The 281,418-nt window shown below is 45.2% G+C and overlaps 5 protein-coding genes across 5 annotated transcripts; 2 read left to right on the top strand and 3 right to left on the bottom strand.

Annotated features, from left to right (window-relative positions):
- Positions 1-27,002: 27,002 nt before the first annotated feature.
- Positions 27,003-35,509, top strand: GRP (gastrin releasing peptide). The gene is made up of 3 exons (XM_060236599.1): positions 27,003-27,183; positions 33,336-33,586; positions 35,345-35,509. Exons 1-3 carry the CDS (start codon positions 27,003-27,005, stop codon positions 35,396-35,398), a joined length of 486 nt encoding a protein of 161 aa, XP_060092582.1. The 3' UTR covers positions 35,399-35,509.
- Positions 35,510-63,806: 28,297 nt separating this feature from the next.
- Positions 63,807-79,401, bottom strand: RAX (retina and anterior neural fold homeobox). Its single transcript, XM_060236455.1, has 3 exons — positions 79,112-79,401; positions 74,730-74,971; positions 63,807-64,259 (listed from the first exon to the last, which is right to left on the bottom strand). Exons 1-3 carry the CDS (start codon positions 79,383-79,385, stop codon positions 63,807-63,809), a joined length of 969 nt encoding a protein of 322 aa, XP_060092438.1. The 5' UTR covers positions 79,386-79,401.
- A 17,955-nt stretch (positions 79,402-97,356) lies between these two features.
- Positions 97,357-131,116, bottom strand: CPLX4 (complexin 4). Its single transcript, XM_060236453.1, has 3 exons — positions 130,595-131,116; positions 123,301-123,388; positions 97,357-97,709 (listed from the first exon to the last, which is right to left on the bottom strand). The coding sequence occupies exons 1-3, from the start codon at positions 130,759-130,761 to the stop codon at positions 97,482-97,484; spliced, it is 483 nt and encodes a 160-aa protein (XP_060092436.1). The 5' UTR covers positions 130,762-131,116; the 3' UTR covers positions 97,357-97,481.
- A 7,802-nt stretch (positions 131,117-138,918) lies between these two features.
- LMAN1 (lectin, mannose binding 1) lies at positions 138,919-172,431 on the bottom strand. The gene is made up of 13 exons (XM_060236101.1): positions 172,124-172,431; positions 166,555-166,709; positions 166,363-166,470; positions 163,161-163,222; positions 160,926-161,025; positions 159,174-159,297; positions 157,762-157,820; positions 155,402-155,534; positions 153,113-153,306; positions 152,934-153,004; positions 145,126-145,279; positions 143,287-143,408; positions 138,919-141,496 (listed from the first exon to the last, which is right to left on the bottom strand). The coding sequence occupies exons 1-13, from the start codon at positions 172,323-172,325 to the stop codon at positions 141,460-141,462; spliced, it is 1,521 nt and encodes a 506-aa protein (XP_060092084.1). The 5' UTR covers positions 172,326-172,431; the 3' UTR covers positions 138,919-141,459.
- Positions 172,432-223,217: 50,786 nt separating this feature from the next.
- Positions 223,218-280,581, top strand: LOC132570164 (maestro heat-like repeat family member 5). The gene is made up of 26 exons (XM_060236598.1): positions 223,218-223,629; positions 227,247-227,386; positions 229,405-229,530; positions 231,786-231,902; positions 236,061-236,183; positions 238,002-238,151; positions 241,633-241,752; positions 243,778-243,857; positions 244,919-245,054; positions 248,666-248,761; positions 251,310-251,414; positions 251,906-252,041; positions 253,920-254,038; positions 255,973-256,122; positions 258,933-259,087; positions 260,602-260,749; positions 261,769-261,947; positions 262,948-263,085; positions 263,672-263,786; positions 265,314-265,457; positions 267,733-267,909; positions 269,034-269,189; positions 276,276-276,401; positions 277,338-277,440; positions 279,687-279,749; positions 280,406-280,581. Exons 1-26 carry the CDS (start codon positions 223,218-223,220, stop codon positions 280,579-280,581), a joined length of 3,690 nt encoding a protein of 1,229 aa, XP_060092581.1.
- The last annotated feature ends 837 nt before the right edge of the window (positions 280,582-281,418 follow it).

The raw sequence follows: 281,418 nt of genomic DNA, 5'->3' as shown, positions 1-281,418 counted from the left end.
TTTGGCCCGGGGATTACCAGTAGATTTTGTGAACCGGATTGAAGCACCCTCTGGGGGAGTATATGGGAAGAGACGGTTAAAGTTGCTTTCTTTCCACCTCCCCCATTTTCCTCCCTCCCTCTTCCTGCTCCCAAACATCTGATGTTCATGTTTTGCGGCTCTCGGACATCTGATGTTTATTCTAAGTGGTTCTTACGTTAAGCAAGTTTGGCCACCTCTGAATCAGATGTTTCCAAACGGGCAAGGATTTCTGTCCATGGAGTGCAATTTCCCCGTCTCCTGGAGCAGCCTGAAATTCCACCCCCCCCAATCCTGTTCCCGGAGATCCCTTCTCCCCCTGGAAGCAGGATTTTTGAAGGGGCATTTTGCACTGCTGTGGAACAGAAAGGCAGGGAAATTGCCGCCTGCCAGCAGATCCAAGCCTCAAAGTACAGACAACCTCCTCCCACCCACTTCATGACTGCATTCCTCTGTGCACGGGAGGGTCCCGGACAGGATCAGCCTCCTAGACTTGTTATGTTTGGAAGTGGGAGGAATTGCACTTTGGCCCTTGAGCCAGTTTGGCATAGTGCATGGGTGTCAAGCATGTGGTCCAGGGGCTGAATCAGGCCCCGGAGGGCTCCTATCAGGCCTCTGAGCAATTGGCTGTCATCTGCTTCCTTCTCCCCCTCTCTTGCTTCCTTCTGACTCCCAGCTTGCTTTGCCAGGCATGCTCAATAGTGCAGGAGCTACAGAGCAAAACTTGTATTTTCTCCATTGGCTGAGGCTCCTCACTTGGGGAGGGGAGAGCTTGCTTTGCCAGGCTCTCTCAATCACACAGCAGAGCTACTGAGCCGAGCCTCTCTTCCTTCTATTGACTGAGGCCCCTGGTGCCCTGGGGAAGGAAGGAAAGCCGGAGCTTCCTTTGGCCTGTTCCCTGGGCCCCATGGGAGAAATACAAAGAAAGCACCTTTAAGATCGAGTGCTAATATTTTAAGGATGTTTTAAGGTTTTTTAAAAATAAAAATCCTTGTGCTTGTCTGTGTCCTTTACAAAGTTTATATCTCTGCTACCTAATCTTAAATAGGTACACACATGACCTGGCCCAACCCGACATGGCCCGGCCCGACAAGGTCTCATTTATGTCAGATTCAGCCCTCATAACACCCCTGGTGTAGTGGTTAAGTGTGCGGATTCTTATCTGGGAGAACCGGGTTTGATTCCCCATTCCTCCACTTGCAACTGCTGGAATGGCCTTGAGTCAGCCATAGCTCTCGCAGGAGTTGTCCTTGAAAGGGCAGCTGCTGCAAAAGCTCTCTCAGCCCCACCTACCTCACAGGGTGTCTGTTGTAGTAGTGGGGATGTAAAGGAGATTGTGACCACTCTGAGATTCAGACTATAGGGCAGGATATAAATCTAATATCATCATCATCATCATCATCATCTCCTCCTCATCTTGACTGCCAAAATTTCCAGCCATCAAGGAACTGGGGAAATCCACGTCTCCCCAGCCCCATGACTGGAAATAGCCAAGAAACTCAGGGTGGCATATGTAATCCCCCTCCCTTAAAATCATAACTATCCTGTATAGTCGGCCCAGCGAGAGTAACTGGCCCAAGGTCATCCAGTAAACTAGACTACGAGGCCAGAAGCTCTGCTTGTGTGGTGAAATATTCCCCCAGCTTTCCCCCACTGGCTGCTGTTTGGAAAGTAGAGCGACCCCGGGGACTTAGAGACGGCAGTAGCTGGTCTCAAACATAGCACGGAACTGTCTTTCTGTTTTTTTTCTGCCTGAATGTGGAAACATAAATCAAGCTCTGTATTCTTCCTCTTTCCCCCCTTCTCGCTAGTTAGAAGGGGGGAAAGCTATTGCAATTCTGTATATATCGATCGGCAGGGACTCCAAGATGTTTTTAATTGAACAAACAAAAGGTGCTTTGCTTTCCCAAGGGCTGTTTTGCACTAGATATGCGCATGGCTTTTCCGAAACATTTAAGGGGAAAGAGCCCTTCAGTAAATCAACCGCCTTCTGAATCTCAGCAGCAGTGGTTGCTTTGGGTTTGAATGTCAGGGGAAGATGCATCCGGTTTTTCGACACCGTGACCCAGCTAGCACAGCAATAACTCAGCCAACGCGGACTGCTGCGGGCTGTTGGGTCAGCTGTGAAATGAACAGTGGAGTAAAAAGTTTCATGCCCTGTTTTCCCATCCCCTCCATTCTCTGTGCAATTGGAAAGGACCAATGTGGTTGATGTTAAACTGGCAGGCAGCGCAGCCTCCATATCTGCTTCGGGGCCAGGGGGTTCTTCAGAAAGGGATGGAGCCTCGTGGCGCAGAGTGTTAAAGCTGCAATACTGCAGTCCGAACTCTGCTCACGAGCTGAGTTCGATCCCGGTGGAAGGTGGGTTCAGGTAGCTGGCTCCAGGTTGACTCAGCCTTCCATCCTTCTGAGGTCGGTAAATGAGGACCCAGCTTGCTGGGGGGGAAGTGTAGATGACTGGGGAAGGCAATGGCAAACCACCCCATAAAAAGTATGCTGTGAAAATGTTGTGAAAGCAACTCACCCCAGTCGGAAACGACTGATGCTTGCACAGGGGACCTTTCCTTTCCTTGCCATTGCCTTCCCCAGTCATCTACACTTCCCCCTCCCAGCAAGCTGTGTACTCATTTTACCGACCTCAGAAGGATGGAAGGCTGAGTCAACCTTGAGCCAGCCACCTGAACCACGCCAGCTCCAGGTTGACTCAGCCTTCCATCCTTCTGAGGTCGGTAAATGAGGACCCAGCTTGCTGGGGGGAAAGTGTAGATGACTGGGGAAGGCAATGGCAAACCACCCCATAAAAAAAAGTCTGCCGTGAAAACATCGTGATACGATGTCACCCCACAGTTGGAAACGACTGGTGCATGCACAGGGGACTAACTTTACCTTTACATGAAGGGACCACTAGCAGTGCCCCTACCTGGAGAAGGCAAGAGTGCGCAAACTCCAAAATTCTCTCTCATTGCCTCGAATCTTCGGGATCCTGTGAAACACAACAGGGATGCTTTGGATGGATGGTTTCCTGGATATGTCTGACCTTGCCCCCACCCCGAACTTGGCCTGGATGGGTCGGTCTGGGAAACAGAACAGCCCACAGTTCAGGATAAGAAGAAAAAGATGAAGAAGATATTGGATTTATATCCCACCCTCCACTCCGAAGAGTCTCAGAGCGGCTCACAATCTCCTTTACCTTCCTTCCCCACAACAGACAACCTGTGAGGTGGGTGGGGCTGGAGAGGGCTCTCACAGCAGCTGCCCATTCAAGGACAACCTCTGCCAGAGCTATGGCTGACCCAAGGCTATGCTAGCAGGTGCAAGTGGAGGAGTGGGGAATCAAACCCGGTTCTCTCAGATAAGAGTCCGCACACTTAACCACTACACCAAACTGGCTCTCCAGTTATAGAACACAAAACAAATTGTTCCTATTGGGCAGTTTCTTAAGAGAGAGGGGTGGGTTGGCAGTGAGTCTCAAACCAGTGAAAGGGCAGTACATTTGTAAACACTTTTATGCTGTCAGTGGAAAAGCCCCCAAAATATAAATGAACCCTGAGTCATTGCTTGCCATGTGGCCACAATGGGAGGGAAAATCACAGCCACACTGTCTATTACTTGAAGCCTTTTGTCGACAATAACAGATTGCAAGCATGGAGCCTGTGAGGAATCGTGTGTGTGTGTGTGTGTGTGAGAGAGAGAGAGAGAGAGAGAGAGAGAAAGAAAGGGCAAGAATAGAGAAAACATTTTGGAAGTTCCAAACACAGAGACACACAGTTCAGATCTCTCCTTCCAGGGATCTTGGATTGGTGATTAGGAACTTGAACAGGTCAATTTCTTAATCTGTAGCTAATTCTTCCCCTCTCTTTATTCTATACCTCTTGAAGCATTCTGGATCTTTATCAAAATGTATTCGTCCTTTTTTGCCTCTTGCCCAAGCCATGTTTTTTTGTACTCATCGGGAATTCCCCAATTTATGTGGTGATCCTTTCCCTGTTTGTGGTTTGCCCTCATTTACTGCTCGTCAATGGCATGAGAAATCCCATTTTTTAAATACGGTGACGAGCATGGAAGCCATCTAAATATAAATTCTCGATGTTCTGAAATTTGTTGTTCCAGTGCATTACTGAGAAGATCAGTTTCCCCACGATTCTGTTCTCTTAAACGGTCTCTTCTTACATTCATGCCCAAATTGGTCCTGCTAGCGAACTCCAGCACATTATAAATCAGCCTTTCAAGGGAATATTAAGTTTCTTCCAATAATGATGGCCATTTCAGAACCCATTAAAAATGGTACTTATAGTTTCTAAAATCTTGGTTCTTGGTAGTCAAAGTAATGTGAACAGAGGATCATAAGGTACAGCCCAGCCCAGTGGCTTTCAAACTTTGTTCTTTTAAGGACCCTTTGATTTGACTGTCTAAGAACAGGGGTGGCCAAACTGTGGCTCGGGAGCCACATGTCTCTCTTTCACACACATTGAAGCCCCCACTGCCCCATCAGCCAGCTTGGAGAAGGCATTTCTCTCTTTAAATCACTTCTCCAAGTCAAGCCAGCCAGCAGCTTGGAGAATACATTTAAAGTTGAAGTTGTTTCTTTCTACTTTCCCCTCCCTCCCCCATCTATTTGCCTTCCTGCCTTCCTTCCACCTCTCAAAACACCTGACGTTCATGTCTTGCGGCTCTCAAACATCTGACATTTTTTCTATGTGGCTCTTACATTAAGCAAGTTTGGCCACCCCTGGTCTAAGAATATGCAGCATATCCTTTCCAGCTGTATACCCTGTTCAAAAACACTGACCTAAGCCTTGGAACACTTTGATGGCTCTTTGTGGAAATTTGGTACTAACTTCACCTCCCTTGAGAGCATCCAGAAAACGCAATCCAAACATTGGTTTGTTAAGTTGAATTCATAAAGCTGTCTTATACTAAACCAAACTGAGGGCTTTTTTTTTTTGAGCAGGAACGCACAGGAATGCAGTTCTGGCTGGCTTGGTGTCAGGGGGTGTGGCCTGATAGGCAAATGAGTTCCTGCTGGGCTTTGTCTACAAAAAAGGCCTGTGTGAAACAATGGTGATGTCAAGGGGTGTGGCCTAATATGCAAATGAGTTCCTGATGGGATTTTTCTACCAAAAAAGCCCTGGCCAAACCAATACAGAGGAAGCGGTGAAAAAGTCTATCAGTAGGAGAAACACTCACTAAGCCAAGCCATTGTTCTCTTCTCTATATTAGCTACTTTGACTGCCTGGCCAGCATCTCTTCAGAGTCTTGGGGAAAGGAAGGGTATCCTTTTACTACTTTAACAGTGAGTGATTAAAATGTGGAATTCACTTCCAGAGGATGTCGTGATGGCCCAGGAATGAACAGCTTAAAAGGGGGATTAGATAGATTCGTTGAGGATAAGTGTAGCCATGAGTACTAACTGTGGTGGTGACCAAGTGTTCCCTCTAAGCTGAGTTAGAGTGAGCTAGCTCACAGATTTTTACCTTCCAGCTCACACATTTTTTGTCTTAGCTCAGGAAGGATGACCCCAGAGCACAATAATGTATGCAGTAGCTCACAACTTGAATGCCAGTAGCTCACAAGGTAGAATTTTTGCTCAGAAGACTCTGCAGCTTAGAGGGAACATTGGTGGTGCCTGAGGGGAATTCTGAATCCCAGAGCAGGAGGTGACATCAAGGGAAGGCCTCAGCCTCTATGCCCTGTTGTTGGCTGTTCAGGAGAACTGGTTGGCCACTGTGTGAGGCAGGATGCTGGACTAGATAGACCATGGATCTGTCCCAGCAGGGCTTATGTGTTTATGGCCTGTCACAGAAAGGGCTGTGGCTCAATGGGAGAGCATCTGCTTGGTACATAGAAGGTCCCAGGTTCAATCCCTGGCATTGTTCAAAGGATCAGGGTGGAGACAATGAGAAAGACCCAGAGACTCTGGGTCTCTGAAGAGTCAGTCTGAGTAGCAGGGGTGGAATTCTAGCAGGAGCTTCTTTGCATATTAGGCCACACACCCCTGATGTAGCCAATCTTCCAAGAGCTTACAAGGCTCTTTTTTTTTGTAAGCTCTTGGAGGATTGGCTACACCAGGGGTGTGCGGCCTAATATGCAAAGGAGTCCCTGCTAGAATTCCACCTCTGCTGAGTAGACAATAGTGACATTGATGGTCTGTGGTCTGATTCAGTATAAGGCAGTTTCATCCTTTCACCAGTCTTTGACCTGAAATCTTTTGGTTGCAGAAATAGCTTGAGATCCTCCATATCCAAATGTTGTTCTCTACCAACTGAGCTACTGCCTCATCCAGCTTATGGTGGTACTGTACTTGGGCATTTTTACAGATGTTTATGATTGGCCCCAACACATCCAGCTGCCAAACTGGGGGAAAATACAAATGTCACAGGCCATTTTCATCTTCCCGGCTTTTTTAAAGTGATAAAAGAGATGACCAGGACAGAGAAGATCATAGTGTCAAAGCAGAAGAAGTTGTTCTCCGAAGCTCTACTTAGAGGAGCATTTTTAGATTATAAAGTCTTTTAAAAACTATTTTAAAAAGGCACTAAGCTCTCCCTTGTTTTAAAAGCAGCTGGGAGACATTGCGTGCTTGTTCTACATTTGCAGTTTCAGTGAGAGAAACTATGACTCCACAGAGCAGATAAGATAGTGTATACCTCTGACTCACTCCTTACAGTATTTTGTAGGTTAATAACGACAATAACATTTACTAAATTTTGTGCTGAAAGAGACTGTCATCAGCTCTTTTTATCTGCAATATCTTCCAGCATGCTATGACATCCCACAGTTTTCTAATGCTAACCAAATAACATAGTTTCCTTTTTGCATTTCCAGTAGTGGAAGGCAATGCACTGGCTTTGAGACAGGGTTGCCAAGTACCTCTGTGCCTCCAGCGGGGGAATATCTTTGTGCATGCAATGCGCATGCGGCACGATGATGTCACCCGGAAGTGATGTCATCACGCTGGCAACGTACGGCATCCACTATAGGCGTTTCCAGGAAATCTCTATTGTTTTCCCGGACGTTGTAGCCATCTCCCAAATGGCTAGAGCATCCAGGAAAACCATAGAGTTTCCCCGGAAATGCCTAGAATGGATGCTGTGTGACGTTGCTGGTACGATGACGTCGCTTCTGGGTTATGTCATTGCACCGGTGACATTGGGGGAGGTTCCCTCCACCAGTGCAATGCGGGCCGGCAGGTTGTGAACCTCCAGGGCAGGGGAGAGTCGGTGTGGTACAGGGGTTAGAATGTCCAACCAGGATCTAGAAGACCTGAGTTCAAACCCATCACTCTGCTGTGAAAGTCCTCTGGACGATCATGGACCAGTTGCTCTCAACCTAACCTACCTCACAGGGTTGTTGTTGGGAAGCTAAGAAAAGGAAGAGAGGAGACACTTTGGGTCTCTTTTGGGAACTAAGAAAGTGGAGTATCAGTAGATCTAATTCTCAAATGAAGTAAACAGAACTATAGCTGAAGAGAGAGTAAAATAAAACATAGACTGGTTAGTGGATGGGAAGAAGAGAAGGAAGCGGGGAAAGGTGAGCATATGGAGGTTGCCAGGAGGAGGGAAAGAGAAAAATAAAGTGAGAGGGGGATACAGGGGAAAATGAGGTGCCTCATTGGAGGCTTCCTACTATGTAAGGGTCTGGCCCAGAGACTAGCACTGTGCAACTTGGCCAGACTTTTCCTAGGGAGAAGCTGCCAAGAGAAGAAGAGGAGGAGGAGGAGGAGATTGGATTTATACTCCACCCTTCACTACCAGAGCAGCTTACAAGCTCCCTTCCCTTCCTCTCACCGCAACAGATGCCCTGTGTGAGAAAGGTGAGGCTTAGAGAGCTCTTTTGAGGAATATATTAAATGTATTGTACCATAAACATTCTGGGCAACTTGCTTTGCTTAAATTGGATGTATATAAGGCATTCGATACGCTGTCCCATGAATTCTTATGGTCCATAATGAAGAAGTATGGGATTGGCCCACTATTCTTAAAAGCCATTCAAGAGGTCTATAGGGAGGGGTCAGCAGTGGTAAGGGTAAATAATGGACATACGGATCAGTTTTCAATTGGGAGAGGGGTAAGGCAGGGATGTCCACTTTCCCCATCCTTATTTATAATGGCCATAGAGCAATTAGCAGAAAGAATTAGGAATTCAGGTAGAATAGAAGGCTGTAGAATGGGAAAGGAGGAAATAAAAATTAACTTGTTTGCAGATGATATAATTATGACAATGTCTAATCCGAAAGAAGCTATTAGGGAAACGAAAATTATATTAGAGGATTTTGAAGCCTCATCAGGTTTAAGAATAAATATGGAAAAGTCAGAAATAATGTACTTCAATGTTGGTTTGGAAGAAAGGAAAGAAATTAATAGGATCACTAATATGGGGATGGGAGTTAAGAAAATTAAATATCTAGGGATAGAAATCTATAAAAATATTAACAGGATAGTGGAGAAAAATTATAAAAAAGTCTGGGAGAAGATAGAGAGGGACATGCAGCAGTGTGGGAAAAGAACTATGAGTCTGACCACCAAAATAAAGAGTGTATCGATGTTTTGGATGCCAAGGTTGTTATACCTTTTTCAAACGATACCATTGGAGATAGATAAGCAAAAAATGAGTAATTGGAATACTAAAATAAGGGAATGGATATTTGGAAATAGGAAACTCAGAATCCCAAAAAAGCTAGCATACAACCATCAATCGGAACTTGGATGGGGAGTTCCAGATATAATTAATTATTATGAAGCATTTCAGCTTAAGGCATTATTAGAGATAGAGAAGGAAGGGGATTAGAAATGGATAAGGTTTGAGAATGAGGCTAATAACTGAGTAGGGAAAAAAAAGAGAGCTCTTTTGAGAACTGCTCTGGAGAAAGCAGCTCTTTCAAGAACTTTGACTGACCCAAGGTCACTCAGCAGGTGCATGTGGAGGAGTGGGGAATCAAACCCGGTTCTCCCAGATCAGCGTCTGTGCACTTAACCACTAGACCAAGGGAAGGAGGGAAAACTGAAGACAGGGTGGGGGGAAGGAAAAGGTTAGTTGGCTGGTGGGTGCGAAGGATATAGAGAGGCAGGAAAAGGCAAGAGGCCACGGGGGCTTTCAGTGAAAGGAAAGCGGAAATAGTGGGGGTGGAAAGGAATCACTTTCAATTTTTAGGACCCAACTGAAGACAGTTTTATTTAGAACTGCATTTTATTAAAGCTGTCCTGAATTATGGTTTTTAAAATGTTGGTTTTATGTATTTTATATAGTTTATTTTATGTAGTTTATTTATATTGCAAGCTGCCTTGAGCTCTCTAAGAGACACGGGTGGATAACAAATGCTTTAGACATGGCTTTTTTTGAACAGGAATGCACAGAAACACAGGACAGGCTTGCTTTCAGGGGTGTGGCCTAATATGCAAATGAGTTCCTGCTGGACTTTTTCGACAAAAAAGCCCTGTGTGAAACAATGGTGATGTCAGGGGGTGTAGCCTAATACGCAAAGTTCCTACTGGACTGTTTCTACCCAAAAGCCCTGGTTTTAGATTGAATAAATAGAGAGGTCTCTTTTTAACAAGTCCTTGAATGTCCCCTGGTTGTAAATATCAACATAAATGTCCTTGAGTGCTCATATGTCTATTACGGACTACTTCACCTGCAGTCTTTCTCTGATCTGCTCACAAGATAATACTGGAGGGCATTTCAGTTCATCTGGGATGTTCCACCAAAGTGGCACATGCAGTCCTCTCAATCCACTGCCTGAGGCGATGCCTTCAGAATACAGGTACTTCATTAGTCAGATCTTACATCTTATTAGTCAGAGCTTCTGTCTCCACTCCCTGCCCTTCGCTGTAGAGGGAAAACAATAGAGGCATTTTCTTTCCTCTAACCTATGGACATCTTAGGCATAAGTCATAGCTGAACAATTGAAGCTGCTTTATATTAGCCCAGTCCCCAAACGGCAACGACCACACATACAATCCATGCATGGTGTCTACCTGGTTTTCTTTATACATGTATTAATCTTCATGTTACATCCAACTCATGTTCAGCTGAACCTGTGATTTACGATGCACATTTATCCAGATATTGATCCTCAGTTTTATTTGTCAAGTGAAACAACATTGGCTTTTTGGGAAAGTGTGTTGGGATCGATGCCATCATGGATTTCCTACACAACGTGCTGCCTGACAGTAGTCTCTGGCAGGGCTGAATTAACAATTAAGCCAAGTAGGCACTGGCCTATGGGCCCCCATGACTTTAGGGGCCCCAGTCTGGCTTAGGGTTGCCAAGTCCAATTCAAGAAATATCTGGGGACTTTGGGGGTGGAGCCAGGAGACATTGGGGTGGAGCCAAAAGACATTGGGGTGGAGCCAAGAGCAAGGGTGTGACAAGCATAATTGAACTCCAAGGGAGTTCTGGCCATCACATTTAAAGGGACTGCACATCTTTTTAAATGTCTTCCTTTCATAGGAAATAATGAAGGATAGGGGCACCTTCTTTTGGGGCTCATAGAATTGGACCCCCTGGTCCAATCTTTTTGAAACTTGGGAGGTATTTTGGGGAGAGGCACTAGATGCTATACTGAAAATTTAGTGCATCTATCTCAAAAAACAGCCCCCCCAGAGCCCCCGATACCAGCGGCTCAATTCCCCATCATTCCCTATGGGAATCGTTCATGGAAGTGCATGATGGCTGTGGGGGTGGGGCTTAGGCCCCGAGCCCCCGGCCCTGCTCTCCATGCCCGCGCCACCACCCTGCTTCACCCAGGCCTTCAGCCTCAGGTGGCCGCGGAGGGGCGGGGAGGACGAGCGGGAGGAGGAGGGAGGGACAGCTGCTAGTGCGGCTGCGGCGCAGGAACCTGCGGCTGCGGCGCTTGTCACAGCCTTGATATTGGCTCCACCCCTAACATCTCCTGGCTCCACCTCCAAAGTCCCCAGCTATTTCTTCAATTGGACTTGGCAACCCTAGTGGGGCTTCCCCCGCTGGCCAGCTGGCTGGGGGAGGGGGGAAGCCTGTAAAACCAGGGGATCCCCCTCTGGGACCTGGGGATTGGGAAGCCTAGTCTGGCTTTCCCTCCTGCTTGCAGCCCTCCCAGCCTGCACGCACGGCCAGCAACTGAGACACTTGCCTGGTGCAGCTACCGCTGGCAACTTCGCCAAGTTTGCCTCTCTCAGCCTCTCCCCCGCAGCTTTGTCAAAGGGGCTTTTGAGAAGGTGGCTGCAGGCTGCAGCGTAGGCTGTGGGTGGTGGGGCAGGTGCTTAGAGTCTGAGATAATTTGCGAGGGGGCCCTGAGATTTCGACCGCCTAGGGGCCTCCACAGGGTTTAATCCGGCACTGGACTCTCTGGGTGACTTGATGCCGCCAGACTTCCATGACTCAGCCAGGGCTGGCTGCTTGTCCCTGTTCAACAGCAGCCACCCAGTGAAAGTCAGGGCGATGTAGTGGTAAGAACCGCAGAGTAGACTCTCTGGCGGCCCAGGTTCTTATCTCCATCTTCCTGTGGAAGCTCACATGCAAGAAATCACTGGGTGCTTAGAAACTGCTGTAACTCTTCCATGGAGATAGATCAAGATGGGTAGCCATGTTAGTCTGCCTGTAGCAGTAGAAAAGAACAAGAGTCCAGCAGCACCTTAAAGACTAAAAACATTTGTGGCAAGGCATGAGCTGTCATGAATCACTGCTCCCTTCCTCAGGTATATGAAGCAGCAAGCAGTGACTCGTGAAAGCTCATTCAAAAGTGGCTTGGAGAATGCATTTAAAGTTAAAGTTGCTTTATTTCCACTTCTCTCTCTCCCTGTCTCCCTCCCTTTCCTTGTAGTCCTTAAACATCTGACATTTATTCTATGTAGCTATAATGTTAAGCAAGTTTGGCCACTCCTGATCTGCAACAAGTATAGGAAACCACTCTGTAGTGGGGTTACTATTTGTCCTTTAGGCCTTGGACTCGGAACGAAGCACGTGTATTTTAAAAGAGAAATTTGACATTAAAAAGCTGTGTCCTCCTGCTGCTGCTGTATGGAACACTCAATTGATTTTGTACGGACCGTTACACGTAAAGTCTGCTGTGTGCTTGAACAGCCACCCAGGTTTGATTGAGCAGGACCTCCTGGAGGCAGTAAAAAGATGAGAAACATAAGCAGGCCAGATTTATGAAGCACAGATCAATCGCCCTGTAGCTAGTTGCTCAACTGTATGTCTTGCTACTAAGAAGACTCGTGTGTGTGTGTGTGTGTGTGTGTGTGTGTGATATGACTCCTTGTCACTAATCAGACCTGAAATATTCATATCCTTCTCTCTCACGGTTTGCTTTAGGCAAGGGAAAGCAGAGAGGCATGAGGAGTGGGCAGTGACAGCAACTTCACCTCTTGAGTGGGGAACACAAGAGCTCAAAGGGTGACCAAGCAGGTAGGTATAGGGTTCCTGAATTGTACCTTTATTGATCATAGGTTCAGGTGGGTAGCCTTGTTGGTCTGAAGCAACAGAACAAAGCTTGAGTCCAGTGGCACCTTTTAAGACCAACAAAGTTTAATTCTGGGTATAAGCGTTTGTGTGCATGCAAAAGCTTATACCCAGAATTAAACTTTGTTGGTCTTAAAGGTGCCACTGGATTCAAACTTTGCTTTTTGGAGCAGGCACAGGAAGTAGGCTTTCCAACCACCAGGTGGGACCTGGAGATCTTCTGGAATTACAACTGAACTCCAGGTTGCAGAGATCAATTGCAAAGTGGCTGCTTTGGAGAGTGGACTCTATGGCAGGGGTGGCCAACAGTAGATTTCCAGATGTTTTTTGCCTACAACTCCTATCAGCCCCAGCCAGCATGGCCAATGGCTGGGGTTGATGGGAGTTGTAGGCAAAAAAACATCCGGAGAGCTACCGTTGGCCACCCCTGCTCTATGGTGTTATGCTATGCTGAGGTTCCTCCTCTCCCCAAACCCCACTCTACTCACACTCCACCCCCAAATCGTCAAGAATTTCCCCATCTGGGTTTGGAAGCTTAGTAGGAAGCAGTTTTGGCAGAGGCATACAGCTATCCCTGCAAACAGGAATCAATGTGGGTTCTGATGGGGCTTCCACAGTTCCATCAGGAAGGGGGAGAGCTAGAACACCTAAACTTCTGTCCTCTTTCATTCAGGTAACCTAGAAATGCCTCGCCTGACCAAAAAGGACCAGCACTTGCGGTGGGGAGGAAGATCTGATCCTCAACATTGTTACAGCCTGATCCCACTCAGCACTGAACTTGCCCCAGGTTTCCCAGGGAAATTCCTGGTGCTTTGGGGTGGAACCTGGGGAGGGTGCGGTTTGCAAAGGAAAAGGACTGTTGTAGAGCCCACCCTTCAAAGAAGACATTTTCTCCAGAGGAACCAATCTCTTTAGTGTGGAGATCAGTTGTTGTTCCTGGAAGTCTCCAGCCCTCACCCAGAGACTGAGGAGAACAGTGGCGGCACAGTGAAAAATCAGAATACAAAACAATTGCGCCTGAAACATATGCCTAACACATCCTTAAAGTAGAAACATTCAAAAACCTTTTTATAAATATACAAGCATCAATACAATTACAAAACTTAAAAGCACAGAGTCCCGTAAAGAACAAGTCAATTTCACTCCGTGACTCCGGAAAAGTTTTCAGTCTTTGAGGGGTTGTAGAAAATCTTGAATAAATTTCTATCCGCAAAAACCGTCTCCAAAGTAAAGTTTGCCTTCATGTAATGGCCAGCTTGAAACATCACGTTTCACTGAATGCAGCTTTTTCATAAGCCAAATAAATATTACTTATAGACTATCACTTGCGCACGCCCATCTCTCACAGTATAATTCTCAAATGATGGCTTTACAAGGGCATGCATTGTTTGTCAACACTGAAGATTGGGAGTTGGGGAGACAGAAAAGAAGAGATGCTCAAATATCTCGATGGAAAACCACTCTTCAGAACAAGCTGCTTCTGCTTTCCACCCTATGTAGCCCTCTGAAGACAATCTGCTTCTTCAGTGTGAAGCACGCGCCATCTATGAATTCCCAGTAGTCAACTGCTCTGGAAGGAACTGCAGCCTTAAGAATATAATTCCTTCAGAGTCAGGCGCTAAGTCAGTCAGGCACAAAATGGCCGCCATCGGAGGCAAAGCCACACAGACACAGAAGAAGCCAAAGCACAGGGAACAAGGGGGTGATTTTGAAAAATACACCGGCAATTAGGAGTGTGTGTGAGATTATACTACTTACAGCATTCTCCTCTCCTTCATTTTATCCTCACAACAATCCTGTGAAGCAGGTGAGGTTGAGAGTGTGTGACTGACCCAAGTTTACTTGTCAAGCTTCCATCGCACAAGTGGGGATCTGAATGGGTGTTTTCTAGATCCTAGTCCTTAATCACTCTTAACCACTACACCACACTGGCTCACATAATGAGCCACATTCTTTTCCTTATCCAAGGCAGAGATAAGAAACCTGTCACTAAAACCAGAAGAGCATTACAGCATCTGCTATCCTTCCACCTACCTTTGACATTCAAAAGAGGCAATGGCATTCATAAGCATTCTTTCCCCACAAAACAATTGCTTCTTAGGTTAGATGTTCTGTTTCTAAGCATTCTTGCTCTTTGCACCTTCTAGGAGCCATTCTTTTTTATCCCTCAAACTTTAAAGACAGGGCTGAATGAATAAGTCCAGACATGTAATTCTACCCACAAAAAAAGTTTGAACAAACTCTGTCTACAATAACCTCTTTGCTTGTTACAAAGAAAGCCTCTGAAGGAGGAATAATCTGTACAAGTAGCAACCCCATATCTAAGAAGCATAACAAAAACTCTTCATCTCATCTCACTTCATCTTGCCTCTTCCTTCTGAATTCTGGCACATAACTCCCAAAAGGGAGGAAGGAGATAGATGACGGATTTTTTTCCAGAGGTGTGACATACATAAATTTCCTCTTTTTGAGAAGGTGTATTGGGACAAAGAGATGGTGGGGGTGTTACGCTTGTCTCACAGGATCTACATCAACAGAGACAACAGTTAAACCTGCTGGCCTAGATAATGGAGAGAAAGCCTCCTCTATGTTTTGATCAACTGGATAAATGTCTGCTTTGTTTTTGGCAGAGAATGAGGCCAGGGAACTAGCTGTAGATGTCACCTGCTTTATTGAGTCGGTTGTCAAAAATTCTGGACCCCTTAGGAACCAAGAGGAATGTTGGTCTTGCTCTCCATCCTTGGCAGAAATCACCAGGTCCCCTATTAATATTTCAATCATTTTTCAAGGTCTCAGTTAGGCACAGAACTCTTATTATTTGCCAGCTCTGTGCATACCTCTCACTAGATGGGAGACAAGGGGGAATCTCTTTCCCTAACTCTGGCATTCTTCAGATTCTGTAATTTTGTGGTTAAATTTATCCCATTATGGCAGAATGTTTACTTACTTTGTTTGTACCCTGCCTTCCTCCCCCCCTCCAAGGAGCCCCATGGCACAGAGTGGTAAAGCTGCAGTACTGCAGTCCAAACTCTCTGCTCATGACCTGAGTTTGATCTCGATGGAAACTGGGTGGTTCAGGTAGCTGGCTCAAGGTTGACTCAGCCTTCCATCCTTCTGAGGTCGGTAAAATGAATACCCAGCTTGCTGGGGGGAAGTGTAGATGACTGGGGAAGGCAATGGCAAGGAAAGGAAAGGTCCCCTGTGCAAGCACCAGTCGTTTCCAACTCTGGGGTGAGTTGCTTTCACAACATTTTCACAGCATACTTTTTATGGGGTGGTTTGCCATTGCCTTCCCCAGTCATCTACACTTCCCCCCCCCCCCCCCAGCAAGCTGGGTACTCACTGTACCGACCTCGGGAGGATGCAAGGCTGAGTCAACCTTGAGCCAGCTACCTGAAAACCCAGCTTCCGCAGGGGATCAAATTCAGGTCATGAGCAGAGCTTAGGACTGCAGTACTGCAGCTTTAACACTTTGTGCCACGGGGCTCTTAGGCAATGGCAAACCACCTCGTTAAAAAGTCTGTTGTGAAAACGTGATGCGACGTCACCCCAGAGTTGGAAGCGACTGGTGCTTGCACAGGGAACTACGTACCTTTCACCCTCACTGAAGAACCAGAGGAAATAATATTCTTCACCTCTTCACTCTTTTGAAACAGCCCAGCAAACCAACATCCTACAGGACTGCCTGAACTCTCGCAAGATTACTTCCTGAAGAGCTCAAGCATGGAATGGGGTTGCCCTGGCAACAGGCAACCAGAACTGGTTCTCAAGACTCTCATGAGAAGAAGGAATCTCGCGAGAGTTCTGGAAACTGGCCTGCATGGCTTGCCAAGATGCTTTTGAAGTGGCCTGAAAGAGGTCAATATTTCCTCCCAGGCAGGCAATGTAGTCAGGTGAGAGGCAGGTGGATAGGCCAGTTGGTGAAGTGGGAGGTTGCCAGCCCCCCAAGCTCTGCTCCCAGAATGGGGCGGCTGCCTGTGGTGCCCCGCTAAGACAGCCAGTCTTGGTTGCATCAGTGAAAACAGGTAATCCTGCTGTGTGCTGGAGCCTGAAGCAGCAGTGTCTTGGGAAGACAACACTCAGACCAGCAGGATATACGAGTACCTAGAAAGTATTTCTCTAATACTCATTTGCACTCCATGAGATCTGCTGTCATCAGGGCAATGCTTTGAGAACTTTTTCTGGATGAAAAGCTCGATGCAAATATAAAATTACAATGATGGGGGGTTGATTATAGGGCTGCCAATCCCCATGTGGGAGCAGGGGATCCCCCGGTTTGGAGGCCCTCCCCCCGCTTCAGGATCACCAGAAAGCAGGGGAGGGTGGAATGTCTGCTGGGCACTCCATTATTCCCTATGCAGACTGATTCCCATAGGCTATAACGGAAAATTGATATGTGCGTATCTGGGGCTCTGGGGGGGCTGTGTTTTGAGGTAGAAGCGCCAAATTTGCAGCATAGCATCTCAAAATATTCCCCAAGTTTCAAAATGATTGGACTGAGGAGTCCAATTCTATAAGCCCCAAAGGAAGGTGCCCCTATCCTTCATTATTTCAAATGGAGGGAAGGCATTCAAATGGAGTGTAGTCCCTTTAAATGTGATGGCCAGAACTCCCTTTGGGGTTCAATTGTGCTTGCCACACCCTCGCTCCTGGCTCCACTCCCAAAGCCCCCAGATATTTCTTGAGTCAGACTTGACAACCCTACGATGGAATGAACCTTGGGTAAGCATATGTGTCTGACAAATATCCATTCCTTCCCCACCAGGTCTTAACTCTACCCAACTTCCCCTCCCCCATATTGTCCTAAGAGGTACAACAACTGCTGCCTCCTACAACTGCTCAGATATCTTACTTTAGTGTATGATTTTTCTCCACTTCAGCTTTGTGTGCTGGTGTTGGGGTGAGTGGACCAGGAGTAATCTAATTCTGCCAACTGAGCCTAGTTCAAGGGTAGAACTGCTGTTTTGCATTCAACAAAAAGTTAACGTGTCATTTTCAGGCATCCTCCGCATTCATAAGTGCTGGAAGCTTGTTTTTTAACCACAAAATGGATACGAATATTTCCAAGATTTTTTGGAGTCACCAGATTCGGTGTTTTATGTACTTTCCTTTTAAGTTTCGTGATGTGGCTTTGAGCAAGCAGCTTTCTTGATCCATTCCTCACCTCCAGTTACCGAAATATGCTTTGGCACAGCAAACTGTTCTGGATTCAAGGTTCTTACTGTACGGGTGAACTGTGGTTGAGTATATTGGATCTGCGTTATGGTTTCCCTGAAATCCTCTGAAAACTGGCTGCAAGTTGAAAGATGCCCTTGTCATCTCTATTTTTTAAATAATGCTTTTATTTTAGGCTACCAAAGTGGCTAGATAAACAGAAAAGAATGTCATTTCAATCCTTAATTTGTCTTATTTTTCTATAAAGTCTCCTTTAACAGAGAAAGAAATCCCATTTGGCTAAAATGCAAAGGAAGGAAATAAAAGAACAATAATGATAATGTGATTATAGAAATTAAAACCCTTTGATGTCTGTTCCTAATATTCAGATGCTTGGTTGGGTCACATTTTGCCCAAGGCTAGTCAGGAAAAAAAACACCCTGAAAATTAGACCTATCCATTGGATTTGTACCCACATGTGACTGCCATTTACCTGTAAGAAGGACATCTGTCTCAAAGGAAAAGAGCTGAGTCACTTAAAGTGGATTAGGATTCTAGTTGTACCTGGATTCTTCCTTTCTTTCTACAGGCCAGGTAACGCCAAATGAATGATAACGAAGATTAATACAAAATTATGACTGTGTGTGCGCACAAAACCATTTTGCAACATAATTATATCATGCAAAATAAATTGCCTGTATTTGTATCACATTAAACTCTAGACAAGGGGTGGCCAAATTTGCTCTATGTAAGAGCCACACAGAATAAACATGTTTGAGACCCGCAAGACATGAACATAAGATATTTGAGACCTGCAAAACAGGAAGGAAGGAAGGAAGGAAGGAAGGAAGGAAGGAAGGAAGGAAGGAAGGAAGGAAGGAAGGAAGGAAGGAAGGAAGGAAGGAAGGAAGGAAGGAAGGAAATAGATAAGGGAGGGAGGTGGAGGTGGAAAGAAAACAACTTTAACTTTAAATGCCTTTTCCAATCTGCCAGCTGGCTTGGTTTGGAGAAGCAATTTAAAGAGACAAATGCCTTCTCCAAGCTGGCCAATGGGTGCTGTGAGCTTCAAGAGCCACACAATATGTGTAAAAGAACCACATATGGCTCCTGAGCCACAGTTTGGCCAGCCCTGCTCTAGACCAAATCAAGTTTGAACCCCCCCCCCCCGGAGAAGCTAAAATGACTAAAATAAGACTATTGTACTTTGGTCACATCATGAGAACATTAGAGTCAATGGAAAAGACTTAATGCAAAGGAAAGTGGAAGGCGGCAGGAAAAGACGAAGACCAAACAGTCTTGAGCTGTCTTGACTCCATCAAGGAAGGCACAGCGGCCCTCAGTTTGCAAGACCTGAGCAAAGCTGTTCACAAGAGGACATTTTGGATGACATTGATTCATAGAGTTGCCATAAATTGGAAGTAGGTTAACAGCATTTAACACACACACACAAAAACCCTCTGGTTTCCTATATTTAATGTGTCATCTGAATACTGGTGACAACCCAGCCCAAAACCTCTGGCAATCTGGGCAAGGGGGCGCATATAGAAGTTAAACATCATTGGCAACAGAATAGTTCCCTGCAGAACACCACATTCTAGTGGATAACTCTGGGAGGTCTGCTTGCCAACTGCCACCCTTTGTCCCCGACCACAGAGAAAGGAGGAGAACCACTATAAGGCTACCCCCTGAACGCCAATGTTGGCAAGGCGATGAGGCGGGTGGGTGTCCTCATGCTATCTAATTGGCCTCCCTGCCATACCATCCTGATAACCAGGGAGCAGGCTGACACTGTTGATAATTGACGTCCAAGACACCTATGATTCCTGTCTCTCAATCTTGCCAGTTTGGTGTAGTGGTTAATAATAATAATAATAATAATAATAATATTTTATTTTTATATCCCGCCCTCCCCGCTAGGCGGGCTCAGGGCGGCTAACAGACACGGGAGTCTCATGATTCACATTAAACAATAATAGACATGGGAGTCCCGTGATTCATAAAACATAACAACTTAAACATTAATTACAATAAATTATTTAAAATACATAAAAACATATAAACATATAAGATATAAAAATAGGTGCTAAAATGATGTATTTAAGATGGCTGAGTGTCTATTCATTCATTAATCAGGTTCCGTCTTAGTTGCCACATGGTGACTCAAATGCTAACTGAAAAAGAAATGTTTTGCAAGCCCTGCGGAATTGGTTCAGGTCCCGCAGGGCTCGCACCATCTCTGGGAGATCGTTCCACCAGCGAGGGGCTATCACCGAGAAGGCCTGCTCCCTAGTGGCCTTCAACCTAACTTCTCTTGGCCCAGGGATTGTTAATAAGTTCTGAGAACCAGACCTCAGTGCTCTCCGGGGTACATATGGGGAGAGGCGGTCCTTTAGGTAGGCAGGTCCTCGGCCATATAGGGCTTTAAAGGTAATGACCAGCACCTTATAGCGAACACGGTAGACAACCGGCAGCCAGTGCAGATTGCGCAGCCCAGGCCGTGCAGGCTCCCACCGTGGTAGTCCCTCCAGCAGCCTGGCCGCCGCGTTCTGGACTACCTGGAGTCTCCGTGTTCGGTACAAGGGCAGCCCCATGTAGAGGGCATTGCAGTAGTCTAACCTCGAAGTGACCGTTGCGTGGATCACAGTTGCCAGGTCGGTGCGTTCCAGGAAGGGGGCCAACTGCCTCGCCCTCTTGAGATAGAAGAAGGCGGATCTAGCAGTGGCAGCTACTTGGGCCTCCATTGATAGGGAGGACTCCAGTAGCACCCCCAGGCTCTTGACTTTGCGCACCGGTACCAGTGGCACACCGTCAAAGGCCGGTAAAGTAGTCTCCCCTCCCGGTCCGCCGCGGCCCACGCAAAGGACCTCAGTCTTCGCCGGATTCAACTTCAGCCCGCTCAGCCTGAGCCAGTCAGCCACGGCTTGTAGTGCCCGGTCCAAATTTGCTGGGACATCACCAGCCCGGCCGTCCATCAATAGATAGAGCTGGGTGTCATCTGCATATTGATGGCAACCCAGCCCATACCTCCGTGCAATCTGGGCAAGGGGGCGCATAAAGATGTTAAACAGCATCGGGGAGAGGACTGCCCCCTGAGGCACTCCGCAATGGAGTGGATACCTCTGAGACAGTTCCCCCCCGATCGCCACCCTTTGTCCCCGACCCTCAAGAAAGGAGGAGAGCCACTGTAAGGCTAGCCCCCGAATTCCTGCGTCGGCGAGGCGGCGGGTCAGCAGCCGATGATCAACCATATCGAACGCCGCCGATAGGTCTAACAACAGCAATACTGCCGAGCCGCCTCGATCCAGTTGCCGTCGGAGGTCATCCATGAGGGCGACCAGGACTGTTTCTGTCCCATGGCCCGGGCGAAAGCCGGACTGGCATGGGTCTAGGACGGAAGCGTCCTCCAGGAATTCCTGTAACTGCACCGCCACGGCCCTCTCGATTATTTTGCCTAAAAAGGGCAAGTTTGAGACCGGCCGGTAATGTGCCAATTCGGCCGGATCTGATGACGGTTTTTTCAGGAGAGGGCGGACCAGTGCCTCTTTCAGAGGTGTTGGAAAAACACCTTCTGAAAGGGATCGATTTATAATATCCCGTATAGGATATCTTAATTCCTCCTGGCAGGCCTTAATTAGCCAGGAGGGGCAGGGGTCCAGATCGCAAGTCGTGGAACGTGCAGTGGCAAGAATTCTGTCGACTTCCTCCAAGCTGAGCGGGTCGAAGCAATCCAGAGTTGAATCAGAAGACACGCATTGGGCTTCGAGTCCACTTACTGCCTCCAAGTTGGCGGGGCAGTCCTGGCGGAGCGATTGGACCTTATCCGCAAAGAATTTCGCGAAGGCCTCGCAGCCGATTTCCAATTCCATAGCTTTAGAATTGCCCTGAGGCAATGTAGTCAGATTCCGAATTATTCTAAATAATTGGGCTGGGCGCGAATTTGCGGATGCAATCCTAGCCGCAAAGTATGTTTTCTTTGCGGCCTTGATTGCCATCTCATAGGACTTCATAAACTTCCTATAAGTGTGCGGACTCTTATCTGGGAGAACCGGGTTTGATTCCCCACTCCTCCACTTGCACCTGCTGAAATGGCCTTGGGTCAGCCATAGCTCTGGCAGAGGTTGTCCTTGAAAGGGCAGCTGCTGTAAGAGCCCTCTCCAGCCCCACCCACCTCACAGGGTGTCTGTTGTGGGGGAGGAAGGTAAAGGAGATTGTGAGCCTCTCTGAGACTCTTCGGAGTGGAGGGCGGGATATAAATCCAATAGCTTCTTCTTCTTCAATCTGCGAATGATGTTTATACCACCGACGCCACCTTATTTCATTTTTATTTAATGGTTGTAACTGTTTAATTTTTAACTGTTTTATTGTTCCAATTTAACTGTCTTATGGTGTTGTAATCTGCTCTGAGCCCATCCTGGGAAAGGGCGGACTATAAATTTGCAAAAATAAATAAAATAAATTAATGGAGGTCTTTTTCACTTTTCGAAGTCCTGCCTCAATCTAAGGCAGGGGTGGCCAAACTTGCTTAATGTAAGAGCCACATAGAATAAACGTCAGATATTTGAGAACCAGGAGAGGGGGAGAGGTGGAAAGAAAGCAACGTTACATGCATTCTCCAAGCTGCTGGCTGGCTTGGCTTGGAGAGGTGATTTAAAGAGGCAAAGCTGGCCGACGGGGTGGTGGGGGCTTCAGAGCCACAGTCTGGCCACCCCTGATCCAAGAGGTGCTGCAGATATATTGCCCGCTGGAATAACCAGGCATGCCGACAAGCTGTGTATGTGCCTGTCAGGCCATGCTTCATTGAAGTTATTGATGCTCTGTGATCATGCCTACGTTATGCTTACTAACAACATTGCTGAATAAAATACTATGCTACTAACACCATGCCCTGCAAGAGAAAGAGGAGGGGTGGGAATGAGGGCTAAAATTCAAAAGACCAGTAGAGGCCTTTGAAGTGAAGAGCGCCAAGCTCGCCTCCCCGGCGCCTTCCGAGCCGAGCAAGGACACCATCAAGGGGGAGAGTGCATCCATCACCGGTAGAAGATAAGCGGGCGTGTGAAAGTATTGCTTGCAGGAACAACTGTAGTTTATTATGAGAAGTAGTTTAAAGCCCTAGTCTTTGAAGTGTATTCATAAATACCAATGGCTCAAGCTATCTGTTATCAGTTTCAATGAATCCATGTAGAGAGTAACATTGTTGTAATCAATAAATGAAACTTTGAACAAAGTTTTGAACAAAGACAAGTCTGATCATTTTGAAACTTCAATGAACCCTTTGCTGACAGTGCCATCTCTGCTACAGTTTACTTTAGAAGAAGAAAAAAGAGATTGGATTTATACCCTGCCCTTCACCTGGAGTCTCAGAGCAGCTTACAGTCTCCTTTCCATCAGTTGTAGATTTTCTGAGCTGTATGGCCATGGTCTTGGCATTGCAAGACCTGATGTTTCACCAGCAACTGTGACTGGTATCCTCAGAGGTATAACCCAGAAAATAGGAGTTCCAGAGAAAACTCCAGTTTTTGCAATGCCAAGACCACAGCCATACAGCCCGGAAAATCTACAACAACTGATGGACTCCAACTGTGAAAGCCTTCAACAATATAATCTTTCCCTTCCCCTCCTCACAACAGATACCCTGTGAGGTAGGTGGGGCTGAGAGAGCTCTGACAGAAACTGCTGTTGAGTAGAACAGCTCTGAAAGAATTATGACTGACCCAGAATCACACCAGCAGGTGCATGTTTAGCAGTGGGGAATCAAACCTGGTTCTCCCAGAAAAGAGTCTGAGCACTTAACCACTACACCAAACTGGACTAGGGGCCCCAGTGTGGTAGCTCGTGGTTGTCATGATACCTGCCACCTTTTCTAGTGCCTGCCATGAGTTTTTCAGAAGTGGGTGGAGCCAAGTTGGGCTTTTCCTCAACAAGGCTTCTGACTGGCTATTGGAGATCTGATTGGCTGTGCAGTTTCTTAGAAAACATTTCTTTGGCAGCAGCTGCCACCACACCACAAGGATCTACACTGTGTTCCTGAAGTTAAGCTGTGGCAATTATTATGCGGGTGGCTCCGCCTCCTTCAGTTGCCATTTTGTGGCTGTACCCATTACACGGTGTCAAATTTCCAAATGTGCCTGCAGCTCAAAAAGGTTGGAGACCGCGGCCTAGATTTTGGGACCAGGCCTTTGTCACGGGAAAATTTCATAAAGACTGGCTCCTTTATGAAAGATCCATTCATTGTAACATTCACTTTAACAGTAAGTGAATTCCCTAACAGCCTTGAGCCATGTGGAAAGGCGGGATTTAAATGTTTTCATAAAACAAATAAAATAAATATACCTGTTGCCCTTACTTCCTCTCAGGAAATCAAATCCAACCATGGATAGGGCCATTCACATGAGTAAATCAGAAGAAGAATTACAGATTTATACCAGGGCGGCTCACAATCTCCTTTATCTTCTTCACCCACAACAGACACCCTGTGAGGTGGGTGAAGCTGAGAGAGCTTTCACAGAAGCTGCCCTTTCAAGAACTCCTACGAGAGCTATGGCTAACCCAAGACCATCCCAGCAGCTGCAAGTGGAGGAGTGGGGAATCAAACTCGGTTCTCCCAGATAAGAGTCCGCACACTTAACCAACTACACCAAACTGGCTCTCAGGTAAGAAAAAGAAAACTGGAAGAAAACTGGTGGTGAGCAATATCAGGAAGGAAGGAGACATGTTCACAATCTGTCATATGGAAGGGGTTTTAAGTTCCTAAAATTGCCAATGTGACACCCCACCCCACTGAAACTGGAAAACCACAGGCCTATCAGTAAGCACCAGTGCAGATAACCTTAACCAAAGCCCCAAAACGCAGAGAGACAAAACAACAACTTTTATATACACAATGAACCAAGCTGCCACTACAAGACATTAATTCTCAAAATGGGTCTGATGTGCGTGTCTGCTTTTAACAACTTGGGCTACTGCCAGAGCTCAGGAGCCGTTGAAATGTGCCAGAAGTGGCATGTACTCAAAGAGTATATTTGTGTGAAGGAGGCGCATGTATTGGTGGGGAGATGACAGAGAGGGACACCCAAAATGAAAGATGTGTTTAGAAAACCGGATAACACCAGAGACGACTAGATCCAATCGCATGGTGGGTGTTAGCAGAGGTGTTTCCCCCGCTATCTTTCAAACCCTGCTTTCATAATGTTAGGACGCCAACAATCAAACAGAAAGGGTGTCAACTTACGACCACCCCCTCAAAATTATCAGCAACAGGGACTCCAGAAATAAAGAGCCCCTTCCCCCAGGTTTGTTAAGGGACCTTAGGGGGGTGGAAAAGCATGGCCTTATCAAGCCTCACCATCCACAAGAGGAAAACAATGATTCTCATTTCCTTCAGAGGGTTTATGGACAGGGAGGGTCCTGAAATGGGGAGGGGGGGAGATGGAGCTTGCTTGAGACAAGTGAAGCCTCCCTTTTCAGTGGAAGACAAATGCACAGACCCCGTGGGAGTGAGGTTTGCCCATCAATCAGAAAACTATCAGGAGCTTGCAACTAGGGGTTCTTTGAAGGGGAAGGAGATGGCTGTCAATTGTCATCGATCGGGTGTCCTGTCTGTCATAAAGGCACCAGTCTCCAGGGCATGAGTGAAGCAGAAAATAAGCCCTAAGAAGAAGTTACGGGAATTAGGCTGGATGGATCGTTGCATGCTCCAGAGGGGACAGACAGTGCCCCAGACGGGAAAATCCAGCTGCTTGCTAAATAGGCACAGACTTTAAAAAGGGTGGGGGAGATGAAATAACCGGGATTCCCACAGGCACACACATAAAGAATGGGGTTCCCGAGAGCTTGAAAACATGCTGAAAAGAGGGAGTTGTTTCACAGCTGGTGGGGGGGGGGGCGGGATGCATGAGACAGGGGAGGGGGCCAGGACTGGCTTCCCTTTCTCCCCATTAAGGGCTGGATTCGAGTCCAGTTGCACCTTTACAGACCACCAGATTTTGAGGGTATAACCTTTTGAAGGGTCAAAGCTTTGAGTCTTTCAGGTGTTATTGGACTCTAGCTTCTCTACCGCACACCAACACAGCTGTCTTCCTGAAACTATCCCCATTCAGGGAAACTGGTCCCTGTGTACATTTGAATGTTGGCTCTTGGAGCACGTTCAAGCATCGTTCCCTGACAATTGTGGAGCATTTTTAATCTTCCCCCCGCAGTTGTCCAAGTGTTTGAGTGGCCAGTAACACCTCTCCCGTCTCCTGGGATGCAGAAAGTCAGGATGAATCAGGTCTGGGGGATACAAACCTGGGAGACATGGTGGGGGAGGGGGGGGGGAGATACCAAAGCAAACATTTGGTTGTTATGGTCAGGCACATTTAATTCCTCCTTGAAAATTTAATTCCTCCCAGTGCCTTATTTCTCACATGATTGGCTCTGACTGGCTCTGAAAGAGATACATGTGATATAGCATGTCCTTACCTGTAAACTCAGGTGTGCAATGGACGCTTAGGGTCCCTTGGAGGAGAAGGGAGCATAGCGGGCCTATTCCTAGTGGCGCTTCCCCACTTTCTTTGGTCCTCCAGGAGCAAAGTCTGGTGTTGTGAACAGGTGCTGGCACTAAATCTCGGTTGGAATTAAACCTCCCCCCCCCTCCCGTTTCCTTTTAGACGTACTTTTCTGCCCTTAGCCCTCTCCGTCGCTCCCTTCGTCCGGGCTGGACTTGGGTGCCGAATTCAGACTGTTCTTTGCTACTCCCCTCCAGTGTCCCCTCTGAGCCAGCTCACAGATTTTTAGCCTGCAGCTCACCCATTTTGTCTCAGCTCAGGAAGGATGGCCCCAGAGCACACTCATTGATGCAGCAGCTCACAACTTTCATGCCAGGAGCTCACAACGTCGAATTTTTGCTCACACAAGACTGCAGCTTAGAGGGAACACTGCTCCCCCCCCCCCCCCACGTCTCCGGGGTGATTTGGGTGCCAGGCAGGATTCTCCCCGGGGGAACTGCTGCTGTCTGCAGCGAGGGTGCTGTGCGTGCACGGGGGCGCGGCTGGAGGGGGCGCAAGAGGAGAGGCGGCGCCGAGCGGACTTACTCCCGAGTAAACAGGCTCACCGAGCGCGCGAGCGGGAACGGGGCAGGCGAAAGGGGGCGTGCGTGGGTGGGCGGGCGGCAGGGGAGGGCCCTCCTCGCCATCCAGCCACTCAGCGCTCCTCCTCGCCCGCCGCCTCGGCAGCGGAGCCCCCTGGAGGGGAGGCGTCGAGGGCCTGACCTTCGCGGCCCCCTAGCGCAGGCGGCGTATAAAGGCGGGCCAGCCGAGGCGGCGGAGGCATTGCCGGGGCTCCAAGGGCAGCCGTCTCGCTCTCGCTCTCTCGCTCCCAGCGCCGTCCCGTCGAGGCCCCCGCGCGGTTCAAGGAGGATGGCGCGCCCGCAGCTGCCGTCGCTGCCCAAGCCCCGCGGGCTCTTCTTCTGGCTGCTGGCCGCCCTCGCCTGGGCTCTGCTGCTGGAGGGACGCCGCGCCGGCGCCGCCCCTTTGCAGAGCAACGACGGAGCGCCCCCCATGGCCAAGATCTACCCCCGGGGCAGCCACTGGGCAGTCGGTGAGTGCGAAGCGGCCACGTCCAAAGGGAGGGAAGGCGGCAGGGGGGCAAAGAGAGGGCTCTGCCCCGGGGGGGGATACAATCGCGGAAGAGAAGAGGAAAGAGAGAGGGTGGGACGCGGGTGGGCATCGGGGAAGGGAGGGGATTTGGGGCGCCAGGATTCTTTCCTCGGACTTTTGGAAAGGCTGCGGGGAGGACCAGGGTTCCCTCTTAGCTGCAGAGTCTTGGGAGCGGAAATTCTACTTTGTGAGCGACTGGCGTGGAAGCGGTGAGCGACTGCAGCAGTGAGCGCGCTCTGGGGCCCTCCTTCCTGAGCGGAGACAAAAAAGATGTGAGCTGGCTCACGCGAACTCAGCTTAGAGGGAACACTGGGGAGGACCTTTGGTCAGATATGACTCTTCTGGCTTGAATGTCCCTCCCCGGAGGGTATGAACGCTCTCCGCTGGTGGGGGCTTTCCCTTAGGCTAACTGCTCGCGGGAGGAGACCTGTGGCCCTGATCCGTCTTCCTCCCCCCCCCACCCCCCACGCTGCCTTTTGCGGCTAAATTGCACGCACATTTTTTGGGTGGGGGTGTGTGTGTGGTTATGATGAGGGATCCCCAACGTCGCGGGTAACTCAGCCTGGATTTCTGCAACTTCCCCGCCTTTCCTCTCAATAGAGCGACTCCATCCACCTCTCTGAGAGTCACCAGGGATACCCCCCCCCACCCCAAAGACTCTGCCCCCTCCCCAAATCAATTTCACCTTCATATGAGAGTGAATAATCTGCTGTTTGAGCGTGCTGCTGATAAGGCGTCCCAGACATCTTCCCCTGACCAGCAGGATATGTGCCTGACATGCTGTCTTCACAACAACCCTGTGTGGTGGGTTTGACTGAAAAATCATGGCAGGACCAAGGTCGCGCTTGCCCCTTGGTAAAGTGGGTGCAGCCATCAGCCACGTGCTGTTTACCGCCTATGCCTGTAAGACTGTTTGCTGTGCTGCTCCTGTTTTTCTAATCTGTTTTTATATTGTTTTAACTCTGTTGTTTTATTGTAAGCCGCCCTGAGCCTGCTTGCAGGATAGGGCGGGATAGAAATCTAAAATTAAATTAAATTAAATTAAATTTATACACCAGCAGCACCATATCCTAGCCCAGACCCCATGCACACTGGGGCAAAAAACCCCCAAAACCTCAGCTTCAAGTTTCAGCTATTGAGGTCTAAACTTGCTGAGTCTGAAAGGCGAAAGCTCTTGGGATTGTAATAGATAGCTCCATGGAAGCGTCAACCCGTGTGTTGCAGCACTGAAAAAAGAAAACTCCGTCCCCAACCTCCGGGCTGTGGACTGGTCCCGGTCTGTGGCCTGTTAGCCATGAGTTGTATAATTATTTCATTATGTATTACGATGTAGTAATAATAATAATAAGAAGACATTGGATTTATATCCCATCCTCCACTCCAAATCTCACAGTCTCCCCCACAACAGGCACAAGGATGTTGCAGAGCTGGACAGAGTCCAGAGGAGGGCAACCAAGATGGTTCAGGAGTTGGAGCACCTTCCCTAGGAGGAAAGGATGAAGCGTCTGGGACTTTTCAGTTGAGGAAAGAGACGACTAAGGGGGACGGACGGACGTGATAGAGGTTTCTAAAGTTGTGTGTGGAATGGAGAGTAGGTTCAGGACTGATGAAAGTAAATACTAGTGATGGCGGCATGGATTTTGCTGCCAGAGGATGTAGTGATGGTCACAGGAATAAACAGCTTTAAAAGGGGTTAGATAGGGGAAGGGCTGTGGCTCAGTGCTTTGTATGCAGAACCTCTGCTTTATATGCAGAAGGTCCCAGGTTCAGTCCCCGGCATCTCCAGTTAAAAAGGACCAGGCAGTAGGGGATGCCAAAGACCTCCGCCTGAGACCCTGGAGAGCTGCTGCCAGGAGATCCTGGTTGTCTTCTGCAGTCGTTTGGCAATATTATTTAGGGGAGGGATGGTGGCTCAGTGGTAGAGCATCTGCTTGGTAAGCAGAAGGTCCCAGGTTCAGTCCCCGGCATCTTCAACTAAAAAGGGTCCAGGCAAGTAGGCATGAAAAAAAACCCCTCAGCTTGAGACCCTGGAGAGCTGCTGCCAGTCTGTGAGTCATCCTCTGGGGTCATCCTTCCTGAGCTAAGACAAAAATGTGTGAGTACACAGGTGACCAATACTGACTTTGAAGAAGAAGATATTGGATTTATATCCCGCCCTCCACTCCGAAGAGTCTCAGAGCAGCTCACAATCTCCTTTACCTTCCTCCCCCGCAACAGACCCCCTGTGAGGTGGGTGGGGCTGGAGAGGGCTCTCACAGCAGCTGCCCTTTCAAGGACAACCTCTGCGAGAGCTATGGCTGACCCAAGGCCATTCCAGCAGGTGCAAGTGGAGGAGTGGGGAATCAAACCTGGTTCTCCCAGATAAGAGTCCGCACACTTAACCACTACACCAAACTGGCTCTTTGATGGATCGAGGGACTGATTCAGTATAAGGCAGCTTCATACGTTCATATGAACCTCCAACTTCAGAGGTGTTAATTCTCTGAATCCCGGAACCAGAAGGCAACGTCAGGGGAACTGTCCTCTTGTGGGCTGTCCAGAGGAACCGGTTGGCTGCTGTATGAGACAGGATGCTGGACTAGGTAGATGATTGGTCTGACTCAGCAGGGCTCTTCTTGTGATGACTTCTCCCCCTCGGCTGTTGTAACCGTTAGCTCTGCATTGTCTGCTCATTGCTTTCCCCGTCAGGGTCCTGCCCCCTTCCTTTCTATCCAGCTGCTCTGTTCAGATGTGCGCGGGGTAGATCCTGTCATTGCTGCTTTCTTCCTCGAAGAAGAACCATTCACTTTGGATTCATCCGTGTCTAGCACAAGGCGGGTGTGGCTTGTGAAGGTCCACGCACCTGAAAGTATACATTCACCTGACTTGTACTAAATCAGACCTTTTTGGTCTATTAAGGTTGGTATTGTCTACTCTGACTGGCAGCTGCTCTTTAGGGCTCAGGCAGAGGTCTTTCCTATCACTTCCCTAAGTTGCCGAGGATTGAACCTGAGACCTTCTGCATGCAAAACATTTGCACCAAGCTACAGCCGTACAGTAGAATGCTGAACTAGATGGACCCCTGGTCTGATCCAGCTGAGCTTCTCTTAAGTTTTAGAATGTCCATCAGTCACAGATGCTTTAGGTGTATGGTTGCAGGGAGAAACAGGGAGTGACCATCCGTTCCTCTCTTATTCTTTTAACTATAATAAAAACAGTGATCTTGTGGCCCCAGAAAGACTGTTTTTAAAAGGTACAGGTAGTCCCCTGTGCAAGCACCAGTCATTTCTGAGTCTGGGGTGACGTCACATCATGACGTTTTCATGGCAGACTTTTTTACGGGGTGGTTTGCCTTCCCCAGTCATCTACACTTTCCCCTCAGCAAGCTGGGTACTCATTTTACCGACCTCGGAAGGATGGAAGGCTGAGTCAACCTTGAGTTGGCTATCTGAACCCAGCTTCTGCTGGGATCGAGCTCAGGTCGTGAGCAGGGAGCTCAGACTGCAGCTTTACCACTCTACGCTACGGGGCTGCATTCATGAAAGTTTATTTATTTATTTATTTCTCAGATTTATATCCCGCCCTCCCCGCCGAAGCAGGCTCAGGGCGGCTCACAACAGTCAAACTAAAACAATAAAACAGTAAATAAACAATTAACGTTTTAACAATTAATACCAATTAGATAATTTTAAAACAGTTTAAAACGATTTAAAACAATTTTGGTGCTAGTGTTGATTTCATTAAGTTCAGCGATGTTGGGCATCTACTAATACTATAATTCAGCTAAAGGCAAGTTGAAACTGGCTCTGGGGTGACGTTGCTTTCACAACGTTTTCACGGCAGACTTTTTATGGGGTGGTTTGCCATTGCTTTCCCCAGTCGTCTACACTCCCCCCCCCCCCAGCAAGCTGGGTACTCATTTTACCGACCTCGGAAGGATGGAAGGCTGAGTCAACCTGGAGCTGGCTACCTGAACCCAGCTTCCACCAGGATTGAACTCAGGTTGTGAGCAGAGCAGTACTTCAGCTTTACCACTCTGCGCCACGGGGCTCTTTTGCACAGGGGATACCTTTACCTTTAATACCAAATAGTGTTTGTGGAGCCCTACAGGCAAGAACACTGGTTACCTCGCACACTTTCATACGCCAGAGTCCATTTTCTCAGATGCATTTTCTCTGCGTCAAGAAAGCTGATGCCCAAGTCAATTTGTTAGCCTTTAAGGCACTGCAAGACTCTTGTGTTTGTTTTGGCTGCCACAAACAACCTGGCTGCCTTTCCTGATTTTTGGTACACCTTTCACATAAGAGTAGCTATTCTCCCCTCAAGAAGGTGAAACCAAAGAAGTTACCTTACTTTGGATTTTATGTCTGTTTAGTTCCATTAACTTAAATTGCACAAACCCCCTTAATTTAAATTGCACAAAACCGTCAGTATAACTAGGTTCTTCATCTCCTTTGGGTACAGACTCAGGAAGATTTGACATGGATCCATTACCTCTGGCAGCCTTCATCCACTGCGAATGGAACATGGAAGTTATTCACAGCCTGTTCCGTACATACTGATGGGCAAAGTGGGGACTCTAATCCACTTTTAAAGATCGGGAATGACATACGCCGTCTCTTCCTTAGACTAGTTAATGCAAGTACGAGGGGGAACCATTGCATACATAGCATTAAACGTCAGCCTGGAGAGCACTTAGCCGCAGCCGAAACTGGTGGCACATCCTGAATAAATATATTTCGGATTTGAGGGCAAGATTGCCACTGATGGCAATGCTGTTTTTCTAAGCAGCAAAGAAATCTTTGAAGGTGTATTTACCAGAGTGACTTGCCCCATTTAGAAGCATGTAAAACGAGCAGGGTTTTTCCCTAAAAAAAAGCTCAGTAGGAACTCATTTGCATATTAGGCCACACACCCCGACACCAAGCCAGCTGGAACTGTGTTCCTGTACATTCCTGCTCAAAAAAAGCCCTGAAAATGGCTATCTGGATATGGTTTATTCTCATTGCAGACTGCATTAGTGTTGCAAAGGGTTGCCATCTCTAGGTCGGGAAATACCTGGGGATTTTGGATGTAGAGCCTGATGAGTGGTGTTTCCTCTAATCATTGAGTGGTTTGCTTTGCTGGTAAGCCTGGTTGGAAAAAGGAACACTTTATTTGCAGCTGCACCAGCAATATGGAGAAACCACCAAACCAGCAATATGGAGAAACCACAAAAAATAACTAATTAAAACCTTATTGGTAACAGTGAGGCAATTGCTCGTGAAGGCCATAGATGAGTGGGTGTGGAAAGTAATGGCATGCAGTTATGATGAGTAAAGTAACAGCATACATAAGGTTTGCGAAGGGAAAAAGGACTCCCAGGAACTTCTTTCTTAAACTTTGGACTCCATTTATAGATTTTGGCCAAAAGAACAAGGCAAAGAAATTATTCTAAGATATATCTAACTGTCTGATCATAAATTATGGAAAAGGGGAAATATATGTGGTTGTGTAGGCAGAAGAATTTGGATCTTATGCTGAAGAATTGTATGGAATTATAGAATCATGAAGCAGGAAGGGACCTCCAGGGTCATCTAGTCCAACCCCCTGCACAATGCAAGAACTTTGGAAATATCTCCCCCCCCCGCCCCACATACATCCCCAGTGACCCTTGGTCCATGCCCAGAAGATGACAAAAACCTCCAGGATCCCTGGCCAAACTGGCCTGGAGAAAAATTGCTGCCCGACCCCAAAATGGCAATCAGCATTTCCCTAAGCGTGGAAGTAAGGGCCGTGAGAACTAAAGCATTTATGCAACCCTTCCTGTCCTCTTTCTCATGATCTGCCGAAGTTCACAGAATCAGCCTTGCTGTCAGATGGCTATCTAGCCTCTATTTAAAAACCACCAAGGAAGGAGAGCCCACGGCCTACCAAGGAAGCCTGTTCCACTGAGGAATGTTTTAATTGACAGTTATTAGATATTGATCATTAGATATCGACTATGCATTTTGTATATATTACAATTTTGGTGTGTAATTAATGTAATTTTCTAATTTAAAAAAAGAACAGGACAAAGGTTAGGATCATGCCCTTGGGATTCATTTCTCGGCATTCTGCCTGTTACACTTGCAGGGCATTTCATGGGGAAAAAGAGCACTGGCGACTTCCCTTCCCTGTATGAAGACCAAAACAAGGTGCCCTTTTCTTTGCTGCTGGATGACGTCAAGCGGCTGGAGGAAGATCCGCGTTGGGAGGAGAAGGTGAAGAAGCTCCAGCGGCTTCTCGAGGCGAACGACAGCCGAAGCGCTCAGGTTTTCAGGGAAGAATTGCCGTTTTCCACCAAGAACTCCTGGGAGGTGGAGGATAACAGCAGCCTTAAAGATGTGAGTTTTAAAGTTCAAAATGACCTGAATGAATGGTTTTCCTCCAGGAAGCTCAGAGGGGCATGGTTCTCCTCAGGGGTGGAATTCTAGCAGGAGATCCTTTTCATATTAGACCACACACCCCTGATGTAGCCGATCCTCCAAGAGCTTAGAAAAAAGAGCCTTGTAAGCTCTTGGAGGATTGGCTACATCAGGGGGTGTGTGGCCTAATATGCAAAGGAGCTCCTGCTAGAATTTCTCCCCTGATTCTCCTTCTCTGTCTTCACAACAGGCAGGATAGGCTAAGAGGGAATGACGGATCCAAAGTCTCTGACTGATTCCCCACTAGCCTTATGCCGCTCTCACTCTCCTCTTCTCCATGGGGCTTCCATCAGATTTCACACTATCTGCCCCGGGGCTGCAACTCGCTTCGCTTTTTTCACACAGCAAACGAGATCCTCTAAACCCCAGTTTCTGTTTGCCGCACGAAAAAGGCAAAGCAAGTTGCAGTCCCAGGGGCAGATAGTGAAATCTGATGGAAGCCCTGTGGAGAAGAGGAGCGTGAGAGCGGCGTAAGGCTAGTGGGGAATCGGTCTTGCTTCATTGCGGAGGGGGCAGGATTTGAATTCCATCTCAGGCCTGCCCCTGTCTGGGTACTTTTTAAACAGAAGTGCCCAGGATTGAACCTGAAAGCTCCTGACCCAAATACAAACCATAAATGTCCTTAGCCACTGAGCTATAATCATCATTGTTGCAACAGGTAAACGGATGTCAGTAGGGTTGCCAAATCCAATTCAAGAAATATCTGGGGACTTTGGGGGTAGAGCCAGGAGACTTTGGGGGTGGAGCCAGGAGACTTTGGGGGTGGAGCCAGGAGCAAGGTTGTGACAAGCATAAGTGAACTCCAAAGGGAGTTCTGGCCATCACAGTTAAAGGGACCTCATACCTTTTAAATGCCTTCCCTCCACTGGAAATAATGAAGGATAGGGGCCCCTTCTTTTGGGGCTCATAGAATTGGACCCCCTGATCTAATCTTTTTGAAACTTAGAGGGCATTTTGGGAAGAGGCACCGGATGCTAGCTGCAAATTTGGTGCCTCTTCCTCAAAAAACAGACCCCCCCCCCAACCGAGCCCCAGATACCCACGGATCAGTTCTCCATTATACCCTATGAGAATTGGTCTCCATAGGGAATAATGGAGTGCCCAGCAGACATTTCCCTCCCTCCCTTGCTCTCTGATGACCCTAAAGCGGGGGGGAGGGTTTCCAAGCCGGGGGACCCCCTGTCCTCATCTGGAGATTGGCAACTCTTGATCAGGTTGTGGGAAAATGCCTCATATGCAATCTCCTGAACTAAGACTGATGCTTGTAATTCTTACAACCACATAAATAGACTATATTGTGATAATGAGCTTGCAGCCCAGGCGGCATTCAATCCATAGCTCTAGGACAGGGGTGGCCAACGATAGCTCTCCAGATGTTTTTTTAGCCTAGAACTCCCATCAGCTCCAGCCATTGGCCATGCTGGCTGGGGCTGATGGGAGTTGTAGGCAAAAGGCATCTGGAGAGCTACCATTGGCCACCACTGCTTTAGGAAGATGTGCCTTTTTCTAACACCTCCTCCCAACAGTTGGCTTTTGTTTATTGACACCTGGAAATAATGTTTTTGTTCACAAAGTAGTGCTGTATGCATAAATATGTACTGAACTATCTGGTGCCTTTTACAAGACAGTTCCCCAAATATTATTCTCTTACTGTTTGTTTTTTGTTTTATTCATCAGATGATGGATTATCTGCTGCAAGCGATGGAGAGGAAAGAAAGTTCTCCAAGCTGAAACAACCGTTCCTTGTTTCCGAAGGCATGGAAGGATATCCTTAAGAGACTGTGGTTTCATAAGCATTTCACTGTATATGATGATTGATTAAGCCAAACTCTTTTGTGTTAATCAGATTTCTTTGGTGCAAAATAACCCATTCATTTGTATTCCATTTGACACTCTTCAATGGCTTTTTCTCCTTTCCGGGCAGCCCTTCTTCTTTCTTTGAACTGCTTTGTTGTAAATAATTGTCAATGAAGAGTCTTCCAGTCCTCGGATGTTCCTTCGCCATTTCTCTTTCCAATCATTTCACTGTTTATGTTGCAATAATTTAACATTTCCAACATTCACAATAAATATGTAAAAAAAGCGGAGAAAAGCATGATTATTCCTTTTATTCGTGTTAGTGGCAAATGGCAAATTAGAAACCCCTTTTGGACATGATGATTTTGGCTTTCTAACCTCATGCAACAAGGTTGTTTCTATACACACGGTAAATACGTAATGCAAATAAGTCAATGTGTGTATTTTCCAGCGTTACTATGCGCTACTATGTACAACCTCCAGAATCTGGGTTTCCAATCACGATTACCAATGCTGGAAAACAAACATGGATTCACGCAAAATGGCAACCACACATATTGGATTTCCAAAATTATAAAGAACAGGACTACAGTTAGACATTCACTCTGCCAAAAGACCAGACTTTCAGGGAAGCTGTGTTGAGCTGGTTGGTTCTCTTTAGAGAAAATATGTTAGAGAGTTACGATCAGGGATGGAATTCTAGCAGGAGCTCCTTTGCATATTAGGCCACACACCCCTGATGTAGCCAATCCTCCAAGAGCTTACAAGGCTCTTTTTTGTAAGCTCATGGAGGACTAGCTGCATCAGGGGTGTGTGGCCTAATATGCAAAGGAGCTCCTGCTAGAATTCCACCCCTGGTTATGGTGTTTTTGTAGGATTTATTTTATGAATATATAAAGTTAGCAAGCAAAGTCAGTTGGTTAACAGGTTCACTTGGCTGTGGAAAGTGCCATCAAGTCACAGTTGACTTGCGTCAACCCTGTAGATTTTTCAAGGGAAGAGATGAAATTGCTGAGCTGTTGGGTTAGAACTGATAAAAGGAAGTACTTCTTCACCCAAAGGGTGTTACCCTTAAGGTGGCTACTTTCATCTTTTTAGCAACAAAATTAAGGAAGAAGATAACCACAGCCACCCATACAAGAATTCTGGCCAAGTTATAGTCTCATTCTGCCAAGTTGTTTTATTATTTATGTTTTAAATCTTGTTCATAGTTCTGTATTTTACTATTTTTTAAAATGTTTTAATTTTTATGGCTAGAAGCAAACTGTATACTTTGGGGGGTTTGCTGGGTTGTTATGGCCTATGGCTGCAACAATAAAATACTTTGACTTCACCCAAAGGGTGATTAATACATGGAATCCACTGCCACAGGAGGTGGTGGCAGCTACAAGCATAGACAGCTTCAAGAGGGGATTGGATTAACATATGGAGCAGAGGTCCATCATTGGCTATTAGCCACAGCGTATTGTTGGAGCTCTCTATCTGGGGCAGTGATGCTCTGTATTCTTGTTGCTTGGGGAAGAAGATAGAAGATATTGGATTTATATCCCGCCCTCCACTCCGAAGAGTCTCAGAGCGGCTCCCAATCTCCTTTACCTTCCTCCCCCACAACAGACACCCTGTGAGGTGGGTGGGGCTGGAGAGGGTTCTCACAGCAGCTGCCCTTTCAAGGACAACCTCTGTCAGAGCTATGGCTGACCCAAGGCCATTCCAGCAGGTGCAAGTGGAGGAGTGGGGAATCAAACCTGGTTCTCCCAGATAAGAGTCCGCACACTTAACCACTTCACCAAACTGGGGTGGGAGGGCTTCTAGTGTCCTGGCTCCACTGATGGACCTCCTGATGGTGCCTGGTTTTTTTGGCCACTATGTGACAGAATGTTGGACTGGATGGGCCATTGGCCTGATCCAACATGGCTTCTCTTATGATCATATGAACAGAAATGGTTTGCTATTGCCTGCCTCTGTGTAGTAACCCTGGACTTCCTTGGTGGTCCCCCATCCAAGTACAAATCAGGGCTGACTCTGCTTAGCCTCTAAGATCTAATGCGATCGGGCTAGCCTGTGCCTTCCAAGTTAGGGCAGGAGGTCCATTACTCCATATCACATTGCCAGCCAGAGAAAGAGTCTTGCATCCTGAAATGCTTAGCAGACTCAGAGCTGTCTGCTGCTTTCTCTTCCTCTTACATATCCAACCCTCCTGTTTCTTGACCCATCCACACAAATGCCTGCCCCTTCCCCTTAGCTGGGAAAGGTCACGCCTTCCAAGCACTGATAGGAACTTCAACAGAACTGGAAGCAGTCCGTCTCCTCAAAATTAGAACCAGCTGAAATAATGAAAGATTTTTGTAAACAGTGTATAGCAGGGGTGGCCAGACTTGCTTAACATAAGAGCCACATAGAATAGATGTCAGATGTCTTAGAGCCACAAGGCATGAACATTAGATGTCTTGAGAGCTGCAAGACAGGGAGGGAGGAAAGCAAATGGGAGGGGGGAAAGAGAGGTGGAAAGAAAGCAACTCTAAATGCATTCTCCAAACTGCCAGCTAGCTTGGCTTGGAGAAGTGATTTAAAGAGACAAAGGCCTTCTCTAACCTGGTCAACAGGACAGTGGGAGCTTCAAGAGCCACACAATATGTCTGAAAGAGCCACATGCGGCTCCCAAGCCACAGTTTGGCCACCCCTGGTGTATAGTGACATTGTGGGGCCAATGCCACTCTCAATTGGCATTAACCCCACAAGGTCACTATACACTGTTTCCAAAAATCTTTGGTAAAGCAAAGGAAATATCTAAAAATGGCAAAACCCACAAGAAGCAGAATAATGCAAGCGTCGGGGGTATTTTGTTTGGTTTTTTTGCAAGTTAGAATTCTTCACTTTGTCAAGAACAACTTTCACCCCCAACATAAAAGCATCTCAACCTTGCATGGCCCTCAGTCTTCATGGCCAGGAGGGTCCCAAACGTTTCCACAGTTCTGTTCAGTTTGCAAATGGAAAAAAAACCATGGTGTCCTTGAACAAATCTGGTGTCAAAATGCAGGGCTTTTGTAGCAGGAACTCCTTTGCCTATTAGGCCACACACCCCTGATGTAGCCAATCCTCCAAGAGCTTATAGGGCTCTTAGTACAGGGCCTACTGTAAGCTCCAAGAGGATTGGCTACATCAGGGGGTGTGGCCTAATATGCAAAGGAGCAGGGGTGGAATTCTGGCATGAGCTCCTTTGCATATTAGGCCACACACCCCTGATGTAGCCAATCCTCCAAGAGCTTATAGGGCTCTTAGTACAGGGCCTACTGTAAGCTCCAGGAGGATTGGCTACATCAGGGGGTGTGGCCTAATATGCAAAGGAGCAGGGGTGGAATTCTGGCATGAGCTGCTTTGCATATTAGGCCACACACCCCTGATGTAGCCAATCCTCCAAAAGCTTATAGGGCTCTTAGTACAGGGCCTACTGTAAGCTCCAGGAGGATTGGCTACATCAGGGGGCATGCCCTAATATGCAAATGAGTTCCTGCTGCAAAAAAGGACTATTCTCAAGGGACTGAAATGACTGGGTTTTGTTTTTTTTAAAGAAAATGCCACCAAAATTGCATTTTGCTCACTAAGGAGTCTCCAACTTTCAAGTGTATTGGATTAAGGGGTATAGTTTTATGGGCTCCTAAATAAGGAGCCCCAAGCCATCCTCCTTGTCTCAGGGAGGGGGGAATTCCAAGCTTTCTTCAGGGCAAAAAAGCCAATAGCCAAACTCACAAGAGCAACCGCTGGTCAAAAGCCTCCAAATGCAAACAAAGCTAACATACTCAACAGAACCAATGTCAAACCATATAATCCCAGCAGAACCGCAGTCCTATCAATGTCAAATCAGATCGTCTCAGCAGAACCCCAGTCCAATGTCAAACCAGAGAATCCAAGTCAAACCTACTTAAGGAGGGGGCACTGTTGCAAGCGCAGCAGAACCAATGTCAAACTGCAGAATCCAGATCCAACATGGCAAACCCAAACCAATGTCAAACCAAATAATCCAAGCCAAATCAATGTAAGCAAGGAACAGTGTTGCAAACCCAACAGAACCAATGTCAGCCCACAGAAGCCAAGGGAAATCCAGGGCCAAAGTGGCAAGCCCAAACCAACCAATGTCAGATCAGAGAACCCAAGCCTAAACCAACATGACAAGCCAGTATAAAAGCATGAACATGACAAAGCAGTCTCTCTCTTGCTTGCCCATTGGTGCACACACACACACACACACACACAAATTAATGTCACTTCCTTGAATTGGAATCATGCTGCAGGCCTACTTTTTGTCTTCTTTGGCCATGCTCAGAGAGCTGAGTGCTGCAATAGAAATGCAATGATTGGGAAGACAGTTCCTTGTGTCTGTATTATTTCCTCCAGTCAGATGTTAGGGGAAAGCTAACATTCCTATCAGATGAACAAAGTAGGAGTCAAGTGCACCTTTAAGACCAACAAAGTCGGTCCTAATTTGTTCTACTGCTTCAGACCAACACGGCTGCCCACTTGGATCTCTCTCTCTCTCTCTCTCTCTCTCTCTCTCTCTTCCTATCAGGTTTCCCCTAACTTCTGATCCCATTTGCCTGGAAGAGCTGCCTCATTCCTCATAAAACGAAAGAAAACAGACCTGAGAGCCTTAAAATGCCATCCCCAAACATTCCTGAATATTCCTGTAATTTTTTAGGATCCTATTACCTGTATTCTAGGGAACCCAGATATTGCTCCAAATATCTGATATATCCTAAAAATACCAACAAGGTATCTTTCAGATATGTATACAGTTTGGAACTATCTGAGTGGACATCCCTATGTGCAGTTATGTGAGAGAAACTCCCATCTTATTTTGTTACTGGATGCTAAACTGCCTTATAAATTGCCTCTTCTCCCCAGTATGACTGTCAGGAGGTGACAATCAATTTGGGAGGGTGAAGGCAGACCGATTCTGCATTTAGCATTTGCCTCCTTTCTGTGTGGGGCTCCTCACAGCAGCTCTTTCCCCCAGATTCTGCATTGGCATCTGTGGAGGGGGTCCACATGGTCGCTGCTTGATCTGTGAGAGACAAGAACAAGACCGAGACAAACACTAATGTGGAACTGATGTCAGTTTTTGAACACAATATACATTATCTGTTCCTCCTTCCGCTTTATATGAGCTGTCTGGCCAAGTAAGATAGCATTTGTACATCACCCATGAAAACAGATTCAGGTGGATAGCCGCGTTGGTCTGAAGCTGTAGAACAAAGTTGGAGTCCAACGAAGTTTAAGACCGACAAAGTTTTCAAATTGGCAATTATATCTGCTGCTGGATTGAATGTCCAATAATTCAACCCTTCTGGGGAAAAAGTATTTCAAGAGATTCATACACTAACATAACGACAAATTCCTTTTACTCCAGAATCTTTATGACTGAATTTTAGACCAAAAATCGAAGCTCCCAAAGTTGTACAAGAAAGAATTATCTTGCTACTAATACGTGGCTAGATGGACAATAGCAAGTAAATGGAAAATAGATAAGACTGCATCTTTAAATATCCGGTACAATAAAATTTGGAATCTGTATATCATGGCAAAACTTAATGACATCACAAAACCAATGAAGAACTCTGACAACCTTTCTGATATGGTAGCAGGCTGCCTTTGACTTTTGGAATTTTTACAAGAACGATCAGAGACACTGAATGTTATAGACACTTTACATCTATGGTGACTGTTCTATACTATATTGTAAATGTAAGTCTGACACTATGGGCATGTAAATGTCTGTACTTACCTGTGTTAGGCAATACTTAAGTCTGCAATGTTAATTCACAAAAAGAGTAATAAAAACCTATTGGGGGGGGAGACCAATAAAAGTTTTATTCAGTGTATGAACTTTCATGTGCATGCACACTTCCTCAGATGCATGCAAAAGTTCAAACACTGAATAAAACTTTGTTGGTCTTAAAAGTGCTGTTAGCCTCAGCCTTCGTTATACATCTTCCATGCTTTTGCTGTGACAAATTTCTAGGATATTCCACCAGGTGGCGCTCTTAGCTAATATAATCTGGTTGGAATAAAAAACCGCGCAGAGCATTTTGTTTTTAGAAATAGCTCAAAGAGAACAGCTGTTATAGACGCAGCAGTCTTCATTCTGCTGCAGCAGAAATTATAGGATGACGGCACCAGTGATAGCCACAGCATTATCTGAAGGGAAGTGCTTTAAACACAAAATGTTAAGAATTAGAACCGTGTTTCTATTAAGAAGCCTTATGACCGTGAGCTGCAAAGTAAAAAGTTCCACATCGGCCATTCTATCAGATTCATTAAAGAAAAAGAAATAGCCGTTCCTTCACAGTTAAGTGAATCTAATGTAAGAAAAATCTTCACCCCTTATGTAAAGCTCCTAGCATGGGCTGAAAACTTTATGCATCTGATTGTTTAATGCAGAGAGTAGCTTTCCATTCATTAATTGCCTTGGGGGAGTGGGTGGGAAGAGAGCTCCTTATAACCATTTCTTGAAGCAGGAAATGTTTCAGGTTTATTAACCACATGTTAACACACACACCCCTTTTGTTTTTCTTTCAAGAGGTTCAGTGATGCATACATGGGAGTCCTTCCATTTTCAGCATCAAGAGAAAGTTGTGAAGCCCTGCCCTGGGTAGCCCAGGCAAGCCCAGTCTCAACAGATCTCAGAAGCTAAGCAGGGTCGACTCTGGCAAGTGCTTGGATGGGAGACCACCTTGGAATACCAGAGCCGGGAGGCAGGGGCAGGCTTTATTCAGCCACCTCCCTGAATATCCTCCAGCCCCCCAGTAGGGGTCAGTCACCAGAGGTTGCCATGACTTCCAGGTGTAGTCACACAAACACATATGCACACACATTAAAAAATACAAAAATACCCCCTCCCCCCCCCCAAAAAAAAAGAGAGAGAAAAAACTTGTGAAGATGGACAGAAATAGTATGGGGTCCATTGATACTTGGCTTTGTGGCTGGTCTCTATCATGGCCCAGTACTGTGATGCATCCATCCTTCCTGGAAAGGTCTGCAAAGCATCTGACCTCCAGGAGGTCCAGCTATCCAGGAGGGCCTTAGAAGCTGCTTAGAACGGATAAATTATGTTGTTTGCTGTGGATTGTGTTTTATGGTGTAGTAGTGTGATTTTATGATTTTTTTTAAAAAAACTATGCTTTTATTTTACAGCATAGAACATACAACACAGAAACAGAAAATATGTCACTGGTATATTCAATAAGCACTGGCCTGCAGGACTTTTTTTTTTTAGCAGGAACACACAGGAATGCAGTTCCAGCTAGCATGGCATCAGGCGGTGTGGCCTGATATGCAAATGAGTTCCTGCTGGGCTTTTTTTTACAAAAAAGCCCTGTGTGAAACAATGGTTACTGGATTTGTTACCATTCCATAGGGTCTGTAAGACAGAGCTATTCCGCCAAGCTCTCGGTTGAGGCAAGCAGGCGTCCATCACTGTTTACACCATCTACTATCCTCCCCCACAATGACTTACCACCTGAATTATTATACTCAGGTCAACAACTATATTTTTAATCTGCAATGTGAGCCCTCCCACCTTTGTTATATTTTACTGTGTTGTCTTGTTTTAATTGTATTTTATTAGTTTCTTATTGTATTTCAGCTGGTTTTATTTGTTTGTAATCCGCCCTGAGCCCGCTTGGGAAAGGGCAGAATAAAAATTCACCAAATAAAATAATTAAATAAATAACGGAAGGGGTGTGGCCTCATATGCAAATTAGTCTCTGCTCCCCTGGATGGCCGATCTCAGTGGATCTCAGAAGCTAAGCAGGGCTGACCCTGGCTAGTGTTTGGATGGGAGACCACCAAGGAAACCTCTGCAGAGGCAGGCAACAGTAAATCACATCTGAATGTCTCTTTCCTTGAAAACCCGACAGGGTCTCCGTAAGTGATGTGTTACTCGATGGTACTTTCCACTGCCACTTTAATTAAAATGTGAAATATCTGAGCCACCAACGTTCAAATCTGAAGGAAAAAATATACAAATTACAACTTTATCCAAGGTTTTATTATTCTAATATGTAATAACCAGCAACCATTTATCTTATCTGGATTATCACTTTTTGTGTGCGTTTTCTTTTAAAGCTCTACTGTAAGCAACTTCAGATCAATTTTTCAGAGAAAATGGAGTTGAAAAGTTTTAAATGCAGATAAATAATCAGACCATCTTTGTGGAACATAGGTAAATATTTGTTAATCTCGGAGCAATCTTGCTTTATAACATTCAGAAGTAACTTTATTTTATTGATTTACAAAAGACATATCTGCCCTCCTCAGGGCAGGTAACAATTTAAAACACATATGATAAAATCACATTTTTAAGCCATTAAAATCAACCCCCCCCCCCAACACACATAATCAAGGCTTTTTGTGTAGCAGGGGCTCCTCTGCATATCAGGCCACATACCCCTGATGTAGCCAATCCTACAAGGCTCTTCGTACAGGGCCTTCTGTAAGCTCCAGGAGGATTGGCTGCATCAGGGGTGTGTGGCCTAATATGCAAAGGAGTTCCTGCCACAGAAAAAGTCCTGCACATAATTAAAACAATTAAAATGCATACAAAACATAAAAATTGTGATTAAAAATTGGTTAGGAAGGAGGGATCATTGAGGGAACGGCATGGTGAAGGAAACAAAAAACGTCTTCACCCACGGGTGAAAGACAGCAACAGAGAGGGGCAGGTGAATGGGAGAGAGTTCCAGTACTTTGGTGCCAGTTAACTAATCTCAAAAGGTGGCAGCACCCAACATAGGGCTTCCAGGGCTTTTTTGTAGCAGGAACTCCTCTGCATATTAGGCTACGCCCCCCTGATGGAACCAATCCTCCTGGAGCTTCCAGTAGGCCCTGTACTAAGAGCCCTGTCAGCTCTTGGAGGATTGAATACATCAGGGGTGCGTGGCCTAATATGCAAAGGAGTTCCTGCTACCAAAAAAAGCCCTGAGGGCTTCCAAAGATTACCATAATGGTTGGCCAGTTCATAAGGGATTAGGCAGTGCTTCAGGTATGTGGGTTCCAAACTACAGGGTTTTAAAGTCCAAGACCAGTACCTTGAATTATGCCCCAAAACAAATCGGGAGTCAGTGTACATGAACCATGATTGGAGTGATAGGGTCCCGAAGACCCAGTCAACAACATGGCTGCAGAATTCTGTACCAATGGATGTTTCTGAATACTCTTCAAAGGCAGCCCCACATAGAGTGCATAGTAGTAATCTAACCTAGATGCAACCCAGCATGTACCAGAGCGGGCAGATCTTTTCTACTCAAGAAAGACCACAGCAAGCTAATCAGTCAAAGCTGGTAACAGGCCCTCTTGGTGACAGCTGCCTCTTATCTAGTAGTAGGGTTGGGTCCAAGAGCACCCCCAGACTACAGACTTATTCCCTCAATGGGAATGCAATCCCATCCAGAACCAGTGACACCTTAAATCCAGGGTCAGACCCTCCACTCTCCAGTAGCACTTCTGTCTTGTCAGGATTAAGCTTCAGTTTATTTGCCCATATTCACTCCAAAACCACCTCCAGGCACTGATTCAGAGTTTCTACAGCCCCCCCCCCCTGGAATCAGCTGGAAGCAGATGTGCAGGCTGAGGGACTGAGGAGATGAAATTTTTTGCCTAAGAGCTCCTGCCATGTAAGGCACAGACCTGTTGGCTATTCAAACATCTTGAAACATTATAGCATTTTTTAAACGGCCAGTCCTAAAGTTACTACTGAGGTGTTTAAGGCAGGTAGGCCCTGTACAACTCCTGTTGAGGAAGCAATTTTTACCTCATGAGAAATACTTCACTCAATGGTGACAGTTTGTAAAACGACCTTATAAATCCAATCGGCCTGTTTTACACAGGCCTAAACCAGATCTGTTTGTTAAATATTGGGCTAAAGGTATTTCTTTCCTCTGACTTACACATGAAGCATGTATTTCTATTGATAGGGCAAGAACAATAATTTCAGAAGGTGGTAAAATTCAAATTTGTTTTAAATCTGTTCTTACATACATATCACTGCGGTTTCCTGAGCTCACTCTTGGTGCTACTAAAATTCACGGGGGTGTGGATTTAGCTGTGTCGTTTCTAACCGTGCTGAAAACCAAAGTCTAGCAGGAGATCAAATATGCTTTTATATTTAATCATGACATAAAGTGTCTTGCTTGGTCTGACAGCAGTCTCCTTGGAAAGAAACTGATTAAGTTCTTTGGTTGAAACAAGAGTGTTTTGCTGACCTTGATAGTTCGGCTTATGGTAATACCTTAAAGCTACTTTCCTTCCCTGAGTCTTTTCTCTTACAGACTGTCCTTAAGTTCATCGTCTTTGTCTTGCATCTGTGCTGTCAATATAGCTTTCCAACACAGGAGGAAAAAGGGGCATCTAGATCAGGGGTGTCAAACTTATTTGTTATAAGGGCTGAATTTGATATAAATGAGACCTTGTTGGGCGGGGCCATGTCAGGTTGGGCCAGGCCATGTGCGTACCTATTTAAGATATAATAGCCCCATGGCGCAGAGTGGCAAAGCTGCAGTACTGCAGCCGGAGCCCTCTGCTCACGATCTGAGTTCGATCCCAGCGAAAGCTGGTTCAGGTAGCCAGCTCCAGGTTGACTCAGCCTTCCATCCTTCCGAGGTCGGTAAAATGAGGACCCAGCTTGCTGGGGGGGGGGGGAGTGTAGATGACTGGGGAAGGCAATTGCAAACCACCCCATAAAAAGTCTGTCATGAAAACATGAAAGCAATCTCACCCCAGAGTCGAAAATGACTGGTGCTTGCACAGGGGACTACCTTTACCTTTTTAGCAGAGATATAAACTTTATAAAGGACACAAACACAATTTAAAAAAAAAAACCATAAAACATACTTGAAACATTAGCACTTGTTGGTCTTAAAGGTGCTTTCTTTGTATCTCTCCCATGGGATCCAGGGAACTGGGCTAAGGAAGCTCTGGCTCTTTCTTTCCTTCCTTCCCCAGGGGACCAGGAGAGGGAAGGAAGAGAGACTTGACCCAGTAGCTCTGTTGTGCAATTGAGAGAGACTGGAAAAACAAGCTCTGCCATCCCCTCTTCCTCTCCAAGGGAGGAGCCTCAGCCAATGGAGAAAACAGAGGTTTTGCTCTGTAGCTCCTGTGTGAATGAGCAAGCCTGGCAAAGTAAGCTGTTATGCAGAATGAAGCAAGAGAGAGGGAGAAGGAAGCAAATGACAGCTAGTTGTTAGGAGCCCGCCAAAGGCCTGATTTGGCCCCCGGGCTGCATGTTTGACATCCCTGATTTAGATTGTTGGTAGACACCTTACCAGTGATATAGATGTGTGATTGTTGAAGTATGTTTGAAGTCTAGACTTACGCTTGCCCAGTAAGCAAGGTCTCCGAATCCAGTATGGCTTGATTGCAGTAGCTTATTTCAAAGTTCCTTTCTGGGGATTGCTGGATAGGAGACAGCTAAATTCATCCAGTCATGGGTTACCAGCTCTGGATTGGAAAATTCCTGTAGATTTTGTGGGTGGAGCCTAGGGAAGGCAGGGATTGGGGAGGAGAGGGGCTTTAGTAGGGCTTTTTTGTAGCAGGAACTCCTTTGCATATTAGGCCACACATCCCTGATGTTGCTGTATCTTACAGTAGGCCCTGTACTAAAAGCCCTGTAAGCTCCAGGAGGATTGGCTACATCAGGGATGTGTGGCCTAATTGGCTACATCAGGGATGTGAGAGCCAGTTTGGTGTAGTGGTTAAGTGTGCGGACTCTTATCTGGGAGAACCGGGTTTGATTCCCCACTCCTCCACTTGCACCTGCTAGCATAGCCTTGGGTCAGCCATAGCTCTGGCAGAGGTTGTCCTTGAAAGGGCAGCTGCTGTGAGAGCCCTCTCCAGCCCCACCCACCTCACAGGGTGTCTGTTGTGGGGGAGGAAGGTAAAGGAGATTGTGAGCCGCTCTGAGACTCTTCGGAATGGAGGGCGGGATATAAATCCAATATCTTCTTCTTCTTCTTCTTCTGCAAAGGAGTTCCTGTTACAAAAAAATCCCTGGGCTGCAACATAGAGTCCATCATCCAAAGCTGTCATTTACTTCTAGGGCACCTGATACCCAGGGCTTTTTTGGTAGAAAAAGCCCAGCAGGAACTCATTTGCATATTAGGCCACACACCCCGACATCACCATTGTTACACATAGGACTGTGGAACTGCATTCCTGTGTGTTCCTGCTAAAACCCAGCTCCAACAGAATCAGCCTGTCCAGGTTATCTGTGGGGGTTGTTTTTGGAGGGGGTGGGAATTAGTTGGGACAAATTTATATGGAAGCTGCCTCTCCCCTTTCATCAGATCACATGAATGACTTTTAAGCATTCGGCCTAATTCACGTGGTTCTATATCTGTTGTCAGAGGTCGACTGAATAAATTTTATTTTAAAATGGTTGCATGAAGTGGGCATTTGATCACACAACCCACACAAGAGTCTATATTTAAAATGTTTTTTGCCACATGTAAAATATTAAAGAGACATTTGCTAGGAAATGAAAGGTCCCCTGTGCAAGCACCAGTCGTTTCCGACTCTGGGGTGACGCTGTTTTCACAACGTTTTCACGGCAGACCTTTTACGGGGTGGTTTGCCATTGCCTTCCCCAGTCATCTACACTCCCCCCCCCCCCCCCAGCAAGCTGGGTACTCATTTTACCAACCTTGGAAGGATGGAAGGCTGAGTCAACCTCAAGCTGGCTACCTGAAAACCCAGCTACTGCCAGTGATCAAACTCAGGTCGTGAGCAGAACTTAGGAGTGCACTGCAGTACTGCAGCTTTAACACTCCATGCCACAGAGCTAGAGTTTTTGCTAGAGAGCCAGTTTGGTGTAGTGGTTAAGTGTGCAGACTCTTATCTGGGAGAACCAGGTTTGATTCCCCACTCCTCCACTTGCACCTGCTGGAATGGCCTTGGGTCAGCCATAGCCCTGGCAGAGGTTGTCCTTGAAAGGGCAGCTGCTGTGAGAGCCCTCTCCAGCCCCACCCACCTCACAGGGTGTCTGTTGTGGGGGAGGAAGGTAAAGGAGATTGTGAGCCGCTCTGAGACTCTTCAGAGGGGAGGGCGGGATATAAATCCAATATCATCATCATCATCATCATCTTCTTCTTCTTCTTCTTCTTCTTCTTCTTCTTCTTCTTCTTCTTCTTCTTCTTCTTCTTCTTCTTCTTCTTCTTCTTCTTCAGGACTGCTTGAATAAGGAAGAAAGAAAGAAAGAAAGAAAGAAAGAAAGAAAGAAAGAAAGAAAGAAAGAAAGAAAGAAAGAAAGATCCATGTATTTAACAAGCTTCTCTCTTATTACTTTCTGTTCTTTGTTGATTTTCCTTCACTTCAAACTATATGTTTTGCAATAGTGCTAGCTGTTCATGTTTAAGGATCCTCTCCTGTCTGCTTAGCAAGAGTTTAAATTTTAAAGCAAAAGAGTAATTCCAGAAAAGGGGAAGCGCACTCCTTCGATTAAGAGCCTTTAGCGAAATTAAAGTAAAGAAGTGGTTAAGGATCCAGATGATTTAATCCAGTTTTAAGAAAAGCTTTTACAGTAAGCAATTAGATGCTGGTTAAGGAATTAATCATTAATGGGTCATTAACTCCGACTGCCATTGTACATTTAACAAGCTGAGGCGGGATTATTAGACTCAGCACCCAATTAAGGAAGAGAAGATGTTTATTAAAAAAAGAAAAGAAAAATCCCCCTTACAAAATAGGATCTTAACAACGCAACAGGTCAGTGTGGGAAAAATTACATGAATGTAACTTTTCAGAATCTCCTGTAATAAAGGGGGGAGAAGATTTTGTGCTCATCTTCAGCTTTTGTGGAAAGAATCGGATTTATTCTCAACAAAAGGAAAAATGCATTAAAATAAATAAATTATCAACGAAGCAATCTAAGCACAGGGGTGGTCCGAAAGGCCACCGGTCTCTACTGTGGAATAGTTCTTCCTCAGAAACCAGTTCAATGACAAATGGTAATGTCTTCCTGAAACATAGGAAGGGCTGGTTTTAGGTTTTTGAGAGCTCCAGGTGGTGGCTGGAGATCTCCTGGGATTTCAACTGATCTCCAGGCTACAGAGATTAGTTTGCCCGGAGAAAATGGCTGCTTTAAGAGGTGGGCTGTATGGCATTATACCCCAGGAAAGCCCCTCCCCTCCCCAAGCCCTCCCTTCCTCAGGCTCCACCCCCCAAAATTTCCAAGTATTTCTCAACCCAGAGCCGGCAACCCTTCCTGGTCTGTACTACCATAGAGTGCGGTTCAGTAATACTATATAGAGTACCATAGAGTCCTGAAGCCATAGAGCAGACAATACCACTTCAGGTTGCATGTGTGAGATTATGAGATTAGCATTTTTGAGTGCTCTTACATGTTAAAAAACATCCCTCTGCAACTTTAAAATCAAACAAAAGTCCCAGCTTCCTGTTGCCCTAGCTTTCTACTTGCGTGGAGGTTTTTTTTTTAAAAAAAGTATTATCCTCTCACCTGTGCTTTGAAGTGAGATGGGGGCTGCCTAATTTAGGAAGTACCGTACTTCTTCACCCTAAGGGTGATTAACATGTGGAATTCACTGCCACAGGAGGTGGTGGCAGCTACAAGCATAGACAGCTTCAAGAGGGGGTTAGATAAAAATATGGAGCAGAGGTCCATCAGTGGCTATTAGCCACAGTGTGTATATGTGTGTGTGTGTGTGTGTATAAAACATTTTTGGCCACTGTGACACAGAGTGTTGGACTGGATGGGCCATTGGCCTGATCCAACATGGGTTCTCTTATGTTCTTAATTTCAGCTTCATTTCGCTGCATGTATATAGGCCTGGAGAGCTCCAGATGACAGGAATCTCCCCAATGCTGTTCTCTCTGGGCTCCACTTCCAAAGGAGATGGCGACTTTTTGTATACTGGATGTGGATTTTAAACAATTTCTGTTGGTTATGCAGCTTGGCCAAGGGTGAATTTTTTTAAAGAAATATTTATTATTTTTTCGTGATCAAAGTGAATCCTAATTTTGTAGACATATGTAATATGGCCTTATGGCTAAAAATGGACCAGGAGTTAAAAATTATGTTTTCTTAATTTGATTTGCAGTGTCTGTCTCTTTGCTCCTCTTTTGATTTGCAGTGTCTGTCTCTTTCCTCCTCTTTTGATTTGCAGTGTCTGTCTCTTTCCTCCTCTTTACAATCATGCCTATGCTCTAGGATGGAACCTGATGGATTGGGTCCCTGCTGGGAATACAGGAGATATCACCTTGGCCAATGATCTGCTCAGCTGCCATCATGCATATCCACCACCAACATGCATTTTTTGATATATTCATACCCAGCATGGAGGTTTTTTGAGATATTAATACCCAGCATGGAAACCATAGCAGTTTGCAACATTTTTCCCTCCTCTGCTTTAACCTTTTGACAACTCTGTGAAGTAGGCTAGGCTGAGAGAGAGAGAGAGACAGAGAGAGAAGGACATAAGTAGTGGTTAAAGAGTTGGAGTAGGATCTGGGAAACCCATGTTCGAATCTCCAATTGTGCCATGGAAGCTCGCTGGGTGACCTTGGGCCAGTCATGTACACTCAGCCTAGCCCACCTCACAAGGTTGTTGTGAGGATTAAAAAAGAGGAGAGGAGAACAGCATAAGTATGTTGGGCCCTCATTGGGGGAGAAAGGTGGGATATAGATAAAGTAAATAAATAAACTTGCCTACCTCAATTGCCTCAATCATCTTAAGGGCTGCAATTGCCTCAAACTTCTCTATAGGGCCCAGGGCTTTTTTTTGTAGAAAAAGCATAGCAGGAACTTATTTGCACATTAGGCCACACCCCTTAACATTATCATTCTTTCACACATGGCTTTTTTGTAGAAAAAGCCAGGCAGGAACTCATTTGCATATTAGGCCACACACCCTGACACCAAGCCAGCCAGAACTGCATTCCTGCACATTCGTGTTCAAAAAAAGCCCTGATAGGGCCGTTTATATTAACTGGCACCAGGAATGGTTGAGTTATTCTATCCAGAATGATCCATCACCTTTTTCTGGCATGAACTTTGTGCTTATTGAAATCTTATGAACCTCCAAGCTTCCCGTTATGTAATTTAAATCAGCTATTTTAAATTTTAACTTTGTAGATTTGTTTGAAGTTTCCATGTTTTGCAGAATTGTTTAACTATTTGACATGTTGTAAGCTGCTCTGAGCTCTCTTGCAGGGTACCGCCAGATCTCAAAACCAACCAACCAACCAACCAACCAAACAGACAAAGCATTTTTCTATAGCAGAGCTGGGATTTAAAGACAGATCTCTCAGATCCTGGTCTGATAACCGCTATATCAACTGGCGTCCTATCAAATTAAACCCGTTTTAAGTCCTGTTGATTTCATTGCTGCTCATTGCAATTTATTTTGTCTCAATTGTGCCCATTGTTGTTACCCGTTTCTTTGGGGAAAGTTGAATCAGTCCATTGATGGATAATGAAAAGACAAAAAAACGTATTCTGGTGCAGGGTCATAGAAGTGTCCAAAGCTGAAATCAACATAGGCATTTTTTTACTTCACCCTTCTGTATCTGATAAGAGTTTGGTCTCTCCGAATTCAAATCCCAACCAGGTTCCTGTAGCAGTCATTAGAAAACTGTGTTCAGAAAAAAACATGTGAGAGATTGAGACCTGCAGTCTCCCAAACCTCCCCAAAATCCTGTTTTCAGTCAGCAGGGCCTTGTTGAACAAAGTCTGCACAGTCCTTGTGTTTGTTTGCAAGCCACCAATGCATTGAATTGTCTTTCAACTGCTCTGGGATTGTCGACTTGGTTACAAGAAGAGAAAAGGGAAGGCCCAAAGGGTTGGAAGGAGACGGAAAAGAGGAGAGAGGCTGTTTTCAAAATACAGTGATTCCTATTATTATCTGAGAAAGAAGCTCTCAAGTCGGGGAAACGTGGGGGGAAGCATTGTGGAGAAGGCCATCAGTGAGGGATGTGAAGAAATTGCTGTCTAAGGTTAAAAAGCTCCCTGAAATGAAGCCGAACAAAGATGACATGCTTGTTCCTGACAGGCCCCTTAAAGATATGCACAGATTGTGAAAATATAATTAGAGGCCTCCCTTTGTCCGTCCACAATGAGTGGAAAATGTTGAAAGAAGAGGTCTCCCCGTCTTTATTGAACCGTCCCCCTGGGAGACAAAGAAGGGGTTTGTGAGCCCTGCTCCTTCTCCTAATGAGAAACGTTAATTGCCACAATTTCCAGAGTGTGTAAAGCACCCTGTGCCTGATGGGGGGGCAGCGGGGGGAAGGGGGTGGAGTGTTTTATTTAAAAGGTTCTCAGCCCTATTAGATGTGGTAACAGAGATAATGGAAAATTAAAAAAAATGCTGTGTTTTTAATTTTTACGACTTGGACAATAGCGCACGGCTCAAAGCAGATTTGAAATTTGGGTGAACTGCCTTCTTCAGAGTCAATATTTCTGTAGAGTTCCATGCAGTCTTCCACCCAGAAGGTGGATTCTGTTGAAAGGAATTTGGTGAAACATGAGAGAAGAGAAAGGACATTATTGTTGCTATTATCACTACTACTATACTGCTACTATTAATAGACTACTATATTAGTAGTAGTAATAGTCAGCTTCTTCTTCTTCTACTACTACTATTACTACTTGGCATAAAATAGAAAGGTCTATCAAAGGACATGAAATTAACATGAAAAATCATTTTTCACATATGACATTAATAAAGTTGTACACAGTTTTTCAGCTTGGGTACAAAAATAATATTCCCCCCCCCCCGTTCCACTATGGCCTCTGGTCAAACAAATGTTGGAAGTTTTTGCTATCTTTACAAAATCGGCTTGATTCAATAGTTTGTGGAGAGGAGGGCAGTTTACAAACAAACTGGGAGTGATCCACGTATTTTAATACACATGAGCCCTGCTATTCTGTTATTCAGGACAGCTCACAAAATATCACAACACTACAAAAAACCCCCCCACCAAAATATCAACCCAACAAGATCAAGCAGTAATTTCAGAAAGAGCAGAGGAAACTTCCATAGGGAAATTAGGATAAAAAATAATTTACAAATGGCAGTTCTAGAATGTGGTCAGAAATGCCTTAAAACTGTGGAAACAAAAGGGCATTCACAAGATGATGGAAGACACGGACTGAGGAAATGAGGGGGATTTCTTGAAGGAAAAAGTTCCAGAACTGGGGTATATTGGCTGAAAAGGCCTCATCATACGTCATAACCATGTCCCTCACATTTCACAAAGATAGAGAGGGCCTTTAGCCAAAGACCTGAGATAACAGCTATATGTGAAGGGTGATCCTGGTTTTCTGCTGTTTTGGGCCTTTAATGACCTGTAGTTCAACTCCTCAGAAGAATCATTGTCTGTAAACACTGAAAGAACATTTTGTTTCCCCTGTCACACAAATGTAAAAACCTCCATCAGTTAGAACATATATTTGATTTTAAAATTATTTTCTTTTTCTCGGGTTTTCTACATCACACATTCCAGCATCCTCATAGGCACAAAAGAAGCTCATAAGTGCCTTTTGAGTGTGTTAAAAACACCCTTAAAATATTAATGTGCTTAATATTAAAAAGCATGTTTGAATTCCTCTTGCTGGTTTGTGCCACACATAAATGTAATCTGTATGGGACAAAATCTAGAACTTTTACTTTGTGGCTCACTTAGGTATTAACTTTGCTTTATAGGTCCATCCCAGCACATATCCATGTGTGCAAATGCCTTTGCAAAAAAAAAAATAAAAAAATGACAGGGACCCTTCCAGTAAACCCACTTCAAAAAAATATTTTCTCACAAGTTCTTTGACTTAAAGAACAACATTTTGAGAGCTCAAGATGTTGATTTCAGACAAGCTTGCTTTCTCTGTTCCTTGGAGCCCTCTCCTTAGTTCTACTCACACAAAAAGATTCACTTGTCTTCCAAATGACACAGAACAGTGGCTACATTTATTGTACTCCCAATACACGTGCCTAGTAGGCTCCTGGTTTACATGAAGCGAATGGAATATCTGAAGAGGATGTATGACTAGAGCAAACTGTTCTCTCACATCTTGTATGATACAGAAAATACCACCTCTGCCCAATTTTACCTTTAGGGATGGGTTGTTGGTGTGGAACGGACAGCTTTTTGCGCATGTTCTCTTACCTGTTTACCTATTTGCTTCTGGGTTTATTTTACAGTGCTATTTTAAAAATGAAATAGTCTGGCACCCCAGTATTTAGAAAAAAATCCTGTCTGGTGCCATAGGAACATTGTACCAATTTTTATATATACTTTGTCACTTCAGAGCTGAATGTGGAAACTCTGTATGTCTGGGAAGCACAGAAACCTGCTCGAGGCCTTGAATAATTACACTTTCTTTTCAGTTACTGTTAAATTTAGCACCTGTTTGGGACAGCATCTGCAAGCTTCCCTGTGGAACCTTCCCTATGAAATGACTGGTTGTCTGTTATACATTTTGCATTTTGAATGTTATTCTGCTTGTTGGCTGATGTAATTCCTGACAGCGGGACAGTTGACTGGGATCTGGAACCCACCAGAATTAGTAAAGACAGGGCTGATGCTTTCTTCCAGACTTTTTAAAAGTTTTAAATTAATTAATCTAGCCCAAAAGTTTTAAATTAATTAATCTAGCCCATTATTGCCCTGATGCTTTCTTCTGAACTCAGAATCATAGAGCTGGAAGGTACCTCTAGGATCATCCAGTCCAACTCCTTGCACAATGCAGGATATTCACAAGTACTTCCCCCTAAGTTCACAGGATCAGCATTGCTGTCAGATGTAGCCCAATTCAAGAAATATCTGGGGACTTTGGCAGTGGAGCCAGGAGACACTGGGGGTGGAGCCAGGAGAAATTGGGGGTGGAGCCAGGAGCAAGGTTGTGACAAGCACAATTGAATGTTTTTAGCAGATTAAAAGAATCACAAATTGGGGTCTGTGTTAGTTAGTGTTGTTAACTGGGCTAAAACAACATTGGAGGGTGATAAAAAAAAGCATTGATGTCATAGGTGTGAAGTGCCATAAATCTGGGTAACGTTCTGGCTTTGTTAGTTTTGGGTTTAAATATAGGGCATAGTTACTCAAGAGGTTATAACATCATTATAGTTTGCCATTAGAAAAAAAGGAATACATTAAAATACAGTCCATCGAAAGGATGTGGCAGTGGGTGATGTGGAAGACCTCAGCCTGAGACCTTGGAGAGCTGCTGCCAGTCTAACCCGTCCTCCACTGTAACTTGGATTTATAATGAAGTGTAAATGATAACACGTTTCCTAGGTTTAAAAAGCCATGTTTCGGTTGTAGACCTTCATCTTGATCAATTCACTTCATAGTATCTGGAACCAATGCGCACAACAATATGCATGCAACTAGTCAGTTTCTTTATTTGACATTAGCAGTTCTCGCTAATAAAGACATTGCCTCATGTATTGAGTCTTCAAGGTACTGCAAAGTAGCTTTTGACATCACTGGCAACATTGTCATCCATCTGGAGAAGTCACCCACCTACTAGGACTTTGCACTCTTTGGAGTCTTTACTCTACAAGGACTCTTTCATGATGAAAAATGGCAAATGCTCTATTGTAATTTTGATTTATAATTTTGGATATATACATTATATGTTATAAAATAGTATGAGATATTCCTTTAATAGTGACTCTTTGAAAAAATTCTTCATAATGAGCAACTTCAGCATAGTCTTGTAAATTTCACTGAAATTGACTTTTTTGTAGAACACGGGTCTCCCCTGTTTCCCACCTGGGGATTGGCCATCTAGCCTCAGAAAATCTCCAAGGAAGGAGAGCCCACCACCTCCTGAGGAAGCCTGTTCCACTGAGGAACTGCCCTAACTGTCAGGACTCAGGAAGTTCTTCCTAATGTTGAGCCGGAAACTCTTCTGATTTAATTTCAACCCGCTGGTTCTGGTCCTACCTTCTGGGGCCACAGAAAACAATTTCACACCATACTTGAAGATGGTGATCATATTACCTCTCAGCCACCTCCTCTCCAGGCTAAACATACCCAGTTCCTTCAACCTTTCCTCATAGAACTTGGTCTCCAGACCCCTCATCATCTTCATCACCCTCCTCTGGACCCATTAACTTTTTAAAAAGTTAATCAAGTGATTTTTAATTAATTAATCTAGCCCATTATTACCCTGACCTGGATGGCCCAGGCTAGCCCAACCATGTCAGAGCTCAGAAACTAAGCAGGGTTGGCTCTGGTTAGTACTTGGATGGGAGACCACTAAGGAAATCTAAGGTTGCTATGTAGAGGCAGGCAAGGGCAAATCACCTTCTGAATATCTCTTGTCCTGAAAACCCTGCAGCAGAAACAGGGCAGAAAACTGACTGCAACGAGATCTGAGAGTCAGAGGGAAGGGAACAAAAGGGGATAGAGAAGGTAACAGCAGCACGAAGAGTAGGAACTGGTAAAAGTACCAGGTGGAAGAGGCGAAGGCCTCAGAAAAAAAGAGGGCTAGAGGAGTCACAGAGCTGAGGGGCCATGCAGAAGGAGGCTCCGCTGGAAAACCTCAGACAAAATGTGGAGACAGAAAAGCATATGTACAGTTGGCAGGAAAGCAGAAGAGATCTGAAGCACTCAAGATCCAAAGCTAAGGGAGGGCCGAATATTGTATATAGAATAACTAGTCAGTCTAATCTTTATCTGCAGGATTTTACCATGAACTGGGTTGGATTTGTTGAGCTATGAAAGAACATTCAGTGCCAGTGACACTATTTGAACTTCCAACAGATATCTTGTGTCTTTGTGAAATATTTTCAACATATTCCTCCGTATCAAGTTGTCCAGGAGCTATCAAAGCTCTCTCACAGAGGACCATTTCTTTGTTCAAGGACTTCTGTTCTAGATTAGATCTCTTCCAACTGTGTCCTGTGATTTTTCAGTTGCCTCTCTGGGATTCCTCAGTGAGCAGGCCATGAATGATAGAAAAGTTTATCTGAAAGACAGATCATGTAACCTTATTGATATTCTTTTGCGGGGCTTTTGCGGGGCATTAACACAACTTATTGATATTCTTTTGCAAGTAGAAAAGGCACAGCAGAAACTCATTTGCTTATTAGGTCACACCCCCTGACATCACCATTGTTTATCGCAGGGCTTTTTTTGTAGAAAAAGCCCAGCAGGAAGTCATTTGCATATTAGGCCACACCCCCTGACACCGAGCCAGCAGGAACTGCTTTCTTGTGCATTCCTGCTCAAAAAAGCCCTGTTATTTAGTAATGCATAGCCACAACAGCCTTGGACATGTATTTTAAGAACATTAGAACATAAGAGAAGCCATGTTGGATTAGGCCAATGGCTTATCCAGCCCAACACTCTGTGTCACACAGTGGCCAAAAAAATTATATATCTATATATTTATATATATATATACATACTGTGGCTAATAGCCACTGATGGACCTCTGCTCTATATTTTTATCCAATCCCCTCTTGAAGCTGACTATGCTTGTAGCTGCCACCACCTCCTGCGGCAGTGAATTCCACATGTTAATCACCCTTTGGGTGAAGGAGTACTTCCTTTTATCCATTTTAACCTGACTGCTCAGCAATTTCATCAAATGCCCACAAGTTCTTGTATTGTGAGAAAGGGAGAAAAGTACTTCTTTCTCTACTTTCTCCATCCCATGCATTATCTTGTAAACCTCTATCACCCCGCAGGCGACGTTTCTCCAAGCTAAAGAGTGCCAAGCGTTTCAACCTTTCTTCATAGGGAAAGTGTTCCAACCCTTTAATCATTCTAGTTGCCCTTTTCTGAACTTTCTCCAATGCTATAATATCCTTTTTGAGGTGCGGCGACCAGAACTGCACACAGTACTCCAAATGAGACCGCACCGTCGATTTACATAGGGGCATTATGATACTGGCTGATTTGTTATCAATTCCCTTCCTAATAATTCCCAGCATGGCGTTGGCCTTTTTTATTGCAAACGCACACTGTCTTGACATTTTCAGTAAGTTATCTACCACGACCCCAAGATCTCTCTCTTGGTCAGTCTCTGCCAGTTCACATCCCATCAACTTGTATTTGTAGCTGCGATTCTTGGCTCCAATGTGCATTACTTTGCACTTGGCCACATTGAACCTCATCTGCCACGTTGACGCCCACTCACCCAGCCTCAACAGATCCTTTTGGAGTGCCTCACAATCCTCTCTGGTTCTCACCACCCTGAACAATTTAGTGTCATCTGCAAACTTGGCCACTTCACTGCTCACTCCCAACTCCAAATCATTTATGAACAAGTTAAAGAGCATAGGACCCAGTACTGAGCCCTGTGGCACCCCACTGCTTACTGTCCTCCACTGCGAAGACTGCCCATTTATACTCACTCTCTGCTTCCTATTAATCAGCCAGTTTTTGATCCACAAGAGGACCTGTTCTTTTACTCCATGACTCTCGAGCTTTCTAAGGAGCCTTTGATGAGGAACTTTATCAAAAGCTTTCTGGAAGTCAAGGTAAACAACATCTGTTGGGTCTCCTTTGTCCACATGTTTGTTCACCCCCTCAAAGAAATGTAACAGGTTAGTGAGGCAAGATCTTCCCTTGCAGAACCCATGCTGAGTCTTCCTCAATAACCCGTGTTCATCAATGTGCCTACTCATTCTGTCCCTGATAATGGTTTCTACCAACTTTCCCGGTATTGAAGTCAGACTGACTGGCCTGTAATTTCCCAGATCTCCTCTGGAACCTTTTTTAAAGATGGGGGTGACATTTGCTACCTTCCAGTCCTCAGGAACGGAAACAGATTTCAATGAAAGATTACAGATTTTTGTCAGAAGATCCACAAGTTCAACTTTGGGTGCGGTCACACTCACCATTAAATCCATCTGCAATGCGCCTCTATTATAATCCGCACAACCAATTTTCCGATCAGACAACAGCCAGGCTCCCGTTCTATCCCATGTGGGTCCTGTCGCTGGTCGATCAGAGTGCTCTACTGGACCTCGTTTCATGAGACGTCAATCTGCATTAGCACAGGTGCAGTGATGCCCACTATCTGCAGCGTGTCGCTTTTAAATGGGTCAGATCACTAACAGTTTTGCTAGTCCGTTGGCACTACTTTTCCAGCACGAGCACTACGCGTGCAGAAAAAAACCCAGGAATTCAAATCAGTTCACATCTACTTTCAAAAGTGAGTTTTGTTTCTGGACATAGGGGCAGGTAAACGATTTATCAAGCCAACATTCGCTCGCTTATTCACTGGTGCAGTGATAACACTTGCAGGGGGCTTTGGGAGGGAAGCAGTGGTGCGTTTCCGATGAGTCGCCAACGATGGAGCGTTCAAACAGAGAAATTCTGCTCAGGAACCATCAGAAGAATTTTGTTACGGATTTAAAGCAGTATTAAATTAGTCCGCACCCCAGTCGTCTCAACGTGGGACTCGAATGAGCTAACCACCATTCACAGATGCTGGCGTTTGGACAACCGCTTAAAATCCGACATGCTTCCGGACTCCACTCATGCCCGTAGCGGGATTTTATGAACGTCTGACCTCACCCTTTGAGTTCTTTTAGAACTCTTGGATGTATGCCATCCGGACCTGGTGACTTATTAGTTTTTAATTCTTCTATCAGTTGTAGGACCTCCTCTTTTGTCACCTCAATCTGACTCAGGTCTTTCAACACCCCTTCCAAAATAAATGGTTCTGGAGTGGGCAAACACTTCTCATCTTCCACAGTGAAGATGGAGGCAAAAAATGCATTCAGCTTCTCAGCCATTTCCCTATCCTCCTTCAGTAATCCTTTTACCCCTTGGTCATCCAAGGGCCCCACTGCCTCCCTGGCTGGTTTCCTGCTTCTAATATATTTGAAGAAATTTTTATTGTTAGTCTTTATGTTTTTTGCAATATGCTCCTCATAGTCCCTTTTTGCCTGCCTGATCATAGTCTTGCATTTGATTTGCCACAGCCTGTGTTCCCTTTTATTAATCACTTGGACTGGTTTTCCACTGCTTAAAGGAGTCCTTCTTACCTTTTACAGCTTCCATTACTTTGTTTGTTAACCATGCAGACCTTTTCTTATACCTGTTTGTGCCTTTCCTAACTTGTGGTATATATTTTATCTGAGCTTCTAGGATTGTAGTTTTAAATAGTCTCCAAGCTTCCCCAAGGGTTTTGAGTTGACTGTATTTACCTTTCCTTTCAGTTTCCTCCTCACATGCCTCCTCATCTCAGAGAATTTACCCCTTTTAAAGTTAAACGTGGTTCTGCCGGTCTTTTGGGGCAACTCCCTATTTATACAAAAGGTGAAATCAATAACGTTATGGTCACTGCTCCCAAGCGGTGCGATCACTTTTACATCTCTCACCAAGTCTAGGGCATTACTTAGGACCAGATCCAGGATCGCCCCACCCCTGGTAGGTTCTGAGACCATCTGCTCCATAGCACAGTCATTGAGAGCATCAAGAAACTCAATCTCTTTCTCTCGACCAGAACACATATTGACCCAATCAATCTGCGGGTAGTTAAAACCACCTATTACGACACAGTTTTTACATTTAGCTGCTATCTTTAATCCTTCCATCATATTATAATCATCCTCTATCTTTTGATTTGGTGGGCGGTAACAAACTCCCATAGTTAAATTTCCTTTTGGGCCCTCTATTTCAACCCAAAGCATTTCTAGAAGGGAATCTAATTCTCTGACCTCAGTCTTATATATCCAGGCCTCGGATTCAATGGGAGGTCACAGGAGCACAGCTTCTGAACCTTTCTGAGAGTTCTGCCTCTTCCTTCCCACCTTGTCCATTGAATAGTAGGTGCAGCTGCATAACAATCCTGGATGAGCTCCACCACCTCTTTTTCTACAAAACAACCCCTGTATATATCTGTTCTAAGTCCTAGTGACCAGGGCTTTTCTGGTAGAGAAAGCCCAGCAGGAAGTCATTTGCATATTAGGCCACACCCCTGACATCACCATTGTTTTGCGCATGGTTTTTGTGGGGAAAGCCCAGCAGATACTTATTTGCATATTAGGCCACACCTCCTGACACCACGCTAGTCGGAACTCCGTTCCTGTGTGTTCCTGCTCAAAAAAAGCCCTGCTAATTTTTTACTCCATGGCGCAGAGTGTTAAAACTGCAGTACTGCAGTCCTAAGCTCTGCTCACAACCTGAGTTCAATTCCCAGTGGAAGCTGGGTTTTCAGGTAGCCAGCTCGAGGTTGACTCAGCCTTCCATCCTTCCGAGGTCGGTAAAATGAGTACCCAGCTTGCTGGGGGGAAAGTGTAGATGACTGGGGAAGGCAATGGCAAACCACCACGTAAAAAGTCTGCTGTGGAAACGTTGTGAAAGCGTCACCCCAGAGTCAGAAATGACTGGTGCTTGCACAGGGGACCTTTCCTTTTTCCTGCTACCTCAGGACTTTACCACCTCATTCGGTTGCATGGATAGATTTAGAGCCTCCCTGACTCCAAACTACTGTTGCCAACCCCCACTTGGAGCAGGGGATTCCCCCAGTTTGGAGGCCCTCCTCCTACTTCATAGTTATCAGAAAGTGGTGCGGTGGGGGGGGGGGGAGGAAAAAGTCTGTTGGGCACTCCATTATTCCCTATGGAGAACGATTCTCATAGGAAATAATGGAGAATTGATCTGCGGGTATCTGGGGGGGGACTGGTTTTTGAGGTAGCGACACTAAATTTGCAGCATAGCATACAACACCTCTCCTCAAAACACCCTCCAAATTTCAAAAAGGAGCAGGGGGTCTATGAGCCCCAAAAGAAGATGCCCCTATCCTTCATTATTTCCAAATAGAGGGAAGGCATTTAAAAGGCGTGCGGTCCCTTTAAATGTGATGACCAGAACTCCCTTTGGAGTTCAATTATACCTTGCTCCTGGCTCCACCCCCAAAGTCTCTTGGCTCCACCCCCAAAGTCCCCAGATATTTCTGAGTTTGACCTGGCAGCCCTATCCCAAAAGCTGCCCCAACTGAATCATGATCCGGCCACTCCAGCTTTGATCCTCCTCAGATCAGATTCTCCCAATGACTCCTTCTGCCTGTTGGGTGAAGACTTTCTCTGGGAAGACAACAGCCCTTTTGCTTGGGGTTCTGTCCCTTTGAAAAGAGCTCTCAATGTTGTGCTCTTGCAGTGAGCCTTTGAAGAAATACAATATTATTGCGATTGAGTCATTTGGTCTATTTTTTAATTTGCATTTTTTTTTTATTTTAAGGCATAACTGCCTCGATCAGGTGGGGCAGAAATTTTAAAACACATAAGAAAATACAAATCTTGCTCTGACCTGCATAGCCCAGGCAAGCCCGATCTCAGAAGCTAAGCAACTCTGGCAAGTACTTGGATGGGAGACTTCCTTGGAATACCAGAAGTCAGTAGGTGGGGGCAGGCTTTATTCAGCCATCTCTGACTATCCTCCAGACCCCCAAAGTTCACCAAGACTTCCAGGTACACACACACACACACACGTACAAAAAGAAAAAAAATGCAAATCTCTTAAGAACAAAAGAACCTAAGAGAAACCATGTTGGATCAGGCCAATGGCCCATTCAGTCCAATGCTCTGTGTCACACAGTGGCCAAAAAACACAGGTGCCATCAGAAGGTCCATTAGTGGGGCCAGGACACTAGAAGCCCTCCCGCTGTTGCTCCTCCCAAGTACCAAGAATACAGAGCATCACTGCCCCAGACGGAGAGTTCCAACAATGTGGTTAATAGCCACTGTTGGACCTCTGCTCCATATGTTTATCCAATCCCCTCTTGAAGTTGGCTATGCTTGTAGCCAACACCTCCTGTGGCAGTGTAGTGAATTCCATGTGTTAATTACCCTTTGGGTTATTTGAGATCTTCACACACTTAACAATGTGCTGAGAATAAAAAAACTAAAGACTCAGAAAGCCTTTTAAGAACTATATTCAGTGGGAGACTCCAAGTGGGTTCAATTAACAGATCAAAGGTACCTTCTGAAAATATTTGTGCTTTAATGTTATAAAATATCCCTAGGAGGATTACAAAGGGTTTTTAATTCTTTGTCTCTATTATAGCTTCTAAATATCCTGTTGATGAGTCAGGATTATCAAATGATTAGATCTTTTTTTAAAAAAAGACACATACATAGCAAACAAAGAAAACTAGAATCAAACCCTAGGTTTTGCGCAGAAGATGGAAAAGAACACAAAGAATGTAGTGGGTAATGAAGGGAGTGGCAATAGGAGGGCAGGATAACTTCTGTTTAGTGCTCAGTTCCCTTCTACATAGGTGATCGTTCCATGTCAATCATCTGTCTGTCCAAAGGAAGATCTACCAGATCTTCATGGAATGAGTTCTCTTTCCAAAGACTCAACAGGTACTCCCTCAAATTGTTTGCCACGGTTTCCCCATGGACTGGATATGCTCCTTCGCTTTCATCCGTAACGCAGCTATGCTGGTATTCCGAGGGTCTACCTCTTCCAGGGGGAATTTGTCCACAAAGTTGGTCCCGCATTGGTAGGGTGGAGGAGGCCCCATGGCCCCGAGGGGCTGTAGGGTGTGGCCCATGGAAGGAGAGTTCAGGAAAGGGGGTGGGGTGTAGCTGCTGGGGAGGCTTTGCGGGGAAGCCACGAAGCCCGGCAAAGTCTGGAGGGGGCTGCTGTTGGACATGGGAGGGCTCAACCAGGACTCCAGGGGCAAGTTGCTGCTGATGGTTCCGATGGTGGAGGGCTGTGGGGAGCGGTTAAAGGAGAGAATGGGGGAATCCTGCAGCTTCATCGAAGTCACCTCCAGCTTCTCCTGCCTCCGCCATTTGGCTCTCCGGTTCTGGAACCACACCTGCAAAAAACAAAGGTAAGAGGTAGTAGAACATAAAGAGAGTGTGGTTTCTTGACATTATTCACCAAAGACTTATTTTTCTCCATTTTTAAACTCTTTTATTGTATAGACAACCAAATAAATTACAGTTACAGTCTCTCATATCATTTTCAAACCAAAATACAATATATGTTGTTATTATGGATATGAACATATGGAGCTGCCTTATACTGAATCAGACCCTTGGTCCATCAAAGTCAGCATTGGCTACTGAGACTGGCAGCTGCCCTCCGGGGTCTCAAACTGAGGTTTTTCATGCCTATTTGCCTGGACCCTTTTTAATTGGAGATGCCGGGGATTGAACCTGGGACCTTCTGCTTACCAAGCAGATGCTTTACCACTGAGTCACCGTCCCTCCCCTAAATGGATTCTTATTACAACAACAAATTGCAGCAAGTTAACTAGTCAATGAAAAGCAAATCTTTGGTCCTAGATGTTTGAGAGGTTTGTGAGGCTTTTAATTCACCAGAAAAACTATGTATCCAGGCTGACCCATTTATTCATCACATTATGTGATGACAGATTACCTTCAAATGGCTCTACCCAATCTGTAATTTTGTCCAGCATAAAATATTCCCAGGTCTTTAAATACCACTGGTGCAATGTCGGAATATTAGGAGACCTCCAATCTGTAGCTAATGCATTCTTTGTTGCTATTAATAAAGTCAATATGAGGTCTCTAGTATCCCCAGGAATCGAACTTCCCCTCCATAAATTTAACAAAATAAGGATTGGATCCCCAGGTATAGTAGAACTAGTTGTCATTTTAATTTGAGATAATATTTCCTTCCAAAATATCTTCACCATTTTACAAGTCCACCAATTGTTAAGAAGATATAGATGCCCCAGAGAGCCAGTATGATATAGTGGTCAAGTGTATGGACTCTTATATGGGAGAACCGGGTTTGATTCCCCACTCCTCCACTTGCACCTGCTGGCATGGCCTTGGGTCAGCCATAACTCACAGAGTTGTCCTTGAAAGGACAGCTTCTGGGAGAGTTCTCTCAGCCCCACCTGCCTCACAGGGTGTTTGTTGTGGGGGGGGGAGGTAAAGGAGATTGTGAGCCTCTCTGAGACTCTGAGATTCAGAGTAGAGGGTGGGATATAAATCCAATATCATCATCATCATGGTCTGGCAGTTCCTGGCCTGTGTACCCTCCCACAGAGTCAGAGGGGAGACAGTTTTCTTCACCTATTTGCTCCGTCTCTCCCCTGAACGGACCTTGCACCTTTCAACTGAGGAGCAAGAGACGGTATGTCCTCCTTAGCCAGTTTGCATCATGAAACCCCTGTGAAATTTGAGTAATCCCTGTGGGAAGCTGCCACCGGCCCACTTCAGCTGTGACTCATTCCATCATCCCTTCCCCTTCAAGGCTACGTCTCATCCCTGCCAACCATCTGACCAGCCACTAGGGGTGCCAGGCAAGCAGGAGATGAGGAGGTGGGGACCTCTGTTGGGGGGAGGTGATCAGTGTCCCCAGCACAGTGACATCACTTCCAGCCAGGGGTTTTTTTTGAGCAGGAATGCACAGGAACGTAGTTCCGGCTGGCTTGGTGTCAGGAGGTGTGGCCTAATAAGCAAATGAATTCCTGCTAGGCTTCTTCTATCTATAAAAAAAAGCTCTGTGTGAAGCAATGGTGGCCAGGGGGTATGGCCTAATATGCAAATAAGTTCCTGCTGGGCTTTTTCTACCAAAAAAACCCCTGCTTCTGGCCAGAAGCAAGAGCATTGCACCAGACCTGATGCTCTAGCATTCACCCCAAATTTGCTACAAAGCCACGGTTCCCTCCATTGAAAATACCCCGCCTCAGGTCTCCTTCATACAGGGAAGAATGCAGAACAAGCACTCTCCAGTTGCCCTTACAGGTTCCTATGGGACATTCCCATTCGTAAATGACATGTGTCATCTGAGTTTCTTCGTTCAGAATCTTGATAACATTTGGATTGTTAGCCAGTTTAGCATTTGTTGCACCATCACATAGAACTTATAAATGGTGTACTTTTTTGAAATAAAGTATGAACTAACTCTCTCGAAAACAGAACTGATCACAAAGCAGTTTGAGACTGACCGTCTCAGCCTTTCTTAAATTATAATCAGTTTGATCTGATGAATAGATGTAAAATAGTCTTGCAACCTGTAAGGCAATACACACTCTCCCCCCCACTTTCATGACAGAGAGAAAAACATACACACAAGCACAACTTAATAACTTATACAATAAAAATTAAGACACGAACAACTGCTAGTAAAACAACACATAAGATACATACATACACATCCTCATCTATCTATCTATCTATCTATCTATCTATCTATCTATCTATCTATCTATCTATCTATCTATCTATCTATCATCTATCTATCGGAGAGGACAAAAGAATAAGTCCCATTTGTTCTTTGAAACTTTGTTATTCCTGGAAGGACACCTGTTCCACTTGTTAAATGGTTTCAAAATGCCTGATTTTTTTTTTTACAGTCCTGATCATGCACTTATAAATGTAACATTACAGCCTATAAAAATCCAACATTTTCACAGTAAAATTTCACTGGCATCTATGGAGCTTTAAAATAAAATAGTGCTGCAATCGTACATGGCTTAAGTGGGATTGGTTATGAGTAAATGTGCAGTATTGGAGAGCACACCATATAGAAGTCTTATTTGCATGAGCCTGACCGATTCTTATAAGAAGCCTGTGATGAAGACCATTCTTTACCTCTGTCGCCCCTGACCAACATGAAGAAGGGCAGCATATAGGGGTCTCACCCTGTTTTAGATTCACAACAACCTGGTAAGGTAGGTTGAGCCAAGCGACTTGAAGCAAAGCATCATAATAAGGCGAAAACTCTCTGGGTGTTCAGACTTTGCTGCTAGGAACGTTGTGCTTCCTCAGAAGCTTCTGGTAGGTGCTGAAAAGATTAGTAGTGGTGGATGAGCATCCTTGCATAAGATCTTGCCCTCTGTTTCTGACATACAATTATACAGCCCCAGAGGAGACCAATATTCCCTCTAAGCTGCGGAGTCTTGTGAGCAAAAATTCTACTTTGAGCCTGGATGGAGCTTGTCTTCCTCAGGAGACAAATCTATGGGGAAAGAGGGATGGTGGCTCGGTGATAGAGCATCTGTTTGGTAAGCAGAAGGTTCCAGGTTCAATCCCTGGAATCTCCAACTAAAAAGGGTACAGGCAAATGGGCGTGAAAAACCTCAGCTTGAGACACTGGAGAGCTGCTGCCAGTCTGAGTAGACAATACTGATTTTGATGGACTGAGGGTCTGATTCAGTATAAGGCACCGGATTTTTTGGGTACTGAAACAGCTTTCAGTTTAGTTGCTCTATGAATGGGGAAATCACTTGGATACTCAGACAGGCTACTTTAAGCTCCTTCAAGAAACAAAATGTAAGGAGTTTCCCCAAGTTACTAAAACAAGTCACTTGGGGAAATGTTGTTTGTGTGGGTAATAAAGCACAGACATACACAGGTATGTAAATGTGACTGTTTGTTTCAATCAAATTTACATTCTATGCATCGTTCTTTATCGAGTCTATTTCTCCAAAGATTCTTTCGTTCCAGCATTTTAACCTCATAAGAATCCTCTAGGGTTGGTTGAGAGAAAGAACATAACCCCCAAACTACCCAATGGGCTTCATAGCTGAATAGAATTGGAACTAGGGTTGCCACCCTCCAGGTGGTAGCTGGAGATCTCCCGCTATTACAACTGATCTCCAGGTGACAGAGATCAATGGTGGAGAAAATGGCAGATTCTATGGGATTAAACCCCACTGAAGTCCCTCCCCTCCCCAAACCCCACCCTCTTCAGGCTCCACCCCCAAATCTCCAGGCGTTCACCAACCTGGAACTGGCAACCTTAATGTGAACCCCAACTACACAACTGGCTTGTGGTCTAGCCAGTGTAGGTTTTATAACTCAAATTTCAGCTGCATTAAATACTATAACCACACAGTGGGTAGCATCCATACCATAGGATTGAATCTAAGTGTGTTCTGCTGTTCACAAAACAGCCTACTAGGATTGCCAGACGCCAGGTAGTGGCTGGAGCTCTTCTGGGATTACAACTAATCTCCAGCAGATGGAGATCAGTTCACCTGGAAAAAATGGCCGCTTTGGAAGGTGAGCTCTATGGTATTATACCTCACTGAAGTCCCTCCCTTTCCCAAACCCTGCACTTCGCAGGCTCCACCTCCAAAATCTCCAGGTATTTCGCAACCCATAGCTGGCAACACTACCTATGATTATTTTCCATGAGTGGAAGGAATCTTCCTTGTGTGGCTCTAATCCAATATGGCTCTAATCCAAACCAATTTGTTTACTGATGTAATTAAGCAACCTTAGTGATGATTTCCAGGCCAGTCCTGCCACTAGGCAAACTAGGTGATTGCCTAGGGTGCTGGCTTTCTGGGGGTACCAAAGTGGGTGCCCCTCATGTGACTTGAGTCAGTGATATTATCAGTGCAGGGGAGGGGCCAGAAGTTAGCATGGCCTAGGATGCCAGACAGTCTAGGGCTGGCCCTGATGGTGACCTAACTCCAAAGTAAATAACCCAAGTGTGGTCATTTTGTTTCGAACCTTAAATAAATATTTAATGTTAAGTAAAACACTGAAATCCAAGAATGCTCTTAAGAGAACACTTTTACTTTCCATTTACCTTTGGGGGCTTATCCCAAAAGGAACCTGCCATGCATAGGTTTGCCAGACTCCGGGGGAGGATGGGGTGGAGATCTCCTAGAACAGAGGTGGCCAAACTTGCTTAACGTAAGAGTCACATAGAATAAATGTCAGATGTTTGAGAGCTGCAAGACAGATGAAGGAAGGAAGGAAGGAAGGAAGGAAGGAAGGAAGGAAGGAAGGAAGGAAGGAAGGAAGGAAGGAAGGAAGGAAGGAAGGAAGGAAGGAAGGAAGGAAGGAAGGAAGGATAAGTAATAAATAATGTTCTTATAAATATGGAGCAGAGGTCCATTAGTGCTATTAGCCACAGTGTGTGTGTGTGTGTGTGTGTGTGTATATATGTATGTATGTATGTATGTATATATATATACACACACACATGTGTGTGTGTATATACGTGTGTGCATACATATATATATATATATATATATATATATATATATATATATATATATATATATATATATACACACACACACACACACACACACACACACACACATATTGGCCACTGTGTGACACAGTGTGTTGGTCTGGATGGGCCATTGGCCTGAACCAACATGGCTTCTCTTATGTTCTTTTGTTCTTAAGGAAGGCAAATAGCTGGGGGAGGGAGAGAGGTGGAAGGAAGGCAACTTTAAATGCACTCTCCAAGCCACCAGTTGGTTTGGCTTGGAGAAGCTATTTAAAAAGAGAAATGCCTTCTCTAAGCCAGTTGACGGGGCAGAGGGAGCTTCAAGAGAGAGCCACGCAATGTGTATGGAAGAGTCACAGTTTGGCCACCCCAGTCCTAGAACTACAACTCTAGGACTCTCCAAAGATCAGTTCTCTTGGAGAAAATGGCTGCTTTGAAAGGTGAACTGTATGGCATTCCACATCATAGGATCCCTCATCAGACCCCACTTCCAAATATCCAAGAATTTCCCAACCTGGAGTTGGCAACAAATATACAAAAAAGTCCCGGGGGGGGGGGCATGGGGAGAGGGACTGTCGAAAAGATTTAAACCTGTCCAGATGCCTACGCTCCCTAATTGAGATCTTTTTAAAGACAACCCCTTTCCAGGCCATTTTTGTCTCACGCCCCTCCCCACCCAATAATAATAATAATAAAATCCCCTTAGCCCATAAACCTAAATCTGTTCTCATTACCCATTTGATGGGATAAAATTAGTACCGTTTTTCCAACCATTTGGAGGCAGCTTTTTAAAATCCACCTCGGTTCTGGAAGCCCTCCCAGATTTTTTACAGATGACTAGTAAATATTTCAGGCTTTTCAAACTTTTTTTCATGACCCAGGGATTAAAGATAATTCAGCGTTAATTAAGCCTGTTTTTTTAAAACCCTCCTTCTTACAATTATGGAAAAAAGAAAGAAAAAAACTTTATTCTTTGCAGTGGGAACGACAAGAACGGAGTACAGAAAAGAGAAACGTTTATAACGCATGTTCAGCACAACTCACAAATAGCCCAATCTAGAGAAAGTCAAGCATTTTTAAACCCTCTCACTAACAGTATTTTCAAGGGGTTTTTTGAGCAGGAACGCACAGGAACGCAGTTCCGGCTCGCATGGCATCAGGGGTGTGTGGCCTAATATGCAAATGAATTCCTGCTTAACTTTTTCTACAAAAAGCTCTATGTGAAATAATGGTGACAATCAAGGGGTGTGGCTTAATATACAAATGATTCCTGTTGGGTTTTTTCTACCATAAAAGCCATGCACATTTTTATTATCCCATCCATAGTAGGATCTAGCTCCAGAAAGAAGCTAAATCATTGAATTTCTTTTCCATTTTTCTGAAGTTCCTGCTTACTGTTTTCAACACATTTTCCAACAATCAGCTGTGTCTTCTCAACAAATCTGGGCCACTGTTCCCACGTGAAACACACAGAGACACCACAATAAATGGTAAAGGCAGTCGAAAAGAGCAAGAGTCCAGCAGCACCTTAAAGACTAACAAATTTTGGGGCAGTGGGTGAGCTTTTGTAAGTCACTGCTCACTTCTTCAGATACTGCTGCTGCTAAAGGTTAGGGACGTATCTATATTACAAACTTACCTACCACTTTTTACCAGAGGTGGAATTCTAGCAGGAGCTCCTTTGCATATTAGGCCACACACCCTGATGTAGCCAATCCACCAAGAGCTTGCAAAAAAGAGCCTTGTAAGCTCTTGGAGGATTGGCTACATCAGGGGTGTGTGACCTAATATGCAAAGGAGCTCCTGTTAGAATTCCACCCCTGCTTTTAACTATAATGGTTTCCTTCAAAGAATTTTGGGCTTTGTAGTTTGTTGAGGCTGCTGAGTAGTCTTTACGCCGATGCCTGTAGCCTCCTCACACAACTACAATTCCCAGGGTTGCAGAAGGAAAAGGAATGGGATGATTGGGGCTAAGGGTTAGCACAGAGAAGTACAACTTTTGCTGGCACGGTCACAAAAGGCAGGGCAGCATCAAGGCAAAAAAAAAATTACTGGGAGAAGAGTGAACCTCAAGCTCTTGCCAAATAAACTCCAGAGCCTCACATGTGCTACGATGATAACGTGGAGCTCCTCTACATACATATTCCACAAATAAAACGGCACAAAAGGATGTATGATGCATCTGTCATTTTGCTCCTCTGAACTGAAAAGGGGCAGCCCAGTTATGCAGGACCTTTATTTAGATCCAAGATCCAAGGCAGTGTTGTTATCTTTCACTCTAGACATGGGCCTGTATAGCTCCCAGATGCAGCAGGAGAGAATAGATAGACGATGCTCTTCTTAAATGTCTCTCTCCCTGGTTCTGCCATCTGACAGCCTGCCCTTCTTATGGACAAAATGAGCGTTGACTTTTAAAAGCTCATACCCTGAGCTTTTAAGGTGCAACTGGACTTGAATCCAGCTCTTCTACTACAGACCAGCAGGGCTACCCAATGAAACTATCTTTTCACTTGTTACAGCCTTCGAGTGTGCCATGGACCATACTATTGTGAACTTCATTTCTTCCCAATAGGAACCTAAAGCAGATTATATGGTTTTCCTCTCTCCCATTTTATTTCACGGAGAAGAAGGGGGCGGACCAGCAAACTGTTAGAGAGAAATTTAGCTAACTCTTGCTGCTTTGAAGGGGTCTTTGGTGTCTGGGAGAAGAGACGGGGTGACCCCCCTGTTCCCATGTCCTCAGTATATCACCTTTCAACCTCATACTCCTTCTTAACTTATTAGTTTTAAGCAGATTACTAAAGTATAAAAAAAGCTAGATCCCATGGGAAGGGCTGAAAAAATCTACCACCGATGCATAAAATTTCGCACTTAAAAGAGCAATAGCCCTGCTATTATCTTCTAATAAAAGGTAATGGTTCGATATGATCCATATTATGGAGCAAAGGAAGAATTAGAAGATTTCTAAGCTCAGAAAAATGCTTGCATTCAAAGGTCACATGATACAGAGTGTCTACAGTACCTGCATTATATCAGTATATCACCTGCTAAGGAATGGCTTGTAACAGAATTCCTGTTGCCAATAACTAGTCATGTATGTGGAAGACTGGCTTGTTCTAATCAACAAACAAGTGCCTGAAGAAACCAGCCTATCGGAGGGAAACATTGGAATGGTGGTGAAGTGTATTAGTTAAGAGTGTCTGGCTAGAATCCAGGACACCGAGGATCAAATATCTGCTCGATCGGTGATCAGTGATCAGCTGACTTCATAGGATTGTTGTGAGGGAGAACCATTGGTGTTGCCCTAAATTCCTTGCAAAATGATTGGGATAAAAATAAACCAGATAGACAGACGTTTAAGGATGAAAGGGTGTGCTGTTCTCTCCACCATCACTCCCAACCCTGAGCGTTTCAGATTTCAGAAGAATCCAGGGGTGGAATTCTAGCAGGAGCTCCTTTGCATATTAGACCACACCCCCCTGATGTAGCCAATCCTCCTGGAGCTTACAGTAGGCCCTGTACTGAGAGCCTTGTAAGCTCTTGGAGGATTGGCTACATCAGGGGTGTGTTGCCTAATATGCAAAGGAGCTCCTGCTAGAATTCCACCCCTGAGAGCATCCATATCACTGACTGATCACATGTTTTCTACATATGGTGTGACTTGTACTCAATGGGTACATAGGCGCAGTCTCCTCGGGATGCATACCAAAGGCATCAGCGCATCAGTTTAAAATAAAGGGACTGACTTTTAACATTGCTATAGTTATGAAACATAAAGGAAACATAAAACCGACAATTCTTGAGATGCATTTTTGCAATTTTATCTCGCATACACTCAAGAGCTATATATTCTCAAGAGCTATATATTCTCAAGAGGCATATATACTCTCGAATATACTCAAGAGATAAGAAAAGCTGAAGGCAGCAAGAAAAAAAGGAAGGCCCAACACTAGATGGGGTGACTCAGTAAAGGAAGTCATGGCCTTCATTTTGCAAGACCTGAGTGACACTGTTAGGGATAGGACATTTTGGAAGTTGTCAAGTCATAGAGTCACCATAAATCAGAAGCAACCCGATGACGCATAATACACATACTCAACAGCCAGTCTTTCAATTTTGCTATGGATCTTCCCAACCCCACCCCAACATCCCTCGTTCTTTGGACTCAACGACTAGATTAATCTTGCCATGTGCTGATCTCAGGGGTCATTCATAGAAAAAGAGGTGTCAGAGCTCATTAGCACAACTCATTTACATAACTCATTTGCATATGTCACACACCCCTGACATCACCGGAAGGTGTACTAAATTACATCAGCTCAGCATCTACCTTAGAAATGTTTCTTGAATTAGAATTGTCATAATAAAACCTTACTCCCATCATACTTTTAAAATGACTTTCTCCTATATGACCACAGTGGCATGAGGAAGGTTTCCATCTTTCTGATTTATATGTTCTGGTTATTTTCCCATTTTTTTGTGGGGGGGGAAAAATGAGAAAGTTTGTCAAATCTTAGAGTTCAGTAAAATCTCACAGAGGGTTTGAATGGAGCCCAGAAGCAACTGTTTTGGGGGACAGGGAGTAAGAAAGAAAGAGCACATTAACATTTAGAGGTTCCGCTCCCGTGAGCTCCTGCTCAAAATGAGGCTTGGCTGATCTACACAATCAGGTATGTTTATTTTTTTTAAGATAGAAGAATGCTCTATTATGAAGAAAAAAAAAGCAGGATAATAGCTAAGACAAAGGACACTTGCACAAACATTGTGGAAAGGTTAACACGTGCTTAGTGAAGTGCTAACTTCCATGCTAAGAGGTGGTCCATGGGTATTACCATCTCTGCTTGGTCCCCCGCTGGGGGACCGAGACATGTCCTATATTTCAGCTACATCTCTCCTTTGCCTCATGTTTCCCCTCTTCCCCCTCAGGTCTGTGAATCAGCAGGGACCCGCAATTAAGCACACCAGCATGTTGTACATGGCGCTCGCACATATGTTCCATGTGCTGGGGGGGGGGGGTGCTACACCCAAGAGGAGCCTAAGCCAAAGGGGTCTGAAACCAGACTCTGATAATTAGAGAGAGATTATTGTGTGAAAAGTTACAAAAAACAGGTTAAGGGAAATCTCTTTACAAATCATTTAGCATATATGCGAGTCAGAAATTATCTCCCGGCAAGGAAAAAAATAGAAAAGAGGGAGAGCTCTTTAAACTGAATTAGCAAGCCAATGCTGCTTTTGACTGAGGCCTCCAAAGAAAGGAAACCTGAAGTGGGAGAGGATTAAGGATTCAAGGTTTTGCTGGGGATTTGGTTGGGAGAGAGTCCCGTCTTCCTACCTGAACTCTCACTTCGGGTAGGTTGACTTTCATTGCCAGTTCCTCTCGACTGTACACGTCCGGATAGTGGGATTTCTCAAAGGCCCGCTCCAGTTCATGCAGCTGGTAGGTGGTGAAGGTTGTCCGGTTCCTTCGGTGCTTTTTCTTGGGCTGGTCTTCATCAGAAAGTTTCCCGTCACTGTTGTTGCAGGCGGGCAGTTCTGGGCTCAGGCACTCCTCTGAGCGTTTGGGACAATAGGGATCTGGGGGCCAAGAAGAGAAAGGTAAAGGCCCCTCTGCCCATCAATTATATGCCGGATGATGGAGACTGATTTCTGCACCCCAGATTCATCTAAGCCTTTTTGCAAATTGCATTGATTTCCACAGTTTGCTTTCCATCAGAACTGCAGTTTTCCATTGGCCATCCCTTTGCATCAAAAAAATGGTTCCCACTTCTCTCCGAGACCTACTGTTGTGTAGGGATTCCGGGAGGCCCGGGTTCAAACCTCTACTTGCCATAACTGGGATACCAGGGACAGCCTAACCTACCTCACAGGGTTGTTGTGATGACACAATAGAGGAAGAAGAAGATGATATTGGATTTATATCCCGCCCTCCACTCTGAAGAGTCTCAGAGCGGCTCACAATCTCCTTTACCTTCCTCCCCCACAACAGACACCCTGTGAGGTGGGTGGGGCTGAGAGGGTTCTCACAGCAGCTGCCCTTTCAAGGGCAACCTCTGTCAGAGCTATGGCTGACCCAAGGCCATGCTAGCAGGTGCAAGTGGAGGAGTGGGGAATCAAACCCGGTTCTCCCATAAGAGTCCGCACACTTCACCACTACACCAAACCGGCTCTCAGGAAAAACATCCCTGAGTTCTCTGGTGGGATTAAAGGGGGGGAGATGTACTAAATAATAATCCTTTATTAAACAAAAACATTTGAGCTGCTTTCCTGAAGATTTCATTAATTTTCTGCGTTGGTTTTTTTTTTCCCTTTCGGGTTGCACACTGCTTTCAAGGCAAAAAATAAAATAAAGGGGAAATAAGGAAACAACAGCTGTAATAGCGGTACTAATACATGGACCTGCCTTTTCTGACTCAGTTGGTTGAGCAAGACTGGCAACTGGTTTCAGGCACGGTTTCAGCAGGTTTCGCATCACCTGCTCCCTGATCTCTTCGACAGGGGCTGAGACTGAAGCTGGGAGCTTCTTCTTGCAAAACAGATGCTCTGCCATTCAGCCACAGTTGCTCCATAAACACAGGCATAATAGCTGTCGATCCCCTTCTTCTCAGTTCAATTTGCTTCTGTCCTATAATCTTAATTACCCAATCCTGTGCTTATTTACTTGGAAACAAGTTCTACAGAATTCAACAGAGCCCAGGGAAGAGTGCATACAGGGCCGGATTAACAATTAAACCAAGTAGGCACTGGCCTATGAGCCCCCATGCCTTTAGGGGTCCCAGGCTGGGTTTCCCTATTGCTTGCAGCCCTCCCAGCCTGCAAGCGCAGCCGCTCTTTGCCCAACTTGCCTGGTGGGGCTGCTGCTGGCGTGGTCACCAAGTTTGCCTCTCTCTGCCTCTCCCCCGCAGCTTTGTCAAAGGGGCTTTTAAGAAGGTGCCTGCAGGCTGCAGTGGGTGCTATGGGCAGTGCTATGGTGCTCAGACTCCGAGACAATTTGCAAGATTTTGATTGCCTAGGGGCTTCCACGGGGTTTAACCCGGCACTGAGTGCATAAGCTTCCAGTCCCTAGTGAAATCTAAAAAGTGGCCGATTCACACAATCGATCTACACAGGCAGCTGCTCTCTCCCCTCCCCTGAACCCGGTCACCTTTCTTCACCAGCACAAATTCGGATTTTGCCCTCTGGTCATCCCCATGTTGGAAAGACTCGAGACCAGGTGCAAAACCATGCAGGGACAAACTGCCCATAAAACAATTGTGTCACCTGATCAGACTGATGCATTTCTAAGCCAGCACTCTTGCTTCCAGGACTGGCTAGAAAGGTCTGGAAACTCCCAAGAAGAGCTGGGGCAGAGTGGAGAGGTGCATTGGAGGCTGGGAAGAGCTCTTGGCCCTCAGCAGAAAAGGTTGTTTTGCCACAGCTAGCTGCACTTCCTTGTGAACTTCTGTCTCTAAAATCAAAGTGTTCTGGGTCAATATGTTATCGGACCTCCTTCACAGCAGAAAGTCTGGAGGTTACAGGAAAAACCCAACAATTTCAGTGGAGCTGCTCTTTAAATACCTGCACATTCTGTAGTGGTCAAAAGGTTCTCTTCCACTATCTATGCTTGATGTGCTAGTGCTTTTACTTGTTCTGGGAAAGAGCGGGGGAGTTCGCCCACAGAGAGAGAAAAAGGAGGGCTTCCGCTTTATTGGCGTGGACACTGAGCCCTAAATGTGGCTGGGACAGGAGAAGCAGGACATACTGCTGTAGCAATCCACCCACTTCTTGCTACTCTCATCTGGTTGCCTTTTGATGGATCGCTTGGTGGCAAGCGATGTTCCCTCTAAGCTGCAGAGTCTTGTGAGCGAAATTCTATTCGGTGAGCATTAAAGTGGCGAGCGACTGCATAAATTAGTGTGCGCTGGGATCATCCTTCCTGAGCTGAGACAAAAATGTGTGAGCTGGAGGCTAAAAATCTTTGAGCTAGCTCGCACTAACTCAGCTTAGAGGGAACACTGGTGGCGAGCAATGACCTTTGAAGGCCATAATGGTGCTGAGGATCGCCTTGTCCTACTGGGAAGCAAACACCACTGATGTGAACGGTGCCTGCATCCAATTAACAGCCTGATGCTATACATGTTTTCTTGGAAGTCAAGTGGGACTGACTCCCACGGAAAGGCACACAGCTCTGTAGCCCTGTGGTGCCCCACACCACAGGTTGTGGTGTGTAGTGTAGAAAAAGATACTCAGACGGTCTGTTGGTTTTGCTCTTGGTCAGACTGGCCTGCTGTTTCTACTGAAGTTAAAATCCTTTATACCAGGGGTGGCCAAACTGCGGCTCAGGAGTCACATGTGGCTCTTTCACTTATTTTTGTGGCTCTCATAGCTCCCACTGCCCCATTGGCTGGCTTGGAGAAGGCATTTCTCTCTTTAACTCACTTCTCCAAGCCAGATGGCAGCTTGGAGAATGCATTTAAAGTTAAAGTTGCTTTCTTTCCACCTCTCCATATATTTGCCTTCCTTCCGTCCTTCCTTCCCTTGCAGCTCTCAAACATCTGATGCTCGTGTCTTGCGGCTCTCAAACATCTGATGTTTATTCTGTGTGGCTCTTATGTTAAGCAAGGTTGCCCCCCCCCCCCGCTTTATACTCATTTGGGTTTCAAGAGCAGGTGTTTGGGAGGAATTTTAGCAGGCCTCTGTAATCTCTGGCACCTCCAAAGGAGGATGTGAATTTCTCCACCCTTATCTTTCCTTGGGGTTGAGCAAGATACAAGTCCAGGAGCCTATTGGATCCACAAGATTTCCTGGGCAGAAGCTTTAAAGAGTCACACCTCACTTCCTTGGATGTTGTTCTTGTATCTGAGGGCACAGAATTATGAGCCTCGAAGTCTTATACCCGGGAAATCTTGTGGGTCTTTAGGGGAGCTTTTTGATTCTCGAAAGCTTCTAAGTCTTGGTTTTGATTCTCAAAAGCTTGTAAATCTGGAAATCTTGGGGGTCTAAGGGATCTTTTTGACTCTCAGGAATCTTGAAGGTCTTTAAGGGAACTTGTTGACTCTCAGAAATCTTCTGGATCTTTAAGGAAACTTTTTTCATACTCAGAAATCTCGTGGGTTTTGAAGGGAGATGTGGCAGAATTTTTTTTGGGGGGGCGGGGGGGAGGTTGGCCCTCTTTATGATCCTAACCATATTCTTTATGATCTTAAACATTTTTTTTTTGCTCTCAGAAATCAGAAAACTTTAAGGGAGCTTTTGGAGCCTCAGAAATCTTGTGGTTCTTGAAGGGATTTTTTTTTTTAACTCTCAGAAATCTTGTGGATCTTTTTGAATCTCAGACATCTGGTGGATCTTTAAGGGATCTTTTAGAGCCTCAGAGATCTCGAGTGTCTTTAAGGTGCCACTGGACTCCCATCTTGCTTTTCTTCTGTAGACCAGCGGTGTTGCCCACTTGAAATTATTTCCCCTGGGCTTGTTCTTCCTTACTGAGAGCTTCACACTTTGCTCTGGTGTGTGTGTGTGTGTGGTCTGAGGGATGTTCTCCCTCCCTCCCCCAGTCCAAACAGGACTTGATCCCCACAATCTGCGTCTTTGGGACCAGCAAAGGCCCCTCTGCACTGCCGGGCCTCCTTTCCTCTGTGAATGTCGAGGCCCCCTCAGACGGTCTCAGCCCAGTCAGGGTTCCTTGCTTGCTCCCCTGAGCCACCCCAGCGCCTCCTTGCCCGCCCCCTCTCCTCTCACCTTCGAAGTGCTCGGCGGTGGGGTCGTCCAGCTGGGGCCCTGGTGCTTCCGGAGCCTGCATTTTGGGGAAACAGTCGCGGGGGCTCCTCTTCTCGGCCTCTTCCACCGTCCTGGCGGCGCCGGCGGCGGCCTCGTGGGCTTGGAAGGCGCCCAGCAGCGGGTCCTCCTCTTTGGTAAATCCCAGAATGGCCTCGATGCTGTGGAGCCTGGACGGGTTCCCCCCTCCGGGGCTCCTGCCCAGGTGTCCGGCCAGGGAGAAGGTGCCGTCGGTCATGTTCAGGAGGGGGGGCTGCTGCTGCAGGTGCATGAGGGAGGTCTGGCTGGCCGGGGGGAGCCGCGGGCAGGGGCCTCCAACCTCCCTAGGACCGACGGGGCGCCTCGGGGAGCCCCAGCGCTTCTCGGCCACGGCGGCGTCCGGCCCTTCCGACGGCTGCAGGGCAGGATCTGGCAGCGCCGCTGGCGAAGCGGACGGCTCCAGTCCAAGTCCTCCTCTGGGGATGTCAGAGGGCAGCAGCAGGCGAAGGCGGCTCGAGGCACAGCTAAGCCCCGGGCCGTCTCCTTCCCCGAGGCAAGCCGGATTGTCCTGAGAGGCAGAGCCGTGGATCAGCTCGTCCAGCGCTGACCTCTCTCCCCCGGCGCAGAAGGAGGCTGGCTCGGCCACGCCACCGCCTCCCTAGACGGGGCGCCTGGATGGGGCGGGCTGGCAAGGCCTTAGTGGGTCCGGCCCTCCTGGCTGATCGCTGCCCATCCGGAGCGCCTGCTGCAGCTCGGGGGGCTTTGTGCGAGGTGGGGGCCCCAGAGGACCAGAGTTAATGGAGCGCCCGCCCCGTCCCTTCAGGCTCCAGTCCTTCCCCCCTCTCGGTCAGAGAGAAGTCCAAAGGACCGCCCATCGGAGCTGAAATTGACGCGCTGAAATTGACCAGCGTGGAGGGAAGGGGGGGAAAGGAGGAGGGCGCGTCTTGTGGCTGTCCGGGGTGTGTGTGTGTGTGTGTGTGTGTGTGTGTGTGTGATGGATTTCCCAAGACCTAATTCCCCCTCCCTCACACACGCTAGAGCTAAGGTTGCCAAGTTCAATTCAAGAAATATATGGGGACTTTGGGGGTGGAGCCAGGAGACTTTGGGGGTGGAGCCAGGAGCAAGGGTGTGACAAGCACAACTGAACTTCAAAGAGAGTTCTGGCCATCACATTTAGAAGGACCTCACACCTTTTAAATGCCCTCCCTTCACTGGAAATAATGAAGGATAGGGGCACCTTTTTGGGGGCTCATAGAATTGGACCCCGGGGGGCCAATACTTTTGAAACATGGAGGGTGTTGTGGGGAGAGGCACTGGATGCTGTGCTGAAAATTTGATGCCTCTAGCTCAAAAAATAGCTCCCCTCCAGTGCCCCAGATACCCGCGGACCAATTCTCCGTTATACCCTATGGGAATCGGTCTCCATAGGGAAGAATGGAGTGCCCAGAAGACAGTTCCCTCCCTTGCCCTGCTTTCTGATGACCCTGGAGCAGGGGGAGGGTCTCCAAACTGGGGGATCCCCTGCCCCCACCTGGGGATTGGCAACCCTAACTAGAGCCCACTTGATTCGCGAGGAGATCGGGAGTGACTCCGGTCTGAGGGAAGAGAAAGTCAACACAGAAAAAAACGGTTTCCTAAAGACTGCCTGAAAGGGACCCACTGGAGGGAGCAAAAGTCGACGGTCAGAAGAAACTGGTTTAGGCACCATGCAGACCTCGTGCAAAGTTGCCTCCTCGAGCAAATCGAATGGGATGGGCGAAAAACAATAAAGAAACAATCGTTTCGAGGGGGAAAGGAAGTGACTGTGTTTCCTTGAGACGGCTTTTGCCAAGAGAGGCTATCCGGGTTCTCGATCGCTGGAGAGCATGGGATTAAGACCTACAAAATTACTTTGGATAATTCGATTTCTGGTTGGTTCTGCCACCCTGATCCTATTTCATTTGTTTATCGAATGTCGCCTCTTGTTGATTCGACCCGCAGGCTGCTATCACACACGCTAAACAATGCAGTTTCAATCCACTTTCAATGCACATTCCAACTGGATTTTACGGTGCGAACTGGCAAAATCCAGTTGGAAAATGCACTGAAAGTGGATTGAAACGGCATTATTTAGCGTGTGTGACCGCAGCTAGGCTCTGTGTCAACCGCCTTGAAGTCCCAGTGAGGAAGGCGGACTATGAAGTAAAGCCAATAAATAAAACAGATAAATAAATTCAGACCCGAATTTAAGGAGGAAAGGAAGCGGCATCGTTCTATGCAAAGCAGACTCCTTTGGGAGAGTTTCAAAATCTCTCTAGAAATGCAAAAAAAAAGAAAAGAAAAGCTTTCAGCTGGACCAGCCCTGCAGCTCCCCAGCAGCGGTCCATCTACTCCAGCAGCCTGTCTCTGGGTGTGTTCACACATGCTAGATAATGCACTTCCAATCCACTATCAATGCACTTTCCAACTGGATTTTGCCATTTCACAGAGTAAAATCCAGTTGCAAAGTGCTTTGAAAGTGGATTGAGAGCCCATCTTTTAGCATGTGTGAAAGCACCCTCTCTCTCTGACACGCAGAGGGACTAACCAGTCGCCTCCTGGCACCGCTGCTGGGAAGTTTGCTGCCTCCGCCCGAAGCAGTGTTCCCTCAAAGCTGAGTTAGCGTGAGCCAGCTCAGAGATTTTTAGCCTCCAGCTCACACCTTTTTGTCTTAGCTCAGGAAGGATAACCCCAAAGCACAATAATTGATGCAGCAGCTCACAACGTTAATGCCAGTCGCTCACAAAGTAGAATTTTTGCTCACAAGACTCTGCAGCTTAGAGGGAACATTGGTCCGAAGATGGAAGTTAAGTCACGTTCGAGACCATCAGCCGACCTAGCGGCGTTTACAGCGCAATCCTCTGTTGCCCTTTTCACGGGGAGCGTCTGTTACATTAACATTAAACAGGAGTCCGGTCAGGGGCACCTTCAACAGAACAAAATCCATCCCAGCACAAAAGGTTGCCGTGTCACACCGGGTCTGTTTCACCAGCTGCGGCTTAAGAACGTTTGTACTGGAATGAATTTCCGTCACAGTTTGAGTCCAGTCGGTGGCACCTTTAACGCCAGCAATGTTTAGTTCTGGGCACAAGCTCTGGCGTCCGCAGACACGCTTCTTCAGTAGTACGTTATGAAGTGTGCGTGCGCACGACAGCTTATACTCAGAATTAAACGTTGTTTATCCAGCACAGATTTAGGCTAATTTCACACACGTTGGATAATGCAGTTTCAATGCACTTTAGCAATTGTTTGCAAGTAGATTTTGCTGCTTCGCACGGGTAAATCCAGCTGCAAAGGACTGTTAAAGCACATTGGAAGTGCATTTATCCAACGTGTGTGAAATTAATCAACATCCAGGAAGTCTATTGAAATCGATGGTTTAATCAGTGGAATAACTCTGCATAGGATGGCACCCTCCGCTTTTTTTTCCTTCGACAATGCAGTCCTAAAGGAATTTGAGAAACAGACTGGAAGGGGAGATTGCTGAATTATAAATTATTAGAACACTGAGGACAATGGAACCCCCAGGGCTTAACAGAGATATAGGATTCTTATCTCACTACGCATGCTAATTCACTCAGCTCTGCTTATACACAGACTCAAACTTTGTGGGTCTTAAAGGTGACCCTTGATTCAAGCTTAGTCCTCACATCTCTTTGTTAACTCTTCTTTGTATGCTAATTTGCTGCTATCCACAGGTCTTACCAACTGCTCTCATCCAGTCTTAGCTATACTCATTGGTCAGTTATTTATTCATCTTGACTCTTAGCCTTTCCTGGCTACTACCTCTCCCCCAATCTATATGTAAGGCTTGAGGAAGTCTGCTTCAATGTATCTGAAGAAGTGTGCATGCGCATGAAAGCTTATACCCAAAATTAAACTTTGTTAGTCTTAGAGGAGTCACTGGACTCAAACTTTGTATTATTATTATTAGCATTATTATTAGCATTTGATGAATCGCCCTATGCCAGCTAATGCCAGGGATAGATCCAGGTGGGCAGCTGTTGTTTGGTCTGAAGCAACAGAACAAAGCAGGAGTCCAGTAGCACCTTTAAGACCAACAAAGTTTTATTCAGAATGAAAGCTTTCGTATACATGCACACTTCTTCAGACGAGGAATGAGGTACAGCGAGCAGAGCTGGTAGGCAGTGGTTTAGAATACATAATGGTACAAAGTTAAAATCCAATGGCAGAAAAGCAAAATTAACAAATTGAGCAAACCTTTGATCAGGGTAACATTAGCATGGGAAACCAATAAAACAGTAACATGTCAGATTGTGAGAATGTCTGTTAATTATTCTATTGCTTGTAAGCCTGGGCCATTTCTTTCTCATCGGTTTTTCCGGTCCAACTAATTTACCTTTTGACATGTAACATACATATAAACATCATTCTAGTTTGCCATTAGAAAAAAATACAACGACACAGAGTGGAAGATGGGTTTAGTACATGTAATGAGATAAACAGCCAATATCCTTTATTTGAGTATGCCAATACAGAAAACATTATTCCCATACACTCTTCTAAAAGAATACTGTGGATATATAGCTATACTTGGTGAAAGTGGGTTTAGCATATGTAATTAGATAAGAAACCAATATCCCTGTTCAGTCCTGGGGAAGTGTTTGTTCCAAGATTAATAATTTCCCTCTCCATTCTGTTCTTGAAGTTTTAGGGAGTTACACTGTTTTGAATCCATTGCAGTCGATGGCCCTAGAAGGGTGTAACTCTGTTTAGGATCGCACTGCTAAGCGATTAAGCTCAGCGGAACTTTCTACCACCAATTCCTTCGCTGTTTCCTTCCCACCTTCCAACATGTTCCCTTAGCTTCCTCGAGTTTGCATCGTTTGGGGATTGATCCTAAAGACACAGACAAGCGGATCCCGAAGGAAACTCAGTTATAGATTTCAGCAAGCTCGTTTAACCCCATGGGCAAAACCAAAGTTACCTCTCTCCTCGCCATGGAATTGCAAACCGGTTTCACCTCGCATCACTCCCTTTCCTTTACCGGAGCACTCCGGATCCAACGAAAAACAGTCGTTTATTCCTTGGAAAGAGCATGGATTGTTCCCCCCACCGAATCGCCAATATGCCACGCCGCTTGTTTTTCAAGCCCTCTGATGCTCCCTAGCACATCCAAAGGAATATGCCCATTCTTCAATTTGTGGTCAAGAAAGCTGTGGTTCGCTGCGCCCTCCCTCCCTCCTTCCTCCTCTACCACCACCACCCAATTTTGCTGAGAAAATAGAATGTCTCCCCTGAATCACACTATTTAAAAAAAAAAATGACTTTATTTATAGTCCGCCTTTCTCACTTCGACTTAAGGCGGATTGCACAGAGCGAGTCAAATCCAATCGACAGGATGGGGTTGTGCAATGAACAAGGGCTGTAGAACCAACCAGACGTCTACACGCAGAACAGAAAGACTACCAGGGCACATGAAATGACGCCAAGATTCCGTCGCAGTATCCTCGCTTCAGCCAGCTGTCCTCCACAGTCGTATTAGACCACAGTCCTTAGTAATGTATCCGGGTATCAGTGTTCCCCCTCAGCTGAGTTAGTGTGAGCTGCCTCACAGATTTTTAGCCTCCAGCTCACAGATTTTTGTCTTAGCTCAGGAAGGATAACCCCAAAGCACAATAATTGATGCAGCAGCTCACTGCTTTAATGCCAGCAGCTCGCAAAGTAGAATTTTTGCTCACAAGACTTTGCAGCTTAGAGGGAACATTGCCGGGTCCCTGAAGAAGCGCGCGCGCACCCGAAAGTTTCTACCTGGAACAAAACGTTGCTAGTCTTAAAGGTGGCGCTGGACTCGAACTTTGTCCAGGTAAAGGCGTGAGTCCTTCAGTGCAGAGGGACGCTATTGCCTGCCTAGAAGAGCAGTCTTGAAAAGCTGGGGGGAAGGAAGCTGGAAGGCGCAGCTCCCACCCAGGCCGGCGTTTCTGGCGCCCAAACCCAGGCTGGATGGTGCCGCGCAAAGAGGCATTCTGGGCGCGCTGAAAGGCAGCGGCTGGACCCTGGAGAGGTGCCGGCGGGGCTCAGCCAGCCTTCCCTCACCCGAGGACAATCTAGCCTGGGGGACACCACCAAGCAGGCCAGAGACTCTGGGCGCGCGCAGTGTGCGTTTCCACCAATGGAACCTCCTTTTTTCTCCTAATCCGGGCTCAAATTTCGGGAGAGAAGGTGACTGAGAGCAGGAGAAGGATCTCACGCGGCCGGAGGGATGGAGAGCTGCAGGGGACCGTCCAAAGCAGGTATACTCGGAAGTAAACACCGATTAAAAGCACAGGGGCTTAACCCCAGAGCCAGTCTGGTGTAGTGGTTAAGTGTGCAGACTCTTCTCTGGTAGAACCGGGTTTGATTCCCCTCTCCTCCACTTGCACCTGCTGGAGTGGCCTTGGGTCAGCCATAGCTCCGGTAGGAGTTGTCTTTGAAAGGGCCACTTCTGGGGGAGCTCTCTCAGTCCCACCCACCTCACAGGGTGTCTGTTGTGGGGGAAGAAAATAAAGGAGACTGTGAACCGCTCTGATTCAAAGAGAAAGACGAGGTATAAATCTGCTGTCTTTCTTCTTCATCTTCTGGCAGTGGCTAAGTGGTAGAGCATCTACTTGGTAAGCAGAAGGTCCCAGTTTCAGTCCCTGGCATCTCCAAGTAAAAAAAGGGGTCCAGGCAAGTAGGTGTGGAAAACCTCAGCTTGAGACCCTGGAGAGTCACTGCCAATCTGAGCAGACACTACTGACTTTGATGGGCCGAGGGTCTGATTCAGTATAAGGCAGCTTCATTTCATTATTTCTTCTTCCTCCTCCTCTTCCTCCTCTTCTTCCTCTTCCTCCTCTTCCTCTTCCTCTCCTCCTCCATGGTGTTTTTAAGGACTGCAGCGCCAGGCGGCTCCAGGGGGATTCCTCCCACCTCCCGGTTGCTTTAAACTCAAAGAATTTTGGGAGATCTGGATCGTGGGATGCGGGGAGGGGCGGGGTGTCTGTGAGTGGGGAGGAACTCACACTTTGCACATGCTCAGAGTCACTGGGGTCTTTGATAATTAGTCCGTGTTCCCTAGATGGCGGCTGGGGAGATATTGGATCCCAGTCTAATGAAGCAGAAGAACTAATGAGAAGTGTGCGGGTGGGAGGGAGAAAAAAGAGTTAACAGTAGCCCCAGTGTAAATTGCAAGGAGGCTTTTAATGGGGGTCTGAAGGTGCTTTGGAGGGTGGACTGTGTGGCATTACATCTATGCAGCTCAGGGCCGTAGCCAGGATTTTAAAAGTTGTGGTGGTGGGGGTGCTTTTTAAAAAGACAGGAGGCACCCTTTCCCATCCGCTGTGGGTGGCTTGCTGCTTCTCAGAAGCTTTCTGGGGGAGGGGCAAGAACTGGAGGCTCCGGAAGTGGCCATGTTGAGGCAGCCAACCCGAAAACTTTGGAGCCGAGAAGGGGCTGTACCTTGCGGGCAAGCAAAAGGGTTTCCTTCCCCTCTCTCCCCCCCTCCCCCTCTTTGCAGCCAGCAGCTCCATCCGCCCCCCCCCTCCCTGGCCCATTCCACGTGGTTTCCTCCCTCCTCTCTGCCTGCTGCTTTTTGCTGCTCCAGTGCCCTGTGCCCTGCTCAGCTCTCCAGGCTCCGGCTGCTGCCAATGACACTTTGCTGGCTCAGCCGTGGCAAAAAAGGAAAAAGCAGGCTGTGACCCTGGAGAGCCCCCTGGGAGTTGGAGGCCCTGCCTGGAAGTCACGGGGCAGTGCCCCCACAGACCCCACAGTGGCTACAGGCAGGATGGAGGTCCTCCCCTCCTCAAATCTTCAGAAATTTCCCAACTTGGAATTGGCAACCCATGATTGCCAGGTCTGCCATTCTGGTGGGAGGCCTCAACTGGCCACTCCTGCCACCACTCTGAGCAGTGGGGGAAGGGAAAAAAGGTACCATGTTGTCACCGCCAGGGAAAATCCACCAGTGCGGTTTTCTAGAAATTCTTGACATCACTTCTGGGTTTCTGGGAAGTGACATCACATTACATGTCATGCTATGCACCCATATGTCACTTTCCCCCAAGCTCCTACCAGTTGCTGGGCCTGGCAATCCTATCAGGCAACCATTGGGAGACATGAGGGATGGAGGGCCACCATTGGTGACAGCATGATGTCACTTCCAGGGAAACCCAGAAATGATATCACACCTCTCTAGGAAGCACTGGAAACTTTATGGTAAAATCATAGAGTTTTTGGTGATTCTTAGGCAGGACAGATATAATTTCTGGGTTTTCCCTAGAAGTATGGACGTTGTTATCCTGACGGCTGTTTTTGTTGTTAATATATATTTTCCACCGCAGCTTAGAATGGCAGGTGGAAACCAGAGCTGGATGCAGGGAATTCCTCCTCCCACACACACACACTGGAACCTTGACAGCCCTATTTCTTAGCCTGAAGATTATACCATCAAACTGGCAGGAATATTTCAGGGAAGAGGGACCCACTCTGCAATTAGCAGCCTCCCCCCATGCCCCATCAATCTTCCTATTTATTTGGTTGTGTGGGTTCCCCCCCCCATTATTGTTCTTTATTAGGGTTGCCAACTCCAGGCTGGGCAATTCCTGGGAATTTGGGGGCAGATCCTGCAAAGGGCAGAGTTTCCATAGAGTCCATCCTCCCAAACTGCCAAGTTCTCCTGGAGTCCGGGGAGCTGATCTCTGTACTAGTTTGGAGATCAGCTGTCATTCTGGGAGACGATCTCCAGGCCCCACCTGGAGGCTGGCAAGCCTATTTTGGATCCCCATTAGGGGAGCAAAATAAAACCAACTGCAGAAACATAGCCCTGGAAGATTTTCCTGGGCTTGGGGGTTGGTGAGGGGAGTATTCCCTGTTGCATTTAGCAAAGACACAGGAGTTGAGGCAGCCCTGAAGTGTTTCTAGCTAAACCAATAAGGCAACTGGATGTAGGATTTAAATACTTTCTCCCCCGCCTCCCATTTCTCCCAAGAAGATGGGATTTTTAGAAAAAAAAGTTTCATGCTGTAAAGCTATATTAATGCAATCCTTCTCTACTTGCTTTCTAATTAGCCTAATTGAATTCATAATGCTTAAAAGTGGGCACCCAAGACGTTTAGCTTGATGGGATGAAGGCTTTGAGCTCCGGGGATCCTATTAGCTGCGAGAGGAATGCAAATCCCAGGGAGGGCTGCGGCTTCTACAACAGCAACAGTTCTCACGTCAAGGACCCTGGTAAGCCGTCCCTCTCCACCCTCCCCCCATCCAGCTTCACAGTTAGAACATAGGCAGAGCCCTGCTGGACTAATCCACTGGGCCATCTAGTCCAGCATCCTTGTCTCACGTACGGTTGCAGCCCCCAGGTGGGCTTTGAACACATGAACCTGTCTTATACTGAATACTTTTCTCTCCCCTCAACTCCCCCCATTTGGTGTAGTGGTTAAGTGTGGAGAACCAGGAAATCTAACAGACATGTTCTGAACCTTGTTGGTCTTCTATGAATGTATTCTAAAGATTGGGTTCCAGTGATATATAAACCTTCAAACTGAAGAAAGACAGATGAAACGGCTTGTTATCTAGAACAGACGTCTTTGGAAGGGCTTCCTTTAGTTCTTTGAACTAAATACTGGACTATTGTTAATCCTTTGTGATTGGAAAGACTGTTTTTGAACCGTCTTCTGTGAATGTCGTTTTGCTACATGCTTTTGTTTATTTGAAGTTCTATGTGCAAGCTTTGTCAGAACACCACTGACCTCTACATTATGCTGTCTTGTTTAAAATTTATGCTACATAAGAACATAAGAGAAGCCATGTTAGATCAGGCCAATGGCCCATCCAGTCCAACATTCTGTATATATACACACACACTGTGGCTAATAGCCACTGATGGATCTCTGCTCTATATTTTTATCTAAACCCCTCTTGAAGCTGGCTATGCTTGTGGCCGCCACCACCTCCTGTGGCAGTGAATTCCATAGTTATTGGCAGAGAGTCTTTTAGGAAAACATAAGAACATAAGAAGAACTGTGCTGGATCAGACCAGATCTAGCATCCTGTCTCACACAATGGCCAACCAGTTCCTCTGGAGGGCCAACAATAGGGCAGAGAGGCCAAGGCCTTCCCCTGTTGTTGCTTCGTGGCTCTGGCATCCAGACGTTTGCTGCCTCTGAACGTGGAGGTTTTCCTCAGTCATGGTGGTTAACAGCCACTGATAGACTTATCCTCCATGAATCTATCTAATCCCTATATATGAGTCTTTCCTACCTATCCTACCCTTCTTCATTAAACTTAATGGCTACACAGATCAAATGTAATCCCATGATTTTTTAAAAAAATAGTGGACCAATGTGGTTACATGTCTGACCTTGTCAATATTCATATAATGCAACTTTGCGCAAGAAGTTCCCCCCCTCCCAGTCCCTATAATTATATTTCAGACCTGTTAACTCCCATCAACTCTTAAATTTGATGGGATCCTACTAATCACTTGTTTGGTGATTCCAATGGTACTTTCTCCTTTGACCCTTTAAACCAGGAAAACGCTGATCCTATATCTGCTGACGAATTTAATTAGCTCCTTTAAACCACCAGATGCTTTCAATAAGATTTTCAAGATGTTCTTGTCACATTTTAATTCAAAGGTTAAGAGCTTTAGACTTGTTTGGTGCGGTGCTTTTAGATAAGGCACTTTGCTTTAGGTCTACACAGAAATCTCTCTGTGACTAAAAGTCTATAGAAATTTCCATCCTAAGTAGACTTATATGCTTTTTAAGTCTTATTGACATCAATGGATTTAGAAGGCTATGATTCCGTTGAGGATCAGACTGCGACTTGTTTTCCCCAAACCAGAATGAACATTGTTCCTCGCCAAGAAGAGAGTTTTTTTTGATATTTCTTAAATGGAGGAAAGAAATCGTAAGGGTTGTTAGATTTGGGAAAAAAGTAAAAATTGAATTTAGGCTCTGATCTGATCTGTCTATGTGTTCATATTTGGTGGCCGCAGACAAACATTGAGGGAAGCATTGTTTTTATTTGCCAGATGATTAGGCATGGACTTTTCTTGGGATGTAATAGCTGTAAGACCAGGGTGTTTTTATTAGCAGGAACTCATTTACATATTAGGCCACACACCCCCTGATGTGCCCAATCCTCCTGGAGCTTACAGTAGGCCCTGTAAGCTCTTGGAGGATTGGCCACATATGCAAAGGAGTTCCTGCAACAAACCACCCCCTCCTCGTGTAAGATTGTTAAAAAACGATGTTAAACAGAGAATGCTATGGTATGAAATTTTAGCATAGATGCTAAAATAACAACAGCAGGGGAGTGGGGGATTATGGGTTATACCCAGGCCTCAGATTCTGCAGGAGCTCACAGGAGCACAGCTCCTGAACCTTTCTGAGGGTTCCCCCTCCTCCCCACCTATCATGCATGTTTCTACTGCTTAGGAATCCATAGCAACTTACATAAAATTACAAATTTGTTGAAACAGATTAGACATCTGGACTGGTCTTTTCCAACAAGCTGCTTTCCCAGGCTGTGAGCCAAGAGCCCTTTGTTTTTTTTATTTTTATTTATTTATTTAAGATTTATACCCCGCCCTTCCCACAAGTGGCTCAGGGCGGCTTCCAATAGTAGATCCATCAAAATTACACATATAAAGGGATCCATATTTAAAACAGATAAAACAGATAAAACAGATAAAACCCTAGTTATTAATACACATAAATATTTCAGCTATATATAAAAGGAATATAAAAGGAATTTTGTGCCTCATGCCTGCCTAGGGCTTTTTTTGTAGCAGGAACTCCTTTGCATATTAGACCACCTCCCCCTCCCCATGTAGCCAATCCTCCTGGAGCTTACAGTAGGCCCTGTATTAAGAGCTCTCTAAGCTCTTGGAGGATTGGCTACATCAGGAGGGCGTGGCCAAATATGTAAAGGAGTTCCTGGTACAAAAAAAGCTCTGGGCCTGCTTTATGCAGGCTAAGTACATTAAAGAAGAATACAGGTTCCGCCCAGGTCGAAGTCAGCTCTGCTAGGCTGCGGCCAGCAGGGTCTTGTCATGTCCTCGCATTCCAGAAAAATCATTATATAGAGATTTTGGAAACCTTTTTGTTATAGCTTTTGGAATAATTTGAGAAACGATCTGTTTTTGCCATCACTGATGTAATCTGATGCAGACACTGCTGCTTTGTATAGTCAAATACAAAATAGAAAGTAAACAATTTTTTTTTGTTAAAATGTTTGAAAACTTTGGTTAAACACAGGAAAGGGCTGCTATGTGTTAAGCAAAGCTTCCAAGCAGTTCAGCAAACGCATATTTTTGCCCTATATTTACCTCAGAGATTTGGGAAATTCCTAGGTTAGAACATTGTGGGCAGCTATGACATCACTTCCATGTTTTTGTTGGATATGATGTTGCAACACTGGCTTTTCCTGGGTCCTGTCCCCCCAAATCTCCCACTGGTTGCAGGTCCCAGACTGGTAACCTTATCTGGGTCACAACCAGCATTCCCTCTAAGCTGAGTTAATGTGAGCTAGCTCACAGTTTTTTAGCCTCTGGCTCACATGTTTTTGTCTTGGCTCGGGAAAAATGGCCCCAGAGCTAACTAATTTATGCAGTAGCTCACAAGTTTAATGCCAGTAGCTCATGAAGCAAAATCTTTGCTCCCAAGACTCCACAGCATAGAGGGAACATTGGCTCACAACCCATAGTTTGAGAGCCTCTATGTTCGAGCAATCTCACACTCTAGAGTGAATCTCTTGATACATAAAAACAGTATCAGAGGATCAAAACTCCATGTTAATAGCATGACAGCAGTTATTAAATGTCAGCCATGCAAATGAGTTTTCCTGATAAAATTTATGATAAACTTGGATTCAGAAAGAGGGTGTCCTGTCTATTTAAGAGAGACTATATGCTTGGTGATGTCATTTACTTCCCTACCATTAAAACTTCAGCTGCCTATTTCTATACAGAAAGTCTCTCTTAAAGGTGCAGGGTGTTATTTTTTCCAGGCCCATTGGCATACCTAGGCAGGGAAGAAAACAAAAAACCCAAGGGACCCCTTTGGCCATAAAAGTTTTTGGAGAGCTGATGTTTTCCCTCCTGAGTTTGTGTTCACTCCATTTGAAAGTTCTGCAATAATTTCATTTGCATGGGAAAATATTGCCTGAAGTTGTCATGACGGGAAGGAGAAGCTTTGTAAAGGACTTTTAAGGATTAGCTGATACTTGGAAACGCTTCTGGGCACTTAAGAGATTAGCAGCTCCTGCTTCGTTAATAAAATGGATAATTATAGTAAGGTGCCACTTAAGAGAATAAATCTCCTTGGCTGGGTGCTGTAGTATAAACAAAGCAGGCTGGTGCTTTCAAATGCCTCCACAAGAGTGGGGTTGCTCTTCACAGTAAGTAGAGTTGGGTGCTGCTTTTGATGGCTGAAAAGGAGAAAAGTGAGGTTCTGTGAAGAGAAGAAGATGATGATGATGATATTGGATTTATATCCTGCCCTCCACTCTGAATCTCAGAGTCTCAAAGCGGCTCACAACCTCCTTTATCTTCCTCCCCCACAACAGACACCCTGTGAGGTGGGTGGGGCTGAGAGGACTCTCACAGCAGCTGCCTTTTCAAGGACAACCTCTGCCAGAGCTATGGCTGACCCAAGGCCATTCCGGCAGGTGCAAGTGGAGGAGTGGGGAATCAAACCCAGTTCTCCCAGGTAAGAGTCCTCACACTTAACCACTACACCAAACAGCTTTGCCAGGGTGGGCTCTGATGGATATTTGTACCTCTGCCAGGGATGACCTGTGGTCATCTTAAGTCCTGGAGTCCTTTCCCCTTCTGTACTTCCTTACCTGTCCAAAGCTTCGCAGCCAATCTTAACCATTTTCCTAATCATCCAGATTCCAGGCCATGCAATGTTAGTCTTGAAAAATACCTCTGCTGGCATCTCAGCCTATGACCTTGAGTTCCACTAGCTTCAGTCCTTTCCAGAGACTTCTGCTTCCCGTAAATAGCTCTGGCCTTCATGCCTGGAGTTCCTCCAAGAAGAGCCCCATGGTGCCGCTTGTCTCCCTTCAAATCCCTCCTCAAACCTACCTCTTTAGTTAAAGACTTTGGCTTAACCACTTAATCTTTTATCCCCAACTGCTATGGAGATGACGGATGCTTAATTCCAGATGCTCACAGTCCTCTTGTGCCTTGCCTGTCCTTCATTTTGGAATCTTCCTTCCCAGTAGGACTACCAGTCTACAAGTGGGTCCTACAGAAATCCCAGAATTACAACTGTTCTCCATACAGAGATCAGTTTTCCTGAAGAAAATGGCTACTCTGGAAGGCGGTCTCCAGGTCTTGTAAGCTCTTGGAGGATTGGCTACATCAGGGTGTGTGGCCTAATATACAAAGGAGCTCCTGCTAGAATTCCACCCCTGCCGCTCTGAAATCCCTCCCCTCCTCAAATCCCGACTCCCTAGGTTCCATCCCTCAAATCTCCTGAAATATCCCACCCTGTGGTTGGAACCTTATGTCTTAGTCACTCTTGTAATGTGAACAAATTTGGTTTTGTACCTACGTAGGTTGAGGCTCTGAGTTTCACCATTTATTGGGGACACTACAGCCCTGTTCAAAAGTCACAGTGAACCCATGTAGTACATCTGTTTGTGAGAAGGAACCAATGTTCATTCACTTTACAAATGAAAATATCAAACTGGATAAATGTGGGGGGTTAGGGTTGCCAATCCCTAGGTGAAGGCAGGGGATCCCCTGGTTTGGAAGCCCTCCCCCTGCTTCAGGGGTGGGGGGGGGAGGAAATGTCTGCTGGGCACTCCATTATTCCCTGTGGAGACCAATTCCCATAGGATATAATGGAGAATTGATACATGGGTACCTGGGGCTCTAGGGGGGCTATTTTTTAAAGGCTCCACCCCCATCTCCTGGCTCCACCCCAAAGTTTCCAGATATTACTTGAATTGGATTTGGCAACCCTAGCGGGGGTTGTATCACATGTTCAGCTATACATATGTTGACTGTAACAGGAAAATTACTCAACAAGCATACAAAGAACCATCAAATGTACACTGTACATGGACTGTGAATTTGTGAACACGACTATAATTTGTGAACACGACTCCTATTTACATGTGGTACATAGTTAATCTCTAATATAAAAATGTGATATTATGTGCATCTGATGAAACCTGCACTGATTCATGGAACCTTGTTAGTCTTAAAATATCACTGAATGTTTTTATTCTGCCACTACGGATTGACAACAGTTTAGCAGAGTGGAAAAGCTGCAGTACTGCAGTCGGAGCCCTCTGCTCACGACCTGAGTTTGATCCCTGGTGGAAGCTGAGTTTTCAGGTAGCTGGCCAGAGGTTGACTCAGCCTTCCATCCTTCCGAGGTCGGTAAAATGAGTACCCAGCTTGCTGGGGTGGGGGGGGGGAAGTGTAGATGACTGGGGAGGGCAATGGCAAACCACCCCGTAAAAAGTTTGCTGTGAAAATGTGACATCATCCCGGAGTCAAAAATGACTGGTGCTTGCACTACCTTTATCTTTTTTTTTTTTTTTAACCCATCTGGAATTATCCTTTGTAGAAGAACAGAAGAAGAGCCCTGCTGGATCTGAGCAGTGGTCCGTCTAGTCCAGCATCCAGTCTCTATGGTAGCAGCAGCTGCTGACACAATGTTATTTAAATCTGCCCAGCCACTTGGATCTCCAGTGATCTATCAGAAGCCCTACTGGGCAAAAGCCCTACCTGGCCCCACCCACTTTTTAAAAACTCTTGGTGGGTACCAGGAATGATGTTGGTAGGCACGGTGGTGCCCACAGGGAGCTCTGTATAAGAGAAACATTGCTAAAAAATCTGTAGTATATTTCACAAACAAACAAAAAGTTAGGATTTGTAGAATCTTTCGGGCTCAAGTGCCGTGTTCTACTGGAGAAAGTTTTTCTTCCAGACGTTTCGTTCTCGGCTGCGGAGAACATCCTCAGTGGCGTTGCAGCCGGAGCAGGCGCTCTGACCTTGCTCCGGCTGCAACGCCACTGAGGATGTTCTCCGGAGCCGAGAACGAAACGTCTGGAAGAAAAACTTTCTCCAGTAGAACACGGCACTTGAGCCCGAAAGATTCTACAAAGCCTAATGATGTTACCAGCCGTGAAAACCTGAAATCTTTGAAAACAAAAAGTTCCCAGAGCAGATGCTAAGAAAAGCAGTTTAATAAGAAACAGCTACAGTTTCCCCCTTCCCTGGTACATTTGAATAGCAGCAGCATTCAACTCGTGGGCATGGACTGGCTTTCAACTGAAAACACGTCATATTTGTAAGTAGCACAGCAATTTGTGAAAAGGAGTCACAGACCTGTAGTTCAGACTGAGGCTATTCCCACTAGACACCTCCTCTTCCCTCCGTCTAGTCATTGGTAAAGTGTATTTATTTTTAATGGAGGATATATATTTCCAGCAAGAAGTACCAATTATCATATTGGGTAGAAGTCATGGTGCTACTGTTCTAGATTATGATTTCAGCCTTCCCTTCCAGCCTCCATTGTGTACTGACCCAGAGCCTCAATTTGCCTTGGGTTATACAAGGACGTTTAACGCTTTAATCTCCATTGCATTTTACTAATCAGAACTGGGCTCCATTCTTGTATTATTGGGATTTTAAAGGGAAAGAAAGATGTATTAAAAAAAACTGCTCTAGCTCCTAATTTCTCAAGAGCAGCATTACAGTGGCTGCCAGTTGTCCTGGAAAGGAAATAAAATCTACCCTGGATAATTTTTTTTTTCTGTGAGAAATTATTATTGTAAAGGCAGGGAAAAAGGACCAGGAAAATAAGTGGCCACCTGAAACCCTGTGGAAGTTACAGATTTGTGAAATGTATGAAAAGTATCTGGAATTTCACCTGAAAGCAGGATGCTGACTGGCGTGGGTCAAATGGACCTTACCCCTCTAGTCTTTGCCTATCTATCCTGGCTTCTAGTTTGTTTCTGGTCCCAATTCAAGGTGCTGGTGCTGACTTTTAAAGTCCTATATAGCTTGGGGCCAGCATACCTGAACGACCACCATCTTCTCAGCTTTGGTGGGTAGCAACCTGAAATAGTACCTTTTCTATTGTGGCACCACAACTATGGAACTCTCCCCCTGGGGATTTTCATCTTTCTTTCATTGTTTTCTGCCAGCAGATGAAGATTTTGTTTTGTCTGGCATCCCCAGTGATTTTTCCTCCCTACTCTATTTTTTGGAGCCACGTGCTGCAGAGTGGTAAAGCTGCAGTACTAGCTTTGCCCACAAACTGAGTTCGATCCCGGCGAAAGCTGGGTTCAGGTAGCCGGCTCAAGGTTGACTCAGCCTTCCATCCTTCCGAGGTCAGTAAAATGAGTACCCAGCTTGCTGGGGGGAACGTGTAGATGACTGGGGAAGGCAATGGCAAAACACCTCATAAAAAGCCTGCCATGAAAACATTATGATGCAATGTCACTTGCAGTCTACCTTTACCTTTTTACTCTATATTTTAATTACTGTTTTTCTCTGCTTTTTTAACTTTCAGATTTAACTGTTTTTGTTATGAATTTTCACAATGTTTTGTTCTAACTGGTACCAAATTTAGTATCTCTGATGGGGCAGAAAGGTGGGGTACACATTTTGCAAATAAATACATTTGCAATCCTGTGTTTTTTTGTGAAGCAATTGCCAACATTTCAGTGGTCTGAAAATATCTGGCTCCCCCCCTCCCCCCATTCCATCCTTTCCTCTCAAAAACTCTACCAAATCCATGGGAATTGTAAGATCGGGAGTTGATCTTTTATATCACAACACTGACACCTTTACTCTATTACAACACAGCTCACTGGAGGGAGAATGAAATCCCTTTTTTATTACTGCCTAGCAAAGTCCGTATAAAGAAATGGTCCCAAATTGTTTGTGTGTCACTCAACTAAGAAATCTCTGCTCTACAATCCCTAATAAGAAATGTGACGGTGACCTTTATTTTCAAAACTCAGGAAGACGAACCCATTTAAACCACTGAAACAGCTTCCGCATAAGAACGAAAGAGAAGCCATGTTGGATCAGGCCAACGGCCCACCTAGTCCAACACTCTGTCACACTGTGCCCAAAAACCAGGATCCATTGTTTGTAACTGTGAGGAGATGAATCTTTTCTTAGCATTTGGGGAGGACCAGTTCACACAAGTCCAGCCACTGTCTTGGCTGCATTTTTAGCATCCTACTTCCCTCACCAACATTGTGCAATAAATACACTTCTTTAAAAAAATTATTTGAGGGAAAAATCCTCATAGAGGGGTAGCAAGTGAGTAGCCCCCACGCCTAGGGGGCCATTTGTACACAGATTTGAGAGAAGTCTCTGTTACATCACAGAACATTTCTCCTCAGCCGCTTGCTTCATTTCCGTAAAAGTCGTTTGGGCCTTTTCTTTGAGGGTGTCTAAGTCCATGTTCTGAAGGTTCTGGAGCTGCCCCAGGATAGAATCCTTGTCTTCTTCTTCTACTTGATCTTCATCCACCATTTTCTGAAGGTCTTCTGGCAAGTCAACGTCATCGCCGGCCAACTGGATTTGAGTCTCATCCAGTTCGCTCTGAGAGGTGGAGGAGGGGGAAGGAAGGAGCAAGGAGACAGAGGGAGGAGGAGAAAAGAACAACACATTACAATGGTGTGTCTGCTTGAGCCACAGTCTGCACCAAGAGATGGGAATTCTGTGACTGGCATAAATTATGCAGATTTGCCTGTTAGCTCTTATTTTGCACAAATCAGCACAGAGCTGGTGAGTCATTGCAGATTTAACATCACCAGAATTGTGCTCTGGATGTGATTAGCTCAATATGGAAAGGAACTGTGCTATTAAATAGTGCCATCCTCTCAAACATGATGTTCCTAAAAAAGATGCTCAGAATCCTATTCAGTTCTCTTCTGTGGGGGAAAATGCTCTCAGGATGGCACCATTAGAGGCATGATGTGTTTTGCTTTCTTTTATTTTAAAATGCAGTCAAGGAGACAACACACTGACCCATAGGTAGGCAACTATTTCCACCATGTGTGAAGCAGGGAAGGAGGAAGAAATAGGCAGGCTTGCAAGCTCTTCTCCACCACAAAGGTTGCCCAGAGACCTAGAGCAGGGAAAGGGGGTGCAAGAGTGAAGGGAGCCACTGGAAGGAGGGACACAATTAAAGAGGGCAGTGCAGGGTTCCCCCTTAGTTTCATAGCTCTAGTAGGAGCTGTATTTATTAACCTTGGTGTCAAGGCAAAGAGTGATGCATAATGATTCAGACAGTGGTCAGTGATTTATATGATACTTGTGTATTTCCTTCTCCCACTGGTGCCGATAAATAATTCCCTAACCTTTCACTAAACTGGTCTTATGGGGACTGTTATTCCCATTTTTTTAAGTCTCCTTCTAGCATGGTTGTGTTGTAAAGGACACATCTGTGTATTTTATTTTTCTGTGCAAAGAAAGTATTAAGAGTTTTAATAAAGACGTGTTCAGGGCTTTGTTTGTAGAACAAGTCCAGCAGGAACCTATTTGCATATTAGGCTACACCCCCTGATATCACCAGTGTTTTATATAGGTTTTTTTTGTAGAAAAATCCCAGCAGGGACAAATTTGCATATTAGGTCATACCACTTGACATCAAGTCAGCCGGAACTGCGTTCCTGTGCGTTCCTGTGCGTTCCTGCTCAAAAAAATCCCTGCATGTGTGTGATATTTGTTCATGTCTTGCAGCTCTCAAACATCTGATGTTTATTCTGTGTGGCTCTTACATTAAGCAAGTTTGGCCACCCCTGCTCTACCCACTAATCTGCAGCCCTTTCTTTATATCTGTTAAAGTCAGAGTTGCTTTATCCATTTGCACAGAAGAAATGCACATCATCTGTAGCTTTATGGCCAATGAAATGCCTTTGCACTGGGAAGTAGAGAAGCTGCAGGTTGAAAGAATGATGGTGAGGCTTCAGTGGCCCTTTAAGAATCTGGCCACTCTTAAACATTTTGAAGTTGCCAGCTCCCCCTCAATTAGAACTGCCATGAGTCATTTTTTCTGACCGGCTTTCATTGCAAGTCAGCATTTACTGCCTGCTCCTTTTTCCACTACATCATATTTGCCAGACTACAAGTTGGAACAGAGCAGTAAAATAACGAACAATAAAACCGAGCAGAAATGGTCACATTTATTGTGCTGAGCCCAAAACGGTGCTCTTTAAGGCCAAGGCAACCTTCTGTTTTATTTGACACACTTATTGTTTTGTCACCTGCTCAATAGAAGCACATTTTCACACCATATAAATGAGGTTACGCTCTCATAAGGCACAGTTAATCACGGGGAGTTGTTCCAGGGCCCAGAAGTGACATTGGCAGACAGGAGAATCCAGGCTAGCCATCTGTCCCCCCATGCCAACCACATGCCCCCCCCCAAGAGGTCACAAGCAGGGAATCATAAAGATTCTAATTCTTCTATAATCCACCAAGTCCAGATGCAGAATATGAAAATCTCCCCACTAAGATTTACCCAGGAACATAATTTACATGCAGGGCTTTTATTTTTTGTAGAAAAAGCCCAGTAGGAACTCATTTGCATATTAGGCCACCACCCTAACATCACCATTGTTTCACATAGGACTTTTTTGCAGAAAAAGCCCAGCAGGAACTCATTTGCATATTAGGCCACACCCCCTTACACCAAGTCAGCTGGAACTGTGTTCCTCTGCGTTCCTGCTTTAAAAAAACCTGCTTGCATGGCAGACTAACGTCTGGGAGCTACAGGCTGGAATCTCCCACTTGGCTCTGGATGAATTTTGGGCCTGTCACTCAATCTCATCCCAGCCTGCCTCACAAGGCTGCTGTAGAGATAAAATGGAGAAAGGGGGGAGAACATTGTAAGATGTTTTCAGTCTCCCTTTGGGAGAAAGACAGGGCATAAATGAAGTAAGTAAATAAATAAATGCTACCCAACACCCTTTCCCCAGAGCCAGAGATCTCATAGGGTTACAGGGGCCATTCCAAGAATTCTTTTGGTTTTCCTCATCTGCTTCAGTGCAGAGTACAAAAAATGTGCTCCTTCATTTATTCTCTGCTCTTATGACTACAGTCTTCTTGAGCAATAGCAGTTTAACAACCTAGCAGCACTAAGGAATTATGTTAATGGCAGTAAATAGTAACAACAACAATGACGATGATAGTAATAACAGTAAATACACCTATAATAGCTAAAACATCAGATTATCAGTCTAACGATCTACTGAATTTGAGTGCATAAGAAAAAAACAACTTAGCAACAGCCAGAGTAATTTCTTGGCTGCTTCCAGCCAAAGGTGTCTGTAATTTGTAGTGGGCTGGAAGACCAGCCAGATCCTTTGAGGCAGGGGGCAGGGAGATAACTCTATATTTTCAACCATCCAGTAAGTAGTGGAGCAAACTATCAAGACTCCCTGTGTCAAGCTGCAACATGCTTCTTCAAAAGAACTTTATAGGTAGCATCCAACATGAGACTGTATTGAATATGTGATGAATTCTAATTCAGCAATGTCCTTCCCCCAGGGTTTAACAGGGACCTTGGATTCCTATCTCATTACAGGTGCGAACAACTTCCAGATTCTACCCCTGACAGATGTTAAGGTGAACAACTCATTCTTTGCCCTTATGGATTATGCCTACTCTTGCAATGAACCTACACGCTTATTCATGACCACTTTTATTCCACATTTCCATTTTATATTCTGAAACACGTCCTGCTGACAACATGGTGCTTATTCCTCTTGATCTTTCTCTGTTGTCGTTTTGGAGAGGCCATGAGGCATTTGTGCTCATCTTTCATGTGTGAAAAGCATAAAAAAGATAAAGGAGGCAGGTGGGATTTTAAAAAATGCACTAAATCAGTGCATTCATCATGCATAACAATGTGCACAGAATGCATAAAAACCAATACCTGTACAAAAGCTTGAAGGAGGCAAACTCAGCATCTAAAAGAGAAAACTACAGATGAAGGAAGGAAGGAAGGAAGGAAGGAAGGAAGGAAGGAAGGAAGGAAGGAAGGAAGGAAGGAAGGAAGGAAGGAAGGAAGGAAGGAAGGAAGGAAATACTGAAGGCCAACAGTTCATAACTTCCAAATAAAAATTTAAAAGACACTTTATAGGAAGTTTAACCATAGGGGGAGAAGAGAAGTGGATCTATCTATCCTGTATGTAGTACATACTGTTCAGCAGCATTCGAAGCACCAAATCACTAGGTGGCAGTGTGGGTACAATGCAAAAGAACATGTATCTTTTCAGTGATATGAAAGGTGTAGGTAAATGATCCATTGCTAAGGTTGCCAAGTTGCCAACTCAGCGTTGGGAAATTCCTGGGGGTGTGGCTGGGGAAGGCAGTGTTTGGGGGGGAGGGACCTCAGTGGGGTCTAATGGTATAGAGAACACCCTTCGAAGCAGCCATTTTCTCCAAGGGGACTAATCTCTGTCAACTGGAGATCACTTGGAATACTGGGAGATCTCCAGGACCCAGCTGGAGCTTGGCAACCCTAGGAGGAGCCACATCCCATTGGAGTCATGTAGTGGATATTCTTTATAAAGGTCAAGAGTCCTAAGCAGGCCTAGATTCTAGTTTTCTCAGATCCTTATTTTAAAAAATGAACAGGGATGGAGGTTATGGAAAGAAGGCGCAGGAATGGATATTGGAACCTTGCTGAAGCTGAGTCTGGATGCAGGGCTTTTTTTGTAGCAGGAACTCCTTTGCATATTAGGCCATACCCCCCTGATGTAGCCAATCCTCCTGGAGCTTACAGTAGGCCCTGTGAGAAGATCCCTGTAAGCTCTTGGAGGATTGGCTACATCAGGGGTGTGTGACCTAATAGGCAAAGGAGTTCCTGCTACAAAAACAAAGCCCTGTCTGGATGTATCAATATCTGGAAAGCAGTCCACCTGAGAAGCAAATACATCCTCTTTGGGTTCCATGATGGAGGAAAGGAGGGGTATAAAAGACATTCAACACACAATGGGCCTTGATCTGCTTCTGTGCCTAGTCACAGTGGGGAAAGTATCATTGTTTGCTCTTGGGCCCTCCTGTCTCTGTGATGCCTGTCCTATCCTTTGATGTCTGATAGAGGGAAGAAGAAGATATTGGATTTATATCCCGCCTTCCACTCCAAAGAGTCTCAGAGCGGCTCACAATCTCCTTTACCTTCCTCCCCCACAACAGACACCCTGTGAGGTGAAAGGGTTTTAATACAAAAAGAATATAGGGTAATGGAGAAGAATCCAAACTACCAGTTCTGGTGCCCAGAATGTCAAATAATATTTGAAACAGTGTCTTCATAAAGATACACCTCCATCAGTTCTGAAAGCACATTTCCCTGTGCTGATGTAATAAATCTACACATTTGTCTCTATAGCAGTGGAACACTGAGATGTTCAAAATGTGCAATTAGGAAATGTATAAATAAATAACAAAAGAATGCCTCTGAAGATGTGCAGTGTGACACCGTCTTACCGTTACAGGACAGCAAACAGTTTGCATGGAAGAAGAAGGCCGTGTGGGAAGGAATTTAATGGTCTGAAATCCAGCAGCCTTGAGCATACAGCCTGTTCCACCAGTTTGGGTTTTGCTCCAGGTGAACTAGTTGCACGGCTCTTTTTGATCTGGCCAACAATCTCCCTCCTAATTTGTTGTGTGTTTTTGCGAAGGAGAGCTGAATCTGCATATATGTTCAGTGGTGCATATGCACAACAGGCTCTACCTGACCATGGACAGCTCCAAGTATGATTCTCTCACCCCCTGCCCGAACCTCAGTGTGGAAGTCAATAGAAAATAAGTTCGTGTACTTCCAGAAGTCAATAGAAAAATAAGTTTATGTACGTCCATTAAAGAAAAGCCCCATAGCGCAGAGTGGTAAAGCTGCCGTACTGCAGTTGGAGCCCTCTGCTCACGACCTGAGTTCGATCCCAGTGGAAGCTGGTTCAGGAAGCCGGTTCTAGGTTGACTTAGCCTTCCATCCTTCCGAGGTCAGTAAAATGAGTACCCAGCTTGCTGGGGGGAAAGTGTAGATTACTGGAGAAGGCAATGGCAAACCACCCCGTAGAAAGTCTGCTGTGAAAAGATTGTGAAAGCAACATCACCCCAGAATCGGAAACAACTGGTGCTTGCACAGGGGACTACCTTTACCTTTTTTTTTTTTAACTTCCATTAAGACTACTACATCCTTTTCCCTAATTTCAGAGGGCAGCAGTAGAAGGCCTAGATTTGAGTCTGGTAATACCTTAGAGATAAACAAGATATTTGAGGTATAAGCTTTCACGAGTCAAAGCTCCCATAATCTCAAAAGTTTATCCCCCCCACCCTCCAATCTTATTGGTCTCTAAAGTGCTACTGGAGTTGAATCCAGCTGTTCTGCTGGAGACCAGCAATGCCTAGCTTCTGAAACTGCCCTAGAGCTGCTTCTGTTGTCAAATTCTGCATTTGGAATTCAAATCAAGAGAGAACCCTTCAGTTCTTCTTTACAGATGCCAGTGGGGTTGACTGTTCCTTTCCCCACCCCTCTGAGAAGAATGGACAAGTTGTGCTTTGGCTTTGAGACAAACATATCCAGGGATTTTTTTTGGTAGAAAAAGCCTAGCAGGGACTCATTTGCATATTAGGCCACACACCCCTGACACCAAGCCTGCTCAAAGAAAGCAGATCTATGAATATATAAACATATCTATGGTCCTGTGTGGTTTCTAGATGGATCAATCATGTGCAGAAACAAAGTTTGGAACTGGACCATTTAGTCGCTGTCTTGCTTGTTAGGTATTGCATGTGGTTTTAGATCACGATGGACAGCGGTGTTAGTCTGTCTGCAGCAGTAGAAAAAACCAAGAGTCCAGTGGCACCTTGAAGACTAACAAAATTTGTGGCAGGGGAGGAGCTTTGTGGCTTTAGCTTTTGCAACCACTTTAAAACATAACATAAGTAGGCGGGGCTTTTTATAGCAGGAACTCCTTTGCATATTAGGCCACACCCTCCTAATGCAGTCAATCTCCCAAGAGTTTACAGGGCTCTTAGTACAGGACCTACTGTAAGCTCCAGGAGGATTGGCTACACCACAGGGGTGTGGCCTAATATGCAAAGGAGTTCCAGCTACAAAAAAGCCCTGTAAGTAGGCCAAGGCACTAGTTATAATGAATGTAAATAAAAATGGGGGATGGGGTGGAGGTTATCCTTCCATTATACCAACAAAAGAGGTACCTAGGTATGAAGGGAGACACAGAGAATGTGGAAACATACTGAATAAGCCCAGCTGACACTCACAAATCAAAAATTAGGAATTGTAGATAAAACAAACCATGAGTATTCTTTTAAAACATGCCCTTCAAGCAAATATAGCCTGATCACTGGTTGGGACAGCTTGCCCTTAAGTAGATAGAAAAATAGGGGTCATTTTGTAGAAAAATAGGTGGCAGAACTTATTAGCATAAGTCATTAGCATCTGCCTCCCCCTTCAAGCCAAAAGCAACCCAATGCAAGAATGGAGAGCCCCGGGCGAGTGAGGTCTGCTTGGGCTGGCTAGAGATCCAGCCAGCCTAAGCAGGCCTTGCTCACCTGGGGCTCTCCTTGGCTGCCGCTCCCCCAACAGTCAAAAGGCCAGCAAGCCACCTGCTGCCCAAAATCACATCAGAACTGGAAAAAGGATGGTGTGGGCTTCTCCAGGGGGTCAATGAAGGCTGCCAGGGGTGTGGCAAAGCTCCTGGTGGCTGGCTGGCTGCCCACTCTCCTAATTCAAGGATTGTTATGCAGCTGCACCTACTATTCAATGGGCAAGGTAGGTGGGGAGGAGGAGGGGGAACTGTCAGAAAGGTTCAGGAGCTGTGCTCCTCTGAGCTCCTGCTGAATCTGAGGCCTGGGTATGTCTCTGGAGGAGATGCAGGTTCTTTCAGCCCTCACAAAAGCCTTGTGTTTATTGGGGAACAGCATGAGGACTTCGCATCACAGGTGTCAGGGGAGGTTTGTGGTTCCAAAGGTACACCCTGACTCTTCTGTTTGTGACCATTGTTTTCACATCCTCGAACTGCTCCATGAAGCTGCTATAGATGATGGTGTAAAAATCACATTACTTAAGCAGCTACACCTAAGTATCACAATGGAGTCCATAGCGGACAGTATAAAAATATAGATGGGGGAGAGGGCTACAGGTGGTTGTCCCTGTGTGCTGTGGTCACAAACAGAATATAGCCGGTGTGGGCTTTTTTTGAGCAGGAATGCATAGGGACACAGTTCTGGCTGGCTTGGCATCAGGTGGTGTGGCCTAATATGCAAATGAGTTCTTGCAGGGCATTTTCTATTTTAAAAAAACCCCCCTGGCCTGCGTGTGTCTGGGAGGCACAAAACTCCCCTTGCATGGGTAATGCAAAATCCTTGCGTTTCCCCCAAGAAATATGAGGACTTTGTAATACATAGATGGACCCTCAGAGGCTGGATAAAGGTATATCTGACCTTCTCAGTTCATCATTTGCACTCTAAACAAGGAGCAGAAGAAATAAGGCAAAGCATCTGTTCTTTTCTTTTTTTGCCATCAAGTTACCGGTGACTTCAAGGCAAGTGACTTTCAGAGGGGGGTTGCCATTGCCTGCCTCTGTGTAGCAACCTAGGTGGTCTCCCCCCCAAAGAGAAGAAGATGATATTGGATTTATATCCCGCCCTCTACTCCGAAGAGTCTCAGAGCGGCTCACAATCTCCTTTACCTTCCTCCCCCACAACAGACACCCTGTGAGGTGGGTGGGGCTGGAGAGGGCTCTCACAGCAGCTGCCCTTTCAAGGACAACCTCTGCCAGAGCTACGGCTGACCCAAGGCCATGCCAGCAGGTGCAAGTGGAGGAGTGGGGAATCAAACCCGGTTCTCCCAGATAAGAGTCCGCACACTTAACCACTACACCAAACTGGCTCCAAGATCGAACAAGATCAGGATAGCCTGGGCTATGTAGGTCAGGGCAAGGCAAAGTGTAGATCTTGAGAAACGAGTATTTTTTTTTCTGGATAAAAGTGCAACTCCTTCTGTCCAGAGTGGCTGCGTAGCCACCAATGACTGCGACAGGGAGCCTTATGTATGAAGGGGATCTGGAGAAGATGAAGCCTTAAGTACTTGTGAACTGCAGAGGCTGGACGCACATTGGAGCTACCTGCATCCCCCAACCCATCAGCCGCATGGACATGCCCAACCGTCCGATGGAGAAGGTTGCTGCCTTTAGCAAATCACATGTGACCCTCATGACCTGGGTGCAGCACTGAATTCCAGTGAAACAGTTTGACCTGGGAGAAGCCAATATAGGCCTCATGGATGAAAACATCTTTTCATTGACAAATCTGCACCGACAATCCCATTAAAAGGATTAAGGTTCATTAAGGACATGTTTTGTCATGTAAGTCTGCCCCGAATACGTTGGAGCTTTAAGGCCTGCACCAAAACCATGGGGCCTTTCTTGATGGCTAAAAGTTTAAATGCATCTTCTTTCACCTGTTTTAACCAGAGAGCACTCTAGCAATTTAAACAATCCTTGATGTGTTTATGGAGCCCCATCGCACAGAGTGGTAAAGATGCAGTATTGCAGTCCAAGCTCTGCTCACAACCTGAGTTCGATCTCAGCGGAAGGTTGGTTCAGGTAGCCGGTTCAAGGTTGACTCAGTCTTCCAACCTTCCAAGGTCGGTAAAATGAGTACCCAGAGTAGATGACTGGCAAAGACAATGACAAACCACCCTGTAAAAAGTCTGCACACCAGAGTTGGAAACGACTGATGCTTGAACAGGGGACTACCTTTTTACTTTTTTTTTTTAAGATGTGTTTTTATGTCTCTTCTTTGTATCCAATCCTTCTTCCAAGGAGCTGGAAACAGTTGCTGAGTTGAGGCTTGATGCACAACCAAGAAGAAGAAGCCTGCAGATTTATACCCCAGTCTTCTCTCTGAATCAGAGACCGATTTCCCACTAACCTTATGCCGCTCTCACTCTCCTCTTCTCTGTGGGGCTTCCACTGGATTTCACACTATCTGCCCCCAGCACTGTAACTCGCTCCACCTCTTTTGCACAGCAAACAAGATCCTTTAAAAACCAGTTTCTGTTTGCCGCACTAAAAAGGCAAAGCAAGTTGCAGACCCAGGGCAGATAGTGTGAAATCCAACGGAAGCCCCGAGGGGAAGAGGAGTGAGAGAGCAGAATAAGGCTAGTGGGAAATCGGTCTCTGATTCAGAGAGAAGGGTGGGGTATAAATCTGCAGTGGGAAATCGGTCAGAGTCTCAGAGTGGCTTACAGTCTCCTTTATCTTTCCTCCCCACAACAGACGCCCACTCTGTGAGGTGGGTGGGGCTGAGAGAGCTCTCACAGTAGCTGCCCTTTCAAGGACAACTCCTGCGAGAGCTATGGCTGACCCAAGGCCATTCCAGCAGGTGCAAGTGGAGGAGTGGGGAATCAAACCTGGTTCTCCCAGATAAGAGTCCGCACACTAAACCACTACACCAAACTGGCTCGCAACCAAAAGTTTCCTCTCCTCTGTTAGGGTAGCAGGTTGAAGCTGGAGCATGGATTTTCATGTCCCTTCACTCCGTGGCTCACTGGGGCTCAGTAGTAGAGCACCTGCCTGGCATGCAGAAAATCCAGGTTCAACAACCGGCATCTCCTGTTAAAAGGAGACCCTGGACAGCCACTGCCAGCTTAAGTAGACAGTATGATGCCCTGAGCTGGATAGCCCAGGAAGCCCAATCTCATCAGGTCTTGGAAGCTAAATAGGGTCAACTGTAGTTAGTACTTGGATGGGAGACTGCCCTTGAAATACCAGCAGTCAGGGGGGCAGGGGCAGGCTCTATTCAGCCACCTTCCTGAATATCTGCCAGACCCCCAGCAGGGGTCAGTCACCAGAGGTCGCCATGACTTCCAGGTGCAGATACAGAGAGAGGGAGAGAGAGAGAGAGAAAGAGAGAGGGAGAGAGAGAGAAATGTGCATTCAGGTAGACAGTATGATGATAATCTGATTCAGTGTAAGGCAGTTTCATGCATTCATACTTCCTGGATCTTTCTGGCATGCATGACTCCCTTCCTCTTCTATTTGTGTCCCACCATCCACCTTGATGCCTTCTTGATCTCCCTTTTATTAACTACCTCTGTTAAATTCTGCCTTCTACACACCCCTTTGGGATTGTAGACATGCCAAAGCCCCTCAAGTGGGTTCCCTTTCATGGGCATAACACATAAGAACAGCATAAACCCATGCAGTGGATAGACCAGGGGCGGCCAAACTTGCTTAATGTAAGAACCACATAGAATAAACGTCATATGTTTGGTAGCCGCAAGACATGAACGTTAGATGTTTGAGAGCTGCAAGACAAGGAAGGAAGACAGGAAGGAAGACAGGAAGACAGATGGGAGAAGTAGAAAGAAAGCAACTTTAACTTCAAATGCATTCTCCAAGATGCCAGCTAGTTCGGGTTGGAGAAGTGAGTTAAGAGAGAAATGCCATCTCCAAGCTGGCCAATGGGGTGGTGGGGGCTTTGAGAGCCACACAAAATATGTGAAAGAGCCAAATGTGGCTCCTGAACCACAGTTTGGCCACCCCTGGAATAGACTGTTTACATACTGCTGCTATCTATTTGAAGGGTTGCCACAGGTGATTTGTCAATTGAGTATTGATTTTAAGCTGCTTAGATTTTGTTTAGCATTTCATATTGCCTTCTTTCTGTACTTTGTCTACCTAGTTCAGGAAAATCAAATGCAGGTCGCTTCCATACAGACATTTTGCTGCAATTTGGCATTTAAACTGCAGCAGGGTTGTTGTGTTTTCTTTTTTTTATACATGCACAAGATGTCATCTCCTAATTGTCCGTTTTTTGGTTCTACCCCCACTTTGCTGCAAACTTTTTGGTTTGATATGATCTTTTTTGGAAGAATCACGCCCAGAGTACTTTTACATGCTGTTTGGACTGTGAGGAGCACATTTTTGGAGGTTCCATCCAATCAGTAGTATTTTCTGTGCCTCTGCCAAAAGCTTCTTTAGGGCTTTAAAAATTGAGAATTGCTAGTTCACTGTAGTGTTATAAAGTAAGAACTAGCGGTTGCCATGATCTGCTGGTTCCTTTGAACTCCCAGATTTTTCAAAAGTAAGTTTCTAGCCCTTTTCATTGTAGATATATAAGGGAAAATGTTCAGAAACCATGTTATAAATAGGCCTGAGCATGCAGTAATTCTGACTGCCCTGGCTGATGTCTGAAAGCAGGTGACCAAACAAACCAGAACTGACAGCTGGACACTAAAGCAGAATTTGAAACTAGGAGTAGCAATGATTTGTATTAATTATGGTTTATTACCTAATTGTCCATCTAATTGTGCTTTGTTGCTATTGGGTTCATTTTTATCCCACCGTTCCTGCAAGGAGTTCCAAGTGGCATAAACAGATCTCCCTTTCCTGTTTCTATTCTCACAACAACCCTCTGAGGTGGATCAGACTAAGGCAGGCCCATTGCTACGGGGGGCTGGGGGGGGGGCAGGCCGTGCTATTAAAAAAACCCTTCCCTATGTAGGGCCCCACCGTTGGAGGACATTCAGGACCTGCGGAAAAGGGAGGCAGAGAGAGAGAGAGAGCACATGAGAGAGCAGTAAGAGAGAGCACAAGATAAGAGTATGACAGTGAAGACAGAGAGAGAGAGAGACAGAGTGGCAGCGAGAGAGAGAGAGAGAGAGCAGCAAGAGAGAGAGGGGGACAGTAAGAGAGCAGCAACAAGAGAAAGAATGGGAGACCTGCAGCAAGAGAGGGGGGCAGTGAGGGGTAGGCAGAATGGCAGCAAGAGAGAGAATGGGAGACCTGCAGCAAGAGAGGGGGGCAGTGAGGGGTAGGCAGAATGGCAGAAAGAGAGAGAATGGGAGACCTGCAGCAAGAGAGGGGGGCAGTGAGGGGTAGGCAGAATGGCAGCAAGAGAGAGAATGGGAGACCTGCAGCAAGAGAGGGGGGCAGTGAGGGGTAGGCAGAATGGCAGAAAGAGAGAGAATGGGAGACCTGCAGCAAGAGAGGGGGGCAGTGAGGGGTAGGCAGAATGGCAGCAAGAGAGAGAATGGGAGACCTGCAGCAAGAGAGGGGGGCAGTGAGGGGTAGGCAGAATGGCAGCAAGAGAGAGAATGGGAGACCTGCAGCAAGAGAGGGGGGCAGTGAGGGGTAGGCAGAATGGCAGCAAGAGAGAGAATGGGAGACCTGCAGCAAGAGAGGGGGGCAGTGAGGGGTAGGCAGAATGGCAGCAAGAGAGAGAATGGGAGACCTGCAGCAAGAGAGGGGGGCAGTGAGGGGTAGGCAGAATGGCAGCAAGAGAGAGAATGGGAGACCTGCAGCAAGAGAGGGGGGCAGTGAGGGGTAGGCAGAATGGCAGAAAGAGAAAGAATGGGAGACCTGCAGCAAGAGAGGGGGGCAGTGAGGGGTAGGCAGAATGGCAGCAAGAGAGAGAATGGGAGACCTGCAGCAAGAGAGGGGGGCAGTGAGGGGTAGGCAGAATGGCAGCAAGAGAGAGAATGGGAGACCTGCAGCAAGAGAGGGGGGCAGTGAGGGGTAGGCAGAATGGCAGAAAGAGAGAGAATGGGAGACCTGCAGCAAGAGAGGGGGGCAGTGAGGGGTAGGCAGAATGGCAGCAAGAGAGAGAATGGGAGACCTGCAGCAAGAGAGGGGGGCAGTGAGGGGTAGGCAGAATGGCAGAAAGAGAGAGAATGGGAGACCTGCAGCAAGAGAGGGGGGCAGTGAGGGGTAGGCAGAATGGCAGCAAGAGAGAGAATGGGAGACCTGCAGCAAGAGAGGGGGGCAGTGAGGGGTAGGCAGAATGGCAGCAAGAGAGAGAATGGGAGACCTGCAGCAAGAGAGGGGGGCAGTGAGGGGTAGGCAGAATGGCAGCAAGAGAGAGAATGGGAGACCTGCAGCAAGAGAGGGGGGCAGTGAGGGGTAGGCAGAATGGCAGCAAGAGAGAGAATGGGAGACCTGCAGCAAGAGAGGGGGGCAGTGAGGGGTAGGCAGAATGGCAGCAAGAGAGAGAATGGGAGACCTGCAGCAAGAGAGGGGGGCAGTGAGGGGTAGGCAGAATGGCAGAAAGAGAAAGAATGGGAGACCTGCAGCAAGAGAGGGGGGCAGTGAGGGGTAGGCAGAATGGCAGCAAGAGAGAGAATGGGAGACCTGCAGCAAGAGAGGGGGGCAGTGAGGGGTAGGCAGAATGGCAGCAAGAGAGAGAATGGGAGACCTGCAACAAGAGAGGGGGGCAGTGAGGGGTAGGCAGAATGGCAGCAAGAGAGAGAATGGGAGACCTGCAGCAAGAGAGGGGGGCAGTGAGGGGTAGGCAGAATGGCAGCAAGAGAGAGAATGGGAGACCTGCAGCAAGAGAGGGGGGCAGTGAGGGGTAGGCAGAATGGCAGAAAGAGAAAGAATGGGAGACCTGCAGCAAGAGAGGGGGGCAGTGAGGGGTAGGCAGAATGGCAGCAAGAGAGAGAATGGGAGACCTGCAGCAAGAGAGGGGGGCAGTGAGGGGTAGGCAGAATGGCAGCAAGAGAGAGAATGGGAGACCTGCAGCAAGAGAGGGGGGCAGTGAGGGGTAGGCAGAATGGCAGAAAGAGAAAGAATGGGAGACCTGCAGCAAGAGAGGGGGGCAGTGAGGGGTAGGCAGAATGGCAGCAAGAGAGAGAATGGGAGACCTGCAGCAAGAGAGGGGGGCAGTGAGGGGTAGGCAGAATGGCAGCAAGAGAGAGAATGGGAGACCTGCAGCAAGAGAGGGGGGCAGTGAGGGGTAGGCAGAATGGCAGAAAGAGAGAGAATGGGAGACCTGCAGCAAGCGAGAGAGTGGCAGCAAGAGAGTGAATGGGAGATTTGCAGCAAGAGAGGGGGGGAGTGAGGGGGAGACAGAACGGCAGCACGAGAGGGAGGGGGCAGTGAGAGAGCAGCAGTGAGAGAGAATGGGAGACCTGCAGCAAGAGAGGGGGGCAGTGAGGGGGAGACAGAACTGCAGCAAGACAGAGGGGGATTGTGAGAGTGCAAGAGAGAGCTGGGGCCGGGCGGGCTGGCCGCTGGAGGGAAGAAGCACCCAAGCCATGTGGTCCCCCCACCAAATTTTTTAGATCCCGGTCCCCTCCACCCAAAATTTTCTGGCTACCAGACTGGACTAAGGCAGAGGGACTGGTCTAACATCACCTAGTGAGCTTCAAGGCAGTGTGGACATTTTACATCAGGACTCCCAAATCTCTGTCTGACCAGATTAGCCACTACACTACACTATGGCATCTGAATTCACAAACTGCTGTTTGTTTGATAGCACATCCCTTGCATCCACCTGGCTCCAGAGACAATAGGATGTGGCAGATGTCTTCTTCACTGAGAGATGTAGAAAATCTCACTTTAGAGAAAGCACAAAACTATTGTTCATTTTAATTATGGTTAGTTTATAAAACAGAGGAGCCCCGCGGTGCAGAGTGGTAAGTTGCAGTACTGCAGTCCAAGCTCTGCTGATGACCTGAGTTTGATCCCAGTGGAAGCTGGGTTCAGGTAGCTGGCTCAAGGTTGACTCAGCCTTTCATCCTTCCGAGGTCAGTAAAATGAGTACCCAGCTTGCTGGGGGGAAAGTGTACATGACTGGGGAAGACAATGGGAAATCATCCTGTAACAAAAAGTCTGCCAAGAAAATGGCATGATGTGATGTCACTCCATGGGTCAGTAATGACTTGGTGCTTGCACAGGGGAATATCTTTACTTTTCCTTCAGTTTACAAAACCAGGATTCATTGTCTCCTGCTTCACTTACAGTAGCTGCTACAGGGACTAGCACACTCACTTGAGCACTCTGGGATCAACTGCTGCCCCCTGCTCCTTCATAAGCATGACTGAATAGGGCTTAACATGAGTCACAGATACAGACTTGCAGCATTCAAGATATTGATGTTGTTTATAACAAAATAAAAAGTAAACACAGGACCTGTAAACACATCAGATAGCATAAAGATTAAAAGAAAAGGTGATAACCTGCAATCCTCTGACCCTTAACTCCTTACACATTTGAAACGATGGACAATCAGGATAGGAGAGGCTCTTGATTTTTAGAGTTGCAGAGCATTTAGAAATAATCCATTACCTTATTGCAGTGTATGGGCTCTTCCCCTACTGTGATACCATGACATCTGAAGCATTATGCAAAGTACAGTTTACACCAACCATGGTTAATTTTGATGTCTGTAAGCAGCCTGCGTTACATTTATGATCACAAGAGCCAGTTTGGTGTGGTGGTTAAGTGCGCAGACTCTATTCTGGGAGAACTGGGTTTGATTCCCCACTCCTCTGCTTGCAGCTGCTGGAATGGCCTTAGGTCAGCCATAGCTATCACAGATCTGTCCTTGAAAGGGCAGCTTCTGGAAGAGCTCTCTCAACCCCACCTACTTCACAGGGTGTCTGTTGTGGTGGGGAAGGTGGAGATCGTAAGCTGCTCTGAGACTCTGAGATTCAGAGTATAGGGCGGGGTATAAATCCAATATCTTCTTCATCTTCTTCATAACGGCGACTTTGAGAGTGAATTCATAATTCATAATCTCCTGAAGTAGACTTTTTAGCCTGTTAACTGAACAACTGAAAGTGGTTCCAATCAGCACTGGTGTGCTTCTCTTAAAGAGACATCGCTCCCAGCCTGTGCCTGGCATTTTACTTATCTGTTATTCCCTTACAATCTATAGTACATTTTTTGCAGCAGAAATAGGAAGCCAAAGGTTTAGCACAACCCCTCCCCACGCTCTGAGAAAAACTGTTCCTAAACCAGAGTTCCCGACAAAGTGGACATTATAAGACCGGACAGCTCCTGGGAAGATTTTCCTGTTAACTTTTCTTTAAGTTGAATCCTAATAAGGTGCTTGCCCATAGACCTAAGGTTAACTCTTTTTTCCCTGCTGTTCTACAGCCTCAGTGATTGTGACCTGAAGCAATCATGAATGAAGTCCCCTGGGGGTTACATAATTGGTTACATGAGGGCATTTCCCAATGTGTTGAACTCCCTGTGGATCAATAATTTCATTACTGCAGCTTAATTTATACAGAATCTATCAGGCTGCAAAGAGACTTCCGAAAGTGTCATGGGCCCATCACTTCTGATAAATACCTAACTCGGTTTAAAAGAAAAATAATAATAAAGAAAACTGTTGGGGGAATTTCAGTAGCTCACTGCTGAGATTTCTCTTAAGGAATAACTTTCCTGATTAAAAGCTTGGTTTGTTCTTTATTGGAGTTGGTGGGTCTTTTAGTTGCATTCTGGCTTGATCTCATTAATCACTATGGCAGGAAACAAGTGGTATAAATGGACACAATATTATTACCTGCAACCAGAGCTGTGCGTATTTTCCTGTTTGGACAAGTGCAGGATGAGGCCACAAGATTTGCACTGATGCAGAATAAGGACACAAGATTTGCACCGATGTAGAATAAGGACACAAGATTTGCACTGATGCAGAATGTCAACTCTAGTGCATATGCACATGAAGATGCCTTATACAGAGTTAGACCATTGGTCTATCAAGCTCAAAGCCATCTGCTCTGATTGCCATTGGCTCTGCAGGGTCTCAGGCAGAGAAAGCTCCAGATGCATGATCTTTTTACCTGGAGATGCCAAGGATTGAACGTGGAAGCTTTGGATGCAAAGCAGATGCTCTGTCTCTGAGCTACAGCCACACCTAATGTTTGTATCCCTTATAGCTGCAAAGATAAAACCTAAGCAAAGATCAGCCCTTGGAAAAGACAGAAGCCAGATGCCAAAGGGATGCTGTCTGCCCCCCCCCCAGTTGTCAATCAAGAAGGAGAAAAAAGGTGCTGCAATTGTAAAAACTGAACTTGGTGGGAAGAAGGGAGTGAGGGCCAGAGGTGTTCATTGGTGGCCAGAAGTAGCAAGGGTGGCAGCCGTGGGCAGCACCCCCTGTTGAACCCTTGCTGGGTAGCCTTAATCCCCAACATGGTGACTGCAGATGACATTGCGCACACAACAGTGTGTTTTCTGGCACTCCCATTCTTCCTTTCCAAAGCAAGAAGCCAACTGTGACTTTTCACCTCACTGGAGCTGAAAGTGTTTCTGAAGACTCCAGGAAGCACTGCCTTTGTGGCTGCCTCCATCATAGGAAGATGTTTGGCTTGGAACCTCCCTATATTTTGTGATTGGCTCCTATTCCTATGGCAGCTATCTTGTGGTTGGCCAAGCCCCCAACATAAATGCAATCATTTAAACAAAAAAGAACAGCTCAGAAGACCATCAGAAATAAAGCCCAGCTCATAAGCAATCCCATGCTATCTTCTTGTCAAGAAATCTGTTTAAATGATTGCATTGATTTTTGCTGATTTTCATTATATATTATATGAGTTTTGATAGTTTCTTGGAATTTGTTAATTATTGTGGCTGGTAATCATGGAAGCCCTGTGCTTTCTCTTGCTACCTACTACTATGATTCTTATTTTGGTTTACTCAAGCCCCCAACATGGCAGCCATTTTGAAGGGGTGACCAGTGGTCCCTCTGAGTTAGCATAAGATAGCTCATAGATTTTTAGACTCCAGCTCACACATTTTTATCTTCACTCAGGAAGGATGACCCCAGAGCACAATAATTTATGCAGTAGCTCACAACTTGAATGCCAGTAGCTCACAAAGTAGAATTTTTGCTCACAAGACTCTGCAGCTTAGAGGGAACATTGGTGACTGACCACTACCTATTCTCAACCTTGTAAAAGCGCTCACAAACTCAGCAAGGTTAGGGAACCCAGAAGTAAACACAGCAACCCCTGGAAAGCCCTACTGAAATGCTCTGAAAGAGCTTCATTTCAGAGGGGCATGCTCAGAAGTTCCCAGTGTCTGTAATTGCCCCTCCTTTAGGTGTGTGGTGGGACTGTTATGTGTGTATTTGCATACTCACAGCCAGGCCTTGAATTCAGCAGGAGCTCACAGAAGCACAGCTCCTGAACCTTTCCGAGGGTTCTCCCTCCTCCTCCCCACCTACCTTGTCCATTGAATAGTAGGTGCAGCTGCATAACAATCCCTGGATTAGGAGATAGGGCAGCCAGCCAGCCAGCCACCAGGAGCTTTGCCGCACCCCCAGCAGCCCTCATTAACCCCTGGAGAAGCCCATGCCACCCTTTCTCCTTGTCTTATGTGATTTTGGATTGCTTGCTAGCCTTTTGACTGTGTGGGGGGCAGCCAAGGAGAGCCCCTGGTGAGCGAGGCCTACTTGGGCTGGATGGCTCTCTCCTGGATGGGGCTCTCCTTTGATGCGTTGGGTCACTTTTGGCTGGTGGGAGGGGCAGTATATGCTAATGAGTTATGCTTATGAGCTCCACCACCTATTTTTCTACAAAAGGACCCTTGTTCACAGCAGACATATTTGCATTCCGTGATCCAGAATCTCCCTGTTCTCAAGGTGGAATCTGAGCCATGGCAACAATCCCATGAATTTTGCCCTTTTGAAACTGTGCAGAGTTCCTATTCATTTCAAATTCTCTAGCAATTTTTGAGTATAAGAGACTATGGGAGTTAATTCGTGTTGTGTTCAACTGTCAATGGATTACCCATGCTGCTGCAAAATACCTGAGAAATGCCTGCTGATGTTTTGTGAACTCAGTTGCTTAACAGAAGAAGCTGAGGTGTTCCCTTTGCCTCCCATCCTCAGGAAGGCAGCTTTGGATGTTCACCCTGAGCCTCAAAAGCAGCTAGAACTTAAAGAGAGGAGGCTGAGATTTTCTTTAAGTGTCTCTGGCTCACGCTAAGTAGAATATTAGGATAACCAAGTAAGTGTTCTGGCTTCACACATATTGCTGGCAGTCAAACTGCAAATGAATCCTCACATGTATTTATGCACCTGCTCATCATCCGTGTACCTAATACTCAACATGATTAAATATTTAGACACTTAAATCCAGAGACTGAAGCCATGAACAGACAAGACACCTCAGGTTGGCAAAAAATAAAAAATAAAAAACCCCCAGCAATCTTAAAAGAGTTTTAACCCTTCAAATTAATACAATCAGTACCTGTCACTTTAAGAAATGAATGCCCTTGGTAGCTGTTGCTAGGCAACCACAACAATATTTCAAGTCTTCAAAAAAATAGAGATTCTTCCTAAAATTGGGACAGACCACAATCCATTAATGTGGTCTGCGAAATTTGTGAAAAAGATTAGGAGGTGGATAAATGAAGATTTGCTACAGAAACATGATACTGTGGTGTCTCTAGAAAAAGAAACTAAAACTTTCTTTCAAATAAATGAAAAAGAGGACATGCAATTTCAAACTGTGTGGGATGCGTACAAAGCAGTAATGAGAGGTATTTTAATTACATTGAACAATAAAGATAAAAGATCTAAAGAGAAACAAATGTTGGACATTCAAAAAGAGATTACAAAAAAAAAGAACTCAAAAAGAGACCAGGAAAAAAGAAAATTATAAGGGAGATCACAATATTACAGAACCAGTTGAGACATTTGTTAAATAAAGCGGTAGAATGGAACCTCAAAAGACTACAACAGAAATCATTTGAAGGAGCAAATAAGCCTGGAAAATACCTGGCTTGACAAATGAAAAAAAAAAGGGAAAATAAATTCATTAATAAAATTGTATTGGGAGGCAAAGAAATTGTGGACCAAGCAGGAATTAAAAGGGAATTCTATAAATATTACGCTACGTTATTTCAAGGCCAAAAGGTGGAAAAAAGTAAAATAGATACATATTTGCAGAAAATTCAAGTAAATCCCTTAACAGAAAATATGGAAAAGGTTTTAAATTAACCAATTGAAAAAATAGAAATTGAAGCAGCAATAAATTCAATGAAATTGGGAAAGGCACCGAAACCAGACAGTTTTACAGCAAAATTTTATAAAGACCTCGCAGAGACATTAGTACCAAAACTCCAGAAATTGATGAATATTATAAGGATAGAGGGGAAAATACCAAATATATGGAAGGAAGCAGTAATTTCGTTGATACCGAAAGAAGATAGAGACATCACAAATGTAAAAAATTATAGACCAATTTAATTACTTAATAATGACTATAAGATATATGCTAGGATACTAGCAGAACGACTCAAACAGCATTTGAATAATTTTATTAAAGATGAGCAAGCGGGATTTCTTCCCAGAAGACAAATCAGAGATAATGTCAGAACTGTTATAGATATTGTTGAATACTATGAGAAGCACCCTGAAAAAGAAGTGGCATTATTTTTTGCGGATGCAGAAAAGGCTTTTGATAATCTGAATTGGGACTTTATGTTTGCAGCGATGGAGAAAATGGGATTGGGAGAAGATTTTATAAGAATGGTTAAGGCGATATATACTGAACAACAAGCAAGACTTTGTATAAATGCAGATTTGATGGAAAAAATGGATGTTTTGTTTTCACACCATTATGTAAGAAGAAATTTGTTAAATACTTGGTCAAAATATAAAAAGTATGGAGATGAGAGAAAACCACTATGGATTGTGCCAACAGAAGTAATAAAGCTATCTTTAGATACTGAAGAAGGGATGCAGTCAACATATAAACAATTATTAAAAATACTGCGTGGAAAGGTGGAACTCAAATCAGCTGAAGAATTACAAATTACAAATCAGCTGAAGAATAAATACAATTGGTTTCAATTGCAACAAATAAAGAGCTTGGTGGAACAGGACATTAAAAGCGAAGGTATAAGACAAGATCAAACAGAATTGGAAAGGATGCTGTTTGGTGATAATGAAAAGTTGATTTCAAAAATTTATAAACTATTATTGAAATGGTCTACAGAGGATGAAGTAGTTAAATCTCAAATGATAAAATGGGCGATTAATATAAATAAAGAAATACAAATAGAGTCATGGAAGTATTTATGGAAGAACTCTATGAAGACATCGACATTAACATTAAAGAAAATTGCTTCAAAATGTTATACAGGTGGTATATGACACCAAAGAAACTAGCAAAAATGAACAATCAGGTGTCAGATAGATGTTGGAAATGTAAAAAGCATGAAGGTTCTTTCTACCATATGTGGTGGACTTGTAAAAAGGCAAAACAGTTTTGGCAAATGATTCAGAAAGAAATGTCAAGAATTTTAGGTTATGATATTAAGAGGTCTCCAGACTTTTTTTTGTTGGGATTACAAATGGAAAATTTTCCGAAACAAGATAGAACGATTGTGTGGTATCTGCTTTCAGCTGCAAGGACATTATATGTGCAGTTATGGAAGCAAGATAAAATACCAGAAGAATGGGATTGGATTTTAAAAGTTATGTCGAGGAGTGAAATGGACAAATTTACAAGAATCTTAAAAGACTATGATTTGGAGAAGTTTAAAATGGAGTTGGAGAAATTTCAAAGATATGTTGAAAAATACTGGAAGACAAAGGGATATTTATTGATTTTTGATAACAGTTGAAGTTTTGTGGAAGAATGGACTAAAATATTAAAGGAACATTTCTTTTTTCTTTTCTATTATATTACTTTTCTTTGGAAAAGGGATAAAAGATAAGAATGAAAATGGATTACAATTATGTTATATGGTTTTTCTTTTTTTCTTTTTATATTCTTATTTTTCTCATCTTTTTGTTATTTGTTATAAGGTTTTTTAATATGAAGATTCTATAATGGATAAACTACCTTGTATTTAGACATTTTAGTTAAAAACACTGGTGGGGGTCATGGAAAGGGGGGAGGGGAGGAGGAAAATGTAATGTATTAATTTTGTATTGGCTTGTTTTATGAATATTTACAATATATTACAGAATAAAATTGTTTTACACAAAAAAACAATATTTCAAGCCTTCAAGCCTTGGTTTCTTACAGTAAAAGACAGGCGGATGGGGCCAGACCTATTGCAGGGCTGTTTTAGCCTTTGAGGGAGGGCTAACTGAGGCTTGCTACCCTCTGATTGGCATGATTGACCCAGGAATGGCTGCTTGCTACTGTTCAACAGCAGCCACTCCATGAACGCTAGTGCAATAGTTAGAATTTCTGATTAGGATCTGGGAGACCTAAGGTCAAATCACCACTCAGCTGTGAAACTTCATTAGGTGATTTTGGGCCTATTGACATTCTCAACCTAATCAATCTATCAGAGTTGTTATGAGGATAAAATGGAGAAGAAGAAAATGATATAAGCAGCTTTGGGTGATGTCTCCACTGAGGAGAAAGGCAGGGTATTAATGCAATGTTATAAATGCAACTGAAGATGGATGGCAGATTAAAAAGTAGGTTGGTTGTGGTCAGGGTTGCCAGGTTGAATTCAAGAAATCCCTCGGGACTTTGAGGGTGGAGGCAGGAGACATTGGGGTGGAGCCAGAAGCAAGGGTGTGACAAGCATAATTGAACTCCAAAGGGAGTTCTGGCCATCACATTTAAAGGAACTGCACACCTTTTAAATGCCTTCCCTCCATTGGAAATAATGAAGGATAGAGGCGCCTTCTTTTGGGGCTCATGGAATTGGACCCCCTGGTCCAATCTTTTTGACACTTGGAGGGTGTTTTGAAGAGAGGCACTGGATGTTGTGCTGCAAATTTGGTGCCTCTACCTCAAAAAACAGGCCCCCCCATGGCCCCAGATACCCATGGATCAATTCTCCATTATACCCTATGGGTATTGATCTCCAGAGGGAATAATGGAGTGGCCAGCAGACATCCCCCCCCCCCATGATGGCTTTCAAACTGTTCTGTGTTGTTTAAATGAACATTATGCACAGCCATTATGCACCTCCATGAACAATTCCCATAGGGAATGATGGGGAATTGATCTGCGGGTATCAGGGGCTCTGGGGGGGGGCTGTTTTTTGAGGTAAAGATGCCAAATTTTCAGTATAGCATCTAGTGCCTCTCCCCAAAATACCCCCCAAGTTTCAAAAGGATTGGACCAGGGGGTCCAATTCTACGAGCCCCAAAAGAAGGTGCCCCTATCTTTCATTATTTTCTACGGAAGGAAGGCATTTTAAAAAGTGTGCTGTCCCTTTAAATGTGATGGCCAGAACTTCGTTGGAGTTCAATTTTGCTTATCACACCCTTGCTCCTGGCTCTGCCCCCAATGTCTCCTGGCTCCACCCCCAAAGTCCCGAGATATTTCTTGAATTGGACTTGGCAACCCTACCGAAACTGCATTCCTGCTCAAAAAAAGCCCTGGTGTATATATGAAAACACAGTTGTGGGAACTGCCATTGAAAGAGAGAGATGGGCACAGGGCCGGATTAACGATTAGGCCAAGTAGGCACTGACCTATGGGCCCCCATGCTTTTAGGGGCCCTGGGCCAGTTGCTTTCTGGCTTTTTCCATGCTTGTAGCCCTGACGGCCTGCATGCACAGCCAGCGACTGAGCCCCTCTTTGCCCAACTTGCCTGGTGCGGCTGCTGCTGGTGTTGTTACCAAGTTTGCCTCACTCTGCCTCTCCCCCGCAGCTTTGTCAAAGGGGCTTTTGAGAAGGTGCCTGCAGGCTGCAGTGAGGGCCACAGACAGTGGGGTGGGTGCTCCGACTCTGAGATCATTTGCAAGGGGCCCCCTGAAATTTTGACTGCCTAGGGGCCTCCACAAGGTTTAATCCAGCACTGAATGGGCAAGAAACTATTGGATAGAGTCCCAAACAGAGGGGAAACAAGCCACCCTCTCCCTCTCTACTTGGAATCGAAGTCCAGCTGTGCCTCTAATAAGTAAGCTTCAGTTCTGTCACGGCAGTCAGCCAAAGTGTCTTGTCACGCAAAGCACTGGTCTAGCTGTTTGAAGTGATTAAAAGATATACAAAGCTTTAACCATATTCAAAAAAAAAAAAGGGGGGGGGAGAAGAACAGATTTCAAGGTAGCTTCAGTGTTCCCTCTTCCAGTTCTTTTCAGCTGGATTTTTTTATCTCATAAACTATATAATTATTAAGATGTGAGCTCTTCGGGGCAGAAAGGATTGTGTTTGGGCTAAAGTGAGATATAAAACAAAAATCTTTCAACAAAACATCTAGCTATTTAGTTTTGCATTCAGCATTTTAAAATCTTTATGTCTTTCCTCCTCCATTCCCTCTCTCCTTTTGTTGCAAGTCCAGTTTAAGTGATACATGAAATTTCTTAGCATCTCAAGAAGAGGGTGAAAACTTTTGCTGAAATAAAATGTTGTAAGTCTTTCAATTTTTTAGGTATTTTTATCTGTGCATGTATGCACCTGGAATTCATGGTGACCTCTGGTGACTGACCCCTACCGGGGGCCTGGGGGATATTCAGGGAGTTGACTGAATAAAGACTACCCCTGTCTCCCAACTACTGATATTCCTAGGAGGTCTGTCATCCAAGTACTTGCCAGAGTTGACCCTATTTAGTTTCCTAGATCTGACAAGAACAGGCAAGGGCATGTTGTAAGTCTTTAATGTGCAGCAAGATGCCTGTTTAATCAGAACATCTGAAATTAGAATAATAGAATTATAGAGTTGGAAGGGACCTTCAAGGTCATTTAGTCCAACCCTTTGCACAATGCAGGAGTTTCACAAATACCTCCCCCCACCTCTTTCTGACCTCCTTTTCATGATCTGCCTAATACATAGAATCAGCATTGCTGTCTGATGGCCATCTAGCCTCTGTTTAAAAACCTCCAAGGAAGGAGAGCCCACCATCTTCCGAGGAAGCCTCTTCCACTGAGAAACCTCTCTGTCAGGAAGTTCTTCCTAATGTTTAGCCAGAAACTATTTTGATTTAATTTCAACCTGCTGGTTCTGGTCCGACCTTCTGGGGCCAACAGAAAACAATTCTGCAGCATCCTCTATAGGACAGCCCTTCAAATACTTGAAGATGGTGAGCGTATCACCTCTCAGCCACCTCCTCTCCAGGCTAAACATCCCCCAGCTCCTTCAACCTTTCTTCATAGGACCTGGTCTCCAGACCCCTCACCATCTTCGTTGCCCTCCTCTGGACACATTCCAGCTTGTCTATATCCTTCTTAAATTGTAGTGCCCAAAACTGAACACAATATTCTAGATGATGTCTAACCAGAGCAGAGTAAAGCAACATCACTTCACTTGATTTGGACACTATATTTCTGTTGATACAGGCCATAATTGAATTTGCCCTTTTAACTATTGTATCGCTCTGCTGACTCATGCTCAGCGTATGGTCCTCTAAGACCCCTAGATCCTTGAGAAGATCCTTGAGAAGAGGGCTAAATAATAAATTGCAAGACAAACATAATAATCATTATACTGTTTGACCTTACCTTGGGTAGCCGGTACTTTTCTCTCAAGTGAACCCTCACAACAGCTCTCCCGGCCTTTTTTTGGGTAAACGCAGCATCTCTCTCCATTCTGAAAGCAGAAAAGAGATGTTTCATAACGGAATATTTTCTCTTTGTAGTGTCTGTATTGTGCTTGGCAGCTTGAGAGGCAGAGTAGTGTATTTACTTCAGCATATGTACACACCTTGCTCTTCCCCCCAACACCATCTCCCCTTCTATTTTACCCACTCAACAACAACCTTGTGAGACAACAACAACAACAACAATAATTCTTTATTGCCCATAGCCAAAGCTCTCTGGGCGGTTTTAGAATAAGAGTTGGTTTTTATATCCCACTTTTGACTACCTGAAGGAGTCTCAGAGTGGTTTATAATCTCATTCCCTTCTCTACCCACAACAGGTACCCTATGAGGTAGGCAGGACTCTCCAAGAACTGCTCTTGAGAGAACAGCTGTGAGAGAACTATGAGTGGCCCAAGGTCACCCAGCAGGTTTCATGTGGAGGAAGAGTGGAGAATCAAACCCAGTTCTCCAGATTAGAGCTCACCACACTACACCACACTGGCTCTAGTTTAGGATGAGAGAGAGTAACTGACCCAAGATTATCCAGCAAGATTCCATGGCAGAGTGAGGATTTGAACCTAGGTCTCTTAGATCTGAGTTCATTGCTCCAACCATTGTACCATGCTGGTGAATGTAATTGGGAAGGGGGGTTAAATCACACACTGTGAGGCAGGTTTTACTGTGTATACCAATAAATGGTCAGGCATGTCTCTCCAAACTCTCCAGAGCTCACAGTGGATGTAATTTGGATAGGCCATGAGTCTCTCAGAAGTAGGGCTGCTAAGTCTCCCCAGCCATTGTTGGGGGACAGGGGGTGTAAGGTTGCCAGATCCAGGTTGGGAAACGCCCGGAGATTTGGGGATGGAGCCTGGGGAGGACAGGGACTTCAGTGGGATACAGTGTCATAGAGTCCACCCTTCAAAGCATCCATTTTCTCCTGATCTTTGTATTCTGAGGAACTAATTTCTGTAGTCTGAAGATTAGCTATAATTCCAAGGAGTTCTCCAGACCCCATCTGGAGGCTGGCATCCCTATTAAAACTATGACAAGTTCACAAAGTTATGTGACTCTTTTTTACAGTCAGAGATGGCAAAATGCAGCTACAATTTAAACTTCAACTTGTGCTTCTGAAGGACTTTAGGTTCAAATCTCTGCTCTGCCATGGACTTCATGTGAGGTAAATTTACCTCAGAAAGCAGAGTTCTGAGGTAGGGGGAACATACTAAAGCACTTTGAATGGCAGGTGGCATTGCTGCACTCAGCAAATCACTCTTTCTGGCCAAACTCAATATAATAGGAGGAGCTACACACGTTTTTAAAAATGATTTATGTGCCTGTCAATTTGCTTTAAAATGCAGGGGTCTATTTTTTTTGCCTAAAATGGAGTAGGCAGGCAAACCCTGCCTCTTCCCCTTATTTCTATTTTACCAAGTTTTGAGAAATTTTTCTCTCACCTGGACCTAGATTATGACAGGCTGAAGCCTGAAGCCATGTCAAGTCTAAGAGGTCCAACTACTCAAAAACAATGATTTTGTAAGTTTTAGCTTTTTAAAAATGTAGAAGACCCTCTCAATCTGAGTCTTTACTTAGCTTGTGCGCAAATCCAGCTTCACTCCCAAACCAGTTACAGTACTAGAAGTGAACTAAGCAGGGAAAAAGATACTTAAAGCAACAGGGTGAAGTGCATCAACACAAAGCAAAGAGTCAGGTTTATATTCTGTGCTCTCTTTTCTGCTGAAAATATACCACCTGAACCCATAAATGAGTAAGCATGTGAATAAAATACATAGGGCTCCACTGTCACGATTAGCTTGACCTTAAACATGGCTAACTTTAAAGGACAATGTGAGGATAAACCAGAATAACCCTGGATGCTTCTGCAATAATAAATTATAATGGGCTAAAGTAAACCTTGCAAAAGTTGACATCTTGCAAAATTTTGCAGTTAGGTCTCCCTTTTATAGGCTGACTATCCAAGTTGGATCTGGGGTCCCCACCCAGTGTAATAGCAAGACTTGTGGGGCCTCCACTTTTTCTGTGTGAAGAGTGCCCAGTTTGGGTCAGGACTACGTCTCATGTGGAAAGGGAATTCAGCCTCCTCCTTATGTGGTTTTCTGAACCTCAAACTGTCTGAAGAACCTTAAACTGTCTGAGCAGAATGCTATTTGACCTGTTGGGGGGGGGGGCACTATATATGCACTTCAATTCACTTTTAATGCACTTTTCAACTGGATTTTATTGTGTGAAATGGCAAAATCCACTTGCAAACGGTTGCTGAAGTGGACTGAAAATGCATTATTTAGCATGTGTGAAAGCACCCTATGTTTTAGGAAAGGGTCAGTGGAAGAGCCTTTGCGTTGCATGCAGAAGGCTCAGGTTCAATCCCTGACTTCTCCGGTTAAAAGGACCAGGCATTAGGTGATGGGAGAGACCTTTGCCTGAGACCCTGGACAGCCACTGCCAGTCTAAAGAGACAATATTGACTTTGATGGACCAATGATTTGATTCAGTATGAGGCAGCTTCATGTGTGCATCATGTTACAGGTCAGGAAAACAGTTCAGGGGGAAAGCTGAAGCCCCTTCTCCATGTCTAATGTGGCCTTGTGTCCAAATTAGGCACTCCACATACAGAAATTGAAAAGAACCTGCAATTCATATCTGACAGTTAGAAAGGGCAGGGATACCAGACTGGGTGTGTTCACACTACACTAAATAATGCATTGTATAACTGGATTTCTGCTATGCTTACACAGCAAAAATCCAGTTGCAAAATAGATTCTTTAGTGTAGTGTGAATGTACCCTCTGTAATGGGCAAATCTAGCCATTGCACCATCCATCTGTGTGGCAGGTTATGTGCAGACAGATTTGTAAATGGCAGGGGATATCTTCCTGCCAAAAACCTGTGGATCAAGATGAAGGGAATACTAAAGGACATTCAGGCAGGGAGGACCCATTCTACCCCATTCTTTCCTTCATCCCCTGTCTTTTGTCAACACATGAAACTGTGTAATCAGACCCTTGGTCCATCAAAGTCAGTGTTGTCTACTCAGACTGGCAGTGGCTCTCTAGGGGAGAGGTGTCAAACATGCGGCTCGGGGGCTGAACCAGTCCCCCGGAGGGCTCCTATCAGGCCCCTAAGCAACTGGCTGTTGCCTGCTTCCTTCTCCCTCTCTCTTGCTTCCTTCTGCATCACAGCTTGCTTTGTCGGGCTTGCTCAATCACAGAGGCACTACAGAGCAAAGCATCTATTTCCTCCATTGGCTGAGGCTCCCCCCTTGGAGAGGAAGGGGGAGGGATGGAGACCTTGCTTTGCCAGGCTCTCTCAATCACACAGCAGAGTTACTGAGCCAAACCTCCCTTCCTTCTGTTGGCTGAGGCTCCTCCCCCTTCTGATCTCCTGGGGAAGAAAGGAAAAAGCCAGAGCTTCCTTTGTCCAGTTCCCTGGATCCCAAGTTAGAAATATAAAGAAAGTACCTTTAAGACCAATGAGTGCTACTGTTTTAAACAGGTCTTATTTTAAGGGTTTTTTTTTAAAAAAAAAACAAAAAACGTTTAATTGTGTTTGTCTGTGTCCTTTATAAAGTTTATATCTTTGCTAATCTTAAATAGGTACCCACATGGCCCGGCCCAACAAGGTCTCATTTATGTCAAATTCGGCCCTCATAAAAAAAAGGAGTTCAACACCCTTGCTCTAGGGTCTCAGATAGAGGTCTTTCCCATCACCTCCCCTCTGATCTTTTTGGCTGGAGATGCTGGGGATTGAACCTGGGACTTTCTGCCTGCGAAGTAGCTGTGCTACCACTGAGCCACAGCCCCTCCGTCAACTAAAAAAGGTAAGGGTAGTCCCCTGTGTGAGCACCAGTCGTTTTCAACTCTGGGGTGACGTTGCTTTCACAATGTTTTCACGGCAGACTTTTTATGGGGTGGTTTGCCATTGCCTTCCCCAGTCATCTACGCTTTCCCCGCAGCAAGCTGTGTACTCATTTTACCGACCTCGGAAGGATGGAAGGCTGAGTCAACCTGGAGCTGGCTACCTGAACCAGGGATCGAACTCAGGTTGTGAGCAGAGGGCTCCAACTGCAGTACTGCAGCTTTACCACTCTGCTCCATGGGGCTCTTTTTCTTCTTCTTTTTTTCTGTCAACTAAGACTGCATCAAAAAAAAAAGGCCAATCCCTCACTAATGGGATCTGGCCATTTGCCCTGACATGGAACAGAGAGACCAGAATTGAAACACTTCTTCCTCCAACTGTTACTTTCATACAAGTCACAGAGAGATGGAGGCAGCTGGATCTACCCATGGAGCAGCATGAAGTGGTAGAGTCCTGTGACAGCTGAATGGGCTGTACCACATCAGGGGAGGAATGACATTTTGAATGGTCCCCCCTCCTGTCTATTAAAAAGCTCTCCACAAGTGGAAAACAAGTACGACATAGAGAGTGCTGAATAAGTTCCTTTCTCCCAGTTTGAGAGCCAGTTTGGTGTAGTGGTTAAGTGTTATCTGGGAGAACTGGGTTTGATTCCCCACTCCTCCACTTGCACCTGCTGGAATGTCATTGGGTCAGCCATAGCTCTCGCAGGAGTTGTCCTTGAAAGGGCAGCTGCTGTGAGAGCCCTCTCAGTCCCACCCAACTCACAGGGTGTCTGTTGTGGGGGGAGAAGATATGGAAGATTGTAAGCCACTCTAAGTCTCTGATTCAGAGAGAAAGGTGGGGTATAAATCTAGTCTTCTTCTTCCCTGACATGTAGAATTTCTATTGGCACAGAGATTTGAGGGTTGGTTTTTTAAAAAACATGACAGAGCATTCAAAAATATGATTCTGCACCAGCAGTCCAAAGTATTTGTAAGTCTAGCTATCAAATATCTTTCTTGGAAACAGGGCTTTTTTGTAGCAGGAACTCCTTTGCATATTAGGCCGCACACCCCTGATGTAGCCAATCCTCCATGAGCTTACAGGGCCATTAGCACAGGGCCTATTGTAAAACCTTGGAGGATTGGCTACATCAGGGGTGTGTGGCTTAATAGGCAAAGGCGTTCCTGCTACAAAAAAAGCCCTGGAGACAGTAATCCCCCAGCAGAATACTATATCCCATCATACAATCTCATCACCCTGCATCTTGCCAAGGTGAATAAGAGCATTTCCACCATCCTCTAATGATGCTGGAGGTTTGGATGGGGTGGTTGGGTCTCTTTCACACACATTTCCCTACCAGTGCCATAATTCTTTTGGGGTCTGATAATTAATTAATTCCAGTGAATGGGATCAGCACAGGTCCTTTCACTCAAAGCTGTATAATGGCATCACTTCCATGAGCAAATTACATTAGTAGTATTTGATTGTGCATTATACAGTGCTGTCTCTCTTACTGGTCATTTGCACACCTCTGTAATTGACATTTTGGGAGCTGCCAACCTGTCAATCACAGAGGTGTGCAAATGACCAGTGAGAGAGAGAGAAAGAGAGACTTGGTATAACCCAGTTCAGGCTAAAAGGAAAACAAGAGGGTCACCCAGGGTTTAATCCGGCCCAAACCAGTGATTCATTGTATCACCTTTGACAAGTCTTCCAATCTCTGTGAACCTCAGGCTGTTCAGCTGTAAAACTGAGATTGGCGGGGGGGTGGGGGGTGATGCATCACATTCCCTTGATGAACAAAGTCACCCATTTATATAGCTGCTCCTCCTTTTCCCCATATGTTGCCATGCGGATAAAATTTTAATATTGATCTGTCAAAGAGTGCCTTGCTAAGATATGTAACTGAGCATTTAATGCAACCTGGCTGAAAACCATTACTGATGGGTTCTCCTTGTTCCACAGAAGCTTCTGGGTTTTCAAGGGGGAGGAGTTTCATTTTTGTATGCTTGTTTTCCAGACGCTTGATCCCTTACTTTAAAAAGCCACAGAAGTATAGATTGCAAAAGACGCTGCACTGAAAGATTCCATATGTTTAGAGAGCTGCATTGCAGAAATGCTTTCTAAATATAGCTCCGCTTCACCTTAAATTCCATATGTAATTAACCTTTTCACCCATAATCATCTTAGATGTGGGGGATTTAGACAACCATTATGTAATTGATCATTAGTGAAATGATGCACTGGAGATTTGAAATTTCAGTTGTTGCCGTTGTTGTAATTGTGGTCGGCTTTAATGCTTATACGATTGAAACCATTTATTTTGCTTAGAATCCTACAAGCAGATTACTGATACAACTGATATGAATATCCTGCAATTAACACATATACATGCATGCATCGTGCTTAGCTGACCCTTTCTCTTTTGTTCGTCTTAAGGATAGGAGAACGGTTAGGACAAATATAGACATTTGCATTCATCCCTGATCAGTGGACTGTCCTTTAGAGTTAATTTCAGTAGATTGCACTTACTATTTTTGCCTTAATCGAAACGATTTTACAAATATTTTAAACACACTTTCTTGGGATTTTCCAAGGCACACTCGCATAACCCTCAGTGTTGACCACTTACATTTTTTAGAATAAATAAAACCAATGTTATTGAACCAAAATTAAAAGAAACTGCCCAACCAATGCACATTTTTTAAAAAGAACATGTTTGATTACAGTGCAATTTGAGATATAGTTACATTCCTCTAAGTCCATTGGAGTCAATAGGCTGAGAAGGATATTACTCTGCATAGGACAAGCTGTACATGTTAGGTATGGGGGAGGAAGGATAATGTGAACTATCAAATGTACTAATATTTGTGGAGCTATTCTTCTGGAGAACGTATTTCATCCCATATCTGCTTCCCCCCTCCCCACCAGGAATCTGACTGAAGGAGACAGAAATAGGATATTGTTTATTTACTTCACTGCACCTCTCACCCCAATGGGGACTCAAAGTGGCTTACATAATTCTGCTCGCCTTCATTTTATCCTCACAATAACCCTAAAATAGGTTAGGCCGACGGTGTATGATTGGCCCAAGGTACCCTGCGAGCTTTCGTAGCAGAGTGGGGATTCAAACCTGAATCTCCCAGATCCTAGTCTGACCCTCAAACCACTACACCACACTCCCTCTCTATAAATCTTTTAGTCTTTGACTTTGGAATTCCTGCCATGAAAAATCCATGGGTCTCCCAGAGAACATATAGTTTAGGGATGGATCCTGCATATTCCCTTTGGTGTTGCTGTTTTGTGAACTAAGTCATTACAAACTAGCCCCATGAGGAGAACATGGAAATGCATACTTACTTCTCCTCTATTAGCTGCTTTTGGTATTCCTCATATTCTTCTCGTGTCATCCCAGCGGCTGTAGCAGGGTCCGTAGGGGCTGCTTCTTCCTTTTTTTCTTCATTCCCACCACCAAGTCCCAAATTCTTCACCTGGTTGCTTAACATACTTTTCACTATGAAGGCCATTTTCTTCTGTGTCTCAAACCCTCAAAGATTTGGGGGAAAACAAGTGAACGTCAGCAAAACAAACCTCTAAATAAAAGAATAATCTAGGCAGCAAATGGAATTTCTATAGCCCAGGCAGATCTTGAAGGGTACAGCACTAGTGAAACCGCTATGCCAAAAACAGGTTGTCAGCCATAATCTGGATTAAGGCAGTGAACTCCTTAGTATCCAGAGGCAGATGGTTCAGATTACTCGGAGAAAAAAAATCATTAGACACAGCTACCTACTTTTTATATTAATACTTTAAGCCAATTTTCATTTTTTAAAAAATCACATTTGTCGTTGCAATAAGGCTAAAATTTCCCTTCATTTTTGAGATCTTCAAACCTAAAGGATGCTTCTCTAGTGGATCGAGTTACTCAGATGTACATGATGGGACCCCGTTGATTACATGAGCCAAATGGAACCCAGGAAATCAAGTTGGATGGACGCGATCAAAAGAGATTTGTGGTGGGATGGGGGCGGGAAGGGCACGGGATTCTTTTATTAGATGAGAACCAGTCCTTTATTCATGTTGTTTTATCCCACTGGGGGCTGGATTTCATTTTGTTCTTCTCTGACCAGACTTTTAAGAGTTTTGTGAGTGCCTAGCGGAACATTAGGTCGAACTTGTCCTGAAACAAAGCTCTACTCTTGACACAAAACACCATCTTGTCCCCAATGATGGTCACATCATTGAGCACAGTGACCAAGAGACAAACTCCAGGGGATAGCTATATTGAGGAAGGGGAAGAGTTCCTGGTTGGTAGCCAAATTGTAACATAAGAACATAAGAGAAGCCATGTTGGATCAGGCCAATGGCCCATTCAGTGCAACACTCTGTCACACAGTGGCCGAAACAACAACAACATCAGGTGCCATCAGGAGGTCCACCAGTGAAGGACAAGGGACAGCTTTACCCTTTGTACTATAGCTCTCATTCCTTTGTTCCACTGAAGTGAATGGCTGGCCATTCAGCTCCATGAGGAAAAGAGATGGATGGCAGAAGCAGCCCTCCATATTGTGTACTCTGGTCCTCATTGACTGGGATCCTGAAGGAAGTACAAGGTGTGTCTGTGCCACAAAGCATACAGAGATGCGCATGAACCTTCCTGATACCCCTCCATACATACCTGGTTGTAATGTCAAGACAGGAGTTTTCATAGTAAGTAATAATGGCTTGAATCCTGCTGTATATTTCCACAATGTTAGCGGGAGCAGGAAGCTGGAGCAAGGAGGACGAGGAAGAGGTCAAGACGCAGTTCACAAATTCTACTCCTCTCTAGATCCCATTGTTTTCTGTCTTGCATTTTTTTTTGCATCCTTATTGTGGAATTGGTTTCAAATAGTTGTACGAACAAATGTCCTTATAGATTGTAGAATCACAGAGTTGGAATGTACCATAGAGGCCATCTAGTCCAACTCCTCCTTGGAGATAGTATCTAAACCAATATATGCATGAACAAATAATGCAGTTAGTAACTAGGGGGAGTTTTCGGTGTCATCCTATCTGCCTTTCACTGCAAAATAAAATTTGTTTGCAGAGTTGCACACTCAGTAGAAATATGGCAGTCAAGAGTCCCTAAGCATATTTAGATGTTTTAGAAATCAGTTGTGAAACACAAGATGCTGTATTCTGGTCCAGCTTTCCTGGATAGAAGCCAGCTTCATAGTGCTGCTGACAAACAATATGCCTTTGCCATAAGGAGAATGTGACAGTTTTCTGAATGCAGGGAATATTTTCTTTAAAATTGTAGGGGAAGAGAAGTCTACAGGGTCAGATCATACTTGAGGAAGCAAATTGTTCCATTGGCTTAGCTCTTGCAAGCATATGGATTTGTCATTCTTGGGTTCTGTTTCTTATCTGCAGAATGGGGATAATATTGATGGGCCTTACAAGATAAATCAAGCACTTTTCATATCTTAATATATAGCCACATGCTTGTGCATTAGAGTGTATGAGTCAGCAACCAATGATATGTTTGGAGGCATGAGGTCTGAAGTTCATTCCATGACCTTAGGTGCTGCTGTAGTTTAAGGGAGCAAGTCTAAGGAAGTCTACTCAAAAGCCAGTCTTATTGTATTCAATGGGGCTTACTCCCAGGAAAGTATCTAGGACTGCAGCTGCTATTATATGCTGTCATCCTAGTCAGTGCCTAGGTCAGTGGATATCTTGGGCCACCTAAGTAAGCCATCTTGAGTTTCATGAAGGAAGATGGGTAGGATTCTCCCTCCTCCCATTAAATCACAGCTGACTTATGGTGACCCTACGGGGGCTCTTTAGCTTGGAGAAATGCTGCCTGAGGGGTGCCATGATAGAGGTTTACAAGATTATGCAGGGGATAGAGAAGGTAGAGAAAGAAGTACTTTTCTCGCTTTCTCACAATACAAGAACTCGTGGACATTCAGTGAAATTGCTGAGCAGTCGGGTTAGAACAGATAAAAGGAAGTATTTCTTCACCCAAAAGGCGATTAACACATGGAATTCACTGCCACAGGAGGTGGTGGCAGCTACAAGCATAGACAGCTTCAAGAGGAGATTGGAGCAGAGGTCCATCAGTGACTATTAGCCACAATGTAGAGTCGGAAACGACTGGTGCTTGCACAGGGGACTACTTTTACCTTTATTGATGGGACTCTCTGTCTGGGACAGTGATGCTCTGTTTTCTTGGTGCGGGGGGGGGGCAACAGTGGGAGGGTTTCTAGTGTCCTGGCCCCACTGGTGAACCTCCTGATGGCACCTGCTTGTTTTTTTTTGACACAGAGTATTGGACTGGATGGGCAATTGGCCTGATCCAACATGGCTTCTCTTATGTTCTTATGTTCCTTCATAGGAGGTTTGCCATTGCCTGCCTCTGTGACACAACCCTGGACTTCCTTGGTGATCTCCCATCCAAGTACTAACCAGGGGTAACCCTGGTTAACTTCCAAGATCTGATGAGATCAAGCAAGCCTGAGCTACCCAGGTCAAGGCGATAGGCAGGATACCAAGCAATACATAAACAGGATGAACAACAACAAAACAAAAACTATTACCAAGGGCAGTTTGCCATACTAGTAGCGCAGTGAATGTAAGTCAATGGTGTTGCTATTGTCTAGGGATGCCACATGAAGTCTTCCAAAAGGTTGAACGCTTTGTGAAGCCATATGAAAAAGATTAGTTACGCATCTCAGACAATTACTAGTACAAGGGCGGCCAAACTTGCTTAACATAAGAGCAACACAGAATAAATGTCAGATGTTTGAGAGCCACAAGACATGAACATCAGATGTTTGAGAGCCGCAAGGAAGGAAGGAAGGAGGGAAGGAAATAGATGGGGAGGGGAGATGGAAAGAAAGCAACTTTAGTATTAAATGCCTTCGCCGGCTGGATTGGAGAAATGATTTAAAGAGACAAATGCCTTCTTCAGAGCCACACAACATATGAAAGAGCCACATGTGGCTCCCGAGTCACAGTTTGGCCACCCACGTACTAGTACTTTACTAGAATATGTAGTGAAAGCTTTGTCGACCAGCATTCATCAGGAATGAGGGGTGGTGGTGTGCCAGTTAAACAAAATATGCCAGATGACAAAATTTTTATGGGCAGCAAAAGGGTATGTCTGTTACTGGACTGCCTGGGCCATTGGCATCAAGTACGCAGCCATTCTGAATGGGTGGCACAAACCTCAGGTGAGACCCCTGGGTATACCAGTTGTTGCTATCCATGTGCATTGTGAAAACAACAAGAAATAAATGATTCCAATGTTTTGATTGGCCACTAAAGATTCTAGAAGTAAAAGAATTAGCATTGAAACAGGTTATCTGAAAAGGAGAAACGTTTGGCTGGATTTGTTTGGGTGGTCTGGATCCATGAGGCAGGGAAAGCAACTGGATGGTTGCTTAAGATTATTTTCAGACTTCTTTCTGAACACTTGCAGAGAAAGACTGGGCCCTGTTTAAAAGAAAAGGTGTGATAGGGGCATTGCTCAGTGGGAGCGGAGCTGCTTGTATGTCAAAGGCCCCAGGTTCTATCCAAAACATCTCCAGCTAAAAGGATCTAGTAGTAAGCAAGGTGAAGGACCTCTGCCTGAGACACTGGACAGCTGCTCCCAATCAGAGTAGACAACCCTGTCCTTGAGAGGCCAACAGTGTTATCCAAGGAACTCCTTTGAATATTAGGCCACACCCCCTTGATGTAGCCATTCCTCCTGTAGCCATTACAGTAGGCCCTGCACTAAGAGCCCTTTCAGCTGTTGAAGGATTTGCTACATCAGGGTGTGTGGCCTAATATGCAAAGGGATTCCTGCTACAAAAAAAGTCCTGGTGTTATTCTATGTAATGCTGTCCCTTTCAAGTTCATTGTCTTGAAGACCATAGAACAGCACAGCAAGGGAAGTATAAGGCAGCTTCATATATAGGATTCTATGATAGAATAGGGGATCTGGATGAATGGATTTCAAAATCTGTTACTGTGTGATTCCACTAAAGGTTTTGAAGAACTAAGAAATGCATCAGTTCCCCATGCATTTGTAATAATTGCAGGTAAGTGAATGCCATTGGTCCCAGTCAGGGGTGGAATACCAGCAGGAGCTCCTTTGCATATTAGGCCACACACCCCTGATGTAGCCAATCCTCCAAGAGCTTACAAGGCTCTTTTTTGTAAGCTCTTAGAGGATTGGCTACATCAAGGGTGTGTGGCCTAATATGGAAAGAAGCTCCAGCTAGAATTCCACCCCTGGTCCCAGTCCAGAAATATAATCCAATATGATCAAGTTATGGATAACCAAAGGCCAATTCTTGCCCAACCCACTCAGGTTAATTTCAACATGAATCAACACACAAGATGGGTCCCATGACCTCTTTGAAGATGATATTGGATTTATATCCCGCCCTCCACTCTGGAGAGTCTCAGAGCGGCTCACAATCTCCTTTACCTTCCTCCCCCACAACAGACACCATGTGAGGTGGAAGACAGAGTCAATTTTGTTGGAACTGTGCACATTGCAGACTTTTAATCTCTCCTTTAAAGAGATGCACACATATATGATTTGACTAGGATTCAGTACCTTACTAACAGTGCTTTCTAAGCATTTGCACCATAACTTGGAATCTTCTTGGGGCAGGGGAACAGCATTGGAACAAATCCGTTTTTGGATAACAAAAAGATGTATGGACCATTATCAGGTATAGATTTAACAACTTTCGAGATTATTCTCATGTGAATGGGCCTTTCAACATAGCCACCATTTTCTTCGGACATCTGGGAGGAGTCAGTCTTCGCTAATCCCTTAATCCACTTTACCTTTCTAATTAAAGCACACCCTATTAAAAAAAAAGTACAGGATGTTCAGTAATCCAAGATTATCACTGGTTAATCAGTAGCCAGAGACTCTCCTTTAGAAAACAGGATGGCATTTTAGACTAAACATGCTTGTACCTGGAAAAAATATATATACCGGTACTTCACAGAAAAGGAAGCAAAACTGGCTAAAATCTATATTGCTATTTTCTTTTTAAAAAATGGCCTAACACATATAATAGATTTACTTGGGCATCTAATAAAGGGGTAGATGGCTGAATTACAGAGGGTAGATTTCCACAATGGTGATGAGCTGATATGGTTGTGAGAGAGTCTAAAAATGCAACACACTGGTTTTCCAATGGTACTGTGGGGAATCCTTAGATGTTTACCTCTTTTGGTTTCATTTTAGGGAGAAAAAATGGGATTATAAAAGCTCTTGGATAATATCAGGGTTCTTCAAGAAGGTCAGTAAAAAAGGTAACCTTTTTAGAAAGACCATTTACCCAACAGTAACCTTCCCCTGCTTTTTGTTAGGAATTCACAAAAATAAGATTTCTTTGTATAAGTTTTCTTTTTATGATTATTAACATCTATTTAGACTCTTTGATTTTCACTTTCCATGAGAAACACACATTTGCACCTTCCAAGTTCCCTCTACAACAGGGGTGGCCAAACTTGCTTAATGTAAGCGCCACAAAGAATAGATGCCAGATGTTTGAGAGCTGGAAGGAAGGAAGGCAAATAGATGGGGGAGGGAGAGAGGTGAAAAGAAAGCAAATTTAAATTTATTCCCCAAGCCCATGGCTGGCTTGGAGAAGTGATTTAGAGACAAATGCCTTCTCCAAGCTGGCTGATGAGCATTGGGGGCTTTAAAAGCCACACAACTTGTGTGAAAGAGCCACATGTGGCTCCTGAGTTCAGTTTGGCCACCCCTGCTCTACAAACATATTAGGACAAAAATCTCAAATCCTCGAGCAATGGAACCTTATTGCTCACTTGCAAGCAATTAAAATCCTCATTTGCAAAGCAAAAAGCCTGGGCGAGGAAAAGCTAAACCCTGCTGTATCCTTGACCTTCTCTCACTGGGCTGTTCATTTCAGCACTTTCCTTTTATACACGAACACCCTTCAAGAAAATATAGCAGATTTCATTCCATTTGTCCCATGATCTGGTTTTTGTTTCAGACAGAGACACTCCAAGCATTGCTTTCTTAGCATGTCAATAGGTATCTGCCTTTCCCCTCCATTAGCACCTAGGGAGGTAGCAGGAACGCACTGAGGAAAGGGTGCAGCTGGTTTTACATGAAATCAGCTTTTCATTCATGTCTCACTTGTATTCATCCTCATTGTAGATTTCAGCAGGTGCAGCCCTTCCATTTTAGGGTTAGGAGACATTTATCTCTACCCTCTCCTTGTATCTACTGACTGAAGCATATAAGTAAATTATTGCTTTTCCTTTCAAGTGCACTTCCTGGAGGGAGAAGGGGTGTCTACCTTCAGACTGTGTGAAGCAAAATACGTGCTCTTAGGTGATCGGATATAGCATCAGAGCAGAGAACCTGTAACTTAGAGAATCAAGAAAACAATTAGAATCAGTTGTTGGTAGGCAGTGGAATGCTGTGTATAGAACTGCATATGGAGAGGATCTTCTTTGGTGGGAATATCTTAGTTTGTCTGGGTGGAAGATGCCTCTAACAGTTCAATTAGCTGCTAGGTTACTTTCTCCAGGATTGCCTTACTTCATTCAGCTCTTGAAAAACAGGCTGTGAGACACCATGTCATTTCCATACATTAATGCCTGTTCTCTGAAGCAACTTCAAGGTCCCACTGGCACGGCCCATTTTCATTATGAAGAAGAGACTGGAGTGATACCCTGTCCTTCACTCAGAGTGGCTTACAATCTCCTTCCCCTTCTCACAACAGACACCCTGTGAGGTAGGTAGAGCTGAGAGATCTCTAACAAACTGCTCAAGATGAACAGCTGACAGAGTTATGACTGACCCAAGGTCATACCAGCAGGTGCATGTGGAGGAATGGGGTATGAAACCTGGTTCTCCCAAATTACAGTCCACGCACTTAACCACTACACCAAAACTGGCACTTAACCACTACAACTGAACAGAATGTGTGTCCACCCATACGTCAAAATTCTACCAAGGATTCTACAGTGGACTCACAAGGGTTCATTTGCTTACAAATCAATGAGGAAGCATCCTTTGATGGTCAAAAATGTGGGAGTGGGGAAGCGCAGGAAATCCTGCTATAGGGGATGCAGCAGTAATCGCATATTAAGTTCGGTGCAGGGGAATGGCCAAGTGGCAGAGCACATAATGTACCTGCAGATCTCAGATCCCATGTCCAGCCTCTCTATATAAATCTAGACCAGGAGTGGCCAAACTGTGGCTCAGGAACCACGTGGCTTTTTCACACATACTGTGTGGCTCTCCAAGCTCCCAACGCCCCATTGGCTGGCTTGGAGACTGCATTTAAAGATAAAGTTGCTTTCTTTCTACCTCTCTCTCCTTCCTCCTGCTTTCTTTCCACCTCTCTCTCCTTCCTCCCATCTATTTTCCTTCCTTCATTCCAGCTCTCAAAAATCTTATGTTTATTCTGTGTGGCTCTTATATTAAGCAAGTTTGGCCACCCCTGGGCTAGCTAGACCTATGGTCCAGCATTAAGGCAGTTTTGTAGAAGCAAAATAATACTGAGGGAAACAACAGAATAATAAAGGCTGGAATACTAGTTTCTATCCATAACTTGACACATAACCCCGTACAACACATAAAGAGTGCTAGAGTCTTTTGCTATCTTGCCCCATCAGCGTATCTTTGCTGACTTACAAATTTCAACACAGCGTACTAAAATATGTGCATTTATTCAAATAAGATTAAGATCTTGCGAACTGTTTGGAACTGAGACAACAGGACAGTTTTTTTTTTAAAAAAAAGCATTACAAGTCAATGGTACAACTAAATTCTCTTTCAATTGTGTTTCTACAAAATGACAAGAGGCAGAAAGGGCTTGCAAACACCATACAGCTAAGTCATTCAGCACTCGTCTGTTTTAAGTTTTCCCCGTTAGTATTAACATGTGCAGTGGTGATCAATGCAACAGTGATGCAAGCCGCCTTGTAATAGATTGTAACTTGTGAACACGTCCTGCAAGCTGAGAAAGAGACAGGACAGGAACCAATTAGCAAATAGCCTTTTGGAGTACGAAAAGACATGCCAGAATCCACACAAGTATGCCTGACTCTACCCAGGAACATGCCCTGGATTTCAGCCCCTCTGAAGACTTCAGATGAGACGGGTTTGGCCAAATCAGGTTCACTGGTGACGTAGAAGGAATACTTGGAACAGGTCTGTTCCGTATTTTGACCACTCCCGTTTAAAAAGGCCATGGCTTCTAGAGCGCCCATGTCCAGCACATCTTTCCGGCCTGCAGAATGCCTTCAAAATCCTGACTTTACCCCTCCTGAAGACACAAGATACAATACCACTAGTTGCTTCAATATTTTAATTCTCCAATTGAACGCATCACAGCTGGGGAAGAGTCACATTATGCAGAAACCAAATATAATGTTTATAAATGGATTTTCATTCTCCCACCTGCTCAAGTATATCCCACAGGAAACATACCCCCCCCCCCACACCCCAAAGCAACCTTTCAGCAGGAAAAAAAATGCATTGAAAATTATCCTTATATTACAGAAGTGGGCTTCTCTTTGGCACCGGTGGTAGATAGCCAAGGGTGAAAAGCTCAGAACGCAGACAATCCCTTAAAGAAGAAAAAAAAACTTTTTTATTTGACAACACTAATTTTTAGTATCTGCTTTAGAGTCCAAGGCACCTGTAAGAATACTTGCTGGTGTGAACTTTTAAGTGAGCTGCAGCACAATACTATTGCGCTGTTCTGGTCGATTTGCAGGATGTTGCGGTTCACTTGCTCTGACTTGTGACTTCATTCTTTTTTTTTTTTTTTAGACAAGGGGTCAGTTTGAAGCAGCCACTTCTTTTAGCAGAGCTGTAAATACAGACTCGACACCACTGAGAAAGTTTTATCACGTACAATCCAGCACGTAACGCGACGGATACCATCTGGAAGGAGAGGCGCACAATTCCATTGGGAGAAACGAATAAGCATTGCATAGATCTGTTCTTCAAATTGTCGGGGGGGGGGGAAGAGCATTCACAAGGTACATAATACTGAATGGGGTCCGACTGCGGTCGCCTTCTGAGATCCTCCAAACGGTTAGTTTTTCAGCTGTCTGGGATCAAAGGCAAGTAGCATCCTCAAGTCAGTTACAATTGGGTGAGCGTTTAAAAATGGGGCCTTGAAGACACCAGTGGAAAAGCAAGTTGGAGATGACAAACCACAGCAGATCAGTTTCATGTTCTGAGCTAAGGAATCCATTTCATCCTCCCTCCCCGTGCAACAAAACACTTACACAATAGTATGACTCCAAGTGGAGGTACACGCCCAACACATGAACGGATTATACATAAAACCACTCAGTAGGAGCTGGGGGGGGGCAAATGATGATACTGTCTGCAGGAATGCCGTCAAGGTAACGCAAGTTATGCTCCTGGCCAGACACATGCCACGTGTCGAGGACAGGTCTGCCACTCTGAAGGGCTCGGGGCGCCCTCTGTATGGTTTACGACAATGCCCAGTGACTTAGTACCGCCGCTAGATCGTATGCTATCAAGCTGGATGAATGTTAAAGTCATGCACATTAAGATCTCTTCGCTGAAGAGAGATTAAAGAACGCTTTTACAAAAGTCTACTCAGTGTACAAAGTAGTATATCAAAACATGCTCAGAAAGGGGCACAACGCTTCTGCTGAACTTGTTTCTCTCTCCTGCTGCATCCACAAAAGAAAAAAAAAATCCCCAAAACATTGGTCCATAATTGTTTTGTTGTTGTTATTGTTCCAGAGATGTCCTCCTTAAATGCCTTTGCTGGTCAGTCGTTTTGAGGTCAGGCTTTTTTTTTTTTTACAATCCTCTTTTCATAAAATAAAACAGGAGGGGAGGAATGCAGTTTGGCAGTCTTCCCCTCCTCCCCCCCCCCCAAAAAAAATCTGATATATAATATTCTGTGACAAGATCTCTCACAGACCAAAATGATAAAATAAATCAAGGACCTTTCTGTCTTTGTTCTCCAACCCGGAAAACTTCTTGACAGCAAGTTAAAGAACATCTTCCAGCATCTAAAGAAGGGCAGACCCTGCCACAGTCTTGTTTCAGTCAGTCAATTTCACAATTATTTTAAATCCGGAATTCAGTGCATTCAGCCAAAAAAACTCAATAATTTACCATATTGAAGCATTTTTTAAACACTAAACGTTTCCCTCATTCGCAAACTCGTGAACTGCTCTGCCCGTCTGACTGGCCATCAAAAGAACTTCTTTGCTGCTGCTTCTTGCTGACTCCTGAAACCACAAAAAAAAAAGAGACCCGTCAATTCTGATGGAAAGGAAATCAGTCTCACCTGTCCGAAGGAAGCAGGATACCTTCCAGGTCAAGAGCAAACATGAACCAGGGGCTTCATCTGGAACCTACTAAACTGAAAAGCGCCGACTCCGAGTAGTGCTAACTCCAGCATTACGATCTACCTATCAAGTTTTGCTTAGACTAAACCTCACAGACAAATTATACTATTTTTAAAAAATCATTACTGCATTAACTCTTTAAACCAGTGGTCCCCAACAACCAGCCGTGGACCTGTACCAGTCCATGGCCTGCCAGCAAGCAGGCTGCGGAGTGAAGCAGAGCAGCCCCACTGTCCCTTCTGTCAGCGGATGAAAGAGGCGGTGTGGCCTCACTCCAAGGCCGCCTCCTCAGGTAGACCACGCGCCTTTCATCCACCTGGGCTCCGGGCCTGCAGAAAGGACAGCACTGCTGCGACCATAGCCTACCCCTCATTTATAGACCCCCACTGATCAGCTAATCAGTGGGGGTCATTAAATGGGAGGGGGAGGCAGATTGGCCTTCTGCCACCTAGCGGGAGGCAGCAGAAACAGCCCCAGTCTCCCCTCCCCATTGGGGCAGGGGGTCAGCCTGTGGCAGCAAAACCCCCAGCGCCACCCCACCCCCAGTCTGTGGAAAAACTGTCCTCCGCGAAACCAGTCCCTGGTGCATAAAAGGTAGGGAGCCACTGCTTTAAACCACGTATGTGGACTTCTAGGATGTGATGCCAAGCTGTGGACAAAGACAAGGAAAGTGATAGACCATCTTTTTCAACAATCGCACATGGGAACAAGAATCACCAGAGCTGCCAATTATTTTTAGGGCCTAGGCTGATAAGCTGTTACGGGCTGGATCACATACTACACGGCAGCTGCAAACAGTAGCACAGTGCCTCAGTTACAAAATACCTTTCTGAAGGCAAGTGCTTCATCTTCCATTTTGCTGCTTCCCCACTTGTGGGGGCACCAACCTGCAAATGGGCAAACCCAACAACTGCCTGTACGTGTGCTTTCCCTGTTGGGCTCCCGCCTTGTGGAACAGCCCAGGAAAGCTCCCGCTCGCCTGAATTTCTGCAAACTAGGCAACACTGAACTATTTGAGAGGGGTTTTTCTGCACAGGTAATAAGGTCGCGCTACAGCAAATGGTTCACAAACTCGCTTGGATAAATGATCAAGACTGGTCTATAGTGCTGCATATAGCTTATCGTAAATAGGAACCTATTATGTCATTTTTGCACTGCTTAAGTGTTCATACTTATGCTGTACTTCAGTACTTTCTGGTGGTTCCAGATTCCTAATAACCTGATGCATTTGTTACTGAACATCCCATTTTCTTGACTGCGATATAAGCAATCCACCTTGAGTTCTTGTGAGAAAAGGCGGGCTATAAGTAATGTAAATCCTCACCACCGTGCATATGCACCAGCTGCTTTCTTTGGATCGGAGAGATAAAAAAGCAGGACTGGTCCATGGGTTTGCAGTGGAGAAACAAGTTTCAAGAAGGAAAATGGGTTGCGAGATTGAGCACAGGGCCATGGATACCCTGGCCCTGACAAGACAAAAAAACCCCCTCTCGTTTCTTGACCGGATCATCGTTTTATCAATTGGTTCAGAGACCAAGGAGGCCCGTTAGGCCCCTCTGCAGCAACTGGGGTCCACAGAAGGTCCACTTCATAAGCAGAACTAGTCAATTCTACAGAAGGCACGTTATTACAAACGGTTCACTCCGAGCCACGTTCCAGCAGTGACTCACCTGTACATGATGTAGCCAACAAACAGCACCGTCTGGACTGCTACGAATATAAAGAAGTGTGTTGTCGATAAACACGATGGAAATGGAGGCAGCTCTGGACACTTGGGCTTTTCATTTGATGGCTGGAAAGCAAGAGGGATCCTCAGCAAGTAGATATACTCAGTACACACTACAGGGCTGCCATAAATCAGCTGTGACTTGCCAGCATCTCTCTCTCTACCTCCCCCCCCCCACCTCTCTCTCTCTCTCTCTCACACACACACACGAACTCGTAAAGCAGTGCTTCAGTGTTCAATAATTCTGGTCTTTTTTTGCATGGGTGGCTGCTGGCATTTTCTGAATCAGACACTGAAATTACTTGAGCCAGAACTCTCGGGTGCCTTGAAGTCATTTGGTAAGATGTCTGGGATACCACCAGAACCACGTTAATTCTTATTACTTTATTACTTTAAATTTCTATCCCACCCTCTCCGCAAGCGGACTCAGGGCGGCTAATAGTCAGTTCGGACATTTATAATTACAATTTAAAACCAATGAAATACAATTACAATTGCATCTTCCCACTGACACATCAAAGACTTCAGCAAGGTTAGGTGCAGCAGACAGGGACCATGATACTGAGTATTTAGCCGTGCCTGGAATAACAGTTTCAGCCTTGAACAAAGTTTGAGTAGTGGCACCTACATGACCAAGTTTGATACCTAGATACCACTGGACTCAAACTTTTGCTCTAGTGCTTCAGACCAACACGGCCACCCACTTGAAACTAGTTTTAGACTAGAAAGGCAAGGGTTTGAGGCTGAATCAAGACTTACAGAGTTGGAAGAGAGCTGACGAGCCACCTAGTCCAACCCCCTGTGAAGGAAATCTAAAGCCAACGCTGCCCAGTCACTGCTTGAAGGCCTCCAACAAAGCAGAGTCCCCCACCCCTCACGTAACTGGCACCATTGTCAGACTGCTCTGTTGTCTGCAGAACTGCCTCCTAAGGCAAAACCCCAACAGTGTTTTGCATCCACAACCTTCTCCTCCTTTCTAATTCACAGACAAATCCTATAGCTCTGCTGCAAATGCTTTCAGGGGCCTCAGACAGAAGTGGGCCTACAGGACTTGTCTTATCTGTAAATCCAGACGACGTCTGCACTTTCAAAGTCCTGGGAGCGCAGATGTAGAAGGGGTCAGACATGTGTGCTCAAATGATGACCCGCCTGGTCCTTTTAATTGGAGATGCTGGGGACTGAACCTGGGACCCCCTGCTTGCAAAGCCCACGGTCTATGAGTACAATGCTAGATGTGTGCATCTTATTATGACAGTAAGAGCAGAGCACAGAAGAAGGATGCTGAACAAGCACACGCTTCTCTTAAGTCTTTTGCCCCAAGCACTTAGCTCATTTCCAAAAGGGGAGCCAGGAGAGGAAGGCAGTGCTCGGAACAATGAACCAAGGCAAGGTGAGGCGCTGAGGTGTGACGATGACACTGTCTGTGCCCTCCATTCACAAGACCAGCAACATCCCTCTACCCCGATTAACGGGTGGAAATGGAGGCACGCTCATGACCTGGATGGCCCAGGCTAGCCTGATCTCGTCAGATCTCAGAAGCTAAGCAGCCCTGGTTTGTATTTGCGTGGGAAACCTGCAGAGGCAGGCAAGGGCAAACCACCCCCGAACACCTCTTGCCTTGTCCACCCTATGGGACTGGCGTAAGTCGAGATGTGACTTGACAGCCCTTTCCACCACAGACGGTGGATGTGACCGATGATCCCATCGCGTCTGCTTTGGCTTTTAGTGGCAGCATGCAGATCCGTGAGACTGAGCCACGCTACGTTCACAAATATCCCGGTACCATGTTTCTCTGGACGAGATGCTCAATGTCCCTCTTCACAACATGGAGATGCTCCTTGATGTCGTTGAAGTGTTGGGTTGTTTCGTAGATCGCGCCAGCAGAGCCAGGGTGCTGAATGCCGCTGACTAGCCTCAGTGTCTCTCCCATGGAGTTCCTGGAAAGAGACAAAACAAACTTTTCAGTCACTTCCGTCGTACGCCTCCCAAAGGCAAGATGAAATGCGTCTTGTCCCAATTCCACTAATCATTCCTTGGGAAAGCTCCCTTTATTTGCCAGGTCAACTGGATCAGAGAAAGAGGGAAGAAACAGAGCCCCAGGACAGAGTGGTGTCTTCTTCTTCTTCAAGCACACAATTGAAGCTCTATCAGAATTAATAACATAAGAGAAGCCATGTTGGATCAGGCTCATGGCCCATTCAGTTCAACACTCTGTGTCACACAGTGGCCAAAAAAAACCAGGCGCCATCAGGAAGTCCATCAGTGGGGCCAGGACACTAGAAGCCCTCCCACTGTCCCTCCCCAAGCAGCAATAATACAGAGCATCACTTGCCCCAGACAGAGAGTTCCATCAATATGCTGTGGCTAATTCTGCCCTTATATACCTGCAGCTCTTCATACTTGCCCTGCAACAGGTAGGGAGACCAGCTGAGAAGCATAAGGACAGAATCCCACCAATGACTGCAGAGGAGCGGTCAATGAAGCCCTCTGCTTGGCTGAGCTGCTTGTGGGAACCAGCTGGCAAACCCTACTGGCTGTTTAGACTCGTGTGACTCAAAACAATCCCCATCTCTAGGTCAAAACTTGCAGGGGGCAGAAGGACAGAAACAAGTCTCTTGTACTGATCAGCACTGATCCAGGGAACAGACCTTGCATCATGCTGTATGGGCGTGGAATCTGACTGTATAAGGCATCCTGTTCCCTCAGAAAAACACTGGGGTACCCTCTTTATATCTCTGGCATACCAAATTATGGAATCTTTATACTACAGCTAAATTATCAGATGTCAAAAATAAACGAGGAGTCAGATAATAACAAGATCTATGACTTCACAGTTTGATTCCATATTCTGTAATACTTACAAGACCAAAAGGAAATTCCAGGTATAATTTCAGTTTTAAACTTATGGTAGATAGTAAAGAACCTTGGGTTTTATTTTCAACACTTTGGCAATACTGTAGAGTGTAGTATCTGTTATAACCTTATGTACGGTAATAGAGACTTTGCCATTATTTTTATTAGAGTATTTTATAGTGCTCTGTTTGGATTTTTGCTTTGTTGAAAAAGTAAATAATAATAATAATAAAAAAACCCATTGGAATAGGCGACGAAGTAGAATGCAGTCCCAAAATGTGTGCTCCAGTTTAGGTTGTCAACTGCTCGGGACAGAGCCTGTCACCTTCACTACATTTATAGCCCACCTTTCTGCCATCGTGGGACTTGTGGTTGTGGAAAGGGCTGTCAAGCTGCAGCTGACTCACGGTGACCCTGTAAGGCTTTCAAGTCAAGAGGCATTGCCTGCCTCTGCGTAGCAACTCTAGGCTTCCTTGGTGTTCTCCCAACCCAAGTATTAACTAGGATCAACCTAGTTCTGGTGAGACTCAGAAATGCAAAATTTCTAAACATTTTGAAACCAGGGGGAGGGGGAACCAATTTCCACCCTTTGCGTGTTTGTGTGGGAAATAAGTGCTATGCGTAGTACACTATCAAACCTGAACTAATTTTACTGCCTTAACGTAATAGGCATCATTGATAAGATAGCACGTAAAACCGTACTACTTTTTATGGAATTTAAAAGTAAAAATGCCCTAGCTTTCTGCAAGCAAAGCTGTGAATACACATGATAATTGAGACAGCTGCAAACTGCTGGATTCTGTCTTAACTAAATGCAAGTATTTTAGGTTCTTCTCCCTACTCCTTAGATGGCCCTGACCTGGATGACTCAGAATAGCCCAATCTTGTCACATCTTGAATGCCAAGCAGGATCAGTTCTGGTTGGTACCTGAATGGGAGACCATCAAGGAAAACCAGTTTTGTGACACAGAGGTAGCAACAGCAAACCAATTCTGAATGTCTCTTGCCTTGAAAACCCTACGAGGTCACCATATATTAGCTGAGAGTTGTGGCAGTTTCACCCCCCTCCCCCAATGCCAAAAAACCAAAAGATGAAGGCAAGGGGTAAAACCTTCGTTTTTTAGAGAACCAACAAATGTACTGTTTGGACAGAAACATACAGTCACAAAGGCTACCAGCACGTTTGGATTTCAAGTTAAACTTTGCAAAACTGAATTATTTCGTGATTTGTTAATCCAATATATAATAACATATTCTTGCCCAAATTATTCACCTTGAAACAAATACATCCTTGGAAACACATTGTATGTGTCTGCAGTATACAAGGGATTACCCAGCACTGCAGATTTCCAGAAGATTTCATGCTACTTAGAATCAAACCTTGTCTTTAAAAAATTTCACTCATCCAAAAGAAAAACTATTTCACATGAGAGTTTCTTTCCCAGTGTTCCCCCCAAATGGCACAATTTTTCCACTGGGAAAGATGCCCCTGCTATTTTTTTTCCAGACCTTTATATCACTAGCCAGCTCTGTTTAACTTCAGCAAGTTTGCAGAATTGTGTGTTTTCTAAGCATCCACTGGAAGATCTTTATCTTCTGGTTTACTGTAAATGGCTACTCACATTATTGACACATACTAAGATGGATAATCACAGCTTTAAGTACTTTCTAAATTGTAAACAGTTGGGTGGGTTTATCTTCAGTTTTCCCAATGGAACTCTGTCCTCCCCCCCGCCCAGCTCTTGAAACACCCAGGCACCATGCTCTCCAAGGTAATTTACTGCCTTCAAATTGTACACATTAAATGTAACGCGTCCAATCCAAATGTAGGAAAGACTAGCTGTGTGTAAAGAAAGGCATTTTTGGACAAGTTGCAGTTTGGTTTTGGCCATTTGGTGCCAGTTTGGTATAGTGGTTAAATGTGGTTAGTGGTTAAGTGTGCGGACTCTTATCTGGGAGAACTGAGTTTGATTCCCCACTCCTCCACTTACAGCTGCTGAAATGGCCTTGGGTTAGCCATAGCTATCGCAGGAGTTGCCCTTGAAAGGGCAGCTGCTGTGAGAGCCCTCTCAGCCCCACTCACCTCACAGGGTATCTGTTGTGGGGGGAGAAGATATAGGAGATTGTAAGCTGCTCTGAATCTCTGATTCAGAGAGAAGGGTGGGGTATAAATCTGCAGTCTTCTTCTTCTGTCTTGGAGAGCCGGGTTTGATTCCCCACTCCTCCACTTACAGCTGCTGGAATGGCCTTGGGTTAGCCATAGCTATCACAGGAGTTGTCCTTGAAAGGGCAGCTGCTGTGAGAGCCCTCTCAGCCCCACCCACCTCACAGGATGTTTGATTGTAAGCCACTCGGAGTCTCTGATTCAGAGAGAAGGGTGGGTTATAAACCTGCAGTCTTCTTCATTGTTTTGAATCTAAGTCTCGCAAAGCTTTCACTATCATAATTCCCAAGGAAGCAAAAATTCTATTTCAAAAAAGGCAAACAGAATGGTCCAAATGCCCTCATGTAAGAAATAAAGAAGAAGCTTTAGGGATCAGCAAAGATTTAAGGATGAGGGTCATGATTACCTTTTACAGGACAAATTCATTTCCTGCATGCGTCCAGTGCAGTACGTAGCATTATCTTGCCGTTTCGACTCATACAGAAAACAAATTAAAGCCATGAAAAGTGCAGATGCTGAAACTGTGATTAGACATCTAAACCAAGCTGATAAGGTAGCCCGGGTGGTTCTTAATCAATATGTTTGTATGTATTTTCCTTATTATGATGCTTCTTTCCAGTTGCAAAGAGGATTAAATGCCTACCGCTGGATATCATCATATGAATGATAATCCCATCTCAACGTTAACAGAATAATCAAAATTTGTGTCTTGAACCAGATTTTCATTTTTTTGAAACTGCAACTCTTGGCTTAGCCTTCTGCTCCCCACAAAAACAGGGGGGAAATACCTAACCAAAAAAAAGACAGGGTAAACCAAAAAGGTTGAGAGCGCAAAGAAACAAACAACCCTCCCCGGTATGATGCAATATGTGAACAAACAATTTCGATTCTGTGCACAAAACGTAACACCAGTAATTTAATACTGGGGTCCCCAACCCCCGGTCCGTGGTCTGGGACCAGTCCGTGGCCTGTTAGAAACCAGGCTGCAGAGTGAGGCAGAGGTAGCACACTGCCTCTTTCATCCGCCTGGGTCCCAGGCAGAAGGAACAGCGCAGCAGTGACCTTCACCTACCCCTCATTTAAAGACCCCCATGAGGGGGAAAAGATGGGCAGGGGGCAGCCTGGGGTGGCAAAAACCCTAGCATCCCACACCCCAACTCTGGCCCATGGAAAAATTGTCTACCATGAAACCGGTCCCTGGTGCCAAAAAGGTTGGGAGCCACTGATTTAAGCCGCCCTGAGCCACTTGTGGGAAGGGCGGGATATAAATTCTAAATAAATAAAAAAATAAAAATAAATAAATATAAACAAAGCAAGAACTGGAAACAACTGTGCACGTACAACAAGATAACACTCTCTCTCAAATACAATGAAACAAATGCGTTTCAGCAGAAAAGCCTTCATTGGTGGTTTATAAATTAGCACAGTCATATCTCACTCACACCGTAAAAGACATAACAAATCAAAACCATCAGCAAAATAACCAGATTGGTTTCTTGGAGCAAATTATATACTCCTCATATAAAATCAAGCTTCAAATGTTTCCACATTAGGGTATCTCTGGTCCAATCAGCAGCAACAATATACATATGTGAGTAATCTGGCTGTGATAATATCAAAACCAAAAAGTTATGTTCCATATCCAGTGAGGAGAATTTCAAAGTATTGAAGGAGCTATTGCCTGACCTGGATAACCCAGGCTAGCCCAATCTCATCAGATCTCAGAAACTAAGAAGACCGCAGACTTATACCGTGCCCTTCTCTCTGAATCAGAGCGGCTTACAATCTCCTTTATCTCCTTCCCCCACAACAGACACCCTATGAGGTAGGTGGGGCTGAGAGAGCTCTCTCAGCAGCTGCCCTTTCAAGGACAACCTCTGCCAGAGCTATGGCTGACCCAAGGCCATTCCAGCAGCTGCAAGTGGAGGAGTGGGGAATCAAACCCAATTCTCCCAGATAAGACTCTGCACACTTAACCGCTACACCAAACTGGCCATCTAATCAAGCTGGCTCTGGTTAGTACTTGGATGGGAGACCACCAAGGAAGTCTATGGTTGCTATGAAGGAATGGCAAGCCACTTCTGTTCGTCTCTTGCCTTGAAAACCCTACAGGGGTTAGAGCAAGCTGACTGACTGTAGAAGTAAGCTGTAGAAGTTGCTGGCGTTATCACTGTCTCAGTTAACAGATTATACAATTTAAGGGGCACAGAACATGCTTCAAGCATGTCTTGCAGGTTCTTGTTTGGGATTCAGCCTCATCAGGGAGGAAAAGAGAGGATTTAACTTTCACTCATGCATGGTTTTGCCGACTGAGCCCAGGTCCCCTGTTCTGATATTAGCCCTTTGTTTTCTATTAAAGCTCATAATAGCATAGGGGTGTGTGTTTGTTAGCACAACTACGGAGGAATAGAAGAGTTAGATTCTTCCTCTCTTCATGAGGCCGCAACTCAAATAAGCTCCCCTACAACTCTAATGTATTATCTTGCTTTGACGGCATTACTTTCTACTTCTCTAGTTTTTGTACTGTTTACATCGTGTCTGATGCACTGTTTCTAACTTCTTTGAACCTACTTCTATGGTATTGCTTTTGGATGTCTTAGGGTGTCTGAGTGCATTTTTTGACACTATGTTATCCTGCCTTGAGTTTCAGAAAAGGATGGTGGACTGTAAATAATTTTAAAAATTCAGCTTAAATATATTCTACTGGTATCTCAATTGGGGTAGGAGATAAAGAGGTAATTTTTTTTGTAATTGCTTGGCTGCTAGAACTGCATCCCACACGATTCTGGCACTCTTTTGTAGGGGAAACAAGCACGGAGTTTGGGATCTGTGTGTGTTAAGTGCTGTCGAGTCAATTCCGACTTATGGCAACCCTATGAATGAATGGCCTCCCTTATGAATTAATGACCTCCAAAACATCCAATCTGACTCATGTTGAGTCTTCTTTTTCTGCTGCCTTCAACTCTCCCTAGCATTATTGTCTTTTCCAGTGAGTCTTGTTGTCTCATAATATGGCCAAAGTACAAAAGCCTCAGTTTAGTCATTTTTGCTTCTAGGGGGAGCTTAGACCTGATTGGATCTAGAACCCACACATTCAAATCCTGATGAGCTATAAAAGTGAGTGTAGGCCAAAACTTTCCTGGCCCCAACTATTTCACAGTCTTCTTCCAATAATAATATGAAAAATGTTTACAACCTGATGTATATAAGAAGAAAAAAATGAAGTCTAACAAAACTAATGAGCAAATTAGTTACTTGAATCAATTACAAGACAATCTTCAAAATACAGAACAACAAAGAGAAGCAAGTTTTCAGGATTAAGTGCTCCGATTAAAAACTGCCTGCATCAAACAATACCACCAAAAATTTGGGGTGGGGGGAGCACAGACTGATTTCTTCTATTGTCTACATAGGCCAGAAGTCTTTTCTAATCAAGTGCTTAGGAAATGCAAAAGTCTGGACATGAAAATTACATGGACAATAAGCTTTTTTCCTTGAGGGTGACCAAGACAGCAGAAGGATGATCATTTTGTGGTTTTTTTTATCCACTACAAGACATTCTTTAATCTCCAGCTGAAAATATTAAGATGATGTTATGCTGAGGCACTGGTAATAAGGGCAGGCCTCTGATGTTAATAAGGAAATCTAATTTACTTGCCAAGTATAAAGATTGGACAAGAATATTAAAGTGAAAGATGTCCCTGAAAAACAGGGGCAACAATTCTAATCTTTATTCTGTAAAAGCTGACCTACTTATATAAACCTGAAAGAGCTGTCCTTGAACTATTGATGTCGAGACACGTCCCATTTAAGAATGGCAAAGATCCCAACAAAATTTCTTGCTAGGTATTTAAACAGCTCAAAACAGCGAAAGAAAAAATTGCTTTGTTGGCTGTGCTTTATTCTCAGCCATTCCAACACCAAATTTTTTCATTGCACCCAGGGCCCACCAATGCAGCTACAACAGGACCCTACACAAGCAAATTTATAACCCAGCAACAACTTAGGTGTATAGCTCTATGCCTACTCAAATGGTTCCATAGTGGCTGAAAAACCTTTTAGAATGGTCCATAAGAATGTAAGAGCAGATGTGCTAGGTCACGCTAGTGGTCCATCTAGCTCAGCATCTTACCCAGGACGGTCGATAAGAACATTAAGAGTAGATGTACTAGATCATACCAGTGGTCCATCTGGCTCAGCATCTTACTTAGTATGGTACGTAGGAGTAGATATGCTAGGTCACAAAGCTGGTCCATCTAGCTCAGCATCTTGTTCCCAACCAGGACTTGCAGACAACACCCTCTCACCTGCTGCCTACTTCCCAGAATTTTACATGGAGATCCATGTCAGCTATCACAGCCAACAGCCAGGGATATCCATCCTCCAGTAACTTTTAACATCCTCTTTTTAAATTCACCTAAGCCATACACAATTCATGCTGACAGGGAATACAAAGAAAGTCAAACTCAATCAGTCTCTTGGGAGTTTCCTTGCTTATAGTTACAATTTCATCAGGCAATGTGGTACCTCTGCCAGGATTGAATTGGGCTGTGTGACACCCTCCATTTGCTCACCTTACTTCACCGACTTGCCTCAGAACCTCCTCTTGAGTTTTCACAACCGTATCGAATCCCTGAAGAGACACCTTGGGAGGGAAGAGGGGGAAGAAGTCACACAGAGCGTGATGGGGATGCCAAGAACCACAAAATACAGAACTCTGACACATTCTCACCAATGAAGAAGCTTAAGCTACCTGCCCTTGCTGGCCTGGGACACCAGCTCCTCTCTTTGAAATCTCATCAGACAAAGTAGAGACATATCTCCTCTGCTCATCCAGAATCATATCCAGTTGCCTGTTGAGCTGTTTTATTTCAAGATGAATCCGGTTCTGGCCCTCAAAAATTTGCCTCAGTTCACGGTCGCTCACTGTCTCAAAGAAATCCTCCGCTAGAAAAATGGAATAAAAAAAAGAGATATTCTAGTCGTTTTGAATTTGAAATTATTTAATATCCCACTTTTCTTGCACATGCTCAGTATTTTACAACAGGATTTGATTTATTCAATTTTTAGCCCACTGTCCCTGTAAATGGGCTCAAGGTGGGGTACGACAATAAAATATACATATAACGAATATAAAGCTATCAGCATTTAAAAGCACAATCTCATATACAAAGATGGCTACTAAAATATTTGTCATGATTCCAATCGATCCAGTGAAGCATAACTTCTCTTCAGCTCTTGAAGGTCAATGCAACCATCAGAAAATTAAAAAAGGCATGATAAAGTAAACAGACAATACATCAAAGATGTGATCTTGGGATCTGTTGGGACTCGGGACCTGATTGGTCATGACTGTTGAGGCAATATTTTAAGTTGTACTTAATGTTTTATACTGTAAATTTTAATGTTTTAATGCATAAGTTTCTGATGGAACCCGCCTTGAATCTGCTTTGTGGGGAGGGTAGGATATATAAATTGAACTAAATAAATAAATTACAGCCTCAAATACTCACAGTTGCATGTTCATCACGTATCAGAATAGATTTAAGAACCATGAATGGCTTGAAGAACATATTGTTGCTATTTGCCCCTTCGTATGACTATTCCCAGTATTGCCTAAATACTGTTTCTGGAAGATGTGGATCCTTGGAAACAACACAAGAGCACGAGAGACCACAATTGGAACCCCGGGGAACAGCATGAGGGCATGAGAGACTACAATGAGAAGGGCAAACCCAAGGACTTTGCTTTTTATCTTCAAATCTTTTGCACAATGTGACGTCTTCTCACACCTACTGCAATAATATTTTATGCATGCAGTGGGACTGAGCGTCACTGTTTAGCTCTTGAGCACAGCTGCACCCATCAGCAGAGCAGCTAAGCCTCTGCTTGCTGCATAAAACGCAGAAGACATAAGCAGGCAGCACAGCCAAAAGAAGAGTCTTGGAAAAACTAGCTCTGATTTCAATAGGAATGGTTCCCAGAACACAAACGGGAACACAAAACAAGATTAAAACAAGTGGAAAGGAAGCTAAGCCATAGACTAGGCAAGGCACAGCAACACAATCGAAATAAGGTGTAAGGATAGCACAAGGAAATAACCAACTACAGATCCAAACTGCTGTCAACATTAGTATCTGACTTAATGTTCAACTGCAAAAGGGAGTAGCATTATCTAGGCCACTCTTTAGATTCCATATGGATTCAGGTGTGTCAGCTGGTCCCTGGCTAAAGATCAAGATGGGCAGCCATGTTAGTCTGTCTGTAACAGTAGAAAGAGTGCAGTAGCACCTTGAAGACTAACAAAATTTGGGGCAAGGTAGGAGCTTTCACTTCTTCAGATACAGCTAGAATGTGAGTCCATCTGTCCTATGTATCCAAAACCACTCCACTTTCCAATATATAGGACAGATGGACTCACATTCTAGCTGTATCCGAAGAAGCGAGCAGTGACTCATGAAAACTCATACCCCACCACAAATTTTGTTAGTCTTTAAGGTGCCACTGGACTCTTGCTCTCTTCTACTGATCCCTGGCTGTTCCTTGGATAGACAGTGTAGCTGTATTCAGACACATAAATAAACCATCATATATTGCTTATACGAATGAGCCTTGAGAGTACATGTTCTTCCCCCTTCCTGCGTACATCAAATATAAGAGATCCTGCAACAAATCACACTTTATTGTGGAGTCGCATTTGGAAGCAACGAACTTTGGTTTGCACTCTTAAAACCAGATTCCAAACCATGGTTTAATTTGTAGGCAAGAAAACAAGCCGCAGTTAGTTGTTTCCTGTGACACTGCAGCAAACCATGGTATGCTGGGAACCATGAAGTCTTCAGTATCTAAACTAACTGTGCAGAGAGGTGGAATGCAAGCCACAGGACTCCCAGAGCTCATTCCCATAACAGTAAGGCTCTCCAGAACCATTAGCAAAGCTGCACCATTAAGGTCAGATCATATCAAGGTTTGTGTGCTTCAAAGGACAGGCAGGTCCACAAACTCCAGCCTGCCTCTTCTGCTTGGTCACTCTGCCACCAACCTATCTGTCCTTCCACATCAGGGTGCCCCTTCTGGAACTCCTCCTTCTTTTTATCAAGCTCTTGCTGGAAATGCTCAAACTCCTCTTGATATTTTTCTTTGTCCTTCTCGGGAATTTCTGTGTCAGGGGTGGGCTGTAACAGCAAGTTTAAAAGGAGAATTGGTTAGGAGGGCGTCATCAAGTGTTTCTGCTGAGGATTCTTAGCATGAGGACTATACCCTCACCCCAAAACCTAACTGCAAGAAAAGTTCATATAATTATTTTTTTTCTTTTAAAAATATTGTAGAATAATCAGTCTTCAGTCCGCTGCTATTCCTGGGCTGGTCTTCGCATGTCAATAAACAAGCATGGATTAGTCACTACTCCATTAAAAACCAAAAGACCCCAAAGGAATGGGGAAAATTCCTACTTCTGCCACTGTTCAACCATAGCGACTGTGTAAGACCACCACTCCCTGAAGATGACTGAATGATTGTATTCTGTACTGAAAAATTTTGCCTGGGGAAGATCTGAGTTTTATAAATGTATGGACCGTCTCTCCCCATATGAGCCCCAAAGAGCATTGCGGTCGGCTGGAAAAAACCAGCTGACCGTCCCTGGGCCAAGGGAGGCCAGATTGAAGGCCACCCGAGATAGGGCCTTCTCTATTGCTGCTCCACTGCTGTGGAATCAACTCCCGGTAGAGGTGCGGGCCCTGCGGAGTTTGGAACAGTTCCGCAGGGCCTGTAAGACCCACCTCTATAAACTAGCCTTCAACCAATGATAAACTAGGAAATGCCTCTAAAAAAATTGCTCTTGGTTACTGAATTTTATGGAATTATTGAAGATCGAATGTTTTAGCACCATTGTAATTTGTAAATTTTAACTTGTAATTTGTCTTAACTTGGATTTTATTTGCAATTTATGTAATCTGATGTATAATGTATTTTATGTTGTAAGCCGCCCTGAGCCTGCTTTGGCGGGGAGGGCGGGATAGAAATTAAAAGTTATTATTATTATTATTATTATTATGGAGATATTTAATTTAAATGCATGGTTTTGATACCATCATCTGAGTATACATTGGAACTGATCTTCTATTGCAGTCTATATACAGCATGTAAATTAAAAAAAATGGTCCTAAGTTTGCCACAGTTCTTGTTTAGTTGCTTAAATTTTTACAAGTTTTGCAGGATAAATTTTATTAAATAATTTTAACAGATGGTAATTGCCTTTTAAACATTGTTGAGAACCTATCTGATTCAATGCTATCTTTGTAATCTTTTCGATATTGGTTGTTGTTTGCCTGATTTTAGTTTTGGATGTATACTGAGTCTGTAATGGCCTTTGGCTAATAAATGACTACTTGACTGGGCCTGGGGAGACATTGTTACCTTAGGCCGAGCTTTTCCAACTGCTCCACCCCACCCCTCGCCTAATGGAGCCTTTAATAGAAGCTGCTACATAAGGGTCCAGCCTTCTGCCTGGGCAGACTTTTCCAGTTAATAGTTAATACGCCTGGAGCACGGATGCTCTGTGTTCTTGGTGCTTGGGGGACAACAGTGGGAGGGCTTCTGGAGTTTTGGTCCCACTGGTGGACCTCCTGATGGCAACTTCGGTTTTGGCCGCTGTGTGACACAGAGTGTTGGACTGGATGGGCCATTGGCCTGATTCAACAAGGCTTTTCTTATGCTCATAAGAGCAGAGGTCCATTAATGGCTGTTAGCCACAAGGTATTGAGGGAACACTCTGGAATAATGGTGTACACACAATAAAAAGATTTTTCAGAATTGGATATATTGGACCCTCCCCAAAATGTAGGATTTCCAAAAAAGCACAAATTCCTATACCGGTTTGGTATTTGCATTTTTTTCAGAGATCCCATTTTCACCCCAGCTCCATTATAGCCTATGGGACCATTATAGTCAATCTATCTGAGGGAATCCAGGGGAAAGCTGTTTTTTGAGGTAGAGGCACCAAAATTTCGGTATAGCTTCTGGTGCCTCCCAATGAAAGGTCCCCCCCCCTTTCAAAGAGACTGTACAAGGGAGTCCAATTCTTTGGGCTCCCATCCTCCATTGTTTCCAATGGTGGGGGAAAAACAGCAAAAACAAAAACACAAAACAAGGACGGATGTCAAAAAATTGGGATCTTCAGTAGAAATTAAGAGGGAGGCGGTTTCCAAGCCCAGCAGAGCCAGTACATGTACAGTGTGTCCCACAGAACTACTGCATGTAGAGTGCCCAGCAGAACCAGTGCCACTGTGGCAATACCAGTCTAACAGATCCAATCAAGGGGGGTATGGAAGCACAGCACAGACAGTGCACAGACAGAGTGCCCATCAGAACCAGCAAGATATTTCACTGATGAAGGATGCCTACCGCTACTTTACCAGGCTCCGTCAACTGGAAAGTCAGGAAAGACAAGACATCATGGTCATCTGGAAAAGAAAAAAATCCCAAACACATCAAGTTACTAGTGTGAAGTATCCTGGTAGCACAGAATTACTGTCAACACGGAAGCTAGACTTCCTATTCTCCGGCTCGCTTGAAGGTGTCATTTCTAAGGGGAGTGAGAAGCGCAGTGTCAAACACTGCAGATAAACACCAGTATTTCCCTCATCTCAACTGTGAATTTAGCAAATGCTAAAGCAATACTTGCATGTGCACCGTCTGGGAAACCTGGCCCAATGAGGTTCTACAGATAATGGACCCCAAAGCCACTGAAGTCCCTACTATTCTCTGGGAAGTAACTGCTTTCCCCTGGGTAGCTGTACTGCTTCAAAACAAGCAAACAATAAAAGCACCCCTAACGCCTGGCAAGGCTCCCAGAAAAGATGTCGGTTCTGAGATGTTATTGCACTACAAATAAATCACATCAGTTAAAAATATAAGAAAAGGATTTATTAAAAAGAAAAGAGGGTTTTAAAAAAACACATAGTGCACATTTTCAGACTTCAATATGAAAGAAAAACAACAAAACTAGCTGGAACTGCATAACACCAAACTCCAAAATCTGAAGATTGTTTAGTTATAAGGTGGGCATTTACAAATGGTCTATAAGGAATCCAGGACAAAGAGATAGGGTTCCAGCATCCCAAGCAAGGAACTACATATAGCTCCCTAAGGCACAAAAGCCATATCAGTAGCACCCTACCTTTTAAAAAAAGCCTACTGACTCACTACAATTATATTCTTGTGGTCTTCTAATTAGGTGACTCCAGTTAACCCAGAACATAGTTTGCATAAATAAACCTTCTTGAAGAGTGATGTAATGGCCTTCCCTCACATGATTCCATAGTCCTACTAACTGGAACTCTAACTTGGAACAGATCCCTAAACCTCATCACTACCTTGAATTGATAAAGATGGTACAAGGAGACAGTATAAGGGGAATACAGGAATTTCTCTATTCTCAGCAAATAGGCTACAGGTACAAATAATGACTTCAGGAATTTTAGTTACCCACATTGTTAACCCTCAAGCACCACTTCAATGAGGAGGGAGAACCAAAACCTCTACAGCATGCATTTTAAAGGCAGTTCACGGGCCAGCTAAAAGCAAAGTCCTTGAAGGCAACACTTGAACTCATTCCTCCTGTCCACAACTCCTTCCTGCTGCAGCCTTCCAAGAATGGAACCGCTTAGTGCCAGTAACAGTTGCTAATGATTAAGTTTGGAGAATTTTTATAAAAGTTGACAAAAGCGTAGTTTGCTCAAAAGGAAAAAAACCCCCTGAAAAACGCCCAACACACAAACTTAAAACAGTGTACAACTTAAACAGTGAGAACTCACCCGCAAGACCACCGGTAGCTGCAGAGATCCCAAAATATCCCTGAGATGGTAGCACCATGTTTTCAACTTTGGCACAAAATTCATAGTCTTCTTTGTCTGGAGTAAACCCATTGTTTATCAATACCTAAAAAGAGAGATGTGAACACATGAAGCAGCCTTATACTGAATCAGGGCTATTAGGCCACCAAGCTTTACAATGCCTATTTCAACTGGAGGCCACTTCCCAAGGTTTCAGAGTCTTCCTCTTATCCCTACCATTTAGCCTCCTTTAAAGAGAGATGCTAGATCATACCAATCACACACAAAGCCCTCTACCACCCAATTTGGTGTAGTTAAGTGCACGAACTCTTATCTGGAAGAACCGGGTTTGATTCCCTACTCCTCCACTTGCAGCTGCTGGAATGGCCTCAGGTCAGCCATAGCTCTCACAGAGCAGCCCTTGAAAGTGCAGCTGCTATAAGAGCTCTCTCAGCCCTACCTACCTCACAGGGTGTCTTTTGGGGGGAGGGAGGTAAAGGAGACTGTGACTGCTCTGAGATTCAGAGTATAGGGTGGGATATAAATCCAATACAATATTCAATACTCAAGAAATGCTACATATTAAAATCCCATGGACTATTTCAAGTTCCTTAGCAAACTGTGATGATGTCACCATTTAACACTCAACAGGGGCAATTTCTAAGCTGGTTGGTTCTCATGAATAAGGTGCACAACAGGTTCCACTTCATATCTTAAAACACCCACACCGAGTGAAGGAATGGGATACTCTAACGGTTCCCCCAGGATCCTTTTTCTTCTTCTTGGCTGCCCACCCAGGTATTTAAATGAGTACAGATATCTGCTAACCCAGACTAGGGATCTGAGGGACCAACTAAAAATCCTGTTTTCTTTGTCTGTAAACCGCAAATGAGAGGCTGATGATAATGCAAAACTAACAAACTGTTTTATAGAGTGTATGAGGGGAAATGGTCAGGTAGGTATCAGGTTTAGAGCTTAGAAGGTGAAAAGGGAACAGGAATGAAGTGACTTTGTCACAAACACATAACTGTTTGGTTGTACAAATAGGCCTTTAAACTTTGAGTAGAGAGATTTCTTGGCAAACTCTGCTTAAATAAACAAGCATAAACGTCTTTGTCTCCAAGGCACTTAAGTTGGCGAAGACAGGAACATGGTGAAGACAGGAACATTCATATAAGTTCTAGTATCCCTTTTTAACCATTTGACAGGGATCATTCCCTCAGAATGGAGAGAGCACCGCCCTTTACTAGAAGTTATTTCCCTCAAGTTTGAATGAAGATCCTTCTTGATCCTCCTCACTCTCTTAACCTTACTTCCCAGTAACCTGTAGGTTCTTAACTGCCACTCTTAACTATAGAATTCCATTGGAATCCCCTGTCCCTCAAGGTTCTCCAACAAGGTTAAAGCATTAACCATTACTGTCTGACACAGATGCACCTGAAGTTACAGGGTATTTTTCCAACCAAAGTGCTTCTGTGTTGTACCCTCTGCCTAGCTGTGTCTGCGTGTGGGATGTGCTACATTAGCAGACCACCACAAGGAGTAAATAAACTGAAAGCACATAAGACGAAAGTGACTAGCCCCACCTGGTATCCACACACATCTTATCTCACTCAGCCTTATCTCTCCTTTCACAACCATCAAAATTGAGGTCATCAGGAAGTCTGTACAGTTAGGGAGCCTCTAATGTTAAATACACACATGTAGAAGAGCCCAAAAATTCAGAACGCTTACATGCAAGTTCTTCTGGTAATATATGATCTTTGCTCGGACAGGGTAAGGCTTGTTACGAAAGTCTCTCTGACAAGATGCCAGTGCCTGCATGGAACCATCGCTGAGAGAACAAACACAAGCTTGAATACCTCAGAAGATAAGTTGCTTAGCTTAAATTTAAAGCAAATGTAGCAGGAAAAAAACAGCTGAAGAGATTTAAAAGAAACATGCAAATGAACAAAAAAAGTGCAAGGAATATAAGAACTTTAACGGAATTTCATTAACACTAAATCATGATTTTAAAAAGAGAGAAACACATCATAGGAAAAAGCCTCTGGACCAGTATCCAAAGTGGGTTTTTAAATGTTGGCATGGTGAGAATCATTGCACATGCCACATTAAATCAACTGCTTTTCAAAATGTGTTCCAAAGAACCCTGCAAGTGTATCAGGGGTTCTTCTTTGGGAAGACAGCAGCTAGAATGATGCTGCACAAACTGTCCTGAAAGATGGCTTGTCAGCAATTATCAGTCTTCCCTGGGGAATTTTACCCTGCTACTCTGCCAAGGGGTTCAAGGTGGCACAAACAAGTCCTCCCCTTCTGCATTTTATCCTCATAACTAGAGTTTGACCGACCAGCCCAAACTCAGTGAGTTTAACAGCCAAGTGGGGATTTGAGCTCAGATTATCTCAGCTCTAGTCTGTGGTTACTACACCACATTGACTACCCAGTGTGCAGGTGCTTAGAGATTTGACCTAGAATGCACACAAGTCAACAGCAAGGCCTGGCCAAAGCCACCCATGAGCCAAGTGCACCCCTTCAAACTTTCTCATAACCTGCTTTCCTACTTCTCCCCTCACCCCCAAACCCTACATTTCCATGATTGATATTTAAGGGTTCATGACAGAGGAACTGAGGCAAAAAGGGTTCCCTGAAGCGAGACAACCTGAAAAAAAAGAATATGTCCCAAAGAGCAGATGCGCATTCCCATTGTAAGGAACGAGTGCTTATATTTAACCACACTGAAACTAATGCAGTAACCTGGGGTGGGGGGAGAGGGGCAAAGAGGCCTGTAATGTTTTGCTTTTGGTACTATCTCAACTGAAACGTTTCCTGCACACAAAGTAACAGCAGAGCAAGGTGCTGCAGCCAGGCTTTCAGTGAGAAGTCTTCAGCCACGTAGTGAAGCCAACTGGAGGAAGCCTTTCCAGTTTAGTATTTCCTCTTTCTGACAAATGGAGGAGAACAAATGAGTGGGAGAGGGGCCGCCTTCCAGAGGGAGCGAGATGGCCAAGGAGTTCTGAGCAGCTCTGAGTCTTCATCTCGTCCCATCCAGCTTCGTGGTGCTTTCAACTTCAACACTTAACATTGTTTAGGTCACTGATCTTTGCATTGGGTATGCCTCCGGATCAAGAGCCACCATTCTGGCTGGGGAATGTGGGAAGGAGGATAGGAAAGGAAGAGAGTAGCTCATGGAAGAAAAACTTTACTCTGGGCCACTATGCTATGGGCTTGAGTGGAAAACATTAGGCAAGAGGAAAGGCTAACCGTTAGGTAATCCCTCGTGATTCTTTTGGTGACACATGGGTGGGGGCAGAAAACAAGGCAACAGTGAATTTATCCTGCGCTAGTATGTTAAGGTGCTAATTTAGAAATGCGAGGGAGATGGATAAAGCCCTCTGGACTGCAAAGGAAAACAGCCAGAAAAGGATTTAAACTGCCCTAGGGTCTGATTGATGGGAACTAGAAAGCTGGATTGAGATGTCACACTTGGGTGGGACAAAATCAGGACCTTGATTGCATTTTTCATCTTACCCTCCTTTGGAAGAGGGCAGGCCAATTTACACAACTCTTCCTTCTTCAGTTTTATCTGCAGAACAATCCTGGGATGCACAGGTTAAGGGCCAAGAGCATATGACTGTTCCAAGATACACAGTAGTTTTAGGGCTGTGGGGGGATTTGAACCCAGAACCCAATCCTAACTTGACACTCTACACCCACTCTCAAGTTACAAAGTATTGCATGGGAGTTGGAAGAAATGAGGAACTGTGTAGAGTCAATTATATTTTCGTGCCTAATTTTAAACTTTCATTTTGGGTACATTGAAATTAATTATGACATACTCGAAAGCGCTGGGATTAGGTGGCCACAAAAAACAATCCAATAAAAGGATCCTTAAAATCATTTGTTTCTAATACAGAAATCCTTCCAGCTAGTTTCTGCAATCAAAAGAGATCCAACCAATACACAACTTACTTCTGATGGTCATAATGCAGTTTGCCGTTGTTGCCGACAATAACTATTGCCGGATTGTTTTTCTGCAGGAAAATGCAAACGCAAGTAAGAACATACTCAGATTTATTCTGCAACATTAAACCAGAACTATATAAACTTGAGATGGAGAGAGGCTGGGGCTCAGGTGTTCAGCACCTGCTTTGCATGTAGAAAGTCACAGGGTCAAGTCCCAGCACATCCAGTTAAAATGATCAGGTAGGAGGTAATGTGAAAGACCTCTGCCAGAAATCCTGGAGAGCTGCTGCCAGTCTGAGTAGACAATACTGAGTCTGACATATCAACAGTACAAAGTAACTTTCATGTGTAAGTTACTGTTCCTGCCCCTATTAAAATAATATCACCAGGCAATAGTCCAGCGGCACTAGAAAGTATTTTTTTTAAAAAACTGGAGACTCTAAAGTCCTGCACCAATCATAGTTCAACAACTCATGAACATTTAATGTAGGCTTTACATGCCTTATCAGATAATACGCAACACTGAGTTGAAGCATTTAGTGGTTTGTTCTTAGCCAGTAAGCAGATTACAATGAAAGGCATTGTTCAGAAATACAACATGAACAAACAGGGCTTAAACACAGCTAGAGAAATCAAAGCCAAGGACTTAGTCAACACCACTATCTTTAAACTGGATGGGGGTGGGGAGAGGAGAGAGAATTCCTGTAAAACTGTTCCATGCCTTGGACCATACTTGCTGGCGGTAGCCATGTTAAAGGGATCTCTAAGCACATGCTGGCCAACTGGTTACTGTCCCACGCTTAAGGGCCTCAGCTTTCACAAAAGTTTTGCGAAGACAAGGGACACATATTTTCTGACCTACCCAGGAAAATAGCTTTTAAAAACAACATGATTTTAAACAATACAGATCATTATTAAGAACACAAAAGAAGCTATGTTGGATCAGGCCAATGGCCCATCCAGTCCAACACTCTGTATCACGTAATGGCCAAAACTCAGGTGCCATCAGGTGGTCCTGGTATTGACATTTAAAGCCTTATACGCTCTGGGACCAACATACCTTAAGGACCACTTTCTCACATAAGAACCTAACTGCTCACTCCAGTCACCTCTACAGGCCCTCCTTTGGTTGCCCCCCCCCCCAATCTGGGCCTAGATGGGTGACAACCTGAGAAAGGGCCTTCTTGGTTGTGGTACCAAAACTTTAGAACTCCTTCCCTAGGGAGATTTGTCTGTCTCCCTCTATCAGTACGTTCCACCAGCAAGGGAAGATGTTTTTTTGTTTGGCACAGCCCAAAGAATGGTAATTGGCCGTCCTTCCTTCTCCTGGTGGTGTTTGTGTGTGTTTTGAACAATGCCGCCTTTTTAACCACCGCATCACACTGTTGACTCATGTTCAGTGTATGGTCCACTAAGACCCCTAGATCCCTTTCGCACATACTACTGCCAAGAAAAGTCTCGCCCATCCTATAATGATGCATTGGATTTTTCCTGCCTAAATGCAGAACTTTACATTTATCCCTGTTAAAATTCAATGTACTGGTTTCGGCCCAATTTTCCAGCCTGTCAAGATCATCCTGTATCCTGTTTCTGTCTTCTACTGTATTTGCAACCCCTCCCAATTTAGTATCATCTGCAAATTTAATAAGTGTTCCCTCTATTCCTTCATCCAAATCCTTTATAAAGATACTGAACAAAACAGGCCCAGGAAAGATCCTTAGACACTTCACTTCTCACTCCTCTCCAAGAGAATGAGGAACCATTCACAAGCACTCTTTGGATATGATCTGTCAACCAATTACAGATCCACCTAATGGTAACGGGATCCAAAACCTCATTTTACCAACTTGTCAACAAGGACAGTATGTGGAACCTTATCAAAAGCCTTACTGAAATCAAGATAAACGATGTCTACAGCATCCCCCTGATCCAGCAAGGTAGTCACTTCCTCAAAAAAAAGAGATCAGGTTAGTCTGAGATGACTTGTTCTTGAGAAACCCATGCTGGCTCTTAGTAACCACAGCCATCATTTCTAAATGTTCCAGGACTGACAGTGTGATGATTTGTTCTAAAACTTTTCCAGGTATGGACGTCAAGCTGATAGGTCAGCAGTTACCTGGATCGTCCTTTTCCCCCTTCTTGAAGATGGGGACAACATTCGCCTGCCTCCAGTCTTCTGGCACCTCACCTGTTCTCCAAGAATTCTCAAAAATAACAGCCAGAGGCTCAGAAAGTACATCTGCAAGCTCTTTTAGTACCCTTGGACGCAGTTCATCTGGCCCTGAGGACTTTGTTTCATTTAAAGAAACTAGGTGTTTATGTACTACCCCTATGCTGATCCTACGCTGCAACTCCATACCCTCATTATATGTTCTGTTTTTGCTATGTTGAGCACTGTTTCCCTCAGAAGAGAAGACTGAGGAAAAGTAGGAATTGAGATAGTGGCAGTTATTCACTGACTAAACATGTAGCAGTTATTCACTGACTAAACCACTGAATCCTAGTCTATGACAGCATGTTCCTCTCTCAGTACTGAAAAAAGTGTACTTTTCAAAGTACAGGCTAATCTTTGAGCTGCAACACAGGAGATGACTGTCAGGACTTCCTTTTTTACTGACATTACAAACAAAACAAAACCTCCATTTTTTACCCTTTCAAAATTCTACCACCCTAAAGTATAGGATGAAATACCAATGTAAGAGATAAGTGATCTTTAAGAATCTGTGCACCTCTTACAATTTGTTTGAGCTCCTGCACAGACGCAGATGTTCCTGGGATACTGTGCCTGTCATGAACACATTTAACATATGAAGCTGCCTTATACTGAATCAGACCATTGGTCCAACAAAGTCAGTATTGTCTACTGAGACTGGCAGAAGCTCTTTCATTACCTACTACCTGATGCTTTTAATGGGAGATGCTGGGGATTGAATTAGGGCCCTTCTATATGCCAAGCAGATGCTCTAACACTGAGCTATGGCTACTCACATGCTAAGGTAACATGTTAGCCTACTGCAGCATTCACTTGAAAAAAGGTTAATGGTGTGAGCTGCAGATCAGTAAATTCAATAAAAAATAAGTTTACATAGAACTAACTTCTGTGAGCCTCTATCAGATGCTTATTTTGCAGGGACTCTAACAAAGCAGAGAAATTCCCACTTCCAAGCATTTGTCCTAGTATAAACATCTGGCAAGTCTTTCCACTAACCTTTGCATCGTTGTCGAAGGAGTCAAAGAAGATGCCAACACCATTCCAGTTATCAGCGGCTCCAAAAACAGGACCTTCTAAACCTTGCCCTTCAGTAAACCAGACTGCCTGTTCAGAGAAATTCAAATCCCAGAGTTAAGATACTCAGTTTCATACAATGAAATTGTTTGCAAAAGCAGCCATTCAACATACCAGTCCATCAGCTCCTATTCGTCCCCTGCCAGTCACTCGAAAGGTCACTTCAATCTCCCAATGTTCAAATATAGATTTGTTTTTTGTCCATACCGATCCCCTTTGGCTTTTCAATGATGGAGTTATCCTTATTTGATCTGCACTGGGTATAGCATCTAAAAAGAACATCAATAAGCTGATTATTTAAAAAGTTTATGCTTTCCATAAACCCTGCATGCTACTATGACAGTTCCACCACTTCCCCCCCCCACCCGAGTGGCTCCTTTTTCTTCTTTGTTTCTCTGTTTGTCCCCCTGATGTTTAAAACATATCTAGATATATTCTTATCCAGCCTAGAATGCCAGAGAACCAAAAAACTCTGCATGGACATATGTTTGATTATGGCACACAGGAGGCTGATATTAAGCCACAACACAAACTGTTTTATTTCACTTTTATGAGTCTTCGGTTTTAATATTTTGCAGGTGAGCTGGAGCTTATTATGCACACAAAGGCACATTATTAAAATGCAATGTAATTACTAAAACCTGTGATGGGGCAGCAGAAAGGGTATTACAAATCAGTCCAATAACCGTGGCTACGTATATCCGCCACCTGAGATACGGAACATAAAAAGCAAAAAGAAGTTCTGTAAATTGGCGACTTAAAAAAAATGATTGCTGAAATTCCCATAATCCCTTCTGTCCCTGTGTTATGACATCAATTAAATCAGGATTCAACAAATCCCCGGTGCCAGGTTGCCTTAGTGGCTAGAAATTTTATTGTGGCACCTAATGTTTTCAGCAATGTAGTCTCTCTTTATGATCCTTGGTAGAAGTACAAAGCTTATTTATCATTTCACATTTAAAAATGTTGTATGGCATAAAACTATATATGCATGAACTTCATATCTCTGTTCTTTTATATGTTAACTTTTAACTCCATTCAATGGTGCTATGTGAATTTGCTTTCTATGTTGGCACCAATTGTTCAAAAAGTGGAGCACATAGAGTAATGAGATTACGAGAAATTGGGGGAAAGTTAGGTTTAGGGTTAGCTTTTTGTTGTGGTGAGCACATCTAAGGTAACCTGCATTTATTTAATGGGGAAGGGCCATGGCTCAGTAGCGGAACATCTGCTTGGCATGCCAAAGGTCTCAGATTCAGTCCCCAGCATCTCCAGTTAAAGTGACCAACCAGTAGATTATGGGAAACTAAAGGCCTCTGCCTGAGACCCTAACTGCCAGTCTGCGTAGGCAATACTGATGTCAATGGTCCTAGAGTCTGATTCAGTATAAGGCACCTGCATGTGTTCATATACCACAAAACTTTTGTCACGAGGTTTGGATTAGGGCTCATGATAGCAATAATTAGAAAATATGGTCATTACAATACAAACCCCTGAGGTGTAAAAAGGCAGTCTGGCTCCTTAAATTTTGAACTGGCTCTTAGAGCCAAAGAAAACTGCTTAAGGGCTGGATTAAGCAGAGCACATCATGACACAGCCCAGCACTCTATTACAGAGGACTCACCACCCTTAAGCAAGAATGTATAGGACCACCATTTCAAAACAGATTTATTTCTTAGGATTCTTTGCACTCGGATGCCACATTCCGCAAACACAGGCTTAGGCCATATCTAGACACTAAAGCAAGCACAAACCTGCATGCCTGATGAACACAGATAGCCCAGATAGCAGCCACTGCCAAGTCCGCATTTTTTCATCTTAGGCGGGCAAGGCAGTTGGCTCCTTTCCTGGAGGACGACGACCTGGCAACAGTGATCCATGCAATGGTCACCTCGAGGTTGGACTACTGCAATGCCCTCTACATGGGGCTGCCCCTGTGCCGAACCCGGAAGTTGCAGCTAGTGCAGAATGCCGCTGCCCGGCTGTTGTTAGGGCTCCCTAGACGGGAGCACATTCAGCCGGGGCTTCGGGGACTGCACTGGCTGCCGTACCGAGTTCGGTACAAGGTGCTGGTTATGACCTTTAAAGCCCTTTATGGCCTGGGACCTGCCTACCTTAGGGACCGTCTCTCCCCACATGTTCCCCAGAGAGTGCTGAGATCGGGGTCTCAAAACCTTCTTACAATCCCTGGGCCAAAGGAGGCCCGTCTAAATGTGACCAGAGACAGGGCCTTCTCGATTGCAGCTCCCTGTCGGTGGAATCAGCTCCCGGAGGAGGTGAGGGCCCTGCGGAACCTTGAACAGTTCCGCAGGGCCTGCAAAACAGCCCTCTTCCGGTTGGCATATAATTAATTGTTATCGGAATGCCTGAACATTCAAATCTCGAACATCAGATTATTCAATACTGGAATATTGAAGAATTGATTTAAGGAAGGTAGCATAGTACATACCGAAGCGAGTTTTACGTGTTTTTATGTATTTTATAAGTATTTTATGTATTTTATTGTATAATTATAATTATTAATGTATTTTAAATTGATTTTGATAGCTTTTTGTGTTGTGAGCCGCCCTGAGCCCGCCTCGGTGGGGTAGGGCGGGATATAAATCGAATAAAATAAATAAATAAATAATGTAGTAAATGAAAATGTGCCGTTTCTAAACTAGGCCATTATTGGCAGCAAACACTAAAGATTCGCATGGTATATAAGAATAACAGTCATGCATCCAACTGTAAGTCATGGCATGGGCATCATGCTCTTTCATGACAAGAAATGTTCATATTAAGCATCCTTTACTCTTATTGCTCATTTTGTTTTCCACCAGCAAAGTCAGTACTTGATAATACTTTTTTTTTTATACTAGGCATTCACTGAAGTACTACATTCCTTCTTTTAAAGATTGCAGGGTTTTTTCTATTATTTTCCCTAGCCTGGTTTTCAATCCTACTGTGTTAAATCTGAGCTTCTGCCTAGTCCTCATTTAACTTAATATTAGAAGATACTTGCTTTATGACTCAAACTCAGGTTTAACCAATGACAGAATAGTCAACACAGCTCTATAAAGGTTGCAAACAGCTGTTTGGGCAAACTTAAAAAAAATCAAAGTCCACAGTAGCGAGATACATTCAGGACCAAAATAAAGTCTGAGTAGTCAGCAAGTTTTTGAAAACTATTTGGCAGGATTTTAAGCAAAGGGAAAGTGAGGAGAATTGGAGGAAGAGACTGCTAAGCAAGATAAAAAGCACTTATAAGCCAGCCTCTCGATTGTGTGAGCAGTGACACATCATCACAAAGATGATAACAGTTCCACTATACTTCAACAATGTAATTAGACTAAGAAAGCAAGCAGTTATATAAGAACTATATAGATAGATGAATGGCAAAGAAAACTTCAGTCCAAGGTAAGTCTTTAAGCGGTATGTTCAAACAATACTTTAAGCTTCAAGTTAACACAGCTATGTACAACTCCTATACCTGTCCTTTAGACAGATAAGATACATTAGCTACAGAAAATCAAGGAATGTTTTGAAATCAGTAAAATAAATATCTCAGAATTGTTTCGGCCCTACTATTGGCTTGTAACTTTGATACGGCAGCAAATCATCCCTATGAAAGTCAAAATGGAACTACAACCATTCTCTTATACCACAGTTGCAATCACCCACATGCATTAAAATCCTCAGTGGCCATAATACCCAGTGGAAAAGGGTGAGAAAATCATACAGACTTTACATTTCTATCTAGGTGTATGACAGAATGGTTAAAGAGTACAGGCTGGCTTCCCTGAACAAGCAAAACTAACAGACTGTTTGTCAGAAGGCATCTGAAGACTAAACCAGTTCTTGGGAACCATTGTGGCTTAGCTAAGCACCATATGGTGTGCTTTGCTTTGTGATAATACAAGATGTCACTAATCACCTATTTTGGGAAAGCAACACAATACTGATGAACAGCAGTAAACAAGCTCTGTAACAGCTCCCTATCAGCAGGCAACATAACCAAAGACACAGCATCTAAGATCTATAGGACTCTGGAAACATGATGCAACATATGCAATGCTTAAGTTAAATCATTAGAAAGGTCACATATCCTACATGATCATTCAAAAAAAAAATTATAACTTTATTATAACTACGTTGATACCTATGGTATGTTTTGTATAACAAAGGTTAAGGTAGATACTTAGGATAATACACCTACTGCAGCCTGCTGCACTGAAGACATATTCATAACATTTTTGAACTCTGAGCTATGTCAAAGTTTAGAAATACTACCTGCACCTATATGCAGCAATGGGTGGGGATGTCATGTTTTCGTAAAAGAGAGGAACAGAAAAATAAGATAAGGTGCATCCCTGTACATAAGCGACAGAACTTTGTAAGTACACCTTTATAAGACAAAGGGGGTAATTTGGGACCACTTAACAAGTTCTAAAACTATTCTGCTATCCTCAAATTCAAATTTATCCAAGTAGCTGCTGAGTCACCTCCATAGGTCACTTTACACAATGGTGGCACTATATAAATGACAATAATGGCACAATGGGCCTACATTCATAAGGTCATCGCCCCAAAGATGAAAAGGCATACCTACAAAGTGATTAGCTGGGTTAAGACTCTCTAAGGTATGACAGGGCTAAGACCAGTGTTCCCTCTAAGCTTAGTATGAGCTAGCTCACAGTTTTTTAGCCTTCGGCTCACACATTTTTGTCTTAGCTCAGGAAAAATGGCCCCAAAGCCAACTAATTTATGCAGTAGCTCACAACTTTAATACCAGTAGCTCATGAAGGAGATTTTCTGCTCACAAGACTCCACAGAGGCAGTATTGGCTAAGACCTGCGCTTCCAGCCTGTCTGTCACCATCCTACACACCAGAAGACAACACAGATATGCCTGTGCCCATGAGGTCATATCCTAACCTAGTTAATTTCTGGAAGCAGCCACCTTCTTTCCCACAGATCAGCTGACTACAGATTTACATGGCCTACATTTTTATAGAGCTATCATCCTCATTTCCATTGTCCAGCAGTGTGGTTTTAAACTGCAAAATGAAATCAGTGGGCACTTAACAGTTTGAAACAGACACAAATACAAAGATACTGGAGGAAGAGAGATTTCTACAGACATCTACCTGCCTGATAGGTAACTTATATAGAAGTGTCTTCTTGAAATAGGAAGCCAGAAAATGCAGCCAGTGTCAAATATTCCTGCTTTTTCATCCCTCAAGCCCTCCTTCTTAACAGGTAGTCATCAGCGTTCCCTCTAAGCTGAGTCAGTGTGAGCTAGCTCACAAATTTTTAGCCTCCAGCTCACACATTTTTGTCTTAGCTCAGGAAGGATGACCCCAGAGCACAATAATTTACGCAGTAGCTTACAACTTTAATACCAGTAGCTCTCAAAGTAGAATTTTTGCTCAAAAGACTCTGCAGCTTAGACTGATTACCATAGCTCGCTTCTGAAAACAGAGAGGCAGAAAACTCCTTTGCAAACACTCCCCTGACCTGTAAAGCCCAGTCCCTAATGCAAGATGCGCAGAGGATACGATGGCGAGGACTGTGCGCTCTGCACGTGCTCGCAGGTGCCCTCGTCATAGCCCGACGTACTCTAGAACTGAATTCCATCTTTTCAAAACAAGTTAAGAGCCTCGCAGCTGTTTCCCTCCCATGCTCCGCCTATTGGTACTTACTGCCCGTGTGCACCCAGAAAGGCACGGACCCGTCTGCCTGCACCAAATGCGGCCCCTTGAAACTGTATTTATACTCGAACCGCCGGTGAGGCAAGGGAGAGCCCTTTTCCGCTTGGCCGGTGATATCTGTGGCGTGAAGCAAGCAGCTGCCCAGGCAGAAGAGAACCAACAGGCTCCCTTTCAGCACCCACACCGCCGCCATCTTGGACTCTGCTGCATGCAACCCGGCTCAGCCAACAGGGCGCTACCTGATTGGCCGAGAGGACGGGAAGGTGGGGCTAGTCCGCGGGCAAAGTGCAAAGAGTGGAACGACTCGTGAGAGGGGGCGTGACCCGATTCTTCCCGCCGCCCCCTCGCTCAATCCAGCCCACAGGGCTGGGAAAACGCACGTTGGAAGGAACCGTTATCTCAGCGGCGGCCCCGCCCACAGCTTCCCCGCGCCTTTAAAAGTGGCCGGCAGCTGGCCCCATCACTTCAGACCTCTGGAACGCTTTTGCTGGAGGGGGCTATCATAATTCATTGGCTGCAATAATAGACACGAAATAATGCACTTTCAGTCCACTTTTGTACTTTCCAATTGGGTTTTACTGTATGAACTGGCAAAATCCAGTTGGAAAGTAGATTGAAAGTGCATTATTTAGTGAGTGTGATAGGGTTGCCAATCCTCAGGTGGGGGCAGGGGATTCCCCGGTTTGGAGGGCCGCTCCCCTTCAGGGTCATCAGAAAGGGGGGGAGGGAAATATCTGCTGGGCACTCATTCTCCATGGAGACCGATTCCCATAGGGAATAATGGAGAATTGATCTACAGGTATCTTGGGTGGCTGTTTTTTGATGTAGGGACATCAAATTTGCAGCATAGCATCTGATGCCTCTCCTCAAAACACGCTCCAAGTTTCAAAAAGATTGGACTGTGGGGTCCAGTTCTTTGAGCCCCCAAAAAAGGTACCTCTATCCTTTATTATTTCCAATGGAGGGAAGGCATTTAAAAGGTGTGTGGTCCCTTTAAATGTGATGGCCAGAACTCTCTTTGGAGTTCAATTATGTTTGCCACAACCTTTCTCCTGGCTCCACCCCCAATGTTTCCTAGCTCCACTCCCAAAGTCCCCAGATATTTCTTGAATTGGACTTGGCAACCCTAATGTGTCATTGCAGCCATTGTATGTTTTGCACAGTAGCAGCATAGTTGAAGGGAGTCACAGCGTTTGATCTCACATTATTTCAATCTAAGAATCTGACTTAAGAGGAATCCATCATAGAAGAATACAATTTAATTAGAGTCCAAATATGTGGAAAACTCCAAATGTGACTCCACGGTTTAATGAAGGAAATCCTCCCTTTGTTATTAGGAATCGTGTTTAGTTAAATGTGTATCGTTTGGGGGAATTTGGTTCCAGCGTGTAGACTCATCATTTATTTAAAATTAGTCTCCCACATTTCATTCTTAAAGGGATGCTCAAGGAAGCTTATAGCATAATTGGAAACTATTCAAACTATTAGAGCCAGTGTGGTTTAGTTCATTCATCAAACTCATTTGTTATGAGGACCGGATCTGACATAAATGAGACCTTGTTGGGCTGGGCTGGCTAGGTAGCAGAGATATAAACTTTTTAAAGAACACAGACAAACATGACTAAAGATTTTTTTAAAAAACTTAAAACATGCTGAAAACATCAGCACTGATTGGTCTTAAAGCTGCTTTCTTTGTATTTCTCCCATGGGATCCAGGAAACTGGGCAAAGGAAACTCTGACCCTCCCCACCGGACCAGGAGAGTGAGAAGCCTCAGCCAATGGAGAAAATTGAGGTTTTGCTCTGTAGCTCCTGTGCGATTGAGCAAGCCTGGCAAGGCAAGTTGAGATGCAGAAGGAAGCAAGAGAGAGGGAGAAGGAAGCAGACAAGAGCCAGTTGCTCGGGGGCCTGATAGGAGCCCTCTGAAGGCCTGATTCGGTCCTTAGGCCACATGTTTGACACCCTGTTTGGACCAGTATCTGGAAGATCCGGTTGGAATCCTTACTCCGTGCTGTAGAAGTGACCTTGGGCCAGTAACAGTTTCACAGCTTAACCTACTTCACAGAGCTTTTCTGATGACAAAATGGAAGAGAGGAGAAAGATCACCATCTTCAAGTATATAAAAGGCTGTCATATAGAAGATGGTGCAGAAAAAAGTACCTTGTCAAGTAGAGGACAAAAATTCAGACAAGGCAGCAGAAATTCAAGAAAGGGCAAAATAGGAGACTCAATGCAAGCTTTAATCAGTGCATTAAAAATGAGGTAAATGTAAAATTATTTTAAAAGCCATGGTAAATAAAAATGTATTTGCCTGGCGCTTGAAGACTGGTAGATTGTGTGTGTGTAGGGGGTGAGTTCCATGGCATACTACCACAAAAAAGCACCTTGTCTTGGGTGCATGGCACTACCTCTGTTTTAGTACACAAGCAAGCCTCTAATGAAAAATTCATATGTGATAGTAGCATATAGAAGATGATTTCTCATGCACCCTGGGCCAAAACCTTGGCAGCAACCATTTTGTGGTGGCACTCACCACCCCTTCTCAAAATTTTTAAAGTGGCTGCAGGCTCAAAAAGCTTGGGGACCACCGCTCTAAAGCTTCCATCATCAAAATGTATTTATTCTGACGTGAGTTCAGAGAGGTGCAGCCAGGACAGATCCTATCTCTGAGATATGAGTGCCTTGGCTGGGGTTTATAGAATGCTTCTATAAGTAGTATGATTGGCTACAGATTTTGTGGTTATCCTCAGCTGTGCTGTGGCTTTTTGGTTCTGGCAGGAGGCAGGCAGGGGAAATTTAGTTTTCGTTTAGCTTGGTGGGAGTACTAAATACTTGCTTTGTTGCTAGCATAGCGTTATCCAGGTGTTGAGAACAGCATATGGGCAAAGATATCAAAGCAGCTAATCTCTACTTCTCCTCTGGTACAAACTCGGCACTCATTTCTGGCTCCCGCACTGGCACAGCCACTCCTGCACTGGATATAAATTGATGCAGCGTCAGCTGTATACCTCCAGATAACACCGATAGATTTCTGGCATCTCTGTGTATTACAGCGCTGTAGGGTTTGATCGCCAGCCTGTTTGCAGGAAGCCTTTAGGACTATACCCTGAATTAATTTAGATATATAAGGATCATAGCACATAGAAGTTTGCCAATGACATTTTAAAGATGATTACAATCATTAATGTCAAAAAAGAAACTGCAGGTGACTGGCAATGTGTATATTGAGTAATAATAATTCATTGTTGCACATTTTCCGGGCTGTGTGGCCATGGTTGTGGTCTTGGCATTGTGAGACCTGATGTTTCGCTAGCAACTGTGACTGGCATCTTCAGAGGCGTAACCCAGAAAACTGGAGTTCTCTCTGGGTCAGATTGAGAAGAAATTGGTAGGCAGGTAATTTATATCTCTCAGGCAGGTGGGGTAGGGCTGAGTCAACAAATGGACTCCGGTTGTGAAAGCCTTCGACAACATATAATAATTGACTTGGTACGTGGGGATGAGTTTTTACTTCCACAATGTTGGGGCATTCTTTCTTGTGTTATTTTGCAGTAGAGGAGGGTAGGAGCGGGGCAATTTCATAATTCTTCTGTTAGTGTGCCCCTCTTGCCAAACTTAGCTACCACAAAAATACAATTCAGTCCTGAGTTTGATTAACTTTATTCCCAAGCAACTATGTATCAGAGGGCACAAATCTGTCCCCTCTCCATTTCTCAGTCTCTTGTTAACCCTGGCGGGGGAAAGTGACAGGTATAATAAAGGTATCTCTTTCTTTCCCCCCTAGAGCTAGTAGAAGTTTGCTAAAGCCAATTTTATTGGAAAAGGATCAGGGCTTTTTTGTAGCAGGAACTCCTTTGCATATTAGACTACACCCCCCTGATGTAGCCAGTCCTCCAAGAGCTTACAGTAGGTGCTGTAAGAAGAGACCTGTAAACTCTTGGAGGATTGGCTACACTGGGCTGTGTGTGTGTGTGTTTGTAGCCTAATGTGCAAAGGAATTCCTGCCACAAAATAATAATAACAAATTTTTATTTATACCCCGCCCTCCCCGCCGAGGCAGGCTCAGGGCAGCTTACAAGCCCTGAAGAGGAATAACTGCCTCCCTCCCCCCTTCCATGGATGCTGCAGAATTGGCCTCTGTTCCCTATTGGTCATCCAGGGCAACTGGATGGCCACTGTGGGAGAGAGGATGCTGTACCAGATGGATCGCATAGGGCTACCAGTCTCCAGGTGGTGGCTTGAGATCTCCTGAAATTACAACTGGTTTCTAGGTTACAGAGATCAGTTGCCCTGGAGAAAATGGCTGCTTTGGGAGGTGGACTCTATGGCATTATATACCCCACTGATGTCCGTCCTCTCCCAAACACTGCCCTTCCCTGGCTCTAGTCCCTGAATATTAGATCTAAATGGATGTTTAAGAACACTGATTGCCATCCTTAAACTATATGGAAATTAGCACCAAATTGTTTTTATCTTAATATTTAATTTAACTGTTTTATGGTTACTCTATTAAGTATTGTGAGCTGCCCTGAGCCTGCTTTGGCGGGGAGGGCGGGATATAAATAAACTAAACTGAACTAAACTAAACTGAATCTCCAGGAATTTCCCAGCTCATGGCTTGCATCCCTAAAGTCTAATCCAGCAAGACTCTTCTTATGTCCATCTGTTTAGGCTGTGTCAGCATGGCTGCATGTGACCTTAAAAAATCGTGTCGGATCATGGATGTCCCATGGTCTTATCTGGTAGTACCTTTGGACCTGGTCTGTACAAGCTAGCACAGCAGAAATTAGGTTGGGCTGGAACCTTTCCCCGTAATATGATTATGGTTTTTTAAAAGAAAGATTTTGGAAAATGAAAATAGCATTTGGAATCTGTTTGCAATCTGAAGTGATGAAGTCTCTTTAACCATCTCAGGACTTTGCCTCCTCATTTTCACCTTTCTGCTGCATGTCTAGATCAAGTTTATGCAGGAATGGATGGGCTCAAACATTTCCCTTTGTATTAGGGATAATAATTTAAGAAATGCTTGATCAACACTGGTTACCATCTGAACACACACAGATCTTTCGATCAGAAAGCAAAAGACTCCAAGCATTTCATACCTTCGAGTACTATCTAAGAAACTCAGCCACAAAACTTGTTCTCTTACGCCAATTATCTGATATGACATTTAGATATTGTTTAAAAATGGGAACCATCCCAAGAAACAAAAGCTCCCTATTCCAAACCTGAAGGTCAACTCTGACTGCTGGCTCAGTTTCCAGCAAATAAATCCCAGACTTTCTTTCAGGAATTGTTTAATCCTGATCGAGTTGGTTTTAATCAAGGGCTGCCTTCTGTCAGACAACAAAAGAGAAGACCCTGAAATGTAATCTGACAAGCAAGAGGACAACAGCCTCCTACTTTCTCTTGATGTTTATTATATACCACATGCTTTTCCTATACAATTCTTGAGGAACTGAAAGACCCAGCCCTTTACATGCATTTGGAACTGGAGAGGGTGAAGCAAATTGACGATGATCCTTTGATAGATGATGACACATGACTTCGGTTATCCTACACTGCAGTTTCCAAGGAGCAGCAGCCAGCGGATTGATCTCTTTCCTGCCAAGTGGTGATGGCCATTAAAATTTCTAAAGAAATTCCTGTGCAGAGATCATGAAAATCCTCAAAGTACTGCATCTTTGCTTATTATTGCTATGGTCAGGCAGTTTATTTTCCATGTATTGCACTTTGTTTTACAAAACTGCCTGACCCATAAGCTATTAATCACAAGGGTTTGTAGAATCTTTCGGGCTCAAGTGCCGTGTTCTACTGGAGAAAGTTTTCCTTCCAGACGTTTCGTTCTCAGCTGCGGAGAACATCCTCAGTGGCGTTGCAGCCGGAGCAGGCGCTCTGACCTTCTTGGCTGCTGTGCATTGTGCATTGAGTATTAATCACAAGCTTTGGCCTGGGTGCTTCCACCTGCTGAATGGAGGTGGTAGTCACTTGGGCAAGGCCTTTTCAGTCACAGCACCGCAATTTTGGAATAGTCTTCCCCAGGAGGTTTGCTTGGAGGCTGGAACCATCTCTGCTGTCATGTCACTGTTAGGCAAAGACATTTGTATTTCAGTTGACTTTTAAGCTGGCCTCTTTATTATACGCCCTGGTGTGAGTTGGAAAGGAGGTTATTACTGCTATGGTAGCTTGCATCTATAATAATTTACTGACATGAAAAAGTAATGTTAACAACTGCTGTTCTTGCTGCTATGTTTATCAGTGTGCCTTTTATTGTTTTTGTTGCGTATGTGATCTGTAATATGTATAATCAATGGTGTTCCTGCCTGGTTCGTTGGAGCCTGTAGGTCTGAGCTTGGGGACTTGGGAACCAATGGGCAGTAGGATCCAAATGGTTTGAATGATCCAATGGCGTGCTTGCACGGGAACCCTGTAGTGTATATAATTGGCCCCATTGGCCCAGTTCTCCAGTCTTAGAGTGCAGCCCTATACTATGCTGTGCTGTAATAAAGAGCTGTGATCACTACCACCTCGCCTCTTCCTTGCGTTGAACCTGTACTATAGTTTTATTGCTATGTTTCTTTTGGCACAGCTCAGGCTAGCACGGTCTCATCAGATCTTGGAAGCTAAGCAGGATCAGCTCTGCTAAGGACTTGGATGGGAGACCACCAAGGAAGTCCAGGGCTGCTATGCAGAGGCAGGCAATGGCCAACCGCCTCTGTCTGTCTTCTTGAAAACACAATGGGGTCATCGTAAGTCACCTGTGGCTTGATGTCACTTTCCACCTCTGCCTTCCATTGGCACGTTTGTAGCTTTTACATGTCTTTTTAATTATTGTGTTGCTGTTCTTTCTTACATAATATATTACGGGATTCTATACTTGTAGTCCAGTTTGATGATTGTTAGCCGCTTTGGCCTACCACCAGATAATGCCAAAAGCTGGCAAGTCAGTTATGAAGGTAGCATCCAGGCCTTGAATTCAGCAGGCGCTCACAGGAGCAGAGCTCCTGAACCTTTCTGATGCCTCCCTCCTCCCCCCACATCTACCTTGTCCATTGACTAGTAGGTGCAGCTGCGTAAGAACCTGAATTAGGAGAGCAGCTAGCCAGCCAGCCACCAGGAGCTTTGCCACACTCCCAGCAGCCCTCATTAACCCCTGGAGAAGCCCACACCACCCTTTCTTCACTTCTTATGTGATTTTGGGCTGCGGGTGACTTGCTGGCCTTTTGACTGTGGGGGGAAGTCCAGGAGAGTCCCAGGTGTGCAAGGTCTGCTTGGGCTGGCTGGATTTCTAGCCCATGCAAGCAGGCCTCGCTCTCCTGGGGCTCTCCTTTCTTGTGTCAGGTCGCTTTTGACTGGTGGGAGGGGCAGCATATGCTAATTAGTTATGCTAATGAACCCCATCGCCTGTTTTTCTACAAAACGACCCCTGGAAGCATCTATCTTGTTGTTGATTCCCAGCAGAAGGTATTCAGAGGAGGCTTCAGTTCCAGGTGGACCTGGAGATTTCCCAGAATTACAACTGATCTCCAGACTACAGAGATTGGTTCCTTTGGAGGAAATGTCTATTTTGGAGGACTCTTATGATATTATGCCCTACTCAGGTCCCTCTCCAGGGTCCATTTCCAAATCTCCAGGAATTTCCCAACCCAGAGTTGGCAACTGTAATGTCATCATGGCTAATAGCTGTTGGGAGACCTCCCCTTTATGAGTTTGTCTTTAAAAAAAGCCAAATGAGTTTGTGATCATCATAATGGCTGGTGGCAACCAATTTTCTAAGTTGTATGTTGTGGAAAGTATTTCCTTTTGCCTGTTCATCACTTACTGCCAATCCATTTTATAGGGTGGCCACATGGGAGGGAGAAAGAACCAGCCACTGTAGCTGCTGTCTTTAATGGAAGCTTGATTGTGCAATAATTGTACAATTGAGTGTGCAATAATTCTTGCTTCTGCACCATAATAAGTTGCTTCTTTTCTGCAGCTTCAGGCCTAAGGGTTTTTTTTTGGCCCATTGGCAACTCAACTCTTTATCTTCTTCATACCATTCCTAATTTTACACCTCTGTCACGCCGTCCTTAACAGGTTTCTTTTTGCCTTTATTAGAACATGTTAGTAATTTATAAGAACCTTAGCAAGTTAATTGGGCTTGGGATTTCTTTAAACACATCCATTCAGATGTGCTCCATTTCTAACTGCTAAATACGTGGCTACCATGTGGAGAAGCAGGAAAAAATGGCAATGTATTTCTTATGGTGTGGTCATTTATACCATGAGAAAAACATAGCTGTTGTTTGCTTTTGCTCAGCTGTGCTCAGAGCTTCAATTATGAGTGATCTCAGCAGTCAAATGACAGCTTCCTGTCACTGGGGAAAACTTTGTTTTGATTCTAACTAGATCTAGAACATCTGTGGCAATGTGCTATCTGAAGAAGTGTACATGTGCATGAAAGCTTATACCCAGAACAGAACTCCCCACAGGAGAACAGAGCCCAGGGACTCCAGCTCAGGGGTGTCAAACATGTGGCTTGGACGCTGAATCGGGCCCCTGGAGGGCTCCTATCAGGCCCCTGAGCAGCTGGCTGTCATCTGCTTCCTTCTCCCCCTCTCTTGGCTCCGTCTGCATCACAGCTTCCCTTGCCAGGCCTGCTCAATAGTACAGGACCTAAGGAGCAAAACCTCTACTTTCTCATTGCCTGAGGCTCCTCCTTTAATTTATTTTTATTTTATTTAATTTATATCCCGCCCTCTCCACCAAAGGTGGCTCACAGGTTAGGGTCAAAAAATGACCAGAAAAGATAAAAATATCGATAATACATAAAATACTTTAAGTCCAACAAGTGCTAATGTTTTAAGCATGTTTTATTTTTAAGTTTTTAAAATACGTAATTCCGTTTGTCTGTGTCCTTTATAAAGTTCATATCTCTGCTAACTGCCTTATGATGCTCATGACCCCACCCGACAAGGTCACATTTACATCAGATCCGGCCCTCATAACAAATGAGTTAGACCCACCTGCTCTAGCTGCTGATCACTAACATTTATGTGTTAAATTTGCAGACAGAAGTTTTGTGATTCTAGCACAGGAACCCTCTATAGCTATAATAATAATTATAGTGGGGGGGGGGAGGGGGGAATTGAGCCATTTTACCATTGCCTGACTCTCCAGCAGGCTAATTAGATTAAGGCTGGATGGCAGACTAGAGGGGGGGGAGAGGCTATGGCGAGAGACCAAAAGAACACAGCACAGGCAAGTTGGCAAAGCCCAAGCAGTCAAAAAACTCCAGAGAATAAGCGGTTGGCACAGGACGAAAGGCAGGTGGTCAAAGGCTTTTGAAATGCCTCAGGACAGTTCTGGAAGAGTAGGGAGGGAGGGTTAATGAGTCTCTCATTTAAATGGAGTGATTCAGGAATGCAAAAAAGTGGTGCCCCTCGGGGCTGCTTTTCCCATCACTTTACAGCAGCTATGAGGGAAGCTGGGTTTGGTGGCATTCGCCCATCTCTGTAAGACTTAAAGGTACAGGAGCCTGCTGAACTGAGCAGTCTTAAGGGAGCTTTGTTTATCACGGACATTTAAAGAAGATCTAGAACAGGGGTGGCCAAACTTACTTAAAGTAAGAGCCACACAGAATAAATGCCAGATGTCTGAGAGCCACGTGACATGAACGTCAGATGTCTGAGAGCCGCAAGACATGAATTTCAGATGTCTGAGAGCTGCAGTGCATGAACATCAGATGTTTGAGAGCTGCAAAACAGGAAGAGGGGCAGGGAGGGAGGAAATCAAATGGATGGGGGAGAGAGAGGTAGAAAGAAAGCCACTTTAACTTTAAATGCATTCTCCAAGCTGCCAGCTGGCTTGGCTTGGAGAAGTGATTTAAAGAGATAAATCCCTTCTCCAAGCTGGCCAATGGGGCAGTAGGGGCTTCAAGAGCCACACAATATATGTGAAAGAGTCATGTGTGGCTTCCTGATCTAGAAGGAAATGATTGGGGTGTGGGTGCGTGTATTTTACATGTGTGTGTCTGCACCTGGAAGTCATGTTGACCACTGGCAACTGACCCCTACTGGGGGTTTGGAGGATATTTGTTTTAACATTATGTTGTTTTTACTTGTTGATAGCCGCCCTGAGCTTGTCAGGGGAGGGTGGGATATAAATGTGATAAAATAAATAAATATTCAGAGAGATGGCTGGATAGATCCTGCCTCGTCCTCCCGACTGGGTATTTCAAGGAGGTCTCCCATTCAAGTACTAACCACAGCTGCTTAACTTCCGAGATCTGACTTACCAGGGTTATCCAGGTCAGAGCTAGGAGGAAGTGATTTTAAAAGGGCTGAATGCCAGTTTTCACGGCCAACCTTCCTGCTGGGCCATCAGAGGCAATAGAGGGCAGTGCTTTCATAGTGCTGTAGAAAAAAAGAATTTTCTGCAATTTCAGCATGCTTACTCAGAGTAGACTCCCAGTGTGTTCGCTAAAGCTTACCACCAAGGAAGTGTTCCTAGGATTGTAGTTTTAAAGGTTCTGCAGTTCTCCAAAGGTCTGATCCTGCTACCCTGTTCTGTCACTATAACTGCTACTTTCATCCTGACATTTCAGACGTCAGCTGTTACGACAGTGGTCAGAGCGCTGCAAGTGCCTTTGGGCACTTTGACAGAGAGTTGCTTTGGGTTAAGTTGGCCAGGATGAACATGGATCCCAGATTGCTTACCTTGATTAAAAAACTGTATACACGTACCAGCTGTCAAGTTAAGTACAATCTTCAGGGAAATCTAACTTCAGAAATTCCAATTTGTAAGGGTGTGTGAAATGGCTGTATCCTTGCCCCAGCACTTTTAAATCTTTTTTAAAACGATCTAGCCCCTGTTTTATATGCAATCGGTGGGCATGCCCCTAAAATTGCTCACCGTCACGTTCCCATCCTTTTATATGCGGATGATGCCGGTTTACTGTCATGTTCCCAAATTGGATTGAGGCGTCTATTATACCAAGTTATGACCTATCTCAATAATAACGAGTTAACCCTGAATTATGGGAAAACAAAGATTTTAGTTTTCTCTAAATCCTGGAAGCAACAACTATGGTCAGTCCAGGGTAACCCTATTGAACAGGTCAAAACTACCAAATATCTGGGAATCAATTTTTCCTACAATGGGAGCTGGGCAGCCCATCGTAAGTACGCTTTAACAGTGGCAAGAACTAGTGCCTTGGCTATTGCCTGTTTTTTCTATCTCAAGGGGAACCGATATGTCCCCATGGCCCTAAGAGCTTTCAATGTGAAATCTAGCCCCCAACTCTTATATGGTGCTCCCATATGGATCAGTGCCTTCGATTACACCACTGAAGGCCTGCAATCCTTCTTTTTGAGGAAAATACTGGGATTACCCAATTGTGTTCTTTATGCTGCAATTTGCATGGAAACTGGACTGTTGCTGCTGGAAACTCGCGCCTGGCTTTTGACCTTTAAGTTTTGGCTGCGTCTTTTATTTAACTCTGATCAGAACTCTTTCACCTTTTTGATGCTGATGGACCATCATGCATCCAAATGGTTGACCCTGATCCAAAAGAAAATCACATCCATAGGAATTTCCTTGGATGCATTTTACCTATCCTCTGCTCCTGCGGTATTTCAATCCATCAAACGCAGATTACTAGACATCCAGTTGCAACATCTAACTGAGGCAGCTCGGAAAACTTGCTCCCCAAGCTATCTGGGTCTATCCCAGACTCCTGGGGTTTTAGCTCCCTATTTCCTCTTTTTAACTGATCCTCACCAAAGAAGAGCACTCATGCTGGCTAGATTTAATGCACTACCATCGGCCATCCTCTCCGGAAGATACCACAGAATCCCCCGCAATCTTAGACGATGCCCTTGTAGCCAAGGAGTCATCGAAATGGTCCCTCATGTTCTTCTGGACTGCCCTTTCTATAGCAGCCCACGAGCAAAATACCTAGATGCTCTGATCTCTGACCATCAAGGCCTTTCTGATAATGCCAAGGTCCGCTTTTTACTCCACGGGAAACACAACTTTGTCACTACTCATGTTGCTTGTTTTTTACAGGTTGCGATCCGAATCAGAGAGGCTTTTACTCATGCATAGCTCACAGCTATTTTATGTCATTTAACTTTTGCTGGTTTTTTTTTATTATATTATATTTTTTTATTATATTTTATGTCATTTAACTTTTGCTGGTTTTATATTATATAATTTTTATTATACTCTATAGTGTCACTGCTGGTTTTAAAGTATACTGTATTCTTATATTAATGCCAATAAAGGTCTATGATGATGATGATGACAGGTAGCTTTGCATACTGTCAGGAGGAGCACAAGAAATTCATGGAGTTCCTCCAACAAGAAGAGACTTTTTCTCCCTGATTTGCAATCTGTGCCCTGACTAGACGTACTTGCTGCTCAGCGAGTACTGATACTCAGCAGACTGCCTACTCCCTTCATCAGGACATTTTGGGTCCCCCTTCCCTCTTATTTTGGTTGACGGGAGCCAGTGTGGTGTAGTGGTTAAGAGTGATGAACTCGAAGCTGGAGAACCAGGTTTGACTCTTCACTCCTCCACATGAAGCCTGCTGAATGACCTTGGGTCAGTCACAGTTCTCTGAGACGTGGGTTGGATTTCCAGATTGTTCCCCTGTTCCACGATTCTTCAAAGATCTCAGCTTGTTGTCCCATAATACTGAGCACATTTTCCCACCAGCCGGTGCTTGTAGTGGTTTGCCATTTGATACTCTGTTCTCCATCAGTTTAAAAGTCAAGAGGGTGATGATTCTTTAAGGCTAAAGATATTATTGCTGCTGTTGTTGTGCCATCAAGTCATAGCCAAGTTATGGCAATCCTACACAGTTTTTAAGGCAAGAGACCAACAGGGGTACTTTGCCATTGCCTGCCTCTGCTTAGTGACCCTGCCTTTCCTTGGTGGTCTCCCTTCAGAGTACTAACCAAAGCCAATCCTGCTTAGCTTCTGAGATCTGAAGAGATCGGGCCAGTTTAGGCCATCCAGGTTAGGGTAAAGATCTATTAGAAAAAACTTAATTTTCCTATAACATATGCTATCAACAGTTCAAAATATCCCTCAGCCGTGGCACTGTGTAGTAGGGGAACAAACTAGACACCAAAGGTGCTTTAGGTATGGTAGAAATAACTAGCATCCATTTCGCACTTGATTTTTGTATGGTGGGGCGTGTGTGCATGCCTAGATGTCATGGTGAGTTTCCGATTCAATATTAGGAAGAACTTCCTGACTGTTAGAGCGGTTCCTCAGTGGAACAGGCTTCCTCAGGAGGTGGTGGGCTGTCCTTTTGAGATTTTTAAACAGACTAGATGACCATCTGGCAGCAATGAAGATCCTGTGAATTTAGGGGGAGGTGTTTGTGAGTTTCCTGCATTGTGCAGGGGGTTGGACTAGATGACCCTGGAGGTCCCTTCCAACTCTATGATTCTGTGATTCTATGACTTCTGGCAACCCCTACTGAGTTATGGAGGACGTTCAGAGAAGTGGCTTGATACAGCCTGCCTCTGCCTCCTGGTCCTGGTATTCCAAGGAGGTCTCCCATCCATGTACTTGCCAGGGTCAACCCTACTTTGCTTCCAAGATCTGATGAGATCGGGCATGCCCGGGCTATCCAAGTCAGGGGCCGAGATTGAGAGATTTTGACAGGAGCTGAACTCACTTCAATAATGCTAGTAAGTCACCCTAGCAAACGTTCAACATGTTTTCCCCACCCCAGAGGCAAAAATAAGCATGATGTGAGGAACATGTTGTATTGGGAACCCTAAATAAATAAATACAGGTTGTCCCTGATTTGACCTACAAATCATTTGAAAGAAAACTGCTGCTTCTTTTTAGCAGACCGAAACTCTGCCTTTTAATTGCAGCACAAAAAGCAGAAATCAGCAGGCAAAAAAACTTTTTCCATCGTAACATTTCCATTCCAGGAAAACCCATCCTGGCATGTTGATTCTGGCCATTTTGCAGCTGTGCACGCATGGCACCTTCTGTTCTTTAAAAATCCTGCATTTAAGACTTTACAGGTTGGCATTGGCAATACCTTAATGACTGTTGTTACATTACTAATAGGCTCTTCAAAATTCAAAAGCAAATTAACTCTGCATGTCAAACGCAGGCAGTCTTTAACTCTTACAATTTAATTGTGCAATCAGCCAACTTACTTTTGGGGAAAGAGCTCCTAATAGCCGTCCAACCATAATATTTAACAGCTTTAGGGGAGGGGGAATTACAATGGATCCTAGTCAGACTTCTATTGGAGTCAGTAGGATTGTCCAGGGCTGGCCCTAGACTGTCTGGCACCCTAGGCAAGGTTAACCTCTCGCCCCCACTAATAATGTCACCGAGTCACATGAGGAGTGCCCAATTCAGCACCCAGGCAGTCTCCTAGTTTGCCTAGTGGCAGGGACAGTCCTAATTGTATCCTGTTCATATTAGGGACCTTTTAAAAAACTGGTTGAAAAAGCCAAATTGGGTGGTGGTGGGGGGAAATAGCATGGAAAATATGGTTTATACGAACTACAAACTTCAGAGGCTCCAGCTGTAACAATTAGAGATGTGACCATGAATGGAATTTGTTGAAGTAGATTTCCGCGACTGAAGAAAAGAGAATCAGTCTGGTTCCCCCTTCCCCCCCCTCCCAATTGAGATTAAATGTGTTTGAGGGAAAAGAAGGGCTCCTAGAGGCAGCCATGGGGAACCGCAAGCATTTGGGGGATGAAAGGAAGAAACTGGTGTACCAGTGTCTGTATACAGAAGGCAAGAGTGACAAACCCTGAGCTAAAATAACTTCTTGCCATCAGGGGTCATTGTGTAGAAAAATAGGTGGTGGAGCTCACCCAGGGATTGTTATGCGGTTGCGCCTGCTATTCAATGGATAAGGTAGGTAGGTGGGGAGGAGGCGGGGGAACCCTCAGAAAAGTTCAGGAGCTGTGCTCCTGTGAGCTCCTGCTGAATTCAAGGCCTGCTGGCCGTGATTCTTTCTCAGTGTAGAGCGCCCCCTACAGTATATGCATGTATTCACACTCATGTATGTATGTAGATCCAGGTGGGTAGCCATTTCGTTTGAAGCAACAGAACAAAGTTAGAGTCCGATGGCACCTTTAAGACCAACAGTGTTTTGTTCAGGGTATCTGAGGAAGTGTGCATGCATACTGAATAGAACTTTGTTGGTCTAAAGGTGCCATGGGACACTTAAATATGTATGCATGTGTTTACATATTCACACCTGTATGCAGGGCTTTTTAGGAAAAAACCCACCCACATTTGCATATTAGGCCACATCCCCTAGCATCACCATTGTTTCACACGGAGCTTTTTTTTTGTAGAAAAAGCCTAGAGGGAACTCACTTGCATATTTGCACACCCCCTGACACCAAGCCAGCCGGAACTACGTTCCTGCTAAAAAAAAAAAAAAAAGCCCTGCTTGTATGTGAAAAACTTGGTGTATTTTGAATTGGAAGCTAGTACAAGTTTAAAGAGGGACAGACAAAAAAGACTGCAACATATGGTTGTTGCACTAAACCATAATTTCAGTTTGCCGCAACAGGCCCAAATTCTTTGTCTGCATGTTCACCTTAAGAACATAAGAACATAAGAGAAGCCATGTTGGATCAAACCAACCGCCCATCCAGTCCAACACTCTGTGTCACAAAGTGGCAAAAAATTTTATATATACACACACACTGTGGCTAATAGCCACTGATGGACCTGTGCTCCATATTTTTATCTAAACCCCTCTTCGAATAAACAATTTTATTAGTAACATATGGTAGTAGAACTATAACTACAACTTATAAAAAGCTTAATATATATTAAGAAAAAGACCATCATTCTACCCCACATCTTACTTTCTCCCACCCCTCCCCCAATTACTTGACCCCCGCCAGTGTTATTTTCTTTAAAAAAACAGATATTAAAGGTACCCTTAACTATCAAGAAAAAAAAAACGAAACAAAAAAGAAACATAGGGAAGAAGAACCCCCTTCAAGAGTTATATTGTTATCTTAAAAATCTTAATCCTCAAAAATTGTCCAATGTTCTTTTATTTTCCACTCTTTCTCTACATATCTTCTGAATTTCTTCCACTCTTGGTTAAAAAGTTCTAAATCACAGTCTCTTAATTTTCTTGTTAATTTATCCATTTCACTCCATGACATAACTTTCATAATCCAGTCCCATTTTTCTGGTATTTTTTCTTGCTTCCACAACTGCGCATACAATGTCCTAGCAGCTGAGAGCAAGTACCATATTAATGTTCTATCTTCTTTTGGAAATTTTTCCATTTGTAATCCCAGCAGAAAAGTCTCTGCCTCTTTATTGAATTCATATCCCAGGATCTTAGATATCTCTTGTTGAATCATTTGCCAAAACATTTTAGCTCTTTCACAAGTCCACCACATATGGTAGAAAGAACCTTCATGCTTTTTACATTTCCAGCACCTATCTGGCATCTTATTGTTCATCTTTGCTAATTTTTTTGGAGTCATATACCATCTATACATCATCTTAAAACAGTTCTCTTTAATACTATGACATGTTGCGAGTTTCATGGAATTTTTCCACAGATATTCCCAAGATTCCATCTTTATTTCTTTATTTATATAGTGGACAAAGAAGGAAGCGAGGAGTTCTGGAGATGCTGGGGTGCATAAGAACATAAGAGAAGCCATGTTGGATCAGGCCAACGGCCCATCAAGTCCAACCCTCTGTGTCACACAGTGGCAAAAAATGTTATATACACACATACACTGTGGCTAATAGCCACTGATGGACCTGTGCTCCATATTTTTATCTAAACCCCTCTTGAAGGTGGCTATACTTGTGGCCGCCACCACCTCCTGTGGCAGTGAATTCCACATGTTAATCACCCTTTGGGTGAAGAAGTACTTCCTTTTATCCGTTTTAACCTGTCTGCTCAGCAATTTCATCGAATCCCCACAAGTTCTTGTATTGTGAGAAAGGGAGAAAAGTACTTCTTTCTCTACTTTCTCCATCCCATGCATTATCTTGTAAACCTCTATCATGTCACCCCGCAGTCGACGTTTCTTCAAGCTAAAGAGTCCCAAGCGTTTCAACCTTTCTTCATAGGGAAAGTGCTCCAGCCCTTTAATCATTCCAGTTGCCCTTTTCTGAACTTTCTCCAATGCTATAATATCCTTTTTGAGGTGCGGCGACCAGAACTGCACACAGTACTCCAAATGAGACCGCACCGTCGATTTATACAGGGGCATTATGATACTGGCTGATTTGTTTTCAATTCCTTTCCTAATAATTCCCAGCATGGCGTTGGCCTTTTTTATTGCAAATGCACACTGTCTTGACATTTTCAGTGAGTTATCTACCACGACCCCAAGATCTCTCTCTTGGTCAGTCTCTGCCAGTTCACACCCCATCAACTTGTATTTGTAGCTGCGATTCTTGGCCCCAATGTGCATTACTTTGCACTTGGCCACATTGAACCTCATCTGCCACGTTGACGCCCACTCACCCAGCCTCAACAGATCCCTTTGGAGTTCCTCACAATCCTCTCTGGTTCTCACCACCCTGAACAATTTAGTGTCATTCGCAAACTTGGCCACTTCACTGCTCACTCCCAACTCTAAATCATTTATGAACAAGTTAAAGAGCATGGGACCCACTTCTGAACCCTGCAGCACCCCACTGCTTACCGTCCTCCACTGTGAAGACTGCCCATTTATACTCACTCTCTGCTTCCTATTACTCAGCCAGTTTTTGATCCACAAGAGGACCTGTCCTTTTACTCCATGACTCTCAAGCTTTCTAAGGAGCCTTTGATGAGGAACTTTATCAAAAGCTTTCTGGAAGTCAAGGTAAACAACATCTATCGGGTCTCCTTTGTCCACATGTTTGTTCACCCCCTCAAAGAAATGTAACAGGTTAGTGAGGCAAGATCTTCCCTTGCAGAACCCATGCTGAGTCTTCCTCAATAACCCGTGTTCATCAATGTGCCTACTCATTCTGTCCTTGATAATGGTTTATCCTTCCTCCTCTCTTCTTGTGCATAGAACAAAGCAGTAGACAAGTGCACCTTTAAGACCAACTAAGTTTTATTCAGAATGTAAGCTTTCGTATGCTCTAAGCAGACTTCATCAGACAAAAATGGAATGGCAAGCAGTCCTAAATATAAAGTGGGTAGTGAGTTGGTATGTAGAGTAATGGAAATGTTTTTAGCAGATTAAAAGAATCACAAATTGGGGTCTGTGTTTGGTTGTGTTGTTAACTGCACATAGTGTGAAAACAAACTCTAGTTGCCCCTGATGCCTGAATACCAGTGCATGGGCAAATTGGAAGTCGTTCACCTGTCACAAACTGGGATTCTAAACTGGGATTCAACCCTGGATTAGCATCTCAGGGGAGCAAGGGGGGAGGGCAAACACAGTAACTCCCATTCATCTAGGTGCTTGTATGGAGACATCAGGACCCATCAGAGTTTATTTCTGCCCTCGACCTGAAGAAAGGAGGGATGAGGAGAGTCCCTAAATATAACAAACAGTCCTTGCCTCTCGTGCCATATCAGAATTTAATTGCAACTTAGTGTGAGATCTACACGCAGACTCTTTTTGAATGCTACAAACCAGCCAGAATTTTGTGTTGTGAGCGGAAATGGGCCTGGCTTATGCTGCGGCTTGCATGCGCACTCCCTCCTCCGCCTAAGAGCTATCATGGAAAACTCTCTGGGTTACACCGGCCTTGTGTAGGGGTTAAGAGTGCTGGACTAGGGCAGCAGGTCCCATTACAATTCTGATAGAACATGGTGAGCTCAGCTGCAAAATGGCTGCTGCAGGAGGTGGAGCCAGCCACAAAATGGCTGCCACAGCTTAACTTCAGTCAATCAGCGAAGATCCTTGTACTGCAATGGCAGAAGCTGCCATGGGGAAGAAAGGGAGGGTATAAGAGAAGAGAACAAATACATAAATAGACTGAACTCCAATGTGTTGTGATGTCCTATTGCCTTAAATTGGGTCTATTTCTTCCTCTTACCATGGTTTCATTACACATCCAAAGAATTCTGAGCAACTCAAAAGCATATTCACTAGTTTGTGATGTTTTACAGTGTTTGGGGTAGAAGCTTTTTTGAGTTAAATCTCCTTGTCAAATTACTTTGTCAGAAGGGAGCTTTGACTCTTGAAAACTTCAACCCCAGAAATCATTTTGGTCTCTAAGGTGCAGCTGGACTAAAATCTAACTGTTTTACTGCAAACCAACACAGTTACCCTCTGAAAGTATCTAATAAATGTATTATTTTGCTGTTGTGTTGGATTTTTTTCCCTATCAGATCAATATCTAATTTTCTATTATGTTCTATGATACAGATTTCCAGAAGGATTTCCTTTCCATATGTCACCCTTTGAGAGAACATGATTTAAAAATATATATATACATACGAGAGCCGATTGCTCGATTTAGATCACAACATTAATCGCAGACGACAAATGGACAATGGATCCTGTGTCATAATTAATTTACCCAATATTTACTTAGTTAATTTGTTCAGGACAGATTAAGTCAGGGCTGGAGAAGTGGGCCAAGGAAAAGTTGAGTGACAGGCGCATTCTTAAGGGGTCTGGCCTCTCCTCGGGGAAGTTCAGCCCGGCTCTGAAAGAGACGCCTTCAGGGATCATGTATTTTGAATTCCCTGTGAATTGAGTGTCATCTCAGCTTGACCAGCTCTGGAAGAACATATTAACCTCCTCTTGTGATTTTTAGAAAACCATTCTAATTTAGCAAGTAATTAAGGGTCACATGTAGGATAAAGAGCTAGATAATCTTGGATTACGCACAGGAAGCTTTGTTTCCAAGGCAACCCCAGCGGAGGGGGGTGTTAAAGCCGAGGTCAGTCAGTTAATGAACTGGGAATGGCGACTGGCTACAGAACATGTTAGAGGCATGGAAACTGAAATAACAATTGCATTACCATTGAATGATTGGATCATGGGAAACAAAAGCATTCAAAGCCGGTTGCAAGGGGGGGGGGGGGAAGCCTTGCCTGACAAAAAGGTTGCAGTCCAAAGGGGGAAAGATCTGCTGAGCCAGGTCAAGGGAAACTGAAAACAGTGACGCTGGACAAGCTTCATATTTTGGAACACAACTCCCTTCATTCGTCATTCATGAATTTCACTATAGGGTCGGTGTAAACGGGGAGAAAGCATGCCTGCGTAAGCTTTCTGATACCTTAACTCAGGGCATTTTTTTTGTAGAAAAAGCCCAGCAGGGACTCATTTGCATATCAGACCACAGCCCCTGATGTCATCATTTTTCACGCATCATTTTTTCACTTTTTCTACAAAAAAAGCCCAGCAGGAATATTTGTATATTAAGCCACACCCTCTGACATCAAGCCAGCCAGAACTGCATTCCTGCGCATTTCTGCTAAAAAAAAAGCCCTGCCTTTCTTTCTTGTGGGATCTTTCTTTCCTAAAGCTAGTTCTTTGAATGAAGGGTACAGTATAGCAGTAGCCATTTGGGCGAAGGAGAGTAAGTCCATAAGAAGAGCCCTGCTGGATGATCCATCTGGTCCAGCATCCTGTTTCACACAGTGGCCTACCAGTTCCTCTAGAGGGCCAACAACAGGGGCCTTCTGATGTTACCTCCCGGCACTGAGATTCAGGGGTTTACTGCCTCTGAATGTGGAAGTCCCCTTTAGTCATGGCTAGTAGCCACTGATAGACCTGTTTATTTATTTATTTATTATTAGATTCAGTTTATATCCTGCCCTCCTATTGAGTGGGCTAACATACCCTCCATGAATCTATCCAGTCCCCTTTTAAAGCTGTCTGCGTGCCCATCACTACATCCTTTGGCACCAAATTCCACATATTAATCACTCACCGTGAGCGTGTTCTAGTTGGCCTTAGACGGATTTTAATGCAATCAACAGAATAATGAGATGGAACTTTGCCTCTGTTGTACCACTTCTAAAATGGCAATCCAAACTCTGCTTACTTCCCAATATGGCTGAAACTTCCTCACTTGCATTGATCCATAACACTGCAAACAGGATACGTTTAGAATCTGCAAGGAATTATGGGACCAATTTTGAAATTTCTCCCTAACCTTCACATTTTCTCATCCAGGATTCTCTCAGGGGGTTCAAGGGTTGCTAGCTCCAGATTGGTTAATTTGGGAGGTGGAGTCTGAGGAGGGCAGGGTCGGGGTGGGGGGGAGGACTTCAATGGGGTCTAATGCTGTAGAGTCCAACTTCTCAAAGCTGCTGTTTCCTCCAGGTGAACTGATCTCTATTGCCTAGAGATCAGCTGTAATCCCAGGAGATAGCCTCTCCATAAATTATAACAGGAGCCCTTTGGACTTGGTCCCCTCTGAGACGTGTCCAAAACAAATCTCTGTGTGGAAAGTCCATATAATTTAGAACCAATACATTACTTGTTTTCCCTCATGGGGCAAAGAGTGGCTTTGGGGAAGAAGGTGTATTTGCATCCAGTAAATTGTGTGGGATGAAAGGGTCAAATCCTTTTTCCTCAGTGTCACGTCTTCAGTCCTGATTTGGCCCCCACATACCTAATATTTAAGACAAATCAAAAAAGTTTCATGGACCTCCTCCATTTTTGCTCCAGAGCCTAGACTAAATTACCTTTAATTATCCATGTGGAAAATAAGAACATTAAAGCCCCCTCTCAACACACACACCTGACGAAATCCTGAGACTGATTATGTTGCGAAGCATTCTGTGTCCCTGGGATTACAAATGCCAAAAATGCTCTTAGAGGCTGGTTTGTTGCAGACAGAGTTGCGTAATTGCCCTGGCCCCCTTTGCCAAATTTGAAAGTGGAACTGTCAATCAATTCTCAAACATTTGCGAACACAGAAATGAAGTGGGTATCTTTTAGAAAACATTTAATTAAATCCCAGTGAAGGGGAAGACTGGCAAGTGTAATTCAGAGGAGACTGTAATTTAATTATGTTGCCAGACACTTAAAGAGAGACAGAATTCCAGCTATCGGGCCGCCACTTAATTGCTTATAATTGGACAAGATTGGAGAACAACTTGTATACCGCTGGTGATTCCTTCAGGTCATCCTCTGTCTGCAGTTCTTTGGTTAAATACCCACTCCTCCGAACAACTTCATTCAACAACTCTTTTAATTATGGAGACAGGCCGATGCTATGGTGTGCGGTGATCATAAACTGGATCCAGCTCATAGTTACCAGTCTCCAGGTGGCTAAATAACAAACGGGTCACGGATGACAACAGAGCAAAACAACAACAATGCAATGGGGAATGAACCTAACATATATTCCGGGCTTTTTTTGTAGCAGGAACTCCTTTGCATATTAGGCTATACCTCCCTGATGTAGCCAATCCTCCAAGAGCTGTCAGGGCTCTTAGTACAGGACCTACTGTAAGCTCTTGGAGGATTGGCTACATCAGGGGTGTGTGGCCTAATATGCAAAGGAGTTCCTGCTACAAAAGAAGCCCTGCATATATCTCTGTAGCTATAATAAAACAATATTTAATGTAATACAACACATTGTCTGGCAATTTCGTTGGTGTACTCTAGTCCAGTGCATAACAACATCAAAATACATACCAATTAGTTTCCAAATGCATCTTCTAACAAGACATAGTATCATACAAAATCTTCCAAGCATGTATCAACGAAGCCTGCATCAAGAAGAGACCACCTAAAGTAGAAGGCTGTGGAAACAGAAGTCCCTTTATATGAAGCAATGAAACTTGCTAGGGAAATAGTCATAGTGTTCTATATTATGCCTAATTAGAAAATTAGAAAAGGACCAAAATCAACACCACTGTATAACAAACAATAAAGAATGTATAAATCCAAATTTGAAAAGTCTCTTCTTATTTTCCAAAGATACCTTATACACAGTACAAAAATTTCCAAAGGGGGTGGATTCCACAACACAGATTTCTAACCAATTCTTTCACTAATGTTCCATACAATTTTTACAGGAAAGTTCCTAGTTGAAACTTTCATTTAGATGACAAATTCATAGTCCTTCTCATTGTTGTGCCAAATCCAATCCCCTAGAATAACAGCTCCAAAGGCTGTGCCTTTTGTGAATGCACGAAGTCTTAGTTTTGACATCAAAAGGCTGAATTTGCAGAATGGCTCTGTGATCAAGCATCTCTGCAAAACGTGACCCATAAAGTCGACAGGCACATAAGGAGAAGACTGGAGCCTTTGGAGCCGTTACAGGGCTTTTTTAATAGGAGGAACTCCTTTGCATTAGGCCATGCACCCCTGATGTAGCCAATCCTCCAAGAGCTTACAGGGCTCTTCTTACAGGGCCTACTGTAAGCTCCAGGAGGATTGGCTACATCAGGGGTGTGTGACCTTATATGCAAAGAAGTTCCTGCTACAAAAAAGTCCTGAATACAATTCTTCAGTTCTTCTTCTTCTCAACTCTTCCTAGCATTATCATCTTTTCCTGTGAATCCTGCCTTATTTACTTGTTTTATTTAAATCCCGCCTTTCACCCCAATGATGACCCAAAGTAGCTTACGTAATTCTCTCCTCCTCTGTTTTATCCTCACAACGACCCTGTGAGGGAGGTTAGGCTGAGAGTGTGTGACTGGCCCAAAGTCACCCAGCGAGCTTCCATGACGCTAGGGATTGAAACCTGGATCTCCCAGATCCTAGTCTGACACTTTGATCACCAGACCTCCTGATGTGACCAAAGTCTGATAGCCTCAGTTTAGTCATAACAATCAGAGCAAGCATAATAAAAAGCACAGCAAGTGGTGTCTCCCAGGGCTTTCTTTGTAGCAGGAACTCCTTTGCATATTAGGTCACACCTCCCCAATGTAGCCAGTCCTCCTGGAGCCCTGTACTAAGAGCCCTGCAAGCTCTCGGAGGATTGGCTACATCGGGGGGGGGGGGTGCAGCCTAATATGCAAAGGATTCCTGCTACAAAGAAAGCCCTGGTGTCTCCCAGCTGCAGCTCCTAAAGGCGATCCTACAGTGTTGCACTAAGGTCTAGAATTCAGGGCAGGAATATGCAGATAGAGTATTGCTTTAAACATAGGAGTCGGTGCAGTCTGTCCATGAGTTCTTGTGGGAAAATAAAGGGTGCTGAGAATAGGTGGAGCTACACAGGCAGTTATTCTGCACTGATGCTGTAAAGTGTAAAGAGGCACAGCATGTAGAGTGCACAAGGCTGCCTTAGACCTACCTGTCTGGTCTTTCATCTGTCAAGGTCGCTATTGTCTACTCGGACGGTCAGTAGCACTCCAGGGTTTCAGCTCTTTTACATCAACCATTGCCAGATCCTGTTTGAAACTGGAGCCAGGAGGGATTGAACCTGGAACCTTTTGCGTACCGATGAGATGATCTATCCCTGAACGAAGACTCCTCCGATATGATGCCCTCTTCTGGATTCTCAGTAATATGCAAGCCCTCCCTGCACTCACACTCTGCTACTGGGCTATTTCACTCCCTCTTCCATTAAAAAAAAAAAGCTGACCTGATAAAAGATGGGCTCATGCCTATTTCGAACTGCCTTCTTGTTTGCCCTCTGCATAGCAACCAGGGTTTCTGTCACATGACCTCTGTGTGGTGCTCTCTTCACGGTCTTGCCATCCCCTTTCAGTGGGACAGTTACTCAGTGGTCACACAGAACAACCTACCCTGAATGGTTACTTTCAGAGTGACGAATGTGACAAAGTGTGGTTCAGGTGTGTTTTCAATTCTGATTCCATTGTGTGAGTTTCAGTTATTGAGTTCTTATTCTCACTACATGGCTTTAGTCCTTGGTCTTTGCATTTTATATTATGCTTTGTACACACAGACTGGAGTGGCTCAGCAGATGGGTAGCATATTAACCGTAGCCCCAATTTAACCTGGTTTCATTTTTGCGGACCATATTATTATCCCACACATCCTCCGGTAGGGTTCTCCTCACCTCTGTGTTATTTTCACAACTGCCCTCTCTCAAGTTGGCTCTGGGTTCCTTTACTGCAAGGGTGTCAAAATCATTTGTTATGAGGAACGGAGCTGACAGAAATGAGAGCTTGTCCGGCCGGGCCATGTGTGTCATAAAATGTAATGCCAGGTAGTAGAGATATAAACTTTATAAAGGACATAGACAAACACAAAGATTATTTAAAAGCTTAAAATAAAACATGCTTAAAACATTAGCACTCATTGGTCTTAAAAGTGCTTTCTTTGTATCTCTCCCATGCAATCCAGGGAACTGGGTGAGGGAAGCTCTGGCTCTTTCCTTCCTTCCTCTGGGAGACCAGGAGAGGGAGAAGCCTCAGTCAATAGAAGGAAAAGAGGCTTGGCTCAGTAGCTCTGCTGTGCAATTGAGAGAGCCTGGCAAAGCAAGCTATTCCTCTCTCCCCAAGGGAGGAGCCCCAGCCAATGGAGAAAATAGAGACTTTCCTCTATAGCTCCTGGGTGATTGAGAAAGTCTGGCAAAGCAAACTGTGATGCAGAAGGAAGCGAGAGAGAAGGAAGCAGATGATAGCCAGTTGCTCAAGGGCTTGATGGGAGCCTTCCGGGGGCCTGATTGGCCCCTGGACTGCATATTTGACACCCCTGCTCTAGCCCATTTTATAGTGAAATGGGCTTCTGAAGCTGGGTCTCCCCAGGTCAAGGTCAACACCTTAACTATAAAACAGAATTGGGTTTTTAATTTTTTTGTCCTGCATTTTTCTCCCCAGTTGTAGTCCCCTGTGCAAGCACCAGTCATTTCTGACTCTGGGGTGACGTAGAGATGCAGATTTTGGGTTTGGAAATTCCTATGTATAAAATCCTTTTTGAGGTGTGGTGACCAGAACTGTACACAGTCTCATTTGGAATACTGTGTACAATATTGGTCACCACACCTCAAAAAAAATATTATAGCATTGGAAAAAGTCCAGAAAAGGGCAACTAGAATGATTAAAGGTTTGGAACACTTTCCCTATGAAGAAAGGTTAAAACGCTTGGGGCTCCTTAGCTTTGAGAAACATTGACTGCGGGGTGACATGATGGAGGTTTACAAGATTATGCATGGGATGGAGAAAGTAGAGAAAGAAGTCCTTTTCTCCCTTTCTCACAATATCAGAACTCGTGGGCATTCAATGAAATTGCTGAGCAGTTGGGTTAGAATGGATAAAAATAAGTACCTCTTCACCCAAAGGGTGATTAACATGTGGAATTCACTGCCACAGGAGGTGGTGGCAGCTACAAGAATAGCCAGCTTCAAGAGGGGATTGGATAAAAATATGGAGCAGAGGTCCATTAGTGGCTATTAGCCACAGCTTATTGTTGGAACTCTTTGTCTGGGGCAGTGATGCTCTGTATTCTTGGTGCTTGGCGGGGGGCACAGTGGGAGGGCTTCTAGCCCCACTGGTGAACCTCCTGATGGCACCTTGTTTTTTTGGCCACTCTGTGACACAGAGGGTTGGACTGGATGGGCCATTGGCCTGATCCAACATGGCTTCTCTTATGTTCTTACGTTCTTAGAGATTTGAGGGTGGAGCCTGGGAGGGTGGGGTTTAGAGAGGGGAGGGACTGCAATGCCACAGAGTCCACCTTCCAAAATGACTGTTTTTTTCCCCAAGGGAACTGGGGTTGCCAGGCCCGACACAGGAAATATCTGGGGACTTTGGGGGTGGAGCCAGGAGCAAGGTTGGGTACTCACTAGGGCAGCCAGCCTCCAGGTGAGAGCTGGAGATCTCCTAGAATTACAACCCATCTCTTGACTACAGAGATGACTTTTTATTTATTTATTTTAAAATCATTCCCCCTTCTCCAGGAGAAAATTACTGTTTTGGAAGGTGGATTGGATGGCATTATACCCTACAAAGCAGAGGAATGATTTTTAAATAAATCTAGAGCAACCGATCATACTTTCTTCTACAAGCTAGCGCAGGGGTGGCCAACGATAGCTCTTCAGATTTTTTTTTGCCTACAACTCCCATCAGCCCCAGCCATTGGCCATGCTGGCTGGGGCTGATGGGAGTTGTAGGCAAAAAAAACATCTGGAGAGCTACCGTTGGCCACCCCTGAGCTAGAGTTCCATTCTTTCATTTATGGGGGTTTATGGGCTGAGGGAGCTATTCAAATTTGTCAGAGCTGTTGCTACAGCCTTCCACTTTTGTGGATCCTTCATTAGATTAACCTCATTTACACCAGTTAATCGTAACTTGTTCATTAGGAAGGTTCTGCTACCCCCACCCCCAGTCCTTCTTCCCATACTAGGAAATCCTCAATTTTCATGACAATTAGAAAGAAAAGCAAGCACACAAGCTTCAAAGGAATCTGGAGACAAGCAGCTTCCCGAATGAAGGCATGAATGGAGGGTTGCAAATTACACAATAAACATTTAGCCAAAACTCTGGCCCTTTGCCAAGCTGGCTTTCTGTGCCAAGCCAATTTATGAGAAAGGGCCCTTTAAATAGGTCCTTCTTTCCAGTCAAAGTCCAATCAGTCGCACTGAGTAGAGACCAAGACAGATAACACAAGCTATTCTGTGCAAGTTCCTGGCACCTTCCGGGTTGTTGTTTTCTATTTGCAGTTATACATTTTGTGGCCTAAGTTGCCAATCCCCAGGTGGGGGCAGGGAATTCCCTGGTTTGGAGGCCCTGCCCCTGCTTCAGTCATCAGAAAGGGGGGGGGGGAGGGAAATGTCTGGTGAGCACTCTGTTATTCCCTATGGAGAATGATTCCCATAGTGTATAATGAAGAATTGATCTGTGGGTATCTGGGGCTCTAGGGGAACTGTTATTTCAGGTAGAGCCACCACATTTTCAGCATAGCATCCAGAGCCTCACCTCAAAACACCCCCCAAGTTTTAAAACGTTTGGACTAGGGAGTCTAATTCTATGAGCCCCCAAAGAAGGTTCCCCTATCTTGCATTATTTCCAATGAAGGGAAGGCATTTGGTGAGCGGTCCCTTTAAATGTGATGGCCAGAACACCCTTTGGAGTTCAATTATGCTTAACCTTGTTCTTGGCTCCACCCCAATGTCTCCTGGCTCCACCCCCAAAATCTCCTGGCTCCACCCCTGAAGTCCCCAGATATTTCTTGAATCGGACTTGGCAACCTTTCTGGGGCCTAGGGTTGCCAAGTCCAGTTCTAGAAATATTTGGGGATTTTGGGGGTGGTGCCAACCTCCAGGTGGCAGCTGCAGCTCTCCCCCTAATACAACTGTTCTTCAGCTGCCAGGGATCAGTTCACTTTTGAGAAAATGACTGCTTTGGAAAGTGGACTCTATGGCATTATATCCCATTGAAGCCCCTCCTCTCTCCAAGCCCCGCCCTCCTCAGACTCCACCCCCAAAGTCTCCAGGTATTTCTCGGCCTGAAGCTGGCAACCCTATGCCCATTCCCCATTCTCCAGATTCCAGCAATGCTCACAGTCTCAACAAGATCAGGTTGCAGAAAAGGGAGTGGAGAGAGTTTAGAAAAACTTGTACAAAGCAGGGGGCACAGAGATGAAAATAAAGTACGTGGAAGTGGCTTTGCTGCTGTTTCAGGAAAATGGAGGTAACCTTTCCCTTTGCCAGATGCATCCCAGGGGAGCGAGGGACCACTATGCAACATCTTTACGCAGTCAAAGGCTGGCGTGTGTTTCTGGGATGAGGGACGAGAAGGGAGGGTCTTCTGCGTTTCCCAGTGCTTTATCTCAAGAGCCTTGCCTGAAGGGCACCTCTACGCCTCCAGCATTGAAAGAAAACCACCAGTCCCATGCTTGGTTTTGCTTCTCTTTGCCCCATTTTTCCTGGAGATCAAAAGCCGCCTGGGCCCTATCTCTTACTGAACCTGATGGCCCCCCAAAGCAACTGTGTTGAAAACATTTTCCCCTTCAGCCAACTCCACTCCCCTTTCTCCTCACACAAATACACACTTTCCATACTTCTGTTTTCTTTAAAAAAATATTCCTTTCTCTCACTTTTCTTCCATCCCCCTCCCTCCCAGTCCCCCCCCCCCTTTGGCTAAACCCTCATTAACTCCACTCACGCTGTCTCGCTCTGTTTGCGGATCCTTAAGTAGCACTTAAATTTTTTCCCCCTCTTTTTTTTCCCCCCTCCGAAAAAAAGCAACCAATTAGCACCTCATCAGCTTCAATTAGAGGAGACAAAAGCCGTGTAGGGATAACTCAATGAGAGGGGATGGCATAACATCATGTAATCACTTAAGACAGCATTGGCTATTCAGGGCTCGAAGAGAGCCGGGGCCTATTCACCCTTTCTTGCTTCCCTATGGCTGCATTTAGGATGGCTTTGCTGGGAAGACGGGCCCCCCAGAAGTCTCAGAGGACCTCATTCAAGGGGGCTACCTGTTTACAACTCAGGGAGCAGAAGGGCCTAAACAATCCTATATTGTACGCTCTGTGCTTCCTTAAACCTAGGCCTCAACAAAAAACATGTTTTCAGTGGCCCGGCCGGACAAGTTAAAGGCCGCTTTTCTCCTCATTAAGTGCCCTCCTTGTACTGTCTTCTAATTACAGGGGAAGGGCAACAATGTATTCTTCCCCCAAGAAGAGTTCTTTGGAGCAGTTAATTTGGTGACTGTACTAAATGCCTTTAAACATTAATTAGTGTGGAAGGAACCCTAATTTCCTCAGCCCGCTATTCCCTCCCCCTTGTTTTCACATAGGCTTGGATGAATCTCCATAATGAAATTACCTCATTAATGCCTTTCTTCTTGCACAGTAACTCATTCAGGAGCTCCCATTTAAGTTTTAATTTGATGCTGTCAAAAGCAAAGGGGGGGGGGGGAGTCTTCATGGTTTGATTACTGCTTTTTTCCCTCTTTTACCCCTCAGCCTCACTCTCTCTACCGAATGGACAGATTTAAATTATTAAGATGGAAAGTAGCAAGTTATAATTGGATACAAGCAGCACTTCAGAGAATATTAGAAGCTTTCCAAAGCTGGCCTATGCAGTCCACTGACTATTAACTGCATACACTGTGTTACTTGGTGGGTTTTCTTCTCTGCTGGAATTAACCGCACCTTTGGGCCTGGGAAGCAAAGAGATGGTGTGGATAAACAAGAATTAAATAGATTTGCAATTAAATTAATGTGGACTTGATGAGTTCAGACCTTCCTTTTGTCTTGGCCTCATTGTTTGTGACCATTGTTAAACAGGGGCTCCATTTTATGTTACAGCCGACTTAAGGGCCCGCCAGTCTCCTGTGAAATGGGGAACGGAGAAGAGAAATGTTGGAGAGTTCCAGTGTCCTTGTAAGCTAAGTTATATCGTTCTAAGCTCATTGACTTCAGTGGACTTAGAAGGCTGCTATCTCTACTTAGGACGGCCCTGTTATTTATTTAAAAGATTTATGTCCTGACTTTCTATTTTTTTAAAGAATATCCAAAGTGGCAAACAACAAATATAAAACTTCTCAACATACAATACACGCAACAGCAACAAACTGCTCATTAAAATCAAGAGCATCCACAAACCAGCACTTACAATTGGGAAGCATATCTCAACATAGCAACAGCCAGTTTTCTACCAGGGTCCTCTGGAACAAATGTGTAAGAGCATCCAAAAGGTCACCAGGGACAGTATTGGCCATATCTCCAGCTTGGATTGACTGGAGAGCCAGTTTGGTGTAGTGGTTAAGTGTGCGGGCTCTTATCTGCGAGAACATAAGAGAAGCCATGTTGGATCAAGCCAATGGCCCATCCAGTCCAACACTCTGGGGTCCTATTCAGACAGACAGTATAATCAGATGTCGCTGCTGTTTCCTACCGGATTAAAAGTGGCTGATCAGACAGCAACATCTGCCTCTCCGTAGTCAATCGTGGTAGCCCCCCCAAATCCTTCTCAGAACCGGATTATTTTGTTACCTGCTCCTTTGTGGTGTTTTTTGAGTTGTCCGGTTTCACCTCGTAGTTTTCTCCATCTGGATAGTTCTGCTGTGATATTAACCAACTTCCGGATGTCTGAAAGCTGTCCCAGAGCAAAAGAAGCCTCAGACATCCAGTTTATGGTTGCCATTTTTTCTACTACTTAGCGATATGCGCATAACTGCATAACCACATAATGTTTTCTGGCATATGCGCATATGCACATAATGTGCACATGCACATAATGGGGGAAACAAAAAAAAGAACTGCATGGTGTTGTTGTGTGGATGGCAGAAGACAGTTTCACCACAGAGTGATTCGAATTGCAGTATGGCAGTCTGATCAATAATAATAATAATAATAACAACAACAACAACATTTAATTAATACCCCACCCTCCCCATCAAAGCAGGCTCAGGGCGGCTCACAACATAATATAAAATACAAAGGTTACATAATAAAACAATAATCTGCAACATTATATAATTTCCTTAAAATTCCCTTAAAACCATCTAAATAAAACCAACAATTTCATACGATTGTACTCAGTGCTACATTTTCAAAATTTCCGATCTTACTCATATACAGATTTTATCATAACGATGGTACAGCTGGATCTGCATTAAGCAAAGGCCAGCTGAAAGAGGATAGTCTTGCAGGCCCTGCGGAACTGGGCAAGACTCCGCAAGGCCCGCACCTCCTCTGGTAATTGATTCCACCAGTGTGGAGCCATGACTGAGAAGGCCCATTCTCTTGTGTTTTTCAGTTTGGCCTCCTTCAGCCCGGGAATTATCAGTAGATTTTGTGAACCTGATCTCAGCACCCTCTTGGGTACATATGGGGAGAGATGGTCCCTAAGATAGATAGGTGGTCCTTGGTCATATCTGGAACAAAGAGATTTGGGACAGAACCGGTTCAGTTTAACACGGACACAACACGCTGTGTGAACAGGGCCTGGGTCACACAGTGGCCAAAAAACCCCAAACCGGATTTGATTCCCCACTCCTCCACTTGCAGCTGCTGGCATGGCCTTGGGTCAGCCATAGCTTTCACAGAAGTTGTCATTGAAAGGGCAGTTGCTGTAAGAGCTCTCTCAGCCCCACCTACCTCACAGGGTGTCTGTTGTGGGGGGGGGGGGAGATAAAGGTGATTGTGACCACTCTGAGATTCAGAGTATAGGGTGGGAAGGGATATAAATCCATCGTCGTCATTGTCATCATCATCATCATCTCCTTCTTCTTCCTCATCCTCTTCTTCTAGATGGAGATCTATAAGGTCACTGAGAAGTCTTTGTCATGGATTTCTTCCATAAGTCAGATAGTGTGGGTTTCTCTTTGACGCCACACTGACTTATTTTGATATCCATATAAGTTCATGTTGGGGTTGCCCTCAAGTTTCTTGGCCATGCTGGAGGCCATGTCCCTGTTTTGATTTTGCTTCTCCCTTGCGTGAATGAAACTCATGAGTCTTTGGTTTCACACCATTTTGTTTACTCAGGCAGAATCTTCCTGTCCAGCAGACATTTGTCTATGTCAGGGGTGGCCAATGGTAGCTCTCCAGATGTTTTTTGCCTACAATTCCCATCAGCCCCAGCCAGCATGGCCAATGGCTGGGGCTGATGGGAGTTGTAGGCAAAAACATCTGGAGAGCTACCGTTGGCCACCCCTGGTCTATGTTGTTTGGCTTATATAGCATATGAAAGTTGTTTTAAAAGTGACACATAAGTGATATAAAAATGCAATGAAGAAAAACAAATGAATAGTAGACTGAAGGTGCAGTCCTAAACATAGTTACAGTCTGGATTTGGGCTCCAGAATGGACTCAGAAGGGTGTAACTCTAGAATTGCCAGCATGACACTAACAAATGCTGGGAGATTTTGCAAAAGGTTACTGGGGAAGATGGAGTTTCAGGGAAATGTCATTCTAGAAACATCCCCAATTTCTGTTTTTGGAGGTCGGCGAAGTTCCTAAGCAGCATGGATGATGGGGCACCACTTCCAGCTGGAAAGTCAATGGATGTGATGTCATTTCCAGGTGATACTTTAGGAATCCTCTAATCTCTATGACCTTGACCATAGAGATGGGGGGAGGGATTTCTGGAGTGTCACTAACAGTCCCCTTCCTCCCCAGTTTTGATTCCGCTGCTCATATTAACAAAGGTAGAGGACTGAGACGGAGGGGTGGGAGATTGCCCACGGTCGGTCACCAGGCAAATGGTAAACTCCTGCAGGATTGCCCTGTAATTGCTTGATTCGGCATAACACAAATTCATCCCTGTGGGATCAAAGCAGCAGTCCATCTAGTTGTGTCTCCTTCTGTTGACTACCAGATGCTCCAGAAAATTCACAGCAAGGACACAGAGGCCCAAACAGCTCCTACTGTTAGCCCCACAGTAACAGACATTCAGAGGCAGTAAGCAGAGGTGGGTCAGTATTATGATCCCCATTTTTTCATTTTCAGGGCTAACAACTGTGGGGGAGAAATTTTAACATTCAAAACCATGTAGGGTGCATATAGGGCTGCCAAGCTCCCACTGGGGGTTGGGATCCCCCACCCGGGAGGGCCCCAATCCATCAGCAGGGACAGGCCGCCAGGGGGATCTTCACCCCCAAAGAGCCCTGTCAGCTCATGCCATCCCTGTCGTGATGTCACCTAGAAGTGACATCATCACGCCAGGGAACGCTCTAGGACTCACACTAAAAACTCTATGGCGCCATAGAGTTTTTCCAGGAATCCTAGAGCATTTCCAGTGTGACGCTCTAGGAATCGTGGGGGAAAAAACTCTATGGTAAATTCTGCCTTAAATACTGGAAGAGGCGAGTTGTCTTTCTCTCTTCATGTGGGCTTTTGTTGAAATTCCTCAAGGGGCACGACTCCATGACTTAATCAACATTTTTTAAGATGTTTTAGACACTGAAATTTACAAAGGAGTGCTAGAGCATGAGGTCTTAAGTAGATGTCACCTGTATGAACCTTGGTGTGTGGCTATTGAAACTGTTATACAGTTATATATATTGATACACTGTAAAAGAACTTGACAAATATAGATTATACATTTTCAGTGCTTCAGGATAGCAAATTTGCATACTACTGTATTTTTTTTGGTGCATAGTCTGTTACTGTCATCTCCAGGGGAGCTGATCTCTGCCAGCTGATCAGTTGTAAAAGCAGGAGATCCACGTGGTACCACTGTGGTGGACTCCAAGGTTTCTGACCAATCATTGGCTGTTTTCTGGCTGTTTTCAGCCCCCTGGGCTGGGGGCGGGCCTGAGTGTCAGCCGTTGCTCATCCCAGCATGTGAGGTGGGCTGGGGTGGGGTACATCAGCCAACTGTTGGGTTGCCTGATGCTTGGATCCCGCCCTTTGCTGTACCAAATATGCTGAATGCTGTAATCAATAAAGCTGTGGCCCATTATAGCTCCAGTCTCCTGTTGTGTTTATTCACTGAAATTCTTGTTTCTTTCTTCACTTCGTGCCTCTTAGGAATGCTGTCCTTAGGAACGCAACCCCAGGAGTTTCTTGCATCCTTATAATGCAATCAGGGGTCTTTAGAGAGAGCTGGATGCCCTCCAAAACCTTGCTATTTGTAGTCATGTATCTCCCAACAGATTTGCTGCAATCTCTGTTATCTCCTTCACTGGTATGAAAGAGAACTACCATATCTGCTTTTTTTAAAATTTGACTCATATAGCACACTTCATTTTTTTCATATTTAATGGTATTATAAAGATTCTTGGGCCAAAAGTTTCTCCAAAAACATATTTATCAAGGCAAAACAGATAAGCGTTTTGCTGCAAGGCAATTGAACGATAAGTGAATCCATATGCACCTGAAATTCCTTGGCACTGTAGACCTAACATTCTGCTTTTCAGGCCTTGCTGTTGAAGGAAGATCCTGGTGCTTTTAGAGGGGTCATCGGCAGGCTGTGGCAGGGGTTGCAGCTTCTGTCCATATAACTTCAATATGAAATTGCTAGGGAGGGAAGGTGGCATGGTATAGCCCGATCTTGTCTGATCTCGGAAGCTAAGCAGGGCCAGTACTCAGAAGTGAGACCACCAAGGAAGACTCTGCAGAGGAAGGCAATGGCAAACCACTTCTGCTTCTCACTTGCATTCAGAGCCCCTTGCTGGGGTCACCATAAGCCTAAACTAAGCATGGTTGGTACTAGGATGGGAACTAAGCAGGGCTGGTGCTGGGAAGGGAGACCACCAAGGAAGACTCTGCAGAGGAAGGCAATGCCAGACCTCCTCTCCTTCTCACCAGGACCGGATTGCCCAATAGGCAAATTAGGTGATCACCTAGGTCGCTGCCAGTCCAGGGGCACAGAATCAGACCATGGTGCCACACAGACTGGCAAAAGCAGGAAAACGATTTATTTATTTATTTTGTTCAATTTATATCCCGCCCTACCCCACCAAAGCGGGCTCAGGGCGGCTTACAACACAGAATGCTAAAAGTAGATCAGTTTAAAATACATTAATAATTTATACAGTAAAATACATAAAAATACATAAAACACACATAAATATACTATGCTACCTCTTCCTTAAGTCGGTTCTTCAGTATTCCAGTATTCAGATATTCTGATGTTCATACATTTGGATATTCAGGCATCCAGGTATCGGTCACTTGTATGCCAACCGGAAGAGGGCTGTTTTACAGGCCCTGCGGAACTGTTCAAGATTCCGCAGGGCCCTCACCTCCTCTGGGAGCTGGTTCCACCAACAGGGGGCTGCAATCGAAAAGGCCCTGTCTCTGGTCGCTTTCAGACGGGCCTCCTTTGGCCCAGGGATTATGAGGCGGTTCTGAGACCCTGATCTCAGCACTCTCTGGGGAACATGTGGGGAGAGAAAACGATCTCACCCCTTGCGCCTCTCAGAGCCTCCAGGATGCTCAGGCAGCTGGGCTTTCTTCCTGCTTTTGCACACTGGGGTGCTAAAGCAGGAAAAAGATCTCTCCATGCTATCCTGTGGCATCACTCCACAGCCACAGCCACAGCCTGTTTTCTCCATTCTATCCTATGGGCCCATAGGATAGAATTGGTTATCAGTGTGGGAGCAGGGCGCAAGCAGTTAGCCTTGTCTAGGGTGCCAAACTTCTTACTCGCCCTGCTTCTTACTTGCCTTGAAAGCCCCTTGCTTAGGTCACCATAAGTCTCAGTTTGGTGTAGTGGTTAAGAGCCAGTTTGGTGTAGTGGTTAAGTGTGCGGACTCTTATCTGGGAGAACCGGGTTTGATTCCCCACTCCTCCACTTGCACCTGCTGGCATGGCCTTGGGTCAGCCATAGCTCTGGCAGAGGTTGTCCTTGAAAGGGCAGCTGCTGTGAGAGCCCTCTCCAGCCCCACCCACCTCACAGGGTGACTGTTGTGGGGGAGGAAGGTAAAGGAGATTGTGAGCCGCTCTGAGACTCTTCAGAGTGGAGGGCGGGATATAAATCCAATATCATCTTCTTCTTCTTCAGTTGTGCACAGTTGGTACTTGTATGAGAGCTAAGCAAGGACAGTACTTGTAAGGGAGACCACCAAGGAAGGCTCTGCAGAGGAAGCCAATGGCAAACGGTCCCTGCTTCTCACTTGCCTTGTTGGGATCACCATGAATTGGCTGCAACTTGCTGGCACCTCACACAAGCCTGCACATGAAACTGCTGTGAACTAGAATGACCAGGAAATCTGGCACTATCAAATTAGTTATCAGTGCTATTTTTGTAGCAGAAACTCGTTTGCATATTAGGCCACACACCCCTGATGTAGCCAATCCTCCAAGAGCTTACAGGACTCTTAGTACAGGGCCTACAGTAAGCTCCAGGAGGATTGGCTACATCAGAGGGTGTGGCCTAATATGCAAAGGAGTTCCTGCTACAAAAAAAGCCCTGGTTAATACACATCACAGTTATTGTGGATGATCATAAGGTTTTCTCACTTGGCATAAAAACATTATACCTCTTGAGTTCCATTTGACAGTTTGACTACAGTCTGCCTTTTCCCCCCTCTGTGCTGATCATGCCTGTCTATATCTGCCCACAGAGGGCCAACATCGCGCAGTGATAACCTGTGAAAATATATGCCACAGTAGAGCTCTTAAACATCTAAGGCAGCACAAAACTCCTTTCCTGTCATCAGCCTGCTCGCATTTAGAAATCTTGGAGGAGAGTGAATTTCCTGCCTTTCCGAATCTACAACTTGCTAGTACCATCTAGTGGACAAAGAAGGAAGCGAGGAGTTCTGGAGATGCTGGGGTGCAATCAGACGTCACATCAAGCCAAGCTTTGGTGCGTAAGTAGGGTATTTTTTGTAGCAGGAACTCCTTTGCCTATTAGGCCACACCCCCTTGATGTAGCCAATCATCCAAGGGCTTACCGGGCTCTTAGTACAGGGCCTACTGTATGCTCCAGGATTGGCTACATCAGGGGTGTGCGGCCTAATATGCAAAAGGGGTTCCTGCAGCAAAAAAAGCCTTGGTGTGTGGTATCCTGGCTCGCTGCCCTGTGTGTGTGCGTGTGTGCGAAGTGCCATCAAGCTGCTTCTGACTTACAGTGCCCCCATGAATTAATGACCTCCAAAACAACCCCTCTCGTTAACACCCTTGCTCAGCCATTGCAAACCAAGGGCCGTGGCATTCTTAATGGAATCCAGCCATCTTATGTTGGGTCTTCCCTTTTCCCTGTTGCCTTCTACTTTTCCAAGCATTATTGTCTTTTGCAGCGAGTCTTGTCTTCTCATAATGTGACCAAAGGATGTCAGCCTCAGTTTAGTCTGGTCAGTTCAGTTCTGGTCGCCGCACCTCAAAAAGGATATTATAGCATTGGAGAAAGTCCAGAAAAGGGCAACTAGAATGATTAAAGGGCTGGAGCACTTTCCCTATGAAGAAAGGTTGAAACGCTTGGGACTCTTTAGCTTGGAGAAACGTCGACTGCGGGGTGACATGATAGAGGTTTACAAGATAATGCATGGGATGGAGAAAGTAGAGAAAGAAGTACTTTTCTCCCTTTCTCACAATACAAGAACTCGTGGGCATTCGATGAAATTGCTGAGCAGACAGGTTAAAACGGATAAAAGGAAGTACTTCTTCACCCAAAGGGTGATTAACATGTGGAATTCACTGCCACAGGAGGTGGCGGCGGCCACAAGTATAGCCACCTTCAAGAGGGGTTTAGATAAAAATATGGAGCAGAGGTCCATCAGTGGCTATTAGCCACAGTGTGTGTGTGTATATATAAATTTTTTTGCCACTGTGTGACACAGAGTGTTGGACTGGATGGGCTGTTGGCCTGATCCAACATGGCTTCTCTTATGTTCTTAGTCCTTTTAGCTTCTGGGGAGAGTTCAGACTTTTTGCTGCACCTCTACTCATCCTGCACGCACATGTCTCGCTCCTCTCTCTTCTGCCACTCTTTCTGCATGAAGCAGGATAAAGAATACCGGTTTAAAACCAGGAAGTTACACTTGGAGAGACAGGATAGCATCGTGTTCAGAAGGCTGGAGGGGCTGTGGCTGAGTGGAAGAGCATCTGCTTGGCATGCAGAAGGTTCCAGGCCCAGTTAAACAGTTTCAGGTGATGTGAATGACTTCCACCTAGGGCTCTGAAGAGCTGCTGCCAGTCTGAGTAGGCAATACTAGAAGAAGAAGACGGCTGCGGATTTATACCCCTCCCTTCTCTCTGAATCAGAGACTCAGAGCAGCTTACAATCTCCTATATCTTCTCCCCCCACAGCAGACACCCTGTGAGGTGGGTGGGACTAAGAGGGCTTCTCACAGCAGCTGCCCTTTTAAGGACAACTCCTGTGATAGCTATGGCTAACTCAAGGTCATTCCAGCAGCTGTTAGTGGAGGAGTGGGGAATCGAACCCAGTTCTCCCAGATAAGAGTCTGCACACTTAGCCATCACAGGAGGAGGAGGTGGAAGAGGAAATTGGATTTATATCCCACCCTCCACTTGGAATTTCAGAGCAGTTTATAATCTCCTTTCTCTTATCCTCCCCACAACAGACACCCCATGAGGTAGATGGGGCTGAGAGAGTTCTGACAAAAACTGCTCTTGAGAGAACAGCTCTAAGAGAGTTATGACTGACCCAAGGTCGCTCCAGCAGTTGCATGTGGATGATGTCACGGCACTCAGCGCATCCCCTCCGCAGCGCTTGCTGAGTTCAGCAGGCACTGCGGACGAGAAGCACTGTTTTTCTCAGCTTTAAGATGAACGTTCTCACAACTAAGGGCTTTTTGTGGGGAGAAGAAATATGTCTGCCCCTTGGAAGTAATACCCTTTGTTCCAAAAAACTGGAGATTATCTGGCACAGCCTTGCTATAAATTCCTGCAGAGATTTCTTTAAATGTTATTTACTAAATACAGGCACTGCCTTTCAGTATCCTCTTTCACGGCGGTGTTATTGAATGGAATCTGCCCCGTGTTCTCCAAAGAAGTGTTTCTATTTAATTTAAAATGGAGATATCACATTCCCGCCTCATCCCCAGCAATTGAACACTGTTTTTAGTTGCTGAGAAAATGTGGTTCTTCACTCGTGTGGCCTAAGATAAATATCATGGGTGGATGGGAGTTGACTTGGATGCATTTTGAAACAGATCACTGTTATCTGTGAATATCTACAGAAAACGTAATGCCTGAATGGCTGATTCATGGATGCCATCTATGGTTGGACCTGTATGTTAAATAAAATACGGAACAATATGGAATTTTCCACTTGCAAGTACTTGATTTAAGGACCATCCAGTTCTCAGTAAATTGTTCTGACTTAAGGATTTAGTCTAAAATGGCATGCCCAATAGGTGGTGGTGGAGAGCAGCACTTATGACAAGAGGAATGGTAACATTTCTTAAGGATTATAAGCATTTTCTCTATAGTGGGCTTTCAATGTTAAGGAAATGGCCCCATCCAAGCACCCCTCAGAGACCAGATGAGGTAGGGTTGCCAGCCTTCAGGTGGGGACTGGAGATCTCCTGGAATTACAATTGTTCTCCAGACAACTGAGAAAATGGCTGCTTTGGGCTCAGAAGCCACATGTGGCTCTTCCACACATATTGTGTGGCTCTTGAAGCCCCCACCACCCCATTGGCTGGCTTGGAGAAAGCATTTCTCTCTTTAAATTACCTCTCCAAGCCAAGCCAGCCAGTGGCTTGGAGAATGCATTTAAAGTTGCTGTCTTTCCAGCTTTCCCTCCCTCTTCCCTCATCTATTTTCTTTCTTTCTTTCTTTCTTTCTTTCTTTCTTTCTTTCTTTCTTTCTTTCTTTCTTTCTTTCTTTCTTTCTTTCTTTCTTTCTTTCTTTCTTTCTTTCTTTCTTTCTTTCTTTCTTTCTTTCTTTCTTTCCTTCCTTCCTTCCTTCCTTCCTTCCTTTCCTCCTCTCTCAGACATCTGACATTTATCCTATGTGGCTCTTACGTTAAGCAAGTTTGGCCACCCCTGATATACAACAAGAGGTAAAACAGAACACAAATAAATACATTAATGGGAGAAAAGACCACTGACTGAGAGAATTAAACCACTGAGAAAGAAATTAAACCTATATTTAACTCTGAAACTTGGATGGGATTGGGGGGTGTGTGTGCCAAAGCTCTAAACAGCTATTAGTGTGAATTACAGATTAGTGGAAATACTCCATTTTAAAAGGGAGTTCTTTTATAGCACTAAAACCTCTCACTAGAGATCTTTAATATATTACACATTTGCCCAAAGGGCTAGTTTGAAGATATCCATCTCCTTTGTTATCCAGAGGGACAATCTGAGGACAGTTCCTGGCAGAGAAACAGTGTAGTGTAGGAGGTAGAGTACCAGAAGAGAATCTGGGAGACCTAGGCCCCGGTCACACGCACCATTAAATCCATCCCTAACCCGTCGCTATTATACCCCCTAGCTTTTTTACAACGAATTTCCTGATCAGACATCCCTCCATCCTTGGCTGAGGTCAGACGCACATAAACTGACGAGATGGGCATGGATGAAAGCCAGATGCATGTTGGATTTTATGCCGTTGTCCAAACATCGTTGCAATGGTCGTTGGCTCGTTCGTGTCCCGAACTGCCACGAATGAGATGCGGACTTTTTTTGATAGTACATCAAATCCGGAATAAGAATGCTTCCGATGACTCCCGTGCGTACTTTCTATGTTTGAATGTTCCATTGTAGCCGACTCGTCACAAGCGCACATCCACTTCCCTGCGAGAGCCCACTCCATATGATATCATTGCGTCAGAAATTGTTGACTCAGCCTTCCAACCTTCTGAGGTCGGTAAAATATGCTGGGGGGTGGGGGAAGTATAGATGACTGGGGAAGGTAATGGCAAACCACCCCATAAAAGGTCTGCCATTAACTTTGTGAAAGCAGCATCACCCCCGAGTCGAAAATGACTGGTGCTTGCACAGGGGACCTTTCCTAAATGGGGGGGGGGGACGCAGATCGCCCACCTTTGCTGTCTCCCTGCCAGGGGAGGAAGATGACCCACCTTTGCCGTCTCCCCGCCAGGCAGAGAGACAGCAAAGAGAGTTGCCGTGCTCCCCCCATTTAAACACCACGTCAGGGTGTTTAAATGGGGTGGGGAGGAAGGTCACCCACCTTTGCTGCCTCCCCGCCAGGTGGAGAGACAGCAAAGAGAACTCCTAGGCTTCCCCTTCCTTTCTGGGTGTTTAAATGGGGGAGGGGGCAGATCGCCCACCTTTTCTGGCACCTTTACAAAAAAAAAAAGCCAAGCACAATATCCCATGTACTGTGCTTGCGCGAGTGCGGAATGCCATCTCAAAAAATGAGGTCCGATTGAGACCTCTGATCAACCAGCTACGGGACCAATGCTGCTTAGAACTGAAGGATGGAGGGATGTCTGATCAGGAAATTCCTTGTAAAAAAGCTGCGGGGTATAATAGCGATGGGTTAGGGATGGATTTAATGGTGAGTGTGACCGCGGTCCTTCAGGGGCAGTATTCAGCCAGGGGGAGGGAAGGGAGGAACAGAAAGAAGATTGAAAATGGTGAAAGAAAAGAACAAGAGAGCAGAGGAAGGGGGGGGGGGTGGACCAGCAGGGGAGGAAATGAGATTTCCCCTTCCTTATGGGTCCTCCTCTTGTCTGTACATGAACAGATATTGCCCAAATCTCCAGTGCTTGTTTTCTTCATAGAAAACAGATTTGTCAACATCAGGTTAGGAAATTCTTGAATATTTCCGATATGTGTGTTTTTGTGGAGCCTGGGAAGTGTGGTATTTGGGGAGAGGAGACAGCTCAGCAGCTATTTTCTCCAGGGGAACTGATCTCTGTGTAGTCTGGAGGTCTGCTGTAATTCTGGGCGAAGTCCAAGCCCCATCTTCTTCTGCCAATTCTGGCTCTTTCTCCCATGAATGCACAGAGCTGCCTTCTACTGAATCAGCCTCTTGGTCCACCAGCATTGTGTGCTCAGACTGGCAGAGGCTCTTCAGGATCTCAGGGTGAAATCTTCCAGATCCCCTACTGTCAGATCCCTCACTGTCGATGTTGGGAATTTGAAGCTGTGACCTTCTGGGTGCCACAAAGCCACAAGCCCTCCCCCTGTCTCCTGACATCATCTCCATCGGATGATGCCACAAATAATGCTGTGATCTCATGACGATTTCAAAAGCTTGGAGACTTTGACCAAGCTCTGCAGGAAAGGAGCAGCATTTGCGAAAGAGCTTTTAAGGAGCAAAGACACCTTGAGATTTTTAACAGTTGGATCTTGAGAACGTTTCTGGATTCCTCAGGCCACCAACAACATCGGGGATTTCTGCAGAATTTGAGGACAAGGTGTATTAAAAATTGACATTGTTTGGGTCTGCCATATTAGTTGTGCTATTGTTCTTTTTACAGAGCTAGATAAAGTGGAAAGTGAAACGAGGGAATATAAAGTTCGACCTCGTAGCTGTGGTGCTGTGTGGTTGGAACTATATTTGGATCTTGAGAAGATTTGTGAATTCCTCAGGCTGCTAACAACACTGAGGATTTCTTCAGAATTTGATCATATACACTTCAGTCCTGATATATTGTTCCAATTGTCAGGGTATGTTTACAAAAGTATTAGTTAATGAGAGTGTGTGAATATATTGTATTTTTTGCTTATTTAGTTGTAATTGGTTGTTTCTTGAGGCTGGTTTTCACGGAAACCGTGGGTTTATCTTCAGTTACTCTCTACCGTGAATCTCTTATTGGCTTGCACGTACTCCTAGTGAGAATGTCCTCATGGAAATACTTTTCTGTTAAAGATAAGGATGGCATTTTATCCACAGTAGTTTCCTCCATAGATGAGTAACAAGATGAATCAGTCACTAATTGGTCAAATTTGGAATTTCTTATGAACAAAGAGTTCAGGATGAATATGCGTGCTATCTCTTTAAGAGATTACTGCAAGGTGGAATGGATCCCTTGGGGGTCAAGGATACAAAACCCCCTCGCTCTGTGCACAACTGATGAAGAATTTAGATCTCAATGGGCAGCAATCCTAAACAGATCTCATGTTATTAGTGATAAAAAGATCAGTGGCGGAGGCAGCAAAAACCAAGGTTGAAATCAAGACTATGTTGTCCACATTAAAGGAGGAGGAGAAGAAGAAGATATTGGATTTATATCCCGCCCTCCACTCCGAAGAGTCTCAGAGTGGCTCACAATCTCCTTTACCTTCCTCCCCCACAACAGACACCCTGTGAGGTAGATGAAGATATTGGATTTATATCCCGCCCTCCACTCCGAAGAGTCTCAGAGTGGCTCACAATCTCCTTTACCTTCCTCCTCCACAACAGACACTCTGTGAGGTGGGTGGAGCTGGAGAGGGCTCTCACAGCAGCTGCCCTTTCAAGGACAACCTCTGCCAGAGCTATGGCTGACCCAAGGCCATGCTAGCAGATTCAAGTGGAGGAGTGGGGAATCAAACCCAGTTCTCCCAGATAAGAGTCCACACACTTAACCACTACACTAAACTGGGTCTCCAGTTTGGAATCCAAATCTCTCCAGGAGAAATCTACCCAGAATATTTTTTATATTTATATATAAGAAATAGCTGGGAAAGTCAAACAATCTGAGAGTAAACTGAGGGAGTTAAAACATAGAAAGTTTGGGAGAGATGCCAAAAATTATGAACAATCCAGCGTTGGTGGTCTCCTCAGATGAAAAAGAGAGTAACATGGGCGGGGATGGATGGTCTGAATTGGAGACCTCTGATGGAGAGAAGTCCTCAATGTCATCAGGTAATGAGGGTTCCTATAGAAACATCAATCCTTACTTTTTAAGGAATAAACAAACAAGGAACTCTTTTTTAATATCACTCCAGAGACAAAAAATAGACAACAGACATAGTCATCTATCATCATATGTATTATCTGAGCGAGAGAGAGACATGTGTTAAATTTGCCATTGGGGTTTGTACCCACTCCAGGCTATAACCCTTTTCAGACTCGGCTAGAGATGTATAAATTGATATGTCAGCTTAAACTGAAAGATCATTTTGGCAATACTGGGAATGATACTAGTAGCTTGGTGCTTTTTAGAGTAAAGTCAACTTTTGTACCCGCCCATTTTGACACCTCTAGTTTGGTTTTTGAGAAATTGATTATGCGTGAGATCGAAAAATTAGAACAGAGCACTAAGTCCCACTGGTGTAATTTCTCCAAAGCCAATAGACAATGTTTAGAAACCCTATCAAGAAATGACAGGATTGTAATTAAACAAGCAGATAAGGAGGGCAATATCGTGATTTTAAACAAGGAAGCCTATCTTTCTGAAGTCAGACACTGATTATTGGATGTGTCCTTTTACAAACGACTTGAATATGGTCCTACTGAAAGGGTATCTAGAATTATAGATATAATTTTAACTCCAGCTAATGAGATAGGACTTATTACCAACAAAGACAAAGATTTTTTGATGAATAAATTTCCAACAGTACCTATGTTTTACATTTTACCAAAAGTGCATAAATTGGTCTTTCCCCTCCCAGCCACCCCATAGTGTGGCCCCTCAAGCTCCTTATTGGAACCATTGAGTCAATATTTAGATTTTTATTCAAAACCTTCTGTTTCACAAATACCGACTTGTATTCGAGACACGACCGATTTCATTTTGAAAATTGAGGGGTTTGAAACAGAACCACAGTCAATGTTAGTATCAGTGGACTTGAATGCTTTGTACACTAACTAACATTCTGCATGAAGACACCTGGCTGGTAATTTAAAATACATTGGATCGGAGGGATAATCTCTCCTCCTCACACACACCAAATTCTTGTTAGAATTGGCAGATATTATTCTTTTTTTTCCTTTTTTATAACACATTTTATTTAATTTTCTAACTTAGTTTTTACAAGATATACACGGCATAATACAGTTTATTTAGGTTCAGGAGGATTTTTATTTACGAGTGGAGGGGGTTTCTATGGGAGCACCTTTTCACTAAGTTTTGGATGATTTGGAGAAAAAAATGTTTGTAACCCAACAGCTAATCCTTTTTTTTTTTATCTATAATTTTCTTTAAATGTTTTATTGATGATGTATAATGGTGCTTGCAAGCCAACAAATTTATCTATTTATTTATATTTCGATTTGTATCCCGCCCTTCCCACCGAAATTGTGGAGCCCGTACTTCAATGGATGAACGGGGTGCATCCAAACACAAAATTGTTGTTTAATTGTGACTCTGATAGCATAATCTTTCTTGTCACTGTAGCAAAGCCTTTGAAAACCATCACTTGGATGTTTGTTAAAGTTGGTATCTTGCCATGCTCTGAACCTATTGTTAAAAGGTATGTGTTACATAGGATGCAATTTCTTACTTTGTTTGGGTCTATTAGAGACATGTTAGCTGTGCTATTCTTCTTTTTACACAGCCAGATAAAGCAGAAAGTGAAATGAATATAAATATAACGTACAACCTCGTAGCTGTGGTGCTGTGTGGGTGGAACAATGTTTGGATCTTGAGAACATTTCTGGATTCCTCAGACTGCGAATGACACAGAGGATTTCTGCAGAATTTGAGGATGGGGTGCTTAAAAAACGGACATTAATTTGGACTTTAATAATATACACTTTGGTCCTGATATCTTGTTCCAGTTGTCAGGGTATGTTTACAAAAGTTTTGGTTAATAATAGTGTGGCTTTGAAAACTATCACTTGAATGTGTGTTAAAGTTGGTATCTTGCTATGCTCTGAACCTATTGTTAAAAGGTATGTGGTTACACAGGATGCAATTTCTTACTTTGTTTGGGTGTATTAGAGACATACTAGTTGTGCTATTGTTCTTTTTACACAGCTAGATAAAGTGGAAAGTGAAAGGAGCTGTGGTGCTGTGTGGTTGGAACTACGTTAGGATCTTGAGAACATTTCTTGATTCCTCAGGCTGCCAACAACACCGAGGATTTCTGCAGAAACTGAGGACGGGGTGCTTAAAAAACAGACAATAATTTGGACTTTAATCATATACACTTCAATCCTGATATCTTGTTCCAGTTGTCAGGGTATGTATACAAAAGTATTGGTTAATGAGAGTGTGTGAATATACTGTATTTTTTGTTTATTCAGTTGTAACTGGTTATTTTTTGAGGCTGGTTTTCACAGACACCGAGGTTTATCTCCAGTCACTCTCTACTGTGAATCTCTTATTGGCTTGCACAACCTCCAAGCGGGCTCTGGAGACCTCCCAGAATTAGAATGAATCTACAGACCACAGAGACCACTTCCCTGTGATAAAACAGCTGTTTTGGAGTGTGAACTCTGTGGCATCAACCCCTTCCCAATCCCTGCTTGCAGGCTCCACCCCCAAAATCTCCAGGTATTCCCCAACTCAGAGTTGGCAACCCTATTTGGGGTGCTTGTACCCATGATGCTCTAAGAGTTCACACATTTAGCCTTAAACTTTATGGGGAGTTGTTATCCAGAGACTATGTGTATGAACTGGCACTTAATGAGGATGTCTGTCTATTTTTTTTAATCAAACATTTTAGACATAAGAATGTAAGAGAAGCCATGTTGGATAAGGACAATGGCCTATCCAGTCCAACACTCTGTGTCACACAGTGGCCAAAAAACCAGGTGTCATCAGGAGGTCCACTAGTGGGGCCAGGACACTAGAAGCCCTCCCACTGTTGCCCCCCCCCGCAAGCACCAAGAATATAGAGCATCACTGCCCCAAACAGAGAGTTCCAATAATACGCTGTGGTTAATAGCCACTGATGGACCTCTGCACCATATGTTTATCCAATCCTCTCTTGAAGCTGTCTATGCTTGCAGCCACCACCATCTCCTGTGGCAGGGAATTCCACATGTTAATCACCCTTTGGGTGAAGAAGTACTTCCTTTTATCCGTTCTAATCCGACTGCTCAGCAATTTCATTGAATGTCCACGAGTTCTCGTATTGTGAGAAAGGGAGAAAAGTCCTTCTTTCTCTACCTTCTCTATCCCATGCAGAATCTTGTAAACCTCTATCATGTCACCCCTCAATCAATGTTTCTCCAAGCAAAAGAGCCCCAAGCGTTTTAACCTTTCTTCATAGGGAAAGTGTTCCAACCCTTTTCTGTATTTTTTCCAATGCTGTAATTTTTTTTTTTACATAATACAAACCAACAAATTTACAAACATTTATCAAAGAACTGTTAGTGAAAGCGCCAAAACTCAAAAGTAGGGTTGCCAATTCCCAGGTGGGAGCAGAGGATCCTACTACAGGGTCATCAGAAATTGGGTGGTGGTGGGGAGGGAAAAGTCTTCTGGGCTTTCCCTATAGAGATCGATTCCTATGTATAATTGAGAATTGATCTGTGGTTATCTGGGGCTCTGTGGGGGGCTCTGTGGTTATCTGGGGCTCTGTGGGTATTTTGAGGTAGAGGCACCAAATTTGCAGCATAGCATCTGGTGCCTGTCCTCAAAACACTCTCCAAGTTTCAAAAATATTGGACCAGGGGGTCCAATTCTATGAGCTACAAAAGAAGGTGCCCCTATCCTTCATTATTTCCAATAGAGGGAAGACATTTAAAATGTGTGTGGCCCCTTTAAATGCAATGGCCAGAATTCCATTTGGAGTTCAATTGTGTTTGTCACAACCTTGCTCCTGGCTCCACCCCACTGTCTCCTGGCACCACCCCAAAGTCTCTTGGCTTCACCCCCTAAGTCCCCAGACATTTCTTGAATTGGACCTGGCAACCCTAGTCAAAAGCCTGGGGGTGTTACTGGAGCCTTCTTTGACTTTGGAGGCCCAGATAGCAGCCTCTGCCATATCAGCCTTTTACCATCTTCAGTGGCTAAGGCAGTTGGTCCCCTTCCTTGAGTGCGGCAGCCTGGCAACTGTGATCCATGCAATGGTCACTTCGAGATTAGACTACTGCAATGCCTTCTTCATGGGGCTGCCCTTGTCTCAAATCCGGAAGCTGCAACTGATGCAGAAAACAGTAGCTTGATTGCTGCTGGAGGTCTTCAAGTGGGAACACATGCACTCTGGACTGAAAGCACTGTACTGGCTGCCTGTTGCATACCTGATTCACTACAAGGTGCTGGTTATTATGTTTAAAGCTCTGTATGGCCAGGGACCTGTCTACCCTAAGGACCACCTTTCTCCACACATTCCCCAGAGGGCACTATGTTCAGGAATGCTAAATCTTTTTGTTGATCCCCGGGCTGAAGGAGGCAAGGCCACAAACAACCAGAGCCAGAGCTTTTTCCAGTAGCTGCATCCTATTGGTGGAATGAACTCCCGGATGACATTAGAGCCTCCTGGGACCTTTCCCAGTTCCACAAGGCCTGTAAGACTGCACTTTTCCACCTCACATTTAACTGCTGAGTTGAGAACCGGAGGGAGTGGTTGTACAAACTACTTGCGGGAAACATAGCTTAGGCCAGCGGTCCCCAACCTTTTTGGCACTGGTTTTGTGGAAGACAATTTTTCCACGGACCGAGGTGGCAATGGTTTTCAGATGATACAATTGTGCACTTTATTTTGGTGTGGTGGTTAAGTGTGCGGACTCTCATTTGGGAGAACCAGGTTTGATTTCCCACTCTTCCACTTGCAGCTGCTGGAATGGCCTTGGGTCAGCCATAGTTATCACAGAGCTTGTCCTTGAAAGAGCAGCCGCTGTGAGAGCCCTCTCAGCCCCACCTACTTCACAGGGTGTCTGTTGTGGGGGAGGAAGATAAAGGAGATTGGGAGCCACTCTGAGATTTTGAGTGGAGGGCAGGATATAATTATACAACTCACGGTCCGGTTGCTAACAGGCCATGGACTGGTACCGGTCCACAGACCGGGGGTAGGGGACCCCTGGCCTAGGCCGCTGGATGTAAATTGTGATCGTGAAGATGCCCTTGGATCCCACCTAGTTATCTATCTATATAAGATAGCACCAACTGTAATTTTTAGGTTTTATTGCTTTATGTTATTGAACATATGAAGCTGCCATACTGAATCAGACCCTTGGTCCATCAAAGTCAGTATTGTCTACTCAGACTGGCAGCAGCTCTCCAGGGTTTCAAGCTGAGGTTTTTCACACCTATTTGCCTGGACCCTTTTTTGGAGATGCCAGGGATTGAACCTGGGACCTTCTGCTTACCAAGCAGATGCTCTACCATAGAGCCACTGTCCCTTCTGTTTCATTATTCATTATGCTTCTGTTTCATGATTGATGTTTTTATATTGCCAACTGGCCTGTGAGCCGCCCTGAGCCTGTCTTGGCGGTGAGGGTGGGATAGAAATCTAATAAAACAAAAATAAAATAAAATAAAAACCACCACCTGATGTATATCTATTTTAAAGGACTTTCCTGCATGTTCATTTTTCATGCTTCTGTGTTCCTGGTCCCCCCCGTTCCGCAGGTGTTTTGCTCGCTCTGGTGATTCATTTGATATTATATTCCTTTTGTCAGGGATGACAAAAGAATTTGCCTCAGAGCTGTAGTTCAGAAACTGTCTGTTGATTTTCCTAATAGTATTGTTGTTGCTGATGAATAGTCAATTATCCAGTGTATATTCATATACCCAGGGCTTTTTGTGTAGAAAAAGCCCAGCAGGAACTCATTTGCAGATTAGAGCCAGTTTGGTGTAGTGGTTAAGTGCACAGACTCTTATCTGGGAGAACTGGGTTTGATTCCCCACTCCTCCACATGCACCTGCTGATGTGACCTTTGAGTCAGCCACAAGTTCTCGCAAGGCTGTTCTGCTCAAGTGCAGTTCTGGAAGAGCTCTGTCACCCCCACCTACCTCACAGGGTGTCAGTTGTGGGGAGGGGAAAGGAAAAGAGATTGTAAGCTGCTCTGAGACTTCTTTGCCTAACAAAGAGATTGTAAATCCAATCTCTTCTTCTTCTTAGGCCACACCCCCTGATGCCGCCATTGTTTCACACAGGGCTTTTTTTGGTAGAAAAAGCTCAGAAGGAATTCATTTGCATATTAGGCCACACCCTCTGATGCCAAAGCACTCGGAACTGCATTCCTGTGTATTCCTGCTCAAAAAAAGCCCTGCATATATCCATAACTATATTGTTTTATGTGTATATAACAATCAGTTATATAAAACAATTTAAAAACAATACAATACATTTAAAACATTTTATGGTGCTATACATTTTAATATGGCGGGATCTTTCTTTTTCTTTTTCTGTTGATGATCTCATGATATTCGTAGCTTCTCTCAGCGGTGAGAGGTGGTGGTTCTATCCCGGATTCAGATGTTGAAGGCCTGTTGAAACAGTTCAGTTTTACAGGCCCTGTGGAATTGTGAAAGATCCCGCAGGGCCCTTATGGTCTCCGGGAGGGCATCCCACATTTCTGGTACTGCCACCAAAAAAGCCCTAGACTGAATGGAGCATAGCCTGGCTTCCTTTGGTCCGGGAATGGACAATAGATGTTGTGTCCCTGAGCGCAGTGCTCTCTGAGGAACATGCGGAGAAAGGCAGTCCCATAGATAAGCAGGCCCCCGACCATAAAGGGCTTTAAAGGTCATAACCAACACCTTGAAATGGACTCGGAACACAATAGGCAGCCAGTGCAGCTCTTTCAGCGCTGGCTGAATGTGCTCCTATCTAGGGAGCCCCATCAACAGCCATGCTGCAGTGTTCTGCACTAGCTGTGGCCTCCGGGTTAGGGTCAAGGGTAGCCCCATGTAGAGGGCATTACAGTGATCTGTTCTTGAGGTGACCATTATATTGAATCGGCCATTAGAGGGAGCAAAACACATGGGGATCGGTGGAGGGGGGGAACCCCCAAAGCACCAGGACCACGCAAGTAAGAAAATGAGAATGCAGAAAATCCCAGTGTCTCCTTGACTGTATTTGGTTTGGGATTAAGTCAGTACATTTCTCAATTGCAGGATGAGTTCCTTCTTTAAAAAGTTTCAGCTCCTAAAAAGGAAGCCTGTGGACAGTGAAGAGACCAGTTCAGAGCAGAGGAAAAATGAACAAGAAGGCCCCAGCCAGGCCCACCAGCCCTCCAGCTCCCACGACCCAGCCGCCCGGAGAACATCCCTGCTGCTGCCCCTCCTGATCAAACCAACTACTTCCGCTACCACAGAGGCAAGGAAGAAGCCACTGCAGCCACCGCTGGTCCTGCCTGAACTGCGCCAACCTAGCAGGACCGGCTCAGATGAAAGGCGTCCGCATCCGCCAGAGAAGACCAAGGGGGCGAGCACGTTGCCGAAGCTGCCCGTTAAGGGAGCTAAAACTAGCAGCAGCCCCGCAGGGAAAAAACCCCTCCCAAGTGCCTTAGAAAAGCCAGCACAGCCAGGTACCGGTCAGGGGTGGGAGTCACCAGCTGCTGAATTCTGCACTCGTTTTGTGTTGTCTTTGGCCGTTGCATGCTTTGACAGGTGCTGCAGGTCAGGGTACTCGCACCCAGTGTTCCCTCTGAGCTGAGTTAGTGTGAGCTGCCTCACAGATTTTTAGCCTCCGGCTCACAGATTTTTGTCTTAGCTCAAGAAGGATGACCCCAGAGCACAATAAGTTATGCAGTAGAGATTCATAGAATTGGAAGGGGCCATACAGACCATCTAGTCCAACCCCCTGTTCCATGCAGGATCAGCCTAAAGCAAGGACAGCCAAACTGTGGCTTGGGAGCCTCATGTAGCTCTTTCACACATATGGCGTGGCTCTCAAGACCCCCCACTGCCCCCATTGGCCAACTTGGAGAAGGCATTTGTCTCTTTAAATTACTTGAGGGGAGGGACGGTGGCTCAGTGGTAGAGCATCTGCTTGGTAAGCAGAAGGTCCCAGGTTCAGTGCCTGGCATCTCCAACTAAAACGGATCCAGGCAAGTAGGTGTGAAAAATCTCAGTTTGAGACCCTGGAGAGCCGCTGCCAGTCTGAGTAGCCAATACTGACTTTGATGGACTGAGGGTCTGATTCAGTAGAAGGCAGCTTCATATGTTCTCCAAGCCAAGCCGGCCAGTGGCTTGGAGAATGCATTTGAAGTTAAAGTTGCTTTCTTTTCACCTCTCCCCATCTCTTTGCCTCCCTGCCTGATCGCCTTCCTTCCTTGCAGTCCTCAAACATCTGACGTTCATGTTTTGCAGCTCTCAAACATCTGACATTCATCCTATGTGGCTCTTACATTAAGCAAGTTTGGCCACCCCTGGCCTAAAGCATCTTCGACAAATAATCATCCAACCGTGTTTTGAAGACTGCCAACAAAGGGGAGCTCACCACCTTCCTAGGCAGCTGGTTCCAGGAAACCCACAACTTTAATGCCAGTAGCTCACAAAGTAGAATTTTTGCACACAAGACTCTGCAACTTAGAGGGAACATTGCTCCCAACAGGGGGCAAGCAGCTCCCTTCTGAGTGTACCTGCACATGATGCAAGCTTGCACTCGTGGTAGGAACACATCAAGCTGCCTTCAACTGAATCAGACCCTTGGTCCATCCAAGTCAGTATTGTCTACTCAACTGGCGCAGCTCTCCAGGTATTTATGTAGCGGTCTTTCCAATCACCTGCTGCCAGATCTTTTAACTGGAGATGCCGGGGACTGAACCTTCTGCGTGGCCTTCTGCCATACTGAAATTTTTTCAAACTCACGGCGGATACTATGTTCCTGCAGCCTTTAAGTTATATAAGGCCAAATCATTGGCACAACTGCTCTATGGAACGTTTCTACAACCACCCTCATACTTTGCCCCACAAGAAATAGTTCAGTCCAAATGTCTAAGAGCTGTTCTGCAAGTTCCAAACTGTGTATCCAATGCTTGGATACGACTGGAGTCTGGTAATCTCAGGTTTGAAGCTATGGTTTGTATTCTATATGTGGCTGAAAGGTCATCTATATGTGGCTGAAAGGTCATCTATATGTGGCTGAAAGGTCATCTATATGTGGCTGAAAGGTCATTTTAACCCACAAGGCCTGTTTCCTTGATTTTTCAGGATGATTTCCAGTCCAGTTGGCTCAGGGCAGTCTACAGCCATATTCATAGAATTGGCTTTTCACCTTAGTTACTCTTATCTTATGGACTTGAACAAGCTAAAGGGCTAATTAAACAGAATTGAGGACACAGAGCGACAGTCTGATATCTCTAGTGCATCCAAACTTGGGATGTTATTAAATATCAAAAGTACTATTGAGAGGCATCATATCTGACTTCACTGGAAAAAAGAATTTTTAGAAGGGCATTTGCTCTAGCTAGATGTTCTGCCCTTCCATCTGCAGTTATGCAAGGCAGGTACAATAAAATCCCCTATTCTGAAAGGCTACGCTCATGCCCTCAAAGTGAGGTTGAATCTGTAGAGCATATGTTTTTCAGTTATAGGGAGGCTTGCTTTAGAATTATTACTCCATTAGTCCATAGGACACCTGTATATAGTAATACAAATAAAGCAAGACTTAATTGGCTCCTATCAGATAAGAATTCAGAGATTACACATTCAGTTGCTGAGTTTTGTGCATTAATTCTTAGACTGCAGAAATTGCATTTTAAAAGTTCTTAAATTTTGTTCTCTATTTTAGTATACTATGTCTGTTTTTATTTTTTCATATTATGTTTCTGCTGTATTCTGGTCGTGAGACTGTAATAAAATATGATGCTGATGATGATGCATGCCAAGCAGATGCTCTGCCACTAAGCTGCAAGCCCTGCCCTTCCATTCACATGTTATGCTCTTGGAGGTGTGCCTAAAGCATCAGAGGCAGGGGTGGAATTCTAGCAGGAGCTCCTTTGCATATTAGGCCACACCCCCTGATGTAGCCAATCCTCCAAGAGCTTACAAAAAAGAGCCATGTAAGGGGTGTGTGGCCTAATATGCAAAGGAGCTCCTGCTAGAATTCCACCCCTGATCAGAGGCATGCGCTTGAAAAGGCAATGTGCGAATCAGTCATAGTACTGGGCTGGGTTGTGAGGCCCAGTCTGATTTGGCCCCAAAATATACTTTAGGGTTGCTAACTTTGGGTTGGGAAATCCGTGGAGATTTGGGGGGGGGTGGAGCCTGGGGAGGGCAGGGTTTGGGGAACAGAGAGTATAACACCCCAGAGGCCATGTTTAGAAGATGCCATTTTCTCCAGCAAGCTGATCTCTGATCAGTTGTGATGTTGAGTGATCTCCAGGCCCCACCTTGAGGTTGGCAACCCTCTCTGCTTGTCTTGTAAGTCTTGAAGACGGACTATGAAGACCTTTTCCAGTTGTCTCATGGCCATCATCACTAACTCCGCAGGCCCCGAATTCCACAGTTCAATTACTATAAGTAGCCATGTACCCTGAGATTCTTGCAATTGGAGGGTGTCAAGGGTTGAACCACCAGCCTCCAATCTTTTGATTGGAAACCCCTCCTCTGTCGTGATGGTTACATCACAGAAACATTGGAAAATCAGAGTTGGCCCCACCTGATGACAGCGGAACTGAGCAGAGAACAATAAAATCTCTGGCATGAAAAACAGATGATCAGGGCTTTTTTTTTTTTGTAGCAGGAACTCCTTTGCATATTAGGCCACCCCCCCCATGCAGCCAATCCCCTTGGAACTTACAGTAGGCCCTGTACTAACAGCCTTGTAAGCTCTTGGAGGATTGGCTACATCAGGGGTGTGTGGCCTAATATTCAAAGGAGATCCTGCTACAAAAAAAAAAAAAGGTCATTTCTGGAGATGGTCATTTCTCCTCTAGGCTCTGATTTCAGGTCTCAGCAAGTCTGACAGAAAAAATAAGTTTCCTGAACTGGTTTGGACACCACGGGTCCATTCCACTAGGAGTGATGGTTTCCTCGAATGTGAGACCCCACCCCTGATGTAAAGAATCTTCTGCCAGGGAAGGCATTTTGCACCCAAGGCATAGCTAACAGAATGGATTTGGTGAACCCAACTGATCATCTCACCCATCTGTGAATATTGTCTCTCCCCTCCCCTCCCCACTCCTTTGTCCTTCTCAAGAATTTGCTGATGAAAAGTTCCGATACATCTGGGACAGCAAGGTCTTGCCTCGTGGGAGGAGCCTGCGAGAAGCTGTCGAGATGCTAGACGAAAAAGATATTCTGGACACCATACTTTCTCACCTCCAGCAGATGGTTCAGGTGTGTCTGCAGGGGGAGGTCTAAGGCAGCCCACTCCAGGTTGGGAAATACCTGGAGATTTGGGGGCAGAGCCTGGGAGGGAGGGGCTAAGGAAGAGGAGAGACCTTAGTGGGGTGTAATTCCATAGAGTCCACCCTCCAAAGCAGGCATTTTCTTGGGGAGGATAGATCTCTGTAGTCTGAAGATCAACCATAATTCTGGGAGATCTGCATCCACCACCTGGAAATAGGAAGGTCCACCCTAGAAAGGTCAAGAGTAGAGAAACACAGGGGGTTGAGGGGCATACATCAAATGGCAACATTTGTGGTAGGACTCCATCTTCAGTGCCATCTGCAATGTCTCTTCCATTGTCTGTCCCAGGATACTCTTACTATCTCCCCCCACAGGCTTTCTCTCTCAAGGGAACCCCCAAAGTCTAGAGTTGCCAACTGCCTGAAGAGAAAATGTACTTCTCCTTCACAGAAGTTTTGAGAGAAGTTATTTACCGGGAGATGTTATATCCCTCCATACAGGGCTTTTTTTGTAGCAGGAACTCCTGTGCATATTAGGCTACACCCCCCCTTATGTATCCAATCCTCCAAGAGCTTACAGGGCTCTTCTCACAGGGCCTCCTGTAAGCTCTTGGAGGATTGGCTACATCAGGGGGGTGTAGCCTAATATGCAAAGGAGTTCCTGCTACAAAAAAAAGCCCCGCTTCCGTGTCATGAAAAGTTTCAGCTGCCCATTTTGACCCATTCATCTTCTATTAAAGGGGGAGAATAGTTTATTTTTCAGCCCTGTTGGCAACGCTACACCTTATCAAGGCACTTCAGAAACCTCTTTTTCCTTCCCTGAAACAGACAATCCTCTGACCTGGATCGTCCAGGCAAGCTTGATCTTGTCTGGCCCCAGAAGCTAAGCAGGGCAGGCCCTGGCTGGTGCTTCAGTGGGAAGTCGAAGGGTTGCTACGCAGAGCCAGAGGATGGCAGACCTCTGTGCATCTTCGTCCTGACCTGGATGACCAAAGCCATCCCAATCTCATCTGGTCTTAGAAGCGAAGCAGGGTCAGCCCTGGTTAGTACTTGGATGGGAGACCACCAAAGGAGTCCAGGGTTCCTATGCAGGGACAGGCAATGGCAAACCACCTCATAAGAACATAAGAGAAGCCATGTTGGATCAGGCCAACGGCCCATCCAGTCCAACACTCTGTGTCACACAGTGGCGAAAAATTTTATATATATACACACACACTGTGGCTAATAGCCACTGATGGACCTGTGCTCCATATTTTTATCTAAACCCCTCTTGAAGGTGGCTATACTTGTGGCCACCGCCACCTCCTGTGGCAGTGAATTCGTTCCTTGCCTTAAAAACCCTCTAGGGTCACCATACATTCAGTGCAACTTGGCAGTCCTGTCCACCACAGACAGAGTTCCCCAGCCTGGCATTTCTTCACCACAGTGCCCTCAAGAATGCTTTACAGAGTTGGGAAAGGGGAAGGGGCCCTGCCCCAGAAGAGCTTACAGTGTAAGATCAACAGCAGAGAAGACAATGGAGGGAAGCGAGAGAGAAGGGTCCCCACGGATTCAGACTGCAGCAACTGGGGAGCCAGTTTGATGTAGTGGTTAAGTGTGCGGACTCTTATCTGGGAGAACCGGGTTTGATTCCCCACTCCTCTACTTGCGCCTGCTGGAATGGTTTTTGGTCAGCCATAGCTCTGGCAGAGGTTGTCCTTGAAAGGGCAGCTGCTGCAACACCCACCTCACAGGGTGTCTGTTGTAGGGGAGGAAGGTAAAGGAGATTGTGAACCGCTCTGAGACTCTGAGATTCGGCATATCATCTTCTTCATTAAGGCTGTCATGCTTTACATTTTTAAAGTCACCTTCATAGGTTTTACATTTTGAAGATTTATGAAAAGAGTCTTGAAAGCCTCTTTAAAGTGAGGCATGTTGTTATTGTTTTGCTCAACATGCTGTCAATACAGAGCATCTGGACTTTCAGCTGCTGTTGAAACACGAACTGTCTCTTTCTCCTTTCAGGGTTCCACCATAGAGCCTACTATACAGGTTGGGAGGAAACGGATGGGGCTGCTGAAGGAGGCAGATTCCAACCACATAGCAATCATGGGCCAAACAAAACTCCAAAAAGCTTCTAGCAAGGAAAGGGTAAATTCTGGATCTAGAGATGGAGGGGAAACTCTTCTGTGCATTGCCTCACCACTGTTTCATCAACTCTGGGAGCAGATATAAGAACATAAGAGAAACTTCTATCATGTCACCCCTCAGTCAACGTTTCTCCAAGCTAAAGAGCCCCAAGCATTTTAACTTTTCTTCATAGGGAAAGTGTTCTAACCCTTTAATCATTCTAGTTGCCCTATTGTGCACTTTTTCCAATGCTATAATATCTTTTTTGAGGTGCGGTGACCAGAATTGTACACAGTAGGTTTGATACCCTGATTTCCTTTACCTTAAGGCAGGGGTGGGGAACCTCCATCCCGAGGGCCGTATACGGCCCTTGAGGTCATGTGGTGTGGCCCTCGGGGATTGCTGGGCCGAACCGAGCCATGTGGCAGCTTCCCTGGGACCTGGCTGGCCAGCGAGGATCATGGGGCCCAGCTGTGCTGTGCAGCAGCCTCCCCAGGGCCAGGCAGGGATCACAGGGCCCAGATGTACTGTGTGGCAGCCTCCCTGGCCAGCCAGAATTGCTGCAGGGTCTGGAAAAGTTACTGTCACAATTCAGTTTGCACTTGATTATCCCAAATGCTGTGGCCTAATATGCTAATGAGTGTGTGACCTAATATGCTAATATTAGGGAATGTGTTCTAATATGCTACTGAGTTCCTGCATTTGCCTAGGGCGGCAGGGCCGGGTGTCTTTGTGTGTGTGTGCCAGATTAGGCTCTCCCCACATGACTTCAAATAGAAGTCATTAATTTGGATTAATTTTGCTGGCCTGAATCATTCTCCCTCAGCGGAGCACTGTTTTTTAAGTTGATCATTTTTATGGCCCGCGAATGATGTTATAAATATCCATATGGCCCTTGGCAGAAAAAAGGTTCCCCACCCCTGCCTTAAGGAGTCTCTCTCTTTTTTTTTTAATATTGAAAATCATTCTTTTATTTCTTCAACATATAACAACTTACAGCATTAAATAAACCAAAAACAAAAAAAAAGAGAAAGAACAAAACTACAAACTATATATACAGGAGGAGTGTGGATGTGGCCAAAATATAAACAAGAGAAAAATAAATTTTCATATTTGGGATTGAGAACCAAAAGACATATTATAGACTTATATACACACCCACAATTACCCTGGTCATTTTCTCATCCCTCCAATTATTATTTCTTCATCCAGTTATAAAATTTTTCCCAGTTTTTAAAGGTATCACATTTCGGCACCCCTTTCAACCGATTAGATAAAACATCCATTTCGGCGGCCTGTAAGATTTTATCAATAATCTCCTCCTGAGATGAACATGTTTCCTGTCTCCAATACCTAGCAAACAAGGTTCTTGCCATGAAAATGGTATTTCAGCCTCTGAAGACCGTGGCAACCGCTTTCGGGTTGAAAGGGGCCCAGCACTGCTAAAACACCACACTCTTGGGAGGCTTCTAAGGAAGCTTCCGGACAGCACAGTGGCCAAGCTGCAGCTTCCCAGGAAGGGGAAGGGACAAGGGGAGCGAGGGGGCACCTGGCGGCCTACTTGGTGGCAGCCGCCTACCCCACCTACTCCCACATGCCAGCCCTGAGCAGGGGTCACTGGTTGTGTGGGGTGGAAGCATTTGTGAATTTCGCTATAAGTTCGCTATAGCCTTGAATTGGAGATTAAAGTCATGCCCTTCCATAGACGTCTGGTTGAATAAATGTTGGGAGTACTTTATTTTAGATAAAATCACTTATAATTTGGATGGGAGGAAGTCTTTAAAACAGGGTTATTTTTCACATGGAAATTTTGATTCACATGAGCAATGTATGCTGATTTGGCATTAGTTTGTGTTACTTGATTACTGTTTGTAATCTGGGTTTCTTTAGGGGTTTTTTTTGGTGACTGAGTGGGTTTGATCTTATCTGTATAATTCTGTATATGATTCTGTATGTATCTCTGTATTTTTAAAGAAACATGTTTGTTTATTTATTTAAAAAACTGAATTTCCTGCATTGTGCAGAGGGTTGGACTAGATGACCTTGGAGGTCCCTTCCAACTCTATGATTCTGTGATCCAAGAAAGGCAAAAAAGGGGGTACATGTCAGGTAGGTTGTATAGACATCTGACACTCTTTGTGGCCAAGCATAGCAAGATTCACTCATACCTCAGTTTACGAAGGTGATTTTTAAAAATGCTTCCATTGCCATAACCTCCCTGTTCTGTTGATCATATGTCTATTTGACTAACAATGACCTTTCCCGATCCTTCCCAGTTTTCCCTTTATAGATATTATGGGTCGAAGCTACGAGATACAAAACACAAGGAGCTTGTTGGTGAATCTCTGCATGTGCTTCTTGAGTTTTCGACACAAGACGAAGACAGTCGAGTGGTAAGGGCAGGGGTCATTTTGTAGAAAAAGAGGTGCCAGAGCTCATTAGCATAACTCATTTGCATATGCCACACACCCCTGACATCACCAGAAGGTGTAGTATAGTAGATCAGCTCAGTATCTACCTTCAAATGTATAATATAGTGGGTTCAAAGCATCGAGGAGACGAGGTAACTGTGATAATAGCTCTTTATTAGAGGCAGCATGGTAGATGACTGCACTAACAAGACTGAGGAACCAGTCAATGGGGCCATAACTATATACAACTCTGGGTTCCCATGATAGCAGGTTATAGGTGTGTTCAAACTGGCCGGGGCCTTATGATTGGTGCAGGGCAGCAGGTATTAGGATCCTGCTGCCCATTATTCGTAGTTCCCCAAGCTCTGTTCTTCCGGCTCCAATGAGCTAAATAGGAATACCCAGATACTTGCTATAATTCTACATACATAACAAAATGCTTCTTGAATTATCATTGTTGTAAGAAAACCTTACTCTCATCATACTTTTAAAATTACATTCTCCTATGTGGCTACAGTCGCCTGATTAGGGGTCCCAACCCTCCCGCCCTGGCGGGGGACCCCAGGATTTCCCCCCTCTTCCCCCGCTCCCCCAAAAAATGAAAGCAGGGGGAGAGGGGGGAAATGGCGAGCCGCCCCGTCCCGGAGCGTGCGAGGCTGCCGCGCCGCTGCCGCCCCCTTCCCGCCCAGTGAGGCCGCAGGCGGCGGGCCCGCCGAGGGCCTCGCTGGCTGGCGGCGTTGGCAGCACACCCCCGCCAGCACCAGCGCGGCAGCGCCGGAGGCAGCACCTCGGCAGCGCCGGAGGCAGCTCCTCGGCCTCCGGCGTTGGCAGCACAGCCCCGCCAGCACCAGCACGGCAGCGCCGGAGGCCGAGGAGGAGGCCCCGAGCCCCCGGCCCCGCTCTCCATGCCCGCGCCACCGCCCTGCTTCACCCAGGCTTTCAGCCTCAGGCAGGGCCGAGGGGCGGGGAGGACGAGCGGGAGGAGGAGGAAGGGACAGCTTCCTCCTCAGGCGGTGGCTGCGGCGCGGGAACCTGCGGCTGCGGCGCTTGTCACAGCCTTGATCTTGGCTCCACCCCTAACATCTCCTGGCTCCACCCCCAAAGTCTCCTGGCTCCACCCCCAAAGTTCCCAGGTATTTCTGCAATTGGACTTGGCAACCCTACGCCTGATGAAGATTTCCATCTGTCTGTTTTATATATTTTGGTTATTTCCCCATTTTTTTATGGGGGGAAAATATTAGAAAGTTTGTCAAACCTTAGAGTTCAGCAAAATTCTCGCAGGGGGGTTGAACAATGGAGCCCAGAAGCAAATATTGGGGGGGGGGGGGGAGATAAGAAAGAAAGAGCACAATAAATTTTAGAGGTTCTAGAGCTCTGCTCCAGTGAGCTTCTGCCCAAAATGAGGTCTGGGTAAGGGAATGCTCAGGGTTTCCTCAAACTTCTGGACATCAGCAGAAATGTCACACTGCCAGCCCTTCACTTTAGTTCATCCTCTCCAAAACCGAACCACAAATGGCTTCAGACTTAAGAACATCAGAAGAGCCCTGCTGGATCAGACCAGTGAGGGTCCAGCCTCCTGCCTCACATAGTAGCCAACTGGTACCTCTGGAGAGCCAACAACAGAGCATAGAGGCCAAGGCCTTCCCCTGGGATTCAGAGGCTGATCACCTCTGAATGTGGAGGTCCCCCTCAGTTATCATGACTAGTTACCACTGACAGACTTTTCCCTCAGGAAGCTATCCAATCCCTTTTGAAAGCTCCTTATTCCTGTGGCCAAGATGACATCCTCAGGCAGTAAATTCCACATTTTAATCTCCCTGTACATAAAGAAGTATTTCCTTTTGTCCATCAGCAACTTACACACACACATATGTGAACAACACCTGAACAGCATACTCAAGACTGCTATAGCACAGACTGTCTCCAGATTTTGATGGAAGAAATGTCAAACTGTTAAATAAACATAACATTGCAAGAGTGCTAACTTTTAAAGCATATTTTAATCATTTATTTATTTATTTATTTATTTATTCGACATGTATCCCACCCACCCTCAACTTTTAAAAAATTTGTTACTGGTGTTTGTCTATAAACTTTATTAAAGGATATATCTCTGCTACCTGGCATTACATTTTATGACACACGTGGCCCGGCCCGACAAGGTCTCATTTATGTCAGATCCGGCCCTCATAACAAATGAGTTCAACACCCCTGGCCTACATAAACAAGAGGTCAATGAGGGAATTTGAATGAGAGTCTTGACCAATTCTGCGGGGCCTGCAAGACCTTCCTTTTTAGGCTGGCTTTTACAGATTGCTGATTAATGATCGCTAAACAAATGGATCCGCCAAAATGATTTTGCCTCAGGGATCTTCGCTGTCACGTAAACTGACAGAAATAGCGCCAGGAACATCACTGTTACTGTCAAATTATGTTAAATGTGAATTGTGAAGTGTGAATGTGAATTTAGAATGGTTTTTAGATAATGTTGATTTTAACGTCTTGTATGACTACTGTATTGTATATTTTATGGATGTTGTTAGCCGCCCTGAGCCTGCTTAGGCGGGGAGGGCGGGATATAAATAAAATTTTATTATTATTTTATTATTATTATGCTTAATAAGAAATGTAAAATAAATGTAAAATAAATATAACAATATATTTTTGGAAGAAAATACAAAGCATAATATTATTCATCTATAAACGTAATCTTGGATTATATATTTGTTTGTATAAAAGAATGTATTTTAGTTTCTAGATGCTCCTATGTTTTTTTTAAAAAATTGGCTTAAATGTAACAAGATATCTAAGAGACTGATAGAAATGGTGAAGAAAATTATGATTATAACAATGGAATTAAGGAAATAATGCTATCAAACTGTTTAAGAGAAACTAAAGAGTCAGATGAGTGGATTTGTACCATTATGACAATAATTGAATGCATTGTTAGTGTTTGTAGGAGGTGCATTGAAACTGTAATTGTGTATATTTATACTTTGTTATTTCGCATTTACTGTTTTCTCTTTTTTCTTTATTTCTCTGTCCTTTAAAATAAAATAAAAATCTTTAAAACAGAAAGCGGAGGAGAGGAAATGTCTGTTGGGCACTCCATTATACTCTATGGAGATTGATTCCCATAAGGTATTATGGAGAACTGATCCTTGGGATTCTGGGGGTCGTGGGAGGAGGGCTGCTTTTTAAGGTAGAGGCACCAAATTCAGCATAGCATCCAGTGCCTCTCCCCAAAACATTCCCCAAGTTTTTAAAAAAATGGACCAGGGGGTCCAGTTCTATGAACCCCAAACGAAGGCATCCCTATATTTCATTATTTCAAAATGAAGGCATTTAAAAGGCATGTGGTCTTTTAAAACGTGATGGTCAGAACTCCCTTTGGAGTTCAATTGTGCTTATCACACCCTTGCTCTTGGCTCCACCCCCAAAGTCCCAGATATTTCTTGAGTTAAACCTGGCAACTCTAGACCAAACTGAGGCTCGGAAGTCACATGTGGCTCTTTCACACATATTGTGTGGCTCTCAAAGCCCCCGCCGCCCCATCAGCCAACTTGGAGAAGGCATTTGTCTCTTTAAATCACTTCTCCAAGCCAAGCCAGCTTAGAGAATACATTTAAAGTTGCCTTCCTTCCTTCCTTCCTTCCTTCCTTCCTTCCTTCCTTCCTTCCTTCCTTCCTTCCTTCCTTCCTTCCTTCCTTCCTTCCTTCCGACATTCACATCTTTCAGCTCTCAAACATCTGACATTTATTCTATGTGGCTCTTACATTAAGCAAGTTTGGCCACCCCTGCTCTAGGTTGATCCTGCATTGAGCAGGGGGTTGGACTAGATGGCCAGTACAGCCCTCTCCAATTCTGTGACTCTATTTTTCTATATCTTGGAATTACACTTGATTTCTAGATAATAGAGATACATTCCTCAGGAGAAAATGGCTGCTTTGGTGGGTGGACAGTATGACATTATACCCTGCATAAGTCCCTCCCCTCCCCGAACCCTGCTCTCTCCAGGAGTTTCCCAGTCTGGAGCTGGCAACCTAAGGAAGAGGCAGGGGGAGGCAGGCCAATGCAATGCAATCCCCAGAAAGACTTGGGAAGGGAAACCCTGTTGCTCACGTGCATCACTTTCTCCAGGGTGCTTCTGAAGCCATTGGCCTGGCTGCCTTTAGCCACCTGAGGGAGGTCCTGGTAGCACTGCGGGACTACGGGAACATGGTCTATGCACGGAAAGCACTGCATGCAGTGAAGATGACAGAGGTACAGTTGCTGAACCATTGATTTATCTGTTTCTATTTGGTTTACCAGAATTATACCCACCCTTCTGCCTTCATAAGAGCCACCAAGGTGGCAAACCTGAGGTATTAAAACAGTTTTAAAGCCCTTAGAAGACTTCCAACCAGAGCTGAGAGCAATACAAAAACATAAGAACAACAATCAAAATTTCAGGACTGGAAGCCATGCCCTATTCATTTTTAAACTTCCTTCCTTCCAGTTGAAATTGTGTTTGTGTTTATGGATTTCACTGGCTTCCCTGTGTAATCTAACATGGTAATTGGATGCATTGTTTAGCATTACAGTGTCCTGGAATAAGATACTGTGTCCTGTTTGAGTTAGGCTATGTTCAGCCACTGCTGATTTGTCAGATTGGCCAAGTCCGCAGTGTCTTTCATGTTCTTCTATTCTTGTCTGGATGCTATGTTGTGTGGTCCCGATGTAAACTTGTCCACAACTGCAGGGTATGCAGTATACTCCTGCAGAAGTGAGGGGGTCTCTTCTGTCTTTTGCAGATCGTAGCATCTGATGTATTTTTCTGGTGGGTCTGAACACTATCATAGGTTATGTTTCCTCACTTCTGCAGGAGTATATCGCATACCCTGCAGTTGTGGACAAGTTTACATCGGGACCACACGACGTAGCATCCAGACAAGAATAAAAGAACATGAAAGACATGGCAGACTTGGCCAACCTGAAAAATCAGCAGTGGCTGAACACAGCCTAACTCAAACAGGACACAGTATATTTTTCCAGGACACTGTAATGCTTAATAACACATCCAATTACCATGTTAGATTACCCAGAGAAGCCATTGAAATGCATAAACACAAACAATCAAAATGCCGGGTGGGAAAGAGGGATCATGGAGAGAACAACAGACCAAACAAAACTCTTTACCTGCTGGCAGAAAGTGGAAACAGAAGGGGTCAGGTGAATCTCCCCAGGGAGAGAGTTCCAGGGTTTGAGGGCCACAACCGAAAAGGCCCTGTCCTGGATTGCCACTCACCTAATCTCAGAAGACAGTGGTTCCTGAAGCAGGGCCTCTGAAGATGACCATAGCAGTCAAGCAGGTTCATAAGGGAGCCGGCTATCCTTTGGGTATGTTGGTCCCAAGCCCCATCGGGCTTTAAAATTCTGCCCTTTGAATTGTGCCTGGAAATAAAGGAGGAGCTAGTGTAACTCAGCCAAGACTGAGGCGATATGCAGGGCTGGCGTGTGGGAGTAGGCTGTATTGGCAGCTGCTTACGGCACCACCTCGCCTGGGGACGCCGCTGGGCGCCTCTCCCATGAGCCGGGCTGGGGCCCAGGTCCCGCACGTCTTGTAAGGCGTGTGGGATGTGACCATCAGCTCCCCCGCCCCGATCAGCCTGAGGGGGGGGGGGTTGCTTGATGATGTCACTTTTTGTGATGTCATTGTGCTGAGCACGAGAATGCTTTTTTCTAAAAGAAGATTGGGGGGGGGGCACTGAACTGAGGTCTGCCTCCAGTGGCAGAAAACTCAGCGGCAGCCCTGGCGATATGGTCCCTGCAGCCCACTCCTGTAAGCATCCTGGCTGCAGCCTTCTGCCCTGACTGAAGTGTCTGAACACTTCTCAATGTAGGGTTGCCAGGCCGATTTACTTGGCCAGTGGGAGTCTCCTGACATCATTCCAGGAAACCAGAAGTGAGGTTGGGCATTTTGGGGCCTACTTCTGGTTTCAGGCCTACTTCAGGTCAAGGGTAACACTCTGGTTACTTCAGACTGTACCTCACTCAATATATGGTTTAAAGGTTTCACTTTTTGGCCCCTTTCACCTCCAGGATACAAAGAACTGCGATGCCAACCAGGTGCGAACAACCCTGATTCTCTGTTACGGGCATGCAGCTGTGGGGGCAAGGCCAGAGGATCTAACAAGACTGACAGAAACAATAATCACGGAGATTATCGCTCAGTTCCGTGGGGGCCACAAGGTACTGAAGAACATCAGAGGAGCCCTGCTGGATCAGGCCACTGATCCATCTGGCCCAGCCTTCTGTCTCACACAGCAGCCAACCAGTTCCTCTGGATGGCCAACAACAGGCCATAGAGGCTGAGGCCTTCCCCTGATGTTGCCTCCTAGCTCAGGAACTCAGAGGATTAGTGCCTCTGAACATGGAAGTTCCAACTCAGTCACCATGACTACCAGCCACTGATAGAATGCTCCTTCATGAATCTATTTAAACCCCTGTGAAAACTATCTATTTCTGTGGCCATCACCACAACTTCTGGCGGTGAACCCCACGTTTTAATCACTTTCTGTATAAAGAATATTTCCTTTTGCCCCTCCTGAATCTATTTCCAATCAGCTTCATGGTTTGCTCTCAGCTTCAGTGACAGACAGGTAACTTCCTGGTTTCTGGCATCAAGTCTGCATATGAGGAAGTCCTTTAATTCAATCTCATTACTCCTTAACCTAGGACTGTCAAGCCCCAGGTGGTGATTGGAAATCACCTGGGATTACAACTGATCTCCAGGCAACAGAGATTAGTTCCCCTGGAGAAAATGGCTGCTTTGGACGGTGGGTTCTGTGGCATTATGGTCCCCCCCGCTCTCCAAACTCAACCCTCCCCAGACTCCACCCCTCAAATCTCCAGGAATTTCCCAACCTGGAAGCTGGCAAGCCTATTTTAACCTTTTCAAATTATGCTGCATTGCTAACAATGGGCCATGCAGATGTATTCTTTCTCTGCACTCTGAAAGCATGTGCAAAGGTGACCCCAGATGTGTTTATGAATATACTAGGAATAAAGAAGAAAAATACAATGGCCTCCAGAAAGAGGCTCCCCCCAGCCTTGCTGTCTTCCCACCCAAATGAAGGCATTCACTCCCCCCCCCCCCCCACACACATACATCTCAAGGGGAGCTGATTTCTGCCATCTGGAGAGCAGTTGTAATTCTGAGGGATCGCCAGCCCTCACCTGGAGATTGGCAACAGTGGTTCCCCAGGAGGAAATGGCATTGTACGTGTTTGAGGCCCTGCCCCTCCTCAAACCCCACCCTTTCCAGACCCCACTTCTTAAATCTCCACGAAATTCCTAAATTGGAGTTAGCAACCCCATCTCCTTCCCTTTATTTGTCCCTCTGACTTCAGTTTTCCATCGCCTTACCCCTCCCTGCAACCTCTACATAGGAAAAGGACAGTTTTTCTCCACAGTGTGGGTGGGGGAACCAAAGCAGCTCATTCTCCTCTCCCTTTTTTGACCTGAATAACAACCCTGTGAGGCAGGTTAGGCTGGAAGTCTGATTTTTTTTTGTTTTAACTTCGAGGGTGTTTTAAGGAGGCACCAGATGCTATGCTGAAAATCTGGAGCCTCTAACATCAAAAAACGGCCCTAACCAGAGCCCCAGATACCCACAGATCAATTCTCCATTATACCCTATGGGAATCGGTCTCCATAGGGAATAGTAGAGTGCCCAGCAGACATCTCCCTTCATCCGCCTCCATTTTCTGATGAGCCTTAAGTAGGCTTCCCAATCCCCAGGTCCCAGCAGGGGATTCCCCAGTTTTACAGGCTTCCCCCCACCCCAGCCAGCTGGCCTGCGGGGGAACTCCTCCCCAAAGCCACCCTGTACCTCTAGATCTTGGGCAGGACCTGCAAACAGGTCGAGTTTTAAAACGTGTGTGTGCCTTTAAATTGGAGCAGGAAGTACTTCATGGGGAAGGGTTAGCAACAGCAGGCCTCTTGAGAGCGCAGCCCCTCTGTTTGTTTTGCTTTCCTCTGGGTCGAGTGAGTATGTATGTAAAAGAGCAGTGTAGCCCCTGTACTTTCCAGACCTCATTGTGGAGGCACCAGAGACTCCTGCTTTGTTCTGCTGCTTCAGACCAGCAGGGCTGCCTACTTGCACCAGAGACAGTTAAGCGAGAGAGATAAAACGGGGGGAGGGAACTCTATTATTCCCTATGGAGACTTATTCTCATAGGAAATAATGGAGAATTGATCCGCAGGTATCTGGGGCTCGGGGGGGGGGGGACCTGTTTTTTGAGGTTGAGGCACCAGATTTGCAGCATAGCACCCAGTACCTCTCCCCCAAATTTCAAAAAGATTGGACCAGGGGGTCCAATTCTATGAGCCCCCAAAGAAGGTGCCCCTATCCTTCATTATTTCCTATGGAGGGAAGGGATTTAAAAGATGTGTGGTCCTTTTAAATGTGATGGCCAGAACTCCCTTGAAGTTCATTTATGCTTGTCACACCCTTGCTCCTGGCTCCGCCCCCAATGTCTCCTGGCTCCACCCGCGAAGTCCCCAGATATTTCTTGAATTGGACTTGGCAACCCTACCCTGAAGTGGGGGGAGTGCCTCCAAACCAGAGGATCCCCTGCCCCCACCTGGGGATTGTCAACCCAATCTGGAAGTGGGTCACAGGCCGATCTACCCTGGGGCTGCTCTGCCATTGCCCTTTCCATTGCTGTAGTGCCCAGGAGTTCCCTGAACCACCTCCCCACTCCCTGGAGGGAGGCCAACCTGAGGCTTATTGCCAGGGCACTTTATCTTCTTGCTGCCACCAGGCTAGGTCTTTCACATAGAGCCCAACCTACTCCAATCCTCCCCCAAAAGGGCTCCACAATTTCCAGCTTCCCAAAGCCGGCACTGATTTTACCTTCTCTTATAGTAGGGCCAATTAGGCACTGTTGCCTGGCCAGCCACTGACAGAGACAACTTAACAAAATACAAAGAAAATTTTATTTAATAAGGCAAGTAATCCCCAACACAGTGCACAACAAAAATAACAAACTTTAGCTAGCTATTTGCCTCAACCTGAGTTGCAGGCAAAAGGCCGACAGTCAGAGTCTTCCCAAGAACTTCTTCCTAGGATTGATCAGGCACCCTCCAGGGTTTAAGAAAATTGTCAAGCAGACCCTCGGGCCACTAGAGCTCCTTGCCTTGACAAGAGCTTCTGTTAGGAGAAAATATTCTCCTTTCCTAGCCACCAGCCTTTCCTTAGTGTCAGGCAGGGCTTTTTTTGAGCAGGAATGTGCAGAAACTCAGTTCTGGCTGGCTTGGCTTCAGGGGATGTGGCCTAATATGCAAATGAGTTCCTGCTGGGCTTTTTCTGCAAGAAAAGCCCTGCTGACTTTGATGGACTGAGGGTCTGATTCAGTATAAGCAGGGCATTTTTTTTGAGCAGGAACGCAGTTCTGGCTGGCTTGGTGTCAGGGGATGTGGCCTAATATGCTAATGAATTCTTGCTGGACTTTTTCTACAAAAGCCGTGTTAAACAATGGTGACATCAAGGGGGTGTGGCCTAATATGCTAATGAGTTCCTGCTGTCAGGGACTAATCACCTGCAGCTGGTGGCTCCACCCTGTGGCTGTACTGCGAGGCATCCTGACAAGACTGAAGTCCATGTAAAACATGCCCCCTGGCACTACAGTTGCTCCCTCCATGCCCCACCTCTTTCTCCTCCCTCCAGGACGAAGTGTTGAAGAAAACCTTTCTGAAGGCTGTGGTGATGGTCAGCAAAGCCTTCCAGAATAGCCAGAAGGAAGACGTCCTTTTCCCTCACAAAGCTGAAGTGATTCTCTGCATCATTGTGAGTAACAGAGGAGAGGAGAGATGGGCAGGGGACACACGAGAGAGAAAAATGAGAACGGGGAAGTGAGCCCTGGGAAGCCAGGACAGAATTAGCTGCTTCACGGGGTGTTAAATACTAGGTTCAGCGTAAAATCAAACAACGACAAAAAATTCCCCGGTACAGTTGTTTGCTGGCAAAGCATTGCTTGGAGCCTAGTTGACTAGAATGTCCAACTCATGGGATTTGACTCCTCTGGAGCATTTGTTATATACTAAATCAGAACAAATTGTATAAAATTCTGAACTCAAAGCTTGAAGAACATATTACCCTTTATCAAAAACAATGGAAATCTGAGTTAGGCAGACACCTCACAAAGGAATCTTGGTCGGACATTCCGGCTTCAGCTAGTTTTAACTCAAAGATTTTCTCAGTTCCAATCAGCACAAGGGCCTGGCGGAAGAACCCTGTGAGGAAAGGCTGAGGGCCTAGGGAATGTTCAGTCTGGAGAAGAGGAGATGGAGGGGGGACATGATGACTCTCTTTAAATATTTGAAAGGCTGGCATTTTAGAGGAGGGCAAGGAGCTGTCCCACTTGGCAGCCAAGGATAGGACCTGAAGCAATTGGATATTAGGGGATGAGGGGGGGGAATTACAGTCAGAGCAGTTCAGCTGCCTAGGAAGGTGGTGAGCTCCCCTTCATTGGCAGTCTTCAAAACACGTCTGGATGATTATTTGTTGGAGATGCTTTAGGCTGATCCTGCATGGAGCAGGGGGTTGGACTAGATGGTCTGTATGACCCCTTCCAACTCCCAGAGTAGTGATCAGCATCTTTTTACTCAAGTGATTTTAACTATTTACAAGCTGGAAAACATCAGGCCTTGACCTGATTATATACAATGAGATTCCACCCCACTCCTGACCCATAGGTGCATTCAAACTAACCCACTAGCCCCCTATAGGTAGTCCAGGACAGCCTGACCAACCAGGCTGTGGCGGTTTCAATCTTGGACCAATTCCTCACTAGGTTTGTTCTGGTGTTGGAGCTCTCCCCGCCCCCCACAATGCTTCCATTGGATTTTGCACAAGCTGCCCCATGGCTGCGACTTGACCCGCCTCTTTCTCATGGCATGCAGAAATCGGTTTTCAGAGGATCTTGCTTGACAGAGGTAGGCCAAGTTGCTGCAGCGCGGCAGCTTGTGTGAAATCAGACGGAAGCATGGGGGAGGGTGGAAGGGAGATCCAATGCCGGAACAAACCTAGTGGGGAATCGGTCCTAGAGCTCTATTGTTTAGCAGGGCTGAAGCTCATGGAGTCTTTAAGTACTCAAGCACGGACATGACACCAGACCAGGAGAATTCTGTTTCCCCTGAGGAAAACCTCTCCAGGCTCTGCGTAGTCCTGATGATCAAGGACAATGGAGATCAGGTCAAGAAGCTCCCAACTTTAGCTTGGGAAGTCCCTGGAGTTTTGGGGCTGGTGTTTGAGAAGAGGAGGGAGTTCAGTGGTCTATAATGCCTTTACAGCTGACCTCCAGAGATCTGTTCCCCCGGAGGAAAACGGCTGCGGTGGAGGAAGGGCCCTGTTTTGTTCTACCCCACTGAAGATTCTCCTCTCCATCCCATCCTCCCCAGGTTCCATCCCTAAATGTCTGGGAATTTTCCATCCCAGAGTTGGCAACCCAGCTGGCAGGCCTTACAAAATTCCATCAGGAGGCGTGGGGCCTGCTGGGAAGTGGCCAGAAGTTCACTGGTGAACAAAGCCCACCTAGGATGGTATCCAGTGCTTTTTTTTGATAGCAGGAGCTCCTTTGCATATTAGGCCACACACCTCTGATGTAGCCAATCCTCTTGGAGCTTTCAGGGCTCTTCGAACAGGGGCTACTGTAAGCTGCAGCAGGATTGGCTACATCAAAGGTGAGTGGCCTATAATGCAAAGGAGTTCCTACTACAAAAAAGCCCTGTTTCCAGGCCTGGCCAAAGGTCCACTGATAGAATCACTCGGAACAGAAGATCACTCCCCCATCTCTGTGTTTCTCCCCTGCAGCAAGTGATTGATGAAGAGCCATTGGGGTCAGTCTGCATCACAGTCCTCCACCAAGCCATAATGACTGTCATTTCCATGACGTAGGTATCAGACGTTGGCTTCTCCTTTGCTCACATGAGCAGGCTTCTCACAGGTCGCAGCGGGAGGAATTCCAGGTGCTCATTGAGAAGAAACAGTTCCTTTAAGAGATAGGTGGAAGGAACAACCAAACAGAGACTCAGGCAAGGGTGTATGTAAGGCAGGGGTGGCCAAACTGTGGCTTAGGAGCCACATGTGGCTCTTTCACACATATTGTGTGGCAGGACTTTTTTTTAAAGAAAAAGCCCAGCAGGAATTTATTTGCGTATTAAGCCACACCCCCTGATGCCAAGCCACCTGGAACTGCATTCCTGTGCATTCCTGCTCAAAAAAAGCCCCGTTGTGACGCTCTCAAAGCCCCCACTCCCTCAAATCACTTCTCCAAGCCAAGCCAGCCAGTGGCTTGGAGAATGCATTTAAAGTCAGTTGCTTTCTTTACACCTCTCCCTGCCCCTCCTTCCCTCCCTCCCTTCCTGTCTTGCAGCTCTCAAACATCTGGCTGTAGTTTCAGAGCCTGGGAGCAGGAGTAGGGCACTCTAGCATTTGGTAGCATTCCCAGTTGCCTGATTGTGGCAGAAGACTGCAGCCCTTTACCCACCAAAGGCAGAAATGCCAGGTGCCCTCCAAGCCACACCATGATGTGAGATCAACCTGGGGAGAATTCTTCCCGGTTGTCAGTCTTGGTGGGTTTGCTTTGCAACCGGCTGGAGCGTTGGAGGAGGGCAGCATCTCGGGAGAAAACTTAAAAAGAAAACTCAGCCCCTGGTGACTTTCTGGAAGTTTGGACCCTAGAATTTATGGAGATTCTGAGAACTACCTGGATAGCCAGAAACTCTATGGTACGATCAGGTGTGCATTAGCAGGCAATGGCTGCAATTGGGTGGAGGTTTCCTCCTGCCATAAGCAGGCCAATAAGAACCCTCAGATTTGCCATCTGTACTTCTGCCTGGTAATAAAGCACGTGTAGCTAATATTTTGTTGAATTGATTGGGGTGGAGGGAGGTGTAGGCACCCTTAAGGGGAGAGTGTTAATATCCCCCCCCCACCCATGTTTTCTTTTCAGTCTCCTAAAGCCCCCCCTGGATTACGAAGTGAGGTCCGACCTGGTGCAGAAGAGTGTCAAGAAGATCTTCTCACTGCCAGCTCTGAAAATGACCAGGCTGAAAGCAGGCAGCACCAATCACTTGGCGCAAACACAGGTGCCTCCCTCCCCAGAGGCCCAAACAGAAAGACATGTCTACAGGGGTCTATTGGCCAGGACCTGTGTCCAGATTCAGACTGGGGTGAGGGGGACGGAATGTTCTGGGACTAATCTTGAGGCATGATTAATGCAATTTGACCTAATTATAGACCAATTGAGGTCTATAGTTCCAGAGGTGGGGGTCTACAACGTGGTGCTTGTGGGCACCACGACACCCGGCAGTATCATTCCTGGTGCCCAGAAGGTGGGTGGAGCCAGATGTCCTTGTAGCCCAGCAGGGTTACTGATTGGCCATTTGAAATCCTGTAGGTTGTACAGTTTTGTTTTGTTTTTAAAGTTGCTTCAGCAGCAGCTGCCACCACAGCACAATATGATTTTAAAAGACATCCTGTTAGACAGAGCTCCTGTCTAAAATATTGGGTACTTATCAGCATTAGGCATAACCCAATCCCCTGGCATTTTGCGGTTGGCTCCGCCTCCTCTAGCAGCCATTTTGTTTGGCTCCACCTCCTCTAGCAGCCATTTTGTTGTTGCACCCATAAACTTGTGTCAGAATTTCAAAGATGCCCACAGGCTCAAAAAAGGGGGGAAGGACCTCCTTCAGAGGGTAGCTGTGTTGTTATGCAATCAAACAAATTCAAGACTCTTTGTACTTGGTAAAATGGCACGGGCATTTGAAGAGGAAATAGTACTTGGAATGACTACAATTGCTGCCTGTGGGTTGGCAGTTTTCTATAGATTTGGAGGTGGACTCTGGGGAGGTTGGGGTTTGGGAAGGGGAGGGGCATTACAAAGTCATAGACTCCGCCCTCCCAAGGAGCCATCCTTTCCAGGGGAAATGAGTTCTATAATATGGAGGACAATTTTAATCCTGGGGGGATCTCCCTGAATATGAGGGTGAATCTAGCAGTAAGTCAAGGACCAACTAGGACCGGTGGGAAACAGGCACAATTGAAGTGTTTTGCTACAGGAAGAAGTGAAAGAATAATGCCCCTCTGCCCTTTCAAAACATGGGCCAAAAAAGTCTTCCATTTGCCTCTGCAATGAAGAAAGTGAAGTAGAAAGAAAAGCATCTTGGAAGAGTGGGGCAGCCCTTGAGAAGGCCCTGCATTGGGCAGATGGCTTTCCATCTTGAATTCACCAGGGCAGGGCCTCAGGGAGAGTTGCCAGCCTCCAGTTCAGGCCTGGAGATCTCCCAGAATTATGACTCACCTCCAGAGTGCCAAAATCAGTTCCCATGAAGAAAATGGCTGCTTCAAATGGGATTCTACCCTCTGAGGTCCCTCCCATCCCCAAACCCTGCTTTCTTCAGGCTCTGTCCTCAGATCTCCAGAATTCCCCCCTCTGGAGTTGGCAAACATAAGCAGAGGGTCCCCAAAGTATCCTGGATCTTAGCCCATTACACTCATGCAACTTACTGAAGATTTTCATAGCAGTAAGACTTTAATCTTGACTTCAGATTCTGTGCCCACCTTACGCACCATTCGTCTTCCTCTGGTGTATTTATTTCCCAGCATACCGTTGGCATTTTTTATTGCAGTTGTGCACTGTCTTGACATTTTCAGTGAGTTATCTACCATGACTCCTAGATCTCTCTCTTGGTCAGTCTCCATCAGTTTGGACCTCATCAACTTGGATTTATAGTTAGGATTTTTGGCCCCAATGTGCATCAGTTTACACTTGACCATGTTGAACCTCATTTGCCACACTGACACCCACTCGCTAAGCCTCGACAGATCCCTTTGGAGTGCTCACAATCCTTCCTGGTTCTTACCATATAAGAACATAAGAGAAGCCATGGTGGATCAGGCCAATGACCCATCCAGTCCAACACTCTGTGTCACAAAGTGGCAAAAAACCCAACAACAACCCAGGTGTCATCAAGAAGTCCATCAGTGGGGCCAGGACACTAGAAGCCATCCCACTGTCCCCGCCCCCCCCCCTCCGCCAAGCACCAAGAATACAGAGCATCACTGCCCCAGACAGAGTTCCATCAATATACTGTGGCTAATAGCCACCGATGGCCCTCTTTTCAATATGTTCCCACAGGCTCAAAAAAGGGGGGAAGGACCTTTCTGGGTGAAAAAGTACTACCTTTTTTCCGTTCTAACCCGACTGCTCAGCAATTTACTGTCATCCGCAAACTTAGCCACTTCACTGCTTACTCCCAGCTCCAAATCATTAATGAACAAGTTAAAAAACATTGGACTCAATACTGAGCCATAAGAACATAAGAGATGTCATGTTGGATCAGGCCAATGGCCCATCCAGTGCAACACCCTGTTACACAGTGCCCCCCCTCTTAAAAAGCCCATTTATACTCACTCTCTGTTTCCTATTACTTAGCCAGTTTTTGATCCATGAGGACTTGTCCTTTTACCCCGACTATTGAGCTTACTTAGGAGCCTTCGATGAGGCAGGCTCTATTGTATTGCAATTACGGTTGCCTGCTCTGGGTTGGGAGATTTGGGGGGGTGGAGCCTGGGGAAGGCGGGATTTTGGGAAAGCAGGAACCTCATTGGTATCTAAGGGCACAGAATCCACCCTCTAAAGCAGCCATTTCCCCCCACAGTGGAACTGATCTCTGTTGTCTGAGGCTTAATTATAATAGCCCGAGATCTCCTGGCAGCATCTGGAGGTTGGTAACTCTAACTGCAATCCAGTCCTCTAGTGCAGTGGTCCCCAACCTTTTTGGCCCCAGGGACTGACCCCAGGGCCAGCCCATCGACTGAGGCCCCAAGGGTAGGTGCATGGAATTCCCCCCCCCCCAGTGGCACCTCCTCCTCCCCCATTTTCCTCCTCCCTCCTTTGTCCCCCCCATGCAGCCAGGGAAGGGCCTTGAACCTCCTCCCGCCCAGGCCGACACCTCCCTGTGCTGATCAGCCGGGAAAACCATCACAGCAGCGACGAGCAACGCTGCTCTTGCCTCCTTCCCACTTGGAAAAGAGACAAGCTGGCCTTAAAATGGTGAAAACGGGAGGAGGGGGCGCTGCGGGGGGCAGGGTGGGGCGGCGAGGCTGCGGAGCCCATTTCAAACAGGCCGCGCCTGGTACGGGGGGTTGGGGACCCCTGCTCTAGTGGATGTGCCATTCCTATTGGTTGACATTTATTTACAGTCCTCCTTTCTCTGTGAGGCTCAAGGCAGGTTATACGGCATACGTCAAGTATAATCAACAAGATGGGGCATCCAATGAACAGTACAGCAGGCTCTGGAGGAAACCTGCGCTTTTAAGCTGTCTCATGATGTTCTCTCCCCCAACTCAGGGTGAGAAAGGCAGACGATAAAGGATGCAAATAAATGGATAAAAGCATCCCCCAAGCACACACATGGATGCTCCTCATTTCGCAATGCCACCATTTTGCTTTTTACAAACTGAAGATCAAGGATCACGGTCGTCTTCCCACTACATAATATGAATGCTTTAAACACTGGAATTGTGTCCTGCTGGCTTGCCCCTTGTGCACCCGAAGCTTTCCTCCTGCATGCAAAAGTGCCTGGATTTCCCAAGTGAAGAGATGCCCCACCTACGCCATACCTCACTATATCGGGCAGTCTGTTCCTGCCGATGGTTTTGCTCAAGCTAACTGTATTTTCTTCTCTCCTTTTAGGACTTCTACCTGCAGACTATCAATGCCTGCAATATCATGCTCACTAGCTTGCTGTCTGAGACCCCCAATATGGATGGACTACAGGAAATACTGATTGTAAGGGAGCTTTAAGAACATAAGAACATAACAGAAGCCATGTTGGATCAGGTCAACGGCCCATCCAGTCCAAAACTCTGTGACCATTTTCGCACACAGCTAACAACGCGGTCACGTTCCTGTTCTCTCCGCAGTATCTGTCAGATTTCCCATTATCTGTGCCAGAGTTACAGGAAGTGCTGCGGCTTTTGCGTAGCAAACATAAACTGGGTTTTAGTGGTTTACATTTGCTACGCAAAAGCCGTGGCACTTCCTGTAACTTCGGGGCAGATAATGGGAAATCCGACGGACACTGCGGAGAGAACAGGAACGTGACCCCGTGGTAAGCTGTGTGTGAAAACGGTCTGTGTCACACAGTGGCCAAAAAACCAGGTGGCATCGGGAGGTCCATCATTGGGGTCAGGACACTAGAAGCCCTTCCACTGTTCCCCCCCACCCCCAAGCACCAAGAATACAGAGCATCACTGCCCCAGACAGAGAGTTCCAACAATACGCTGTGGCTAGTAGCCACTGATGGACCTTTGCTCCACATGTTTCTCCAATCTCCTCTTGAAGCCATCTATGGTTCTAGCTGCCACTACCTCCTGTAGCAGTGAATTCCATGTCCTAATCACTCTTTGGGTGAAGAAGTACTTCCTTTTATCTGTTCTAATCCGACTGCTTATCAATTTCATTGAGTGCCCATGAGTTCTTGTATGGTGAGAAAGGGAGAAAAGATTTCCTTTCTCTGCCTTCTCTATCCCATGCATAATCTTATAAACCTCTATCACGTCATCCCTCAGTCGACATTTCTCCAGGCTTAAGAGCCCCAGGCACTTTAACCTTTCTTCATAGGGAAAGTGTTCCAACCCTTTCATCATCCTAGTTGCCCTTTTCTGCACTTTTTCCAATGCTATAATCAGGGCTTTTTTTGTAGCAGGAACTCCTTTGCATATTAGGCCACACACCCCTAATGTAGCCAATCCTCCTGGAGCTTACAGTAGGCCTGTACGAAGAGCCCTGTAAGCTCTTGGAGGATTGGCTACATCAGGAGGTGTGTGGCCTAATATGCAAAGGAGTTCCTGCTACAAAAAAAGCCCTGGCTATCATAGCTTTTTTGAGTTGTGGTAACCAGAATTGTACACAGTACTCCCAAAGAGGCCACACCAGCAATTTATACAGGGGCCTTATGATACTGGCTGATTGGTTTTCACTTCCCTTCCAAATAAACCCCCAGCATAGCGTTGGCCTTTTTTATTGCAGCTTTAAGCATGCAGGAAGCTTCTGGGTTGCCAGCGCCAAGTTGGGAAATACCTGGAGACTCTGGGGGAGGAGTCTGAGGGCAGAGGTTGGGAAGGAGAGGAACTTCAGTGGGGTATAATGCCAGAGCCCACCTTCTGAAGCGGCCATCTTCTTGAGGTGAACTGACCTTTATCGTCTGGAGCTCAGTAGCAATTCCAGATCTCCAGGCCCCAGCTGGAAGTTGGCAACCCTAACAGACCAGGCCTGGACAGAAGGTGGGCTTTGTTTCACTGCTGGACTGCTGATCTCTGTACTCTGGAGATGAGAAGTAATCCGGGGAGGGAGGCAGCCCTATTTGGGAATAAATGAAGTACATCAAGACATAATGAGGGTTGTCAGATCCCTGGAGAAAATGGATGCTTTGGTGGGTGGACTCTATGGGACTGTACCCCACTGAAGTCCCTGTCCTCCACAGGCTCCACCCCCAAATCTCCAGGAGTTTCCCAGCCTGGATCTGGCAACCCTACCCCCCATCTCCTCCATTGGCCAGGGAGGAACTGGCAACTCTACCAGAATATTGTATTTCAGTGGTAGGAAACTGTTCCTATCAATTTGGTCAGCTGACTTAACACTATTCCTGGAAACAATTAATAGCCCTATAAGCAACTGGAAAAAACTTGGCTTAAAACAGGGCTGGCCAAACTGTGATTCAGGAGCCACATGTGGTTCTTTCACACATATCGTGTGACTTTTGAAGCCCCCACTACGCCATTGGCCCACTTGGAGAAAGGATTTCTCTCTTTAAATGCATTCCCCAAGCCAAACCAACTGGCAGCTTGGAGAATGCATTTAAAGTTGCTTTCTTTCCACCTCTCCCTCCCTCCTTCCAACTATTTGCTTTCCTTCCTTCCTATGTTCATGTCTTGCTACTCTCAGATTTTTATTTTATGTGGCTCTTATGTTAAGCAAGTTTGGCTACCAACCAAGGGGCTTGGATTTGCCACATGAAACCGGTTTTATGTCTATAAGATTGTGTGTGGGTCCTTGTGGAGCTGGTTGTCTCACGGGTCCCCACCACCACTGCTGCTGAATCTCTGCGAATCCAGTGACACCTTTAAGACCAACAAAGTTTAATTCTAGGTATATGCTTTTGGGTGTACGTGCACGCTTCTTCCGTTCATACCCAGAATTAACCTTTGTTGGCCTTAAAGTTGCCACTGCATTCAAACTTTGTTGTTTAAAAACATGGCATTTTGTCATTTATCCTTGACTTGTTAGCCCAGACTCACTTATACCTTCTTTCTCATATGCATTTTTTTCTTTACAGCATACGAATAGCTGGGTAGAGTCAGGAAATACCAACGAAAGGGAAAGGGCTGTGAAAAGCACAACTCACATCCTGAAGTTTGCTTCAGAGCACCTAGATTTTGATGTAAGTGTCCTTGGGAGTTGAAGACTCCATCCTAAAGGAAATACTCCGTGACTGAAATATCAGATGCAGACCTTGAATTCAGCAGGAGTTCACAGGAGTGCAGCTCCTGAACCTTTCTGACACCCCCCCTCCTCCCCACCTAACTTGTCCATTGGGTAGTAGGGGCAGCTGCATAATGATCTCTGGATTAGAAGAGTGGGCAACCAGCCAGCCACCAGGGGCTTGGCCATGCCCCCAACAGCCCTCATTATCCCCTGGGGAAGCCAGCACCACCCTTTCTCCTTATGTGATTTTGGGTGGCAGGTGGCTTGTTGACCTTTTGACTGTGTATGTGTGGGGGGCGGGGGGGGGGGGCAGCCCAGGAGAGAGAGGCCTGCTTGGGCTGGCTGGATCTTCTTCTTCGGCCAGTGAAGCAGACTTTGGCCCTGCAGAATGAAAGCATGGCAGGCTTTTTGTGGGCTGGGCTGACTTTCCACCTCTCTTTCTTTCAGCTGTCACAGGAATTTTCCTTGCTTGGCCAGCTGGTGGCGCTACTGGCCCTTCGGACTGTGGACAATGTGAAAGAGATTGGTCAGCAGGCGGCGGAAGCCATCTACCACCTCCACTACATTGCCATAAGCAAAATGGGTGAGGTGCATGCTGGGAAATTAGGGTTGCTAGGTCCATCTCAGAAAATACCTGGGGACTTTGAGGGTGGAGCCAGGAGACTTTCCCATTCCCTAAAATAAATCAATAAAAATGAGCAGTGAAGCTCACCTGAATACAGTCTTCCTTTCCTTGTCCCCCAGCAGCTGACTGAACTTCCATGCCCACACACTCACAAAGCAGCCATGCACACACTTTTGTGATCTCACTGAGGCAATTTACTCACCCTAGGAGTTGCTGAATGTAACCATCTGCTGTATTTCAACCAACTTCTTCAGACTAACAGAAAAAGGGAAGCAGAGCAGGCAAGAGGGTGGAGCTTTCCTCTAAACAAACAGAGGGACTGTGCTTGCTTCTCTTCCTTTCACACACTCCCCTGAAGACCCACTGGCTCTGCCTAATCACCCCATCCATTCATCTTTCCTCTTAGTCTCCCTTACCACAGGATTTAAAGGCACACATAGAGCCCAAAACACAGGCAGTTTCCAGGTTTCTTTTAAGCCTGCACAGATTTAAAGGCACATGGAGGCTGTTGGGGTGGGGCTTCTCCCTGGTGGGGAGGAGCCTGCAAAACCAGGGGATCCCCCACTGGGACCTGGGGGCTGGCAAGCCTATGGGGAATCTTGAGTTTCTTGTCACACAATGGGGCTTAAAACAACTGCGATATTGGTGTCTTCTCAAAGCCTATCTTCGCATCTCTCTTAAGGAAGCCTAATCAGAGTCGGGGTTGTTTGGAACTCAGAGCTCACTCAGGAAATGCCTTGTTCAGAAGGTTGCCATCTCTGGGTTAGGAAATTCCTGGAGATTTGGGGGTGAAGCCTGGGAAGGTTTGGGCAGGAGAGGGATCCTAGTGCTCAATCTCACAAGATATACAGAGCAAAGCCTCTGTTTTCTCCATTGGCTGAGGCTTCTCTCTTTGAGGAAGGGAGGGAGAGCTTGCTTTGCCAGGCTCTATCAATTGGACAGCAGAGCTAAGCCAATCCTCTCTTTCTTTTATTGGCTGAGGCTCCTCCCCCTCCTGGTCCCCTGGGGAAGGAAGGAAAGAGCCAGAGCTTCCTTTGCCTAGTTCCCTGGATCCCATGTGAGAGATACAAAGAAAGCACCTTTAAGACTAACGAGTGCTAATACATTAAGCATGTTTTATTTTCTTTTTTAAAAAAGAATATTGACTTGTGATTGTCTGTGTCCTTTGTAAAGTGTGTATCTCTGCTATCTAATCTTAAATAGGAACACACATGGCCCGGCCTGACACGGCCCAGCCCAACAAGGTCTCATTTATGTGAGATCCGTCCCTCATAACAAATGAGTTTGACACCCCTGCCCTAAAGTCCAACTTCCAAAGCAACCATTTTTCTCAGGGGGACTTGAACACACGCATGAAGCTGCCTTCTACTGAAACAGACCCTCAGTCCATCAAAGTCAGTCTCATCTACTCAGACTGTCAGCAGCTCTCCAGAGTCTCAGGCTGAGCACTTTCCCGTCACCTCCTGCCTCGTCCTTTTTCACTGGAGATGCCAGGGACTGAACCTGGGACCTTCTGCATGCCAAGCAGATGCTCTACCACTGAGCTAGAGCTCTCAGCTGCTGGCAGACTGTCTGTTCCTGTTGGAAAGAACCAGCAACAGTAGATAACGCTGGAAGAGGGGAGCCAGGGGTTGGACTTAGGATACGACCGCTGCCAGTGTTTCCTTGGAGGATCTGGACATTCAGGACTGCCTCAGAAAAGTTTGGCCAGTAGATGGTTTTGCACTGTGCTGGCTTTCGATAAGCTAAAACCAGTCCTGCAGTGAGGAACCTTTGGAGGTCGCAGGTGGGGACAAAACTGATGCTGTGTTTTTCTTCCCCGAATGTTCTGATTAGTTAAGGATATGGAGAGCAAGCGGAAGAACAAGAAAGGGCATTCTGTGAAATGGCTTCGAGAAGATTTTTTCATTCCAGGCCCTTCTATCTTCTATAACAACATTCCGAAAGTGGCAAAGGTACTCTTCTAGACCGCTGACGGTCATATTTGTCTCTCTCCCACTGGACTTTTCTCCTCCCACCTCTGGTCTGGTTAGACCTCACCTAGAGTATTGTGTTCAGTTTTGGGCACCACTACTTAAGAAGCATATAGACAAGCTGGAACATGTCCAGAGGAGGGCAACGAAGATGATGAGGGGTCTGGAGACCAAGTCCTATGAGGAAAGGTCGAAGGAGCTGGGTATGTTTAGCTTCGAGAGGAGATGATTGAGAGGTGATACGATCACCTTCTTCAAGTACTTGAAGGGCAGTCATATAGAGGATGGTGCAGAATTGTTTTCTGTTGCCCCAGAAGGTCAGACAAGAACCAACAGACTGAAATTAAATCAAAAGAGTTTTCGACTAAACATAAGGAAGAACTTCCTGACAGTTAGAGCAGTTCCTCATTGGAAAAGGCTTTCTCAGGAGGTGGTGGTCTCTCCTTCCTTGGAGGTTTTTAAGCAGAGGCTAGGTGGTCATCTGACAGCAATGCTGATTCTGTGAACTTAGAAGAACGTGTGTGTGCCTTTCCTGCATTGTGCAGGGGGTTGGACTAGAGGTCCCTTCCAGCTCTATGGTTCTATTATTCTAGGGTTACCGGACACAAGATGGTGGCTGGAGATCTCCTGGGATTACATCTCCAGGCAATAGAGATCAGTTCCCCTAGAGAAAATGGCCACTTTGAAAGGTGGGCTCTATGGCATTATACTCAATTGAAGTCCCTCCCCTCCCAAATCCCACCCTCTTCAGGCTTCACCCCAAAATCTCCACGTATTTCCCTTCCTGGAGCTGGCAAACCTAGCCATACCAGTCAATGTGTGTTTATCTATAGCAGGGGTGGCCAAACTTGCTTAATGTAAGAGCCACATAGAATAAACTTGAGATGTTTGACAGCCACAAAACATGAACATCAGATGTTTGAGAACTGCAAGGAAGGGAGGGAGGGAGGCAGGAAGGAAGGGAAATAGATGAGAGAGGTAGAAAGAAAGCAAATTAAACTGCATTATTCAAGCCGCTGGCTGACTTGGCTTTGAGAAGCAATTTAAAGAGAAATGCCTTCTCCAAGCTAGCCAATGGGGCGGTGGGTGCTTTGAGAGGCATACAATGTGTGTGAAAGAGCCACATATGGCTCCTGATTCGGTTTGGCCAACCCTGATATATACGTGTGTGTGTGCGCGCACATACACACATTTTCCAAAGGCCAATTGAAGAAATTGCATCTAGCCCTGGAAAGCTGGAGTAAAAGTTAGTTTGCCTTTAAGGTGCTGCTGGAGTCCTGTTTAGTTTTGCTGCCCTTATGGTTTCCATCTCAGTTTGGTGCAGTGATTAGGTGTGTGACTCGTAGCTGGGAAAACCAGTTTTGATTCCTCATTCCTCCACCTGCAGCCAGCTGGGTCAACCCCAAGTTCTCTTAGAGCTGTTCTCCCAAGGGCAGTTCTCCAAAGGGCTGTCAGCCCCACCTACCTCACAGGGTGTCTGATGTGAGGAGAGGAAGGGAAAGGAGATTGTAAGCCGCTCTAAGCAAAGGGTGGGGTATAAATCCAATCTCTTCTTCTCTACATTGAGATAAGAACATAAGAATATAAGAGAAGCCATGTTGGATCGGAGCAATGGCCCATAGAGTCCAACACTGTGTCACACAGTGGTCAAAAAAACCAGATGACATCAGGAGGTCCATCAGTGGGGCCAGGACACTAGAAGTCCTCCCACTATTGCTCCTCTCAAGTACCAAGAATACAGAGTATCACTGCCCCCAGACAGAGAGTTCCAACAATATGCTGTGGTTAATAGTCACTTATGGACCTCTCCTACATATGTTTATCCAGTCCCCTCTTGAAGCTGTCTGTGCTTGCAACATGCATGCAATTATTTTTCTTTTCTTCTAAAAAAGCTTTTTGCTTTCTCTTTGTGTCAGGCATTCGGGGAGCACCTTACTACCAGTCAGATCACAGATCTGGTGCTCAAAGTCTTCGACAATCTGATGCATGAAGAAAAGGTTGTTTCCCAGGCTGCATCCCTCCTGCTGAGCTCTTTCATGGAGGAGTGTGGAATGGATCTGGAAGATGTAAGGAAGAAGTGGGGGGGGGGGGAGGCTTGTTTTGATAGATGTGGACATGGGGGCAGAAGGGGGCGGTCTCCTCCCTCATACCTGTGCGTTCTTTCTCACACGAACCCATGAAGCTGTCTTTTACTGATTCAGAACCTCGGTCCATCAAGGACACTATTGTCTACTCAGACTGGCAGCAGCTCTCCAGGGTCTCAGGGAGGGAAAGGTCTTTCCCATCACCTACTGCCGACAGTTTCCCTATTAAGATTACAGCCTATGTCTAAAGAACGTAAGAGAAGCTCTGTTGGATCAGGCCAATGGCCCATCCAATCCAATGCTCTGTGTCACACAGTGGCCAAAACCCAGGCGCCATTAGGAGGTCCGCCAGCAGGGCTAGAACCCCAGCAGCTCTCCCCGTGTCGCGCCCCAAGCACCAAGAATACAGAGCATCATCACTGCCCCAGATATAAGCACATAAGTGAAGCCATGTTGCATCAGGCCAACACTGTGTCATACAATGGCCAAAATCCAGGGGGCATCAGGAAGTCCACCAGCATGGCCAGAACTCTTTGACTCCTCCCACTGTGGCATCCCAAACACCCAGAATACAGGGTGTGGAGAAATGCCTTGCCTCCTGAAGCAATTTTAAAGCTCCCTTTAAAGCCCTATATGGCCAGAGACCTGCATACCTTAGGGACCGCCTTTCCCCACATGTTCCCTGGAGAGCACTTCGGTCAGGGCCACAAAATCTGCTCTCAATCCCGGGCCATAAAGAGACCAGGCTCATGACTAGAGCCAGGGCCTTTTCTGTTGCAGCCCCATGCTGGTGGAATGAGCTCCCTGAGGAGGTTAGGGCCCTGCGAGAGCTCACACAATTCCACAGGGCCTGTAAGATGGCGCTCTTCCATCAGGCATTTGTAAATTAAGATCACAGGTTACAACAGACTCCAAAACAATTGGGCCACCTCGAACACGAACCTAGGATCAGCCTTCCTATAGAACACCCAGCTGGAACAACAGAATAGAAAAATTCAAAGGTCATTATAGCACTTGAAATGGTTTGATATTTTTTTTGTTTTTATATTTTCATGTGATGTTATATTCCATGTATTTACGTGAATATGTAAGCCGCCCTGAGTCTGCTTTCGCGGGGAGGGAAGGATATAAATCGAATAAAATAAATAAATAAACAATGAGGTATCATTAGAACTTACTTTTTGTAACTTACTAAGCTTAGATGAGCCTGCTCTGCTTAAACACCTGGTAGGGCAAGTTTTTAAACCAGGGACAGAAAGATGCGTTTCAAACAAACTTTTATTTGATCTTCTGGTTGCTGATCATGTGCTGTGCTTAAGATTATGCTTGTAACCTTTCACTTTTAAAAATATTTTTATTTATTTATTTTTGTACCTCTGTACAAAAACTCTGTACCACATAGTTCCCCAATTGCCTTAGACTACATTACTGTTAGAGGCGAGTCCCAGGAAAGAGGAAGGCACACAGCTGGCAAGAGTGCCAATCCTCCAGGGGTCTCCCAAGGAAGGACTTTGGTCTCTGTGGCATCCAGGTGCCAGAACTGGAAAGGGGGATTGGGAGTCCTGTTCCTCTCAGTCAGGAACCCCTAAATTGAGCAGGTGGTGACAGCACACCCTAGTGGCAGGAAGGAAAAACAGCTCCCTCCAGAAGTTGGCAACTCAAGAGGGAGCTGACGGGACAGAGTCTGAAGGTCTAATTGGGCCAGTTCTGTCACACAGGGCATCACTGACCTGACAGAGTGTTCCCTCTATATCTTGTGGCTAATAGTCAATCGTGGACCTCTGCTCTGTATGTTTATCCAGTCCTCTCTTGAAGCTGTCTCTGCTTGTAACTGCCTCCACTTCCTGTGACAGCAAATTCCATGTGCCTCTACCTCAGAAAACAGCCCCCACCCCCACCCCCAGATACCCATGGATCGATTCTCCATTATATCTTATGGAGAGCAGTCTCCTGAGGGAATAATGGAGTGCCAAAAAGACATTTCCCCCCACCCTACTTTCTGATAACCCTGAAGCGGGTGGAGGGCCTCCAAAACTGGGGGATCCCCTTCCCCCAACTGAGGATTGGCAACCCTAGAGCTGGGAGACCCAGGTTCGAATTTCTACTTTGCCATGGAAGCTCACTGGGTGACCTTGGGCCGTCACATTCTCTCAGCCCAACCTACCTTATAGGGTTGTTGTGAGTGGAAAACTGAGGAGAGAGAAAAGAACATAAGCCACATTGAGTCTCCATAGGGGAGAAAGGTGCATTATGAGTGAACATATAGACCAGTGAACATATGAAGCTGCCTTATACTGAATCAGATCCTCAGTCCATCAAAGTCAGTATTGTCTACTCAGACTGGCAGCAACTCTCCAGGGTCTCAAGCTGAGGTTTTTCATGCCTACTTGCCTGGCCCTTTTTAGTTGGAGATGCCGGGGATTGAATCGGGGACCTTCTGCTTATGAAGCAGATGCTCTACCACAGAGCCACCATCCCTCCGCAAAGTGAAGTAAACGTTCATATAAAAATAAATAAAATAAATGCCATTAGTCTTTCAGGTGCTGCTAGATTTTTGTAGGCCCCAGCCTGTCTCTGTTACCCTCAAGTAATGGATCTGTATCAGCAGGGCTTTTTTTGAGCAGGAACGCATCAGAGGGTGTGGTCTAATATGCAAATGTGCCTCTGCTGGGCCTTTTCTTCCAAAAAAAGCCCTGTGTGTCAGAATTTCACACAGGAAACTGATCCAAAGATGAAATGCTGGTGCCAAAGGGCAGTCGGGTCCTCTTCATTCTCCTCTTTCTGCCCTGCAGTTACCCATGATCATCGGGGAAATTCACAGCCGCCTCAACAACATCCGCGATGCAGCTACTAAAGAGGAGACTCTAAAGGCCATTCGCAACCTGGCTTCCAAACGCATCAACGGAGTTGTGGACTGCCTCCTAGAAAGCTCTGTAGAATGTGATAGGTAGGGACCTCGGGGAGGCTGGCTAGCTTTTGATTATGGGCAGTGGCTTTGAGAAATTCTTGAAGATTTGGGGGTGGAGCCTAGGGAGGGGCGGAGTTTGGGGAGGGAACTGAGCAGGGATGTGATGCCAGAGAGCAGGGGTTCCCGACATGGTGCCTGTGGGCAGGGTCTCTTTCCTGGCACCCTCGAAGTGCATTTAGAAAGTGGGAGGGGCTTGATTAGGGTTGCCAAATCCAATCCAAGAAATATCTGGGGACTTTAGGGTGGAGCCAGAAACAAGGTTGTGACAAATATAATTGAACTCCAAAAGGAGTTCTGGGCATCACATTTTAAAGGGACCGCACACCTTTAAAATGCCTTCCTTCTATAGGAAATAATGAAGGATAGGGGCACCTTCTTTTGGGGCTCATATAATTGGACCCCCTGGTACAATCTTTTTGAAACTTGGAGGGTATTTTGGGGAGATGCACTGGATCCCATGCTGAAAATTGGGTCCCTCTACCTCAAAAAAGAGCCCCCTTGGTGCCCCAGATACCTGCTGATCAATTCTCCATTATACCCTGTGGGAATTGGTCTCTATAGGGAATAATGGAGTGAAATAATGGTGATGTCAAGGAGTGTGGCCTGATATGCAAATGAATTCCTGCTGGACTTCTTCCACACACACAAAAGCCCTGGATATGCTTTTGATTTATATTTACCATTCTCATGTCCTTAGCTTTAGTAGAATCTGTATGAAGCAGTATGAGGCATTGATATTTCTTTTATATATTGCTTTTTCTTTCATGTTTTGATTAATTTGATTTTTTTAAAAAAACAAATAAAAGCACATACGTCAGGCACCCGCTTTCTTTTCCCTTCTGCACGTGTTCAACAGAGCTGGGGCTGTTCACTGTTTTGAACACGGATTGACAGCACTCCTCACCCTCCCATAGTGACAGTGTCAGGCTGGCCTCATTTTGGACAGGAGCTCACAGAAGCGGAGTTCCAGAACTTCTAAATTTTATTGTGCTCTTTCTTTCTCCCCCCCCCCCCATCCCAATAATTGCTTCTGGGCTCCATTGTTCAAACCCCGTGAGAATTTTGCTGAACTCTAAGATTTGACAAAGTTTCTAATTTTTTTCCTACAAAAAAATTGAGAAAATAAGCAAAACATATCAAACAGACAGATGGAAATCTTCCTCATTCCACTGTGGCCACACAGGAGAAAGTAATTTTAAAAGTATGAGGGGAGTCGGGTTTTATTACGACAATTATAATTCAAGAAGCATTTTAAGGTAGATGCTGAGCTGATCTAATTTAGTCCACCTTTCGGGGATGTCAGGGGTGCGTGACATATGCAAACGGGTTGTGCTAATGAGCTCCGGCACCTCTTTTCCTACAAAATGACCCCTGGTTCCAGGAATCATCTTTTGAACCCTGATCCAAAATGAGAGTCCGGGAAAGCCCGTGCTATGGTTTTCTGCCTAGTTCAAGTGGACCATCTTTCTTGCTCTGTTTTGAAAACACTGTAGCAATGCCATGGAGCTGTGGAAGATCTTGATGAATGACCCGTATTCCAGCGCCAAGCTCTTGAGCCCGCTACTGAAACGGCTGCAGGGGGAAGACCCCCTCTCGGAATCCGGTCACCGGCGGAACAGCAAACTCTTCATGCCTTTGGCGGTACAAGAACACACCGATAGTGCTTCTTTTCTTTCGGTTGCCAACTTTGGGTGGGGAAATTCCTGGAGATTTGGGGGTGGAGCAATGAGGAGGAAGTGGTTTGGAGAAGGGGGTCAGTGAGGTCTCATGCCTCAGGGGTCACTCTCCAGAGTGGCCATTTTCAATGGAGAAACTGATCTCTGCTGTGTGGAGAGAGTTGCCAACTCGAGTTTGGGGAATCCCTGGAGATTAAGAGTGGAGCCTGTAGATCGGGGTGGCCAAACTAGCTTAACGAAAGAGCCACACAGGATAAATGTCAGATGTTTGAGAGCTGCAAGACATGGACATCAGACGTTTGAGAGCTGCAAGGAAGGCAGGCGGGCAGGCAGGAAGGCAAACAGATGAGGGACAGCTGGCTGGCTTGACTTCGAGAAGTAATTTAAAGAGACAAATGACTTCTCCAAGCTGGCCAATGGGGGAAGGGGGGGCTTTTACAGCTACACACAATAGGTGTGAAAAAGCCATATGTGGCTCCCGAGCCACAGTTTGGCCAGCCTTGCTGTAAACAGAGGTGTTTGGGGAGGAGAAAGGTGTCAGCAGAGGGAGGTTTCCATCATGTCTATCCTCCAAAGCAGCCATTTCCTTTGAGCCAACTGTTCTGTCTTCTCTGCAGACCAGCTACAACTCCAGGAGATGTCCTGGTTTCACCTGGAGGCTGACAACCTGTTATGCCCTGACAAGGGCTTTTTTTTTGTAGCAGGAAATCCTTTGCATTTTAGCCCACACACCCTTGATGTAGCCAATCCTCCCGGAGCTTACAGTAGGCCTTGTAAGAAGAGCCCTGTAAGCTCTTGGAGGATTGGCTACATCAGGAGGGTGTGGCCTAATATGCAGAGGAGCTCCTGCTACAAAAAACCCCTCTGACCCTGATCAAAAAATGAGAGTCATTGTTGGCTTTGGGGGAGGGACTAGTGGCCAGATTCGAAGGTTCTTGGTTGCCCCCACTGAATCCATTTCTCCTTCTCTTGTCCTTCCCCCAGGCCACCAACGCCTTGCGCTGGATCCTGTCCCTACCGGAGGCTTTTGATGTCGTCCAGAACAAATTCCCACACCTGCTTCTTGCTCTGTGCACTCAGATCTACTATGCCCTTGGGTCAGGCAGGAGAGGGTCCAAACGTTCCAATAATTCAGAGTACATGGAACCCCCCAGCGCATTGGGGTAAGGAGCCAAGATCAGGGATGGCCCCGATTCTGCCCTCCCTTGAGACATGGACAGGTTGAACCACTCCTTCAGCTGCAAGCCGCTACTTTCCGCCCACCAGGGTAGCTGGCAGCTTCCTCGTCTCCTCCGTTTTATCCTCACAACAACCAGGGGTGGAATTCTAGCAGGAGCTTCTTTGCATATTAGGCCAACCCCTCCCCCTGATGTAGTCAACCTTCCAAGAGCTTACAAGGCTCTTTTTTGTAAGCTCTTGGAGGATTGGCTACAACAGGGGTGTGTGGCCTAATATGCAAAGGAGCTTCTGCTAGAATTCCACCCGTGACAGCAACCCTGTGAGGTTGAGAGTGTCTGACTGGCCCAAGGTCAGCCAATGGGGTTTTGCGACAGTGGAGAATCAAACTATAGTGATCGTAGTTCCTCAGCAGTGTAGGGTGGCAGTCCTCTCCTGGTTTAGGTGTTGAAGGTCTGTCGAAATAGTTCCGTTTTACAGGCCGTGCAGAATTGAGACAGGTCCCACAGGGCCCTTATGGCCTCCGGGAGGGCATTCTACATTTCTGGTGCTGCCACTAAGAAGGCCCTAGCTCATGTGGAATGCAATCTGGCCTCTCTTGGTCGGGGATAGATAGCAGGTTTTGTGTCGCTGAATGCAGTGCTCTCTGAAGAACATATGGAGAAAGGCGGTCCTGTAGATAGGCAGGCCCTCGACCATATAGGGCTTTAAAGGTCAATACCAACACCTTGAACATTTTTGGCCTCCAGCTCACACATTTTTGTCTTAGCTCAGGAAGGATGACCCCAGAGCACAATAATTTATGCAGTAGCTCACAACTTTAATAACAGTAGCTCACAAAGTAGAATTTTTTGCTCACAAGACTTTGCAGCTTAGAGGGAATACTGCCCATGAGGGAGGTGGGGCTGAGAGAGCTCTGACAGAAATTGCTGTCTAGAGGTACAGCTCTGTGAGAACTTGTGACACCTTCTCATTTGTTTGATCCAGCTCTGCTGTGCAGGCTCTGAAGAACTTAATCTCCTGCATGGGCTACATTAGGGAGTACAACATTTTGGGCATGCAAGGCAGTTGGGAGAAGTTGCAGCACCCGGATACATATTTTGAAGCAGTTTTCCACCTCATAAGGTAAGAAGGCGCAGGCCAAGAGGTCCAGATTGGGGGATTTATCATGTACTGTCCTGCAGGTGTAGCAGATCTCAGCAGCTCCTTCCTTTTCTCCTTCAGAACCCTAACAGCGTTCCCTCGAAGCCTCCAGCTCACACATTTTTGTCTTAAAGGTAAAGGTATTCCCCTGTGCAAGCACCAATTATTTCCGACTCTGGGGTAACGTCGTATCACGATGTTTTCACAGCAGACTTTTACGGGGTGGTTTGCCATTGCCTTCCCCAGTCATCTACACTTTCCCCCCAGCAAACTGGGTCCTCATTTTACTGACCTCGGAAGGATGGAAGGCTGAGTCAACCTTGAGTCAGCTACCTGACGCTGGGATCGAACTTAGGTCGTGAGCAGGGCTTGGACTGCAGTACTGCAGCTTACCACTCTGCGCCACAGGGCTCTTAGCTCAGGAAAAAATGGCCCCCGAGCAAACAAATTTCTGCAGTGGCTCACAACTTGAACGCCAGCCACGAAGTAGAATTTTTGCTCACAAGACTCCACAGCTTAGAGGGAGTATTGGTCCTGACCCTGTGGGATTTGGTGTTTCCTCTAACAGGACGCTGTTCACATTCTCCAAATGGCACCTCAAGGTGATGTTCAAACAGGCCAATGCTTATCTGCGCCACAGCGAACCTAAAGAGAAGACGGTCGGGATGGCTTTCTTCACCGAGGTGAGACCTGGAAGCCTAGGGTAGATGCAGACGCTCCTGCTGGGGACGCCACAGATCGTGGCCTGCTGGACTCTTGACAACCTCTTTCTCAGGTTTCAAAACCTCTGGGGTGGCATTTCTGGCAGTTGGGGTGGATTAGGCTTGTGGAAAGGGTTGCCAAGGCTGGTTTGAGGAACTCCTGGAGATTCTGGGGACGGAGAGAGGAGGGTTGGGATGTCATAGAGTCCAACTTTCAGAGCTGCCATTTTTGCCAGGGGAACAGATCTCAGTGGTCTGAGGAAATCTCCAGGCCTCACCAGAAGGCGGGAGGCTTTTTGAGTCAGTTGCTGTCACGGCAAGGACCACTCGTGACATGAGAGAAGAGACCAGTGGGCTGCTGGGGCCACAGCTGGCATGGGTCATGGTTGGAAAACTAAGCTGCCAACCTACAAGTGAGGCCTGGGATTAGGGTTGCCAATCCCCAGGTGGGTGAAATAAGAAAAAAAAACCACTGTGTAATTAACATGCTTAACAAATGCTCCACAACTTTTCAAATGCACTATTCATTGATTACTTTTAAACAAAATTGATGACTCTAAACAAGTTCAATATCCTCAAATTGAACTATTAGTTCTGATGCAATCAGTGTTGAATGCTGCAATGAATTGGTACCACCTCCTGCTGTCTTTACATCCCTCTTTCTAGCAGGCAGGTTGTACCATAATGCTTGCATAAATGTAGAGGTAGCAGTCCTCTATCCAACAGGTGCGTCATTACCTTCATTCTTATGAATGGACAGCTGCAGCCAGACACAATTGTTCCTACGATGATGGTTCAATCAGTGGTGTACCTTTCCCACTTAGAAAAGCTCTGTAAAGCCTGGAGCTAGTCGTAGTGGAACTTCCTGATAGGAACAAATGTGCCTTAAATTAGAGTTTTGTTCTCCACCCTTTTTTTGGCTCTTAATCCTTCTGTCAGCCCTCTGTTTCCTTGCCAGGAACAAGATAGTACATTTAATGCCTCTTTACAATAATTTTTTTTCCAGCCAAAAATTTCCAGGCTTCTTCGGGAGGTAGTGGGCTCTCCTCCTTTGGAGGTTTTCAAGCAGAGGCTAGATGGCCATCTGACAGCAATGCTGATTCGGTGAACTTAGGCAGACCGTGAGAGTGAGGGCAAGAAGGGTTGCATCGGTGCTTGGTTCCCATGGCCCTTTTTTACATGCCCAGGGAAATGCTGATTGCCACTTTGGGGTCGGGCAGCAATTTTTCTCCAGGCCAGTTTGGCCAGGTATCCTGGAGGGTTTTTTTATTTTGCCATCTTCAGGGCATGGAGTGGAGGGGCGGTCGCTGGAGGTGCGGGGGGAGGTCTTTGTGAATTCCCTACATTGTGCCAGAGGTCGGATTAGTCCTTATAGAACCCTTCCAACTCTACGATCCTATGCATTTGGATTTTCGTTTTGGTGCAGACTTTTTCCTTGCAGCAGAGGGCGGGAGGGGGGGGGCAGCCATCCTGTCTGGCCTCACTTACCACCAGGATTTTGTGTCGCAGCTCCTGTTCCACGAAGACATTGGCGTGCTGTTTGTGAAGCAGGACATCCTGGACGTGCTCCGGGAATGGATGCTGCAACCTGGTCCCCTCAAGCAGACCTTCAGCATTCGAGGACTTGGCCACCTGCTCCAGTTCCCCCTGGAGGTAAGAGAACCCCTGTGGGCAGGGATTCAGTAGAGTTTGCCTACTCTGGACTGGGGAGATCCTGGAGATTTGGGAGTGGAGCCCAGGAAGGGTGGGGTTTGGGAAAGGGAGGGACTTTCCAGAGGCCCTGTAAAGAAGAGTTGTTCCTGCCCATATTGCCACATGGTTCCTACAGCTGCAGTGCTGGAATGTCCATGCCAACGTCTTGTTCCCTCTAAGCTGCAGAGTCTGGTGAGCAAAAATTCTACTTCGTGAGCTACTGGCAGTAAAGTTAGTGTGCTCTGAGGCCGTCTTTCCTGAGTTAAGACAAAACTGCATGAACCGGAGGCTAAAAAACTATGAGCTAGCTCAGACTAGCTCAGCTTCAAGGAAACACTGGCTCAGACTAGCCTGATCTCAACAGATCTGGGAAGCTAAGCAGGGTCAGTCTTGGTATTATCAACGTTCCCTCTAAACTGTAGAGTCTTGTGAGCAAAAATTCGACTTTGTGAGCTGCTGGCATGAAAGTTGTGAGCTGCTGCATCAATGAGTGTGCTCTGGGGCCATCCTTCCTGAGCTAAGACAAAAATGTGTGAGCTGGAGGGTAAAAATCTGTGAGCTGGCTCTCACTAACTCAGCTTAGAGGGAACACTGGTTGTGACCTGCCCTTAGCCTGCTTGTGGGGGAGATTGGGATAGAACTCAAATCAAATCTACAAATAAATAAATATTTCTTTACACGGAGAGTGATTCTTTACACGGAGATGTGGAATTTGCTGCCAGAGGATGTAGCGATGGCCACAGGAACAAACAGCTCTATTATATTTTATTAAATGTGCTTGAGTGTGGACAGAGGTACTTGCCTTGGTCCCCTCCAGTTCAGGGTTGCCAGCCCCCAGGGTGAAACGGGGGATCCCCTGCTTTGTGGGGTTTTCCCCTGCCACCGGCAGGCTGCCTGGCCAGGGAAACCCCACCCTCAAACAGTGACAGCTCCAATGTGATGACATCATACAGAAGTCACATCATCATGCTGGAGACAACTCATGGGGATGCTCTGGTTTAAGGTCAATATCGTTTGAGGGCAGTTTACCATAAGGAGGAGAAAGAGATTGGAGTTATACCCCGCCCTTCACTCAGAGTCTCAGAGGGGCTTATAATTTCCTTCCCTTCCTCTCCCCACAACAGACACCCTGTGAGGTAGATGGGGCTGAGAGAGCTCTCCCAGAAACTGCTTTTTGAGCAGAACAGCTCTGACAGGGTTAAGACTGACCCAAGGTCTCTCCAGCAGCTGCATGTGGAGGAGTGGGGAATCAGACCCGGTTCTCCCAGATAAGAGTCTGCACACTTAACCAGTACACCAAACTGGTGTAGTTTTGCCCTCCAACCGGAGAATCCCCACGCGATGACCCCAACAAGATGGCATCATTTCTGCATGATGTCATTGCATTGGTGACATTGCTGCTTGGGGGCGGAGCCCCACCCCCTCCTCCTGGAAGGCTCCCTCCCCTCCACACCAGCAAGAGGTAAGGATCTGGCCACCCGACTTCAGTTTTCTCTTGGTTGTCAACCTCTAGATGGGGCATGGAGAACTGGAATTTCAACTAATCCTCAGACTACCCAAATCAGATCCCCTGGAGAAAATGGCTGCTTTAGAGGGTAGTTTCCATGACATGATACCCCGGGGAGATCCCTCCCCTCCCCAAACCCTGCCCTACCAAAGCTCCAACCCCAAAGCGCCAGAAATTTCCCAACCTGGAACTAGTGACCTTACCTGATAGCGAGAATTCCAACCAACTTCTTGAAAGGGGGCCTCTCTGAGCTGACAATCCACTATATCCCTTGTCTGGTTCAAAAGAAGAAGACTACTGATTTATACCCCGCCCTTCTCTCTGAATCAGAGACTCAGAGCGGCTTACAATCTCCTATATCTTCTCCCCCCACAACAGACACCCTGTGAGGTAGGTGGGGCTGAGAGGGCTCTCACAGCAGCTGCCCCTTCAAGGACAACTCCTGTGATAGCTGTGGCTGACCCAAGGCCATGCCAGCAGGTGCAAGTGGAGGAGTGGGGAATCAAACCCGGTTCTCCCAAATAAGAGTCCGTACACTTAACCACTACACCAAACTGGCTTTGTGCTTTCTCTGAAGCACAAAATGGGACACTCTTCTCGAGGTAGAAAAGCTGGCTGCAAAAACTGCTTTTGGGATGAGTCCTGCTATGGTTTGGCAGCACAGGTAAACATGCCTGCTCAGGTCAATGTTTTTGCGACCTGGTCACATCCCTCGTTTCCTCCCTTCAGGACGAGAATCTGGAGCCCCTCCTCCCTCCTCTGATAAGCTGCGCCTTTGACTCAGACAGAAATATTGCAAAAGAGTCGATCAAAACCCTCCGGTATATGTTCCGGCACCTGGCGGTGGAAGACTATGGGTCAACGGTTGTCAGCCTGATCCCTCACCTCCTGAAATACTTCAACGACGTAAGGAAGCAAACAGGCAAGACCGTGGGGTTGCCAGCTTGTTTGGGAAGTTCCTGGAGCACAGTCTGATGCCAAAGAGTCCTCCCTCCCTCCAAAGCAGCCGTGTGCTCCAGGGGAACTGATCTCCGTAGTCTGGAGAGCAGCTCTAATTCTGGAAGATCTCCAGGTCCCACCTGGAAGCTGGCAACCCTTGCAATCCCAGAGTGGAACACATGGGTGGATTCTGAAGCTCAGGCTTGTGAGTCAGCATTGAAGACTCTGCCATAAGAACCTAAGAAGATCCCTCTGGATCAGACCAATGTCCATCTAGTCGAGCATCCTGTCTCACACGATGGTCAACCAGTGCCTCTGGAGGGCCAACAACAGGCCAGAGAGGCTGAGGTATTCCCATAAGAAGAGCCCTGCTGGATCAGACCAGTGGTCCATCTAGTCCAGCATCCTGTCTCACACAGTGGTCAACCAGTTCCTTTGGATGACCAACAAGAGGGCAGAGAGGCCAAGGCCTTCCCCTCATGTTGCTTCCTGGCTCTGGGATTCAGAGGCTTTGAAGATGGAGGTTCCCTTTAGTCACCATGGCTAATAGCCATTGATAGACTTCTCCATGAATCCATCTAAACCCCTTACAAAGCTGTTTATTCCTGTGGCCATCACAACATCCTACCAGAAATGGGGAAAGGACAAGAAACCAATGACAGACTTATACAAAGCTGCCTTATACTGAAGCTGACCATCCATCCCTTATAGTCAGTTTTGTCTACTCACAGGGTCTCAGGCAGAGAAAGGTCTTTCACAGCACCTCTTTCCCAGTCCTTTTACCTGGAGATGCCGGGGAATGAACCTGGGACCTTCAGCATATAAAACAGATGCTCTGCCCCTGAGTCACAGCCCCTCCCCAAAGGATACGGAGTCCCTGCATTCCCTTCTTCTTTCTGCCCCCAATTCATCCCCAAGGATCCAATCATGGTCAGCAGCCTGATGCACTGGAGCGGTGGGTCCCACACAGGAAGGGCGTCTTTGCTCCAAAACATTCATGGCCCACTGATTTCAGGGATTTCTTGAACCACCCCTGCCTCCATCTAGGCTAGAGCTTGCCACTGATGGGTTTTTGTTCTGATTTGTTTTAGGAAGACAATGAGGTGCGAGGTGACGCCATCGATCTTTTCGGGACCTTACTCAAAGGGGCGGCTATTTCTGACGGCAACCGGCACAGTCTGAAGGAGGATGTCTTGATGTGCCAAGTTCCCCTCTTGATTCAGCTGGGAGATCCATTTACCAGAGAGGTGAGTTGCAAGACAAAAGGGCATTTTTGATACAGACAGCTGGCCCATCATCTGAAGTTGCTTCCAGGCAACTGTTCCAGCAACCCTTTTCTGGGCAAAACCTCTCCATGACACAACAATTCTCTGCATGGTATTTTATGGGCAATCAATCCAAAGAGGCAACCGTGTAATAAGGAACACCAAAGGTAAAAAATGCTCATGGTTCCAAAGGTTATAGCAAGAACAATATATTAAATGGTGTGAAATATTATAATACACTCTAAGCACATAATTCTATGCAGACTCGACCAAATAGCAAACAGTCCAATGTCCAGAAGTTACTACCAACTTGTAGATTTCTGGGAACTCCTGTTCCTTTATAGTTGCTTGAAGTAGACTTTCATTGCTAGCTACACCATCGCAGGAATATTGAGTGCGGGAGTTATTGCACACATAACTCTTGGCACATAGGCTCTGACCTTACACCTACCTTGATCAGTTCTGGACCATGTGGCATACAATAAGACACTGGATGCAATATGTATGCCCTTGATTAGGACATAAGGCTGTAGAATAAGAGGCCTCTTTAAGCCTTTGTCACTTCATTACATTTCCTTGTGGTCCAGCACTGTTCTATTATTTTATTGTATTCTGTATTGTGAGTCAATATGTGTACTTACCTTTTTGACCTCTGAAGAAGACCAGTCTAGGTCGAAATGCGCCAGGTTTAGAGGCTTCCGGTTTGGTGTCATGGAGGATTGACGTGCATCTCAATAGAGGAGCAGACCAGAACCTCTGTTCTGGGCAGAGAAGGTGATTTCAGCACCTGCTGCCTACATCTCCTAGGCAAGGAGACGGCCAAGACATGCTCATAAAATTCTGAGGGGATTTACTTTGGCTGATGAGGTATCCCAGTGGGGTCCCTTTTCGGCTTTGAAGAGTCCCCAGAGAAGAATTGCATAACAACGTCTACAGAGGACATCTGGGGTCATTTAATCAACTTAAATTCATCATGATCCAAAGCTTCTTTGGGACTAATTAACATCTACATTGAAGGAGGACGGTGCTCGAAAGGATAATTTTGAAAGGTAAAGATCTTTATCTATCACGCCAGGACTAAAATAAGATTTATTTGGAGAAAAAAACAAAGGTCTGGACACGTCTATATTTTGTTAAAGTTAAGAAGAAGGAGGAGGGGGTAAATTTGAGACTAAGTTCATAAGAGAATAAGGTTAGAAGAGGAAGAATAAATAATTGTTTGGCATACCTGCGGTCGGGTAACCCCCCCTCTGAAACAGAACTGCAGATCAACAAGACGTCACAGGAAGTGCATCATAGAAACATCGCGAGACTGCTTAACTATAGAAAACGAGACTTCGTGGCAAGAAAGGAAGGAAGTGGCCATTAAGAGAAGGGAAAATTTCTAGCCTCCTAGCCCTCTCTAGGATTATAACCATAGAGAAAGATCAGCAGCCATTGAAAGAAGGTCAAAAGCTTCTACATCATCCCCTTTTTGATACTTGGGGAATTTCTTTTGTTTTACTGTGAGGTGCCTTTCACTTCTAGTGTCATGTTGAAACTCTGGCCTCGCCTGAATCTCCTGGAGTTTCAAACTGTACATTTTTTCCTCATGTTCTCTCTATGTTCTCTTTCTGCTTCTAGCCTAGCCATTTGTATTCCTCTCTCTCTTTCCGCTTCCCTTTCTCTGTGTTCTGTGTTCTCTTTCTTTTTCTAGTCTAGCCATTTGTATTTCTCTCTCTCTTTCCCTTTCTCTGTGTTCTCTCTCTGATTCCAGCCTAGCCATTTGCATTTCTCTCTCTCTTTCTGCTTCCCTTTCTCTGTGTTCTGCTTGAATTTTGGCCATTTGAATATCTTTTTCTGATTCTATTCTGGCCAATTCTAACCGTATTTTCATAGCCTCCATGCTCTGACTAGGATTCTCCTCAGGAATCTCTTCTTGTGTCTGTCCATCCCCAGTGGCTGTGGTAGTTCTCTTAGAAGGGGCCATTTCTGACAGGAATTTTTCAAAAAACTGTCTTAATTCCTTTACTGCAGTGTCCCTTTACTTTCTGTGTGTCCTAGTGACACTTATTTTGGGGGGTTTCTTCGAAATCCCAACGCTGGCATCCACTTATAGCAGCCCGCCTCGCTGTCTGTCTTTATCGCTTCTATAAGCGACTTATGGCTACCCCAGCCCCTCTTCAGCCTCAGTTCTTCCTTTTGAATTTTTACCTCACGACTACTGGACTCAAGGGGTGGGTATAATATGGATTTCTCAATTCTAGTCTCTTCGGGGTATTTGTTTTGTTTTCAGATGAATATAAAACTCAGTTTGTAGGGGACCACAGCAGCTTTGATAGATATTCCCAATATATAGGCTCCAGAGAACTTTAAAGTAAACCACAGAAATTTATTTACACACAAAGTGGGGAATGGGAGATATTTACAGGGCTATATTGTATCTCAAGTAGATAACAGTTTCTCAGTAGTTCAGGCCTTATAATATATTTTTCTTAGGTCTCTCAGGTACACAGTTCATATAGATTCACTCTCCAACACTATTCTAGGTTGGCCTCTTGGGTATAATGTGCCAAGTCTCTTGAGTCGACTGGTGTCTCTTCTCCCAGCCCTTCAGACTTCTAAACCCACATCTATTCCCTCAACCACCTCTTTAGCTCTTAAGAGACGTGTATATGTGTCTGTGACCTCTCAGGTCTTTTACTGTGACTCTCCTTTTGTCACACACAGCCCCTTGGCTGTCTTTATAGAGCTAGCAGTGAGCTTTGCTTCTCTTGAAGACTCTCCTCAGCTTCTGTCTCAGCTCCTTCTAAGACCAACTGCTCTCGTCAGCAGTCTTCCTCAGACTCCGTTTGTCACTGATTGCTTTTCGCCGTTAACTGTCAATCACTTCTGAGAGTTCCGAGCACTCTGGCCCCCAACCTCAGATCATCTGACGCAGACTCTATGGGTCCTTAGTTTTCTTGTTAACCCATTCATTACCGTCACAGCATGCTCCATTCTATAAGACTGTACCATTAAAAAGTGATTTGGTGAGGTCAACTTTAAAGCCTATATTTACAATGGGAAGGCAGTGATGTCAACCCACAAACCAGGAGCAAAGCAGATTCTGACGAGGGCTAGGACGCTGGAAGAAGTGAAAAGGTCCAAAACGCAAGACCAAATGGATGCCATGGAGACAAGATTGGTTAAAGTGATAAAAGACTCTATAATGGAATGTAAGAAGGAATTTAAAGAGATATAGAAGTTCTCAGTAAAGATTTCCAAGCAGTATCAAAGAAAATGCAGGAGGCTGAAGAAAAAGTAAGAGACCATGATGTAAGAATTACTACAGAGGACTCCACAATTAAAAAAATGCAGGAGAAAGCAGTACTACAAGATTGCAAATTAATGGAAAATCAGATATGCCTGAGAGGGGTGCCTGAGTCAGAGGAGACTGATTTAAGGACATACATAATAAAAATCATTGCTGAATTTTTGGGAGATGACCCTGATGAAACCAGTTATTATTATGACTATATTTACAGGGTCAACTCAGACTATGCAAGGAGAAATAAATTACCAAGGGATGTGGTAGTGAGATTTGTGACAAGAGATTTGGTGGGCAGGATCTTAAGTAAACAATTTGAGAGAAAACTGGAGGTGGATGGTAGTAGTGTAAGAATTATGAAAGAGTTACCAAGGAAAGTTATAAGTGACAGAAGATTGTATAAAAAGCTGACTGACAAGCTGAGAGAAAGTGAAATGAGATACAGATGGATACTTCCAGAAGGTTTGGGTTCTTGTATACAAAGGGAAGAGATTTACCATCACAACCACCCAAGACATGACGAAGTTTTTGGATGAGCATAAAGAGTTTGGGGGTACAGATTAAAAATAGAAAACCATGATGGATTACAAATTATTATCTTGGAATGTAAATGGATTTAATTCACCACAAAAAAGAAGGGCAACCCCTCATTGGATTGGGAAGCAAAAATGTAATATAATTTGCCTACAAGAAGTACATATCAAACAAATGGATTACAAATTTTTATGGAAGAAGCAACGGTGTGGAATTTTGTTCATTGGCTAAGGTGAAAAAAGGGGTGTGGTTTTCTATGTGAAGCAAGAACTAGACCCAAAGTTGATTTTTAAAGACGATGATGGTAGATTTATTGCAGTGGAAGTGATGTTGAATCATAAAAGAACTTTGTTATTGGGACTGTATGCCCCAAACGGAGCAAAAGACTCTTTCTTCAAGGATATTATGCAACAACTAGATCAAGTGACATATGAGCAAATTATGCTAATGGGAGATTTTAACGGAACGGTTAAAAATATTTTGGACAGATCTGGAAAGAAAAATAATGAAGGGAAACTACCGAAGACTTTTTTTGAACTAGTTAAACAAGAAAATCTGGAGGATATATGGAGGGAATTTAACCCCAAAGAATGGGATTACACTTTCTTTTCAGCAAGACATAAGTCTTTCTCAAGGATTGATATGTTATGGATTACAAAAAAATCTGGGATTTATAACAAAAAAAATAGAGATTCTTCCTAAAATAGGGGCAGACCACAATCCATTAATGTGGTCTGCAAAACCTACAAAAAGACTCTAAGATGGGGGATAAATGAAGACTTGCTGCAGGAAACGGTAGTAGTAGTCTCTGGAAAAGGAGACTAAATCTTTTTTTCAAAGAAATGAAAATGAGGACATTCAATTTCAAACTGTGTGAGATGCATATAAAGCAGTAATGAGGGGCATCCTAATTACACTGAACAATAAAGATAAAAAAGCCAAAGAAAAACAAATGACAGATTTGCAAAAAGAGATTTGTAAGAAGGAGAAGGAGCTCAAAAAGAGGCTGGGGAAGAATAAAATTATAAGGGAGATTGCAATACTACAAAGTCAATTGACATATTTGTTAAATAAAGAGGTGAAATGGAATTTAAAAAGGCTTCAAAAATCTTTCGAAGGAGTGAACAAACCTGGAAAATACCTGGCTTGGCAAAATGGAAAAAAAGGGGAAATAAAATTATTAATAAAATTATTTTGGGAGGCAAGGAAATTGTTGACCAGGAAGGAATCAAAAGAGAATTTTATAAATATTACGCCAAGTTGTTTAAAAGTCATGTGGTGGACAAGGAAGATTGATGCATATTTACAGAAAATTAATGTAAAGCCCTTAACTGAAGATATGGAGAAGGTATTAAATGAACCAATTGGAAAGGAAGAAATAGAGGCGGCAATTAATTCAATGAAATTGGGAAAAGCTCCTGATCCAGATGGTTTCACAGCAAAATTTTATAAAGTCCTCATGGAGGCTCTACTACCAAAACTGCAGAAATTGATGAATACTATAAGAATAGATGGAAAAATACCTAATACTTGGAAAGAAGCAGTAATTTCATTGATACTGAAAGAAGACAGATACGCCACGAATGTAAAAAACTACAGACCAGTTTCATTACTTAACAATGATTACAAAATATATGCTAGAATATTAGCAGAACGCCTTAAACAGCACTTGAATAATTTTATTAAAGAAATGATGGAGTAAGACAAGAACAAACAGAACTGGAAAGAATGCTGTTTGGCGACAATGAAAAATTAATTTCAAGACTCTACAAATTATTGTTGAAATGGTCTACTGAAGATGAAGTAGTTAAATCTCAAATGATAAAATGGGCAATAAATGTAAATAAAGAAATACAGATGGAACAATGGGAGTACTTATGGAAGAACTCTATGAAGATATCAACTTGTAATAATATTAAAGAGAACTGTTTTAAAATGCTTTATAGGTGGTATATGACACCTAAGAAACTGTCGAAAATGAACAATCAGGTGCCGGACAGATGCTGGAAATGTAAAAAACATGAAGGATCTTTCTACTATATGTGGTGGACTTGTGAAAAGGCAAAGCAATTTTGGCAAATGATTCAGCAAGAGATTTCAAGAATCTTGGGTTATAACATCAAGAAGGCACCCAGAAGTCTTTCTGGTGGGATTACAAATGGAAAAGTTTCCGAAACAAGATAGAACAATAATTTGGTACATGCTTTCAGCTGCACGGACATTGTATGCGCAGATGTGGAAGCAAGACAAAATACCAGAAAAGTGGGACTGGATTATGAAAGTTATGCATTGGAGTGAAATGGACAGGCTTTCTAGAATCTTAAAAGAACATGATCTAGAGAAGTTTAGAATGGAGTGGGGAAAATTTCAGAAATATGTTGAAAAACAATGGAAGGTCAAAGGACATTTGGCGATTTTTGACAACGGTTGAATGTGGGTGGAATAGCAAATGGACCTTTTCTTTTGTTTTTCTTCTTAACCTATTTTGATAAGGACTATAGTTAAAAATGAGACTATGGAAATATATGCTTTTTCAATTTTGTTTTTATGATAAGAGCTTAAAGAATATAATATCAGTTAATGTTTTTTTTAATAGTCATAAGTTTTTTCTCTTTATGAAGATTCTAAAAATGTAAAAATTACCTTTTATTTCTCTTTAGTACTTTTTAGTACATTAATTAAATGCACCGGTGGAGGTCACGAAAAGGGGGGGAGGGAGGAGGAAAATGCAATGTATTGATATTTTAATAATAGACAAGTATTAATATAATGTATTGCAGAATAATAAAAAATTGTTTTTACACAAAGAAATGCGCCAGGTTCAGTTGAGTGGGTTCCCATTGTGGTTTTATGATTGTACATAGGATAGAGGCTTATGATGGGCCCTTAGTTTTAGCTTTCTACAATAAATACATGCATGTTGATTTATGATTTATTTTACAGTTTGTTTTTAATGTTTGGCCCTTTAATTTCATATTAATCTTTCAGGTTTCTTACTCCTATAGCCTTTGTTATTTTACGGGGAAATGACAAAAGTTGATAGAATTATGTCGGGCAGAGAGTGGGGTAACATGGACAGAGAAAACTTTTTGTCCCTCTCCTGAAATACTAGAACTCAAGGGCACCCAAGGAAGCTATTGCAGTAGAAAAGAGCAAGAGTCCTGTTTTCATTGTCCCTTCTGAGCTACCGTTGTGTGAGGTCACACCCTGGCTTGGCTAACTCTGTCTGCTTTTTCATCACCTAGGTCTCTCAGGATGTTCTCTTCACTTGTACCAACTTTATGAAATGGGGAGATGTGCCATCGGGTCTTTTTGTGATTGAGAATTATGCCAACCTCAGTTCTGCATATGTGAACATCTGCAAGTATCTTGTGAGTAAGACCAACAATATGTGATTGCATGCTGGGTCTCTCAAGGTCAGTATTATCTACCCAGAGTTGGCAGCAATTCTCTAGGCTGTCAAGTGGAGGTCAGTGTGGAAGGGCTTGGAGGTGCCCCGAGAAAATTTTCTAGGGAGAAGGATCATAGCTCAGTGGTTCAGCATCAGCTTGGCATGAAAAAGGTCTCAGGTTCAATTCCTGGTCTCTCCAGTTGAAGAATCAGGTACTGGATGATATGAAAGACCTCCGCCTGGGACCCTGGAGAGCCACTACCAGATCTGAGTAGACAACACTGACCCTGATAGGCCAAGGTTCTGATTCAGTAGAAGGCAGCTTCATGTGTATGCCCTCTGTTTCTTTTGGATCCCATTCACATCACATACACACATCGTTCCATAGCTTGTGAGTGGGGAGCTGCATATCCCAAACTTGCATGTTCACAGGGGGAGGTGGAGTTCTGTGGTCTTCCAGCAGTGCCTCTTTGATGTAGCCAGTTTGGTCTAGAGGTTGAGTGTGGGGACTCTTATCTGGGAGAACAGGGCTTGATTCCCCACTCCTCCACTTGCAGCTGTTGAAATGACCTTGGGTCAGCCATAGCTCTTGCAAGAGTTGTCCTTGAAAGGGCAGCTGCTGTAAGAGCTCTCTCAGCCCCACCTACCTCACAGAGTGTTTGTTGTGGGGAGGGGAGAGGTAAAGGAGATTGTGAGCCGCTCTGAGACTCTGAGATTCAGAGTGGAGGGTGGAATATAGATCCAATGTTGTCTTCTTCTTCCTCCTCCATCTCTCAGAATGCTTCACGCTTGAAAGAGGGAGGACTGGGGTGAGGCTGCGTAGGAAGACTGCCAGACTTTGCAGGGATGGGTTTGTTTCTGCACAGGAAACAAGAGAGATTCTTCACCTTGCCTGTCTTCCTGTTTTGTTTTTAAGCTACGGAAATCTAAACACAAGTTGCCGGAAATGCTAGCCCTGACGATGCCGTACTTAAAGAGCAAGTACGCTTGCTACCGAGAGGCAGCGGCCCTGTTAATAGGTAATCAAGGGCCAGAATGAAGCCTCGGGTTTCGAGATCGCACTGGGTCTCAAAGTGGAAAGCTAGAGGAAATTAGATAAGGATTCAAACAAGAAGATAGAGGAGCCACACTAGTGGGGTGGGGCTGTGGCTCAGTGATAGAGCATCTGCTTGGCATGCAGAAAATCCCAGGTTCAATCCCTGGCTTCTCTAGATTTTGTTTTAAAAGGACTAGGCAGTAGGTGATGTGAAAGACCTCAGATGGACACCTTAGAGAGCTGCTTGCCAATAAGAGGCATAGCCAGCTTCAAGAGGGGATTGGATAAACATATGGAGCAGAGGTCCATCAGCGGCTATTAGCCACAGCGTATTGTTGGAACTCTCTGTCTGGGGCAAGTGATGCTCTGTATTCTTGGTGCTTGGGGGCTTCTAGTGTCCTGGCCCCACTGATGGACCCCCTGATGGCACCTGGTTCTTTTTGGCCACTGTGTGACACAGAGTGTTGGACTGGATGGGCCATTGGCTTGATCCAACATGGCTTCCTTATGTTCTTAAGAGGAGATATGACTGACCCTGATGGACCAGTGGGGTGACTTGGTATAAGGGAGGGGTCCCCAACCTTTTTGAGCCTACAGGCACCTTTAGAATTTTGGGACCTTATGGTGGATGCCACCAAAAAATGGCTGCTGCAGGAGGTGGAACCAACCACAAAATGCCAGGGAGTGTGGCTACACATTCTAATTTGAACTCTTTGACATTTCAGGCAGAAACTCTGCTACACTGGGTTCTTTTTCATGTGCACAGCCAATCAGAAAGCCTGCTGGGCAAAAGCCCCACCCAGCCCTGCCTATTTTCTAAAAGCACTCAGCAGGTGCTGGGAAAAGATTTATCAGGCACCACATGGGGGACTCCTGGGATGAGGCCTCTTTGTGTGTCTAGTCAAGGAAAAGCAAGTCAGACGATGCTCTTTTCCTTTTTTGTAAAGGCCTCTGGATCACATTTGGTTGCTGGCCCAAACAACTCAAGAGACACCACTGTGGGCTGCCAATTACATCAGAAGAGAAGCCATGTTGGGTCAGGCCAATGGCCCATCCAGTCCAACGCTCTGTGTCACACAGTGGCCAGAACCCAATTCTTTTTGCTTCCTCTCCCCCACACATACGTCCCACCGACCCTTTTCATGTCAGAGAGCTTCTGGAATCTTCCATCCAGGGATTGCCCAAGCTCAGATCTGCTTAGCTTCACCAAAGCTGCTTTATCATGTGCCTTCCAACCAAACCTTGGGAGCAACTTTGCTCTCTCTCCCCATCCTGAAGCGACTAGCACTTTTATTAAGATCCCTAGTACTTTTTTTTTAATGCTGTCAAATCAAAGCTGACATACAGTGACCCCATAGAGTTTTCTAGGCAAGAGACATTCAGAGGTGGTTTGCCATTGCCTGCCTCTGCATGGCAACCTGGACTTCCTAGGTGGTCTCGCGTCCAAGCATTAACTAGGGCCAGCCCTGCTTAGCTTCTGAGATCTGATGAGATCAAGCCAGCCTGGACCATCCAGGGCAGGGCAGGTGAGCACAGATGGATTGCTGTTGCCTACCTCTGCCTAGCAACCCTGGATTCCCTGGTGGTCTCCCACAAGCATTAACTAGGGCCAGCCCTGCTTTGCTTCCAGTATCTGATGAGAATGGGCTAGTGTGGGCCAGGGGTGGAATTCCATCAGGAGCTCCTTTGCATATTAGGCCACATCCCCTGATGTAGCTAATCCTCCAGGAGCTTACAAAAAAGAGCCTTGTAAGCTCTTGGAGGACTGGCTACATTAGGATTGTGTGGCCTAATATGCAAAGGAGCTCCTGCTAGAATTCCACCCATGGTCTAGGCCATCTAGGACAGGACAGGTGAGCACAGATGGTTTGCCTTTGCGGGCCTCTGCGTAGCAACCCTGGACTTCCTTGGTGAACCAGGTCTGACCCTGCTTAACTTTGATGAGAATAGGCAGGGCTTTTTTTTGTAGCAGGAACTCCTTTGCATATTAGGCCACACACCCCTGGCCCAGGCTAGCCCATTCTCAGGGCTTTTTTGTAGCAGGAAGAGCCCTGTAAGCTCTTGGGTGATTGGATGCATCAGAGGGGTGTGGCCTAATATGCAAAGGAGTTCCTGCTACAAAAAGGCCCTGAGAATGGGCTAGCCTGGGCCATCTAGTTTTTAGAAATGAGTACATGTCTCCAGTTTCATGACCCTTTCGGACTCAGCTTCTTCTGTCCATCTACCTAGGGAACTATGCTCCATACATGAAGGGCAATGGGATGAACATGAAGATTGAAGATACTTATTTAGGTAAGTACAGAAGACCTTGCTCTTGGCTCTGGTTCCTTTTCTCAGCAGCCAGTTTGAAAGCTAACCCTTCATCTCTGCACTGATTTTTCCCCTTCCTGTTTTATCCTGCCCCATCCTGTTTCTTTTTTCTTTTTGCTCAGGGATAAGAATCCTGAGAATGCTCTAGCAATGGCAAAATCTGTCTCGGTCCTTTTTGCCCTTGCATCAGCCAAACAAATAAGACCAATTTCGCAGTCACCTTACACCACTCTCACGTTCGTCTTCTCAGCACGGCTTCCTTCCGATTTCACACTATCTGCCCCGGGGCTGCAGCAAGCGTCAGCATTTTCATGCAGCAAACAGAAACTGGTTTTTAGCGGTTTCTGTTTGCTGTGCGAAAATGCAGACGCTTGCTGCAGCCCCGGGGCAGATAGTGTGAAATCGGATGGAAGCCGCTCTGAGAAGATGAATGTGAGAGCGGCGTAAGGTTAGTGCAAAATCAGTCTGTGTTTTCTGTTGGTCAAGATTTGCAAATCAGTGAGCTCTAAGGGTACGAAAGGAAAAGAATCGCACATTCACTGCCTGACAAACCAGCCCTGCAAGGTGGACTGCTGTTCTCACTCTGTCCAGGGTTATTTCTACAGTTCTGTGACCCCACACCCCTCTTCTCATTCCAGCTGTCCGGGAGCTACAGAGTGATAGCGAAACCACAGTATCCAACGCAGCTATTGCTGCTATTGAGCAGCTGTTCCAATACTGTGGTAACCAGATCAGTCAGCATCTCATTCCTCACCAGCTCATGCGGGTCTTCAAATCAAGCCAGGAAAAGGCGAAGCTGGAGGAGAGGAAATGAAAGGGCCGGCACGAGCCCTCATAGGCAGACTGCTTTAGAAAGCCTCTTTCCTACAGGGGACATTGATGGGGCCGTGGGAAATCTTAGGAAAACCATGAAGCAGAGTAAATGATTAATGTGTTACATTTTTACCAATCCAATCCAAATACCTTTATTGACATGGAAATAAAAAGTACAATATGGCAAATTTACAGAGTTTCAGTTACAAAGTCAAAAATCAAGGAGAGCAAATCTTTTGCTCCTTGATTGCTATGGAAGCCAAAAGGTTCTTTGCAATGAGGCTTGTAATATAGGAACATAGGTCAGATAATAGAAAGAAAACTAACTTCGCCTCAGGTAATCCATAAAGGTTAGACAGGATAGGTTTGATTATGTTAGCAGGATTCAATGTTTTATCCTCAATGGTACTGTCTGGGAGGTTTGCTAACATCCCTTATTATCAGGAAAGATTTTGCCCATGTAATGGAAGGCACCTCGAAACGGTCGCCCACGTCTTACTTCATTGCAATTTTTATGGGGAAGTGTGGGTCTACATTTTAACTGTGTTGAACATACATTCCCACTAACTCCCAGCACCCCACACCAGTGCCTCCTATTTCTCCTGTATTAATAGCAGAAATATTTTTATGCCAGAGTTCAGGCTCAATTAGCCAGTTAGCTTTGACAGGTTCCAACCAAGTTTCTCCCATTTAAAGAATCCGGCTTTTGCCAGCTTCTTTTCACTTTTGACTGTAACACGTGATAAACACATTCTGCCCTATGAGGGGGAGGGGGGCTATGTCTGGAACTCAAGGTGCAGTCTCATTTGGAGTACTGTGTGCAGTTCTGGTCGCCGCA

The sequence above is a fragment of the Heteronotia binoei genome, chromosome 4 (assembly GCF_032191835.1).
Source record: "Heteronotia binoei isolate CCM8104 ecotype False Entrance Well chromosome 4, APGP_CSIRO_Hbin_v1, whole genome shotgun sequence".
NCBI classification, from domain to species: domain Eukaryota; kingdom Metazoa; phylum Chordata; class Lepidosauria; order Squamata; family Gekkonidae; genus Heteronotia; species Heteronotia binoei.
Note: the sequence above shows the minus strand (reverse complement) of the source record. Positions and strands in the feature narration are given on the sequence as shown.

Coding starts and splice junctions, on each gene's coding strand:
- CPLX4 (XM_060236453.1), bottom strand. CDS start 130,761: ATGGCCTTCATAGTGAAAAGTATGTTAAGCAACCAGGTGAAGAATTTG. Junction 123,389..130,594: donor AAGCAGCTAATAGAGGAGAA/GTAAGTATGCAT, acceptor TTCTGCTTTCAG/AATGGAGAGAGATGCTGCGT. Junction 97,710..123,300: donor AAAAGTACCGGCTACCCAAG/GTAAGGTCAAAC, acceptor TCCACCTCTCAG/AGCGAACTGGATGAGACTCA.
- LMAN1 (XM_060236101.1), bottom strand. CDS start 172,325: ATGGCGGCGGTGTGGGTGCTGAAAGGGAGCCTGTTGGTTCTCTTCTGC. Junction 159,298..160,925: donor ATTACCAGAAGAACTTGCAT/GTAAGCGTTCTG, acceptor CTCTCTTTTTAG/GTATTGATAAACAATGGGTT. Junction 157,821..159,173: donor AGCTACCGGTGGTCTTGCGG/GTGAGTTCTCAC, acceptor TTTCTTTTCCAG/ATGACCATGATGTCTTGTCT.
- RAX (XM_060236455.1), bottom strand. CDS start 79,385: ATGACCGACGGCACCTTCTCCCTGGCCGGACACCTGGGCAGGAGCCCC. Junction 74,972..79,111: donor CACCGCCGAGCACTTCGAAG/GTGAGAGGAGAG, acceptor CTTGGCCCCCAG/ATCCCTATTGTCCCAAACGC. Junction 64,260..74,729: donor TACCCGAAGTGAGAGTTCAG/GTAGGAAGACGG, acceptor TGTTTTTTGCAG/GTGTGGTTCCAGAACCGGAG.
- LOC132570164 (XM_060236598.1), top strand. CDS start 223,218: ATGAGTTCCTTCTTTAAAAAGTTTCAGCTCCTAAAAAGGAAGCCTGTG. Junction 231,903..236,060: donor AAGACGAAGACAGTCGAGTG/GTAAGGGCAGGG, acceptor CACTTTCTCCAG/GGTGCTTCTGAAGCCATTGG. Junction 267,910..269,033: donor TCCTGAAATACTTCAACGAC/GTAAGGAAGCAA, acceptor GATTTGTTTTAG/GAAGACAATGAGGTGCGAGG.
- GRP (XM_060236599.1), top strand. CDS start 27,003: ATGGCGCGCCCGCAGCTGCCGTCGCTGCCCAAGCCCCGCGGGCTCTTC. Junction 27,184..33,335: donor GGGCAGCCACTGGGCAGTCG/GTGAGTGCGAAG, acceptor TTACACTTGCAG/GGCATTTCATGGGGAAAAAG. Junction 33,587..35,344: donor ATAACAGCAGCCTTAAAGAT/GTGAGTTTTAAA, acceptor TTTATTCATCAG/ATGATGGATTATCTGCTGCA.